Genomic DNA, 288358 nt, shown 5'->3' on the forward strand with positions numbered 1-288358 from the left:
ATCGACTGATTCTTTTTGGTATAATGACTCTGTATACTCCTCCCATCTTCTTTTGATGCTTTCTGCATCGTTTAATATTTTTCCCATAGAATGCTTCACTATTGCAACTCGAGGCTTGAATTTTTTCTTCAGTTCTTTCAGCTTGAGAAATGCCGAGCATGTTCTTACCTTTTGGTTTTCCATCTCCAGCTCTTTGCACATGTCACTGTAATACTTTGTCTTCTCGAGATGCCCTTTGAAATCTTCTGTTCAGCTCTTTTACTTCATCAATTCTTCCTTTAGCTTTAGCTTCTCAATGTTTGAGGGCAAGCTTCAGGGTCTCTTCTGACATTCATCTGGCCTTTTCTTTCTTTCCTGTCTTTTCAATGACCTCTTGCTTTCTTCATGTATGATGTCCTTGATGTCATTCCACAACTTGTCTGGTCTTCGGTCATTAGTGTTCAATGCGTCAAATCTATTCTTGAGATGGCCTCTAAATTCAGGTGGGATATACTCAAGGTCATATTTTGGCTCTTGTGGGCTTGCTCTGATTTTCTTCAGTTTCAGGTTGAACTTGCATAGGAGCGTTAATAGTCTGTTCCACAGTCAGCCCCTGGCCTCGTTCTGACTGAAGATATAGAGCTTTTCCATCGTCTCTTTCCACAGATGTAGTCAATTCAATTTCTGCGAGTTCCATGTGGCGAGGTCCATGTGTATAGTCGCCGTTTATGTTGGTGACAGAAGGTATTTGCAATGAAGAAGTCATTGGTCTTGCAAAATTCTATCATTTGATCTCTGGCATTGTTTCTATCACCAAGGCCATATGTTCCAACTACTGATTCTTCTTCTTTGTTTCCAACTTTCGTATTCCAATTGCCAATAATTATCAATGCACCTTGATTGCATGTTCAATCAATTTCAGACTGCAGGAGCTGATAAAAATCTTCTATTTCTTCATCTTTGGCCCTAGTGGTTGGTGAGTAAATTTGAATAATTGTAGTATTAACTGGTCTTCCTTGTAGGTGTGTGGATATTATCCTATCACTGACAGCATTGTATTTCAGGATAGATCTTGAAACGTCCTTTTTGAAGATGAATGCAACAGCATTCCTCTTCAAGTTGTCATTCCCAGCATAGTAGACTAAATGATTATCTGATTCAAAATGGCCAATACCAGTCCATTTGGTATATATACCACTTGGATAGATATACCCAAAAACCCACTGCCATCAAGTCGATTCTGACTCATAGCGACCCTATTGGACAGAGTAGGACTGCCCCATAGAGTTTCCAAGAAGCACGTGATGGATTCAAACTGCTGACCTCTTGGTTAGCAGCATTAGCACTTAACCACTACACCACCAGGGTTTCCATATATATACATACACACACACACAGAGACAGAGACAGAGAGATATTTATCTCAAAGAAATGGCTCATGTGGTTGTAGAGCCTGGAAATTTCGAAGTCTGTGGGTCAGGTTTCTAACTGGAGGCTTCTGACTCACATAGCTGTAAGGGCTGACAAATCCAAGATTGGCAGGTCAGATAGCAGACCACTGGATCACAGGCTACAGAGGCTGGTGAATCCAAGGTTGACAGGTAAGATGGTAGGCTGTTGGCTCACAGGCTGTAGAGGCTGAAGAATCCCAAGATAAGCAGGCAATACGGCAAGCTGCTGGCTCAAGTCCTAAGAACTATAGATTAGATGATGATGAGTGGCTGCAGGATCCAGAGCAAGGGAGCAAGCTTTGCCAGATTGTCCATGTATATGTTGGATGCAGGCAACACCCCCAAGGAAAATCCCTTTACAGCTGATTGGCTGATCACATCAGATCACATCATGGAGGATGACTACATCATTAAGTAACTACCAAATTACATCATTACATAACTGCCAAACTACGTCATTACATGTCTGCCAAACCATTGAAAATCAGGGCCCACCCGAGTTGACACACAACATTAACCGTCACACTTACCATATAAATATATAAACAAGAAGCCATGCTGATGAATTTAGACTGTAGGCTTGTGGTTTTCGAAACTTTGAAGCATTAGATGATGGTGATGATGATGGAAGATTTGTGCCCTTTCCAAAGAAACACAATCCAATAGAATGCAGAAATTATAGGACAATATCATTAATATCACACACAAGTAAAATTTTGCTGAAGATATTTCAAAAACGGTTGAAGCAGTACATCAGCAGGGAACTTGCAGAAAATCAAGCTAGATTCAGAAAAAGACGTGGAACAAGGGATATCATTGCTGATGTCAGATGGATCTTCGCCGAAAGCAGAGAAAACCAGAGAAGTATTTACCTGTGTTTTATTGAGTATGCAAAGGCATTCAACTGTGTGGACCGTAACAAATTATGGATAACATTGCAAAGAATGGATATTCCAGAACACTTAATTGTGGTATATATACCTGAGGAACCTGTGCTTAGACTGAGGCGGTTGTTACAACAGAACAAGGGGATACTGCATGGTTTAAAATCAGAAAAGGCGTGCATCAGGGATGTGTCCTTTCACCATACTTATTCAATCTGTGTGCTGAGCCAGTAATCTGAGAACCTGCACTATATGAAGAATAAAATGGCATCAGGGTTGGGAGAAGACTAATTAACCACTTGCAATATGCCCATAACATAAGCTTGCTTGCTGAAAACGAAGAGGACTTGAAGCATTTACTGATGAAGATCAAAGACTGTAGCCTTCAGTATGGATTATACCTCAACATAAAGAAAACAAAAACCTTCACAACTGAACCAATAAGCAACATCATGATAAACAGAGAAAACATTGAATTTGTCCAGGATTTCATTTTACTTGGATCCACAATCAATGCACATGGAAGCAGCAGTCAAAAAAACAAATGATATATTGTATCAGGCAAATATGCTACAAAAGACTTCTTTAAAATGTTGAAAAGCAAAGATGTTACTTTGAGGACTTAGGTGCACCTGACCCAAGCTATGAGATTTTCAACTGCCTCATATGCATGTGCAAGCTGGACAATGAATAAGAAAGACTGAAGAAGAATTGGTGACTTTGAATTACAGTGTTGCTGAAAAATATTGAGTATACCATGGACTGCCAGCAGAACAAGTCTGTCTTGAAAGAAGTACAGCCAGAGTGCTCCTTGGAAGCGAGGATGGCTAGACTTCTTATGTACTGAGGACATGTTCTCAGAAGGGACCAGTACCTGGAGAAGGACATCATGCTTGGTAGGTAGAAAATCAAAGAAAAAGGGGAAGACCCTCAATGAGATGAATTGACTCAGTGGCTGCAACATTGGGCTTAAACATAGAAACGAACATAGTTTATAAAGAAAATGTTCTACATTCTACTTTGGTGAGTAGCATCTGGGTCTTAAAAGCTTGTGAGCAGCCATCTAAGATTCTCCACTGGTCTCACCCTGTCGGAAGCAAGGAAGAATGAAGAAAACTAAAGACACAAGGGAAAAATTAGTCCAAAGGACTAATGGACCACTACTACCACAGCCTCCACCAGACTGAATCCAGCGCAACTAGATGATACCCAGCTACCACCACTGACTTCTCGGACAGGGATCACAATAAAGGGTTTTGGACAGAGCTGGATAAAAATGTAGAACAAAATTCAAACTCACAAAAAAGTCCAAACTTACTGGTCTAACAGAGACTGGAGAAACCTAGAGAGTATGGCCCTTGGACACTCTTTTAACTCAGTTCTGAAGTCACTCCTGAGGTTCACCCTTCAGCTAAAGATCAGACAGGCCCATAAAACAAATAATAATACATGTAACTCAACTGTGTATATGAGACTAAGTGTTCACACCAGCCCCGGGTCATGGACGAGAAGGCATGAAGGGACAGGAAAACTGGTAATGGGGAACCCAAAGTCAAGAAAGGGGGAGCGTTGACATGTCGTTGGGTTGGTAACTAATGGCACAAAACGATATGTGTATTAAAGGTTTAATAAGAAACTAATTTGCTGTGTAAACCTTCATCTAAAGCACAATAAAAAAAAAAGAAATGAAAGAAAAAATCGTAGCAATGACTGTGAGTATGGCACAGAACCCAGCAGTATTTTGTTTTGTTGTTCATAGGGTCACTATGAGTCAGAACTGACTGGACAGCACCTAACAACAGCAACAATGATGATGGGGAAGGAGTGTTGGAGTTGGATTATTCAACTGGCAGAATTTTTTTCTTTCCTCAACTTTTTCTCCTACCACTTATTGTACAGCCGGATGCTACACTGTCTAAAACAGTAGTAAACACATGTGGCTATTGAACACTTGAAATGTGGCTAGTAAAGAGCAGAATTACTAATTTTATTTAATTTTCATTACTTTATATTTTAATTTTAATTGACACGTGGCCAGTGGCAGCCATATTGGGCAGAACAAGCCTAGAGAACTTGATGCTAGAAATCTATTTGATTGCTATTTTATTTTCTGTCCTCACCCAAGGGTGACTGACAAGGTAAATGATTACCAGCAGTGGTGGTGGAGGTTTCTGCTGTCAAGAATGAAGCAAACAGTTGCGGGAGGGGACCCACTAGAACTTTTCCAGTCAAACTTACAATGAATATTTCCATCATCGCAGAAAGTTCTTTTGGACAGCACTGCTCTCTAGAGGGTTGCTGAAGGTGTTTAAACATGACACATTTGAACTAACGTGCAAAACGAAATTTGCTGTCTGCTTACTTCCAAAATCAGGAACTGGGAAAGTTCTTGTACTGCACTGGCTGCCTGTCTTAAAATAGACAGAGCAAATGCTACAATGCATGCAGCCTTCATAAAGCTACCTCAGAACATGGCCAAGCCATTATTGCTCCAGACACCATGGAAAGATGAGATCTGGGACATTGGCACTAAGGCTGGTTTTAACTTGGATTCCACTTAAGAACCTTGAAAAACTATCTACAGAATGTACTCTTACATAATGAATAAGCTTCCCCAACTGATAAATGCCAGTTTTCCAGTGGACCATGGAAAAGCATCTATTTTTGGTCACTTCATGGGAGGCCATGCAGCTCTGACTCGTGCTTTGAAGAATCCTGGAAAATGCCGATCTGTGTTAGCATTTGCTCCAGTTTGCAACCAGTTCTCTGTCTTTGGGAGAGGAGAGGCAAAAATCTCTCCATGGATATTTGGGATCATATAAAAATAAGTGAAGGCTTATGATGCTGCTATTGTTATAAATTTTTATTCAGGCTCTGGTTAAGCAAAATCGAGGAGATGATGACCAAATATTTCAGCAAGAAAGCTACTTCAGAAAGACCAGACCTGCTAGCCTGGCAGAGACTGGAGAAACTCTGAGAGTATGGCCCCTGGACACCTCATTAGCTCAGTAATGAAGTCACTCTTGGGGTTCACACTTCAGCCAAAGATTGGACAGGCCCATAAAACAAAACAAGACTAAGGGGGCACACAAGCCCAGGGGCAAGGACTAGGAAGCAGGAGGGAACAAGAAAGCTGGTAATAGGGAACCCAAAGTTAAGAAGGGAGAGTGATGACATGTCATCAGGTTGGTAACCAATGTCATAAAACAATAAGTGTACTAACTGTTCAATGAGAAACTAGTTTGTTCTGTAAACCTTCATCTAAAGTAGAATAAAAATAATAATAATAAAAAAAAGGAAATCTACTTCCCACACACTTTATAACTGCCTGTGCCAGTTTGTTTTTAGATTGCCAAAGGGTTAAGATTATAGTTACTTTTCACTGTCATCTTTATTAATGATCACATCAGACTTCATGCAAAATACCCGAATGCTAGAAATGTCAGATACTAGACACTGTCTTCAGAATTATACAAGTTAGACTAAAGAGAAATGTAGTCACTAGATTTTAGTATTTGGATATTTTTGTGACACTAAAAGGGGTTCCTCTTCTAAATGATTGTATAGGAAGCAAAAAAATAAAAAGTTTGAGTGTATACTTGTGATGTTAGAAGGCTTATCAACCATCAAACATGTTTGAATGGCACCACACATTATTAAAAGACTTTTCTTTAGTCACTTTTTTAAACATGTGGGGAAGACAGGCCTTATTTTATGGATCTCTTTGACACTTTTTATGAGGTTGGAGTAAATCATCCAAGACTTGTCTGAAGATCAAGGTTTGTTGCACGAAGAATGAATTTTCACTGCTATTTTTTTTTATATCAGTGAAGATAAGAAATCACTCTTTTCTGTTTGTTTGTTTACAGTCAATTTAGATTTGAGCCTCCAGTCTTCTTCTTCTTCATCAGGTCAGAAACTTGAAATATAAACTTGACTCCACTCTGTACTGTAAAATTCTTCCCCTCTGTGTCCCTTTCCATTCTAGGCATTTCACAAGGTTATATTGATTTTAGGGTCCCTGGTTCATGAAAGCAGCCCTGGTGGCACAGTGGTTAAGAGCTTGGCTGCTAACCAAAAGTTTGGCAGTTGGAATCCACCAGTCACTCCCTGGAAACCCTGTGAGACAGTTCTACTCCGTCCTATAGAGTCTCCATGAACTGGAATTGACAGTAATGGGTTTGGCTTTTTGGTTTTTTGTTTGTTTTTTGGAGGAGGGGAGTCATGAAAACTGTAACCATGCTAGACTACTAACAAAAAGAGTAGAGATTTGAGTCTACTCAGAGGCACCTCATAAGAAAGGTCTGGAGATCTACTATTGCAAATCAGCCTACATTGACTCTAAATCAGGCCTAAATTGACTCAACAGCAGCTGGTTTACATTGATTTTATTTCATCTATTTTTATTTTATCACCACTTGAAGAAATCCACAAAATTAGTTAGGTGCTTATTAAGGTTTCAAAAATACAGAATTTCAACTATTACTGCTTTAATTATTCTTAAAATATGAAATCAAGTAACAGCTTTTCCAGGTTCTTTCTGTTTAGATTCGGGATGACTTTCAGTGAGACCTGCCATGTGGTCACAGCTGGTGGACTTGGAAGTTTTTATTTCAGCCAGGCCCTGGTTCCCTCACTCAACAAGACTGTGGCCCAGCCAGCTCTGTTCCTCACCAACTCTGGCGCCATGGGCTGGTCCTAGCTCTGCTGACTCTCTCTACTGTGCACAGGGCACCCTGCTTTTTCTGCTGTCTCCTCCAGGGCCTCCCTCCACTCATGCACTGCCAGATGGACCCATGGGTGTCCTTGCCTTTCTCATCTCAGTTCTTGCCCCTGCAGTCTCAAATCAAAAAATCCAAATCCTTTGCAATCGAGTCAATTCCAACTCATAGTGACCCTATAGGGCAGAGTAGAACTGCCCCATAAGGTTTCCAAGGAGTGCCTGGTAGATTTGAACTGCCAAGCTTTTGGTCAGCAGCCATAACTCTTAACCACTGTACTACCCGGGATCCCTCCAGCCTCCAAAACCAAAAACCGAACCCACTGCTGTCAAGTCGATTCCGACTCATAGCGACCCTATAGGACAGAGTAGAACTGCCCCATAGAGTTTCCAAGGAGCGCCCTGGTGAATTTGAACTGTCGACCTCTTGGTTAGGAGCCGTAGCACTTAACCACTACGCCACCGGGGTTTCTGCCTCCAGCCTTAGTCCATATTAGTTCCTCAAAAGGTGTCATCACGTATTTGTTTCATAGGGCTCTGCAACAGAGTACCACAAAGTGGGCGACTTAAAACAATAGAAATTTATTCTCTCACAGTTCTGGAGGCCAGAAGTATGGATCCAGGGTGTCAGTAGAGCCATATTCTCTTCCAAGGCTCTAGGGGAAGATCCTTTTTTGTCTCTTCCAGCTTCTGGTAGCCCCAGGTGTTCCTTGTCTTGGAGCAGCATCACTCCAATCTCTGTTTCTATCTTCACATGGCCATCACCCCCTGTGTGTGTCTCTGTGTCTCTTCTTTATAAGGACACCGCTCAGATGAGATCAGGGCCCCCCCTACACAGATATAACCTCACGTTAACTGACAACATTGTCAAAGACCCTATTTCCAAACAAGGTCACGGTCACAGGCACTGGAGATTGATATCTTTGGGGGAATACAATTGAATAAAAGAAGAATAAAAGAAATCGGTCTTTATTGTAGCCTCAGGCATCCTTCGAGGAGCACGGGTAAGGGCGGGCCTAGGCATCCTTCATCACCACCACCCCGAAGCTCTCATGGTGTAATCAAAAGTGTGCATGTTTCAATGCTTAGGGGACACTGAGCTTTGGTTAAGTGTGATAGAAGAATTCAGGAATTGTTAATAGTGATAGTTGAACAACTTCATGAACATATTTAATGTCACAAGATGGTATACATGAAGATTGTTGAAATGGCAAATATTACCTAAATATTTACCATAATAAAAAAATAAAAATAAAGCAAATGAGACAAAACATAATCAATGTAACCAAATGATAGACCTGAGTACAGGGTATAGTTGGTGTTTCTTGTACAATTCTGGCAACTTGTCTGAATGTTTAACATGATACGAAATGGTCTGAAAAAAGAAAAGTGAGCATGTTGCTTCTCTTTCCCTAATTCAGGAATTTCCCCAGTAATACCAAACTCTCCTGTTGGCAGCTGAGAAAGCCACCGACAGCTGCCGAGTTATTTTCTCCTTCAGTCACAAGATGATCAAGCTAATCTAGGATGGGAAGTGTGGGGGAGAGACAAGAAGACAAATGCTCACCGCTCTGACCAGAATTGGGTAGGGTTGTTCATACATCTTCTTTCATGTGGCTCAGAAGCCTAAATAACTCATGACTCCATCCCTTACATTCAATGAGAAACAACTGGATCATACCAACAAAGCTCTTGAAGTGTTACGAAGAAGGATCCAGTTTAAATCAGCCTTACTGTTATTTTGTGGGATCATTACAAAACACTTAATCCAGATTGCATTGTTTCCAAAAATTGGAAAATTCATAAAACTCAACAGAATGTTATTTGCCGAGTATGGCTTCTGTCCAGGAAAATGATTTGAAGTTAATCCCTTCTGTTATGTTGATGACTGCTGAACTAAAACAGGCAGAGACTTGGAATCTGGAGTCATTCACTGAAAAAAATTTTAGGTGTCCTGGCTAGGAATATACATTACTGGAGAGAAAGCCTTTTTTTTTTTTGTATTTGCACTTGCTGTCTTAGAGATTCCATGAAATTTTAGTTTAACCTCTTCTTTATAGGTATTACCGTATTTTATGCAAATAACGCGCATCTTTTACATTTGTTTGCCAACCATGCTTTCCCCACCCCAGGGTATTTTCCTAAACACTGCTATGCAGTTTTTGTTTTACATTATTTGTAAAAAAAAAAAAAAAAAAAATAGCATAGCTCACTTACAAAAATACCTCTCATGAAAAGGGTTTAGTTGCCAAACAAACATAGAAGGTGCATGTTATTTGTGTAAAAATAATGGCAAACATTTTTTGTTGTTATTTGCAGCCTAGGCACCCTCGACTCATGGCAATCCCACATACAATTGGGAAAAAAATGCTCCCTGGTTCTGTGCCATTCCCACAATAAATTTCAGATTGGGTTCTTGTGATCCATACAGTTTTCACTGGCTAATTTTTGGAAGTAGATTGCCAGGTTTTTCTTTCTAGTCTTAGTCTGGAAGCTCTGCTGAAACCCGCTCAGCATCATAACAACACACAAACCTCCACTGGCCGACAGTTGGGGGTTGCACACAGGTGCCTCGGCCAGGAATCAAACCCAGGGTCTCCTGAATGGAAAGTGAGAATTCTACCACTGAACCCCCAACGCCTGTATTAAACACACTTTGTATTTAATACATGCTAAGCTACAGCTTTTTTAAGCTGCTAAGTGTATAATCCTTAAAGCTATTGCTTAAAATTGTTTTGGACAATGAAAATCTCTTCTAGACAATGTGTATCTTCCAGATTGTTCCCTGACTGAATGTTAAAAATACCACAAATTCAGTTCAATCAATCTTCACTGGTGGCCTCCACGTGCCTGGTGGATGGATATCTTGGCATTTCTGTCACTTAAACAGGGGTTGTTAATTTTGGCTAAATTCTACCTAGACTTCTTGACGCCATTCAGTTTTTCTTTCTTCACCATCCTTAGCTGCCCTGTATTATGGGAACAATATAAGCACTTACATCTGCCATGATTAAAAGGAAGAGGCAAGAGTATTTCACTTAATACACATGATTTTATTTTTAAAGCTGAAATTGAATTCTCTATTTCCGTTACACGTTATGGCTTTCCCTTTACCTTACAACTATAAAATATATCACAAAGAAGAGACAGGAAAAGAAATGAGATAATATATCAATATTAGCATGTTGTCCCAGAATAATGTGATTTTTAAAAAATCTGTTCTCTATTTTCATTTTTAAAGGTGCTATGAGTCGGAATCTTACTAAGAAGCCCTTTGTCTAACATTTGGCCTCAGGCAAAATTCCCCCTCTCAAGCCTTCTTTATACTCAGTTAGGTAGAGTACAAAGGTTAAATATCGCATTAGCGTTTTTCTAAATTCACTCTGGCTTCAAATTGGCCTCCCCCACAAAAAGAAAAAAAAAACCCACTGCCGTCAAGTCAATTCCGACTGACAGCGACCCTATAGGACAGAGTAGAACTGCCCCATAGAGTTTCCAAGGAGCGACTGGTGGATTTGAACTGCCAACCTTTTTGTTAGCAGATGTAGCCCTTAACCACTGTGCCACCAGGGTTTCCCAAATTGGCCTCCAGGTCTCTTAAATTCTCTTGGATAAAGTCTCTCTTACATAGTCTCCAAACTTTTGAATCTGGCTTTTTTCTTCCTAATTCTGTTTTCAGAGCCGTTACCTCATTTCCTCCCAATAATTGGAATTAAGAAAAAGTGTTTCTATTAGTGAAATCATACAATATTTGTGCTTTTGTGACTGACTTGTTTCACACAGCATAATTGGTTTTATTGAATTGTACATGTGAAAAATATAGATTTGGCACATTTCCTGTTATATATATGTTTATGACAGTGAAAAATATGTTTACGTAGTTAAACCTTTTTTGGCAAGCATTCCCTATACTATTTCAGATAAATTTAGTTATTTCTCTGAACCTCTGACTTCAAAAGTGTTTGTTTCATTAAGCAAACAAGTGTAACTGTTTCCTCCTACTCATTGTCATCAAATCAATTTCGACTCAGAGTGACCCTATAGGGCAAAGGAGAACTGCCGCATAGAGTTTTTGAGGCTGTGATCTTTTCTTGTAAAAGCAGACTGCCACATCTTTCTTCTTCGGAGCCTCTGGTGAGCTTCAACTGCCGACCTTTGGGTTAGCAGCCAAGAGCTTAACCACTGCACCACTAAGGCTTCTTAAAATAATAACAGTTTGCTGACCACTTACTGTGTGTCATGCTCCGTCCTTGGCCAGGGCCTCTGTGTATAACTGTGCAGGTATGCCCTACCCGAAGGCATCTGGCTAATGGGTGAATGGAGGCTCTTTGTCAACCTGAGGAAGAAGCGTTGTATGGGCACCAGCAGCCCTTTCCTAAGAACTGTATAGTGATATAAAATAAATTTTAGGTATGTATGGTCCTGCTTTTAGGTGCTTAAATATAGACTTAAAAAACAGAAAGCAGAAAAAAAATGCTAAGAGAATGTTTTCCTATTTTAATGAGTAAGTGTTAAATGTCAAGTGTATTCAAAGAAAGAAGAAATGAATATGGACCGGAGTACTTAGGTAAAGCCCCAGCAAGTCAGTGGAATTTAAAAAGGATCTTTAGGTGTAGCAGCAGTGGTCTTCTCTATTTCTAGTTACATACAATTTTCATGCCGGGGACAATTTTATCCACTGTGATGGTTAATGTTATATATCAATTTGGCTAGGCTACAATTCTCAATAGTTTGGCAGACACTGGACTGGTAGTTCTCCATAATGTAATATAATGCAATCATCCCCATAATGTGATCTGATGTGATCAGCCAATCAGTTGAAAGGGAAGTTTCCTTGAGGGCATGGCCTGCCTGCAGAATATAAATGCATGTTCTTGCAGAGCTTGTTCTCTCTCCACCCTGCACTCTTCTGGTCGCCTGAGCTCTGGTTCCTGGAATGTAAGACTGCAGAAGCCTCTGGCCTGCCACTTGTCCTGCAGATTTTGGATTCTTCAGCCCCTGGAATCCCTTGAGTCAGCAGAGGTCTCCAGCCTTCTGTCTGACCTGTAGATTTGGGGCTTGCCAGTCCCCACTACTGTGTGAGTCATTTAGTTGAAGTGAATCTCTATGTGTGTATACATACATATATATATATCTCACAGATTTTGCTCCTCTGGAAAACCCAGACTAAGGCATCCACAAAGTGAGTTAATAGATGCTTGCACTGTGAATGAGTGGTGTTAGCCAGCCCCCTTCTTCTTCTCAAATGCCTTTGAACCTCACCTAACCCCTACCTCAGTGCCTGAAGTTAGCAAGTCATGCCTGTGAGTTAAGGTATGGCCGTCACAAGATGCCCTTTTAAAAAAAGAACATGTCCCCAAAAGGTTAAACATATCAAACATTATCTGTCTGGGTGGTCCTGATGAGCAAGGCTGTTCACACTTCTATGGAGAACCAAGAGTCCATGCTGGCCTGAGGGCAGTGATGTTCCCTGGTAGGATGCTTACCTTCCATGTGGGAGACCTGGGTTTGATTCCCAGCCAGTGCTCCTCAAGCACAGCCACCTCCCATCTGTGTGTTACTATTAGGCTGAACAGATTTCAGCAGAATTTCCAGGTAGACAGCAGCCTACAACAACAACATGTTCACCTAAGGCTGAGATGTTCGTGTTGTCAAGGGACTAGGAAAGAGAAGGCAGGGAGGAACCACTTGTCTCTGGTTTGTAGTTCTGCAAGTCATTAATATTTCAATTAATTTTTAGACATAGACCACTCTGGAAAATTTAGTAAAAGCTATATTTTTTATGGATCATCTCCTCAGATGAATGCACAAGATCTAAAATATTAATTGTTCACCTTTGCCTTCTATTTACAGTCCATGCACTCTCTTAGACAAAAGGGATTTAAAAAATTAATTCACCCAAAGCAATCAAAGCCTTGCTATTTACTTCTGCAAAAGACGTTTGTATTGCATAGATGGAGTACTATTTAACTCATATAACGTATTAGTCCGTATCTCATGAACTCAAGAGAGTATTACTCAACTACCACTTTCTCTACACAGATGACTCTGACATACTAAACAGTTCTATCACTTTCCTCAGTCAGGCTTATTAATATCTGGAAGCAGAATATCTCAGTTTTATCTCTAGGTTGATTCTTGGTGATGCACCGACATCAATCCCTATCACAACAGACCAGATATCTAGTCTTATCATAACTATTTGTGATATTACCATTTGGTAGTTTTCTATTCATTCTTATTTGTTCCTGGTTATTCCTGTGAAGTATAATGGTGAAGTGCACAAACTCAAACCAGATTGCTGGATTCATATTCCACTACCAATGTTGTTTTGTGATCTTGGGCAAAGGACTAGACCTCTCTGTGTTGGCTTCTTCGTTTATGAAGTAGAGATAAGAACATTACCCACCGCATAAGGTTGGTGGGTTAACACATATAAAATACTTTGAACAGAGCTTGGCCCATAGTAGTGCACACTAGTAGCTATGATGACTACTCTCTGTTTGCCTGGAGTGTTGCATTCTCAGCACCCACAATGTGTGGTACCTAGTGGACCTTCAATGATTTGTAGAATAAATGTTCTTGAATCAACTGCTGGTACAATAACCTGTTGATAACTTTGCACTTGTGACCTATCAAATTAAAATACAAACTCCCATGGTACATTTATAACACATTCTTCAGAACTTTAGACTTCTAAGAAGGCACATTTGTGGAGGCAGATCATCATCAGTCTGTCATCCTGATGGGCCAGTTAAAGCTCCAAATATGAACACTGTGTTTATTAGGCACTTTCTATTTGCCAGACAGGGTAAAGGGGGTTGCTGTAAAGTAGCACAGGGCAATCATCTGGTGGAAATGGTCTCAGCCGCCATGTGAGTTGAACAGGAGTCGTGAAGATTGAAGGCCCTACTTAGCTTAAGACACAACCAGGAATCCACAGGCCCATCCTCTCTCCCTGGCCCAGCAGGAAGGTCTATTTGGATCCATTTGTTGCCAACCAATACACACTTTTAGGGGAAGTTTTCACTGGGCCAGCTCAGAGATGGTTAGCCACGTGTGTCAGAGTGATATGCAGGTTCTTTTGGTACTCAGGGGCACAATCTGAGAGGGGATCATGGAAGTCTAGATCCCACCTGACAATTGAGATAATTACTTCCAGAGATTTATGGACTGAATTCTGAGGTCTGTCAAGATTCTAGCACAATCCTTCATATAAAATAGTTAACTAAAAAGTATATAAAGAATGGCAGTAGAACGAAGATATGCAAGTGCCTTTCCAATGGTGGTTATTTCCTTTTGACATACGTCTACCGTGTTATCAGCTCTTGGATACAGCCCTTGTTTTTGTTAGCTGCTGTTCAGTCAGCACCATCTCATGGTGACCCCATGCACAACAGAACAAAACGTTGCCCAGTCTTATACCATCTTCGTGATTGTTGATATGCTTGAGTCCATGGCTGTGGCTATTATGTCAGTCCATCTCCTTGAGGGCTTCCCTCATTTTCACTGACCCTCTACTTTGTCCAACATGATGTCTGGTTGCAAATGAACTACAATCAAGGGAATGGAATCAATGGAAAGGAAAAGACCCAGGATGCAAGAGTAAGGGCTTAAGGTGGGATAAGACAAGAATAGTGTTAACCTTGGCAAGAAAGGGGACATTGATTCAAATGAAATATAAGGGACAGAGGAGAAGAGAGGAGAAATTTTGAGGTAGAAAGGAGAAAAGTTGAAGGAGTAGAACTGAACATGGCATCAGACTCCTTGTAAACCAGGTAGTGAGATCAACTACTAAGGAAAAAGGCAGGTTGTGTTGGAATATCAAGGAAGATGGAAGAAATTTGGAACAGCCCAGCATCTGTCCTCTTCTTTTCAATTCCACTACCAGTACTTTCTGAACAAATTCTGTAGAAGAAAATTTTATCAGCAAATATGTACTGAATGATTGCTTTGTGTCAGCCCAGGGAAAATAGCCCTGAGCCAAACAGACATGATCCCTGCCTTCTTGTGTTCTAGTTAGAACATGCAGACAATAAATGTTAGATGATACTGAAGGAAGAGATCCAAGCTGCACTAAAGGCACTGGCGAAAAACAAGGCTCCAAATTTGACAAAATACCAGTTGAGATATTTCAACCAATGGATGCAGTGCTGGAAGTGTTCACTTGTCTATGCCAAGAAATTTGGAAGACAGCTACCTGGCCAACCAGCTGGAAGAGATCCATATTTGTACCCATTCTAAAGAAAGGTGATCCAACAGAATGAGGAAATTTTCGAACAATATCATTAACATCACACACAAATAAAATTTTGCTCAAGATCATTTCAAAGCAGTTGCAGCAGGACATCGACAGAGAAGTGCTAGAAATTCAAGCCAGATTCATAAGAGGACATGGAATGAGGGATATCATCACTGATGTCAGATGGATCCTGGCTGAAGCAAAGAATACCAGAAAGATGTTTACCGGTGTTTTATTGATTGTGCAAAGGCATGCAAATGTGTGGATCGTAACAAATTATGAATAACATTGCAAAGAATGAGAATTCCAGAACACTTAATTATGCTCATGAGGAACCTGTACGTAGACCAAGAGGCAGTCGTTTGAACAGAACAAGGGACTACTGTGTGTTTTAAAGTCAGGAAATGTGTGCATCAGGGTTGAATCCTTTCACTATACTTATTCAATCTGTATGCTGAGCAAATAATCCGAGAAGTTGGACTATATGAAGAATGGGGCATCAGGATTGAAGGAAGACTCATTAACAACCCCTGTTATGCAGGTGACACAACCTTGCTTGCTGAAAGTGAAGAGCACTTGAAGCACTTACTGATGAACATCAAAGACTATAGCCCTTCGTAGGGGATTATACCTCAACATAAAGAAAACAAAAACCCTCACAACTGGACCAACGAGCAACATCATGATAAACGGAGGAAAGATTGAAGTTGTCAAGGATTTCATTTTACTTGGATCCACAATCTACACCCATGAAAGCAGCAGTCAAGAAATCAAATGTCACATTGCATTGGGCAAATCTGCTGCAAAAGATCTCTTTAAAGTGCTAAAAGCAAAGGTGTCACTTTAAGGACTAAGGTGCACCTAGCCTAAGCCATAGTTTTTGCAGTTGCCTCATATGCATGTGAAAGCTGGACAATGAGTAAGGAAGACCAAAGAAGAATCGAGTCGATGCCCTTGGTGTTGGTGAAGAATATTGAATATACCATGGACTACAGAAGAATGAACAAATCCATCTTGGAAGAAATACAGCCAGAATGCTTATCAGATGGCGAGACCTCGTCTCACATACTTTGAACATGTTCTCAGGAGGGACCAGTCCCTGGAAAAGGACATCATGCCTGGTAGAGTAAAGGGTCAGTGAAAAAGAGGAAGACTCTCAACAAGGTGGATTGACACAGTGGCTGCAACAATAGTCTCAAGCATAACAATGACTGTGAGGATGGTACAGGACCTGGCAGTGTTTTATTCTGTTGTACATAGGGTCGCTATGAGTCAGAACCAACTTGACAGCACCTAACAACAAAAAATATTAGAGAGTTGTGAGAAAAAGAAAAAAGTTTACTGCATTAGACCCATTGGGAGATATGTCATTATGTAGATGGATGCTATGCTAAGTGGGAGTAGTTAAGGAAGAAGTCAGGTACCAGGTTATGTCTCATTATTTTCCTCTCCAGACTAATTGTTATGGGTTGAATTGTGCCACCCCCAAAAAACAAAACCTGTTGTCGCATCGATTCCAACTCATAGTGACCCTATAGGACAGAGTAGAACTGCCCCGTAGGATTTCCAAGGAGTGGCTGGTGAATATGAACTGCCGACCTTTTGGTTAGCAGCCAAACTCTTAACCATTCAGCCACTAGGGCTTCCACCCAAAAAGATATGTTGAAATTCCAACCACCAGTACTTGTGAACGTAACCTTGTTTGGAAATAGAGTCTCTGAAGATGTTTTCAGTTAACATGAGGTCATACTGGAGTAGGGTGGGTCCTAATCTAATCTGAGTGGAGTCCTTGTAAAAGAGGAGAGCAGACACAGAGACACATGCAGAAGGGAACACCACGCGAAGATGGAGGCAGAGATATTGAAGTTATGTTGCCATAAGGCAAGGATCGCTTGGGGTTTCCAGAAGCTAGAAGAGACAAGAAAGGATCTTCCTCAACAGCCTTTAGAGAGAGAACTTGGATGGCCCTGCTGACACCTTGATTTCCGACTTTTGGCCTCTAGAACTATGAGACAAAAAATTTTGTCATTTTAAGCCTCCTACTCTGTGGTACTTTGTTAGAGCAGGCCTAGGAAGCTAATACATTAGTGAATTATTTTTTAGAGAAATTTCCTGTCTTCTCTTTCCAGGCCTATACAACCAAAATAACATTTTCTATCATGGAGCCCTAGTGGCGTAGTGGTTAAGAGTTCAGCTGTGAACCAAGGGCTCGGCAGGTCGAATTCAACAGCTGTTCCTCAGAAACTCTATGGGGCAGTTCTACTCTGTCCTATAGGGTCGCTATGAGTCAGAATCGACTAGATGGTAACGGGCTTTGTTTTTTTTGTGGTTTATTTTTTTTTTCAAGTCCCTGGGTAGTGCAAATGGCTAATGGGCTTGGCTGCTAATCAAGAGGTTAGTGGTTGAAGTGGATCCAAAGGTTCCTCGGAAGAAAGGCCGGGTGATTTACTTTTGAAAAATCAGCCATTGAATATCCTACGCAGCTCAGTTCTACTCTGACAGGAGTCAGAGTCAACGCAGTAGCAATTGGTATCATGATCCTGTTCAAAAACTGTCAATAGTTCCTGTTATGGATTGAATTGAGTCCCCCCAAAATATGTGATGTAAATCCTAACCCCTACATGTATAAAGAGCCCTGGTGGTGCTGTGGTTAAGAGCTTGGCTGCTAATCGAAAGGTCACTGTTCAAACCCACCAGCTGCTCCTTGGGAGAAAGATGTGACATTCTGCTTCCATAAAGATTCATAGCCTTGAAAACCCTACGGGGCAGTTCTACTCTGTCCTACAGGGTCGCTACAACTCGGAATCAACTCAACAGCAGTGGGTTTGAGTTTTTTTGGATACCTTTAAAGTTTTTTCTATGGGAATAGAGTTTTTCCTTATCATACTAATGAAGCTGTATCAGTGTAGGGTGTGTCTTAAGCGAATCACTTCTGAGATATTAAAAAAAACAGATTAGGCTCAGAAGCAAGCAGGCACAGGTGGGGGAAAATAGATGCCACACCACATGAAGATTGCCAAGGAACTGAGGGACGGAAGCTGAAAAGAGACAAAGACAATCCTCCAGAGCCAAGAGAAAGGGGGCCTTCCCCTACAGCTGGCACCCTGGATTTGGGCTCATAGTCAGTGGCCTCACTGGGTTTGGTGTCACTCAGTGCGGTAACTCATGGTGTCATTCTGCCATGGACCTCCTCCTATACCAGACCATATAAAATCTTTAGCAATGTTTTTTGTACTGTTACTCGTAAATCATAATTACTGTATATCATTCCTTTGTTTCCTTTAATTACTACTTCATTCTCAAAAGAAGTTATTGATATAGGTTCACAAATACTAATTACCATGATACTATAGCTAAAACACCAGAAAATTTGACAAAATCAGTTACTATAAAAACAACAGCAGCAATGAAAACAACAGCTGGTGTTTGTAGTGCGCAGACGAAACCACGTGATTCGAAGCATCATTGTAATTAATGTGAGCTCTGACCCAGGGCATTAGAGGGTTCAGAAAGTAAATTACCATAGAGTTGTAGCCTTGTAGGTATGTAAGCTGGTCTTAAGAAAAATGTTTTTGTTGCTATGACTAACTACAGGGATATTTTTATAAAAAATGATAAATTTCTGCTGAAACATAGCATAAAAATTTTATAGACAGACATTTTGGTGTCACTCCCTCTGACAGTGTCACCTGGTGTGCTCTGCACACCCCTCACCTCCCTCATGACACCAGTACTTCTAGTCTCCTAAACTGTGAGAAAATAAATTTGTTTGTTATAGCCACCCACTTGTGGTATTTCTGTTTCAGCAGCACTAGGAAACTAAGACAGTCCCTTATTTCCTACTACTTAGAGTTTGAACATTTCAGGCTAAGATTGGAGGCCTCCACCCACCGGGACCTACCTACCTTCCGGGAAGTGGTTCCCATAACTCCCGTTCCAGTCTCTCCACCAAAGCTAAGCCCACTGACTGTCCTTCGTACTCGTCCCATGTGTTATTGCCTCTTGCCTTCTGCCCCCAATGCTTCCTTCGTCTTGAGTGTCCTTCCTTCACTGTATACTCATACTGTCTTACTTTGGCTGGAGGGCTCAACTCGGCTTCCACCAGGAACTATTCTCTGATTCGCAGTACTAGAAGCGGCCTCCTTCTTCTGTACATCTACAGAACATTGTTCATCCTTCTCTTAGGACATTTTTCACAGACTTTCTTGCACTGTGGTTATTTTTATATCTCCTCATCTTCCTGCTATATTATAAACCTAGGCGCAGGATCTGTGCCTTATCCGTCTTTATACTCCATTGCAAAATTTATTCAGCTAAAGCAAGTGCTCAATGAATGTTGAAGTGAATGCTGAAAAAGGGCAAATCATATGAGAACGGGTGCTCTGGGGTTTCCTGTGAACCTGCACAAATTGGCTCTCATGGATATATTATTTTCTGCACCCTGGAACATAAATGGTCTAAATACATATATATTTCATCCATTCATCCATCTGTCCATTTTTATTCATTTATTCAATATAAAAGCATTGCATACCAGCCATATGCAAGGTGTGTGCATGATAAGGACAGCTCTGGGGTTTATCAGGATCTGCATTCATTGACCGATGATTATGTCATTTTGTTCCCCTTCTTTTCAGACAAAGGGAAGCAAAGAACCACTTCACATCACCACGTTAGCCAAAAGCAATGTGTCACAGGAATGACCTTCATTTAATTTGTGATTCATGAAGTCTAAGAAGGTTCTTGAGTGGTGCAAATAGTTTGCACTCAAGTACTAACCTAAAGGTTGGCAGTTTGAACCCGCTCAGCAGTGCTGGGGAAGAAAAGCCTAGTGGTCTGCTTCTATAAAAATCAAAGCCAAGAAAACCCTATGGAGCAATTCTGCTCTGTAACACATAGGGTCACCATGAGTCAGAATCGATGGCAACGGGATTCGGTTTTGTTTTGTTTTCTGGGCTCTTTTAATGAGGAGAGCCCTGAGGTGCAAGTTCGATACCTACAGAGTGTATTGGCTTTTAAGGGATTCATCTTCATGTCTGTTTGTTTGGAAATTTTGTGTTAAGAAGATATCAATTATATTTTCCCCTCTTTTCTCTCTTGTCTGCCAATTATTTTCCTGTCATTCATTCAATGAAGGGTTTCAAGTCCACTTTTTGAAGTTGGAAGTACACTTGGATGAAAATTGAAAATCAGTGCTTTCCTCCTAACGGTATTAACGAAAAAGAAAAAAACAAAAAGCCTCCAATTTTGTAATTACAATATATATATGGGAAATGGCCACACATACACATTTTAAAAGGTAGATTGGTTTTGGTTAAGTTTGTTTCAAAATAATCAGGCAGTATTTTATTCTTTTTAAAGTTGTTTATATAAAATAATCAGTTTTTTAATGTTGTACAAAATATGAATGCATTAGTCTTAATGCCCAGCAGCTAAAGTGTTAGATGGCCACCCTTCTCTTCTTTATCCAAATATTGGGGTTAGGGGGCACATAGGCCTGTCTCTTGCTTCCTAAGGACCCATTACCCACTTCTCTGCACGCGCCTTTGGAGACCCAGTCATTCTCTGTCTCCTTTGGCCAAGGAGGGCCAGGAGCCTCCTGGGTCCTTCCAGACTTCTTTGCAATCCAGCCTGATAAAGTGAATTCATTTCTTTCATAGACTGGGCGCTTGGCAGGCTCTCTTTCTCCTTGCCTCTGCCTCCCTTTTTTCTGCCTTCCCCATCTCCCTCTGTTTTCCCTTACAGCCCATCTGCCCCTCCTCTCCTCCATCCGTCTCTCCTCTCTGCTTCCCTTTATTTTCACTCCTACCCCTGTAGCTTTGCTCTCCCTCCTCCCGCTCCCCCTTAGCTTGTCTGTATTTGGAGCTCCCGGAAGCTGCCGGCGACTCTCCCCTGGAGCAGCGTGACTGACACCGACTCCTATTAAGGGGGAGGAGGAGAAGGGCAGGAGAAGGGGGAGGGAACGCGGGAGGAGGGTGCAAGTGGCCTAACACGGATTTTCATTGCCGAGGACAAGACCCCAGGTCACCGCAGCAGGTAATCCGGGAGCTGTCTGTGCCCGGCGAGGGTGGAGATGGCCGAGGGTGCAGGTGCGGGGGGGCATCTCGCGGCTGGTGCTCGGAAGTTGCGCCGAATGGGTGTGGTGGGGAAGGGGCCCCGGACGCGGAGGAGCGCCGGGCATAAAGGCGGCGCGGGGACCGGGGACCTGCGCTGGGGCGCGAGCGCGGTGAGCGGGGGATTCGCGGGGTACGCGGGCCGAGGGCGGCGGCTGCATCTGGGTCAGCTCAGTGACGGCGGTGCACCCTGCCCCCGCCGCCTCTCCGCCGCTCCTGGGGGCCCCAACTGGCTGGAAGGCGGGTGCTGGCGCGGAGGCGGGCTCGGCGCTGGGCCGACTGCCGCGGGCTAGCCAGCGAGCGCTGCCCCGTGCCAGGGGGACCGAACTTTCGGGGTCCTCGCCCGCTCTACTCAGAGCCTCAAGAGGTGGGGGTTGGGTGTCGTTTGGCTGGATCTGACCTTAGCAACCTCGGTCAGAAAGTGCTGGAAAGAAACGGACCCTGCTTGGCTCCTGAGCAGAATCTGACTTGAGGCGATGAGTCACTTTTAAAAAATGAAAAGGCAACTGAGGTACTGAGGGACGGCTCCAAAAAAAAAAAAAAAAACTACTGCATCCTACAGCTGGATCTTAACTGCTTTGGGAAGAGATGGTTAGTGGATGCAGCCGCGTTATCATCACTTTTAAGGCTAATGATCATACGTACAGATGGCCCTTTCTTTATTCTCACCAGCGTGGTGTCCCAGCAAATATGCAGCAAGTTTTGGCGATATTTGAACTGCTCATTCTTTAAAATGAGTAAATATGGATGACTGCATTTAGAATATTCAACAGGGATTAGATACAGCCAGAACAGAGATGAGGGTCTAGCAAAAAGATCAAGAGCCTTTGGGTATTGAGTCATGTGAATGCAAAAACCTGTGGGGCTTATGCATCATAGTTTACCAAAACTGTTCGCAGAGATACTATTTCTTTATTGCTAATATAAATTTATTTTAATTTAAAAAACATTCCATAGAATTCTTCATAAAATATCCAAGCCCAGTTAAAGTAAAATTAAAACAGTAGGGTGATCCTGGGGTAAATTGTTCTTATTGTTAGTAATAGAGTCTAATTAGACTGTAAGCGAATTGAGGGCAAGGATGGGTTTTTTGGTTGTTCCTACAGCACCAAACAGTATATGATTAGTCATAGCATGTAATGAGTAGGCAATACACGTTTGTGAAAATAATTCAATAGCTTGAGTGTAGCTTTGTGAAGATACTGCACATTTGGCAAGAAAAGACTACTTCTCCCTGAATTCCCAAATATAAACATCCTTAATAAAATTAGAATAAAGATGTCATGTGTCAAAGAAGAAAATCTTGTACTCTGATAGGAGAAAGAACAAAGTGTTTTATTGAGGAATAGCAACTCAAGTTGGGCAGCACATAGTGAAAGTGTTCCACTGTTCTGAAAAAGGGCAGAGTTTTTGTACACAGGGTTCAATCTGACCAATACCACAGACATTTAAAAAAAAAAAAAAAAACTTTGTTTATTTGGTTAATCTATTTTCTGACAAACATTTCTTGATAACAGTTTGGGTAAAGCAATTAAGCAATTTCAAGATCATGTTTTTTACATACTTTCTGGAACATTCTTTATACAAATTTTCCCAGAACAACCCCTTCTCCTTCATCCCCTCCTTTGCCCAAGAGGTTCATGTTAACCCTTTATTGAGAGCCTGTTCAGAATGCCTCTATGTTTGAATTTTTGTTAGCATGTTTCCCCCTTTTGATCAAGCTTCCACTAGGGGGCACTGATCACTCACAATTGAGTATCTTTTCTTCTGCAAGGACTTTGCTTTCTCAGAAAGCTTTGGTCAATAAAATTATTTTCTTCACCTTGCTGAGCTAATAGGCCTCATCTTCAGGGTGAGTAGATCCTTCTTTGGGTTATGGCAGCAGGCAAGACCAAATGGGAGGAAAGAACAACAAAAGGTCAACGCAAAACACCCTGGGAAACAAGGTGTGTCCTCTTCATTAGTCTAAATGCTGGTGAGGTTTTTAAGAATAGAACTCAAAGTAAAAGGAAGTACACACATAAAAAAAAAAATATCATGTGGTAAAAAGTAAAATTCGGGTATAGGATCAGTTTTCTTCTAAGGACTCAGCTTCCTTGAAATACATAACTCTTTGCATAGCTAGTGGAGTTTCATTTTGGTTGCAGGTATTCAATAAGCATTTCATACAATATGTGATTAATCCTACAAAGATCAGTAAAGAAAATAAAAGAATTAAGCCAGTTTGTAATATGGAATGCAACCAGGAACCAATACCATTTGGTGACCTACTAAAGATATCTGGAAAAGGAGAGTCAGGCATAGGAGGTATCAAATGCAGCCAAGTAGCTTTTTGAATAATTTTCCTGATGTCTTATTCTGCTTCTCCAGTGGTGGTTATCCAAGCACAACAGGAGGTGTTAGCAATAGCACAGACCCCTCATTGCTGAGCTAGAAGGAAATCAAGAACTATTCTATCATCTAGTACCACCTTAACAAGAGATTCTAAAGATCTTTGTTGAGCAGCCATTCCGTTTCCAAAGTCATCTGCAATCTCTTCCAAATGGGAAATGATTTTATCGTAGAACAAGTCAGTCTTCATTTCACAGTGTGAGTTAGGTTGAATCATGGTACCTGAGATTGAGCTAACAATCCAGGGGGTTGTCATAGCCTAACACATATGAGCTGCTTAAAGATAATGTTGAAATTCATAGTAGCACTGGGGACAGTGCTTTTGATAGATATAGGAAATGCTAATGGATTTGAATTTTCATGCCCAGAAGGCAGTTGGAGATGACATATCCAATATCTACTGATTGGGCTAATGTAAGAAATGCATTCTTTTCCCATGTGGTGGGAGATGCCACTGAAAAGAGAATGATAAAAGCTAAATGGACCTTCATGTTGGATAAAATTACCAAGGAAAAAAACCACAAGCATGAAGCAAAGTTAATATCGTAAGAATAGCTACGATTATAAAGCAAAGTTCACAAAATTCAGCAAGATTCATGGAGTCTTGTTCCATGATCTTGGGATCAGCTGTCTACCTCAGATGTCATCTGCTTTTGTCCACTAGGGTGCTGCAAAGTGATTTTTAGCCCTCCAGGGGGTTGACAAGTCCACAGTAGTGTCAGCCTTCTTTAGTTGTGACAGATAGATCCAAGTTTTAACTTCATGTAATTTGGCAGTACATGGATCAGCAAGGAAAACTAGATGCAGCCCTTTCCGTCAAGGTTCTAGTGAGTCTTTTAATAGATATCTTTTCCAACATACATAGTCTTCTGGGGCAATGTTAGTCAGATTTTGGGATTCTAACTTTTCGTCACCGGAGGCTTCTTTAACCTGTTAAAAAATATTCTTTAGAGTATTGGATTAAAGACCAACAGTATTTTAATAATTCAGGTTGAACAATGTTAGAGTTAGTATAGGCAACATGAGGGAGGGCCACCATGAGGTGAGGGTAACTAGCAGGTAAAAGGAGTCCAGGCATGAGATGTGATGTGGTGGGAGGGGCCAGGAGAATGAGCAGATGTGGGTAATGACGTGGTAGGGGGTCAGGAGAAAGCCCAAGTACAGGGTGTGAGGAGGTGGGAGGGGTTAGAGGAATTTCCAAGTGTGAGTAAAAAGTAGATGGGGAGGGGCATCAGGATGCAGCCTAGGTGTAAGTAATGAGGAGATGGGTGGGAGGGTCTTCCAGTAATTATATGGGTGAAGTTTATGGGATCCAAATGGGGAAGATCTTAAGTTCAAAGGACTAAAAGAAGAACCTTAATCCAGGATAAATTTAGGGCCTCATAAAACTTGGTTAATTGAGTTTTTATTATACCATTAGTCCTTTCCACTAGGTGAGAAGCTTAGGGGTGGTAGAGGCAATGTAATCTCTGAAACATGGGGAAGAGTTGACATATTTCTTGAATGACTTGACCAGTGAAATGGGTCCCTCTGTCACTACAAAGGGGCTGTGGTGGCATAGTGGTTAAGTATTTGGATGCTAACCAAAAGGTAGGCAGTTTGAATCCACCAGCTGCTCCTTGGAAACCCTGTGGGGCAGATCTACTCTGTCCTATAGGGTCGCTGTGAATTGTAATAGACTTGACGGCAAGAGTTTTTTTTCTTTTAATCACTACAAAGAGTCTTTGGTGCTCCCAAGGTAGGGATGATGTTTTCAAGAAGTTTCATAGCCACAGAGTCCACAGTTGCATGGTGGCAGGGTAAAACCTCCACCCAATGTGAAAATCTACAAGTCATCACTCCTGTTGCCTTCGAGTTGATTCCGACCCATAGCGACCCCAAATCATCACTAATATGTATTTATTTCCGTTGGAGGAAAGGAGCAGAATGAAATCCAGCTGCCATTCAAGCATAGGCCCAGAGGGCAAGGGGTATTGTCCAGGTAGGACTTGAAGATGCTTTCAGGGATTGTGGCAAGAGTAAATGAGGCAGTGGGAGGCAACATGTTCAGCAGCTTCAAAAAATTTTTTCCCATCTTCAGTTTGGGGTACTCCTTTTGGTTGGTGAGCTTGTATTTTTAATACAGCAATTTCAGAGGGGAGTAGCAGAGTATCTAAAAGGTCCACCACTAAAGTTTCATTTTTTATGGCAGTTGCAGAAGAAGTTAAAAATCTTTGTTACCGTAACATGTCAAAATCATATACAACCCCAAAACAAGAATCAGTGTAAATATTAATAGACTTTGCTGAAATAAGCTTACAACCTCTAGTAAGGGCAGTTAATTCAGCTCGCTGGGCAGAAGTAGCTTCAGGAAGTTTGACTCTCAAGAACTTTAGTAAAAGTTGTGATGGCATGTCCAGCCTGGTAGTGACAGCCAGCAGAATTTGATTAAGTAGGAACTGTCCACAAACAAAACTAAATCAGGAATAGTTAAAGGGGTCTCTCTTAAATGTTTTTGAGGAGTCAAAAGTTGTTCAGTTGAATTCAGACAGTTATGCATAGGGTAATTATCCTCAGTTTTGGGGAGAAGGATGGCTGGACTTAAACAAGTCACAGAATATAGTCTAACGTTAGATGCAGCCAGAAGGAGAACTTCATAAGAAGTGAACCACCTGGCATAAAGATGTTGAGTCAAAGCAGAATTAAGTGTGGCAGATACAGCCTGGGGCACATAAACATCTAAAAAAAATTCCAGCACTGTATTTACAATGATTTCCACTAATTTGGCTGTAGTAGCTGCAGCCTGTTTTTTAGCTGCAGCCTGGAAACGAGGAGAGTATCCTTTAGCTACAGGGTCAAGCTGCAGGCTGTAATAACTTACAGGTTTTTGATACCCTTCATGTTTCTGGGTCAATGCACCTAAAAAGTTTCCAGATACTTCATATACTAATAAACAAAAAAAATCTAGATGATAGTTTGTAAAATCTACAGCGGGTGTTTCTGTTAAAGCCCCTTTTAATTTATCTATAGCCTCATCCTCTGGTGAAATTTGGAATGAATCTGGCTTAGAGACCTTTAAATATTTATATAAGGGTTTGGCCAACAAAGAAAAACTAGGGATCTAAGTCCTACAATAGCCACAAAGCCCTAAAAGCCCTTGTAGTTGTTTCTTTGTTCTGGGTAGAGAGAGCAAAAATGGCTTCCTTTCATTCAGGGTAGATAGAGGTACCTTCTGCAGAGACTTTGGCCCAAATATTTGACAGAAGGTCAGAACAATTGTATTTTCTCTTTGGAAATTTTTGTCCACCGGCATCCAAATGCCTTAACAAAAGTACATTATTGTCAATTTAAGCCCACTGGGAGGTTGAAAATACTAATAAATCATTGACATATTGTAGCAACTTGGATTTGTACATAAACTGCAAAGGCAGCAAGTCTGCATGGTGAATTTGGTAAAAATAAATGGGCAATTAAGTAAATCCCTGGGGCATTACAGTTCAGGTAAATTGTTTACTTTCCCAGGTGAAAGCAAACAAATATTGGCTTTCAGAATGCACAGGAATACTAAAGAAAAAAAACACTGCAAACATCAACAACTGTAAAATGGGTGACATTTGGAGGAATATTGGAAAGCCGTAAATAAGGGTATGGGGCTACTGGAAATGTAGGAATAACAATGTGGTTAATAGCACATGAATCCTGAACAGACCTCCAGTCCCCTATTGTTTGATTTCTTCACAGGAAGAACAAAGGTATTGCAAGGGCTGGTGCAGGGGACAATCCAGCCTTTAGAAAGGAAATCTTGTATAATGGGAGCTAGCCGCTCCTTTGCTTCTCATTTAAGGAGATACTGAGGAGTCTTTGGCAAGAGTTTAGATGTATTGGAATCTTGATTGGTTTTGCTGTCAAAACTTGGCCCACATCAGTAGATGTGGTGGCCCATAAAGTTTCAGGAGTTAATGAAAGAATATCAGGAGGAAGAGGGCTAGATTGAGTTGAATCATCATTGTGCATGACCAGCAGTTGCAAGCATCAAGCAGTCTCCTCCTTTTGTATCGGTTCTAATTCAAAACCTGTGTCAGTAAATTTTGGGACATCAGTGGTTAAGAGCTCAACTGCTAACCATAAAGTCGGCAGTTCAAATCCACCAGTGGCTCCTTGGAAATCCTATGGGGCAGTTCTACTCTGTCCTGTAGGGTTGCTATGAGTCAGAATCAACTCAATGGCAGTGGGTTTGAGTTTGGGAAAACTTAATAATATTTCCCCCTTTTCAGTAAACTGCAAATGACAGTTCTATTTAAACAAAAGATCTTGGCCCAGCAAATTGACAAGGGTATCAGGACTAAGCAAAAAAATGTATAAGTCTTCACTAGGAATGAGAGATATGGAAATGGGTTGATAATTAGTGTTTGCTCTTGATTGATAACCCCCACTGCCTTAGAGGTTTTTGTACTCCGGGGCAGGGGCTTTTGCAATAAAGTGGGGTTAATAGCAAAAAGGGTGACTCCAGTGTCAATAAAGAATTGTCAAGGTTCTCCATTATTGTTTACAATAGTTTCCCCTTGTGAATTAAATGCCACCATAAGAAAAGTGTCTGTTGTGTCCCTGGAGCCCCTTCATTCCATATCAGGTTGAAGGACATCTTTTTGGGAAGTTTCATTTTGTTTTTTACTTTATAAAATTCATTTTTCCAATGACCAGGTTTCATACAGTAGTGGCAGATGCCAACTTTGGGGCCACTAGAAGATTTGGCATTCTTCTTTTGATTTGGGGACTGTAATGGTTACAACTGGAGGGTTATCAATTTATTAGCTTTTTTGTCCCTTTCAGCCTCAAGAGTCTGAGAAAGTTTATAAGCCAAATTAGTCAATTCCACAAAGGGGGCCATTTTCCATTCCAATCGATGCCTCTTAACCAAGGCTGAGGTTTCAGGTTTTAATCCAGATATGAAAACAGCATTAAAAACTCCAGTTGCATCTGGAGCAGAAAAGATAATACCAGAGTGTTCAGAAAATTTTTGAAGTAGCCTGGTTTGATAATCATAAACATTCTCATCTTTATTCTGTTTACAAGAATGAATTTTTGTCCAATCAATTACTGGGGGGAAGGCCTTAGGAAAAGCCTCAAGTAATCTCTTACTCATTGTTCAAGCATCCTCAAGCAGCTCAGCAGCTGTCTTATCTATATTTAGAGCTAAATTCTTCTGAGGATCTTCCCATTCATCATGTTCTAACCATAGCGAGCTTCTCTAGGCCTAGTTATCATATGGACTAGTTGTAAAATATCTGGGAGCCCAGAGTGGTAAACTTCAATAACAATTTTAAATTCCTCAGCAAATTTTTAAGGGTCTTCATGTAATTTTGAAAAACCCTTCACAATGCTAAGCAATTTTGAGTGAGTCTAGGGGAAAAGGTAACACAGGGAGAGTCCTCAGCATCAGTAAGATGGATCCTAAAGTGCATTTCTGGTAAAAGTTTCTTAGTAGGTTTCTCAGGGTAAAAAGGAAACTCAAAATGTTATCAGAGGAATAGGAGGGTAAGAAGGGGTATAAAGGAGAGACAGGCAGCAAAGGGGCAGATGGAACAGGAGCAGAGTTCTGATATTGCAGCTCCTTATTTTGTTTTGTTAATTTGGAAACAGTATCCTGCAGGAAAGCAATTTTGCTATCTTGAAGTCTTTTGGAGGCCTCTAAATACCAATCAATGTAGGCATCGTATTGAGGTTGTTTAATCCAATTCACTGCACAGAAAAGCTAATATGGATAAATTAAAAGAACTCCAAAGTGGCCACTGATTTTCCAAACTATCTTTAGTGAGGTCATCCCATCCAGGCAAGAATGCACACGTTAAAGGTCCAAAATGTTTGTTCATATAGTAGGCAGAAGTTTTGGAGGAAGGTTCTGATTTGCCCTTTTCTTCTTCTGAAAGATAGTAAAAACTTACTTGCAAGAACAAAAACAAATCCTTCAATGAAACTCAAAGAGCTACAACACAAGGGAGCAGAGCTCGGATTCGAGAGGTTATTTACCTTGAGATGACTCCCAAGAGTCCACAGAGATGGAGAGCCCAAACACCTTGGCTGGTACCTGAACCTGATTCCTCAACACCTCAGGGGTTGTTGGAAGCAATGCATATTTAAAATGCCTTTTCTGACACCAAATACGTCAAAGAAGAACATCTCATAGTCTGATAGGAGTAAAAACAAAGAGTTTTATTGAGGAATAGCAACTCAGCTTGGGCAGCACACAGTTAAACTACAAAGTGCTCTGCTGTTCTGAAAAAGGGCAGAATTTTTACACACAGGCTTCAGCATGACCAATACCACAGATATTTACAAAAAAAAAAAAAAAATTCTTCATTTGATTAATTTATTTTCTGACAAACATTTCTTGATAACAGTTTGGGTAAGTAATTTACGAGAACATTTTCGTTACATGCTTCCTGGAACATTCTTTGTACATATTTTCCCAGAACAGTCACTTCTCCTTCATCCCCTCCCTTGTTTCCCCACGAGTGGCTCATGTTAACCCTTTACTGAAAGCCTGCTCGGAACACCTCTATGCTTGAATTTTTGCTAGCACACGTGTAAATATCTATTAAGGATAAAGAGAAGGAGAAGTTGACTATGAGACATCATCAGGGTGATCTTGGTAAGAAGCAAAGAGGTTTCCACTCTTCATCATAGAAGTTGGAAGCAATTTAAGTTGTTGATATAGTGCAGGAAGTGGCAAACATTCCTGTAAAAGGCCAGATAGTATTTTCGGCTTTGCTGGCCATATGGTCACTTTAGTGACTACTCAACTCTGCCATGGTAGCTTGAAAGTAACCATAGAAAATACCAACGAATGGGTGGTTGGGTTTCACTTTATTTATGGACACTGGAATTTGAATTTCATGTACTTTTTGCCAGTGATGAAATACTATTCTTCTTTTGATTTTTTTTCAACTATTTAAAAATATAAAAACCATTCTCAGTATCAGTGCCTTAGAAAATTAGCACCTACCTTGTTGTAAAGAGGCTCCAGGGAGTGAAAACAGTTAAAGACTCAACTACTAGGTGAAAGGTTGGCGGTTCAAACCCAACCAAAGGCATCTGGGAAAACAGGCTTCTGAAAGGTCACAGCTTTGAAAACTTTTTGAAACAGTTCTACCCTGAAACATATGGGGTCACCATGAGTCAGAATCAACTCAGTGGCAACTAACAACAGTAGCAACCTTATTCTACGGTTTGGAGAGGAACCTTTTGAAAGGATTAATCCAGATTGTCTGGGTGCCTAGGTTATAAAAAAATACCCCTGAGTTAAGTACCCTTAAGAGTGACATTAACTTATTTTGGGCAGTATGGTGTTTTGTTTTGAATATTTTCTAGCAGATTTTTTATGCTTGTTGGTAGGTGCCTTCAAGTCAGCTCTGACTCATAGTGACCCTGTGTACAACAGAATGAAACATTGTCTGGTCCTGCACCTTCCTCGTGATCGTCGTTGTGCCTGAAGCCCATTGTTGCAGCCACTGTGTCAATCTATCTCATTGAGGGTTTTCCTTTTTTCCTGGTCCTCTGCTTTACCAAGCATGATGTCCTTCTCCAGGAACTGATTCCTCCTGATAACATGTCCAAAGTGTGTGAGATGAAGTCTCACCATCCTTGCTTCTAAGGAGCATTCTGGCTGTACTTCTTCTAAGACAGATTTGTTCATTCTTTTGGCAGTCCATGGTATATTCAATATTGTTTGCTAACACCGTAATTCAAAGGCACCAGTTCTTCTTCTGACTTCTTACTCATTGTCCAGCTTTCACATGCATATGAGGCAATTGAAAACACCATGGTCTGAGTCAGGCACAATCAATTATATACTAGTTTATAAGTAAAAAGAATGTGCTAAGTCTGTGTAAATTATAAACACTGTACTGATTTCAAATGAACACCTGTGAACTTGTCATCAGGTTTAGAAACTAGGGTTTAAGGACTAGATTGCTTCCTATACTGTTACATCTTTCTTTATGCTCTCCTCATATGCCATTCCGCGTATTCCTCCCAGTCCTGAATTTTGTGTTAATCATTCACTGATTTTATTGTAAAAGATTTTATGGCATACATATGTATTCCTAAATAACATACTGTTTAGGTTTGCTTGTTTTTTGTTTTTAAAAAGGGTATAGATAATCTTCTCATTTTTAAAAATTCAACATCAGGTTTTTAAGATGCATTCATACTGTTGTATGTAGCTATATATTAATAAAAATATTCTGCAATTTATTCATTGTTATCTATTGCTGACGGCTATTCGGATTGGTTCCTGTGTATTGCTGTTAGAGAGTGCTGTTTGAAGACTTTGTCCCTGTCTATTGATGCATATGTTCAAGAGTTCCTCTAGGTGTGGAATTGCCCAGTCGTGCAGTATGAGTGTTGGTATCATGTATTTTAATAGCCAAAAAAACATAGCTGATTCTCCTTCTTACTTATACATTGATGATATATATCTAGCTGATTCATTCCTCCAAACCAAGATAAAATTACTGGTTGGAGATTCTGATTTCTCACCCTATTTAAATTCTTATTTTAATATGTATTTTCTCATGTCTTAAGAAGTGTGTAAAAACTCTAATCTAAAACTTTACAGCTGAATACTACAGCAGGATCATTTAACCCAACCACTCATGAGCATCTTCATTCCCTCTTACATCGCTTGGGTTTAGAATGGGATGGAGGACAACTTTAACCATTAAGTCAAAGGGACATAACTTTAAGCAGGATGCATAAGTGGTTACTAAACTATACTATAAGGAGCCCCAGAGGTGCCTCAGTTAAGCACTTGGCTGCTAACCAAAAGTTGGCGGTTCAGATCTACCCAGTGGCTCCGTGGGAGAAAGATCTGGAGATCTGCTTCTGTAAAGATTACAGCCTAGACAATCCTATGGGGCAGTTCTACTGCGAGTCAGAGTTGACTCAACAGCACCTAACGACAATGAACTACACTGTAATTTTCCTCTTATTGTACATCCAGTATTTCCAATTGTGATTTAGTTTGGTTATTCTGGACGACAAGCTGATTGGAAATCTAGTGTTATATCCTCAAACAGTTTTTAGATCTACCCTTGGTTCAGGCAGCAAGCTTTGACAGTTCACCCAGGATATTTCTACCTGTAGTTAGAAGGGGCAGAAGCCCCCTAAGGTCAAAACAGGCCATGATAAGGTAACTTGTTTAACAAATTTATATATCTATGACTCGACAGCACTGGGTTTTAGGGTAATTCCATCTTATCTCATTTTATTTTTCTCTTTAGTAGACTCTTTAAGCACTTGACTGCTAATGGAAAGGTTGGCAGTTTGAACACACTAGTTGCTCCACAGGAGAAAGATGTGGCAGTCTGCTTCCATAAAGATTACAGCCTTAGAAACCCTATGAACACTTCTACTCTGTTCTGCAGGGTTGCTATGAGTCAGAATTGATTTGACTGCAGTGGGTTCTCACTTTTATTGAGAAATTATGTAACACAATTATTTCCCTTTCAGTATACAGTCTGATACAAGAAGGAGCATAGGAAGGTGCCTAAAACCAGAAGAACTTTTGACTGTTATGGATGGTGTTTTTATCTGCCCTGTTTAGCGTATTTGACATCTAATAATCCTGGCTTCTCAATAACTACTTAGCCAAATGGAGAGCCAAATGCAGTAATCCCAAATTCAGAAAATTTCACATCTATGTAATGAATGAGGTAACTTTTGAGGTTCCTGTTAGCTCCAGCTTCTCAGAATACAATGTAAAAGTCTGATCTAAAATCTTTCTTGTTTTGATAGGAGGAGGTGTTAAAGAGCAGGAGGGTTCTAGGAGTCTGAAAATAGAAGTGAGGTGGTCTGAATGGCAACATTGAAGAGGAGGATGGTTCTTGGAGAAGATAGATGCTGACAACACCAGAGGCAGGCCTTGTAGTACATAGACAACATTGGTTGTCTTATGTCCATGCTTGTGCAGAGTTGAATGAGACAATAACCTCTGTTACTTTGCATCAATCCACTTGGAAATCCAGTGAAATTCTGCCATCTTATTCCCTCTGTATTCTCCCTATATTGGGTGACTGTTATATGCCCAGCACAGTGAAAATCACTGGAGATGCAAGGATGAATATCGGTGAAGGAAGATGTAATGAAGCTGTTAGATGAATAATAGCCATCACAGGCTAATTTCCAAAATGTAAAGATAATTCATATCCCCACTTCATCATTCTGATACCAGCCACCCACTTGGCACTCTTTCTCTCTCTCTGACCCTAACCAACCATTGTTGGGTCTCCACAAATCAGGACTGTCCTTCCAGTCCCTGTCAAATAGGCAAAACCAGCCAGCCTCTCCGATGGTTCTCAAAGTCCCCAGTAGGTTCAATAGCTCTCTAGAGTAACTCACAAAATTCACGGAAACTATTACCCATACCTACAGTTCCTCATTTATTGTAACCAGAAAGGATGCAAGCATAGAGCTGCATCATTTAAGGTCTGCAAGTGTTCTGGCATGGGGCCGCCATTGTCCCCAGGGACGTGCCACACCCTGTGCAGTGCATAAATGTTCTCACCAATCCAGGAGGCCCCAAAAAGAGCACTCCAAGGTCTCAGGTCCCCTAGTCATTGGAACCTCAGTGAATATGCATGACTTGGGCCTTAATGCATAGTTATGATCCATCTAAGAAATGAATGTGCATGACCGTCTTAGGCCCCCTCCCTTCCTGAAGTTAGTTGCCTGGCAAAGAGCCTGTGAAGCCTCTACTTGCCTGGCTAATATGGGAGACAAAGGCATCTTGATTGCTTAGGCTATGTCCAGAAACCAGAGTCAAAGGACCACACAAACTTCTTGTCCCACAGCTGTGAACATAAAGCCTCAAAGGATCTCAAGTGGTTGTCATCATTGTTTCTCACCTTGTTTGTACTTAATTTTACTCAGAGAAGAATCACTGGGATTCTTAGGAGATAGATTGCTTTACTCCAAGGCGATAAGAAGCAGTCAAATTAAATCACACTAAAACCGTCCAATCAGATTTTTCCAGATCTGGGTAAAACAGGCTTCCAAGTTGTTATTAGCTGCCTTCAAGTCAGCTCCAATTCATGGTGACCCTGTGCGCAACAGAACAAAACATTGCCTGGTCCTGAGTTATTTTCATGATCATCGGCATGCTCGTTTTAAAAGTTTAAATTTTGATTCCTCCTCCATTTCCATTTCCTCTTTGCTTCTTAATACTGTCATGGTACCCTCTGGCTGTCCACTGTTGCTGCCACTGTGTATTTTGAGTGCCTTCCAACCTAGAGGGCTCATCTTCCAGCACTCTATCAGACAATATTCTGTTGTGATCCATAAGGTTTTTATTGATTAATTTTCTGAAGTAGATCACCAGGCCTTTCTTTCTAGTTTTAGTCTGGAACCTCTGATGAAACCTGTCCATCATGAGTGACCCCACTGGTATTTGAAATACCTGTGACATAGCATTCAGAATCATAGCAACATGCAAGTCGCCACAGTAGGACAAAGGACAGATAGGTGGTCGGACTTTCAAGTGATGGATACATATCTCAGACTGATCAGTCTCATATGTTGTTGGGGTGTCCCATTTTATTTAATCTGCTTAGAAGCTTATGTACCGCCCAGAGTGTGTAGGTGAAGGATAAGTGTAATTTAAGGGTGGTCTTTCCATCTAATGAACACAGGCCTGGTACTTTTACGTACCTCTCTCCAATGGGAGGAAGCCCATATATCTGGCCAGGTGAGTTAGTTGATGGAAAAGCCCATCCAGTTGGTTGCTTGGCATTAGGTAGATTAAACTATGACAGGCTTTCTCTTGGCACTCATGGGAGAAGCTATGGCTAGAGATTTTCAGTGGTACAGTGCAGGCCTACCAGTATTTAGGCAGAAAGTTTAAAAGTTTAATTTCTCCCTCATTTCCATTTCTTCTTTGCTTCTTAACACTCTCATGGTACCCTCTGGTTGTTCAAAGTTCAGTTTGTGTACTTTGTGGAAGTTTATGGACAAACTTTCATTGCCTCTTCTCCAGTCCTACTTCAGAATGGCCTCATCCTTCATTAGGATCCACTTCCCTCAATATCTGTTCTGAGGTTATCTAATTAAAGTTCTTCCATAATTCAAAACTTTAAAAAAGAGGTTTGTTGATGCAAATGATTCAAGTGTATAGAATTTGAGGTGGGGCTCATTTTTATGCCTCTCGCTTTAGGTCTTCAAACTGTGCACATTTACCATCTGTAAAAACTTCACAAAGGTATGTGCACACAGTTTGTTGGTTTATTTTTTTAATTTTATTTATTTTGCTGCTTTTTTGAGAATATACACAGCAAAACATACGCCAATTCAGCAGTTTCTACATGTACGATTGAATGGCACTGATTACGTTCTTCTAGTTGTGTAACCATTCTCACTCTCATTTTCTTAAGAAAACTGTCCGGTCAGATTTCTTAAGGGAGTTGTTCCTTTTCCATTAACATAAACTTACTGCCCCCTAAGGTTCCTTAATCTTTCTAGTTGCTATTCTCAATTTGATCCCATATAGACAGTTCTTAAAAAAGCATAATGCTCAAGGCAGACTTTTTTTTTTTTAACCAATTAAGCCAAACTGGTATTAGGTTTTAAGACTTCAGGGGATGTTTTTAGTTTAAGATTTAAAGGTTATCTCAGGGCAGTAGTTTCAGGGGTCCATCCAGCCTCCATGACTTTGGAAAGTCTGGAGTCCAAGAGAATTTGAAATTTTGTTCTACGTTTTCCCTTGTTTGATCAGGATTCTTCTACAGCCTCTTCGATCAAAATGTTCAGTAATGGTAGCCAGGCACCATCCAGTTCTTCCAGTGTCATAGCAAAGGAGGCAGTTGTTTGCGGAGACAGTTAGCAGCACATTCCATTTCTTCCTCCTATTCTTGACTCTCCTTCTTCCTCTGTTGCTCCAGGTGAATAGAGACCAATAGTTGTGTGCACAGGTGTTTTGATAAAATAACTTTCCAAACTGTCATCTTCCATATGTCCTCTTTCCTAAGACTGAGCTTCCTAAGAGCTGGCAGATAATGGAGATGTAGGTTCCCTTTCCCACCTTCTTTCCTATAATTGCCCTCTCTCACTTTATATAAGAAAGGCCTATATCTAGCTCTTCCTGAATCTCACTTAATCCCATTGCCCAAGGATATAAAAATTTCAAGGAGGAGGGAGTGGTGGGGGAGGAGGGTGGGGAAAATAGAGGGAGATTTTAGAATATCAGTGTGAAGGATGAGAAAGTGTATGATTTTAATGCCTGCACAGAGATCCTTTTGCAAATCATGTGTTTTCTAAACCTTTGTTTTTAAAAAAATAAGATAAATCTAATTACATGTAAACTGATGTTAAGAATAAATTTTAAAAGAAAATAAAAACATGACTCTCATACAAATGAAAAATGAACGTGTGCCAGAGATTTGATTTAATTTATTTAAAAATGAGAGGCAGAAAGGTCTATAGTTGGTTTGAAGGAGAATCCAAAAAGTAGACACACATAAGGAATGCTGAAGTGAATTCTCTTAATAGACTCAAATCTGGCTTCTAAAAATAGTGAGAGAAGGAAATAAATGAACTTCCACAGGATAAAATTAATTTCATATGTATGTTGTGGTTGTTAGTTGCTGTCGAGTTGGCTCCCACTCTCTTATGTATAACAGAATGAAATGTTGTCTGTGCCGTCTTCATGATTGTTGGCATGTTTAAGCCCATTGTTGGGCTATTGTGCAGCACCTTCCAACCTTGGGGCGTCATTTTCCAGCACTATATTGAATGGTATTCTGTTGCGATCTATAGGTTTTTACTAGCTAATTTTTAGAAGCAGATCTTCAGGCCTTCCTTCCTGGTCTGTCTTAGTCTGGAAGCTCTGCTGAAACATGTCCACCATGGGTGACCCTGCTGGTATTTGAAATACTGGTGGCATAGCTTCCTGCATCATAACAACACTGAAACCACCACAGTACAACAAACTGACAGATGTATGCTGATTCAGGTTTATAGACAACAATTTTTTGCTTTATTATCAGCTTTCTACAAGTTAATGTCTCTGTTTATTAAGTGGTGAAATAGCCTAGACAATGAATGAGATAACCCAGATACCTCTCAAAAGAGGATGATAGCTCATCACATTTTACTTATTTCATTTTAGGCAAATTGTCCCTGGGTGGTACCAATGTTTAACGCAGCTGGCTGCTAACCAAAAGATTGGAGGTTCAGTTCCACCCAGAGGCACCTTAGAAGAAAGGCCTTGTGATCTACCTCTGAAAAATCAGCTACTGAAAGCCCTGTGGAGCACGGTTCTACTGTGACGCACATGGGGTCATAATGAGTCAGATTCAACTCAACGACAACTGGTTATCTTTGCTTTACTCGTCTGTTTTGTTCTCCCCTTTGGAGGCACTCACTGTAAGGTATTTCGTGTGTATGTGCCTGTATGTGTGTAATAACCAGGCATATACCACTACTTCAATCTGTAAATGTGTGGCTTCCACCAAATTTGTAAAGTTTTTGGCCATTATTTCTTGAAATATGTTATCCACATCGATCTGTTTCTCCTTTCCTGGAAGTCCCACAACAGTAATGTTATCCCTGTTCATTTTTCTTTTTTCCAATCTTTATTCTATTTTTTCATATTGGATAATTTCTATGCCAAGTTCACTGACACTTTCCTCAGTCATCTCCATTCTTCTATGGAACCTATCCAATGAATTTTTTATTTCAGTTGCTCCATTTTTTAGTTCTAAAATTTTCACATTTTTTAGTTTGTATGTCTCTGCTGACAAGTTTTATCTTTCCTTTCATTTCAAGATTTTTTACCTTTATTTCCTGCAGCATAGTTATAATACCCTACCTACCCATTGCCATCAAGTCAGTTCCAACTCATAGCAACCCTCTAGGACAGAGTAGAACTGTCCCATATGGTTTCCAAGGCTGTAAATCTTTGCATAAGCAGACTGATACATCTTTCTTCCACAAAGCAGCTGGTGGATTTGAAACTCCAACCTTTCAGTAAGCATTGAGCACTCAACCACTGCACCACCAGGGTTCCTATATTTATGGTAAGAAAAAAAATGAAACCTGATGCCGTCGAGTCAATTCCAACTCAGAGCAACCCTGTATGACAGAATAGAAATGCCCCATAAGGTTTCCAAGGAGCAGCTGATGGATTTGAACTGCCAACTTTTTGGTTAGCTGTTAAGCTGTTAACCACTATGCCACTAGTGCTCCATAGTTATAATAGCTCATTTAAAATCTTTCTGATAATTCCAACATCTCTGTCATCTCAAGGTTGGCATCCATTGATTGTCTTATCTCTTGAGAATTGGTTACAATTGCCTGGTCCCTTGTATGTCAAGTATTTTTGGATGGAATTATTGACATAATGACTATTATATGTTGTGAGCCCCCACGTGTCTGTCAGTTTGTTGTACTGTGAACTCTTGCATGTTGCTGTCATGCTGGAAGCTTTGCCACCAGTATTCAAATACCAGCAGAGTCACCAATGGCGGACAGGTTTTAGCTGAGCTTCCAGGCTAAGATGGACTAGGAAGAAGAATCCAGCAGTCTACTTCTGAAAACAATTAGCCAGTGAAAACCTTATGAATAGCAGTGGAACATTGTCTGATATAGTGCCAGAAGATGAGCCCCTCAGGTTGGAAGACACTCAAAATATGACTGGGGAAGAGCTGCCTCCTCAAAGTAGAGTTGACCTTAATGAAGTGAATGGAGTCAAGCTTTCAGGATCTTCATTTGCTGATGTGGCACAACTCAAAATAAGAAGAAAAAAGTGCTGCAAATATCCATTGATAATCAGAACATGGAATGTATGAAGCATGAAACTAGAAAAATTGGAAATCTTCTAAAATGAAATGAAATGCATAAACATTGATATCCTAGATATTAGTGAGCTGAAATGGACTGGTATTGGCCATTTTGAATTGGACAATCATACAGTCTCCTATGCCAGGAATGACAACTTAAAGAGGAATGGCATTGCATTCATCGTCAAAAAGAACATTTCAAGAGCTACCCTGAAGTACAACACTGTCAGAGATAGAATAATATCCATACACCTACAAGAAGACCAGTTAATAAAACTATTATTCAAATTTATGAATTAACCACAGAGGCAAAAGATAAAGAAATTGAAGATTTTTACCAACTTCTGCAGTCTGAAATTGATCGAATATGTGATCAGGATGCATTGATAATTACTGGTGACTGGAATGAAAAAGTTGGAAACAAAAAGGATTGGTAGTGGGAAAATATGGCCTTGGTAATAGAAATGATGCCAGAGATCGCATGATAGAATTTTACAAGACCAACAACTTCTTCATTGCAAATACCTTTTTCACCAACATAAATGGCGACTGTACACATGGAAACCCTGGTGGCGGAGTGGTTAAGAGCTATAGCTGCTAACCAAAAGGTCAGCAGTTAGAATCTACCAGGTGCTCCTTGGGAACTCTAAGGGACAGTTCTACTCTGTACTATAGGGTCTCTGTGAGTTGGAATTGACTCGATGGCAACAGGTTTGGTTTTTTTTCTTTGTTTATACACATGGACTTCGCCAAATGGGATACACAGGAATCAAATTGACTACATCTGTGGGAAGAGATGATGGAAAAGCTCAGTATCATCAGTTAGAACAAGGCCAGAGGCCGATTGCAGAACAGACCATCAATTGCTCATATGTAAGTTCAAGCTGAAGCTGAAGAAAATGAAAACAAGCCCACAAGAGCCAAAGTGTGACTTTGAGTATATTCCCACCTGAATTAACAGACCGTTTCAAGAATAGATTTGATGTGTTGAATGCTAATGACCAAAGACCAGTCCAGTTGTGGGATGACATCAAGGACATCATACATGAAGAAAGCAAGACATTATTAAAAAGACAGGAAAGAGTGAAAAGACCAAAATGGATGTCAGAAGAGACTCTGAAACTTGCTCTTGAACTTCGAGTAGCTAAAGCAAATGGAAGAAATGATGAAGTAAAAGAGCCAAATAAAAGATTTCAAAGGGTAGCTCAAGAAGACAAAGTATTATAATGACATGTACAAAGACCTGGAGATGGAAAACCAAAAGGGAAGAACACATTCAGTGTTTCTCAAGCTGAAAGAACTGAAGAAAAAATTCAAGCCTTCAGCTGCAATATTGAAGGAAGCATCAAAAGAAGATTGAAGGAATACTCAGCATCACTATACCAAAAAGAATTGGTTGACCTTCAGCCATTTCACGAGGTAGCATGTGATCAAGAAATGATGGTACTAAAGGAAGAAGCTCAAGCTGCACTGACGGCATTGGCAAAAAACAAGGCTTCAGGAATTGACGGAATACCAAATGAGATGTTTCAACAAATGGATGCAGCAGTGGAAGTGCTCACCATCAATGCTAAGAAATTTGGAAGACAGCTATCTGGCCAACTGACTGGAAGAGATCCATATTTATGCCTATTCCAAAGAAGGGTGATCCAACCAAATGCGGAAATTATCAAACACTACCATCAAGATCACATGCAAGTAAAATTTTGCTGAAGATCATTCAAAAGCGGCTGCAGCAGTATACCAATAGGGAACTGTCAGAAATTCAAGCCAGATTCAGAAGAGGACACGGAACCAGGGATATCATTGCTGATGTCAGATCGATCTTGGCTGAAAGCAGAAAATACCAGAAAGATGTTTGCCTGTGTTTTATTGACTACGAAAAGACATTGGGCTGTGTGTATCATAACAAATTATGGATAACATTGAGAAGAATGGGAATTCCAGAACACCTAACTGTGCTCATGAGGAACCTGTACATAGATCAAGAGACAGTTGTTTGAACAGAACAAGGGGATACTGTGTGGTTTAAAGTGAGGAAAGGTGTACATCAGGGTTGTACCCTTTCATCATACCTATTCGACCTGTATGCTGAACAAATAATCCACGAAGCTGGACTATATGAAGAAGAATGCAGCATCAGGATTGGAGAAAGACTCATTAACAACCTGTGTTATGCAGTTCACACAACCTTGCTTGCTGAAAGTGAAGAGGACTTGAAGCACTTACTGATGAATATCAAAGACTACAGCCTTCAGTATGGATTACACCTCAACATAAAGAAAACAAAAATCCTCACAACTTGACCAATGAGCAACATCATGATTAATGGAGAAAAGATTGAAGTTGTCAAGGATTTCATTTTACTTGGATCCACAATCAACATCCATGGAAACAGCAGTCAAGAAATCAAAAGATGCATTGCATTGGGCAAATCTTTAAAGTATTGAAAAGCAAAGATGTCACCTTGAAGACTGAGGTATGCCTGATCCTAAAAAAAAAAAACAACCAAACCCATTGCTGTCAAGTCAATTGCGACTCATAGCGACCCTAAAGGACAGAGTAGAACTGCCCTGTAGGGTTTCCAAGGAGCACCTGGTGGATTTGAACTACTGGCCTTTTAGTTAGCAGCCATAGATTTTAACTGCTACTCCATCAGGGTTTCCAAAACCAAACCGGTTGCTGTTGAGTTGATTCCTATTCACAGCGACCCTATAGAATGGAGTAGAACTGCCACATAGAGTTTCCAAGGAGCACCTGGTGGATTCGAACTGCTGACCTTTTGGTTAGCAGTTGTAGCACTTAACCACTATGCCACCAGGGTTCACCTGATCCTAGCCATGGTGTTTTCAATTGCCTCATATGCATGCGAAATCTGGGCAATGAGTAAGGAAGACTGAAGAATTGAAGCCTTTGAATTGTCACGTTGGTGAAGAATATTGAATATACCGTGGACTGCCAAAAGAACAAATGAATCTGTCTTGGAAGAAGTACAACCAGAATGCTCTTTGGAAGCAAGGATGGCGAGACTACGTCTCACATACTCCGGACATGTTATCAGGAGGGACCAGTCCCTGGAGAAGGACATCATGCTTGGTAAAGTAGAGGGCCAGCGAAAATGAGGAAGATCTTCAACGAGATGGATTGACACAGTGGCTGCAACGATGGGCTCAAGAATAACAATTGTGAGGATGGTGCAGGACTGGGCAGTGTTTAGTTTTGGTCATAGGGTCACTATGAGTCAGAACCAACTCCACAGCACCTAACAACAACATACATTGTGAGACTCTGGGTCCTTTTGAAAATTCTCAGTAGTGTATTTTTCTAGGCAACCCAGTTAGGTTCAAACCATCCATTTTGTCTTGCATTTTTTAGGTGGTGTTTCCAACACCAATCAGTTTGTTTTTCAAAGCCTTTGTTATTCTGCCTTGGGTCCTGTGCATGTGCTTTTTAGGGCTTAGTCTGGGACTTGAGCAAGTAGTTTATGTAATAGCTCAGTTCTCAAAGTCTGGGGGTCTCTCCTGCACATGCGCAGCTCAGGACTGAGACTGGGACTTGTGTTGGCTCATACAGGATCAGGGGATCCCCTCCTTCAGCAGTCTCCTCTCTGTGGCTTCCCCTAAAATCTCCTGCTCAGAAGAGCTCCTTTCCCTACTCTTCTGGCCAGAAAGATGGGGTATCTCTTAAAATTTTAGCTGCTCATGCTGTTGCATTATCGTTCCCCCAAATTTGGGCCGTACTCAGGGCAAAACAGTGGGGCAAAAGGGAGAGAGAAAAAAATAACAGAGATTCTCCCCATATTCTTTGGACCACAGGGACTCCTTTTTCCCATTCCTCTGACCAGAAAGACTGGGTTTCTCCTGGAGCTAATAGGCTGTGCTGCAGTTCTGCCCTGTAGTTCTGCCCTGCAGTTCTATGGCTGTGGCTACCATTGGGAGTGAAAAAAGAGATTAAAAAAAAAAAACAAAAAAAACCCCAAAACAGTACTTTCTTCAAACTCTTCTACTTGCAGGAACTCCTATTCTTTGTCTTCTGGCCAGAAAGACGGAATTGTCTCAGATTTTTTGCTGCCCACACCCTCTATGTATTACTACCTTTCGGTCAACCCTAGAGAGAAAAAAGGAAGAAAACCCAGAAACTCACACCCAAATGGGTATCTTTTTCAGGTTCTGACTCCTCTCCTGTATTCACCTACTGTTGTTTCCTTTTCAGAGCCAGGCAGTTGCTTTTTGTGTTTTGAACATAGTTTAAAGATAGGTTGTAATGGGCTGACTACTTTACTATCACTGATATTCTTATCGTGCATTCCTTTATTCCCTCTTCATTTCTTTACCACACTCCACTGTTCTTTATACTTTACCCTCTTTCTTTTTTTTCCATTTTCATATGGGCTCCTTTGTCCAAAGTGTGAGCAAGCAGAACCTCTAGTCTTTTAGTGGTTGTTATGGATTGAATTGTGTCCCCGCAAAATGTGTGTTAACTTAGCTAAGTCATGATTTCCAGTCTTGTGTGATTGTCCACCATTTTGTCATCTGATATGAGTTTCCTATGTGTTGTAAATCCTACCACTGTGATGTTAATAAGGCAGGAATAGAAGTAGTTATGTTAATGAGGCAAGACTCAATCTACAAGATTAAATTGTGCCTTGAGTCAATCTCTTTTGAGATGTAAAAGAGAGAAGTGAGCAGAGAGACAGAGGGACCTCATATCACCAAGAAAGTAGAGTCGGGATTGGAGCATGTTTTTTGGACCAGGGTCCTTCCACTGAGATGCTCCTAGACCAGGAGAATATTGATGACAAGACCTTCTCCCAGAGCCGACAAAGAAAGAGAGCCTTCCCCTGGAGCCGGCACCATGAATTCAGACTTATATCCTCCTAAACTGTGAGAGAATAAATTTCTGTTTGTTAAAGCCATCCACTTGTGGTATTTCTTTTCTTTTTTTTTTTTAATTAACTCTTATTAAGCTTCCAGTGAACATTTACAATTCCAATCAGTCTGTCACATGTAAGTTTACATGCATCTTACTCCCATCTCCTACTTGCTCTCCCCCTATTGAGTCAACCCTTTCAGTCTCTCGTTTCGTGACAATTTTGCCGTCTTCCCTCTCTCTCTATCTTCCCATCCCCCCTCCAGTCAAGAGTTGCCAACACACTCTCCAGTGTCCACCTGATTTAATTAGCTCACTCTTCATCAGCATCTCTCTCCCCGCCGCTGCCCAGTCCCTTTCATGTCTGATGAGTTGTCTTCGGGGATGGTTCCTGTCCTGTGCCAACAGAAGGTCTGGGGAGCATTGCTGCCGGGATTCCTCTAGTCGCAGTCAGACCATTAAGTATGGTCTTTTTATGAGAATTTGGGGTCTGTATCCCACTGATCACCTGCTCCCTCAGGAGTTCTCTGTTGTGCTCCCTGACAGGGCAGTCATCGATTGTGGCCGGGCACCAACTAGTTCTTCTGGTCTCAGGATGATGTAGGTCTCTGGTTCATGTGGCCCTTTCTGTCTCTTGGGTTCTTAGTTGTTGTGTGACCTTGGTGTTCTTCATTTTCCTTTGCTCCAGGTGGGTTGAGACCAATTGATGTATCTTAGATGGCCGCTTGTTAGCATTTAGGACCCCAGACGCCACATTTCAAAGTGGGATACAGAATGTTTTCATAATAGAATTGTTTTGCCAATTGACTTAGAAGTCCCCTCAAACCATGTTCCCTAGACCCCAGCCCCTGCTCCGCTGACCTTTGAAGCATTCATTTTATCCCAGAAACCTCTTTGCTTTTATTCCAGACCAATTGGGCTGACCTTCCTTGTATTGAGTGTTGTCTTTCCCTTCACCCAAAGCAGATCTTATCTACTGATTGATCAATAAAAAACCCTCTCCCTCCCTCCCTCCCTCCCCCCTTCGTAACCACAAAAGTATGTGTTCTTCTCAGTTTTTTCTATTTCTCAAGATCTTATAATAGTGGTCTTACACAATATTTGTCCTTTTGCCTCTGACTCATTTCGCTCAGCATAATGCCTTCCAGATTCCTCCATGTTATGAAATGTTTCAGAGATTCGTCACTGTTCTTTACCGATGCGTAGTATTCCATTGTGTGAATATACCACAGTTTATTTATCCATTCATCCGTTGACGGACACCTTGGTTGCTTCCAGCTTTTTGCTATTGTAAACAGAGCTGCAATAAACATGGGTGTGCATATATCTGTTTGGGTGAAGGCTCTTGTATCTCTAAGGTATATTCCCGGGAGTGGGATTTCTGGGTTGTATGGTAGTTCTATTTCTAACTGTTTAAGATAATGCCAGATGGATTTCCAAAGTGGTTGTACCATTTTACATTCCCACCAGCAGTGTATGAGAGTTCCAATCTCTCTGCAGCCTCTCCAACATTTATTATTTTGTGTTTTTTGGATTAATGCCAGTCTAGTTGGTGTGAGATGGAATCTCATCGTAGTTTTAATTTGCATTTCTCTAATGGCTAATGATCAGGAGCATTTTCTCATGTATCTGTTGGCTGCCTGAATATCTTCTTTAGTGAAATGTGTGTTCATATCCTTTGCCCACTTCTTGATTGGGTTGTTTGTCTTTTTGTGGTTGAGTTTTGACAGAATCATATAGATTTTAGAGATCAGGCGCTGGTCTGAGATGTCATAGCTGAATATTCTTTCCCAGTCAGTAGGTGGTCTTTTTACTCTTTTGGTGAAGTCTTTAGATGAGCATAGGTGTTTGATTTTTAGGAGCTCCCAGTTATCTGGTTTCTCTTTGTCATTTTTGGTAATGTTTTGTATTCTGTTTATGCCTTGAATTAGGGCTCCTAACGTTGTCCCTATTTTTTCTTCCATGATCTTTATCGTTTTAGTCTTTATGTTTAGGTCTTTGATCCTCTTGGAGTTAGTTTTTGTGCATGGTGTGAGGTATGGGTCCTGTTTCATTCTTTTGCAAATGGATATCCAGTTATGCCAGCACCATTTGTTAAAAAGACTATCTTTTCTCCAATTAACTGACACTGGGCCTTTGTCAAATATCAGCTGCTCATATGTGGATGGATTTATATCTGGGTTCTCAATTCTGTTCCATTGGTCTATGTGCCTGTTGTTGTACCAGTACCAGGCTGTTTTGACTACTGTAGCTGTATAATAGGTTCTGAAATCAGGTAGAGTGAGGCCTCCCACTTTCTTCTTCTTTTTCAGTAATGCTTTGCTTATCCGGGGGTTCTTTCCCTTCCATATGAAATTGGTGATTTGTTTCTCTATCCCCTTAAAATATGACATTGGGATTTGGATTGGAAGTGCATTATATGTATAGATGGCTTTTGGTAGAATAGACATTTTTACTATGTTGAGTCTTCCTATCCATGAGCAGGGTATGTTTTTCCACTTCAGTATGTCCTTTTGAATTTCTTGTAGTAGAGCTTTGTAGTTTTCTTTGTATAGGTCTTTTACATCCTTGGTAAGATTTATTCCTAAGTATTTTATCTTCTTGGGGGCTACTGTGAATGGTATTGATTTGGTTATTTCCTCTTCGGTGCTCTTTTTGTTGATGTAGAGGAATCCAAGTGATTTTTGTATGTTTATTTTATAACCTGAGACTCTGCCAAACTCTTCTATTAGTTTCAGTAGTTTTCTGGAGGATTCCTTAGGGTTTTCTGTGTATACGATCATGTCATCTGCAAATAGTGATAGCTTTACTTCCTCCTTGCCAATCCAGATACCCTTTATTTCTTTGTCTAGCCTAATTGCCCTGGCTAGGACTTCAAGCACGATGTTGAAGAAGAGCGGTGAGAAAGGGCATCCTTGTCTGGTTCCTGTTCTCAAGGGAAATGCTTTCAGGTTCTCTCCATTTAGAGTGATATTGGCTGTTGGCTTTGCATAGATGCCCTTTATTATGTTGAGGAATTTTCCTTCAATTCCTATTTTGGTAAGAGTTTTTATCATAAATGGGTGTTGAACTTTGTCAAATGCCTTTTCTGCATCTATTGATAAGATCATGTGGTTTTTATCTTTTGTTTTATTTATGTGATGGATTACATTAATGGTTTTTCTGATATTAAACCAGCCTTGCATACCTGGTATAAATCCCACTTGATCAGGGTGAATTATTTTTTTGATGTGTTGTTGGATTCTATTGGCTAGAATTTTGTTGAGGATTTTTGCATCTATGTTCATGAGGGATATAGGTCTATAATTTTCTTTTTTTGTAATGTCTTTACCTGGTTTTGGTATCAGGGAGATGGTGGCTTCATAGAATGAGTTGGGTAGTATTCCGTCTTTTTCTATGCTTTGAAATACTTTCAGTAGTAGTGGTGTTAAGTCTTCTCTGAAGGTTTGGTAGAACTCTGCAGTCAAGCCGTCCGGGCCAGGACTTTTTTTTGTTGGAAGTTTTTTAATTACTGTTTCAATCTCTTTTTTCGTTATGGGTCTATTTAGTTGTTCTACTTCTGAATGTGTTAGTTTAGGTAGGTAGTGTTTTTCCAAGAATTTATCCATTTCTTCTAGGTTTTCAAATTTGTTAGAGTACAATTTTTCGTAGTAGTCTGAAATGATTCTTTTAATTTCATTTGGTTCTGTTGTGATGTGGTCCTTCTCGTTTCTTATTCGGGTTATTTGTTTCCTTTCCTGTTTTTCTTTAGTCAGTCTAGCCAATGGTTTATCAATTTTGTTAATTTTTTCAAAGAATCAGCTTTTGGCTTTGTTAATTCTTTCAATTGTTTTTCTGTTCTCTGATTCATTTAGTTCAGCTCTAATTTTAATTATTTGTTTTCTTCTGGTGGCTGATGGGTTCTTTTGTTGCTCACTTTCTATTTGTTCAAGTTGTCGGGACAGTTCTCTGCTTTTGGCTCTTTCTTCTTTTTGTATGTGTGCATTTATCGATATAAATTGGCCTCTGAGCACTGCTTTTGCTGTGTCCCAGAGGTTTTGATAGGAAGTATTTTCATTCTCGTTGCTTTCTAAGAATTTCCTTATTCCCTCCTTGATGTCTTCTATAACCCAGTCTTTTTTCAGGAGGGTATTGTTCATTTTCCAAGTATTTGATTTCTTTTCCCTAGTTTTTCTGTTATTGATTTCTAGTTTCATTGCCTTGTGGTCTGAGAAGATGCTTTCTAATATTTCGATGTTTGGGACTCTGCACAGATTTGTTTTATGACCTAATATGTGGTCTATTCTAGAGAATGTTCCATGTGCGCTAGAAAAAAAAGTATATTTTGCAGCAGTTGGGTGGAGAGTTCTGTATAAGTCAATGAGGTCAAGTTGGTTGATTGTTGTAAGTAGGTCTTCTGTGTCTCTATTGAGCTTCTTACTGGATGTCCTGTCCTTCTCCGAAAGTGGTGTGTTGAAGTCTCCTACTATAAATGTGGAGGTGTCTATCTCACTTTTCAATTCTGTTAAAATTTGATTTATGTATCTTGCAGCCCTGTCATTGGGTGCATAAATATTTAATATGGTTATGTCTTCCTGATCAATTGTCCCTTTTATCATTATATTGTGTCCTTCTTTATCCTTTGTGGTGGATTTAAGTCTAAAGTCTATTTTGTCAGAAATTAATATTGCTACTCCTCTTCTTTTTTGCTTATTGTTTGCTTGATATATTTTTTTCCATCCTTTGAGTTTTAGTTTGTTTGTGTCTCTAAGTCTAAGGTGTGTCTCTTGTAGGCAGCATATAGATGGATCGTGTTTCTTTATCCAGTCCGTGACTCTCTGTCTCTTTATTGGTGCATTTAGTCCATTTACATTCAGCGTAATTATAGATAAATAAGTTTTTAGTGCTGTCATTTTGATGCCTTTTCATGTGTGTTGTTGGCCATTTCATTTTTCCACATACTTTTTTGTGCTGAGACATTTTTCTTAGTAGATTGTGAGATCCTCATTTTCATAATGTTTAACTTTATGTTAGTTGAGTCGTTACATTTTTCTTGGCTTTTTTCTTGAGTTATGGAGTTGATATTCCTTTTTGTGGTTACCTTATTATTTACCCCTATTTTTCTAAGTAAAAACCTAACTTGTATCGTTCTATATCGCCTTGTATCACTCTCCATCTGGCAGTTCAATGCCTCCTATATTTAGTCCCTCTTTTTGATTATTGTGATCTTTTATCTATTGATTTCCATGATTCCCTGTTATGTGTATTATTTTGTTTATTATTTTTTAGAATTAATCTTAATTTGTTTGTTTTTGTGCTTTCCCTATTTGAGTTGATATTAGGACGTTCTGTTTTGTGACCTTGTATTGTGCTGGTACCTGATATTATTGGTCATCTGACCAAACAATCTCCTTTAGCATTTCTTGTAGCCTTGGTTTGGTTTTTGCAAATTCTCTAAACTTGTGTTTATCTGTAAATATCTTAATTTCGCCTTCATATTTCAGAGAGAGTTTTGCTGGATATATGATCCTTGGTTGGCAGTTTTTCTCCTTCAGTGCTCTGTATACGTCGTCCCATTCCCTTCTTGCCTGCATGGTTTCTGCTGAGTAGTCTGAACTTATTCTTATTGATTCTCCCTTGAAGGAAACCTTTCTTTTCTCCCTGGCTGCTTTTAAAATTTTCTGTTTATCTTTGGTTTTGGCAAGTTTGATGATAATATGTCTTGGTGTTTTTCTTTTTGGATCAATCTTAAATGGGGTTCGATGAGCATCTTGGATAGATATCCTTTCGTCTTTCATGATGTCAGGGAAGTTTTGTGTCAGGAGTTCTTCAACTATTTTCTCTGTGTTTTCTGTCCCCCCTCCCTGTTCTGGGACTCCAATCACTCGCAAGTTATCCTTCTTGATAGAGTCCCACATGATTCTTAGGGTTTCTTCATTTTTTTTTAATTCTTTTATCTGATTTTTTTTCAGCTATGTTGGTGTTGATTCCCTGGTCCTCCAGATGTCCCAGTCTACATTCTAGTTGCTCGAGTCTGCTCCTCTGACTTCCTATTGCATTGTCTAATTCTGTAATTTTATTGTTAATCTTTTGGATTTCTACATGCTGTCTCCCTATGGATTCTTGCAACTTATTAATTTTTCCACTATGTTCTTGAATAATCTTTTTGAGTTCTTCAACAGTTTTATCAGTGTGTTCCTTGGCTTTTTCTGCAGTTAGCCTAATTTCATTTGTGGTGTCTTTAAGCATTGTGTAAATTAGTTTTTTATATTCTGTATCTGATAATTCCAGGATTGTATCTTCATTTGGGAAAGATTTTGATTCTTTTGTTTGGGGGGTTGGAGAAGCTGTCATGGTCTGCTTCTTTATGTGGTTTGATATGGACTGCTGTCTCCTAGTCATCACTGGGAAACTAGTTTTTCCAGAAAATCCGCTGGTACGCTGGCTCCTGGCTCTGAAAACAATCGCTGTCTCCCCGTATTTGTTTGTTCTCCGTCTCTAAATCTGTGTTTGTTGTTCAGAGTTCGTAGATTGTTATATATGTGATCGAGTCACTTGTTTTTCCGAGTCTTTGTTGCAAGAGGGATCCGTGGTAGCGTCCACCTAGTCTGCCATCTTGGCCCCGCCTCCCCACTTGTGGTATTTCTTTTATAGCAGCACTAGGTAAGTAAGACAGTGGTCAACAGCAGAACAGAATTAGAACAGAAGGCTGAAGACACACAAAGAAGCAGAAGGGGGGTTGGAGGAAAGTGCTTGGGCCAGATCAATTACTTTGGCTATTTTAAATCAAATGCTTACCCTGGAACTTGTTGACAATTTCCGTGCACAAAACTGACCTAACAATTAAGAACTACCCCTGAGCGTTTTTCTTTTTCTTTTAAGAGAATTACTGAATATGTTATCCAATTGCATATAAATCCTACAATGAAAGCGAGTATATTTTGAGAGTAGAAGTGATTTTAGCAAACCTTATTATCTTCATCATTCCAGAGAGAATGACATTCTTAACACTGAAATGACAGATTTCACTAAAGAAAAATATTTCTAGTCATGTCGTGAGAAATAGCTGACTACATGAAATTATATCCCCGCTTTCATGCTTTCCGTCAGTAGTGTTTGCATTTTTATTGGTGCTGTGGCATGGTCTTAGAAGTGTGGTGTATGAGATGTTATGGTGATTATGTCTGGGGAATAGAAAATGTGGTAACACGTACAATAATTCATGAATTGAGCACTCACTGGGTGCAAATCACCGTGATGAATGCTGTGGAACATTCAGGGGTAAATTATAATGACACTTATGCATCACTTTATATTTTTACAAAGCTTACCTCATCATCTCCTTTAATATTCCAAAGAATCCTGAGTCAAGTATTGTTATTAGGTGGGAAACAATTGAGAGGATGATGTAGGACCAGGCAACATTTTGTCCTGTTGTACATAGGGTTGCTATGATGGCAACTCAATGGCACCACCACCAGCAACAATGCTTATAACTTCATTCTAGAAGTCTCCTGAGCTTCAGGTCCCTACTTCCAACTGCCAACTGTCATCTAAATATCACTGTAGATACCTCAAACTCAGATCATCAAACACTGAACTCCTCAACTTTATTTACCAGTACTAGTTGCCATTGAGTCAATCCCAATTCATGGCGACCGCATGTGTGTCAGAGTAGAACTGTGCTCCACAGGGTTTTCAGTGGCTGATTTTTCAGAAGTAGATCACCAGGCCTTTCTTCCAAGGTGCCTCTGGATCAACTGGAACCTGTAACCTTTTGGCTAACAGCCAAGCGCATTAACCATTTGTACCACCAGGGACCTCCATTCCCTATTTTCATTTGTATTGGCACAACCCTATTTTGAAGCAAGACATCGGAGTTATCATACTCTTCCTTTTTGTCCAAGCCTCCATCCGTTTAGTTCTTTCTCAAATCTTGCTTAATCCTAACATCTCTCAGATTCTGTTCAATCTACTGTCACCTTCATAGTAAACTCCCAAGTCCCCTCCCAGTTTTACCTACCATCAGATCCTTCCATGGACTCTGGGAACCAGTCATCTTTAAAACTATTCATCAACCCCGTTTCTCATGCTTTCTTAGACAGCTCCTGGCACATAGTGAATGCTCACTAAATATTTTCTGGCTGTTAATGCCTCCATGCCTTTGCACAGTTTAGACATAGGCTCAGAATGCCTTTATTTGCTTCTATTTTTTTGAGTAACACCTTCTCATCCTTTGAGATTTAGTTTAGTACCTAAATAAACTTTCTTAGCCTCCCTACTTGCCAAGGATCAGTTGCGTACCCACCCATCCTCATCCCCCATCCCTGCATGCTCCCACACTATTCCTATGCACCTCTGGTATAGTATTTCTAAGAATGTGGTCTTTGTAGTCTTCAAGTGCTTCTTAAAAATGCAGGTTCCTGGGAACACCAGAACTAATTAATTGGTTTTCCTGAGAGTAGGGCCTAGGAATCTGCATTCAGAAAACCTCCACATCCCCCAGTAATTCTGATGCACAGGATTTTGAGAGCCACTGTTTTATTCTGTCACCTACAACTGCTTCTAGGAGCAAGAGGTATGGCTTGCTTAAGTTTGGTTACCACCTGTACTTTTGTTGGGAGATGAGAGAAGCAAAATTGCTTAACTTTAACTCTTTATCCAGCATATCTTTGTAAAGGGAGCAGTATTTTTTTGCTTGTTTTTAATGCTTTATTGAGGTATAATTTGTATACCATAAAATTCACTCATTTTAAACATACAATTCAATAATTATTTGAATATTTAAAGATTTGTGCAACCACTGCTGCAATCTTATTTTAAACCATTTCCATTACTCCAAATAAAAACTTTGTACCATTCTGCAGTCATTCTCCTTTCCCACCTCCAAGACCTAGGCAACCACTAATCTACTTTTTGTCTCTGTAGATTACCTTTTTCTGGACATTTCATGTAAATGGAATCATGCAGTCTTTGGAAATGGCTTCTTTTATTCAGCATTTTTGTTTTGTTTTGTTTTGTTTTGTTTTACTGTGCTTTAGATGAAAGTTAACAGAGCAAATTAATTTTTCATTAAACAGTTAATACACAAATTGTTTTGTGACATTGGTTGGTAACCCCGTGACGTGTCAACACTCTCCCCTTCTCTACCCTGGGTTCCCTGTTTCCATTCATTCAGTTTTCCTGTCCTTTCCTGCCTTCTCATCTTTAATTTTGGGCTGGTGTGCCCGTTAGCCTCGTATACAGGATCGAACTACGAAGCACATTCTTCACATGTGTTATTGTTGACCGTATAGACCTGTCCCATCTTTGGCTGAAGGGTAAACCTCAGGAGTGACTTCAGTACTGAGTTAAAAGGGTGTCCAGGGGCCATACTCTTGGGGTTTCTCCAGTCTCTGTCAGACCAGCAAGCCTGGTCTTTTTCGTGTGTGTGTACATTTGAGTTTTGTTCTACATTTTATTCCAGTTCTGTCTGGGACCCTCTACTGTGATCCTTGTCAGAGCAGTCGGTGGTGATAACCAGGCACCATCTAGTTGCTCTGGGTTCATTCTGGTGGAGGTTGTGGTCTATTTATCCTTTGGACTAATCTTTCTCTTGTGTCTTTGGTTTTCTTCATTCTCCTTTGCTCTAGCCAGGATGAGACCAGTAGATGTATCTTACAAGGCTGCTCCCAGGCTATTAAGACCCCAGATGCTACTCACCACAGTCAGATGTAGAACATTTTCTTAATAAACTATCTTATGCCAATTGAGCTAGACGTCCCCCAGACCGGGTCCCCAGCCCTCAGCCCAGTAGCTTATTTGTGCATATGTCTACTAGTTTTCATATATGGTGTGAGGTAAGGGTCCTATATCATTTTTTTTACAGATGGACATCCAATTTTGCCAGCACCATTTGTTAAAAAGACTATTTTTCCCCATTTAATGGACTTTGGGCCTTTGTCAAAGATCAGGTGGCCGTAGGTAGATGGATTACTTAGCATTTGCATGTTTCTTAGCATTTGGATGTGTCTATGAAGCTTCTTAGACTTTGCCCTGGTCAAGTTGTGCTGATTTCCCCAGTATTGTGTACTGTCTTACCCTTCACCAAAGTTACCGCTTGTCTATTGTCTGTTCAGTGTTTCTGCCTCCCTACTCTTACCCTCCTTCTTAACCATCAAAGATTGTTTCTTTTTGTTTAAAAACCTTTTAATGAGTATTTATAAACCCTTTTATAATACAATATTTGTCCTTTTGTGATTGACTTATTTCACTCAGCATAATGCCCTCCAGATTCATCCATGTCATGAGATGTTTCACAGATTCATCATTGTTCTTTATTGTTGCATAGTATTATGGGATTCCATTGTGTGTATGTGCCATAGTTTGTTTACCCATTCATCTGTTGATAGGCACTTAGGTTGTTTCCATCATTTTGCTATTGTGAGTAATGCTGCAAGGAATATGGGTGTGCATATGTCTACTTGTGTGACTGCTCTTATGTCTCTAGGATATATTCCTAGGAGCAGGATTGTTGGGTCATATGGTATTTTTATTTCTAGCTTTTAAGGAAGCACCATATCATTTTCCAAAATGCTTGTACCATTTTACATTCCCACCAGCAATGCATAAGAGTTCCAAGCTCCCTGCAGCCTCTCCAACATTTGTTATTTTCTGTTTTTGTAGTTTGTGTCAGTAATATTGGGGTGAGATGGTGTTTCATTGTAGTTTTGATTTGCATTTCTCTAATGGCTAGTGATCTTGAGCATTTCCTCAAGTGTCTGTTAGCCGCCTGAATGTCTTCTTTGGTGAAGTGTCTGTTCTTTTCCTTTGCCCATTTTGTAATTGGATTATTTGTCTTTTTTAGTGTAGAGGTGTTGGATTTTCCTATAGATTTTAGAGCTTAAACCTTTGCCAGATATGTCATAGCCAAAGATTTTTTCCCAGTCCGTAGGTTCTCTTTTTACTCCTTTGGTAAAGTCTTTTGATGAACTCAGTGTTTAATTTTTAGAAGATCCCGTTTATCTGGCTTATCTTTTGATGTTCCTGTGTTGTTAATTGTGGTTTGTATGCTGCCTATGCCGTGTATTAGAGCACCTAGCGTTGACCCTGTTTTTTCTTCCATGATATTTATAGTTTTTGGTTTTATATATTTAGGTCTTTGATCATTTTGAATTAGTTTTTGTGTATGGTGTGAGGTGTGGGTCCTGTTTCATTTTTTTACAGATGGACATCCAGTTTTGCCAGTACCACTTGTTAAAAAGACTGTTGTAATGGTTAAGATTGTGTGTCAACTTGGCTGGGCCATGAGTCTCAGTGTTTATATGTGATCACTCCCATGATGGAATCTGCTGTGAGTAGCCAATCAGTTGAAAGGGAGCTTCCTGGAGGGTGTGGCCTTCATCTGAATGTAAGCAGACATTCTGGCTTTTTTTGAGGCTGCTTCCTGTTCATCTGACCTCTGGTTCTTAGGACTCTGACTTGCCAACCTTAGGTTTGCCAGCCCCTGCAGCTGCATGAATCAAGAGAAACCTCTACCCTGATCCACGGACTTGGGATCAGTACTGAGTTAAAAGGATGTCCAGGGGCCATACTCTCATACTTTGTCCCTTTTTCTTGCCACATAATATTCTACGGTATGGATCTACAACATTTATCCATTTATCATTGTTTCCATTTTCTGGCTATTATGAATAATTCTGCTTTTAACATTTATGTGTAAGTCTTTGTGTAGGTACATTTCTCTTGGGTACATACCTAGCAGTGGACAAATCTATGCTTCACTTTTTAAGAAACTGTCAAAATGTTTTCCAGAATGACTGCACCATTTTGCATTCTCACCAGCAGTGTATGAGATTTCCAGTTTCTCCACTTCCTCACCAACACTTATTGTCTGTTTTTTTATAATAGCCATCCTTTTTCATGTTGTTGTTAGTTGCCATCAAGCCGATTCCAACTCATGGCAACCCCATGTGTTCCAGAGTAGAACTACTCCATAGCAGTTTTTTTGGCTGTAATCTTAACAGCAGATCACCCGAAATTTTCTTCTGTAGTACCACAGAATGGGTTCAAACCATCAACCTTTAGGTGAGCAGTGGAGTGCAAACTGTTTGTGCCACCTAGGGACCTTACAAGTGGTATCTTGTAACTTTTATTTGAAATTCCAAAACCCTGGTGGTGCAGTGGTTAAGTGCTACAGCTGCTAACCAAAGGGTCAGCAGTTCAAATCTGCCAGGCGCTCCTTGGAAACTCCATGGGGCAGTTCTACTGTGTCCTGTAGAGTCGTATGAGTCAGAATGGACTCGACGGCACTGGGTTTGGTTTAGGGACTAATGGTGTTGAGCATCTTTTCATGTGCTTATTGGCCATTTGCATATCTTCTTTAGGTAAATGTCAATTCACATACTTTGCCCATTAAACTGGAGTATTTGTCTTATTATTGAATTATAGGCATTCCTTATATAGTCAGGATAGAAAGGGAACAGTGCATTTAGTTGACAGAGGGACAAAACATCTGTGAAAACCTTGCCCATGCTGTAGTGAACTTGCCAGTGGGGTCTCAATGGCTCTTCTTTTCCCAATGTCAGGATGTGGCTCTTGGGTGACTCCTGGAAGCTACTGGTCCCAGATCTAGAGAAAGGGTCATTTTGACAATGGGGATGATGTAAGCAGCTCTTTGGTATCCGCCTCTTCCATGGCATAAACAAGTGCAGAAGGGCAATGTGAGGAAACGGTAATACAAAGAATATCTCCAACAGCACAGAAGCCTAGAAGGTGTCAGGGTAGGGAGGGGAGCTCCTTTTCAAGGAAGAGCCCTTCCCATACATTTAGCTAAGGCTGTTACCATCTTATGGTAAGGAATGGGATAGTGGTGTGTTCTGGTCCCATTTAGCCTTCCCAGGCTATTGTTTTATGACTGTATTCTCACTCAGCTCCACAACACCAAGCTCAGTACACAAAGCCAGCCTTCGAGATATACTCAGACCTCCCCAGTGGTCTCAGTTCCTCCTAGGGTTTTTTTTTTTTTTTTTTTTTTCCCCTGCTGCAATAGCCCAGTTCCCTGTGCCCTGATGCCTGGGAGGGTAACCTGTTCCTAGCAGCTAAACTACACCACTTTTCAAGGAGATCATGGTGCCTTCAGGACAGCCTGTGTCTCATCCATCTGTGTAGCCCCAGCAGCCAGAATACACTTTAAAAACACATGTATGTAATTTTCTTAAGTTAGTGAATGAAGGATAAGAAATGAATTCATTTATAGGAAATGAGAAAACTGAAACGCAGACACATTAAGTAATCCGCCCAGAGTCACGAGAGTGGTCAGTTAAGGGACTGGATATACATTTAAGGTTCTTTGATCCTGAAAATGCTTTTTTGATTACACCAAGTTATGAAATCTACCTTCTTCAGAGGCTTCCAGTTAGAGGAGAAATTAGAGAAGAGACAGGACTGATGAGAGATGGTTCTGTGGCATGATACCACCAGAGTGGAGAGGACAAGTGGGATGGCAAGGTAATTGGTAGATGTAGATTTGATGGAGATGATAAGAAAGAAATACCTAAGAGAGGGTACCTCTGATTCGTGGGATGCTGGAAGACTCTTAGAGAAGTTGGAAGTTGGAGAATAGTTGAAGTAGTGATGGGAAGGACACATGAAGCAGCGGAAACAGCGGAGCCATAGCTTAGAAGACAGGTGGCCTTGGGTCTGACTGGGGAATGATGAGTCATTCCTGTGATTGGATCTCAGGAGCCTATTGGTTTGTAGTGGGGAGAGCAGATCAAAAGGTCTGTTGGGGTGAGATCGTTTTGAAAGTCAAGGTGAAGACTTTGCTTTTTTTCTCTGTAGTGGGAACTTATTAGAGGCTTCGGCGAAGTATGTTGGCTAACCAGGATCTAAGTAAAACCTGTGAGAGCCGGAGCTCAATGGAATTGCCTTGTTTTCCCGAGTTTCACAAGTTTCCTGCCTATGACAGGGTGCGGTCTTACCACTTTTCTATTGCTGTCTATTAGTGGAAAATATTTGAGTTTTCCTTCTTGGACAGGTCTCTGCCTTACACAAGTTCTGGCTTTCGCAGGTTTTACTGTATGTTTCCTCTAATTTTGTGAAAAATTTAAAGTTTCGTTCTAGTTGTATAACACACTGATTTCTCATATTCTGATTACACCTTCTTCAAAATCTGACTCTTGTAACTTTTTTGTAATAAAAAAGAAAATGGTGGCTTTTGTTTGCTCTTTGGTGAGAAGCTGACTCCAGAAATGCTCTCTAGGAGAGCAAGCAAAAGATACGAAGGTGGGAACATTGCCAAGGTGAATACATGGTTTATGAAACAGCTCTCTGGCTTGACTGAGCAGGGTCTGCTTTCAACCCCCTCCCGCTGTTGCTGGGCAGGTCACCATTGATTTTCTAGTTCTGAGCATTGTGTTTAGCAGATAGTGGGGATAAAGGAATGAGTGGCTGAAACAAACAAATCATTCAATTATCCAGTCAATGAATGAATGAATGGTTTGTTTGCTTGTTCTCTAGACACTATTTCCCCAATTACTACTAGTGAGTCACAAGATTACTATCCTGTGATTGGTAGTTTTCTGGGAAAGGAAAGGAAGTAATTGATATAGTCATGGTAAAGTGAATTTAACAATCTAGGACAATCTTTTCGTAGTTTAACAAATATATTTGAATTGTGGTTCATGTATAGAGAAATTAGTCCTTTGTGATTTGGCTTTATTTTTTGCAGAGAATTCACATATGAGCCAGTTTCCCAGCCTCACCATGAGAAAAAAGTTTTGAAATGTCTTCAATTTCCTGTGAAGCCTATTTCCTACTTAATCTTATGCTCTTAATCTTTTAAATGCCTTGGGTCCGGGTCTCCCTTACAGATTCAGATGAGAAACGCACCAGTTATTTTTGTACGTTTGGCCTTGTGAGGAGAACTTTGAACTAGCATTTGGAAATGTGGAAGACCCAGCTCTTTTCGTTTACATGAAAATGTTACCAAAGTAGCCTTCCCACTTTCTTGTTTTTGAACTTGTTCTGAGAAATAATGAGAGGTGACTTAAAATTCTTTGGACAATGTGGAGCTTTTTAAAATTTGAAATCCTAGAGAAAAAGGAGCCATGGAAGACCCAAAGCTTCACATTAGGGTGAGCAAGTGGGCTCTTTAAAATTATCTTGGGTAGAAGGCCGCTGTGATTTTAAGTAAAAGAAATAATCTAGCATCTTCTTTTACATGGAAATTTCTCCTATGAAAACCTAACTATCAGCCTGATCTAGGAAGAGTGTGCCAGTGAGTGGGCAGGCAAAGGAAAGGCAGTGAGTGGTAGCCGATCAATTAATCAGTCAAAAAATATTTCTAGAATGTACTGTGTACAGGGCACCATGCTGGACTCAGTGGGAGATACAAAGAAGAGTAAGATACAGCCCCAGTTGGTGAAAAGCTTACCACCAGTCTCCGTGGGAGACAAGCATACCTGTGCTAACAGAAAAGTTAGCAAGAGACAGTGTTTTAACTGGGCCGTATGTTTTACAGATAGTGAGTACGTAATATTGGCAAACAGGCTGTTATTCTGCACCTGTCACCATTTACTGTGTGCCATGGGATGTCAGTTTTCAAAGCAGCTATAAAAGCTGCTTTTATAACTAGTTAAAAAACTGAGTTAGGTAAAGCGTTAGAAGATCCTGACTCTGACCCCTCACCTCTGAGCGTAAGATGATTTGGTTGAAGATAATATGAGGGATGATGGAGCATTAACTTCCAAAAGTCATGCTGCAGAGATTGTGCCTCTGTCCTTTGCAGAAAACTATTTAGAAGCCAGGAGTTCTGGTGGCACAGTGGTTAAGAGCTGCTAACAAAAATTTCCGTAGTTCAAATCCACCAGCCGCTCTTGGAAACCCTACGGGGCAGTTCTACTCTGCCCTATAGGGTTGCTATGAGTCGAGATCGACTCAACAGCAATGGATTTATTTAGAAGCAAATGATCAGGGGAAATATGTGATTCCAAAAACTAATTCCATGCTGAAATTTCCATGTTATAGCAGCCATTACACATGAACTTGAGAAGGCCTGGTTTAGAAATGTTCAAGGAATAAGTACACGGACAGAGGAAAATGAAACATTAGGGAAAAAAGCAAAACCAGGATATACCTACCTGAAGTTTTCAGCTGGACGTTTCCATTGTTCAGAACTTCCAGACAATTGCTAACATTTCAGGTACAATAAGACTTGATGCATTGGTTTGTAGGTATACCTATTCCTACTGAGAGCAAAATGAGGTGAGATGTCCTAGTAATAGTAACTAACATGTTTATTGTTGACCATGTGCCAGACTTTATACGCATCACCTCGTTGAACACTGTGGCAACCCTATGTACACACAGTCACTGAAGCAAAGCAGAATTAAGTGCCTTCTGCAGAATCTCCCAGCTAGTGAGTCAGAGTGCAAATTTGAGTCTAATTCCAAAGCCAGGGACTTCTGTACTGCACCTATTAAAGACAGGCAAGACAATGATTGTGAAAACCGAAAAAGCAAACCCGTTGCCATCGAGTCAATTCTGACTCATAGCAACCCGATAAGACAGAGTAGAACTACCCCATAGGATTTCCAAGAAGCAGCTGGTGGATTCAAACACCCCACCTTTTGTTTTGCAGTCGAGCTCTTAACCACTGCATCACCAGGGCTCCATAAAATGTTTGAGAGTGCGTGGAACTCTCATTTTGTAGAACCTGTTAAGAATAGGGTAGAAATGTTGTCTCTCCTAGCTGCTTTAAGCATTGTCACTGTACTGTGGACATAACATTGGACACACAATTGTCATGTTATGAACTAAGTATCTATGCTTTGAGGATGGCTTTATAAGATGACCAGTACGGTCAAAATCTTTTTTGCCTCCTTAGTTATTTTTTAAAATAATTACAGTTACCGTTCCTCCTAGGAAAATATTTTCTTGATTCCAGGAGACCTTATTATTACAGGACAGTAGATGAGAGAATACCAACTGACTATATTCCTACTGAAGTATATGAAGTATCTGTAAATATATGCAACTGGTGTGAGAAAATTTGAATTAAGTATTTAAAATGCTAACTTCTTTATTTGGGGGGGGAAGCCCACTTGGTTTATAAACTCACCCAGAGAAACAATATGTAATGCCCATTTTTCTGTCTTTTCTACACCTTCTGAAAATCATTATAAAGAAAATAGCTCAACAATAAAGCGTGTCATCATGAAATTCAAAACACTGAGGACAGAGAGGAGATTCCAAAAACTTCCTCCACATGGGAAAACACAGGGATATCGGGATTGCTTTGGACATGTCAATAGCAATCTAGGATACAATGAACAGTGCTTTCAATATCCTAAGGAAAAATTTTTTCAGCCAACTACCAAACTACCACTCATGTGTGATGACAAAAATAAAGACATGGTTAGACTTGTAAGATCTCAAAAAACTGATTTGTTATGTACCTTTTTTCAGAAGAAGATGCTCTTACCAATTAAGAAAGTACACCAAGAAAGAAGAAGACATAGAATCCAGGAAACAGGTGACCAACATAAAAGGGAGGGGAGGAAAATCCCTAGAAGGAAGGTGAAAGCAGATCCCAGATTACAGACGGGCAGCAGGCCTGTAGGGCCATCGTGTAGACTGGGCTAATCCTCCAGAAGAGATGCCTCCAAAAAGAAAAAAAATTAATAGAATTCCAGATGTGCTTGAATTTTTTTTTTTTTTTTTTTTTTTGTCCCTATTGAAAGGAGACTTACACACCTGGGGAAGAGTTTGGAGATGAATCATTTAGAAAACTGAGCAGCTGAAAAAATGAGCATATTGGCTCCAGGTTGTGCAAAAAAGTAGAAAATAAGCTTATACCACATGATTTAGCTGCGAGTAGCCATTATTGTGTTAATGCTGAATACTAAAAGAAAAAATTATGATATAACACTACGGGGAGTATGGCGGGATAGGAAATGTGCATGTATGTGGTGGTGGGCATGAAGCGAGAAAAAAAGAAAAAGTAAACTCAGTTTTAGTGGAAGTTCAATGGATAATACCAAAAAATGGAGAAAAATAAGCAAGATCTACAGATGTTGTTGTTGCTAGGTGCCATCCAGTCAGTTTCAACTCTTAGCCACCCTCTACGACAGAACGAAACACAGTCGTTGTTATGCTTGAGCCCATTGTTGCAGCCACTGATCAGTCCATCTCATTGAGGGTCTTCCTCTTTTCTGCTGACCCTCTACTTTACCAAGCATGATGTCCTCCTGCAGGGACTGATCCTGCCTGACAATATGTCCAAAGTATGTAAGACGCAGTCTTGCTATCCTTGCTTCTAAGGAGCATTCTGGTTGTACTTCTTCCAAGACAAGATGTAGAGATATGAGCATGCTCTTTAGAGATAAGGAGCTAATTACCAAACGAAACAGCTAAAATAATTGAAAATGGCTTACAAAGGTAGGCAGGGAGCTGCTGTGTTTTTTTGTAATAAACCTCACATAGCTGTTGACTAAGTTCTGTGCAGGTTTGACTTTGATAAAAAATAAAGATTAAACTTTGAAAAAAGGAAAAAAATTGAATAAGTTAAAAAAATGACAAAGGTGGGTTGTACTTCCCATCATAATGAAACTTGAAAATGAATACTCAAAAATTAATATAAAACAAGGAACTGAGGGTAACCTCAAGCATAGTTTCCTAAAATGGATCATTAAAAAGACAAAGCCATGAGATGCTACGTCCTTCCTTATTTTTCCCTCCACACACCCTTCACACTCTAGTCTAATGCTTGCATGTGTCCTCCATCAGCTGTGGGTCATAGGAGATCTCACCCTAGGGTTAGTGTCTGCTTGAATAAGATGTCTAGAAAACCTGAAGGGCCAAATTTGAGCTGCCTCATCTAACCTAATCTTTGATTCTCTAGCTGTGTATCTGGCTTCTCTTTGCTCTTCATCTGACTCTTAGAATGTCTTAAGTCTAGTCATCTTGTTACATCATTCTACTCTGCTGATTTTCTGATCCAAACTCATCTGTCTGCCCACCTGGCTCTGACTCTTTCCTTACTCTGACCTTGCTGTTACATTTGCTCTAACTACCCTACCGGTACAGGAGCCCTGGTGGCACAGTGGTTAAGCACTCAGCTGCTAACTGAAAGGTTGGTGGTTTGAACCCACCAGCTGCTCCAAGGGAGAAGGATGTGGCAGTCTACTTCCACAAAGATTATAGCCTTGGAGATCCTGTGGAGCAGTTCTACTAAGGCTAATGGGACTGCTTGGGAAAAATTTGGGGAATGTGCAGCTTTGTTCTTTACTCATTCTTGATGCTGGATTAGCAGCTGAGGATACTTGTGGGTAAATGGAGTGTGTGTGTGTGTGTGGTCAGAAGAGGACATGGCCATCTTGGACTCCTTCCTTCTCCATGGGAATGCTGACATGTATATTTTTTATATCCTGGGTATATTCTTTCTTTTATTTGTTTTTCTGTTTCTCTTAGAAACTGTTCTACCATTTTAAACCCAGAGGCACCTTTCCAGCTTTCTTGCATGAACTATATTTTGACCTCTTAAGAAGCCATGGTGAGGCTTCAGTCTCTTTCATGGTGATTTTATATGCAGAGATATTTGAGTCCCTTTTAGACTGCATTCCATACCAGCCTGCCCAGCCTGCAGTTTATGGACTCTCTCCTGTTGTCTTTCAGCATATGGGGCACTATTAGATAGTGCGAGTTTGAGTCTTGTCAGAGAAACTGATTAAGCCACAGTCAGGGGCAACAGTCCTAAGTGTGAAATATAACAGGCCTTCCTGAAACAGCTTATACTGTGATCTGCTGGGGGTGGTTGGTGCTTTTCTGTTGGGATGGGGGTGGGGACTGGGACCTTCTTAAAAAAGCAAACACTTTTTTTTTCCTATCACAGGCTAGGGCTATGGTGGTAACATTTGGCAAGTTGAGTAATGGGGAACATAGATAACTATGAACAGATGGGCAACTATTAAAAGATTTGAGGGGCTTTCATCATGTCTCAAATGGCCTTCATCCACCTACAGGATACCCAGTTCCCTTGCAAGAAGATTATGTAAAGGATTCAATTAAATTTCTTCTTCATTTTTTTCCCCAATTGTGATGAAAGCAAAAGCTCTGAGGTTAAGAGGAAAAGAATAGATGAGAAACTTCTAATTTTGAGTCCTCTTGGGATTAGACTCTGATTTTAGCTGTGCAGAGAACACTGCCCCATATTTTGAAAGAGTTGCTGCCAGCATTTTCAGAGATGACTTTTCAAAATAGAAAGTGAACTCCACCATCCATATCTGATTACCATCTGACATTTGGATGCAGAATTGCAGAGCTATACACATGCTTGATAAGTATAGCCTTGCTTTTAAAAATGCCAGTGGGAACTTGTCATTATATTTAAGCTGAAAACTAATGTAATACAAATTACGAAAGAGGAATGTATTACCTAGTTCCTAGCGGAAATAAAGATATTTACACGTGTTGTAGTTGTTGTTAGCTGATGTGACATCTGTCCCTGACTCATGATGACCCCATGCATGAGAGGATCAGACTATTGTGCTCTGGTGGTTTTTCATTGGCTGATTTCCTGAGGTAGATTGCCAGGCCTTTCTTTTTAGTCCATCTCAGTCTGAAAGCTCTTTTGAAACCTATTCAGCATCATAGCAACACACACGCCTCCACTGAAAGACAGGTGGTGGCTGCACATAAGCTGCACTGGCCAGAAATTGAGCCTGGGTTTCCCTCTTGGAAGGCAAGAATTCCACCACTGAACAACTAACGCCCTTTTTTTTTTTTTAACTTTATTTTTGGTGAACATATACACAGAAAATGTGCTGTAGACATAATGACCTAGACATCTAGATGTCTAGACATAGTTTCCAGACATACTGATCAGTGACACTGGTTATACTCATCACATTGTGTCAACATTTTAATTATCTCTGATTTTAAATCTATCCTTTAAAATAGCTGTTCACCCTTTGGTCATATATATATGTGTGCGTACAGATGCGTGTGTGTGTGTATAAATGCAATACTGAAGGATGACAATCTTTACTCTTTGGGCTAAACTTAGTTTACAGTTGACTTCAGGGGGTATTTTCAATTCAAGATTTGAAGAGCAACACAGGGCCATAGTCCCAGGGCCTCCTCCAGCCCCAATAGGCCCACTAAGTCTGGATTTTTTCAAGAATTTGAAGTTTTATTCCACATTTTCCCCCCTTTTTATCAGGATTCATCTACTGTGTTCCTGATCAGAACATATATTAGTGGTAGCTGGGCACCATCTAGTTCTCCTGGTCCCAAGGTGGAGAAGTTACTGATTCCTGTAGACCTGTAGTCCATGTCTTCTCTGATTCTTGGGCTTCCTCCTTTCTCTTTTGTTTCAGAGGAATAAAGACAAATAGTTGTATCTTAGATGGCTGCACATAAGCTTTTAAGACCCCAGTCACTACTTACCATACTGGGAGATAAATTATAAACTTTAAGAACTATATTATGTCAATTGACTGGATTGTCCCATGAGATCATGACCCTAAGCCCCCAGACCAAGAGAACTAATCCTATCAGGTGATTGGATACGTCTAATTATTATCAGCATCTGTAGCCCCTTTCCTTTTTTATTTTTGTTGTTGTTGTTGCTGCAAAAAACAATGCCCTCTTTATACATCTCAGAGAATACAATTTTACCCATCCTCTGCGACGGCAGTGGGTGTTATGGCTGCGGCAGTGGTGTCTCTGATGTAGAAGCATGCTCTTCTGTTTTTGCTTAGAATGATGCTTAAAAAGTTCCTGAAGGTGAGACGAACTACAGGCACTGGTTAAGGCAAGGCATGTTTTAATCTCTTTGGAACAGCAGATTGATTTTCCCCAAAGCAGTCATACATTGGTATGGTCAGCGTAATGGGTATTTATAAGCCAGGTCTCTGTGAACCCAACCAATGCACTGGGTTCCATTCCTCAGAGATCTCCTTAATGACATACAAACACTAGGGCCAATAATTTCAAGATACTTACCCTGTTTTCAGGAGTCCCTGGGTGGTGTGAATTACTAATGAGCTCATCTGCTAATCAAAATGTTGGTGGTTCATGTCCGTCCACAGACTTCTTGAAAGAAGGGCCTAATGATCTATGTCCAAAAAACCAGCCATTGAAAACCCTGTGGAACACAATTCTATTCTGACACATGTGGGGTAGCCATGAGTTGGAAACAACTTGATGGCAACTAGTTTATCCTGTCCTCACTCAGGGTGTTTTATATGGGTTTGGAATTTAAGTGTAGGTGTTTAAGACGTGTGGAGGGGGGGACCATGGACACCAAACCCCACTTTTTCATACTTGAAACTCAGTTTATCCCAGCCAAGAGCTCTTTGAAGATTCCTGTCTCCAAAACAACTTCATCTCAGACTAACTTTTATCTAAAAATAATTAGCAGAGTTACAAAAGGAAAATTAGCATTTTAACAGTTTAAATTAAAATTCCCACCATTCAAAATAATTGTAAATTAAAATACTTCAGTACAGGAGCACTGAAACAAACTAATAACAGATGGAAAACAATTAACTCTAGAGGAGTCAGAGCAAGACAGTGAAGTGAGTGGATGCTCCCCTTTACTCCCCTAGCAACCAACCCACTGAACAATGAATAAAAACAAACACAGACTGAGATCTCAGAACTCTGGATGGCAGCTCAGGTATTGGAGAGTTGGGGTGAGTCCAGCAGTAGGGGACAGGAGGAGCAAGGACGGCACAGAAGCTGGCAGAACCTACCCACTAACATTGCGTGCACTTGCTCATCACAAGCATTTTGGGATGGGGCTGGGCAACACTCCAAAAAGGGAACATAGAAAGTGAGCTAATCTGAGAGAAGCCATAGCCCAATTTTTTTAAGACAGTGCAGATTGGGTGTGGGAATTTATGGGCTGTGCAATTGGAAGAGGGTGAAGGGAGACCGTGGCACTGTGAAAGAGTGCTGTTGAATCTCACTGAGGCCCAATACCTGCAGTAGGACTGGGAGGAACTGCAAGGGCAGTGCAGAAAGGGGAATACATTAGACAGACAGTGAACAGAGGGAAGTGGCTAGCTCCCTGACCATAGCAGGACACCATGGGAGAACCTGTGAAGGGGTGCTTGTGAGGCAAAGACATAAAGAGCCCACCACCTTCACCTCAGGAAAGTTGAGCCCCACTGCTTACACCAAAGTCTGCAACCAGCTAAACCCTTCCTTCCTGCACATGTGTATTGAATCCCAGAGATCAAGCTTCCAGAACTGAATCAGCACTGAAAAAAAATCTGCGGATAAGAGTGCCCTCTAGTGGTTCTCAGGAGAAAATATCAAGCCTACTGCTGCTGTGTCAATTCTGACTCATAGCAACCCTGTGGGGTGGAGTGGAGCTGTCCTGTGGGGTTCCCAGAGCTGTGAGTCTTTGCGGAGGTAGGCTGCTTGCATCTTTCTCCCATGAAGCAACTGTTGGGTGTGGACCCTAGCCTTTCAGTTGGCAACCAGGTGCTTGGCCACTGTGCCACTAGAGCACCCAATCAGAAACATTTCCTACCAAAACCAGAATACAAAATTTAAAGTAAAAATAAAATAAAATGGCCCACATTCAACCAAAAATAGTAACACACAACAAAATCACCAGAGAAGAAGGACCAACTAAAAGCAAAACATGAAGAAGAGGAGATTTCTCCTATGGAGGCCAGACTAATACAAAGAATTGATGATTTTCAGACTATAGTTCTAAGTATGTTTACAGAAAACAAAAATCACTCAGAAAACAAACTAGCGGCAATTGGGAAACAAATGGAGGAACAAAATGAAAGACTCAACAAGAAAACTGAAAACATCAAATAAAACCATACTGGAACTGAAGAATATAGCAAATGAATTCGAAAAAGCAAGAGGAACACTCAACAATAGGGTCAAACAGGCAGAAGATAGAATAAATGAACTAGAAGACAAAGTAACTGAACTTATCAAGTCTCAAGAGAAACAAGAAAAGAACAAAGGAAAGCAAAAAAAAAAAAAAACCCCAAAAGGAAAAATGGGATTCAATAAAGAAATAGAAGAACAGAATTTTCTAATTGGAATCTCAGCGCACCATGACAGCAATAAAGGCATAGAAATGATTTTCCAAGAGAGAATTTCCCAGATCTGAACAGATATCTAAGCGTGCAAATACAGGAAGATACATGAACCCCAATTAGAAGAGACACAAAAAGATCAACTCTGTGCCATATCCTAATAAAATTCTGGAAAACCAAAGACGAGGAGAGAATTCTGAAAGCAGCGAGAGAAAAAGGCAATATAATATACCAAGGGGGTTTTCATAAGAATCAGTGTGGATTTCTCCCCATAAACTCTAGAGTCCAGAAGACAGTGGAGTGAAATATACTGACCAAAAACAATTACCAACCAAGAATTCTTTACCTGGCAAAGTTTTCATTCAAAAACGAAGGGGAAATCAAGAAATTCCTTAACAAACAGAAGCTCTGGGAATTTGCCACCACCAGACCAGCTCTGCAAGTATTACTCAAGGGAGTACTCCAAATAGAAAGGCAAGACATCAAATAAATACTCATATCTATAAAAAACGAGGGAAAAAAAAAAAAAGAATGAGATCTCCAAAAAATGCAACAACATGGACAATCATAAGGACCAAGTGTATGATATTTTTAGGGAATAAACTCAATAATTAAATTTCACAAATGATAGACCATCAAGTTTGTAAGAATAAACATAAACTAACATCAAATATGGTTGTATATTGATGTTAACGGAGACACACCAATAGGAATGGGGAAGGAAGAGCAATTAGGAGTAGATTTATTATGTTAAGGTTGTATGTTAACTGTTGTTCATAAGTAAAACATTGCTGCAGTTGTAAGTTGTGTAATGTAACATATGTGGAAACCACTAAGAAATCACCAAGAAGAAACATTCAGAAGAAGGAAGATAGCAAAAAGGCTTATTACAAGAAAGCAGCCAAATACAAACAAAAACAGAAAAATCAGAATAAAAAAACAAAGAAGTTTTGAAACATTCAAAAAACAAATAGCAAAATGAGTGAGGTAGACACTTCATTTTCAGTAATAACCTCAAATATAAATGGTCTAAATGCCCCATGTGAAAGGCAGAGAGTGGCAGAATGGATTAAAAAAAAAAAATGCTCCATCCTTTTTCTCTAAGAAACATACCTTAGACATAAGGACACAAACAAACTGAAAATAAAAGGGTGGAGAAAAATATTCCATGCAGCCAGTAAACAAAAAGGAGTGGGGGTGGCCATTCAGATACCAGATAAAATAGACTTCAAATCAAAGCGTATTACAAGAGATGAAGAAGGACATTACATAATAATAAAAGGGTCACTCCAGCAAAAACATGTAACAATTATAAATATATACGCACCTAACAGCAATGCACCAAAATACATGAGACAAATACTGACTAATATGAAAGGAGAGATAGACAACTCCACAATACTAATAGGGGACTTCAACACACCACTTTCAATTAGAGACAGAACATATAAAAAGAAGATAACTAAGGACATTGAGAACTTAAATAAAATCATAATCCAGTTGGACCTAATGGATGTATATAGAAAGTCTACCCAGCATCAGAGCAATACACACCCTTCTCCAGTGCACATGGATTGTTTTCCAGGATAGACCACATGCTAGGACACAAAACAAGTCTCAACAAATTTAAAAAGATTGAAATTACACAAAATGTCTTCTCTGACCATAATGGTATGAAGCTAGAAATCAACAATGGGAAAATAAGGAAAAAATGATAAAAGGAAACTAAATAATACACTACTTTAAAAAAAACTACACTAGGTTTTTTTTTTGGATTGGGTCATAGAGGAAATCAAAAGTGAAATTTAAAAATTCCTGGCATCAAACAAAAATGAAAACACAACATATCAAAACCATTGTGACACAGCAGAAGCAGTGCTCAGAGGGAAATTTATAGAAATAAATACCTACATTTAAAAAAGAAGAAAGATCCAAAATTATTAACTTAAACCAACATCTTGAATAAATAGAAAAGTAAGAGGAAAAGAAGCCAAAAACTACCAGAAAAAAAGGAAATCAAAGAAATAGAAAAACAGTAGAATAAACAAAACCAAAAGTTGGTTCTTTGAAAGGATCAGTAAAATAGACAAACCACTGGCTAGACTGAAAAAAGGCAAAAAAACAAAGAAGGCAAATAACCAAATTAAGAAATGAAATTGCTGACTTTACAGCTGATCCAACAGAGATAAAGAAGATCATAACAGATTACTATGAAAAAATGTACTCCAACAAATTTGAAAACCTAGACAAAATGGACAAATTCCTAGAAACACACTTCCTACTCAAACTAACACAAACAGGGGTAGAAAATTTAAACACATTACAAAAGGAGAGATTGAAGATGTCATCAAAAACTGCTGACAACAAGGAAGAAAGCCCAGGACCAGATGGCTACACTGGAGAATTCTACCAAACGTTCCGAGAAGAGTTGACACCAATCCTACTCAATCTTTTCAAAAACAGAAGAGGAAGGGACACTACCTAACTCTTTCTATGAAGCCAGCATAACCCTGGTACATAAACCAGGCGATTACATTACAAAAAAAGAAAATTACAGGCCAAAGTCCCTTATGAACACAGATGCAAAAAATTTCAAAATATTTTAGCCAACAGGCTTCAGCAACACATCCAAAAACTCATACACTGTAATCTAGTGGGATTCATACTAGGATTACAAGGGTGGTTCAACATTAGAAAATCAATCCATGTAATCCACCACATAAATAAAACAAAGGAAAAGAATCATATGATCATATCAGTTGATGCAGAAAAGGCATTTGATAAAATTCAGCACCCTTTCTTCAGCAAAATAGGAATAGAAGGGAAACTTCTTAACATAATTAAAGACATATATGTAAAACCAATGCCAACATTATACACAGTGGAGAAAAGCTAAGAGCCTTCCTTCCCTTTGACAATGGGAACGAGACAAGGATGCCCATTATCATCACTGTTATTCAACATTTTTTACTGGAAGTCCTAGCCAGAGCAATATGGCAAGAAAGAGAAATAAAAGGTACCCAAATCTGTAACGAAGAAGTAAAACTTTCTCCATTTGCAGATGACATGATCCTATACATACCCATTGCCGTAGAGTTGATTTCAACTGATAGTGACCCTATAGGATTGCTCCATAGGGTTTCCAAGGAGCGCCTGGTGGATTTGAATTGTTGACTTTTTGATTAGCAGCCAAACTTTTAACTTCTATGCCACCAGAGTTTCCAATCCTATGCATAGAAGACCCTAAAGATTCCACAAGAAAACTGCTGGAACTAATAGAAGAATTTAGCAACATTGTAGGGTACAAGAGCAACACACAAAAATCAGTTGGGTTCCTCTACACTAATAAAGACTACCTGGAAAAAGAAATCAAGAAAACAATACCATTTACAGTAGCCTCCAAATCAATAAAATACCTAGGAATTAAACTAACCAGGGACATGAAAGACTTATATAATAAAAATGATAAAACACTACTACAAGAGACTAAAAAGAGACATCCTAAAATAGAAAGACATCCCATACTCACAGATTAAAAGATATAATATGGTGAAAATGTCAGTTCTACCTAAAACAAGCTACAGATACAATGCAATCCTGATGCGACATCCAACAACATTCTTTACTGATTTTGAAAAACTAATAACCAACTTTATATGGAAAGGAAAGAAACCCCTAATAGCCAATGCAATATTGAAGAAAAAGAACAAAGCAGGAGACCTCACACTCCCCAATATTAAAACATACTATACAGCCACTTGTAATCAGAACAGCCTGGTATTGGTACAACGATAGACACATAGACCAGTGGAATAGAATTGTGAACTTAGAATTAAACTCAGCCATCTATGGACAACTGATTTTTGACAAGGAGTCAAAGTCCATTTAGTGGGACAGAAACAGTCTCTTAGTAAATTGTACTGACGAAACTGGATATCCACCTGCAGAAGAATGAAACAGGACCCATACCTCACACCATACAAAAAAACTAACTCAGAATGGATCAAAGACCTAAATGTTAAACTTAAGACCATAAAATTCCTGGAAGAAAACATAGGGAGAAGATTATGGGACCTAATCTTTTGTAAAAATAGGATAACAAACATTACAACAAATGGGAGAATAGAAGAAGACAAAATAGGTAAAAGGGACCTCATAAAAATGAAAAACTTATACTTATCAAAAACCAACTCATTCCCATTGAGTCAATTCAACTCATAGTGACCCTATAGGATGGAGTAGAACTGCCCCATAGAGTTTCCAAGGAGCAGCCGGCAGATTCAAACTGCTGACCTTTGGTTAGCAGCCGAGCTCTTAACCACTGTGTCACTAGGGCTTCCTACTTATCCAAAGACTTTATTAAAAAAGTAAATAGACAACCCACAGACTGGGAAAAAAATCTTTGGAAGCAACTTGTCTGATAAAAGGCTAATTTATAAAATCTGTAGGAAACTCTAACAACTTAACATCAAAAAGGCAAATAACCCAATCACAAAATGGGCAAAGGACATGAACAGAACCTTCACCAAATAGGACATCCAAGCAGCCAACAGACGTAGGAAGAGGTGTTCACTATCATTAGCCATTAGAGAGATGCAAATCAAAACTGCAATGAGATACCATCTTACCTCAGGTAAAATGGCACTGATTAAAAAAAAAAATAGATAACAACAAATGTTGGCGAGGATGTGGAGAAATTGGAACGCTTATTCATTGCTGGTGGGACTGTAAAATGATACAACCGCAATGAAAAACAATATAGTGCTTTCTCAAAAAACTAAAAATAGAACTACCCTATAACCCGGCAATCCCACTCTTAGGTAAAAAAAAAAAAAATACTATAAAATCAAAAACTCACTGCCATTGAGTTAATTTCAACTCATAGCGACCCTATACAACAGAGTAGAACTGCCTCATAGGATCTCCAAGGCTGTAAACCTTTATTGAAGCAGACTACCATATCTTTCTCCCTCAGAGCGGCTAGTGGGTTCAAACCACCAGCCTTTTGGTTAGCAGCCAGCACTTTAACTACTGTGTCACTAGGGCTTCTGTATATACCCTGTTGTTGTTGTTGTTACGTGCCATCAAGTCGGTTGCGACTCATAGCAACCTCATGCACAACAGAAGGAAACACTGCCTGGCACTGCGCCATCCTTAAAACCGTTGTTATGCTTGAGCCCATTGTTGCTGCCACTGTGTCAGTCCACCTCGTTGAGGGTCTTCCTCTTTTCCGCTGACCCTGTACTTTGCCAAGCATGATACCCCTCTCCAGAGACTGATCCCTCCTGACAACATATCCAAAGTATATAAGACGCAGTCTCGCCATCCTTGTTTCTAAGGAGCATTCTGGCTGTACTTCTTCTAAGACAGATTTGTTCCTTCTTCTGGCAGTCCATGGTATATTCGATATTCTTCACCAACATCACAATCCAAAGGCATCAATTCTTCTTTGGTTTTTCTTATTCACTGTCCAGCTTTCACATGCATATGACGTGATTGAAAATACCATGGCATGGGTCAGGCGCACCTTAGTCTTCAAGGTGACATCTTTGCTCTTCAACACTTTAAACAGGTCCTTTACAGCAGATTTACCCAATGCAATACGTCTCTTGATTTCTTGACTGCTGCTTCCATGGGTGTTGATTGTGGATCCAAGTAAAATGAAATCCTTGACAACTTCAGTCTTTTCTCCGTTTATCATGATGTTGCTTATTGGTCCAGTTGTGAGGATTTTTGTTTTCTTTATGTTGAGGTGCAATCCATATTGAAGGCTGTGGTCTTTGATCTTCATTAGTAAGTACTTCAAGTCCTCTTCACTTTCAGCAAGCAAGGTTGTGTCATCTGCATAACGCAGGCCGTTAATGAGTCTCCCTCCAATCCTGATGCCCCGTTCTTCTTCATATAGTCCAGCTTCTTGGATTATTTGCTCAGCATACAGATTGAATAGGTGTGGTGAAAGAATACAACCCTGCCGCACACCTTTCCTGACTTTAAACCAATCAGTATCCCCTTGTCCTGTCTGAACAACTGCCTCTTGATCTATGTAAAGGTTCCTCATGAGCACAGTTAAGTGCTCTGGAATTCCCTTTCTTCTCAATGTTGTCCATAATTTGTTATGATCCACACAGTCGAATGCCTTTGCATAGTCAATAAAACACAGGTAAACATCCTTCTGGTATTCTCTGCTTTCAGCCAGGATCCATCTGACATCAGCAATGATATCCCTGGTTCCACGTCCTCTTCTGAATCCAGCCTGATTTCTGGCATTTCCCTGTCAATATACTGCTGCAGCCGTTTTTGAATGATTTTCAGCAAAATTTTGCTTGCATGTGATATTAATAATATTGTTCTATAATTTCTACATTCGCTTGGATCACCTTTCTTGAGAATAGGCATAAATATGGATTTCTTCCAGTCAGTTGGCCAGGAAGCTGTCTTCCATATTTCTTGGCATAGACGAGTGAGCACCTCCAGCGCTGAATCCATTTGTTGAAACATCTCAATTGATATTCCACCAATTCCTGGAGCCTTGTTTTTGGCCAGTGCCTTCAGAGCAGCTTGGACTTCCTCCTCCAGTACCATCAGTTCCTGATCATATGCTACCTCTTGAAATGGCTGAACATCGACTAATTCTTTTTGGTATAATGATGCTGTGTATTCCTTCCATCTTCTTTTGATGCTTCCTGCGTCATTTAATACTTTCCCCATAGAACCCTTCACTATTGCATCTCAAGGCTTGAATTTTTTCTTCAGTTCTTTCAGCTTGAGAAACACTGAGTGTGTTCTTCCCTTTTGGTTTTCCATTTCCAGCTCTTTGCACATGTCATTATAGTACTTTACTTGGTCTTCTCAAGCTGCCCTTTGAAATCTTCTGTTCAGTTCTTTTACTTCATCAATTCTTCCTTTTTCTTTACCTGCTTGACATTCGAGAGTAAGTTTCAGAGTCTCCTCTGACATCCGTCTTGGTCTTTTCTTTCTTTCCTGTCTTTTCAGTGACCTCTTGCTTTCTTCATGGATGATGTCCCTGATGTCATTCCACAACTCGTCTGGTCTTTGGTCGCTAGTGTTCAATGCATCAAATCTATTCTTGAGATGGTCTGTAAATCCAGATGGGATATATTCAAGGTCATATTTTGGCTCTCGTGGACTTGCTCTGTCAGTTTGTCCTAGTGCGGGGACTTGTGTGTTGCAGTGATGCTGGAAGCTATGCCACCGGTATTCAGATACCGGTTTCAGCTGAGCTTCCAGACTAAGACAGACTAGGAAGAAAGAGCCGGCAGTCTACTTCTGAAAAGTAGTAGCCAGTGAAAACCTTATGAATAGCAGGGGAAAGTTGTATATACCTAGAGACCTAAAAATAATTACAAGAACAGACATATACAGAAGTATGTTTATTGCTGCTTTATTCACAATAGCAAAAAAATGGTTTAACAACCAAAATGTCCATCAGTGGATGAATGGACAAGCAAACTGTGGTACATACATACGATGGAATACTACACAACCATAAAGAACAATGATGAGCCTGCAAAACGTTATAACATGGATGGACCTGGAGGGCATAATGCTAAGTGAAATAAGTCGAGTGTATAAGGACAAATATTGTATGGTCCTTCTTTTATAAGAAGACAAGAATAGATAAATATAGAAAATCAAATGTTCAGTGGCAATTACGAGGGGTGGGGAGGGGAAGGGAAAGTACTCTTTAGACTCTTGTTATTTTTGGTGATGGGAAAAGTGGCACCGAATATGGATGTAGTAAGCAGGGCACAACCAAAGTAAAATGAGTGTTTGAGCACATATGGATGAGTATAGGCAAACTGGTATATAGGTAGGTACAGGTGTGTACATAGGTGAGACCAGATAGAAGTATTATAGGTACATGTAAACACAAGTAAGTGGGTAGAAGCATGTATATTCATTAAAGACTCAAATATGGATACTCCTCAGACATAACCAAACACCTTCCAAGACTGGTTTTCTGGGTTGGACGGCTTAGTACTGCAGTCTCATGGAACAACTCAGTCAAAAGCAAAGATGAGAAAGTAAGGAGGCAGGGAAGCTAGAGTACTGGAAAGGGAACAGACAGGATACAATTAAAGAGAATGTTGCCACATGGTGGTAAATGTAGCTAATGTCACTGAACAATTTTTGTGGAAATGGTTAAATTGCTGTGTAAACTTTCACCAAAAACTCAATTATATATATATATATATATATATACACATATCTACACAGACACACACACACGTAAGAAAACAATTAGCTGTGACCCACTGCCGTCAATTTCGACACATGGAGACCCCGTAGGACAGAGTAGAACTGCCCCATGGGGTTCCAAGGCTGTAAATCTTCATGGAAGCAGACTGCCACATCTTTCTCCTGCAGAGCACCAGGTGGGTTCGAACCGCCGACCTTTTGATTAGCAGCCAAGCGCTTAACCACTGCTCACCAGAGTTCCTCAACTAGCTGTGAGAGATAATTACTTCAGTTTGCCTGCTAAATGATGCACAGTTTCATAAACTTATAGTTGTCCTGAGCTGGGCTGTTTGATTTGATGTAATTGAGTAAAGAAAGACTACCAGTGGGTTTAGTGTTTCCTGGAAAATTGTACTTTAACAGAAAGAATTATTAGAAATAGTAAAAATAAGCTCCCAACATTTAGCAGGATACAAATTGTGAAATATATGTTCAGCAATAATGAAAAAGAAAGAAGAATTGATTCATTCAAATTGTAGTGTAGGCAAGAATATTGAATATAGATAGCATGGACTGCTAGGAGAACGAACAAATCAGTCTTACAAAAAATACAACCCTAATGCTCCTTAGAAGTGAGGATGGTAGGACTTCTCAGCTCACTTACTCTGGACACAGGAAAGACCAATCACTAGAGAATGACATTATGTTTCGTAAAGTAGAGGGTCAGTGAAAACGAGGGAAACCCTCAATGAGATGAATTGATACAATAATGACAACAATGGACTAAAACATACCAACGATCATGAACATGGCACAGGCCTGGGCAACGTTTTGTTTTGTTGTACATAAGGCCACCGTTGGCCAGAGCCGACTGGATGGCAACTAACAACAGCAACAGCATACCTAAGATTGTATCATATAACAAAACCAAACCAAACCCATGCCACTGAGTCGATTCCGACTCAAAGTGATCCTATGGGACGGAGTAGAACTGCCCCATAGGGTTCCAAGGAGCGACTGGTGAATTCAAATTGCCGACCTTTTGGATAGCGGCTGAAACTCTTAACTGCTGCACCACAAGGAAGTATCAAAGTAGACACTTAATAGTGTAAAGAGAATGAAGATTTGCATGTTAGAAATTACCTAACCAGTTGCCCTCGAGTCGCTTCCAACTCATGGTAAGCTCATGTGTGCAGAGTAGAACTGCTCCGTAGGGTTTTCAAGGTTGTAACTTCTCAGAAGCAGGTGGCCAGTCCTTTCTTCTGAGTCACCTCTGGTGAATTTGAACTACCAACCTTTTGGTTTAGTAGTTGATTGCTTAACCGTATGTGCCACCCAAGGACTCCTATATAACATATTAAAAAAAAAAAAAAAACCCATTGCCGTTGAATCAATTCTAACTCACAGTGACCCTATAGACAGAGTAGAACTGCCCCATAGAATTTCCAAGAAGCAGCTGATGGATTCAAACTGCTAATCTTTTGGTTAGCAGCCAGGCTCTTAACCACTGCGCCACCAGGACATGTAAAAATCATTGAATTGAATAGAAAACAAGCTTAATACAGTAAAACCTGTGAAAGCCAGAAACCTGTTTAAGGCAGAAACCTGTGAGAAAATGAAAACTTAAATATTTTCCACTAATAAGTTAAATGGTGTCAGCTTGCTCACCCTTGCTGATGTTCACATGGCCTCCGTTTGTGTTTTTCTAGAATGGCAGAAATGCAAGGACTGATGCAAAGGCTGGAGCATGCAGTCGTCCGGCTGGAGTTGCTGTCTGCAGGGTCACACAGGCCTCCTGGGGACTGCGGGGAAGTGAATGGTGTCAATGGAGGTAGGGCAACAGGGTGTTGTCGTTACTGGTTTCTATGTGGGTCACTTGATTTTGTTCACATCATTCAGCTCTCAAAGTAAGAAATATTTCTGCCTTTCTTTCTTCAACTTTCTTACTCTTTCCTTTACAAGCAAGTATAACATTAACCAGATGCAAAGCAGTTGCTAAAAGAGAGAAAGGAAAAACTACAACCTACAATCCACTAAAATTTCCAATATCTGCGCCATGTGCTAAATGTCATTATTCTTTTATTTTAATGTTTATACTGCTGAGCCACAGTCAAGGGCTAAGTATATTATCTAAGTAATTATCAAAAAGAAATGAATGTTCTCAATTAGAATGTAAATTGGAAAGAGTTACTGTTCTGTGGATTTTAATTTTAAAGAGAACAAGTCATTAAATTTAGGAACTGAGACTTTAAAGGAAGCTAGTCTGATGTGAAGCCAAGTATAACTTTGTTATAACATGGTCACATCACATTGTTTTACCTTCGCCTGTTCCTAACCAAATATGCTTTTACAATTATATAATCAAAAACAAAAAAGTTTACCGCTTTCTTAAAAGGTGTACCATATATGGCAAACTCTCTAAGTTATCTACAGTAATCTTTCCAAATTCTTCTCGTTTTTTTTTTAGGGTTGCAGATTTAGTAAATAAAAATGCAGGACACTCAGTTAAATTTTAATTTCAAATGAATATGTTTTGTATAAGTATGCCCCAAATACTGCATCAGCCATACTACATGGGCATACTTATTATACTAAAAAGTTATCCATTGTTTATCTAAAATTCACATTTAAATGGGTGTGCTGTATTTAATCTGGCAACTCTATTCTTATCACACATGCCATTCCTGCTTATCTGACCCACTTCAAATCCTGTCAGCTTCTTGGGGCTGTAAAAAGCCTTGAAAAAGAAGGGGTTTCAAAAAAAAAAAAAAACTTTTGCCAGGCAAGATCTACATTGATGCTTCTAGAATTTCAGGCTATTTGGAGCTGTGCCTTGTATTGCAACACAGAAATGACCATGTGAGCACAAAGGCACGGGCTGTGTGGTTTTTTTTTTTTTTTTTACTTCCTCCCCGTGAACATAATAAAAATTAAAACGCTCAGAATGAATTGAAAGGGGGTGATATTTAAAGGAAGGCTGCCAGGGGCCTGTAAGTTTTTCCACATTAGCTGAGACACATCAGTGATTTCATTTTAAGCATCTTTTTGTTAACCATACAGCTGGTATATGAGATTCGGTAAACCTTACTCTGAAAAAAATATTTTTATGTCCTTTTCAGTCACTTTGTTTCATTATGCTGTGTGTGTCAGGTGATCATAAGACATTTCTCTAAGATTGCTGATGACAAATGTTAAGATTGGGAAAACACAAAGTTAAAACCCAGCTCCCAGGAGATTCTGTAGTGCTGTTGAATAAAGAAAAACCTCAATAATTGGGACCTCACTTACTCAGAGGTACTAGACTGAACCTTGTATTTCTTTTTAATAAATAATTTTCTAGGAAAATTGATATGCTAAACAAAATTGGAGGGCATATAATTAAATTACTTCAGTGTTTAAACAGATATTTTCTAATATAGCAAGTCATTCCTAATCAGTTTTTAGAGTAAGCTCTTTTAGTGCAACTTAGCCAACAATTTATTGTCCTGCTTGAAATAAAATAGGATAGTTAGTAGGTGGGATGATATTCATCCTTCAAACATTTTAGTAATCTCAAACAACACAGATAGATAGATACATAGATATACAGATAGATACACAGACAGCTGTCATCTAGAAGACTCTGACTCCTAACAACCTTATGTACAATAGAATGAAACATTCCCCAGTCCTGCATCACCCTCACAGCTGCTGGCATGTTTGAGTCTATTGTTGAAGCTATTCTGCAAATCCAATTCTCTAAGAGTTTCTCTTACCGTCACTGGGCACTACTTCACCAAACGTGATGTCCTCCCCTAGAGACTGATCCCTCCTGGTGATATGCTCAAAGCAAGTGAGTCTTAAAATATTCTGTTGTGATCCATACGATTTGCATCAGCTAATTTTTGCAAGTAGATCGCTAAGCCTTTCTTCCAACACTGTCTTAGTCTGAAGCTCCACTGAAACCTGTCCACCATGGGTGACCCTACTGGTATTTGAAATACTGCTGGCATAACTTCCAGCATCATAGAAACATGCAAGCCACCACAGTAGTACAAACTGACAGATGGGTGGTGGCCCAAACAACAGAGCTTCCATTTATTCTTAGTAAATTTTGGTACATTTTCTAAATTCAGTTTTTATCAAATCCTTAAGGACAACCTCTCACTTTAAATATAATCGTGATGATGGCAATGATGTTCTAACTAACATTTAAAATTTTTTTATTTAAAGAAGAAACTTTAAAAAACCCTAAGGAATCCTCCAGACAACTACTGAAACTAATAGAAGAGTTCAGCAGAGTATCGGGATACAAGATAAACATACAAAAATCAGTTGGGTTCCTCTACACCAACAAAAAGAACATCGAAGAGGATATCATCAAATCAATGCCATTTACAGCAGCCCCCAAGAAGATAAAATACTTAGGAATAAATCTTACCAGAAATGTAAAAGACTTAGACAAAGAAAACTACAGTACACTTCTGCAAGAAACCAAAAGAGACTTACGTAAATGGAAAAACATACCTTGCTCATGGATAGGAAGACTTAACATTATAAAAATGTCTGTTCTACCAAAAGCGATCTATAGATTTAATGCAATTCCAATCCAAATCCCAACAACTTTCTTTAATGAGATGGAGAAACAAATCACCAACTTTATATGGAGGGGAAAGAGGCCCCAGATAAATAAGGCATTACTGAAAGAGCAGAACAAAGTGGGAGGCCTTATTTTACCTGATTTTAGAACCTATTATACTGCCACTGCCAACCTCTTGCAGTGGGTTTTTTTTTTTATATATATATATATATATAATGCCACAGTAGTCAAAACAGCCTGGTACTGGTACAACAACAGATACATAGACCAATGGAACAGAATTGAGAATCCAGACATCCATCCATCCACATATGAGCAGTTGATATTTGACAAAGGCCCCAAAACAGCTAAATGGGGGAAAGACAGCCTTTTTAATAAACTGTGCTGGCATAACTGGATATCCATCTGCAAAAAAATGAAACAAGACCCATACCTCACTCCATGCCCAAAAATGAGCTCAAAATGGATCAAAGACCTAAATATAAAATCTAAAACAATAAAGATCATGGAAGAAAAAATAGGGACAATGTTAGGAGCCCTAATACATGGCATGAACAGTATATAAACATTATTAAGAATGCAGAAGAAAAACTGGATAACTGGGAGCTCCTGAAAATCAAACACCTATGCTCATCCAAAGACTTCACCAAAAGAGTAAAAAGACTACCTACAGACTGGGAAAAAGTTTTTAGCTATGACATTTCCGGTCAGCATCTGATCTGTAAAACCTACCTGATACTGTAAAAACTCAACTACAAAAAGACAAATAACCCAATTAAAAAATAGACAAAAGATATGAATAGACACTTCACTAAAGAAGACATTCAGGTAACTAACAGATACATGAGGAAATGTTCGCCATCATTAGCCATTAGAGAAATGCAGATCAAGACTACAATGAAATTTCATTGCACTCCAACAAGGCTGGCATTAATCCAAAAAACACAAAATAATAAATGTTGGAGAGGGTATGGAGAGATTGGAAGACTTATACACTGCTGGTGGGAATGTCAAATGGTACAACCACTTTGGAAATCAATTTGGCGCTTCCTTAAAAAGCTAAGCTAGAAATAGAACTACCATACGATCCAGCAATCCCACTCCTTGGAATATATCCTAGAGAAATAAGAGCCTTTACACGAACAGATATATGCACACCCATGTTTATTGTAGCACTGTTTACAATAGCAAAAAAATGGAAGCAACCAAGGTGCCCATCAACAGATGAATGGATAAATAAATTATGGTATATTCACACAATGGAATACTACACATTGATAAAGAACAGTGAGGAATCTGTGAAACATTTCATAACATGGAGCAACCTGGAAGGCATTATGCCAAGTGAGATTAGTCAGTTGAAAAAGGACAAATATTGTATAAGACCACTATTATAGGAACTTGAGAAATAGTTTAGCCTGAGAAGAAAACATTCTTTTGTGGTTATGAGAGGAGGGAAGGAGGGAGGGTGGGAGAGGGGTATTCACTAATTAGATGGTAGATAAGAACTACTTTAGGTGAAGGGAAAGACAACACACAATACAGGGGAGGTCAGCACAACTGGACTTAACCAAAAGCAAAGAAGTTTCCTGGATAAACTGAATGCTTTGAAGGCCAGCGTAGCAGGGACAGGGGTTTGGGACCATGATTTCAAGGGACATCTAAGTCAATTGGCATAATAAAATCTATTCAGAAAACATTCTGCATCCCACTTTGAAGAGTGGCATCTGGGGTCTTAAACACTAGTAAGCAGCCATCTAAGATGCATCAATTGGCCTCAACCCACCTGGATCAAAGGAGAATGAAGAACACCAAGGACACAAGGTAATTACGAGCCCAAGAGAGAAAGGGTCACATGAACCAGAGACTACATCATCCTGAGACCAGAAGAACTAGATGGTGCCCGGCTATAACCGATGACTGCCCTGATAGGGAACACAACAGAGAACCCCTGAGGGAGCAGGAGAGCAGTGGGATGCAGACCCCAAATTCTCATAAAAAGACCAGACTTAATGGTCTGACTGAAACTAGAAGAACCCCAGTGGTCTTGGCCCCCAGACCTTCTGTTGGCCCAGGACAGGAACCATTCCCGAAGGCAACTCTTCAGACAGGGATTGGACTGGACAATAGGTTGCAGAGGGATGCTGGTGAGGAGTAAGCTTCTTGGATCAGGTGGACACTTGAGACTATGTTGGCATCTCCCGCCTGGAGGGTAGATGAGAGGGTAGAGCGTGTTAGAAGCTGGCGAAATGGACACAGAAAGAGAGAGTGGAAGGAGAGAGCAGGCTGTCTCATTAGGGGGAGAGTAATTGGGAGCGTGTAGCAAGGTGTATATAAGTTTTTATGTGAGAGACTGATTTGATTTGTAAACTTTCACTTAAAGCACAATAAAAATTATAAAAAAAAAAAGAAACTTTTAAAAGGAACATGATCCATTACAAACATATAATCTGCACAGATCAAAGAACTACCCAGTTACGATACTGGTGTTATGATGTGTTTTATGGTGTGTTTTCTTTTTCCCTGGCTATCAGGTAAGTTCAGCTCAACAGTTGAAGAAATATTTTTACATGCCTGCCAAGTGACAAGCACTGTGCTAGGTATGAGGCACTCTCAGATGAGTTATACACAGCTCTAACCCTCAGGAATCTTTTGGTCTCAATGAATTACCATTGAGTGCTGCAAGTGCTTTGATTAAGGAACGTTCAAAGGATGCAGGCTGGGGAGAAAGGCAGGACATTAAAGGCTGCCCAGAGGAGGTGTGAGCAAAGCTGAGTGATGAAAGGAAATTGGAAAGTATTCCTTTTTATCCTTGTACCTTCTGCTATGTAGAGGCCTTCCATAATATCTCTAAAACCTTCTCCTACTTTAAATACTCATCAGAGACCTCTCCCATAGCAACAAATAGATTTATCTGTTTCCAAATACATCCATAAACAATCTTTGGGCTTGTGCCCCTTTTGTGTTCTAGGAGTTGACACATACTATATTTTGAAGTTTAAGGACAACTCAGCTCCAATAGCCTGCTTAGAAGTTATACCATAGGTATCAGCTGCTATCCAGTCGATTCTGACTCATGGCGACCCTATGTGTGTCAGAGTAAAACTGTGCTCCATAGAATTTTCAATGGCTGTGGTCTTTCAGAAGTAGATCTTCAGGCCTCTCTTCTGAGGGGCCTCCAGGTTGATTTGAACCACCAACATTTTAGTTAGTAGCCAAGTGCTTAGCTGTTTGTGCCACCCAGATACAGAGAGCTGTAAATAACTGTTTTCGTCAGTCGCTGGGCCTGTGGAAGTGGGCAAATGAGGAAAAGAGAAAAGGAGGAGAGCTTTACCCTGTAAGTTTTATGAGCATGGATATTTCTGTACAATATGAGGGAGGGAATCCTAGGTTTCGTTTGGATTTTAATAGCCTGTACTGTGGAGTTTCTCAGTATGGTGTTTCTCACTGTTATGGACTTGAAGTCAGTGACTTAGAATTTTTTTTCTGCTAATTAAAATGCAGTGAAAGAAATGCAGAGCAGACAGTCAGTGCACACCAGGTTGGACTATTGCCATTTCAGCTTTACAGTAACTTGCCAGCTCAAAACCCAACATGGGTGAGCTCAGTGGGCATTTTCATACCTACCTTCACCACCTCTTAGCCCCCCAGAAAGTAAAAAAGAAGAAATATGTGTGAAATCGGCTTTATTTTCCTACTTGCCTAGAATTCATTATTACGTTTTAATTGCCCTGGGTAACCTTGATAACTATTTACAAGGTTGTCATAGCACCTGGACAGGTCGGTATACAAGAAAGCATCCCAGCTTTGAATTAATAAGATTCAGTTCCATTTTAGGTCCCTGGGTGACACGAACGGTTTGCACTTGGCTACTGACCTAAAGGTTGGTGGTTTGAATCCCCTTAGTGGTGCTTCAGAAGAAAGGCCTGGCTGTCTGCTTCCACGAAGATTATAGCCAAGAAAACTGGGTGGGACAGTGCCACTGTGTCACGTGGGGTCACCATGACTTGGAATTGACTCAATGCCAAGGAGTTTTTTTTTTTTTTTTTTAAACAGGTTCCATTTTGAATCTACCTCTGACTTGGAATACAGCTTCAGTCAAGCCATTTGCTCTGTTTCCATCTCCATTTCCTTATCTGTGAAATTATGATGGTACCACTGACCTCACTGAGTTTGGGGGGAATTTAAGTGACATAAAAGTATTTAATTAAAGAGGAGGAAAAGTAGGAAAGCAGTGTTTTCTGAAGCCAGAGAGAAGTGTTTAGAAATATATTGATTGAGTAAATGAATAACTTATTGAATAGACGGAGGATGATTTTAATAGTATTAAATGTCCGTATTACTTATGACAAGGCAGTACTCATTTTTCACTGAACTTCCAGGGAATAACAACAGGTTCCTCTTCCAAAGGTGTGACACCCTCTGTAGAGGCCTTCGATAAGCTGATGAACGGTATGGTGGCCGAGTTTCTAAAGAACAGTAGGATCCTCGCTGGCGACGTGGAGACTCACGTGAGTACTTCCTTCTCCTGTTCTCCGTGTAGAGTTTCAAATGATCAGCCCAGCTGCTGCCAACTCTAATGGCGAGATGAGATCTTTCTAAAGTTTTCTAATCTAGCCTGGTGCCAGTTGTCATTGAGTCAATTCAGGCTCATGTGTGTCAGAGTAGAACTGTGCTCCATACGGTTTCCATGGCTGGTTTTGGGGAAGTAGATGCTCCATAGGGTTTCCGTGGCTGGTTTTTGGGAAGTAGATTGCCAGGCCTTTCTTCTGGATGGACTTGAACCTGTAACTTTTCGTTTAGCTGCTGAGCCCCACTCAGGGACTCCCTAGCTAGGTAGGTGGTAACTAAAACATTCATTTATGCATTTGTTCACTTAATCATTCCTGCAACACTTACCAATTGAGCCTGTGCCACGTCCTGTTCTAGAAGTTGAGAATTAATATAGGGATGAACAAGACAGGCCAAGCCCCTGCACTCATGGAACTTTCATTTTAGTCTGGAAAAAAAGACACTACGTATAAATATATAGACTAACTCAGGTAGTATTAAGGACCATAAACAAAAATAAAGCTGGGGAATGATACAGAAACTTCTGGGAGCAGGGATTTGTTGAAGATGTTAGCTGACGTCGAGTCTGCCCTGACTCATGGCAATCCCATGCTCAGTGGAACAATATACCGCCTGGTCCCTGCCATCCCTGTGATCAGACCATTGTGATCCATAGGGTTTTCATGGACTGATTTTCTGAAGCAGATTTCCAGGCTTTTCTTCCTAGTCTTCTTAGTCTGGAAGCTCTGCTGAAACCTGTTCAGCATCATAGCAACACGAAAGCCTCCACTGACAGAGGGGTGGTGAGCGTGTACGAGGTGCATTGGCCGCAAATCCAACCTGGTCTCCCACATGGAAGGCAAGGGTTCTACTACGGAATCACCAGTGCCCCCTATTAGAGAGGTGGAGATAGGGATGGGCTGTCTGTGGAGATGTCAGGTGAGCAGAGATGACTGAGGTGAGGGAATGAGCCAGGCTGTGAGGTGAGGAAGGAAATTCCAGGCAGAGGAAGCTGCAAGGGCAAAGACCCAGAGGAGGGTACCTGGGTGGTATTTCTAGGCAGATTGGGCCAGTTAGATGGTCGGTGAGGGAGAGCGACAGCAAAGGGCCAGATGACATGAGGCCTTCTTGGTCATAATTTGTTCTGAGTGTGAGGCAAAGTCACTGCAGGGCACTGGGCAGAGAATGACAGGTGATTTGATTCATGTTTATAAAAGGTCACTCTGGCTGAGCCGAGTCAGTCACCACTCGCTTCTGCTTTCCACAAAGTGCAACCTGAGGAAAGGCAAGTCATAGAATATGAGAATCACTGGATTAGAAGAGACCTTAAAAATATCTAGGCTGACCTCCCAGTTTTAGACATTCTTTTGTACTTTTTTAAAAAACGTACTTTTTTAACACCATCCCTGAGGCTAGTCACTATTTGCATGCATTAATAAAAATCTAATGTAATAAACAAGCCAATTAAAGTTAAAAAAAAATAAAAGCTATCACAAGGTTCTTCTTTTTCATTGGCCTTTGTTTCTGGCAAGCTACTGAATTCCTAATCTCTCTGCCTGTGGATTTCTCAGCAACAAGACAACCCCACTTTATTATAGGTGCACAGAAAATCTGATTCTAGAGTAAAGTTGCGGTTAGGGGTTAAAAAAAAAAGTAAAAAGGGATTCTCTCTTTACTCCTTCCCAATTAGACGTTGTACGCAACACCCAACACCAGTCCTCCAGGGGATACGGTGACGAAGGCTTCAGGACGGTTATTAAATAGCTGCTTACCATCACATGTGCAACATATCTATTTGCCACTTCTAAGAAAACAAAGATTCTTTTCTTGACTTTCGTTTTTATTAAATATTTCTGGTAACATGCCCATTGTCAAGAGAGGGGAAACGTTAATATTCACAAGTTCCAGAAAAGTCTGTAATAAGACATGTTCACTTCAAGTGTATCCCAGAGCTATGTAATTACTGTACTCTGTTCTTTTCCTCAGTGTTCTTATTTACAAGAAACTTTGTGTGCAGTAAGGTAGTGGCTGAGTTTCTTTTTTTGTGTGTGTGTGTGTGTGCAGTAAGATAGTGGCTGAGTTTCTTATATTGTGGCATGCTAATACCTGAAAGCTAACATATAAAAAGGAATATTATCCCCCAAACACTAAAAGAAATTCTTGAGTGACTGAACGTTAATACAATAATTATTGTATCATTGCTGTTACTGTTAACATTGACGTTATGTTTCTGAGGTACACAGTACATTATAATAATTCTTATTAGTAATTTCTCACAAATTTCTAGAAAGAAGCTCATTCCTAGGGAATAATGAGGCCTTTAAATAAATATATTTAATTTTGAATGTCAAAAAATGTAGGATTTGCATACCAAGTAAGTCACTTCAAATTGCATAGTAAACAGTCCCTTTAAATCCTCTTTCCTCCAAAGTGAATTATAAATAAAGTACAGCTTGATTTATATTAAATTTTTTCTTTACTCCATCCAGCAGCTAAAAACAGCATGACTCAAATGAAGGAATATTGTCAATAATGAATATGTAATGCTTGAAGAAATGTCTGTTTCCCACTGATTCTTTATATATATAAAAAAAAAGATGGCAGGAAGACAGGGAGAGAAGGAAGAGAAAGAAAGAAGAGAATAGAAAACACAGTCATCTGTAAGTTTAGACTGGTTCTTCAGCACAAAGAAAAGTGCAGGCAGCTATGGTCCATCTGCCCATGACATTAACAGTTTGAACAAGAAGTTTATTTTTTTCTCTCTTATAGGACCATGTGTCATTGGCATTAAGCTTGCAGCTGCTGCCTCTCAAATAAGCCAGAAGTGGGGGTTGAGCTTTGTTCCAAGAACACACCTGTTACATAGAGAAAAAAAAACCGCATACCTGATTGTACGGTATGGAAATTCGAGAATGACACAAATGTGCATCATGTTAAATCCCGTCCCTGCACTCAAAAGCCATGTCACCGATACTGATAATGAACAAGGGCAGCCAAGCTGTGATTTAACGTCTGTCTCCATGTGTTGGCTGCTGGTTGGGCTTAATTTACTGAACACTCAATAATCTATTGACGGAACAGACCACAAAAAAGGGGAGCTAATAGCTACAATTAGGAAGCTCTGCTGAACCGAAGAACATAACAGGTTTAGAAAAGATTAGGTCTTGTAAAGCCTTCTTGTATGCAATGTAAACCAAAGGGCTTATTTAAATTACCCTTCAACCCAGGGACATTGGCACAGCTTGTACCCTTTTTAAGAAAGGATCAACAATGCATAATTTTATAATAGATGTTTAGGGTAAATACAGTCCTCAAGGTCAAAGGAAAGGACCCTCTAGGAACTATACCTCCATAATACCAAGCCCTTGGTTAGACACCATTGATCCTTAAAGTGACTAATGTGATTTTTTTTTTTTTTTTAACAAGGTATCTGGTTGTTATTCATGGTATATGGAACTGATCTTGGGTCTATTTCTTAATGATTTGAAAATTATGAAGCAACTGCCAATCAGTTGTTTCCTAACCCAAATCCCTTTTGAAGACAAATAGGAGTTACATTTTAAATGTTTCTGGAATATTTATTTCCTGTCATTGATTAAAATGGGTAAGCAAATCCTTTTATTAATTGTTTAATAAAAATGAGACAACTGCAGTTTGATCAGAAGGGCGATAAAATTTTCAGCTAAGAAGTTGAAACCAGGTAAAGCATGGTATGATTAAACCACACGCTACAAAATGTGATGTCCTTGGATCCCCTGACTTGATAAAGGATGAACATTTTTAGACAATTACTCTAGCCTCACTTTTGATGGGTCATGATCACGATGTTAGATGTTTCTAGTCTTTGTCATTTTACTTAGATCATCTGCGACATGTTTTGTTCGTTTATACCTTGCTGGTTAGGCCATGAGCTCCAAGAGCAGCAAGGGGAGACGTAGCTCTTCCTCTGACTGGCACTAACCAACCAGGTGCCGTCAAGTTGATCCCAACTCATGGCGACCCCATGTATGTCAGAGTAGAGCTGTGCTCCGTAGGATTTTCAGTGGCTGATTTTTTTTCTGAGTCACCTCTGGGTGGACTTGAACCTTCAACCTATTGGTTTGCAGTGCAGGGAATCCCCAACTGGCACCAGCAGTTTGTATTTGGATTTTGGCTCTACTTCCTACTGCCATGACCTTGAACTAGTCCCTTAGCCTTTTCAGTAAGGGGGCTAGGCAACATTTGTAAGGATCTTCCAGCTCTCAAAGTCCGTGCTGAGGTGACTCATCAGTTATCTCAGCATTAAAGCATGAGGGGGCTATTGGGTTTCCAAGAAAAAATTGCAACAGGGTAACATTGTCACCGTTATAAAAAGCATCATGAGCCCCGCCAGGGAAAGCACCTGAACCATCTGAACATGAGAAACAAGTGAAAGGAAGCATGCCAGAAAAATGATATACAGAGCACTAAGGATAAAATGCCATCCTACTTTACAATGGTGTAGAAGGAAACCGGCCCCTTCATGTAAAAAGATCTTTAGGCCTCCAGGAGTCTATACTTCTTCGTTTTATAGGTTGTCACTTCTTCCTTTACCTGGACCTATATCTGGAATAAATAATAAATTTAATTTCTGACATAAATAAGACAAAATGTCTGCATACTTATTTATTTAACTATTGGTAACCGTATCCTTCCTGTGATTTTAGAAACTATTTATAGGTAATTTGTACTCATTAGAAAAGTAACCATTTACATTTTTTTGGTGCTTTATAATCTGGGTCTATGCTGGACCCTTCCCCCTCCCCCCCCCAAAAGATTCAGAAGCACAAGGTTGGGGTTGACTCAACAAACCAGCCCAGTCCACAAAGGTCTACCTCCCTCTCCCCCTCTGCCTTCAACACAAGTTGCTCTTTCCGTTAACTTCTAATTTTTGGAAAATCATTTTAATTCGGACATTTATTTTTATCATAACTAGACCTAGGATACCTTAGCAATCTCAAGGCCAAAGAATTTATATATAGTCTTTCACTTTCTCCAAATGACAGACTTGTATAAAGAATTCAGCCTCTGGGTTTCATACAGGATTTAAATGGGAATCTCCTTTCTTACTGTCTTACTGTCAAGTCAGTTCCAACTCATAGTGACCCTATAGAACAGAGGAACTGCCCCATAGGGTTTCCAAGGAGCAGCTGGTGGATTGGAACTGCTGACCTTTTGGTTAGCAGCCAAACTCTTAACCTCTGCATCACCAGGGCTCCCCACTCTGTAGTTTACTACTTTTTAAGTGTCTTATGCATCCATTCAGTATTTCTTTTTGAAAATATTTGTATTCTTATTTTCCCCCTTGTTACTAAACAGTTAGGTCACTGTATGTATTGCTTTGCACCTGTTCTTTTTACTTAACAGTATATTCTAGAGATCTATCAGTACATAAAGAGCTTCCTTATTCTTTTTTACAGCTTCATGCTATTTCACTCTGTACATATATCATGGTTTATTAAACAGACCACTGTTGCTAGATATTGAGTTGTTTCCAATCTTTTCCTACAGCATATAACCTTGTGTATACATAATTTTTTATGTATACAAATATATCTGAGGATAAAGTTCCCAAAATGAGATTGTTGGGTCAGGGCCCTGGAAGGATACAGATGGAATGCTCAAAACTAGGGAATTTGAGGAGAGTTTACTAAAGAGCTACCACTGTCTGTTAGTTTGTGATACTGTAGTGGCTTGTGTGTTGCTATGATTCTAGAAGCTATGCCAACAGTATTTCAAATACTAGCAGGGTCACTCATGGTGGACAGGCTCCAGAGGAGCTCCCAGCCTGGAGATCTACTTCCAAAAATTAGCCAATGAATATCCTATGGATCACACAGAATATTGCCTGATGTAGTGCTAGAAGATGAGCCCCCTACATTGGAAGGCATTCAAAATGCACGGTGGCCCCAACAGTGAAGGTGGCACAGGACCAAGCAATGTTTTGTTCTGTATGACGTGGTATCACCATGAGTTGGCACCAACTCAATGGCAACGGACAACAACAAATAATAAAGGGGCTATTTACAAAACCATGGGCAGGGTTTATAGAAACAGGAAGTAGTACAGTATCCTGGACTAATAATAGTAGGAACCATTGCTAGCTCAAGGCTAAAAGACACAAGGAGTAGGAGTGGCTCAGAACCCTGAAAGGGTAGCTGTCTAAATTATCTAGTGCTGCTTTAACAGAAATACCATGAGCGAATGGCTTTAACAAACAGAAATCTATTTTCTCACAGTCTAGGAAGCTAGAAGTCTAAATTCAGGGCCCCAGTCCTGGGGAAGGCTTTTTATCTCTGTTGGCTCGGGGGGAAGGTCCTTGTCATCAATCTTCCCCTGGCCTAGGAGCTTCTTAGCACTAGGACCCCGGGTCCAAAGGACATGCTCTGCTCCTGGAGCTTCTTTCTTGGTGGCATGAGGTCCCTCTCTTCTCTGCTAAGTTTTCTCTTTTATATCTCAAAAGAGATTGACTCAAGCTACAACCCAATCCTGTAGATTGAGTCCTGCCGCATTAACATAACTGCCTCTAATCCTGCCTCGTTAACATCATGAGGTTAGGATTTACAACACATAGGATAATTAGATCACAAAATGGACGACAACCACACAATATTAGGAGTCATGGCCTAGCCAAGTTGATACACATTTTAGGGGGACACAATTTGATCCATAACAGTAGCAGCATGAAGAGGGCTGCCTTCAGTAGAGAGACACAACCAACCTGTGGTGGCCAGCAGGGCAAAACCAGGGAAATGAAGACCCCTCTTTACTTCCCACCCATGCTGCAGCCTCCTGCGGAGGTCTTCCTTTATCTGAACCCTATCAGAAGCCAGGAGGCAAGGGAGACTTTGATGCTGATGCAGCCCACATGGGTGCTTCCTGGACCACGGAGCAGGGTGAAGAAGGATAGAGAGTGGATGTAAGCAGCAAACCAGCACCCCGGGTGAAGGGAAAGCATTTGTGCTTCTGAGGTTTATTATAAATTGCCTTCCATAGGGGGTGTACCCGTCTGTATGTTCGTCAGCAATAAAAGTCTATTTCTCCAATATCACCTCAGAGCCACGTCAACCTCTTGGATTTTTGCTGATATGATACATGAGAAATGGTAATTCTGCGTAGTTTTAATTTGTATATATATATATATATTTATAATGAGTGAAGCTGAGCATCTTTTCATATGTTCTTAAACATATGGGGCTCTTACCCATTACCTATTGCCATCGAGTAGATTCCGACTCATAGCTTTTAGGCCACTAATATTTCTTTTTGCTGTGAACCATCTACTCATATCTTTTATCCATAGGCAGGGACAAGGAGGTCGTTGCTTTGTTTATTATCAATTTTTAGAGATCTTTGAACCCACCAGCGGCTCTGTGGAATAAAAGACCTGGCAATCTGCTCCCGTAAAGATTACAGCCTAGAAAATCCTATTGGGCAGTTCTTCTCTGTCATATGAGCTTACTATGAGCCAGAATCGACTCGATGTCACACAACAACAACAACATATATTTAGGAGATTAGCCCTCTGTCTATAATGAGAGGTGCAAATATTTTTTCCATGTTGTCATTTGTTTTTTGACATTTTGTCTTGGTTTCCTAGGGCCGCCGAAACAAAAACGCCACAAACTGGGTGGCTGTATGTTGTTGTTGTTAGGTGCTGTCTAGTTGATTTTTGACTCATAGCAGAGTAGAACTGCCCCATAGGGTTTTCTATTTTTTTTTTTTTTATAATCTTTACGGGAGCAGATAGCCAGGTCTTTTTCCCCTTGGAGCCGCTGGGTGGATTTGAACTGCCAACATTTCATTTTCCAGCCTAGTGCTTATTATTTCACAGTTCTGGAAAAACTGTGAAATACAGTTCCAAATTGGCCATGCTGATTCCTTCCAGGGCCTTTGAGAAAGAATTGTTTCATGCCTCTATCGTAGCTTCTGTGGTTGCCGTCAGTTCTTGTCATTCCTTTGCTGTTTATAGATGGATCTGCCTCCCTGAGTTACATAATGCCTGTCTTCCCCCTGTGCTTGACTCTCCTTTGTGTGTGTGTGTGTGTGTTTTGGATGAAAGTTTACACAGCAAATTAGGTTCCCACTATTTAACAATTTCTACACAATTTGTTCAGTGACTTTGGTTACATTTTTCAGTGTGTCAGCTTTCTCATTATTTCCGTTCTGGCTGGTCTGTTTCCAGTAATCTAGTTTCCCTGCCCTCTTGTCTTCTAGTCTTTGTTTTTGAGTAAATATTGATCGTTTGGTGTCATACAGATGGTTTTTTGAAGAATCACAGCACTCACGGATGATATTTTTTATTTTGTGAGCTAATCTGTTATTTAGCTAAAAGATGATCTCATGGAATAGTTTTGGTTCAAGGTTTAAAGAGTATCTCAGGGCAATAGTCTCGGGGAGTCCTTCGGTCTCAACCAGTCCAGTAAGCCTGGGCTTTTTAAGAATTTGAGTTCTGTTTCGCCTTTTGCTCCTATTCTATCAGGGTCCATCTATTTTGTTTCTGATCAGAATGGTCAGCAGTGATAGCCAGGCACCATCTGGTTCTTTTGGTCTTGGGGTAGATGAGATCGTGATTCAAGTAGACTATTAGTCCTTTGGACTAGTTCAGTCTCTTAAGTATTTGGTTTCCTTCTTTCTCTTTTACTCTGGACAAATAGTTGTATCTTAGATGGCTGCTTACGATAGGTTTTAAGACCCCAGAAACTACTCAACAAACTCGGGTATAGAATGTAATGACTGTCCTTACTACTCAGAAGAGATTAGGACCACCCTACTCCAGTATAACATTGTTAACTGACAACATCTCCAAAGAAAAACCCTTTTTTCCCAAACAAGCTCACATTCATGAGTACAGGTGTTAGGACTTCAACATATCTTTTTGGAGGATGCAATTCAATCCACAGCACATTGCTTATGGGGGAGCTTTTTTTTTTTTGGTCATGTAAGGTTTTTTTACGTAGTAAAGTTTATCATAAATGTATCAATGTTTTTCTTTTATGACTTCTAGATTTTGAGTCCATTTAAAAAGACTTTTTCTCCAGATACTTCTATGGTTTTATTTTTTTTTACATATAAATTTGATCCATATGTCTCCTTCTTTTGGTGTATAAAGTAAGGTATGGATATAAATTTTTTTTTTTTTAGATGACTACCTGGTATTCCCATCACCATTTATTAATCATTCCATTTTCCCTGTTGATTGAAATGCTACCTTTATTGCATGCCAACTACTTGTATGTCTTTGGTCTATTTTTGGACTTTCTATTGATTTCATTATGCTTTCAGTCTATTCTAATACCATCTATTTTAACCCCAGAGAGCCAGTGCCATTGAGTCGATTCCGATTCATAGCGACCCTATAGGGCAAATAATCACAGAAGGATATACCAAAACCCAAACCCTTGCTGTCGAGTCAATTCCCACTCATTCTGACCCTATAGAACAAGGTAGAACTGCCCCAAGTCTGTAATCTTGATGAAAACAAACTGCGACATCTTTCTCCCATGGAGTGGCTGGTGGGTTTGAACTGCCAACCTTTCGGTTAGCAGCCAAGTGCTTAACCACTATGCAACCAGGGGTTCTTACAGAGGATAGAACCAAAAAAACCAAAGCCACTGCCATCGAGTAGATTCTGGTTTGTAGGGACCCTATAGGACAGAGTAGAACTGCCTTATAGGGGTTCCAAGGCTATAAATCTTTACGGAAGCAAACTGCCACATCCTTCTCCTGTGGAGATGGGTTCAAACTGCCTACTTTTTGGTTATCAGCCGAGCACTTTAACCACTGCACCACAAGGCTCCCCTATATATTAAAAAAAAAAAAAAAATCCCATTGCGACCAAGTTGATTCTGACTCATAGCGACTTATAAGGACAGAGTAGAACTGCCCCATAGGGCTTCCAAGGAGCGGCTGGTGGATTTGAACTGACCACCTTTTGGTTAGCAGGCAAACACTTAACCACTGGGTCATAGAGGATGTTTAATATCTTATAGGGTTAATTCCTTTTGCGTTCCTATCTTTCTTTCTATCCAGAGTTTTCTTGGATGTTTTATCAGTTATCTAGCGTTGCCATAACAGAAATACCACAAGTGGATGGCTTTAACAAACAGAAGTTTGTTCTCTCACAGTCCAGTACGCTAGCAGTCCGAACTGATACACATATTTTTGGGGACACAATTCAATCCATGACAGATGTTCTTGCTTGTTTAACTTTTTATGTAAACTATAGAATCAGCTTATCTGATTCTAGGAAAAAAAAAAGCTTTTTTTTAAAATGGAATTATGTTAAATTTATAAATCAGTGTGGAGAACAATTTACATCCGTATGATGCTGAATGTTCTTATTCCAAGGACAAGATATGTCTTTCTGTTGATTCAAGTCTACTAATCCTACATTGTATCCTTCATGAAAATTCCAGTGCTTTTTCAAGTTGTTTTTGCACGATTTTCAAATATTTTAGCACAATTCTTGAGTTTATTTGGGGAGGGGCGGTTTGTTATTGCTAGCAAATGGACCTTTCTGCATATTTTCTAATTGGCTGTTTGTATATGTGAAGATTGTTGATTTCTCTGCGTTAATTGCATGTCTTGCTAGCTTTCTTTAGTTCTTTACTTTGCTTAATATTTCGAATAGCTTTTCAATTGATTATCCAGGGTTTCTAGGTATATAATTATTTGCAAATAATAATTGATTTACCCTTTCTTTCCAATTTTTACACCTTTAATTTATTTTTCTTCTCCGTTACCTCTAAGACAATGCTAAAAAGTGTTGATAATGGCTTATCTTTTAGCAGGAATGCCTGCCCGGTAAGTATGATGCTAGCTGTGGGCTGGAAAAATACGTATGTATTTTAAAAATCCTTTTTAGCATCCAATTTTTAGTGTCTTTTTTTAAACAAGAAGAGTGTTGAATTTTGTCAAGAATTTTTTAAGCATTTGTGGAGAGAATCATGTACCTTTTCTCCTTAGATCTTTTAATAAGGCAAGTTATATTAATACAGTTTTTAATATCGAACCATTCTTATATTTAGGGAGGTTATGTAATTATGTTGAAATGACCACCCTAAACTTTTCCATTTGTCTTCCAAGATGTTTAAGGAATTTCATATCTGGCAAAGGGAAATAGGAAGCTTTCTGAGTCAAAATGGATTGAATCATATAAGAGCTAATTTATTAAAGAAAAATGCAGTCTTTGAAAAATCTTTGTGTATTTTTAAGCTATCTATTTATCTAACTATAGATTATATTTTAAATACTAAATGAGTTTTTAAACACTTTTAAGCTTAAGGCCATTGTATGTATTCAGTGGATTCTTATTTTAGATTCTTTGTCTAAATTTTTTTTTAAATGTTTTTCTACCATACATGCACAATTAAACTATAGCCAACAGATTTCTGACCAAAAAAAGGAACCTTAAAATAGCAATTATGAATTAATTTTTCTGTTATGCACACAACTCACATTATTCTAATCTGAAATTTACAAAGGAAAAAACAGCAGCCCCAAGGCGTCGGAATCGTGATGAGCCCCTTGTCCTTGCACTTCTCTGCAGAGCTCATTGTTGCCTGTACTAACAAATTAAGCAGGAAGAGGAAGAGCCCCCACAATGACATTAGCTTTTACTGGCCTGTTTTAGTAGCAGATTCTTTAGGGGCAATTGAATTCTTTGGTTGAGTAAGTCAGACAAAACTTAATCCTCACTAAACCCATTGCCATTGAGTCAATTCCAAACTCATAGTGACCCCATAGGGCAAAGTCGAACTGCCCTGTAGAGCTTCCAAGGCTGTAATCTTTACGGAAGCAGACTGCCACATCTTTCTCCTGGTGGGTTTGAACCCATGACCTTTCAGTTCGCAGCCAAGCGCTTAACCACTACAGCACCAGGGCTCCTTTAATCCTCACTAGAATTACAGAATCTGAAACCAGTTCCTGTGCTCCATCCATAGAGCTTGTGAGGTAATGAGTGGAATACTGGACGAGGTGAAGACAGCCCAGGTTTTACTTCCGACTCTAATATTAACGTGCTTCGCAGCTGCGTGCAACTTTCTTAATTCTCTGTGTCTTTGAGTCCTTACGTGATGATGTTTGCCACCAGACAACCTCTGGAACACCAGACCTGGTTCTCCCTTCCTGCCTTCATTGGCATAAGCAAAACGGAAGGGCCAGCATACACAGAGAAGCATTCTAAGCACGTCCAGTTTGGTGGGGGGTGGGAGGGAGCTACATCACCTACCGGCTGGCACCTGTTGGCCTGCATCTGGGAAAAATTAGGTTATTGATTCTCACATGGATGCATTACCCTGTGTAAAAGCATAGCAGATGTCTAAGTCCATGTCAGAATACCTACAGGTAACCGGCAACATTTTCTCCTAACATTTTCCTCCTTTCAGGAGGTTGTTTCCCAGATTCAAAATTTAATCGCTACCTAAAAAACCAGTTGATGTCCAGTCAGTTCTGACTCATGGCGGCCCCATGTGTGTCAGAGTAGAATTGTGCTCCATTGGGTTTTCAATGGATGATTTTTCAGAAGTAGGTCACCAAGTCTTTTTTCTGAGGTGCCTCTGGATGTATCCAAACCTCCAACCTTTCAGTTAGCAGTGGAGTGCAGTAACTATTTGCACTACCTAGGGACCCCGAAGACTGCAAAATATTTGTTCCTTTCTTTTCTCCTTGGCTTGACTTTTTTCTTCTTTCTTTCTAAAACTGGGCTAATAAGTGGAACATTTGTTTTTGTTGCTTTTTTTTGTTGTTTTTCTTCAGGATAATTTAATTGTTTGCCTGGAGGCTGCTTCAGGGTCTGAAAATTAATACTTTGTTCAAAAGTAATGACCTTTTAAGTTCTGATTTCATTTAGATTATCTTGTTATTTCTCCCCACATATCTATCGCCACAGAGTATGCATTCGCACACACACACACACAGGTGCACATACACATCTGAAAATAAACCTGTTGCTGTCAAGTCGATTCCGACACATAGTGACCCCATAGAACAGAGTAGAACTGCCCCACAGGGTTTCCAAGGAGTGGCTGGTAAATTTGAACTGCCCACCTTTTGTTAGCAGCCTCGCTCTTGACCACTGCACCACAAGGGCTCTCACATACGCATACCCACGTTCATCTAAGAACTCCTCGTAATACCTCATTAGCTACATATGAGAAAAAACAATCTCCATCAAATATGTGACAGCACTGGCCCAAGAGTCACTCTGATTCTAGGAAACACGTTTGCAGAGTTGCTACTGGGCATGAGGCAAGTACAAAAATATGCTTTCTCACCTTTAGTACGTCTTTTGTCTCTTTCCAGTTGTATTTGTATTGTGGTTTAACACCGTAAGCTTTAAAAATGTGACAGTTGATTCATTTTAAGACTAGTGACAAGCCAACTTTTTAATATAGCAAATACATGATATTTTGATGACGTAAAAGAAAATAAGGTATTCAGTGAGTTAGTGATTTATCACTCATTATGTTTGCAACAGGAAGCCTTTCCCTTTTAGAAAAGACTGTTTTAAAAATAAATATCTTAAATATATTAAGCTACTGCAAATACTGATTCTTGACTTTCAATTGTTTTAGTTAAAACAGATTAATTAATGTACAGTTCAAGTACTGTAATTTATAACGTTGGGCCCATCTTTCAAGTGTTGGGGTCTATTAACAAGGTTCTAGAAGTATGTGTGGCCCCATCAGTATCTACCTCTGTGCCCATAGTCAGTAGTTAATAAATGTTTGCTAAATGAGTAGATAAGAGTCCTGGTGACAAAGTGGTTAAGCGCTTGGCAGCCAACCAAAAGGTCAGCAGTTTGAACCCACCAACTGCTCCACAGGAGAAAGATGTGGCAGTCTGCTTCTGTGGCTGGTGGATTCAAACTGCCAGCCTTTTGGTTAGCAGCTGTAGCTCTTAACCACTATGCCACGGAAACCCTATGGGGCACTTTTACTTTTTTTTTTTATAGGCCTGCTATGAGTAGGAATTGACTCAAGGGCAATGGGTTTTTGTTTTTTTAAATGAGTGGATATATAAATGAATGGATCAAATCATTAATGAATCATTGAATCAATGGATGGGTGAATTTATTATGGCTGACAGTTTGAATACAGCAATAACCTAGACTAACTGTTAAGTTTTTTTTTAGATCATGAAGACCAGGTTTTGAGTCATGAATTAGCAAGTGAAATATGGAGAAACATGGATTATTAGATTACTGTCCTGCTGGCGTAGTGGTTAAGAGCTACAGCTGCTAACCAAAAGGTGGACAGTTCAGATACACCAGGTGCTCCTTGGAAACCCTATGGGGCAGTTCTACCCTGTCCTTTATGGCCGCCATGAGTCAGAATCGACTCGACGGCAACAGGTTTTTTTTTTTTTTTTTTTTTTTTTGGTCTCTCTGTAGAGTTTCTGTTTATCATAAAAAAAATCTTGAGTTTACCATTGCACTGACAGTTTATCTAGTTCCTCCCTCCATCCCGTCATTCTTTTTTTTCGGTTCTATTTTTATTATCTGTTGGTCAAATATACATAGACTAAATGGAAGATAAAGAGAGAAGCTATGTACTAAATCATGGAAAATAGTCTATGTTATAACGTTGTTTTAGTCATCTACTGCTGCTGTAACAGAAATATCACAAACGGCTGACATCAACACAGAGAAATTTATTCTCTCACAGTCTAGTAGGCTAGAAGTCCAAATTCAGGGCGTCAGCTCCAGGGGAAAACTTTCTGTGTTGGCTCTGAAGGAAGGTCCTTCTCCTCAGTCTTCCCTTGGTCTGGGAGCATCTCAGCGTAGGAATCTCAGATGCAAAGGACACGCTCTGCTCCTGACACTGCTTTCTTGGTGGTATGAGGTTCCCAACTCTCTGCTTGCTTCCCTTTCCTTTTTAACTCTTGAGAGAGAAAAGGTGGTGCAGGCCACACCCCAGGGAAACTCCCTTTACATTGGATCAAGGATGTGACCTGGTAAGGGTGTTACAATCCCACCCTAATCCTCTTTAACATCAAATTACAATTCCACTCTAATCCTTCATAACATAAAACTACAATCAAAAGAGAGCACAACGGCACAATATGGGGAACCATGGCCCAGCCAAATTGATACATACATTTTTTGTGGGACATAATTCAGTCCATGACAGCAAATAACATCCCTTCATTCTTATTTCTGTTTTGTAGTTGAAGGAAGTGAGTCATTGAAAGACTAGGGCCCTAGGGACTGGAAAGCAGGAGGGAACAGGAAAGCTGGTAATAGGGAACCCAGGGATGAGAAGGGAGAGTGTTGACATGTCATGGGGTTGTTAACCAATGTTATAGAACAATGTGTTTACTGTTTGATGAGAAACTAGTTTGTTCTGTAAACCTTTATCTAAAGTACAGCAACAAAAAAAGAAAGACTAGGGCCCTAACACAATGTAAGAAAGCAAGATGAGAATTCTTAAGTAACATCAAAATCCATCAATATATTGATTTGTAGTCTGCTCCCAGTAAAAATTCTATGAGCTCTAGCTGAGACAGGATATTTTTTTATGCTCCTTAGTATAAGTATTTTAAGCTGAAGGTCAGAGTTAAAAAAGAAATAGAATTTGGTTTGCTCTGGTCTCCTTGATTGGGTTTTGGCATGTTGTTTCCCCTTGATCATTAACATTCAAAATGGTAGCAATCAGGCAAGAAAGAACTTTGAAGTCAGAAAGGGCAAGTTGGGAAATTAAATTTTTGTCTGAGGTTTCACTTCATATTTCTAATAATCAAATCTTTCTGGTTTCAAGAGTCTTCGGTTGTAGTTATATAATTTCAAATATCTGGATGAAAAGTGAAAAATTCGGTTGTCCCAATATCTTCAAATGCAGCCATTCCCAAACTTTTAAATGAGACACCCCAATTCATTTGTAAATGAGTTGTTAGAAGCTTGGAAGACGTGCTCTCCTAGGCCTAAGGTAAATGATGAATGGTTCCTACGCAAAGATCTGGAAGAGTACTACTCCAAGTGTAGTCAGCCACAAGATAAGTACAGAAAGCACTTTTTACATCAGTCCAACAGAATAATTTTAAGTTTGTTCATTGTTGGTGGAGAATATTGACTGTACTGTTGGCGGCCAAAGAAACAAATCAATCATAGAAGAAATACAACCAGAATGCTCCTTAAAACCGAGGTTGGCAGGACTTGGACTCATTTACTTGGGACACGTCATCAGGCAGGACCAACTCCTAGAAAAGGACACCATGTTTGGTTAAGCAGAGGGTCAGAGAAAATGAGGGAAACCCTCAATGAGATGGATTGACACCATAGCCACAAAAATGTGTTCAAACATACCAATGATGATTAAGATGGTACAGGACCAGGCAATGTTTCATTCTGTTACACATGGGATTGTCAAGAGTTAAGAGTCTACTCTGTGGCAACTAACAATGACAAAATCTAGTGATTTAAAAAATTAGGGCTTGGACTTTGTACGTCTGGTTTTTATAATTTTGCTTTTCTAGTAATGTATTTTTATTTATTTTACAAAAGTATCAGTCTATGACAGATGAGAAAATATTTATCATAGGGTTTTTGAGCAGCATTTTTATAATGCTAGAAAAAAATTCCTTTGTGCTTTAAGTTAAATGAAGCAGGAAAACAATAACATGAAATGAAAAACAGTCACTTACTAAGAATGCTGATACCTGGGGGAATGTGAGTTTAATTACATAAAGAGAAAGAAATAGATGGATTTTTCTGTGCAGATTCTGAGTTCTTCCAGCTGGTGTTGGACTGGATTTATCTCTATTTTTACTATCAAACACAGGATTTCTCTTTTTCTTTATGGGTTTATAGTTATTTCCTTTTATGCTTACTAGCCATTATAAGAGTACCTTTGGAACAAAAAGGCAGAAAAAAAAAAGAGACTTTCTGAGGATAACTGTGCAATGAAAGAGAGAGAGCAAGGAGGTATATGTGTGCTTAAGAAAGATTTGCTTTGTTAAAAATCAAGTCTGAAAGGATAGTCATTGAACTGCTGACAATGGTCATCCCTGGGGGTGGGACTACTGAAGGCATTTATTTCCTAAATGTCTATATCTTTTGAGTTTTTTGCAACAAGCATGGGCTAATGTTATAATCAGAAGAGGGGGAAAGGAATATTTTGGTATTTGGAAGAAAAATAGAATCAAGGTATTGCCTGAAAGGGATTTCAGAGAGTAGCAAAAGACAAAGTGAAGAGAAAATGGGGTCTGTTGTAATAAAGGCCCTTGTATGTAAGGCACTCACTGGCTTAGTCCTTAAGAATGGGATCTGAAGGTTTTCATGCCATCCCTAGGTAGCTCCACTGATGGTGGAGCCTCATAGATAGGGGTCTAAGCTGCCTGACAATACATGGGAAATGGGAGAAACAGTGTTCAGGAAGGACCTTTTATGAGTTGAATGTTCATATTGTGAAGACCTCAATCTAGATGGGTTGATGTTGGATAGACATGGCTGATGAGTGAATAAAATCTGATTCTTGGCTAATTTTTATAATCACTAGAGATCAACTTTATTTCCCGACCTTAGTTTCCTTTTCCTTATTAGTAAGAGAGGTGGTGGTAAAGAAGGAAAAAGAGAACGAGCATCTGTTGAGTGTCTGCTATGTGTCAGGCACTGTGCTAAGCTACTGACAAACATTACTTCCCTTGGTCATTAGGAGAAGCCTTTAAGTTAGGCAGGTGGTGCAAACCGTTTGTACTCGACTGCTAGCCTAAAGGTTGGTGGTTCGAACCCAAGCAACAATAACCTAGGCTTGGCAATCTGTTTTTGTTAAGATTGTAGCCAAGAAACCCTATGGAACAGTTACTATGTAACACATGGGGTCACCGGAGTTGGAATCAATTCATTGGTATTGCGCTTAAGGTGGGTCATATTCCAGATAAGGAAACCAACCCTTGGAAAGGTTGGATAACTTGTTTTTGCCCATGCACCTAGTAGGGGTAAAGTTGGATTCTATCTCAGGCTTGTCTAAAGCTTACAATTTCTCTACTACACCACATTACTTTTCTAATAATTTTCAATCATTCATTATTAAACAATACTTAGTGAACTTCTATTGTAATTTGTTAGTTGCCATCGAGTCATCTCTGATGCACGGCCACCCCAGGTAAAACAGAAGGCAACATTGTTGATCCTACTCTATCTTCATGATCACTGGTGTGCTCAAGTCCATTGATGCTGCCACTGTGTATCTGGAGCGCTTTCCAACCTTGGAGGTTCGTCTTCCAGCACTATACTGGACGGTATGCTGTTGTGATCCACAGAATTTTCATGGGCAAATTTTCAGAAGTAGATCACCAGGCATTTCTTCCTAGTCAATCTTCATCTGGAGGGTCTGCTGAAACCTGTCTACCATGAGTGACCCTGCTAGTGTTTGAAATACCCACGGCATAGCTTCCAGTGTCTCAGCAACATGCAAGCCACCACAGTACAACATACCAGAAGATGGGTGCTGGTCAGTTGGAATAAAGGCCCTTTTACGTAAGGCACTCGCTGGCTTAGTCCTTAAGAATGTGATATGTACTTGGAGACGCAAGGTGTACATACACGCGTGAAAGGACTATGGCTTAAATAATACATAGTGAAAGGGTGATGCTCAGCGTCATTATGTATTGTAGTATAAGGAGGTCCTTGATGTCTCTGGTTTTTCTGAGTGGTCTCTGAGTTGCCCAGTCTCCTTTACTTGTGTAGACCCAGGATTCATCCACCGTAAAGTGGTTGCTGGCTTCCTAAATCAAAGGATTTGGTTTCAACATGCTGATACAGTTCTTTAGATTCCTTAACTGTTAGAAAAAGTTAGACACTTTGGAGAGGGGCCAATCTGCCAAGTATTTTGTAGTTACATAATGATTGAATTTGAAAATGACGTTAATTTAAAAGAACTGTTTTGCTCAGAATACTAACTTGTAACAATCTTCATGCCTGTCAGAAATGCAAACAGATTTAAACAGACGGTGGTGCTTTCTTTTCCTTTTCTTTTGCCTTTGAGAAACACTCCCTGCTTTTAACTCTTTCAACTCTTTGATCTTTTATTATATAAATTGCAATAATCAATTATTTAGTAGAGCTCTGTGCTGGGCTTTTTAAATTACAGTAATTGGTTTTATATTATAGATTTTGCAAAGTTTTCTGCACATGCTATTTATGTAACCTGATTATTTAGCTTAGATGATATATTCAGGGCCTCTTTCCATGTCGGAGTCCCTGGGTGGTGCAAATGGTTAATGTGCCTGGCTGCTAATGGAAAAGCTAGAGGTTCGAATCCACCCAAAGGCACCTCAGAAGAAAGGCCTGGCGATCTGCCTCTGAAAAATCAGCCATTGAAAACCCCGTGGAGCACAGTTCTACCATCACACATATGGGGTCGCCATGAGTCAGAATCAACTTGATGGCAACTGGCTCTTTCCATGTCAGTAAATTGAGATCTACGTTATGATTTTTAATGACTGCATACTATTTCAATGTATAGTTACGCCATAATCGATTTAAACAATCACAATTGTATATATGTGAAATAAGTTTGTACAAGAATGCAGGCTGAGACCAGTGGGCATGCTGAGAGTGAGCTTCTTAAATTCCACATCCCCGCCTCTTTGCTTGCCTCACCCTGGTCCTGACCCTGAAAGGTGCTCATCTAGTGCTGTTTATAATCATAAAAAATTGGTGACATTTGGCCTGTTTTCAGTTTTTTCCCTATTACAAATGAAATTGCAGTGAATATCATTATACGAACTTTAGATTATAAAATTGTCCAATTATTTTCTCAAGGAAAACACCCAGAATTGGAAGTGCTAGGCCAAAGGCAAGCTCTCTCTAATATCTATTGTCAAATCCCCTCCCTCATCTATACTTCCCCCTCGCCCGGCCCCTGCTGTACTGATTCACACTCTCACAGAGTCTGCAAGTCCTTCAGGCTGTTTGCTGATAATCATGAACTAGAAAATAAGAGTTTTAGGAAAACAGTGCATGACTTCAATGCACATTAATATTCATGACATTGTTTAAAAATACTTTGCCCTCTGCTGGAGAAGCACGAAAATAAAAACAAAGCTCTCTTTCCCCCATATAAGTCATGCTTTTTGCAAAAGAAAAATATTTATCAGTTTTACTGCTTGTCTAAGGAGCTCTGGTGGCTCAATGGTTAAGTGTTCGGCTGCTAGTCAAAAGGTCAGTAGTTCAAACCCATCCCACCACTCCATGGGAGAAAGACCTGGCAATCTGCTCCCATAGGAATACAGCCTAGAAAACCCTATGGGGCAGTTTTACTCTGTCTCACGGGGTTGCTATGAGCCAGTACCGAAGACTTACCAAGAAACTTGTTTCTATTGCCTCTTTGGAGTTGGATATGAAATATATTGAATGGGGTTGGTGGGGCGTTGAGGTCACCCTCACTGAGACAAATCAGGCAGCTGAGATATGAAATAGAAGAGTTCAGGCATGGATGTAGAAGGGTCATATTGGAGCTGTTAGTGTCAGAACTGTACCGTGTAGCTGATGCAAATACTTATGTGAGCTGGGGGTTGCCAAGGCAACAGTCCTATTAATGAAAAATTAACCTCATTTATTATCAATGCCTGAATGATTTTTCTTTTTTAATGAAAGGTGCCTGGTAGTCTAACATGATATTTTGAATCTACCTACTCATCTTTCCTTTCCAGTCTGCAAAACTATTTAGCCCTATTCAATCAGCGTACCTCCTTTCTCTGCCAATGGAAGTGGAATCATTAAATGAAAAAAAAAAAAAAGTAAACAGTAAGGGTAGTAAAAATACTAATTTATAACAGTTACCTAATATAAAATTATTGCCCTTTTGATGCATGCTTCGGCTAAGGCAGAGCCTGAAATTAATGGTAGCTGTGTTGGTGTTTGAGCAAGCCAGAGTCTTTAAATTAACTTGTCTTTGTGATTTAATGGAGTATTGCCAACATTTTTTTAAGTAAGTGGGCTGTGACATCTTCCCCTAGTCAGACTGTAAATTTAGGCTCCTGTTTTATTGTGCACACACTGGATACTTCAGAAAGGTAGCCGTGCCTGAATTTATGAAGACGTCCTTGTCTTGAAGAGCCATAGAGCCACGTTAAGGGATACGATGATCAGAAATGACTGAGCACCGGGCAGTGTACTTCCTGGGTTCTGGAGCAAAGGAAAACTATTATTCAGAATGAACACGTTCCCTTTTTCATGATAATGTTTCTTGTGTTTTTTCAAGCTAACCAAATGGGAAATTGTTATGGACTAAATCGTGTTCCCCCAAAATATGTGTTAGAATCCTAACCCCTAAGGTCCCTGGGTGTTGCAAATGGTTTGTGTTCGACTGCTAGCCTAATGGTTGGTGGTTAGAACCCACCCAGTGGCACCGTGGAAGAAAGGCCTGGCGATCTTCTGTAATGATTATAGCCAAGAAAAAATGGTATTGCCATGAGGTCGGGATCGACTCGGATGGCAACAAGTTTGGTATGGTTTGGTTTGGTTCTATACCTGTGGATATAATTCTGTTTGGGCATAAGTTTCTCTTTGTTATGTTAGTGAGGCCATATCAGTGTGGTCTAAACCTAATCACTTCCGAGTTATAAAAAGAGTAGAACACACATGGTGACAAGGAAGCACAAAACGGGGGAAAGTAGATGCCACGTGAAGATCGCCAAGGAACCAAGGAACCAAGGAACCAGGCAAGGAACCAGGCTACAGAAACCGGAAGAGACAGGGATTCTTTCCCTAGAGCCAACAGAGAGAGTCTGCCCCTAGAGCTGGTGCCCTGAATTCAGATTTCCAGCCTCCTGAACTGTGAGAAAATTAATTTCAGTTCTTTAAAGCCACCTGCTGTGCTATTTTGGTTACAGTCCTCCATGGACTACTTACCCATTGCTGTCAAGTCGATTCCGACTCATAGTGACCCTATAGGACAGAGTATAACTGCCCCATAGGGTTTCCAAGGAGTGGCTGGTGGACTCAAACTGCCAAACTTTTGGTTAGCAGCTGAGCTTCTTAACCACTGTGCCACCAGGGCTCCCCCCATGGACTGGTGATATCAATAACCCATTCCTTTCAAGACTGAATGTTTGTTGTCTGTTCCACACAATTGGTTCCTTATCATTTACCACTCACGTTCACTAATGATCATACTAGTTCACGTCTCATTTCCTCTCATTTGTACCTGGGAGCACCTAGGCACATAAGTCGATACTTGGAAAGTATTCTATAACTGTATAATTACTCAGTTATGTCTTTTTAATAAAATTTTTTTCTGATAATAAAATAAAAAATGCTTGATGTGGAAAAGTTTTAAAATAAGTGTATGAAGAAGAGAGTCAAAGCAGCTTTTAGTCCCACTACTCAGAGATAACTACCCTTGGTATCATGGCACAGCTATTTCATAAGGACATTCCGAACCTAAAAACTATACATTGTAAAGTCTTGTTTATAATTAAAACAGTCATCTGTGAGGGTCGTATATAGGGACAAGTGACTGAGTCATCTCTGAGTCACATGACAAGCCTGGCAGGTGCAGGTAGTTGAGTTATTAAGATGGCTGACTGGAATGGTGGGACCAGATGTAGTCCAAGTAAAGTTAGGCCCTTTTCCCCTTTTGGAAACCAAAAGGTCGGCAGTTTGAATCCGCCAGTCGCTCTTTGGAAACCCCATGGGGCAGTTCTACTCTGTCCTATGGGGTCGCTATGAGTGAGAATCGGCTCAAGGGCAACGGGTTTGAGGTTTTGTTTGTTTGTTTTTCACCCCTCTTACTGTGGCAATTACAGATTCAGCTACAAATAGCAGTCAATCTGATTGCTCATTTCTGAAACTTTAACCTTATTACTCCAAAGCAAAGATGAGACAGTGAAGGGGCAGGGAAACTAGAGTACTGAAAATGGTACAACCAGACTGGAATGAATGAGAATGATGACACTTTGTGAAAAATGTAACCAATACTACTGAATAATTTGTGGAGAAATTGTTAAATGGAAGCCTAATTTGCTGTGTAAATTTCTACCTTAAACACAAGAAAATATTAATTAAGAAAAAAAAAAAAAAAAACCTTAACCTTAGACTAAGTTACTGACCAAACAGATGTTGCCCCCAGAGTGGTTTGAGAACAAACAGATGTACAAGTTTCTGTGTTAATGGTCATTCTGGCTTCTTCTTTGTGGCCTTTCCTAATGGCATATTGGGATGAGAGAGAGCTATTCCCCAGACTTATGCAAAACAGACAAAAGTTCATGGGAACTAAAGAAGTCATAGCAGAGAAAAAATTCCTAACTTGTATGTTTTATTCTTGGTAGTGATGGCACAAAGGGACAGTTTGGGGTGTTGCTAGGAGCCCTGGTGGCACACTGGTAAAGCACTGGGCTGCTAACCAAAGGGGAGAAAGATGTGGCATTCTGCTTCCACAAAGATCATAGCCTTGGAAACCCTATGGAGCAGTTCTACTCTGTCCTATAGGGTCGCTATGAGTCAGAATCAATTTGACTGCAGTGGGGTTTTGGGGTGTTGCTTTACCTCTCCATAGTATCTGTAAGATTCTCTAAGTATCCTCATATTATCATATTTATTGATAACAATAATATGCCCAAAGAATAAAATCTTATGTACTGAGGATAAAAGCATTTTTAAAGAACTTTGATATTTTTAGGAAACAGAAACAATCCAAATAAAAACCAAAAACAAAAAATCTAAACATGTTGCCATAGAGTTGATCCCAACTCATAGTGACCCTATAGGCAGAGTAGAACTGCCCCACAGAATTTCCAAGGATTGGCTGGTGGCTTGGAATTGCCAACCTTTTGGTTAGCAGTTGAGCTCTTAACCACTGCACCACCAGGGCTTATTATATAATCTCTTAGTGACCTGCATCTTTGTAGTCCCACCATCCTTTCCAGATAACTGCCCTTATGCCCCTCCTGCATAGGTGTTCATAACATCTCTGGTGCTCATAACACTATCCCCCTCCCACTTTGCCCACAAATCCCCATCTTAGTTTGCTTGGGCTGCCATAACAAACTTCCCAAGTGGGTGGCTTTAAAGAACAGAAGTTTATATTCTGTTCAGGAAGCTAGAAGTCTGAACTCAGGGTGTGGCCCTAAGGAGGCTGTGTTTGTGTTTATTCTGTACTTTTTAAAACACGACTCAGAAGTGATTAGGTTTAGGACCCACCTTATTCCAGTATGACCTCATTAACATAACAAAAGAAACCCCCATTTTCCATACATGGTCATATTGACAAGTACAGAGGTTAGGCCTTCAACATAACTATTTAGAGGGCACAATTCAATCCCTAACATCCCCATACACACAACAAAAGGCAAGTAGTAGAGAGATGCTTCTGTCACCAAGAGGCTGAAGTTGGGGTGAAAGCTCTATAATGTTGCCAAAAATGGAAACTGACCAAATTTTTACTCCTTAAAAAAAAAGTGGAGGGGTGGATAGTTGAACTCACAGCACTGATAGCAGAAGTTGAAAGGATGTTGAGTTATTATAGCTTTTCCATCTACTACTTACAGCCAATATTGTTGGATTTGACATTAAATAATTTACACTCAGTTCAAATCCTGACCATACTTTTCGTTCATTCATTCATCTCGTCAGTAGTTCTTAAGCACCTATTATACGCCAGGCAGTGGGTGAGGTGGGAACAGAGGTTTGAAGAATGAATTAGGAATTGGAAATAAATACTTGGGAGAATGGAAGAGGAAGCAAAGACAAAGCCATGTAGAGTGTGAAACAATATTGAAGACTTCAGAGAACCTCTCAATTCTGGGTCAGACAGTGTAGACTAAGAACGACCTTCCTACCTCACCATTACTGATTCATTGAATGATTGATTTCCTGCAACTGGGCATCAGGGAAGGGACAAGGGCCTGTGGAATCCATTTCCAGTCTTGGCTTTTGCAGATGGTCATCCTCCCAGTCTGTTTTCTGTGTCAGCTCCTGGACTTATTTTTTTTCTAGAATACAACGAGTGGAATCCTCGTCAAACAATAAATAATTATAAGTAATCTACTGTATTCAAAGTCCCACACCAGACTCAGTAGAGGATACAAAAGGGTAGAACAAGATATCCTAACTCTTTAGGGTCTTGGAGTCCCATTGGGAAAAACAATGAAGATACCGTATGTACAAAGTTAACCTGCCAACATCATTAGTATGGAGTTCCTGGATGGTGCAAAAAGTTAACATGCTCAGCTGCTAACAGAAATGTTCGGGATTCAAGTCCACCCAGGGGCACCTCGAAAGAAAGGCCTGGTAATGTACTCCAAAAATCAGCCATTGAAAACCCTGTAGAGCACAGTTCTCCTCTGACACACATGGGGTTGCCATGTTTCAGAATTGACGTCTGGCTGGATAATTAATATGGGATTAGGGTTGGGGCAGTAGACTAAGTGTCAGTAGTTGTGGACTTTAATCTTAAACTTGTCCACTGATATTGGGAAATTCACTAATCTTTCTAGTCTTGGTTTCTGTATCAAAGAGGCAAAAGAGCTGTGTAAGGTAGGTTCTGGGTTTATAAATATATTTCCTATCCCAGGGCTTTTTCTGGAGGAGTCCTGGGTCTCTTGAGGGACCATCCTACTGGATCAGAGGGTGCTTGCAGAGGAGTCGTGGGTATGATGCCAGAAGATGAGGATCCCATTTTGGAGGATTTGAAGACCACGCAAAATTCTGGACTTTATCCAAGCCTCTCACAAGAAATAAGAACCTTTGAAGTCATTATAAGAAAATAAGTATTCAAGCACTCACTTTTGCTCTTGTTTGTTTGAGGCATTCTTTCCTTGGCCTGCAGCATCTACTCCCAAATGGAATTAGCACATTTTTACCCAGGGCTCTCATTTTCTTTTGCATTCCAATTGCCAGTTATTGGTGATTGGAATGCAAAGGTTGGAAACAAAGAAGAAGGACCAGTAGTTGGAAAATATGGCCTTGGTGATAGAAACAATGCTGGAGATCAATGATAGAATTTTGCAAGACCAACGACTTCTTCATTGCAAATACCTTCTTTCACCGACATAAATGGTGACTATACACATGGACCTCGCCAGATGGAACACACAGAAATCAAATTGACTACATCTGTGGAAAGAGACTATGGAAAAGCTCAATATCATCAGTCAGAACAAGGATGGGGTCGACTGTGGAACAGACCATCAATTGCTCATATGCAAGTTCAAGCTGAAACTGAAGAAAATCAGAGCAAGTCCACGAGAGCCAAAATATGACCTTGAGTATATCCCACCTGAATTTAGAGACCATCTGAAGAATAGATTTGATGCATTGAACACTAGTGACCGAACACCAGACGAGTTGTGGAATGACATCAACGACATCATCCATGAAGAAAGCAAGAGGTCACTGAAAAGACAGGAAAGAAAGAAAAGACCAAGATGGATGTCAGAGGAGACTCTGAAACTTGCTCTTGAGCATCAAGCAGCTAAAGCAAAAGGAAGAACTGATGAAGTAAAAGAACTGAACAGAAGATTTCAAAGGACCTCTCGAGAAGACAAAGTAAAGTATTATAATGACATGTGCAAAGAGCTGGAGATGGAAAACCAAAAGGGAAGAACACACTCAGCGTTTCTCAAGCTGAAAGAATTGAAGAAAAAATTCAAGCCTCAAGTTGCAATAGTGAAGGATTCCACAGGGCAAATATTAAACGATGCAGGAAGCATCAAAAGAAGATGGAAGGAATACACAGCGTCATTATACCAAAAAGAATTAGTCGATATTCAACCATTTCAAGAGGTGGCATATGATCAGGAACTCATGGTCCTGAAGGAAGAAGTCCAAGCTGCTCTGAAAAAAAAAAAAAAAAAAGAAGGCACTGGCAAAAAACAAGCCTCCAGGAATTGATGGAATATCAATTGAGATGTTTCAACAAACAGATGCAGCGCTGGAGGTGCTCACTCCTATATGCCAAGAAATATGGAAGACAGCTTCCTGGGCAACTGATTGGAAGAGATCCATATTTATGCCTATTCCCAAGAAAGGTGATCCAACTGAATGTGAAAATTATAGAACAATGTCATTAATATCACGAGCAAGCAAAATCCTGCTGAAGATCATTCAAAAACAGCTGCAGCAGTATATCGACAGGGAACTGCCAGAAATTAAGGCTGGATTCAGAAGAGGACGTGGAACCAGGGATATTATTGCTGATGTCAGATGGGTCCTAGCTGAAAGCAGAGAATACCGGAAGGATGTTTACCTGTGTTTTATTGACTACGCAAAGGCATTTGACTGTGTGGATCATAACAAACAATGGATAACACTGTGAAGAATGGGAATTCCAGAGCACTTAATTGTGCTCATGAGAAACCTTTACATAGATCAAGAGGCAGTTGTTCGGACAGGACAAGGGGATACTGATTGGTTTAAAGTCAGGAACGTGTGCGTCAGGGTTGTATTCTTTCACCATACCTATTTAATCTGTATGCTGAACAAATAATCCAAGACGCTGGACTATATGAAGAAGAACAGGGCATCAGAATTGGAGGAAGACTCATTAACAGCCTGCGTTATGCAGATGACACAACCTTGCTTGCTGAAAGTGAAGAGGACTTGAAGCACTTACTAATGAAGATCAAAGACCACAGCCTTCAGTATGGATTACACCTCAACATAAAGAAAGCAAAAATCCTCACAACTGGACCAATGAGCAACATCATGATAAACGGAGAAAAGATTGAAGCTGTCAAGGATTTCATTTTACTTGGATCCACAATCAACACCCATGGAAGCAGCAGTCAAGAAATCAAAAGATGCATTGCATTGGGTAAATCTGCTGCAAAGGACCTCTTCAAAGTGTAGAAGAGCAAAGATGTCACCCTGAAGACTAAGGTGTGCCTGACCCAAGCCATGGTATTTTCAATCGCATCGTACGCATGTGAAAGCTGGACAGTGAATAAGGAAGACCGAAGAAGAGTTGACGCCTTTGAATTGTGGTGTTGGGGAAGAATATCGAATATACCATGGACTGCCAAAAGAACGAACAAATCTGTCTTGGAAGAAGTGCGGCCAGAATGCTCCTTAGAGGCAAGGATGGCGAGACTGTGTCTTACATACTTTGGACATGTTGTCAGGAGGGATCAGTTCCTGGAGAAGGACATCATGCTTGGCAGAGTACAGGGTCAGTGGAAAAGAGGAAGACCCTCAACAAGGTAGATTGACACAGTGGCTGCAACAATGAGCTCAAGCATAACAACGATTTTAAGGATGGCTCAGGACCAGGCAGTGTTTCGTTCTGTTGTGCATAGGGTAGCTATGAGTCAGAACCGACTTGATGGCACCTAACAACAACAACAACTAGTTTTCTTTCCTCTTTTCTTTCCTAAGAAGTACCTTCCTACCCCGCCATTACTGATTCATTGGATGATTGGTATTTCTTGAAACTGGGAGTCAGGGAGGGACAAGCGCCTTTAAAACCCATTTCCAGCCTTTGCTTTTGCAGATGGTCATCCTCTATCCCTTTTGTAACTTCCCATTACTGCTGCTGCTGCTCTGTGCTCAGACGGAAGCAAAGTGCTCATGGCATGCGTTGTAAGTACTTTCAGGTGGTAATAATCCTCATGACTGGCTTAGCTCATGACCACTTGTCTTCTTCCACTAGGTGAACATTAGTAGCTAAGAAGTCAGTCTTATTAACATTTTTCAAAAAACCCTTGGCCTAACACCATTTTATGCAGCTCTCATAATCTTCTTTGTTCTCACTCCCTTTGGCCAAACTTTTCCCAATTCTATTCTTCTCTGTTCTCTGACAATAAAGGAGTCCTAGGAAAGGAATCCCCCAACTATCTGTCAGTTTGTCATACTGTGGTAGCTTGTGTGATGCAATGATACTGGAAGCTATGCCACCAGTATTTCAAATACCAGCAGGGTTGCCTATGGTGGTTAGGTTTCAGCAGAGCTTCTAGACTAAGACAGACTGGGAAGAAAGGACTGGTGATCTACTTCCAAAAATCAGCCAGTGAACACCTTATTGATTACAACAGAATGTTGCCAACTATAGGAAGATGAGGCTCCTAGGTTGGAAGGCACTCAAAATATGCAGTAGCTGCAGCAATGGACTCAAGCATACCAACAATCGTGAAAATAGTACAGGACCGGGCAATGTTTCGCTCTATTTTACATGGTGTCTCCATGAGTCAGAGCCAACTTAGTGGCAAACTAACAACAACAGAAAAGGAATCAAGAAGTCAGAGATTCTGCTCATGTCTACAAAACTAATTTTGTTTTAAGCAAAATTGTAAAATGGGTGAATTTTGTCTTTGGCATCTGTCTTAGTCATCCAGTGCTGCTATAACAGAAATACCACAAGTGATGGCTTTAACAAACAGAAGTTTATTCTCTCACTGTCTGGTCAGCTAGAAGTTCAAATCAGGGCACCAGCTCCAGGGGAAGGCTTTCTTCTCTGTCAGCTCTGGAGGAAGGTCCTTTTCATCAATCTTCCCTTGGTCTAGGAGCTTCTCCGTGCAGGAATCTGGGTCCAAATGACACGCTTTGCTCCCAGCATTGCTTTCTTGATAATATGAGATCCCCCTGTCTCTCTGCTTGCTTCTCTCTTTTATATCTCAAAAGAGATTAACTCAACGTACAATCTAATCTTGCAGATTGAGTCCTGCTTCATTAACATAACTGACTTTAATCCTGCTTCATTAACATCATAGAGATAGGACTTACAACACATAGGAAAATCATATCAGACAACAAGATGGTGGACTATCACACAATACTGGGAATCATGGCCTAGCCAAGTTGATACACATTTTTGGGGGACACAATTCAATCCATAACAGCATCCTGTTACCTTTTTATTTTTCCCCCAGCTATTTTTCCCATCTTACTTTCATCTGTCAGATCCCTCCTCACCTTTGATTGGATGAAACTCAAAAGAATCCTCCATTCAGATGGAGTAGAGGTCCTGAAAGAATAAGATCTGAAAATACAGTAGCCATAATTATGAAATAGTGGGCATTGATAGACCAGTTGTGGTCTTTGGGGAATAGCATTAGCAGTGACTTCCCCAGGGCTTGTGATATGCACCGAGTAAGCCGATGCCCTCACCACCCATCTGTCAGTTTGTCATGCTGTGGTAGCTTACGTGTTGCTGTGATGTTGGAAGCTATACCACTGGTACTTCAAACACAAGCAGTATCACCCACAGTGAACAGGTTTCAGTAGCGCTTCCAGACTAAGACAGACTAGGAAGACTGTCTACTTGGTGATCTGCTTCTGAAAATTAACCAATGAAAATGTTATGGATCATAGCCAAACATTGTCCAAATCGTTTGCTTTGGACATGGCATCAGAAGGGATCAATCACTAGAGAGGACATCATGTTTGGTGAAGTAGAGGGCCACAAGGGCAAGGGAGACCCTCGGTGAGATGGATTGGAACAGTAGCCACAATAATGGACTCAAACATGCCAGCGATCATGAGGATGACTCAGGACCAGGCATCGTTTCCTTCTGTTGTACATAAGGAGAAGTCAACTCAATGGCAGCTAACCACAAATAACAACAAGCAGACACTCATCCTGCCCCTTTCTAAGACTTGCGGTAGTGAGAGGGAGAAGGGCCCTTTCCCTTTGTATCCAGTTCTCGAAAACGACCTGATATAGTCACAGAAGGATCTGGAAATGCTTTTCTCAACTTTTCCATGTCTTGTCCTTTCCCCCTAGTTGTGCCTTGCTCATTTTGTCATCCACATAGTACTTTGCAGCAGCCTGTGACTTGTCCAGCTAAACAGTGCAAAGCTTTGATGAGCATTCAGAGTTCAATTGGGCTTCTCCAGTGAGTCTGCTCTCTCTCCCAAGGGGATTAGATGGAAATAAGTCATATTTAGCTCATGTCTGCTTGTCCCGAGGCTTGCTTTGAACTGATCATTGGAATTCATAGTCCTATTCTTCACCCTAGGACCACAGAACCACAGGCGTTCCACCATCCTGGCTGTACAAGAGCCCCAGTTGCCTAAGTGACGGTTGATAGAGTTCAAACAGAATGCTAGCCTTGACTTTTAGCAAAACTATTCCATGTTCTCAGCGCATACGTGCTCACAGGCAAATAGGTTCTCATGCACACCCACAAAAGTCATTCCCTCTCTGAGCCCTGCACACTTGTGATGGACAAGCTCAGCAAAACCCCTCAATTATGTGTCGTTACTGAAAAATCCCTACGTTTGGTTTTTCCTTTCACAATGTTTTGAACTGTCTGAGTGAGCTGAATTCTCCCTTTCAAGTTATCGGACTCAGCTGGTTTAGTAACATTGCTCACAAATGGGTTGCTATCTGATGAAGGGACTCTTGGAACTTTCCGGAAGTAAGAAGCAGATGGATCAGAGTATCTGAAAGTTGGAATGAAAGTCCTTTAAAATGTGGACAGAGTTGAGGTTACAAACAAATGTGGCTTAGAGTCTGCAAGGAGTCCCTGGGTAGCACAAACAGCTACCTGCTTGGCTATTAACTGATATGCTTCTCAAAGATCACAGTCATTGAAGACACTGTGGAGTGCAGTTCTACACTGCACACATGGGGTCTCTATGACTCAGAAATGACTCTGTGGCAACAGGTTTGGTTTGGTTTTGGTTGTTTGTTGTTGTCAGTAATCACTGAGTCAGTTCCAACTCATGGCGACCCCAAATATACAAAGTAGAACTGCTTCATAGGGTTTTCAAGGCTGTGATCTTTTGGAAGCAGATCATCAGGCCTTACTTCTAAGGTGCGTCTGGGTGGGTTTGAACCACCAACCTTTCAGTTAGTAAGTAGCCTATCGCACCACCCAGGAACTTGGCTTTGGTTACGGGCTGTTAATTGTGCCCAGCATTCCTCGGAGGTATTAGACGGAGAAGCATACAGTTGAATCCTCAGAAAGGTTCTGTCTACACAAGAAAGTGCAAAGGTGAGTTAAAGACATTATCTAGGTATACAGCTATTCTCCACCCCAACCTCAGTCCCTACTGTTGAGTGAAAGGCTATTTGCATAAAGCAATTAATTAATGAAATGCTAATCGGATCCACCAGAGAATTGCTCTGCTAGCAACAGGCTAAATGTTGGTAGTAGGGAAAGTAGAAAAGGCTAATGATAGTAGTAATCTTTCAATAACTACAAAATATTATTGTACTTCTGAGCCGCAGTTTTAACACCAGAAACCAGGCAACCCCAAATTACTGTTCCCACAGCAACTATAATTCAGTCAATTGGGCAAGGTTTGTAATAGATGAGGAGATGCCCCTATATTACTGTTGCTGGTAGAAGTGCAGTTATTTTGTTTGTATACAGGCATTGGAAAGTTGTATTTCAGTCTTCTCTTTGGAAACGTGGTCATTAGAGACTGACGGAAGTTCTTCTGAACCACTGGAAATATGCATTTTGATACATGGTGTTGGGGCTTGAATGTATTCCCAAATACATGTGGTAAATCCTGGCCCTTATACCTGTGGATATGATCTTGTTAGTTGTGCATGAGGTCATACCAGATTCTTTCTGGATTATAAAAAGACCAGAATAGACCCAGAGACACACACAGGGGAAACACAGCTGCCCAGGAACACTAAAGAATTCCAAGGAACTCCTGGGGCTGCCAACAAAGAAGGACTTCCCCTCAGAACCATGTCCTGAATTCAGACTTCTAGCCTCCTGAAATGAATACATGTCTGGTCTTTAAAGCCACTCACTTGTAGCATTTCTATCACGGCAGCCCTAGGTAGCTAAGACACACGAATAAATGTTCGCACAGCTCAGAGCTGCACATTCTTATGGTCATGATGGCCTCCAGAAGAGTGAAATACGAAAATCCTCTATTCGTTCCTAAGGAATATTCAAAATTTGAGATTTTAAGCCATAGAGACCCAGCAATCAGGCTACCAGGACAGAGAGAAGATGGCATACTACAAAATGGCTTTGTAAAAAATATATGCTCATTTAAACATTCATGAGACATAACCTGTTATGTTGATGATTACTGAATTTGTGATTTTTAATGTCAGTGGCCTACCGAATCTTGGTTTGATTTTAAGCATTTGCTTCTTAAAACCCACCCACTGCTGTAGAGTCAATTCCGACTCATCCTTAGTAAAGAACTAATGAGGAAAGTTAGAAACAAAATGAAGTTGCTTATTTCAGTAAATATTTTGGAAAACTTATCAGATAATGAACAAAGATAATGAAGTAGAATGATGAATGTGTTAAATAAAGATTCATTCCCCAATTAGTTAACACTTTTACCCTTTCAGCCCAGAGAATGGCCTGATATTGACAATGGGATGAAATCAACCCAATCTTGTTATTGATACTCTGGATACGTGTTTTTGAAAACGTATTAAGGTGGTTCTTCTCTATCTATCCAAAGTAAGTCACCTCCAAGATGGCAGAGAGATGGAAACTGCCCCAAACAGATGTGAAGTTAACAAGGAGGAGATTAAGGATGAAATCAGTAAGCTCAAAAGAATATATATGTATGTGAGGAAGCCCTATAAAAGGGGATATAGGGCTTTCTTGTTAAGATGGCAAAATTAAAGTGAATTATAGAATTTTTCCCTCCCCCAAAATGAGTCCAAATAAATAAATAAAATTCAGTAATAGTAACCAAACCAAAAACCCATAACCTAAAACAATACGTCTCATTAACTGATGGCTGGGCAGCTTTTGGTTCCTAACTCTGCCCGTTTCCCCTCCCCCTTGAAGACATACCTTAAAAAAAAAAAAAAAAAACCTTAGAGGAAATGAAATCAGGAGAGGAAAATATAAAAAAGGAAAAGGAGACCATGGAGCTGCCTCCCTCTGTAGATGTAAAGGCTTCAGGATTAGGTTCTGAAGTAGGGAAATGCCCTAAAGTTTGTGGGCACTATCCCATCAGAATGGTGGGTGTCAGAAGCAGGTGGAGTGAATCCTGGGATAGGCTATTTAACAGATTCCCAGAAGAATGAGCAACATTCAGGTACTCAGATAAAGACTGGACACCACCCCAGCTGACCTCTCCCTTTCCCTGTTCCCTATTCCATCAGGCCCCAGAAGAGCTGACAGAACACAAAGCATTTAGCTCTCAAACTGTTGCTTGAAAGGGAAAATTAACTGGTCTCCAATACGGTGGCAAGAGACTCACCCACACTTTATCAGAGCAATTAGAATATTTGCACAGAGCTGCTCGAGCAGGAACAAGATGAAAAAAACCGGCGTGGCAGTTACAAATAGTGTGTATCAGAAGGAACACAGCATGCGAAGAACAGGCATGGGCTCCCTCTCGAAGAAAATGAAACTCAAGGGACAGAAACAGATTCTTCAAAATGGCGTAACAAGAGTATAACTTATATTCTCATAACTTAATAAGGGTATTAACATACCTTTTAAATAGCCTAAAGACAAGGTGATAAAACAATAAGAATGAGATGAAAAGGGAAACTGCATGTCTAACAAAACAAATTAAGGAATAAAACAATATTATTGTGGAAATGAGATATAAATAGAAATGCTAAAATATAAAAGAAACACTTGAAAATTGTTTTCCTAACAATAGATTGGAGCCCTGGTGGCGCAGTGCTTAAGAGCTCAGGCTGCTAACCAAAAGGTGGGCAGTTTGATTCTACCAGCCACTCCTTGAAAACCCTGTGGAGCACTTCTACTCTGTCCTAAAGGGTCACTAGGAGTCAGAATCGACTGGACGGCAATGGGTTTGGTTTGTTTTTTAACAATAGATAACTCATGCAATCACAGTGAAGATAGAAGAAAGAGAAGGAATTTAAAGACAATCCAAGAGAATCTAAAAGATATAAAGACATGAAAATATTATACAATCTGAGGATAATAGTTGGAATCTCTGAGTAGAAAATCTAACAAATTGAACTGAAAAGAAAATTTCCCAGAAATGAAAAAAAAGGACCAAATCTGTTCCAGGAAATATAGAATGTTTAAAACTCAGACATATCTTAGTTAAGCTATCACATCTCAGAGATAAAGAAATAATTCTTCAGATGTCAAGCCAGAAAATGCTTGTCTTCTACAAGGAATGAAAAAAAAAATTGAACTGGCTTCAGTCCTCCCCATTGAAGCATTTAGTGCCATCCTGCCTGGATACAGAGAAAGAAAGTCACCCCAGGATACCATATTCAGTCAAGATATTGTTAAGACAGCAAGAAGACATGCTTAAACTTGGGAGAACTAAAGCAACTATGAGATCGTTTTAAAGAGAATTCTTGATTTTGAGGGTCTCGTCAATAGTAAAGAGGTGGAAATAACTCAGGAGTAACTCAGCCGTGGTAAAATAAACTTTTTTTTGTTTATTTTAAGTGTGGGAACCAATAAACTTGCATTATGTAGAAATGATACTAAACAACAATGGGAACTAATGTTACAGAGACAGTATGAATGCTCTCAATTGGGCAAAATAAAAATAATTATTTAACCAAAGAATATGGAAGATAGAGGGCCAGGGGTGGAAAAAAGTGGGAGACTACATATGTCTTCATCTTTCCCAGCAGGAGTAAATCAATATCATCTAAAATTGTAACATGAAGTTTAAAGTGCAAGCACGTAATTATTCCAACCTCTTAATATTTTATGATCTTTTTTTTTTTTTTACCTTAGAATGATCACTTAGGAAATAGTAACGATTATAGTTTGGAAACTTTTTTCTGAACTTTAACAGTTCTGTTTATTTCGTCTGTACTGTTTAATCACTGTTAAAATGTATACTTTTTATTTTAAGAAATAACAGCTAGGGTATGATCTCATTTTATAAATGTCTCTCGTGTGTATGTCTTAGTAGGTGGCTCTAGTGATACTCATCTAGTGTTTCTAGGTTGTGAGGCACACTTTAATCTTTGTAACTCTGCATTTAAAAAAATCATTTAAAATCCATATGTTTTATTTTATAAAAACAACTGTGATTTAAAAAAACTAGAAAATACTGTCAATCTTTGAATGAAAATATTTGAATAAAGACAAAAATATTGGAAATTATTATGTTGTTCTTGGTACTTTTCTATAATTTTTTAATTTAAAAAATTAAAGAATTAATTAGTTAAGACTTGTAGAAGGTGAGGACCAGGAGTATAACTCCCCTCCTTGAGGGCATTCCCACCTGCACAACTTCTTTTTAGGGGGATGTGTCCCAGTGGGGTCCCTTCTACCAGGGCTACCCAATAGCACTGAAATCTCCTCCAGACCCATCTCAAAGAGCAGTCGTAGAAGCTGCTGGCTGTAGGTGAGCATCTTCACCCGAATGGCTTAAGGGACAATCTTTTTCCCACTCAGAAGGTATAGAGCAGATTTGGGCACACAATGAAAGAGGATAGGAGAGACACTATTTGAAAACAGTTGCACTTTGGGACTTAGACTTTTTTTTAACAGCTTCTCAATTCACACACCACAACATTCACTGTTTTAAAGTGCACAATCCATGGTTGTGCAACCATCCCCACTATCTAATTCCAGAATATTTTCATCTCTCCAGAAAGAAATTTCATACCCATTAGCAATCACTCCTTATTTCCCTCTGCCTCCCTTTACCCCCAATCCCTGGCAACTACTAATCTACTTTCTGTCTCTATGTATTTGCCTACTCTGGACATTTTGTATAAATGGAATCACATAAGATGTAGTCTTTTTTGAGTGGCTTCTTTCACTTAGCATATTTTCAAGGTTCATCCATGCCATAGCGTGTATCAGAACTTCATTTCTCTTTACGATTGAATAATATTCCGTTGGATGAGCATACTAGATTTTGTTTATCCATTCATCCATTGATGGGCATTTAAGTTGTTCCCACCTTTGGCTAGTGTGAGTGAAGCTGCTGTAAATGATCATGTGCAAGTTTTTGCATGAACACATGTTTTCATTCCTGCTGGATATACACCTAGAGTGGAATTGCTGGATCATATGGTAGGTAGCTTTTTGTTTAGGAGCTCAAACATTTAACTGTCCACTTGTTCTTTGTTCCCAGGCAGAAATGGTGCACAGCGCCTTCCAGGCACAGCGGGCTTTCCTTCTGATGGCCTCTCAGTACCAACAACCCCAAGAGGTAAGAAATATACTGTAAGAGGCATCTCCAAAATTGAGACTTATAGTACATGTAGGTCCCATCTCCAGTTCAGATCGTGACATGGAACATTTCTTCTGTCTTCATAATCTTAATAGGTGTTTTAAAAAATACATGCCAATGGAGGGGGGGGAGCAATAATGCCTTCCTCCTACTACTATGTCGTTATGGCCAGATGCATACTGTGGCAGTTGATATCACCAGTTTAAATGGTTCACTTATTCATATCATCTGTATTCTATTCTTTTTATTTGCCTCACAAGCTTTTTATAATCAAGGAAGTGTTTACTACTAGTTTTTAGGTCACATTTTGTGTGACTTTGTTGTCCAAAACTGTTCACTGCTATGATCATCAGAACTTCTCACTATAAATTCTACATACAAATTTCATTCAGCTCCTATTCCAAAAGAAAGATATAGATAGATAGACAGATAGATAGATGATTGATAGATAGGTGGATGACAGATATATAGATAGGTGATAGATAACATATAGGTGATAGATGGCATACAGACAGATAGATAGATTGCTGCCTCTGGTCAACTCTGATGCATGGCAGCCTTATGTACAACAGAATGAAACACTGCCCAATCCTGTGCCCTCCTCACAATCACTGCTGTGTCCAAGTCCATCACTGTGGCTATAATGCCAATCTATGTCACCAAGGGTCTCCCTTGCCCCCACACAAAGGAAAGATTAGTCCAAAGAACTAATGGGCCACAACTACCACAGCCCCCACCAGACTGAGTCACGCACAACTAGATGGTGCCTGGCTCCCACCACTGACTGTTCTGACAGAGATCGGAATAGGGTCCTGGATGGAGCTGGAGAAAAATGTACAACAAAATTCTAACTAACAAAAAAAGACTAGACTTACTGGTCTGACAGAGACCAGAGAAACCCCAAGAGTATGGCCCCAAAACACCCTCTTATCTCAATAGTCACTTCTGAGGTTCACCCTTCAGTCAAAGATTGTTGTTGTTGTTAGGTGCTGTCAAGTCAGTTCCAACACATAGTGACCCTATGTACAACAGAACAGAATACTGCCCAATCCTGTGCCATCCTCGCAATCATTATGCTTGAGCCCATTGTTGCAGCCACTGTGTCAGTCCATTTTGTAGAGGGCCTTCCTCTTTTTCGCTAACCCTCTGCTTTACCAAGCATAATGTTCTTCTCTAGGGACTAGTCCCTCCTGATAACATCAAAATATGTGAGACAAAGTTTCGCCATCCTCACTTCTAATGAGCATTCTGGCTGTACTTTTTCCAAGACAGATTTGTTCGTTCTTCTGTCTGTCCATGGTATATTCAATATTCTTCACGAACACCATAATTGAAAGGTGTCAGTTCTTCAGCCTTCCTAATTCATTGCATGCATGTGAGGTGATTGAAAATACCATGGCTTGGGTCAGGCCCTCCTTAGTTCTTAAACTGACATCTTTGCTTTTTAACACTTTAAAGAGGTCTTTTGCAGCAGATTTGCCCAGTGCGATGCATCATTTGATTACTTCACTGATGCTTTCATGGGCGTTGATTGTGGGTCCAAGTAAAGTGAAATCCTGGACAATTTCAATCTTTTCTCCGTTTATCAGGATGTTGCTTACTGGCCCAGTTGTGAAGATTTTTCTTTTCTTTATGTTGAGGTATAACGCATACTGAAGACTGTGGTCTTTGATCTTTCATCACTAAGTGCTTCAAGTCCTCTTCACTTTCAGCAAGCAAGGTTGTGTCATCTGCATAACGCAAGTTGTTAATGAGTCTTCCTCCAATCCTGATGCCCCATTCTTCTTCATATAGTCCAGCTTCTCAGATTATTTTCTCAGCATACAGATTGAATAAGTACAATGAAAGGATATAACCCTGATGCACACCTTTTCTGCCTCTGAACCATGCAGCATCGCCTTGTTCTGTTCAAACAACTGCCTCTCGGTCTAAGTATAGGTTCGTCATTAGCACAATTAAATGTTCTAAAATTCCCATTCTTTGCAATGTTATCAAAGATTAGACATAAAACAAAAAATAATACACATAGCTCAGCCACGTATATGAGACTAAATGGGCACCCCAGCCCAGGGACAGGGACAAGAAGGCAGGAGGGGACAGGAAAGTTGGACAAATGGAAATGGGGAACCAAGGTCAAGAAGGTGAGAGTGTTGACACATCATGGGGTTGGCAACCAATGTCACAAAACAATATGTGCATTAATTGTTTAATGGGAAACTGATTTGCTCTATAAACCTTCACCTAAAGCACAATTAAAAAAAAAAAAAAAGATTACGGCCTTGGAAACCCTATGGGGCAGTTCTACAGGGTCACTATGAGTCAGAATTGACAGGATGGCAGTGGGTTTGGTTTTTGGCTAGACCACTGCTTCTCAACTTTAATCTTCATTTGAATCACCTGGGGATCTTGTTAAAATGAAAAGTCTGGCTCAGTAGGTCCTCAGTAGGGATGGGACCTGAGATTCTGTAGTTCTCTCAAGCTCCCAGGTGGTGTTGATGTAGCTGATCTGTTGCTACAGTTTAAGCAACAAAACTTCAGGTGTTGCCACCTAAAATCCCCACCAGTGCAACAGGCTTAATAGACAAATATCGAACTCATTCTTTTCCCCGACATTTCTGTATCAGCCAATATAGGGTATGTTATGCTGCAGTGATAAATATCTCCAATATCTTAGTATCTTATAACAAAACAAACAAACAAACAAAAAAACCATTGCCCGTGAGTCAATTCTGACTCATAGCGACCCTATAGAACAGAGTAAAACTGCCCCATAGGGTTTCCAAGGAATGGCTGGCGGATTCGAACTGCTGACCTTTTGGTTAGCAGCCTGAGCTCTTAACCACTGCACAACCAGGGCTCCACAGCTTATAATAACAAAAGTTTATTTCTTATCCACCCCTAACCCATTGCCGTTGAGTCAATTCTAACTCACAGTGATTCCACGTGCTTCAGAGTAAAACTGCACATAGGGTACTCAATGGCTGTATTCTTTTGGAAGTAGATTGCTGGGCCTTGCTTCTGCAGTGCTGCTGGGTGGATTTGAACCTCCAGTTTTTCAGGTAGTAGTCCAGTGCAAACTGGTTGCACCACCAGGAACCTTCTTAATTCTTACTAGATGCCTGTTGCAAGTCCACTTGCTCTCTAGTGGGTGAGTTATTCAATAATTACTCATATAATTACTTACTTAGAGTTGTGATAAGGGCTTTGGGAAACAAGATAGGGAATGAAACTTGAATAGGAGTTTCAGACAGTGGGATGGGAAGATATTTTAGGGCAGGAGGACCTTCCAGATGGTGCTTTTGATCCCTCTAATGCAGGTTACCACTTGTTGTTTTCACTGAGGAATGCAGGTGACTACTTACGCTGCCAAAGCATAAAACCCAAAAGACCCATTGCCATCGAGTTAATTCCAACTCATAGCAACCCTATAGGACAGAGTAGAACTGTCCCCTAGAGTTTCCAAGGAGTGCTTCGTGGATTCAAAATGCCAATGTCTTGGTTACCAGCGGTAGCACTTAACCACTATGCCACCATAAGGCCATGAGGAAGCATAAGAGAGGCCTAAACCAGCATTTGTGGTCAGTTGTGGCCTGAGGGTTGTATAAACTAGATGTTCAAGTTTAAGGGTGAGCATCTTGGCCAGCTACAAGTTAGCAACCTCCTACAACACAAAAGAAGAATACTGATAAGATTTAGGAACCCATGAAACTGCAAGCTCCCAGTTGGTCAGCCAGCAGATATTTATTAAGTGCTTGCTGTGGGCAAGGCACTCTACAAAACTCCTGTGAGATGGGGTAAGGCTTGAGGGCAGGCATACACGGAATATTAGGTGTGGAAAGGAGTCCTTGGGTGGTGCAAACGGTAAAGGTCTCCGCTGGTAACCAAAAGGTTAGCAGCTCAAATCCACCCAGAGGCGCTTTGGAAGAAAGTCCTGGCGATCTGCTTCCCCAAAACCAGCCATTGGAAATGCTATGGAGCACAGTTCTACTCTGACACGCATGGGGTCACTGTGAGTTGGAGGCAACAGCAACTGGAGGTGTGGAAGAGACCTCCAAAATCATCTCTCGCAGCACGCTCAATTTAAGGGTGAGCCAAGAGAGGTTCAGAGAGAGGGTAAGTGGTTTACTCATTGGTCCCACAGCTAGTGAATTGTCCTCCAGGTAACTCTGGTTCCCAGACCTCCCAGCCAACGTCTACCCTCACTGCCTCAGCTGTTTCCAGGGCTCTACGCTGTTGCTTTAAGCCAGAGTGCCAGCTTTCAGAGAGATTATATTTAGCAGGGGGCGACTACATAAAACTAGCAATAGTTTATATTTATCAACGATAAGCAAACTACCAATCAAGTAAGGTAGACCATTAATGCTACAGAAATTCAGGGGCGGTAGGTGGGGCAACAGTTAAGTGCTTGGCTGCTAACTGAAAGGTGGGCAGTTCAAATCCACCCCTTGGCTTAGTGGAAGAAATGTCTGGCGATCTGCTCTGGTAAAGATTAAAGCCTAGAAAACCTTAGGGACAGGCCTACTATGTCACGTGGGTTGCTATGAGTCAAAATCTACTCAACGGCACCTAACAATAACAACAAAACTTGTAGACAAAGGTGATCAGGAAAAGCATCATAAAGGAAGTAAAATGACAATAGAAAAGCAATAATAAAACAACTGCTTTTGATGTAATATTTATATTGTAGTGATATTAATAAAACGATAGACTTATTTAGCACAAAGTGAAAAAAAAACTTTTCTGAGTTAAATGTGTTTGAGAAAAATCCATACTCTATTCAGTAAAGAAACATGTTAAATTTTGTTAAACCCACGTTTTCCTCAACTTATTTAATCATGCTCTGATTTTCTTCAGTTTCAGCTTGAACTTGCATATGAGCAATTGATGGTCTATTCCACAGTCGGCCCCTGGCCTTGTTCTGACTGATGATATTGAGCTTTTCCATCATCTCTTTCCACAGATGTAGTCGATTTGATTCCTCTGTGTTCCATCTGGTGAGGTCCATGTGTAGAGTCACCGTTTATGTTGGTGAAAAAACGTATTTGCAATGAAGAAGTCATCAATCTTGCAAAATTCTATTGTTCGATCTCCGGTGTTATTTCTATCACCAAGGCCATATTTTCCAACTACCGGTCCTTCTTCTTTGTTTCCAACTTTGTCATTCCAGTAATTATCAATGCATCCTGATTACATTTTGATCAATTTCAGACTGCAGGAGCTGATAAAAATCTTCAATTTCTTCATCTTTGGCCTTAGTGGTTGGTGCATAAGTTTGAATAATAGTCGTATTAACTGGTCTTCCTTGTAGGCATTTGGATATTATCCTATCACTGACAGCATTGTGCTTCAGGATGGATCTTGAAATGTTCTTTTTAGAGATGAACACAAAACCATTCCTCTTCAAGCTGTCATTCCTGGAATAGTAGACTATATGATTGTCTGATTCAAAATGGCCAATACCAGTCCATTTCAGTTCACTAATGCCTAGGCTATCAATGTTTATGCATTCCATTTTATTTTTGATGATTTCCAATTTTCCTAGATTCATACTTCATACATTCCAGGTTCCGATTGAGAGCCCAGAATACAACCTTGAGTATATCCCACCTGAATTTAGAGATCATCTCAAGAGTAGATTTCACACGTTGAACACTAATGACTGAAGACCAGACAAGTTGTAGAATGACATTGAGGACATCGTACGTGAAGAAAGCAAGAGGTCATTGAAAAGACAGGAAAGAAAGAAAAGACCAAGATGGATGTCAGAAGAGACTCTGAAACTTGCTGTCGAACATTGAGCAGCTAAAGCAAAAGGAAAAAATAATGAAGTAAAAGAACTGAACAGAAGATTTCAAAGAGCGGCTTGAGAAGACAAAGTATTATAATGACATGTGTTAACAGCTGGAGATAGAAAACCAAAAAGGAAGAACACTCTCAGTGTTTCTCAAGCTGAAAGAACTGAAGAAAAAATTCAAGCCTCGAGTTGCAATAGTGAAGGATTCTATGGGGAAAATACTAAACTATGCAAGAAGTATCAAAAGAAGATGGAAAGAATACAAAGAGTCATTATACCGAAAAGAATTAGCCAACGTTCAACCATTTCAAGAGGTAGCATATGATCAGGAACTGATGGTACTGAAGGAAGAAGTCCAAGCAGCTCTGAAGGCATTGGTGAAAAACAAGGCTCCAGGAACTGACGGAATATCAATTGAGATGTTTCAACAAACGGATGAAGTGTTGGAAGTGCTTACTCATCTATGCCAAGAAATATGGAAGACAGCTTCCTGGCCGACTCATGGAAGAGATCCATATTTATGCCTATTCCCAAGAAAAGTGATCCAACCAAATGCAGAAATCATCGAACAATACCATTTATATCACATGCAAGTAAAATTTTGCTGAAGATCATTGAAAAGCGGCTGTAGCAGTATATCGACAGGGAACTGACAGAAATTAAGGCTGGATTCAGAAGAGGACATGGAACCAGGGATATTATTGCTGATGTCAGAGGGATCCTGGCTGAAAGCAGAGAATACCAGAAGGATGTTTACCTGTGTTTTATTGACTATGCAAAGGCATTCGTCTGTGTGGATCAGAACACAAATTATGGTTAACATTGTGAAGAATGGGGATTCCAGAACACTTAATTGTGCTCATGAGGAACCTTTACAAAGATCAAGAGGTAGTTGTTAGGACAGAACAAGAAGGGGATACTGAGTGGTTTAAAGCCAGGAAAGGTATGCGTCAGAGTTGTATTCTTTCACCATACCTATTCAATCTGTATGCTGAGCAAATAATCCAAGAAGCTGGACTATATGAAGAAGAATGGGGCATCAGGATTAGAGGAAGACTCATTAACAACCTGCGTTATGCAGATGACACAACCTTGCTTGCTGAAAGTGAAGAGGATTTGAAGCATTTACTAATGAAAATCCTTCAGTATGGATTACACTTCAACATAAAGAAAACAAAAATCCTCACAACTGGACCAATGAGCAACGTCATGATAAACGGAGAAAAGACTGAAGTTGTCAAGGATTTCATTTTACTTGGATCCACAATCAACACCCATGGAAGCAGCAGTCAAGAAATCAAATGATGCATTGCATTGGGCAAATCTGCTGCAAAGGACCTCTTTAAAGTGTTGAAGAGCAAAGATGTCACCTTGAAGACTAAAGATGCGCCTCACCCAAGCCATGGTATTTTCAGTCGCCTCACATGCATGTGAAAGCTGGACAATGAATAAGGAAGACTGAAGAAGAATTGACGCCTTTGCATTGTGCTGTTGACGAAGAGTATTGAATATACCATGGACTGCCAAAAGAACAAATCTGCCTTGGAAAGGAGTACAACCAGAATGCTTCTTAGAAGCAAGGATGGTGAGACTGTGTCTTACACACTTTGGACGTGTTGTCAGGAGGGATTAGTCCCTGGAGAAGGACATCGTGCTTGGTAAAGTACAGGGTCAGCAGGAAAGAGGAAGGCCCTCAAAGAGGTGGATTGACACAGTGGCTACAACAATGGGCTCAAGCATAACAACTATTGTGAGGATGGTGCAGGACCAGGCAGTGTTTTGTTCTGTTGTGCATAGGGTCACTATGCGTACGAAGCGACTTGATAGCACCTAACAACAACGGCAACAATATTTAACCATGGAGCCTTTTTGTACAGGGACATCTATTCACGTCCTGTAGAAAGATGGTGCATCAGTGGGGATAATGTTGACTTGGCATGTTTCCTGTAAGTTGTTCTGAATGCTTTATGTTCATTTACTTTAGGTACATTCCAACTATTGGAGGGATTCTGTGGTAGGAGGCATTGTAGGATGGCTCCCAAGAATACCACCTCCTAAAGGGGTTTTGGGGAATGTACTTACCATGTATAATTCTGTCCCTTCAAGTGTGGGTGGGACCTGTGAGTCTGATCGAATAGTCACTGCTTTGATTAGGTTATATGAGTAAGGTGATGGATGGCCCCTCCCGTGATCATGTAATATTAAATAAGACTGAGTCATAGCAGAGAAGAGAGTGTCTCCTGCTGGCCTTGAAGAAGTGAGCTGCCATGTTGTAAGAGGGCCACATAACTAGGCCCCCAGGACAGCTGCTAGAAGCCAAGAGTGACCCTGGCTTACTCAGGGTTCTCTAGAGAAACAGAACCAGTGAAATATATATGTATAAAGAGAGAGAGAGATTTACTTTAAGGAATTGGCTCACACAATTTTGCGGGGCTGGCAAGTCCTTAATCCATAGGTCAGGCAACATGCTGCAGACTCCTGCAGGCTTGTGTCCCAAGATCCGTAGGTCAGGTGACAAGGAGAGTGAAGAATGAGTATGCTCTGGCAAAATGTCTATTTATGGTTTAGAGGTAGAATGTAGCCTTGAAAAACTCCCTTTTTTGCTCTTAACTGGTTGATTGAAGGCCATCCATATTATGGAAGGTAATCTGCTTTATTTGAGTCCAGTAGATTTAATCACATGCAATTTATAACCACAATTAGACTGTGTTTTACCAAACAACTGGGCACTGTAGTATAGCCAAGCTGACAGATAAAACTAACCATGACAGACCTCCTGCAGACAGCCAGCAATAAAACAGGCATCTCCGTCCTATAACCTCAAGGAACTGAGTTCTGCAACAGCTACCTGAGCTTAAAAGAGGACCCCAAGCTCCAAATGAGAACACAGCCAGGCCAACACCTTGATTTCAGCTTCGTGAGGCCCTGAGCAGAGAGCCTAGCTACACCTTGCCCAGACTTCTGACCTACAAAACTTCAGGATAATAAATGGATGTTGTTTTAAACCACTAAATGGTAATTTGTTACACAGCAATAGAAAACTAACACAGGTTCCCTTGATTCTTTCCTCCTTGCCAGACTCTAAAATAATTAACTGGCTTATTTAGTTATTTTTGGCCATGGGCCACAAACTAAAATGTGAAGCTCCTTGCTATTTGCCTTCTCTTCCCTGACCCCACATTGCTCTAACCACCCACCCATCTACTTTAGAAAGAGCAGGATAAGAAGTTCAGCCATGGCCCTGACTGACAATGATGACAGCCAATTTTAAATTTCCTTTCTCGTTTTGGCACTGAGTATCGGGCCTTCCTCTATTCTCGAATATGTTGTTGTTAGCTGCCGTTGAATCAGCTCCGACTCATGGCAACCACATGTGCAACAGAACAAAACACTGCCCAGTCCTGCACCATCCTCATGATTTACTACAGATTGGACTGTTGTGGTCCATAGGGTTTTCATTGGCTGATTTTCAGAAGTAGATTGCCAGGCCTTTCTTCCTAGTCTGTCTTAGTCTAGAAGCTCCGCTGAAATCTGTTCAGCATCACAGCAACACGCAAGATTCCACTGACAGACAGGTGGTAGCTATGCATGAGGTGTGTTGGCTGGAATTGAACCTGAGCCTCTTGCATGGAAGGCAAGAATTCTACCACTGAACCACCGTTACCCTCACATTCTCTAATAGAGGGGTTTTCAGATTTTTCAGATGTGACCCATAGAAAAAAACTAATAACATTTTACTTCACAATCTACTTTCACAAAACAATAGCTCTCCTTTCTGTGTGCAGTGCACTCTGATATTTTTCTTCTACTCCATTCTATTGCTTGGCTCTCTTTTTCTCTTTCTAATGCTGGTTGTGTCCCACTGAAGCAATTTCATGATATACTGTTGGGTCATGCCTTCCACTCAGTGTATGTCTATGATATATTGCAATGCTTATGACACAGAACAAGATACAAAATATTTGCAGAACATCTCATGCTTTTCTTCTCTCCCCTGCTGTCATTTATATCAGTAATCTTTGGGTGAAAGAATAGTCTAGTCCTTACAGTAAGATCCTCTAGGAATTTTAGTGACCATTCATCAAGTCCATCTTTTTCCAGTTGATGGAATGATTTCCTAATGGAATCTGACCAAGAAGACCTCAGTCTATAAGTGCAGAATTTTTCAAGGGACCCTGGCACATTCAACCATTCATTTATATTTACATCAGGTGGGTACAGGGAAAATATGTTGTTTCACATTTACAAACATGAAGAATGAAATGCGATGACACATCATTGACCTGGCCAGGGAATCTAGACCTGGACCCTTTACTCACCATCCAAAGTCCCTTTCACAGACAGTACTCATTACAAAAGGAGCCCTGGTGGCACAATGGCTAAGCACTCGGCTGCTAACCAAAACATCAGTGGTTCAGACCCACCCAGTAGCACCACAGGAGTAAGACTTGGTGATCTGCTCCCATAAAAATTACAGCCAAGAAAACCCTCTGTCACACGTGGGGTTGCTATGAATCAGAATCAACTCGACAGCACCTAACAACAACAACACATACCACAAAAACCACACTGCACAGTCAAAATAAAACTGAAGGAAGTATTTGGTTGAACAGGAGAGGTGATATAATGCCACCCAACAAGCGCTGTTTGGCATTGAGGCATTTCCCATCACCTGGGAGAGAGGTGAAACATGATCTTTAGTGATTGCAACCCTGAGTGACCCCAAAACTCAGGTCTGAGCTGAAAACGCGGCCTCCAGTAGGCCAGTGCCTCTGAGGTCCTGCATTGGCCCCAACCCCAAGGGAGACTATCGCCAGGGGAGTTCCCAGGAGGTCCCCCACCTACCCACCTCGCCTGGCTCTGGCTAATTTGCAGGAGCAGATGGGCAGCACCTGGAGAATGGAGAGCCACAGCTGTTCAGCTCTAAGAAAAGCAGGCTTCCTTCTTCCCTCCCACACACTCTTTCCATATTTTCCCCAGCATTTCTTATGCCGCTAAGACCTGACAATGCAATGGTCTATGTGTGTGTGTCTGAGTGTCTGTAGATTTGCATGAAATTAATGTACATTCCCCGGTACACAGAAAAAAAAAAAATAACTCTGAATTTCCTAACTCCAGGGGAGATGATTTTTGGTTATTGATAGCTCCATGGATTTGATTCTGTGGAAAAGACTAGAAAGCCTGCATATTGTGTTCCGCCGGAAGTGAGAGAGGCAGAGTTGTTTCTAGCCTCCCTGTCCTCTTCTGTCTTGTGTGGGCTTGTACTTTAAAAGGAAATAGTGCCTTCCTGTGCCTAGAGCAAGAATCTAAAACTGATTCTTTTTCCTTTCATTGTTTATACATTCTGAACATTTAGAGTGGGGTGGAGGGTTAGAGCCTCCTCCTGGCCATTCCTCCATAGCTGAGTGAATATGCACGCATGGAACCAGTAATCAGATTTGTTAACAGTGCATCTTAAACTAAGCAAGAAAGCCTAGGGGCAGTAAATTTAGAACTACTGCTAATTATTTAGGTGCACTGATGGATCCAAATTACTAGTGGGCATAAATAGATTTGAGATTTTTATAAAACATTAATTTATGAGGGTAGTCAAGAGAAGAAACCTGGGACTTGGGGAGACCTGGATTTGAATCCCAGATCTTCTATTTATTAACTCTGCTAATCCATATGTAAGAAAAATAAATTCATCTGTGTCTCCTAAATTTGAAAATCATAGGTCTTTTGCTGGGTGGCTACTGGAAAATAGTGGCATCCCTGGGTGGCACAAACAGTTAAGGGCTGGGCTCCTAACTGAAAGGTTGGAGGGTCAAACCCACCCAGAGGTGCCTCGGAAGAAAGGCCTGGCGATCTACTTCTGAAAGGTGATAGCCTTGAAAACCCTGTGAAGTGCGGTTCTACTCTGCAACACATGGGACCGCCATGAATTGGAATTAACCCAGTGGTGATGGTTTGGTTTACAGGAGAATGAAGATTGATGAAGTCCACAATACATTTCCACTGAGCCACTGTAACGAAACCAACTTGTCAAGTTACCCACTTGGGGCAAGGCAGTTGTCTTTAAAATGGAGATAATAGATCCTGCCTCATAAAGTTATTATAAGGATTAAATGAGAAAATTTGTGTATTAGTGAGGGTAGTCCAACTGCTTTAGCAAACAGTCCCCAAATCTCAAAGACTTTCTTGCTCACATAAGGTCTACTTTGAGATTTTTGGTCAATAGCCTTCTACATGGCCGTTCAGGAACCCTGGCTTCTTCTGTCATGTGGCCCCCACTTCCTCTAGGTCCTCAGCTACTGAATTGAAAAAGAGAATGCAGCATCACTCCTGGGAAGGTTTTATGGGACAGGCCTAGAAGTAGTATATGTCACTTCCACCTCCATTCAATCTTACAGCCATTTCTAGCTGCAAGAGAGGCTGGGAAATTTAGTCAATCAAACCCTGGTGGCATAGTGGTTAGGAGCTACATCTGCTAACCAAAAGGTCAGCAGTTGGAATCCACCAGGTACTTCTTGGAAATGGGGCACTTCTGTTCTGACTTATATGGTTGCTATGAGTTGGATTCGACCCTATAGCAATGGTTTTTGTTGTTGTTGTTTAATATGCCTAGAAGAACAAATAAAAAGATTTGGTGAGCATTTATTTAGCCAATCTTCCAGTACGGTAACGTGGTTTGGCTGAAATGAGAGCTATCTTAGTGAAAATATGTTGTCTTTCCAAAAACTCATGTGGATTTTTCTGGATTAATCCCCCAGTATCAGTCCAGAAAAGATAAGAAGGACTTTCAGATCTAACAGCTGAGTTTGTTTTTATTGCAGTTGGATGGATGGATAGAGATAGACAGATAGACATCTCAGTATCTTTTAGTTAAAGCAAGTTCACCCATTTTGCCTATGTAATGTTTTGCCATAACTATAAGGCATCAAGTTATTGGCCAATATCTTAAAGTGCCAAACAAAATAGTCAAGTGACTTTGATTTCAGAGCATGTCTTGGGTAAATTAGTTGGTGTTAGTGGTAGGTCTGGAAATTGTAAAGGAAAAACAAGGGAATGAACAAAGCCAAACTCCAAAGCGTTTCTTAAGTCCATGCCCAGAAAATGTCACAGCATTGCTCAATCAGGATTGCCGAATCTTCTTGAAAGATTTGGCCCTGGTCAGCACTGCTAAATTCTGTTGTCAGGGGGCATATGTCAGATAACATAACACAATAAAGTAATTCTGGCCTTTATGTAAAATGAAATGCCTGCTTTAAAATGTTGCTATGAAGTTGCATTGTTCTTTTTTTTTCTTAAGACCAAAGAAAATATTCTGTTGAGTAACTGCTGATAATTATATGTGCCAAGCAAGGATTTTTCATGAATTTTTAAATATATAATTTCTAAATGCGTCTTGAAATCACCAGAGAAATAAAAAGTAAAAAGTTTCTATCCTTTGTATTTGTACTACTGTGTTTTCATTTCATAGTGGTAATTCCTGTGCTGAGTTGACAAGGCCTCCGGAATAGCACTTTAGGCTCTAACCAGTAGCTCGCGTTATGGCCTCTTCCAAATTAACTCTATATTCTCATTTCGTAAACATGCACGAGTTTCAGCTCTTCCTGATATTGCTAAATGGGTTGATCCTCTTTACTGTTAACTCAGAAGCACCCAAAGGCAATAGATGCTTTTAATTTCTACAGAAGAAGCTCAATGAAAATAGCTACTTGAATACACAGTCTGTGTAGAGCAGGTAAAAACTCATTGCTTGCTGGTAACTACAGGTTTTTGGTTTTTTTTTTTCACCTAGCAGCTTTCTGAACAACAATTTGTGTTGTAGGTGGGGAAATGAGGCGCAAAGAAACTGCTCCTTTTCGTATGAGCTTTTCTATGGCAGGAAAATGACCTCAGTAATTACACCCTGGCTAGCCTGTGAGGACTGTTCTCCATGCTGGTTATAGAGGCTGGTTGAGGCAGAAAAAGCACCAGGGGAGGAAGAGGCAGCAATTTGTGTGATATCATCAGGGTCTGCTTGTGTTGACAGCCTGAAGCTACCCAGTCTGTGCTGAAACCCAACAGGGAAGCTAATCACTCATTTATCAGGATGCCGAGAGGAGGATAACCAGAAAGCAGCGTAATTCTGTCATTCTTCTGCCCAGACTGTTTGCTTTAGCAGTATAAAGCCACGGATGAGCTTGTGAGCTGTGGCTGTGGGGTAGTAGCTTTATAGGTATTTAGAAACCCAAAGGTTATGGAGGCAGAAAGGATTTGTTAAGATCCTGTCCTGTTGGGCTATCACTCATAGTGACTTTTTTTTTTTTTGGCCTAATCTGATAAGGCATGTTAGCTCATCTCTCTGTGTAGGACATGAATTAGATAATGAATGGCTGACAAAAGGAAGTGAGGGGGTTATCACACACAGGGGATTAGCTGAGGGGTAAAAGGTTAGTAAAGAAGCAAAATATCCTGTTTTATCTATCCTCTGTTTTATCTACTTTGTAATACTAAACAAACAACAACAACAACAACAAAACCTGTTGCTGGTGAGTCAATTCTGTCTCATGGTGACCCCATGTGCTTCAGAGTTCCACAGGGTTTTCTTGGCTGTAATCTTACAGAAAGGAGCCGTGGTGGCACATTGGTTAAGTTTGCCCTCTGTTACTAACTGAAAGAAGAAAGACCTGTGCTCTGCTTCCGTAAGATTGTTGTTTTTAGGTGCTGTGGAGTCAATTTGGACTCATAGTGACCCCGTGTGACAGAGCAGAACTGCCCCATAGGGATTTCTAGGTTACGGGAGAAACCCTGGTGGCGTAGTGGTTAAGAGCTACAGCTGCTAACCAAAAGGTTGGCGTTTGAATTCACTAGGTGCTCCCTGGAGCAGTTCTACTCTGTCCTTTAGGGTCGCTATGAGTCGGAATCAACTCGACGGCAATGGGTTTGGGTTTTTGTTGTTGTTTAACCTTTATGGGAAGGAGCCCTGGTGGCTCAGTGGTTAAAGCACTCAGCTGCTAAGCAAAAGGTCAGCAATTCAAATCCACCAGCCACTCTGAGGGACAAAGATGTGGCAGCTTGCTTCTGTAAAGATTACATCCTTGGAAACCCTATGGGGCGGTTCTCCTCTGTCCTACAGGGTGGCTATGAGTTGGAATCGACTTGACGGCAATGGGCTTGGTTTGTTTGTTTGTTTTCTGGTTTAATCTTTACTGGAGCAGATTGCCACGTCTTTCTCCTGTGGTGCCCTGGATGGGTTCGAGTCGCCAACCTTTTGGGTAGTAGCTGAGGGCAAACAGCCTGTGCCATCGAGGGACCTATGTCATACTAAGTTTTCTAAAATGCCGGACTACCTTGACAGCAAATGCTGTATAAAAGACAGAGCCGTGTATTTGACTAGGGAATTCTTCATTCTCCGTTGAGTCACATATTGGGATCGCTTTGTATTTTGCATAAAATAATTATCCACTATTTATCGTTCTTCACTATGAAGCTAAATATTTGCTGTTAGCCGCCATAAATCCAATACTAAAAGTTAGAAGCGTTGCAAGTTTGTCTTTTATGGCCTGAATCAAAAATTTAGAACAGAGGTCATTGAGTCGTTACAACAAATCTTTTTGAAAGCCGAACATATTTTGGCCTTTGATTCAGATTTGCTACTTGGTAATTGTTTCAGCAGCCTTAACTTGAGTCCTCTTGGCGGTACATAGCTTCTATCATCTGTAAAAGCTGAATATGTGAAAATAGCAGGCGGGGAGAAGGTAATTCCAGCTGGCATTCCAGCCCAGATCAGCTGTAATAAATTACTTAGGAGAGGGCATGGGCCGTTCCTTTTTATGGTCATGTTCTATATTTGTATGTGCTGGGGGATGGATCACATGACAAAACCAGCATTTGATATTAGTTTTTATGTGCACCAAGGAGTGATGGCTAGATTTAAGCTTCACTGTGCAGTACTTTTCATTTGTATATTTAGCTCGTAATTGAAAATACAAGCACTTCCCTAAGTACTAAAATCACAAATGATCCACAATAAATTTTATATAATTGTCTTTAGGAGAAGACACGGTGCTCATGTATATCTTAACTAATGGAAATACACTATGCTTTCCAGAGATTTTAAACATAATTTTGAAGATGAACAAGACCACATTTCCAGAAGAGTAAAGACCAAAATGCACCGTTTTACATTTTCTAGCCGGTCTCCTAACTTGAATAAGAGGGATCTTACTAGATGGCAGTTTATTTTAATAGAGATACATTCTCTCCCCATCTGATCAAGAGAGAAAAGAAAACTCTCACACCTATTTTATTTATTTACTTTTTTCCTTTCTGTTTCCCACAGTGCTTCCCCCATTGCACTTTAACATTTACGTTTTTAGTGGCAAACCCACATGGAATGTACTGCTTCTTTGTTGATTATTTCTTTTCATAAACTAAACAGGGAAAAAAATGTTCTTGTCAGGTTTGGGTAGAGTAGCTGCTGTGAGAACGACAGCGTTTCCATTTCTGGAATCGTTTATTTGATGAATCTGCCTGTAAGTCATCGCTTCAGATGTCTGTTAGGCCCTGTTCACCTTACATACTCCAGTCCTCTTTGATTTCCTCAACTCCATGAACTTATTTCTCAGGGCTTTCTTGGCTTTTTTTTTTAACCAAACATTTATCATATGCCTACAACGTAGCAGTTATGGCATTCAGCACTTCTCCCTCTGTCGTTTTATCATTTGGCTGAGAGCATACTTCGGAAAAGTAGGGTCTGGGTGACGTTATTGGCCATGATTTATATTATTGGCCATGATTTATATATTCCTGTGCTTTGCACTAACCTTACACGTTACCATCTCCGTGCCTTAAATCCCACTGACTCCCACCACCACCACAGCCACCACAAACACCATTAGAACTTTCCTCACCACTGTCCCCCATTAAGGAGCTGATTAACTAAACCTTGTGTCTCAGTTATCTAGTGCTGCTATAACAGAAATACCACAAGTGGATGGCTTTAACAAACAGAAGTTTATTCTCTCACAGTCTAGTAGGCTAGAAGTCCAAATTCAGGGTGTCAGCTCCAGGGGAAGACTTTCTCTGTCAGCTTTGGAGGAAGGTCCTTGTCATCAATCTTCCCCTGGCCTAGGAGCTTCTCCACAGAGGAACCCCGGGCCCAAAGGACGCACTCTGCTCCTGGCACTGCTTTCTTGGTAGTACAACGTCCCCCTGTGTCTCTGCTCAAACTTCTCTCTTTTATATCTCAAAAGAGATTGGCTAAAGACACAATCCAGTCTTGCAGATTGAGTCCTGCCTCATTAACATAACTGCCGCTTATCCCACCTTATTAACATCATACCTAAAATAAAACCAAACCTATTGCTGTCAAGTCAATTCCGACTCATAGCGACCCCGTAGGACAGAGTAGAACTGCCCCATAGGGTTTCCAAGAAGCGCCTGGTGGATTTGCCAACCTTTTGCTTAGCAGCCATAGCACTTAACCACTATGCCACCAGGGTTTCCCATTAACATCACAGAGGTAGGATTTACAACACATAGGAAAATTACATCAGATGACAAAATGGTGGACAATCACACAGCACTGGGAATCTTGGCCTAGCCAGATTGATACAGATATTTATGGGGGACACAATTCAATCCATGACACCTTGTGACATCCTTTTATAGCTTTGAACGTCCTCAGCACCCATGTAGCAGTCTCCCCTAAACCACAAGTTACTTGTTTATGTGTTATTTCCACAACATTCCATGGCTTTTTTTTTTTTTTTTTGAACAGATTTTCCATCCCTTCAACAAGGTTCTAAGAGCTTCAGGGATCTTTACAGTTGACGTGTCTTGGCTTTTATGACATGCTTTGGTCTGAACTATATTTTATTTGATGCCAGGTTTGATAAGAAGAGCAAACAGGCTCCCGATCACTTTTGGTTTGTTTGGGGGACTAAAAGCTGGGTTAATGGATTACAATAGTACAAGGAAGGGAACAGAGCAAAGTGACATGAAATGGTTAACGTGCTCAGCTCCTAACCAAAAGGTTGGAGGTTTAGAAGAAAGGCCTGGCAATCTACTTCCGAAAAATCAGCCATTGTGAACCTACGGAGCACAGTTCTACTTTGACACACATGGAGTCACCATGAGTTGGAATTGATTCCACAGCAGCTGTTTTTGTTGTTGTTGTTGTTGTTGTTGTTGTATCTTTTACCAAAGAAGAATTTGATGTTTGGAACTGTATTTGGTACTGACTTAGATATCAATTAAGGATATAACTGGTAAACGGTAAGTCATAGGATCAGCCACACTGTAAAAAAGCATTCCTTATAGGAATTTGGAAAAGGGGAGATAGTGGAAGAACAAGTGACAAGGTGTTAGTAAAGGCATTTCGTTTCGAAGATATTGTTTCTTTTATACACCCTTTTACAAAATGAGTGCCTTCGAGGGCGCCACAGAATGGTTCATTTCTGGATGTGTGGAAGCAATGATGAGAAGTGGAGGCAACCAGATTTGGGGGACAGATGTAGCTCCAGCCTTCTGTGATTATAGAATAGAGGCTCTGGGAAAAGTGCGCTGATGAAATTCACATGGTCTGTGGAAATCCAACTGGCCTGATATTGAAATGCTGCTGGAGAATATTCCCATTAGATGTCTTCTTCCCTGTGCAGTGTTTTCATGTAAATTGTGAAAAATGGTACTTTCTTGAGGCTGTGGAATTGTATCTGATGTCAGTCCTCTGAAGCTGCTAATTACACAGTTAGAATTACAGCAACTGCAGCACCGAAGAACTTCTGGGTTTATCTCGTCTCGGGGCAGATGGATTCTCAACAGAATAACGGCCAGCAAGTCGCAAAAACTGGGTTTAAATGATTCAGACAACAAGAGTTCCATCTTTTTCTTGGGCTGAATATCCTGCACTTGAACATACATGGGGACTTCTCTTGGAAAGTTGTCAATTGGATTATATTTTCCCATAGGAACAAGATTATAATTTGGAACTTCATATTTTACCAACTTGACAGCAAATAAAGAAGACAAACTACACACCATAAAAGCTAAGATACAACTATAAACTCTATAATTATTTAAAGTGGGAAAATGTGGCTCCAAGTTCTGTAAATTTGTTATAAAGATTCCATTCGCGTTGGTTATCAGAGTTCGCAATGAATTCTCACTGCATATACAGCACATAAAAAGTCTGTATCGTAACTGTCTGAAGCTGATGATGGCTATCACAAATGCTCATAGGTAATAATTTGACTTGACTTTTTAGCTCTGAACAGTCTTTTTGCAGAGATGTACTGGGTCATCCATATCTTTAAAATATAACTTGTAGGAAAGTAAGCACTCTTGCCATTTCTTTTCCTCTCACCATAGAATTTACTCTGGCATGGTCAGAGACACCGAAAACCATTCTGCAATTCTATAGTACTGTACTTGAGGTGGAGCCCTGGTGGCACAGTGGCTAAGAGCTACAGCCACTAGCCAAAAGGTCGGCAGTTTGAATCCACCAGCTGCTCCTTGCAAACCCTATGGGGCAACTCCACTCTGTCCTATAGGGTCGCTATGAGTCAGAACCTACTTGATGGCAACAGGTTTGGTTCTTTGGTTTTTTGTACTTGAGGTTGAATTATCCTTTTCAGAAACAGCAACCAAAGAATCATGACATTCAAGGATGAAGAGTCCTTGAGTGGTGCAAACAACGCACATGCCTGTTAACCGAAATATTGGAGATTCCAGTTCACCCAGAGGTGCCTCAGAAGATCTGGCAATTTCCTTCTGAAAAATCAGCCTTTGGAGCATAGCTCTACTCTGACACACATGAGGTCGTCATGAGTTGGAGTCAACTCAATGGTAACTGGTTACCAAGGAGTGCAGTTGAGGAGGGTTCTCTTAGGACTGGTCTCCTCACTCAACTTTTCTTTGTTGTTCCATCTCCCAGTGCTCCAAGGGGGGAGGGAGTAGGAAAAGAACAACAGGAAAAGTTCGAGGAGAGAAGGTAAGGAAGGATATGACTTCCCTGTGATTTATCAATTAGAAGTGAGAGAGGGAGGTACAAGCTAATGATGGGGCCCTGCACCTTGGAACGCTTTAGGACATTACCTCTCCCAACCGCTTTGCCCTTATTTTCTCATCTGAGTCTTTGTCCAACATTTGTAGCCTCTAAGGCAGAGAAAGTAAAGTGTAGGTGTTAATTAGTAAGAAGGCAGTATTGAAAGAGCAGAGCTGTGAAGTACAGGGCTACCTTGCTGTTACAACGTATCATCAGACCACTTTAACTTCCTTTGACTTGTTTTTGTACCTTTATTTTGAGTCAGGTTACCCTAAACTTAGTTGGTTTCCTCTGACTGACTCTTTATGCTCTTGTGTTATCTCTGGCACCAGATTAATTTGACTGTTGACTTAGATAATGAGCAATCACTGAAATTACTGCCCGTAACTACCAGGGAGGAACTAAAAATAATAGGATGTGATTATTTGGTACTTCTGAGCAATGAGTGCCTAGCCCTGTACCCAGGGCTCATAGAAGGTACTCAACAAGTGGTAGAACCATCCAAAACCAATGGAACTCCAGATATTCAGTATGGTTAAGACCTTCTCCTAAGATCATTTATTAAATAGGTGTCTGGGAACCTCCTTTTGTCTGTATTTGTGCAAACTAATAGTACCTAGAAAGTTAATACCAATTTTTTTTTTTTTTTTTTAAGTAAAGGACGATAATCTCAGGGAGTCTGAAAGAGGATCTTCACTCCATACTTCTGGTGTGTATGTTCCCTAGTAAAAAAGGAGATTCACACTCAACAAGACCATCATTAAAGTTCTTAGCATTTGGGGACCATGGCCTTGGGGGACATCTAGCTCAACTGGCATAACATAGTTTATAAAGAAAATGTTCTACATCCTACTTTGGTGAGTAGTGTCTGGGGTCTTAAAAGCTTGTGAGTGGCCATCTAAGATGCTGCACTGGTCCCACCCTGTCTGGAGCAAAGGAGAATGACGAAAACAAAAGACACAAGGAAAAAATTAGTCTAAAGGACTAATGGACCAAAACTACCACAGCCTCCACCAGACTGAGTCCAGCACAGCTAGATGGTGCCCGGCTACCACCACCGACTGCTCTGACAGGGATCATAATAGAGGGTCCTGGACAGAGCTGGAGAAAATGTAGAACAAAATCCTAACTCACAAAAAAGACCAGACTTACTGGTCTGACAGAGACTGGAGAAACCCTGAGTGCACGGTCCCTGGACACCCTTTTTACTTAGTACTGACGTCACTCCTTAGCTTCACCCTTCAGCTAAAGATTAGATAGGCTCATAAAACAAAAGAAGACTAAAGGGGCACATCAGCCCAGGGGCAAGGATAAGAAGGCAGGAGGCAACAGGAAAGCGGGTAATGGGGAACTCAAGGTCGAGAAGGGGAGAGTGTCGACATGTCATGGGGTTGGCAACTAATGTCACAAAACAGTATGTGTATTAATTGTTTAATGAGAAACTAATTTAGCCTATACACTTTCAATTAAAGTACAATAAAAAAAAAGTAGAAAAAAAAACACCTTAGCCAAATTATCACCTGGGTTATGGATTGGTTATGAGAAAATATTATTATTTCCATACAGATAAGGAATAAAGCACAGTAAGATTACTTGTCTGATATCATTCACTAAGAGCAAAAAAATTGAAGACCCAGGTTTTTCAGTTCTGGAACTATTGAGCATGAATCTGTCACTAAATCTCCTTTTGATTTGGCTTTTCTTTTTTTTTTCCTTAAATGCTAATTAAGCAGTAAATAATTAATTCCAATAAAATTAATTTTATATCTTAAAAATGCTAATTAAATTTTGTACTTCCTGCCTGAATATCATGATAACTGGCTTCTACTACCTCCCAAGTGAACATTGCTACAGATTTCACCAATGAATTATTAACAGGCCCCAAATACTTTATGAAGTTTTATTTTTGTTTGATTTATCTTACTGGAACATTTATTGTACTATTATGGAACTCAGAGATAGGTTTTTCTGTCTTATAAAAATAGTGTTTTTGTTGAAGTGTTCTACAACCTTCCCATTTTCTTGACTCTTCAAAGAAAGTTACTATTTTGTCCCTGATTTTTTAATTTTGTTAAAAAAATGAATTTACAGTACACAATACTGAGGAAGCCAACACAACTTGTACAAGACAAGGTCACGTAAGCTCCATAGACACATCCAAACTCCCTGAGGGACCGAATTACTGGGCTGAGGGCTGTGGAGACCATGGTCTCTCGGGGAACATCTAGCTCAATTGGTATAACATAATTTATAAACAAAATGTTCTACATTCTACTTTGGTGAGTAGCATCTGGAGCCTTAAAAGCTTGTGAGCGGCCATCTAAGATACCTTGCTCCATCTGGAGCAAGGGAGAATGAAGAAAACTAAAAACACAAAGGAAAGATTTGTCCAAAGGACTAATGGACCACAGCTACCACAGCCTCCACCAAACTGAGCCCAGTACAACTAGAGGGTGCCCCGCTACCACCACTGACTGCTCTGACAGGAATCACAATAGAGGGTCCTGGACAGACCTGGAGAAAAATGTAGAACAAAATTCTGACTCACACACACCCACACACTCACACAAAAAAGACCAGACTTAATGGTCTGACAGAGACAGGAGAAACCCCAAGAGTATGGCCCCCAGACACCCTTTTAGCTTAGTAATGAGGTCAGTCCTGAGGTTCACCCTTCAGCCAAAGATTAGACAGGTCCATAAAACAAAATGAGACTAAGAGGGCACTCCAGCCCAGGGGCAAGGACCAAAAGGCAGGAGGGAACAGGAAAGCTGGTAATAGGGAACCAAAGTTCAAGAAGGGAGAATGTTGACACGTTGTGGGGTTGGTAACCAACGCCACAAAAAACTATGTGTACTAACTGTTTAATGAGAAGCTAGTTTGTTCTGTAAACCTTCATCTAAAGTATTAAAAAAAAAAAAAAAAGGGTAGAAGCAACCTAAATGTCCCTCGACAGATGAATAGATAAACAAAATGTTATGCATACATACAATGGGATACTATTCAGCCAGTAGGAGGAATGAAGTCTTGATACATGCTACGGTATGGATGGAGCTTGAAGATATTACGCTGAGCAAAATAAGCCAATCACAAAAGGACAATCACAAATACTGTATGACGTAACTTATATAAAAAGACAAGAAAAGGAAAAAAAATGAATTTAAGAAATTCTAAAGGAAATAATGTAGTGATCATTATGCACTTCAGTTCAGTGCCAAAGTACATTTTCTGCTCTTTGCATGTACAATTAAATATGCACATTTTCTCAGAGCAACATAGGCTATATATTTGTCATTGTAATTGACATAAAAAAATAAAAATCAGTTGCCATCAGTCGACTCCGACTCATGGTAACCCCACGTGTGTCAGAGTAGAACTGTACTTCACAGAGTTTTCAACAGCTGGTTTTTCAGAAGTAGATTGCCAGGCCATTCTTCTGAGGTGACTTTGTGGTTGTTGTTGTGTGCCATCCAGTCGATTCTGACTCACAGCGACCCTACAGGACAGAGTAGAACTGCTCCATAGGCTTTCCAAGGAGCAGCTGGTGGATTTTAACTGCTAACTTTTTGGTTAGCAGCCTGAGCTCTTAACCACTTCGCCACTAGAGCTGCTGACTTTGGTTGAGCTCAAAATTCCTGTCTTTTGGACAGGAGCCCTGTGCATTAACCATTTGCACCCCAGGGACTTCTTTAATAGACACATTGTATTCAATTATGTATATAAAATATAATTTGATTAGCTATTCTCCTATCTTTGTTACTTCTCATTGATCATAAAATACGTTTTTATTAACTGTATCTGAATTTTTTATTCTATTCCTGTAATAAATTTTAGCCCATACGTGTATTTGAATTTATATTTGGAAATGAGTAGAGAAGACCATCAAACAAATAAGCCTTTATAAAGGGCAAACACTACTCAACGTCCTCAGCAGAGCTTGGGGAGGAAACTGGAGGAGCTGAAGTGAAATAATGGATTCAAGGAATGAAGTCCTAGAAGAAATTTAAGGGGACAGGGGTTGAGCCGTGATTTGCCTCTTTTATTCTTATTCTTTATAAGAAAAAATTTTAAATTGTTTGAGATTGCTTAAATAGAATTCAATTGATATATGCTTTCTAGGATCATTGTTTTATAGTTTAAGCATACGTCTTTAGTAAGTGTGATTTTGTCTCTCTTTTGTGATAAAATTTTTTGGAAGAGATCTATCTTTCTTGAAAAGAAAATATTTTTGATCTTGTCATTGAGGTTGTTTCGTATACCTGTTAGTTTTTCCTTAATGATTGCAATTTCTGGCTTTGTCTCCATTCTTTGTGTATTAAGAAGGCACGTCCTAAGCAGAGCTCTAAGTTACGTCATTACTAATTGTATTTCTTCTTTGTTAGATTTTACCCACTTTTCTCATGTGTATTTTTTATGTTGCTTAGGACATAAACATTAATATTTTAGGTAGGTGGTATCTATTGCAATTCTCTGGTGACCCCTCATTCTTTTTTATTCAGAGTTCTTTTTTTAATCTGATAATATGATAAAAATAAATTTAAAAAACCCACCAAACCAATTTTATCAAGTTAATTCTGACTCATGGTGACCCCATGTGTACAGAGTAGAACTGTGTTTCATAGGGTTTTCAGGACTGTGACCTTTTGGAAGCAAATCGCCAGGCCTTTCTTCCAAGGTGCTTCTGAATGGATTTGAACTGTCAGGCTTTCAGTTAGTAGAGTGCTTAACTGTTTGTGCCTCCCAGGGACTCCGATGACCATAATAAGAATCCCTATTTGTGTTGTTGATGTGACTTCTTTCAATGTTCTCCAGAACCTTATCTAATCAACCATTCCCTTCTTTCTCTTCTATTTTCAGTTTCTATCTCCCTACTGGCTCCTTCTTGTTTAGTCTACAAACAAATCAGGTTTCTCTAGCTTTAAAAAAAAAAAAAAAAAAAAAAACTTCTTTGATTGCCTTTGCACCTCTCCCTCCCCTTCACTGCTGAACTTCTGTCCTTCCTGACCTCACTTCCCTGTCACTCTTCCATCTCCTGTCATCTGCCTTCCCTCCCCTGTCATCTGCCTTCCCTCCATATCATTTTACCAAAAGAGACTTTCCCAGTGCCCTAGTCTCTTCCTAATTGTCCTCATTCTTTCAAGCTCCTTGAAGAACTGTTACCACCAATCATTACCCTTCTCAAAGGTTTGCCTTTTCTTAAGACTGAAACTCTTTTCCTTCTAAGTTATTTCATTGGGTTTCTTTCTCTGGCTTTTCTTCCTTCCTCTTCACCTTAAATGTACATATTCCCCCAAGATCTCATCCTTTATCATCAGAGAAGGACTTTCTCAAACCCAGTCTCTGCCTGGTGGATTTCATCAATTTCCATGGTGGTGACAACCTCCCATATGCTAATGGTGCGAGTATACATCTCCAGACTCCAGGCTCTCACCACTTAACCTGGATGTCCACAGGAACCTCAAATCCAGTTTGTCTAGAGCCACACGCACACACATCTCAATCATATGCTGTTTTCCCTCTTGGTTCTTTCTCTCAACTGGTGGAAACCCAAACCATCCAGCTGCTTGAACTAGAAATTCCTAAAGTCCTCTTCACTACTCCTCTTTTTCCTCGCTACTCATATCCAGCCAATCTCCAACTCCTGACAATGCCCTGGTCACAAGAACCTGTGGGATCTGAACTACTTCCCCCATCGCCATTGTCCTAACTCTACTAAAGGAAAGAACTATGAGAGGGAGTGATGGAAGTAGGGGGGAGGAAATAAGTAGAAGGAAGGAAGGAAGAGGAGAAAGAAAGGGAAAGGTAAATAAAGAGAGCTTTTTTTTTTTTTTTAATATAAAGATACTATAAGCTTGCTTGGAAACCCTGCTGGCGTAGTGGTTAAGTGCTATGGCTGCTAACCAAAAGGTCTGTAGTTCGAATCCACGAGGCACTCCTTAGAAACTCTACAGGTCAGTTCTGCTCTTCCTTTAGGGTTGCTATGGGTCAAAATCGACTCGACAGCAATGGTTTTATAAGCTTGCTTAAAAAAATAATCAAAGAGGGAAATACAGAAAGGAAATAAGGAAAGAAAAAAAAGATCTTATCACTCATGACAAAAAACTTAACACCTGAACATAAAACAAAAATCCTCATAACTGGACCAATAAACAACATCATGATAAATGGTGAAGAAACTGAAGTTGCCAACGATTTCATTTTACTTGGATCTACCATCATAACCCGTGGATGCAGCAGCCAAGAAATCAAACAACGTACTGCACTGGGCAAATCTGCTGCAAAAGTTCTTTTTGAAAGGTTCAAAAGTAAAGATGTCGCTTTGATGACTAAAGGGTGCCTGATCTACGCCATGGTATTTTCAGTCACCTCATATACATATAAAATCTGGACAATGAATAAAGAAGAACGAAGAAGAATTGATGCTTCCGAATTATGGTGTTGGTGAAAAATATTGAATATGCCATGGACTGCCAGAAGAATGAACAAATCTGTGTCGGAGGAAGTACAGCAAGAATGTTCCTTAGAAGCAATGATGGCGAGACTTTGTCTCACGGACTTTGGACATATTATCAGGAGGGACCAATGACTTGAGAAAGACATCATGCTTGGTTAAGCAGACTGCGAAAAAGAGAGAAGCCCTCAATGAGATGAACTGACATGGTGACTGCAACAATGGGTTGAAACACAGCAAGAATTGTGAGGATGGTGCAGGACCAGGCAACATTTCGGTTTCATTCTGTTATACCCAAAGTCACTATGAGTTGGGGCCGACTCAACAGCACCTAACAACACCATGACAGACACTAAATGTGACCCTTTTACTAGTCTTTCTGCCTCAAACCCTCTTCCCCAGTCAGTTCCCCTTTCTCTCATCATAGGCTCTATTATGAAACTAAGTGAAAAAAAAACAAAATAAAACTAATCTGATGATAGGAGGAGTTGGAGAAGGTGTCGCAGAGGAGGGGCCTCTGGAACCAGGTCTTGTGAGATGAGCAGGATTTGTGCATGTGAAATTGCATCTAACAAATGGAAGAACTTAGAATATCCTCCCTTTTGTAGTCACACAAGAGTAGTAGACCTGTCACAACGACTTGGTGCTGAGTAGATCTATTTAAACAATAGGTTGTTGAATTTTTCTTTTTAATTCCGTCAAGTAATGACTGGATTTTTTTTTTTTTAAATAAACAGATTTTGACTGTTGGCGTTTACTTTTTGTTATGTCATTTGCCCCGAAGCTCAAGTAAATTTATCTTTCTTGTAGTCATGCCTTGAGTTCTCTTTTCATTTCTGTGGCTTCGGTGGTAGGTTTTAAACTCTTTACTTATTTTGAAATAAACCAAAAGATAACCTCAAGTGGTCTGTTTGCTAACATTTTAACATTAATGTATTTTGGAATAAAACACTTTAATTGCTTCTATTTACTTCTACTATTAACTAAGTAAAATTTGATTCCCTTTTAGGAAAGAAAAGGGGTCTTCTGTTCCTCTTCCACAATTTGTTGTAGTTATTATTTGAGATCATTTCAAGATTCTGCTAATACCTGGTAGTTCCAAGAATGTATTTACCAGTTTACCAATCGTTGCCATTCATTTTATTAATTCTTGCTTAATTCCTTAATTAATTCTTGCTCTAATTCATTTCTTTCTCAGAGATGCCTTTAAACCTCTTTCTAGCCTTGTCGCCTACAATGAAGTAATAAGTGTGAGTCTTTGTGGCCCACTGTTTGTATTTTTAATATTGGCCAGTTTTTTTAAGTCCTCTAAGTCTTAAAACATTTTCCTATGTCTTCGAAGAGCAAAATTACCCTGGTCCAGCATTTTCTCTTGGCTTTGTCATAACTTCATCAGCCAGCCATTTTCTCTTCCAAGGTCTAAGAAGTGAAATCTCAATCAATTGTTATCTTCACATCACTAAATACCAACTTCACTTATTTGTGGTAACTTTAAAGCTTTATCTTTATATATTTTTTAAAGGTGATAGATAAGCTAAAGGAGAGAAGTTTGGACATGGGGAAGTCACCCACCCACTGAGGGAATTTTCTCTGGATTCTATGGTATCCAGCCCAAAATTCTCTTTCAATTGAGTAAATTTTCCATTACTTCTATTCCTAATTTTGTGCTCGTCATCACAGTCTTTTCCTCAGGCTATTGGTACTCCTCACAATCGTTGCTATGTTTGAGCCCATTGTTGCAGCCACTGTGTCAGTCCATCTCTTTGAGGGTCTTCTTCTTTTTCAGTGACCCCCTACCTTACCAAGCATGATACCCTTCTCTAGGGACTGTGCCTCCTAATAATATGACCAAAGTACGAGAGACAAAGTCTCGCCATCCTCACTTCCAAGGAGGACCTGGCTGCAATAATAGTTGTTGAGGATGGCACAGGACCGGGCAGTGTTTTGTTCTGTTGTACATAGGGTCACTATGAGTCAGAACCAATCTAACAACAACAAAACAACACATTGCTACTCCTATTCTTCAAAGCTTGAGGTTCCTTATTCTACTTCTTAGGTTTGTAAGGTGCTGTTGCAATGCTAGAATCTGTGTAATATAGCCATGATTTGGGCCAGTTCTAGAATGTCCTGGCAGCACCAACTCTTTGTGCAGCAGCAATTCTCCTCTTTGGGTTTTTATTCCTTTATAATGTTCACAAGTTTCACTGCCCTTTATATCACTACAGATTCCTGTAGCAATGGGTATTTCTTCTACCTCTCTTTGGACGCTGCTCAAGTCGGTGGTCGCAGGTCCCTGGGCTTTGCTTATTCCCTTTCATGTTGCAAAACTTTTTCACAGGACTCAGGCTGTCATTTGGTGGAATTTTATTTGTTCGATTTATCTGTTGTTTATGAAGCTTATCGTATTGTGTGTGTTGTATCTTCTTGTTTCTCTGTTTCAAGTAATTTTATAGGGGAGTGTTATCATCTCCAAAATTCCTCGTCAAGTGTCCAGGGAAGATAGCACCTATCTTGATTATCTAGCGCAGCTATAACAGAAGTACCATAGTGAATGACCTTAACAAACAGAAGTTTATTCTCTCATAGTCTCTAGTAGGCTAGAAGTCCAAATTCAGGCCTCCAGTTCCAGGGAAAGGCTTTCTTCCTCCGTTGGCCCTGAGAGAAGGTCCTTGTCATTAATCTTTCCCAGGATTAGGAACTTCTCAGGTGCAGGGACCCTGGGCCCAAAGGACGCACTCTGCTCCCGGTGCTGCCTTCTTGGTGGTACGAGGTCCCCCTGTATCTCTTCTTGCTTCTCTCTTTTACATCTCAAAAGGGATTGGCTTTAGACAAAATCTAATTTTGTAGATTGAGTCCTGCCTCATTAACATAACTGCCGCTAATCCCGCCTCTTTAACATTGTAGAGGCAGGATTTGCATAGGAAAATCACATCAGATGACAAAATGGAGGATAATCACACACTACTAGGAATCATGGCATAACCAAGTTAACAGAAATTTTCTGGGGATACAATTCAATCCATGACAGAACCCAAATCTTTTTTTTTTAATCCACTCTTTGCTTTCTAATTTTTATGGACAGTTTTATAAAAATCCTTGTTACTTCCTAGGAAGTCATGGACACATGTGGAGCACATATAAATGTGGAGGAAACACTTTGCACTGTGCCTTTGGCTGCACTCCAGGGAGACATAACCAGCAGTAGGCTAGCTCTACAGGGTGCAGCTAAGGTAATAACAAAGGATACAGTTTGACTGGGATTCCTTATTACAGTGGAATAGGGTTTGACAAAAGGATCCCTGGTGGCACAACAGTGAAGCACTCAGTTGCTAACCAAAAGGTTGACAGTTCAAACCCACCCAGCAGCTCTGTGGGAGAAAAGACCTGGCAATCTGCTTCCATAAAGATTACAGCCATGAAACCCCTATGGGGCAGTTCTACTCTGTCACACATGGGATCGCTATGAGTTGGAACCAACTCAACGGCACCCAGTGAGGTTGAGCATATGCCCCTGTATGAATGAACCAAGTACCAGTCCATAAAGGGAAAACATGAAAGGATGGAAATTCCAACCTAAGTGGAGTCCCAGGACACCCTTGATATAGCATTCCTATATATACACCTCCCATCACCGGACGGCAAAGCCCTTTTGAAGTCCAACGTTAATGGCAGTTTAGAGATTTTTCTCCCTGGAGTTGCTGGCAGTATTATTTTCACACCAAGAGCCACCTACTAATCAAAATATGCACCATACTCATGAAATATATACAAGAAAAAAAACAAGTAACCGTCAAGTTGACTGTGACTCCTGGTGGCCCCGTGAGTGTCAGAGCAGAACTGTGCTCCACAGGGTTTTCAATGACTGATTTTTTAGAAATAGATTGCTAGGCCTTTCTTCCCAAGATGCTTCTGGGTGAGTGTGAACCTCCAACCTTTCGGTTAGCAGCCAAGCATGATTACTGTTTGTACCAACCAGGGACTCTGTATGTATGAGGACCCTGAATAAAATCAGGGAACCCAGGTGGAGTTGCCCTAGAAAATAGCCCTGTGGGTTGGCTCCCATGTCTCTCCTACATGTCTTGCTGGGCACACAGAAATCACTGCTATTTGTGGTCATGTAAGTCCAGTGAGGAGTCCCAGAGAGCACAGTGAGAGGAACTGCTGATACATTTCCATGCTTATGTCCTTGGGAATATGTCTAGTCTACTAGTCTGAAATGAGTAACCATTTTGGAAACAAAAATCAGATAACTGACACCATTCATTTTCTGCCCAGAGCTCTTCCCTGACCAGGAGCATATTTGTAAGGAGGGAAAGATAGAAAAGAAGAATTTCCATACCAATTTCAAGTCTGCTTCTGTGTACTTGACACTTGGGCAGGCCCTCTCCCCCATCCCAGGCCAGGCCTTGTAATGAGCTCCTGTGTAAGGAATTGCTGGAAGCCACAGCCGTGCTCAAACGACCACAACGGTGCCTCTTTGTGAGCCCTATGCTGTGCATCTGGCGGCATGGCCGGAGTAATATGATATGGCTCACAGTTTTAATTTTAACAAAAAATACATCTGTTGGGCTCATTTCGGCTGGGAGGATAAATATCATATTTCTTGACCAGTTTGTAAACACCTGACTTATATATCTATCAAATCTGTTTCCCAGGTGCTTTACAAATTGAAAAATCATGTGTGTTGTGTTAAGTCGGTTACATTGGGGGGTAGCATCACTGTGGACCAGGGTCTGGTGACATCAGGCCTTCTGTGGCTCTCCCAAGGAAGCCTGACCGTGGTAGCACAGTAGAACTATCTTGGGTAAGAGCATCCAATAAAGAAAATGGTCTTGAGACCATTCAGCAGCTGCCTGTGGACACGGGGGATTGTTTCTATGACAGGTGAAGGATGAGTTGAGTCACTGTGTTTTAGGACCCACATCCTGTTGCTCTTTTGGCCACAAACGATTCTTACATAACTAAAGATGTTTTGGTTTTGTTTTTTCTACTATCTTTGAAGCTCATTCTTTATTGGCACAATATGAAGATTCTTGTCAATGGATGCAAAATGCAAGATACATTTTGAATTCTGGTGTTCTGTTTCTCTACTCATAATGAGAGGGCTAATATAGAATGGACAATATTTGTTTTGTGAAGTTGAGGCGTTAAGCTGAGAGAGAATTTAAGATCAGCAGGGTGGCAAATAACCAGTTACCATTGATTCAATTCCAGCTCACGGAGACCTCTTGTGTGTCAGAGTAGAAATATGCTCCATAGAGTTTTCATTGGCTGATTTTTCAGAAATAAGTCGCCAGGCCTTTCTTCCAAAATGTTTCTGGGTGGACTCAAATTTCCAACCTTTCAATTAGTAGCTGAGTGTGTTAACCATTTGCACCGCCCAGGGAGCAAATTTGACATAGGTGTAATGGCAAATAGAAATAGTAAAATAAATAGATTTCCAGTTCGGAGGGCCCTTTTTTTCCCAGTCCTGATATAAATGGCAGAAGTACTGATGGCATTTGGTGTGAATATGTACAAGAGACCTTTTAATTCAAAGATCTCGAAATCCTCTTATCACCTGTTAGTTAATTTTCACAATGTCACGCTAGAGTGCATGGGTGGTAATGTTATACTGCATCTACAGATGGAGAGATCAAAGCCCACAGATGTTCAATTTCAAAACTTGCCAGAGACCTGCAGTGATCAGCTGGGCTTTTTCCAGCTCAGTGCGCAAGACTCTGGTTACCAGTGCTACCAATGTTCTCCAGCCAGCTTTGGTAAATGATGGCATCATGGCCTGAGGTAGCAAGTGAGCTGTCCCAAGAACCAGGACTCAGGCTGTGCCTGAACATAGTGGGAATAGTGAATTTGGACTTCACCCTCTCAACACTTGTTAACCCAGTACCATTTGCCATTGAGTTGATTCCAGCTCATGGCAACCCCATGTGTCTCAGAGTAGAAATGTGCTCCATTGGGTTTTCAATGGCTGATTTTTCAGAAGTAGATCACCAGCCCTTTCTTTCAAGGTATCTCTGAATGGACTTGACCCTCCAACCTTTCGGTTAGCAGCCAAGTGTGTTAACCATTTGCACCACCCAGGGACTCCACAGTTTTAAGTAGCAGCCGTCAAACTAGAAGGACAGTGAATAAGGAAGACCGAAGAAGAATTGATGCCTTCGAATTATGGTGTTGGCAAAGAATATTGAATTCCAGAAGAACAAACGCATCTGTCTTGATGGGTTCAAAGCCAAGTGCTTTAACCACTGCACTACCAGGGCTCCTTTCAGATAGTGCACAGGGACTTTGGAAAGTGGCCACTGACCAACCACTACAGAATATTCCAAGGAGCCCTGGTGGTGCAACAGTTAAGTGCTCAGCAGCTAACCTAAATGTTGGATGTTCGAATCCACACAGCAGCACCACCGGAGAAGGACCTGCAATCTGCTGCCATAACGATCGCAGCCTAGAAAATCCACGGGCAGTTCTGCTCTGTCACTTGGGGTCGCTATGAGTCAAAAATCGACTCGACCGCACCTAACAACAACAAAATATTCCAGTATTTTAACAACTGGTATAGTAGGCAAACAATAAATGTTCGTTTTCTTCCTCCACCCTAAACTAATCCTCAGATGATACTCACTCCAAAGGACCCGTGCGTATTTTCCTGGGGGTACTCAGTGTGGTCTGCTGATGAGGACCAAATCCTATTGGTTGCCCAGCTCAACTGTTCTTGGTCCCAGCCTGTCCCCATATGTTTCTTCTGGAAGGAGCATTTAAAGAGCCAAAGAAAGGGAAGGGTTTGACCATATTGGGCTTTCCTTTGCAGAAATTGCATTTTGTACTTGCAGCACCAAAATGTGATACTAGAAAGGTATATCGTAGAAATTCTTTGAAATCATCTAAAGCCAACAACAAGGAAAGGTTATATATTTTACTTCCTCGTTCATTTACAAATATCTTGCGATGTTGGCCAGTGGTAGGGTGTGTGTATTGTATTGTATTTTTGGGTCCACGACAACCAAAAAAAAAAAAAAATCAAGAAACAGTGTATTTAAGAAAGTAATTCTAAGGGCCGGAAGTCGGGAGGGCCCAGAGCTGAGAAAAGGTCCCTGAAAGAGAAAAGCAGGGTTTTCGAGGTGGTCAAGCTGCTACTTGAGATTGCAGCAGGTGGAATTAATTGTGTCTTGTTAACCAGCAGCAAGCACATTACCCTGGACTGCATCCAAGGTCAAGAGTATCTGGAATTGAAAGTGAACTGAATTCAAGTTAGCTAGTTGGGGAAAAAAGCAGCTTTTATCCCCTTCTACTTCCTGTTTTCTCCTTGTTGATGTTCCATATTCCATTCTGGTGTTTGACAGTTTGGCTAGATCAAGCAGAATCAGCCAGGTATTCGGTCAAATGTCTCAGTCATCCAAATAGTCTCACTTAGGCCTTTTTTCGTGAATAAAAACTCCCCAGCATTCCTGATCCCCTTTTTATTCCTCTACTCTTTCTTATCATTTCACAGCATAATATTATTATTACGTTTATTGTTTCTGTTTCCTCACTTGTAGATTCCATAAGAGAAGGTTGCTTTTTTTTTTTTTCCTCTCACCAATATATTCCTAGTACCTAGGATTATGCCTGGCATATAATAGGTGCTCAATAAATATTTTAACAGCTAAAAGGAAGAAGAACACATTATGAGGTCAGGATGAGTGGACACCAGGCAGAAAAAAAGTTATGAAGGAAAATGGAGAAGGATAGAAAAAATATCTGGTAATTCTGTTTACTGATAAATTTTAAAAATACATGTACCAACAAAGGAAAAATCACTGCTATTGTTAGGTAAGTTTTATTTCTGCTACCCAAACCACAATCAACTTCTGAGAAACTATTTTTATCACTTCAACATGAATTTGTTCATTCATTCACCTATTATGTGATAAGCACTGTACTTGGTATAAAAATGCAAGCTAGATCACCAACATACGCTCACATAACATGATTGGATCTAGCCCAGGTCAATCATCTTAAATACCGCAGTTCATTAAGTTGTGGGGGCAGATGAAGCCAAGCCCAAAATGTGATCTCTCCATGGGCCAGCTAGTGTCAGGATATAATGAGTAATTGACCTGAGATACTAACAAGAATAATTTTACCCCCAGCGACAGACTGTACCCATAATCCAGGCTAGCTGTCTCAGACTGTTGCTGCTGGCCAGAGTGGTAGACTCAGCACACTCCATCACAAAGCTTGCTGACCAAAGGCCAAGAGCACCATCCATCCCTGTATGTGAAAAACATTCACACGGGACATTCGTACGTTGTGTTGTACTGAATTGTACTGAACGCAGGAACATAGAGCACATTTATACTTCGCATTGTACTGAACTGGAACTGAGTGGTACTGAAGGCAGGAACATATAGCACATTTATGCTGTGTGTTGTACTGAGTTGGAACGGAACTGTCCTGACCACAGGAACATAGAGCATACTTTGCGTTGTACGAAGTTGGGAACATGAGAAGGCTCTCACCAGCAAAGGCAAGCTGAAGAGTGAAGACCACAGGGGATCAAGTGAGGGAAAAAAAAGCTTTAAGTAAATCAAAAGCTGCGTTGCAGATGATGTTACTCAATTGGGTCCCCTGGGGAAGTCTGATGAAAGGCAGACTAAACAGTGTGTCCAAATCTAAGCTCCTGGTCTTCCTGCTAAAAACTGCTCCTTCTGCGGTTTTCCCCTTCTCAGTCAACGGCAACTCTATCCTTTTAGTTGCTCAGATCAAAAACCAAGGAATTCTTCTTGATGCCTTCTTTGATTGGAGGCATCCAACCCCGAGTCTATTTCTCACCCTCTTTACACTGCTCTCCTTGGTCCCTTTACCTGTATCTCTCATCCCAATTGTTACAGTAGTCTCTAAACTGGTCTTCCTGCTTCTACCTTCGTTGTTGTTGTTGTATGCGATTGAGTCAATTCTGACTCATAGCAGCCCTGTAGGACAGAGTAGAACTTCCCCATAGGGTTTCCTAGGCTATAATCTTTACAGGAACAGGTCTTTCTCCCACAGAGCTGTTTGTGGGTTCGAATCACTGACCTTTCATTTAGTAGCCAGGGCTTAACCATTGCACTACCGGGGTGCCTTCTTCTACTCTTAACCCATTGCCCTCAAGTGGATTTCAACTCAGTGATTCATAGGAAAGTGTAGAACTGCCTTATAGGGTTTCTAAGGCTGTAAATCTTTATGGAAGCTGACTGCCACATCTTTCTCCACGGAGAGGCTCAACCGCCGACCTACAATCTATTCTCAGTACAGCAGCCAGAGTGATGCTTATAAAAGGAAACCCAGATCACGTCGTTCCTTAGCTCAAACTCCACAGGGGGCTAGGGGACCGGAGGAAGGTGAATAGGTGCAGCACAGGGTATTTTTAGGGCAGTGAAACTATTGCCTGGTAGTGTAATGGTGGGCATACGACATTACGCATTTGTCATAACCCATACGGCTGTACAGCAGAAAAGAGTGAACCCTGATGTAAACTGTGGACTTCAGTTAATAATAATATATCCATATGGGTTCACCAATTTACCAAATGTAACACAGGAATGCAAGATGTTATTAATGAAAAAAGCTGTGTTGGGGGGAGGATATATGGGAACTGTCTACTTTCCACACAGGCTTTCTGTAAGTCAAAAACTGCTGTAAAAAAGAAAGTTTCTGTTAAAAAAAAACTCTACAGTGATTTTCCATTTCATTCCAGATAAAAGCCAAAATCGTTCCAGCAACCTTCACGATCTGTGAACTTCCCCCATGCGTGCCATTTCCTCGCCAGCCTCACATCCTGCCACTTCCCCCTTACTCACTCCATTCCGGTGCAGGGGGAGGGCGTGCTGTTCCTTGGACACTGGAGACACATTCTGCCCTGGGCTCCCTTGCACTGGATGTTTCCTCTGCTTGGAAAGCCCTTTCTCCAGAAATCCATGTGGCTAATGCCCACTCCTCCTCCAGGTGGTTATTCAATGCCACCTTTTTAAAGAGACCTACCTTAGCCATCCTATTTTGACTCTACTTCCCTTCCCTGCCCCCCGCCCCATGGCTTTTAACACATCTGACATGCTATGTGGAGTCCCTGGGTGGTGCAGGTGGTTGAGCAGTTGGCTACTAACCAAAAGGTTGGTGGTTCAAATCTACCCAGAAAGTACCTCAGAAGAAAGGCGTGGTGATCTCTTTCTGAAAAGTCACAGCCATTGAAAATCCTATGGAGCAGTTCTACTCTGAAACACCTAGGGTCACCGTGGCAACTGGTTTGGTTTTGGTTTGGTAATATACTATATGAATTATTTATTGTACTTATTGGTCTGTGTTTATCTCCCTCATTCTCACTTGAATGGGAGAGGGCAGGGACATAAAGAGTGTCATCTGTATTGTCTATTGCTATACTCCAGCACCTCAAACAACCCTGGCACCTAATTGGCACTCAGCATGTATTTGTTAAAGAAATGAAGGAACACAGGAACAAACAGGTAGCAAGATGACTGTCTTTAATAGAGATGTAGTATATGTAATTGTCTTAGTCATCTAGTGCTGCTGTAACAAGCAGATGGCTTTAACAAAGAAAATTTTATTTTCTCACAGTATAGCAGGTTACAAGTCCAAATTCAGGGCTTGGGCTCCAGGGGAAGGCTTCTCTCTCTGTTGGATCTGGAGGAAGGTCCTTGTCCTCAAACTTCCTGTGGTCAAGGAGCTTCTCAGGCACAGGGACCCCAGGTCCAAAGGACATGCTCTGCTCTCAGCACTGCTTTCTTGGTGGTATGAGGTCCCCCGTCTCTATGCTCACTTCTTTCTTTTATATCTCAAGAGATTGCCTCAAGACACAGTCCAGTCTTGTAGACTGAGTCCTGCCTCACTAACACAACTGCCAGCCACCCTCCCTCATTAACATCATAGAGGCAGGATTTACAACACAGACAAAAATCACACAATACCAGGAATCATGGCCCAGCCCAACAGATACACACATTTTTGGGGAGACATAATTCAATCTATGACAGTAATTTTCTCCACCTGAGTTATTCTCAACAATTTCTCAACCCTGGAGACAAACTCCATTTGACTATATAATTATAGTTAAGAGCTATAGGCCTTACATCTGATAACTGAGCCAAAGATCCAAGAATGATTTTTATGCATGTGCCTCATAGAAAGTATGTGTGGATGTACATCACATTATGCCAGCTTCACACATAGTCTTAGCCACGCATTCTTTTTGGGGTTAATGTCAAAAACAAGGCACGCAACTCTACAAGAACTGGTAAGACTTTGGGGCCACGTGATCTATGGCATAGGAGAGGCTTTAATCAGGAGGTGGCTTGGAAATAGTCAAAAATCCCTCTTGATTAACGAAAAAGCAGCCTGTAGCCAAGCAGCAAGCAGAGACAGAAGATAGCCCAAGACACAAGATAAAAGACAAATGTGATTGGACATCAGTTTAATTTGCAAAGGGAAAAGGATACCATGATTCAGTGATATTGTTTCAAAATTATCTGCTTTTTCACACACAAGGTATGTTATGGATCGAATTGTGGCCCCCCCAAAAGAAATGTGTTAGGAAGTCCTAACCCCTGTACCTACTAATATGACCATGTCTGGAAATAGGGGTTTCCTTTGTCATGTTAGTGACGGCATACAGTGAGTCCTAAACCTAATTAATCACTTCTGAGAGGTATCTAAAAAGTTGAATTGGCAAATGTTGTGTGATATGTACTTTTAAAACCAAACAAACCTACAAAAAGAGTAACAACTGAGGCTGCTTATGTACAACCAAACACTTCATGGGATTTGGTTTCTAGGTTTGGAGAATTAGGGTTATGGTTTCCTGGAACATCCCAGCTAATAGGCCTAATGTCATGTTTAGTGCTTCTGTTCTACCTCTACAGTGCCTGGGGTCTTAAAAGCTTACAAGCAGCCATTCAAGGTACAAGAATTGGTCTCTATTCACCTGGAGCAAGAGAAGAAGAAGGGGAGTTAGGAATAGGAGGAAGAAATGGAATGCAGGGCTAATTACCTCCATGAACAGTTGCCTCCTTTGCCATGAGACCAGAAGAACTGGATGGTGCCAAGCTATCATTACTGAACATTTGATCAAAGATTCTGTAGGAGAATCTTGGTCAAAAGGGGAGAAGGTACAAAACAGAATTTTAAATACTCATGGAATCCAGGCTTTCTATAGCCATGGAAGCTGGATGACACCCTGAAACTAGTGTCCTGAGATAATCCTTAAACCAAAAATATCCCCTGAAGTTTTTTTTTAAACCAAACATGCTTAGCTTTATTAATTAGTAAAGAATGTCTGTCTTAAGCCTTGTGCTCTTTTAAAGAACTATATGGGATCAAATTGACAACAGCAACTCACAAGGTTAGATAGGTAGCTTCGGGGGTAGGGAGCTTATATCAGTGGGAAAGGATTACCAGCAGCCACCAGGAACTAGGAGAGAGGCCCCCAGAAGAAATCGACATGGCCTAGACCCTGATTTGGACTTTCAGCCTCCAGAACTGTGAGAAAATACATTTCTGTTCTTTAAAGCCCAGCTACTGTGGTATTTTGGTTATGGCAGCACTAGGTAATGAAGGTAATGTGTGAGAGAAGAAGCTAAAGAAAACCAAGAAAATAAAGCGAAAGGACAGGAAAGAGGCTCTAACTACCAACGGTGGAGTAATTAGAAGTGAGGGCAGGGCTGGCCAACAGTGACAAAAGAGGAAGCAACAGAAGACAGAATCACAGTGCCAACAGCCCTCACATAGATTATAATAGCTCTTGAAAATATCTGAGCTGTGTGTGTGAGAGAGAGTGTGCGTGTTTGTGAGAGAGACAGTGTGTGTATGTGTTGGAGGTGAGAGAGAAGAGACTTCCTTTCCTCCATTAAATGCCCTTGCAAGCATCTCCATGGTAATGAGCTGGAATAACTGCAGAGGAACAGGACTGCTGAATGAATACCCAGTGAATCCCGAAAGCCACCCCCACAGACTGCATTACAAGCTTCCTCTTGCATCCTTTCTCAGGGTCTGCAGTACAGAACGCCAGTTCCCTGGAAAACCGTAGGGGAAAACGTAATGTTCCATGGGCAAAAAAGCTTGAGGTTAAACAAGGGTAAATAGGTTTCTTTACTACCTCTTGTAGTACTCTGAGGTAAATTATATGCAGAATTCCCCCAGGTGTCTCTGACCAGGAAGCAGTATTTGTGTAGCTCCTCACAGAGCTGGGACCCCTGCCCTGTTGGACGAGCTGTGAGAAGCACTGCTCTGGAGAAAAACAAACAGTGGAAGCTTAAAAGACTGTATTAACCTTAAAAGAGAAAAACAGCCTTCTGATAATATATGGATGGTTAGAGAAAAGTAGGAGTCCCTGGGTGGCGCAAATGGTTAAGTGCTGAAAGTTGAAGGTTCAAACCCACAGACAGGCACCTCAGAAAACAGTCCTAGTGATCTGCTTCTGGAAGGTCACAGCCTTGAAAATCCTATGGCGCACGGTTCTCCTCTGTACACGTGGGATCACCGTAAGTCTGAATCGACTCACCAGCAACTAGCAACAACAGAGCAAAGTACCTGTAGGTCCGTTCATTCATGGTTAATGGTTCATCTACGCTGTGGAACGCCTTAAGACTCCCAGGGGAATTGTTGAAGTTTTTGTTTGTTTGTTTGTTTTTTACATCTACTGAGTCTGAAACTATAGATTTACATTGTCTCAGCCACGTTCTGTGCAAATGAATACCAGAGAACAGATCTGGTCACTAAACACTCTAACACTGTCCACTTATCCAGGGGAAAGACAAAGACTGAGTAGATGCAGTTGACTGGGCTGGGATCCTTCAAATGTCTCCTTGATACTTGAAGCTGAGCTGTGTCGTTAGAAAGTAGACACAACTGGTGAGAACCAATCAGCATGGCGTTTGGCATACAGCTGATGCTCAACAAATGTTGGTAGGAAAAAATGAATGGCACTTCAGGGGAATTTATGTGTTTGCTATTTCAAAGGGCAAATTTCTCATCATAGTATATCGTCTTAGATTTTATGAAGTTGATGAATTTGAGTGATTTTTGGCAGTTTTCTCCAATTTGTAGCCCCAGAGATTGCTAGTCAGCAAGATCCCTGAATAAAATACAGTGAGATCTACTGCTCTTCAGCCTTAATGTGCAGAATCCCACAAACTTGCCGGTGTTGTTGCTGTTGCTGTTATTGTTGTTAGTTGCTGTCAAGTTGATTCCAACTCTTGGCAACCACATGTGTTACAGAGTAGAACTGCTCCATAGGATTTTCTTGGCTGTGATCTTAACAGAAGCAGATTGCCATGACTTTTCTTTCGAGGTACCACTGGGTGGGTTCAAACCATCACCCTTTAGGGTAGTACCCATTGCCGTTGAGTCAAACTCATAGTGACCCTATAGGACAGAGTAGAACTGCCCCATCGGGTTTCTAGGGAACAGCTGGTGGATTTGAACTGCCGACCTTTTGGCTAGCAGCTAAGCTCTTAACCATTGTGCCATCGGGGCTCCTTTAGGGTAGTAGTCGATTGCAAACCATTTGCACCACCTAGGGCCCTTTAAGGAAACCCTGGTGGAGTAGTCGTTAAGAGCTCTGGCTGTTAACCAAAAGGTCGGCAGTTTGAATTCACCAGGTGCTCCTTGGAAACCTTATGGGGGAGTACTACTCTGTTCTATAGGGTCGCTATGAGTCGGAATCAACTCAAGGACAAGGTGTTTGGTTTCAGCTTTAGGGGCTTTTACAGTAAAATTGCAGGTGATTATAAAAATCACTGTGGAATGTTATGGTTTGAATTGTCGCCCCCCAAAATCTGCATTGTAAATCCTAATATCTGTGCCTGTGGTCACCGTGGGGCCCTGGTGGTGCAGTGGTTAAGCATTTGGCTGCTAACCAAAAGGCTGGCAGTTCAAATCCACCAGCTGCTCCTTGGAAACCCTATGGGGCAGTTCTATTCTGTTCTGTAGGATTGCTGTGAATCAGAATCAGCTCAATGGCAAGGGGTTTGGTTTTTTGGGTTTTGGTCACTGTGAATTGGAATCTACTAGACAGCAATGGGTTTGTGCCTGTGGTTATAATCCCACTTGGGAGTGGAATGTCGTTGTTATGTTAATAGATAGGATTAGTGTAGGGTGTTTCCAGCAGCTTCTTTCAAAATATGAAAGGAAGAGTTTAAGGAAGCAGAGATTCAGGATATGAAATATTTCAAGGTACCAATCTGTGTGGGTCACCCTGTAAACATTCAGATTTCCATTGAACTTGACTTTTTGTATCACCTACCTGCTCTTCTGAGAAGTGTCAAACATTGAGAGCTTAGAGAAAAGTATGACCCACCCAGGTCAACAGAACTGTGGCCTTGTTATGATGAATAAATTGTAGGGTTTAGACTGGGCACCCCCCCCCAGCCCCAATCTAAAAACGATGAGAGATAGGACTCACACCTGTGAACAGAGGCAAAGACAAAGGCTAGTAAGTGGGAACGGACTAAGAAATATCTGTTCCTTGTGTGTCAATGGTCTTAAAAATCTAAGGCTTTGAATGAGTCAGACAAATTAAAATATATTGATAACAACAGCCCAGATCATCATCTGAAAAGTGGGAAAATGACTCAGAGAAGGCTCTTTCACCTACAATCTGCTGAATATTTTTCCAGAGAAGACTTTACATTAAAAATGCCCAAGGGAGAAGCAGCTGTGATGTATGACCTGCCCTTGGAGAGGCCATGTAACAAAGACCTGAGGAAGGGTTCTGATCAACAGACGGAGAGGAAGTGAGGCCCCCCTCCCCACCCCAGTCCAACAGCTCACAGATTCCTGCTCATAACACAGGAGTCAGCAGAGAGCAGATGCCCCCCAGTCAGGACTCAGTTGAGACCACAGCCACAGGCTCTTGAGAGCTTGGGACAGTCACCAGACTGTGAGCTCCTGGGGGCAGGGACCACGTGGGTCATTTTCAGCACCAGCTCCCAGACCACCTGCTGATGTTGATCCGGCTCCTGCCCAACACCGAAGCTCCGTAGAGCACCATGTCCTCCATCTCCAGCTCTGCCTCGGGCACCAGAGGCTGAGCCAGTTGCCGCACCTCCTCCACAAGCACTCCTCATTCACAGCCAGGAACCATCAGCTCCAGAACCAGACCCTTTCTTCTCCTTACCTGAGTGGGGATTTTTTGGGGCTTTGTTGTAGTATTTTTGCAGGTCACTTTATACTTTATACTCTTTTAACTGGTAGATTTCTTATAAAATGAAGCCTGTTTTAATAGTTTAAAAAAGAAAATGCCCAAGGGATACAGGAAAACTGGATGAATGGACACAGAGAACCTATGGTGGAAAGAGAAAGGCGGAGAGTGCTGACACATTGCGAGGATTGCAAACAATGTCACAAAACAATTTGTATATGAATTTTTGAAGGAGAGGCTGATTTGCACTGTAAACTTTCACCTAAAACACAATAAAAAAATTTTTTTAAAAAATGCCCAAGGAATAAAGTTAACAGTTACACAAACAAGATGAACACAATTACTGTCAGTAAATTATACACCTGAAAAATGTTGAAATGGGAAATGTTTTGCTACATACATACTTACCAGAATAAAAAAAAAAAGAGCCTAAGGGATTATACAACTACAGGTGTACTGTTTTTCATTTATGAGAAAAATAGAACACTGACCTTCGGAGTCACCCCTGAGGTCTGGTCCAAATCGTTCTATGTCCCAGCCTCTATATCTTTGAATTTCCAGCTCGTCCTCAGTAAGTATCTGTAAAAGACATCATAGTGATGGTCTTGGGCCCCTGATGCAAACAAAACCAGTTGTGTGTCAGAGAAGAACTGCTTCACAGGGTTTTCAATGGCTGACTTTCCAGAAATAAGTTACCATGACTTTCTTCCAAGGTACCTCTGGGTGAACTCAAACTTCCAACCTTTTGGTTAGCAGCAGAGTGCGTTAACCATTTACACCACCCAGGGACCCCCATATATATGAGAGCCTGTCATTATTATTTTTCTCTGCTTTTCTGTATGTCTGAAATAGCTTGGTTTTAAAAAAAACAAAAATTATTACTGAAATAAAGAGTGTGCTGATGAGTATTATGGGTTGTTGAAATATTTGCATTTAAAAATATAGATTGGCGTTTATGCATTATGCACGTTAAGCACTGTCTTAGGTATCAGGATAATGCAACTATTCAAAGCAATTCATTCCCTAAGGAGACTGAGTCAGCAGGTTTTACCCTTTAAGAAATGATTTTTAAGGATTTTATAAGCAAAAGCTTTGGGAATTCTTGATTGTATTTTTAAGCAAGTTTCCACAAAAAAACAAACCTGTTGCCATTGAGTCAACTCTGACTTATAGAGACCCTATAGGACAAAGCAGAAATGCCCCATAGGCTGATGGATTCAAACTGCCGACCTTTTGGTTAGCAAACTCTTAACCACTGTATCACCAGGGGGTCTATCAACCCTAAAATAAGGTATATATGTTGAAACTTAAAGCCTTATGAATATATAAAAATACTTTTCCAGGAATTTGTCATGATACAATATAATGGCAACTACCATGGTGCCATATATATTTGTGGTGCTCAATAGGTTTCATTTATTTAGATTGACTTCTGTGACAGCTTTGCAAACATTTTTTAGATTTTCCAGTTGCCTTAAATGTACAAGTGTTTTTTAAAGTATTTCTATGAAGTATATTCTGAAATCTCCAAAATGTACCTGAACAGTGGAAAATTTTTAGAGAACAGGAATGTGAAGGGGAACTACCTAGGGAAATATTTACAATACACCAAAGCAGAAGTTAAATTAACATTTCTGATAAAAAATATTTGTTCTGGCTTAAAATGGTTACAATAATTGCTTCAATTACTAGAATATGCCTAAATAATACAATTCTAGAAGCAAGTATTGTCCCTGATTTGGATAACCTTTGCCTGAGAAAATTTTAACTCTTCTTAATCATCCAAATAATTTATCCTGGCCATTTGTGAATATATTTTCCTGAAGCTAATTACCTGATGGGAAGAAGGATGCTTTCATATTTTTTGGTATATGCAAATTTAATAGCACCTAAGAGAAGTTCTTTCTACTGTTGAAGGTACAACATTGGATAATATTTTTTGTTTTAAAACTTTTGTCCTTAATTACAAAAGAAATGTATATATATATTAGAAAATTAGAATATATAGATAAGCCAAAAAAATTAAATAAAAAATTCTATGCTCTATGCTAACATTTTGATGTATGTCTTTTATGGTTTTTGCACTACACAATACACTTATATATATGTACACACATGCACGTGGATGGAATCAACTGATAACACTTTGCACAAAAACACGTAAGCCAAAGTAATAATGATTGATATTTGGAAGTATGGTGTCTTGGTTATCTAGTGCTGCTATAATGGTAATACCACAAGTGGATGGCTTTAACAAAGAGAAATTTATTCTCTCACAGTCTAGTAGGTTACAAGTCCAAATTGAGGGCGTCAGCTCCAGGGGAAGGCTTTCTCTCTCTGTCGGCTCTGGAGCAAGGTCCCTGTCCTCAATCTTCCCTGGTCGAGTTGCTTCTCAGGCACAGGGATCCCAGGTCCAAAGGACGAGCTCTGCTCCTGGCACTGCCTTCTTGGTGGTATAAGATCCCCTACTCTCTGCTTGCTTCCCTTTCCTTTTATCTCTTGAGAGATAAAAGGTGGTGCAGGCCACACCCCAGGGAAACTCCCTTTACACTGGATCAGGGATGTGACCTGGGAAAGGGCTGATGTTACAATCGCACCCTAATCCTCTTTAACATAAAATTACAATCACAAAATGGAAGACAAACACAGAATACTAGGAATCATGGCCTAACCAAGTTAATACACACATTTTGGGGGGGACATAATTCAATCCATGACGTATGGTTTGTTAAGAAGTACTGCTCCATATGAGCTTTCTTAGAATTTTTAACGTAGGTAGGATCTGAACATTAAAAAGTCCAGTGATTACTGCCATTAAATTTACCTGCCTTGTAATAGTAGTGCATTTGTAGTTTCACCTTTAAAACATTCTTTCTAAATGATAGCTTTCTCACAGTATTTCCCAGAATATATTAATGGAATTTTATTTGTTCATGTTCTTTTTTGTTTTAATTGAACTTCTTTGAATTCAACTCTTAGAACCATTCTTTATGGTTTTAATAACCATTATTTACAAAGTGATTATCGCTACTTCTGAAGATATCTCCAATAATTATATCTATAGAAAAAAACCCAATATTCAGCAGTACTTCTCACCGTGTGGTGGAATTAAGGATGGTTTTTGTTTGCTCCTCTGTATTTCCCAGTGTTTCAGAGCATATCTTAATTTTATAATCAGAAAAGGAGAGTATTTAAAATGAAGTACAATAAATTGATCTACTTTCTACCTGCTGTAAAAACACATGAGAACCTTGGATTCCAGGAATTAGCAGGCCTATTTGGTTTTACACAATGACAATACATCTTTGAGGTCAAACTCCCAGAGATTGTTCCATCCGTTACAAAACAGCATGCATGAGGATTCAGTTTTCCTTTTTTGGGCAAAGTTTCTACAAGGCTTGCTGATAAAGCTCTCTAACTTTATTTCCTACAAAACAATGACTTCTGGAGCAAAACTGAGATGAAGCCGATAATGGTCTCGATTCTTCAACTTGAAAGCAGACACTGGGGTCATAAAGACATGGAGTCCTGAAATACTCTGCACAGGACCGCCCAGTCGAGCTAAGACAGCCTTGGAAACATTTGCTGGAACCCGCACTCCGACCATGTATCTCCTCTAGTTTGGGCGTTTTCATCTTCCGTAAAAGTCACAGAAACCTGGGGAGGACAGAGAAGATCTTCATCTCATCCTCACATGAAGCTTGAAAAATGCCTTTCTTTCAGAAAAGTGTCTCTCAGACTTATAAAAACCTAAATGAAAAGGTGGAGCCCTGGTGGCACAGTGGTTAAGAGCTACGACTGCCAACCAAAAGTTCAGTTCAAATCCACCGACCGCTCCTTGGAAACCCTGTGGGACAGTTCTATTCTGTCCGGTAGGGTCACTATGAATTGAAGTCAGCTCAACCCAGTTCTTGTTTTTTTTAATGAAAAGATAAAAGGAATATTTAAGTAGGAGCTATGTAAAACCAGGTGATTTAAAGTCATTCCAAAGCACACTAGCTGCTAGGTATGTCTAAGGAACAAGCAATGCAGTCCACTGAAAAAAATCAGGATGCCTCTTAAATGATCTCCTTCCATCAGTGGAAAGCACTTTTATCGATTCAGTTGGCTTCAGTGCGATCAACCTGTATTTACTGATATGCCTAATACAGGCTTACCACCCCCCACCTGTCAGTTTGTCCTACTGTGCTGGCTCGCATGTTGCTATGATGCTGGAAGCTATGCCACTGGTATTTCAAACACCAGCAGGGTCACCCACAGGTTTCAGTGGAAATTCTATACTAAGACAAGCTAGGAAGAAGGGCCTGGCAACCTACTTCTGAGAACCAGTCAGCAAAAACCTTATGGATCACAACAGAATAGTGTCCAATATAGTGCTGGAAGATGAGTGTCCTAGGTTGGAAGGCACTCAAAATACACCATGTCTGCAACAATGGACTTGAGCATACCAACAATTGTAAAGATGGAACAGGACCAGGCAACACTTTGTTCAGTTGTACATGGGGTCACCATGAGTAGGAGCCCACTCAATGGCAACTAACAACGACAACAACATATGCTTAATACAGAAACAGGTGGCAGTTCCTCTAACTAATATCCTCCCCCATTAGCTTTTTGCCTGACATACCACACACTAAGCCTTCACGGAAATAACACCATAACTCGAATGTTTTTTTCTCTATTTTTGATTCCAGCTGTGAAAGTTCAGGATGAGCTGGAAAATGCGAGTCTACTTTAAAGTGCAGGAGAAACCTACTGGCACAGAATAAAAGCCGCACTGTTTATTAGAATTGTGCAAGTAGCTGTTATACTTTGTTCTCTTAGCATTGCCTTTTTTTTTTTTTTTAATGAAGACAATTCTTCCTGCAATTGCCAAACTAAGGCAAAAGGAAACTTTCTCAATCTTTATGATGCTTTCATCAGATAACCAATATAAAATATCTTCCAGAAGACTCTGTCTCCTTGGACTTTAGAGTTTGTTCTTGAGAAGCTGAAGATAAACAAAGATGGCCTTCGTAAATCCATCTAACGTTGTAAATACACAGTTTCTGGTTCTTTCTCCCCTTGGGGTGATAGGTCATGTATCGCCAACAATTCAGGTATTCTGGCCTTTCTCAAAAATGTCGCTGGATCAGGAATAGTATGGCTTAGCAAATGCTTGGAGAAAATAAGTATGCTTTTTAGTAGTTCTGCCATAATTAAAAATCAGGTGCCTTCTGGGGAAACCTGTGACAAACCTTTGATCATGTGCTGAGTTGGGATTTAAAAGAATCCCTTGAAGAGGGAAGTGTTTGCTTTCCAAAGAGTGAGATTCCAGGGAGAGTATTTAAACCTGATTTTGGGGGAATGAGGGGTGTTTGGTTTTCCTGTATTGCTTTAGACCCTAATTCGGGGGTCTTCGTGTCAAATCTCTAAGATGCTTACTTTGTAACAGCCAGGAGGAAAGGAGAGAGACGGGAAGGTATTCATGGATTTTCCACAAGAACTGTCTAGCTCCCGCAGCAACCCCTTTTTGTTTTCCCTCCCTTTTAAGATGGAAGGATTAAAAAGTCCACTGAGGAACCTGAAGAACAATTTGCTTTCTTTCCTCCCAAACAAAAGCGTGCCTCTCTATCTGCAGATCTCAATTAGGAAATTTCTCTTTTTGTGTTGTTTTGTATGGTAGGAAAGAGCTGGTCAGTGAATTTGGTTAATCAGGGACTTTTTAAATGAAAGATACCATGGAGATCACCTAAAAGCCAATCATACCAAAAAAAAAACACAACAAACCAGTTGCCTTTGAGTTGATTCCGACTCATGATGACCCCATGTGTGTCAGAATAGAACTGTGCTCCATAGGGTTTTCATGGCTGTGACCTTTCAGAAGCAGATTGCAAATGGTTAATGCACTCGGCTGCTAACTGGAAGGGTGGAGGTTCAAGTCCACCCAATAGTGCCTCAGAAGAAAGGCTTGGTGACCTACTTCTGGAAAATCAGCCAATGAAAACCTTATGGAGCACAGTTGTACTCTGACACACATGGGGTCGCTGTGACTTGGAATCTACTCAACGGCATCTGGTTTGGTAATTTTGCCAGCCTACGCGGATGTTGATTTGAAGCTTCTCTTACCTTGAATATCCCATCATTTATTTGAAGCAAGTGAATCTTACATATTACAGGGAACATCCTTTTTACCTCTAGTGTGAGCAACTTGCATAATAACAATTAATTCCATTTATTGTGAACATGCCCTGTGCCAAGGGTTTAAAATATAGTATCTCCTCTAGCCTATGAGGAGCCCTGGTGGTACGGTGGTTAAAGCACTCGGCTGCTAACCAAAAGTTTTGTGGTTCGAACTTTGAACCCACCAGCTGCTCTGCAGGAGAAAGATGTGGCAGTCTGCTTCAGTAAAGATTTACAGCCTTGGAAACCCTATGGGGCAGTCCTACTCTGTCCTATAGGATCAGTATGAGTTGGAATCGATGGCAGCAAGTTTGCTTTGGTTTTTGTTTCTAGCCTATACATTGTAGGTATTATTATCTCCAATTGACAAATGGTGGACCAAGGTTTAGGTTAAGTAATTTGCTCAAGGCCTCATAGGTAGAAAGTGGCAGAGCTCAAGTTTGAGCCAAGGTCATTCTAATTCCAAAGCACTTACTTTTCTCATCTGACATTCCTTTTTTTAATTTTTTTTATTTTGTTGTTGAGAATATACACAGCAAAACACACACCAATTCAACCGTTTCTACATGTACAGTTAGTTCAGTGACATTGATTACATTCTTTGGGTTGCGCAGCTATTCTCACAATCCAATAACTGTATTCTCACTGGCAGTTGCGTCCTAGATGGCCACTCGCAAGCTTTTAAGACCCCAGACGCTACTTTCCTAACTGGGATGTAGAACATAAACTTTATAGGAAATATTGTGCCAAATGACCAGGGTGTCTTATGAGACTATGGTCCTAAGGTTTCAGACCCTGTCATCTAGTCCTTTGAGGCATCTGGTTATGTCTGGGAGGTGGCCATCTGTGTTCCCTATGTGCTTTATTATATGTATGAGTATGTGTGCAACACTCACAAAGATGTATATAGATATACCTGCAGATACACCTATGTATAGACACACGTACTTTCCTTTACATGTATATGCATACATAGCTATCTATGTAACCACTCATGTACTTTTTGGTTGTTACTGCTGTTGTTGCCAAATGTATACTATAGCATTACCAATAATGTCCCTGATTCTTGTGTATTTCTTGGTGTCATTCTTTGCCTTGGTTAAGTTGTGCTCACTTCACTGACGTTCGGTGTTGCCTTTCCCATCACCAAAACTAACGAGTGTCTGCTGTCTAGAGAGTGATTCCCCTTCCCTCTCCCTCCCATCCCTGTTAACCACCAAAGAACATTGACTTCTATTTGTATACCTATTTTTATCTTTTTATAAAAGTGGTCTCATGCAGTATTTGTCCTTTTGTCTTGACTTATTTCATTCAGCTAAACGTCCTCCAGAGTCATCCATGTTGTAAGGTGTCTCATGGACTCAGCATTATTCTTTATAGCTGTGTGGTATTCCACTGTATGTGTATACCACATTGTGTTCATTCGTCTGTTGATGGACACTTAGGTTGTTTCCGTCTTTTTGCTATTGTGAATAATGCCGCAGTGAACATGGATGTGCATGTCTATTTGTGTCACTGCTTTTATATCTCTAGGGGAGATATATCTCCTAGGAGTAGGACTGCTGGATCTTAAGGTATTTCTATTTCTAGCTTTTTAAGGAAGCACTGTACTATTTCAGTAGTGGTTGTACCATTTTACAATCCTACCAACAGTGGATAAGGGTTCTAATCTTGCCACATCCTTGCCAGCATTTGTTGTTTTCTTTTTTTTTTTTGATCAGTGCCATTTTTCCAGGGGTGAGATGGTGTCTCATTGTAGTTTTGAACTGCATCTCTGTAATGGCTTATGATCGCAGGCAGCTTTTCATGTGTTTGTTGGTCACTTGAATGTCCTCTTTGGTGAAGGTTCTGTTCATGTCCTTTGCCTATTTTTTAATCGAATTGTTTGTTTTTTTGTTGTTGAGTTGTTGAAGTTTTCTATATATTTTAGAGATCAGACCCTTATAATATAGATCATTCCTAAAGATTTTTTCCCAATCCATAGGTTTTGTTTCTGCTCTTTTAATAAACTTTTTGATGAGCATAAGTATTTAATTTTTCATAGGTCCCAGTTCTCTAATTTGTCTTCTGTTGCCCATGCGTTTGTAGTTGTGTTTGGTAATCTATAACTGAAAATAACTAGGTCCCATAGTTTTATGTAGATAGTTCTTAAAGGAGCTTAAATGTCCAAGACAGACAATTTTTATTAGTTAAGCTAAACTATTGTTTGGTTTTCAGAAGACTTCAGGGGATATTTTTGGTTTAAGGCTTAAAGGTGCTCTCAGAGCAACTGTTTCAGGAGTTCATCTGACGTTTCTTTTAAATCAAAAAAACAGACCCATTGCCATTGAGTCTAGTCAATTCCAACTCACAGCGACTCCATGCGTTACAGAGTAGAGCTGCTCCATATGGTTTTGCTAGCTGTAATAATCACAGAAGCAGGCAAGATGCCTCTGAGTGGGTTTGAACCACCAATCGTTCAGTTAGTAGCCGAGCACTTAGCTATTTGTGCCTCTCAGTGGCTCCTGACATTTCTTTGAGGGGAGGGTATACAAAGAGGTTGAGAAGGAAGGGCAAAGTCTGGTAATTATTGCAGCTGAACATAATTTCTTCCCTAACGGTCTGCTATACCTGGCAGAAAGCACTGAGCTATGGGGTGTGAAGTCACCACCCACCAAAACAGCGATTAAAAATCATCTGGGGAGCTTGTCATATTTCCCCTAGGGTACCCCCTCAGACTAGTTAAATTGGAATCTCTACTGGTGACACCAAGCATCAGGGTTTTTTAAACACCCCCCAAGGTGATTCCAGTGAGCAGTCAAGGTTGGGAACCATTGCTCTAAAGTCTTGGTTAAAAAAATTAAAGAGCTTTCAGGAGCTTTTCCATTTCACTCCCTGCAAGTAAGATTTAGTAAAATGCTGCCAAAACCTCCTCAGCTGCTTTCACAAAGCTGCGGGAAGGACTGTTGCTGTTTCTTTGGGACACATAAGAAAATTTCAGATAAACAACTCTGTGTTTGCTCTTCAAAACCTAAAGAAAGCAGAGAATGCAAAAGGGGGTAGGTCAGGGCATTTTATAAGTATATTTTTATAAGTACCTATCTCAGAACCTAGCCCTTGTAATTTTGAAAGTTGTTTCTAATATGACTAAAGGAGTTAGTTGTTGAGACATGGCTGGCTCAGTGGTGGAATTCTTGCTTTCCGTGCAGGAGTCCTGGCTTCGACTCCCAGCCAATGTATCTCATGTGCAGCCACCACCCATCCATCAGTGGAGGCTTGCATGTTGCTTTGTTCCTGAACAGGTTTCAGCAGAACTTCCAGACTAAGACAGACTAGGAATAAAGGCCTGGTGATCTATTTCTGAAAAATCAGCCAATGAAAACCTTATGGATCACAACAGTCCGATTTGAAATTGATGATGGGGAAGCCACAGGCTCGGGCAGCATTTCATTCCATTGTGTATAGGGTCGCCAAGAGTCCGGTTTGTCAGTTGTTGAATGAATCAAAAGTGACAGTGATCAAGAGTCAGGTCAAGTTGACTGGAGATGATGTAGAGAAAGACAAACCACACCGAAAAGAAAAAAAAAAACATTGCCATTGAGTCGATTCTGACTCATGGCGAGCCCATGTGTTACAGAGACTATGCTCCGTAGGGTTTTCTTGCCTGTAATCTTCATGAGAGCAGGTGGACAGGGCTTTCTTCTGTGACGCCTCCAGGTGGGTTAGAACCACGAACCTTTCAGTTAGTCGTCAAGGACAAACAGTTTGCACCACCCTGGGACCTAACCAGACTGAAGTCACTATAAATATTGCAAGCTATCAAATATCCCTAAAAAAGAGCCTCGGTGAAATAATTCCACTTTTTCATACGGATCATGGTAACTATGGTAAAAGCCAAGACCCACTCCCACCACACACACACACACACGCACGCACGCACACACGCACGCACGCACACACACCATTTTCCACAGGAATAAAACCCAAACCAAACCCATTGCCTTCAAGTCAATTCCAACTCATAGTGACCCTATAGGACAGAGTAGAACTGCCCCATAGGGTTTCCAAGAGGTGGCTGGTAGATTCTAACTGCCGACCTTTTTGTTTAGCAGCCAAGCTCTTAACCATTGTGCCACCAGACTTCTGCACAGGAATAGGAAGACATTATTGTACGAACCTCTCAACCACTCCCATTTGACACCCGTCTTGTTCCAGTGTGTGATTGATGCATTACATTTGAAAATAAAATTGATAAACACTCAGTTTTACTGTGTTCCATGCAAGATTCTCCATAATAGAGGCTGTGGAGTCCCTGGGTGGCAGAAACAGTTAAACACTCGACTATTAGCCAAAAGGTTGGTAGTTTCAACCCACCCAGAGGCTCCTCGGAAGACAGGCCTAGAGACATACTTCTGAAAGATCACAGTCTTGAAAACCCTATGGAGCACAGTTCTATTCTGATACATATGGGGTCACCAAGAGTCAGAATCAACTTGATGGCAACTAATAATAACAACAAAGATGCTTCTGGGTTTTTCCGTGTCCCAGGAGACACTGCTAATAATGTTAAAAATATGTGAACTATAAAAGTCTGCAGGGAATGAAAATACAGTATTACCATAATAAACAACACATACATTCTATTCTAAAAGATCATCGTATGTTTCTCTTAGGCCACTGGACAAATAGAAAGTCCTGAGTATATGCCAGCTTAGTCCAGTGTAGAGAGAGGCGCACGTTTCTCTGTTCTGCCCTTAGTAACAGCCCTCATGTTTTTGTGCTTACAGCATGACGTGGCTGACTTGCTGAAACCGATATCGGAGAAGATTCAGGAAATCCAAACCTTCAGAGAGCGAAACCGGGGGAGTAGCATGTTTAATCACCTCTCAGCTGTCAGCGAAAGCATCCCTGCCCTGGGGTGGATAGCTGTGGTGAGTCCAGGCATAATGTCGCCTGCACCTGGTCACATTTTTGCAGTGTTTAGGAAAACTCCTAGCTATGGTTTCTCAATTCACCTCTACACTCCTCTTCCTCAGTCTGATGCACTGAGGAAGACTCGTTTCAGGCGGAATGCATCAGCTCCTTCTCACCCTGTGTAGTTAAATGCTTTATGTTCTGTGGTGTGGAAAGTGTTTCACCAGCCTTCGCAGATCAAAATGCGCCTCCAACTTTCAACTCAGCATCTCCATTGCTTTTCTTCTTTCTTGAGGCATTTTCTTTCTTATCCTGTTTTTTTTTTTCCCCCCTTTGCTTCTATGTTTGGGTGATGGTGCTCTTCTCCCAGTCCCCCAAACCTGGTCCTTATGTCAAGGAGATGAACGATGCAGCCACCTTTTACACCAACAGGGTCCTAAAGGACTACAAACACAGGTATGTACCTTCTTTTACTGACCCCATTTTCAGGTGATCACTTGTTTCACCTCTGTCCCTAAAACTTGGCAAAGTTAATTAGTAATCCCTTTCCAAGGCTCTTAACTAGAATACTATAAACTTGCAGGAGTTCTGGGGTGGTGGAAAAAGTTAATGTGCTCACCTGCTAACTGAAAGGTTGGAGGTTCAGGTCCACCCAGAGGTGCTTTGGATGAAAGGCCTGGTGATCTACTTCTGAAAAAAAAATCAGCCGCTGAAAATACTATGGAGCTCAGTTCTACCCTGACACACGTGAGATCACCATGAGTCAGAGTTGACTTGATGGCAACTGGCACTGGTTATAAGCTTTAAAGAAAAACTCATCTTTGCAGATAAAGCAAAGTGGGAAGTGGAATCGATTATCTAGGTCATGTATGTGTTTAAGAAAGCCTATCTCAAAGTTCTTGTAATGAATAACTCTCCCCTCTTGAATGTATGTCACTATCGTATGTATTCCCACCTTAGTGAGACGGCTTTATAAGCATCAGTTTGTGATGGAACAGCACTATGTGGTCCCAAAACTTTTCCATTGATCAAAGAGCAGGCTTTACCCAGGAGTGTATGGAGAGTTGGTGGGTGAACGGATAGACGAGAGGAAGAATCAGGAAATGAAGTGCAAATAAAGAACAGAAATGAGATGAGGATATAAATCAGGCCAATGAGAGAAAAGACAGAGATTGCACTAAGATGAAATACAGTTGGGGTGGAGAGAGAGACTTCCATTAGAGTAGCAGCCATTCAGATGGCTGTGGGAAGCAGATCAGTGTGACTCAAGGGGCTGTGGCTGGAAACCAGCTTGAAAGGACCCTGCATTCTAAAGCATAAATAATAGATCCACCACCCATCTGTTAGTTTATCGTACTGTGGTGGCTGACATGTTGCTACAATGTTGGAAACTATGCCACTGGTATTTCCAGGACCAGCAGGGTCACCCATGGTAGACAGGTTTCAGCAGAGCTTCCAGACTCAGACTAGAAAGACCTGTCAATCTACTTCTGAAATTAGCCAGTGAATACCCTATGGATCGCAACAGAAGATTGTCTTATATAGTGCTGGGAAGATGAGCCCTCTAGGTTGGAAGGCACAGGAAATACACAGTAACTTCAACGATAGACTCAAGTGTGCCAGTGATTGTGAAGACCAGGCAGTGTTTCATATTGTTGTCCGTGGGGTCACCATGAGTCAGAGCCAACTTGACAGCAACTAACAACAATCATATTAAGCTGAATTTGAGGGCCTAAATCGTCTGGATTCTTGCCTCAGTTCACCTCTTTATTTTACTAACATAGACTTGAAAAGCCAAGAAATCAAAAGATGCATTGCATTGGGCAAATCTGCTGGAAAGGACCTCTTTAAAGTCTTGAAAAGCAAAGATGTCACCTTGAGGACTAAGGTGCACCTGACCCAAGCCATGGTGGGTATTCGCATATGTGTGCGAATACTGGACAATGAATAAGGAAGACTGAAGAAGAAATGACACCTTTGAGTTGTGGTGTTGGTGAAGAATATTGAATATACCATGGCCTGCCAAAAGAACAAACAAATTTGTCTTGAAAGAAGTACAACCAGAATGCTCCTTAGAAGCAAGGATGGCAAGACTCTGTCTTACATACTTTGGACATGTTGGCAGGAGGGATTAGTCCCTGGAGAAGGACATCATGCTTGGTAAAGTACAGGGTCAGCAGAAAAGAAGAAGACCCTCAACAAGATGGATTGACACCGTGGCTGCAACAATAGGCTCAAGCATAACAACGATTGTGAGCATGGCACAGGATCAGGCAGTGTTTAGTTCTGTGGTACATAGGATCACTATGAGTTGGAACCAACTCAACGGCACCTAACAACAACACAACAAACTTGACCAAGAACCGCTGTAAAAAGGAATCTTCAACATTATCCAAACAAAAAATGTGTATGAACTATAGAAAAATTGCATGGAATGTATGAATAAATAGCTACTCTAGTTCTAGGTCATTGATCAATATTATGTATTTAAAATTTGCATCACTATTTCTTTTTTAGGTTATTTTTCGCTTTAGTAAATGTCAAGTAGATACAAGAGAATATTTACAAAATATATGGAAGGTATAAAGAATTACAATACAAAAAATACCTGTCCTTCCACTGTTCGGTTTAAGAAATATGTACCAACATTTCTTTACTTAAAAAGCAGCCATGGGCACAGCTACGGAAACTTCTTAGACATATCTGAACACCTTGTGGAGCTGAGTTACTGAGCTTGAAGGATAAGAACCACAGTCTCTGGGGACATCTAGGTCATTTGGCAGGGATGGACCCAATAAGCAAGACATGCACAGGCTTATTTGTGCTTACTTATTAATCTACAAAAAAAAAAAAAAAAATTTTTTTTTTTATTAATCTACAGTACACAATTTCACCTGTTTTTCACCACATCGAAACCCATGTGAAACTGTGCACTACAAATTAGTAAGTAAACACAGTTAAGCTTGTGTGTAGCTTGTTTACCATAAGCCGGTGGGTACTTTGCTTACTGGTTCATCTCTCCCAATCAATTGGCATAAATTGTTCATAAAAATAATGTTCTACATCCTAGTGGGGTGAGTAGTATTTGGGGTCTTTTTTTTTTTTTTTCCTCCAGAGCGTTAAGGCTTTTATTAGCTGATCACCCCTAGTGTGGTCCCTCTATTCCCCAAGGTGGAATGTGGGGTGGGGGTACTGTTTACAGTAGGAGGGAGGGATAGAGGTCTGCACAAGAGTATTGGGTCAACCACTTTCCTCAAGGGCTCTGAGAATTTTGTGCTTTTTTCTTACTTGATACTGAGCTACCTGGAATAGGTTTTGTGGTTTATCTTCTTTAGGAAAAAGATGTATAAACCAAACAGCAATCCAGCTCAATTTCCAGGCAGGAGATTTCATGATATCAATAGAAACATCACACTATCTACTCCCCTAATAATGTCCAGGGTCTTAAAAGCTTGTGAGTGATCATCTAAGATACAACTATTGGTCTCTTCCCTTCTGAAGAGAGTAAAGTGAAGGAAACCAAAGACTTAAGCAATTAGTCCAAAAGACTAATGGCCCACGTGAACACAGCCTCCTCTAACTAGAACTAGAGGATAACTGGCTACCACTACCGACCACTCTGACCAGGGATACTATAGAAGGTACTGGTTAGACTGGGAGAAAAATAAGCAACACTTACAACTGGCTTGACTAGTTGTTTGATCTTTTTCAGTAAATGAATAGAGTAGGTTGATTATTTTGGCCTCTCTGAGTCATAATTATTGAAATCCACATTCCTCTACCATAGCTTCTTCCAGAAGCTTCCAGTAAATGAAAACCAAGGATAGGTTTGCAACTCCCAATATGTAGTCAGCTCCAGGTCAGTTTTTTTTCCGTTAGAGACTGATGTCAGGTAAAACAGCATCATACTGTTATTCCTTACTACAAGGACTTTATTCAGGTCAAAATAATACTGCAGTGGGTTAAAAGAAATATGAACTTGCCTGCACAGGTTTGCATTTCATCAGTCGTTAAACTTTGTAATAGAAAGTATATTGACTTCAAACCTTCATCTAAAGTACAATAAAAAAAAAAAAGAAAGTATATTGAATGTGCCATATGCTCTTTCTATAATGTCTACAGACTAGATGATGCCTAGTGTGTACACACTGTATGTACATACACTAGTATACATATAACCAAAACCCATTGCCATCGAGTCAATTCTGACTCATAGTGACCCTGTGGGACAAAGTAGAACTGCCCCATAGGGCTTCCAAGGCTGTAAATCCTTACAGAAGCAGACTGCCACATCCTTCTGCTGAGCAGCTGGTGTGTTCTGCACATTTCATGTAAATGGAGGCTGCTAACCCTGACCTTCTGGTTAGCAGCCTCCATTTACATGAAATGTGCAGAATAAGCAAATCCATAGAGACAGAAAGTAGCTTAGTGGTTGCCTACAGCCAAGAAGGTTTGGGGGAAATGGAGAGTGACTGCCCATGGATATGGAATTTCTTTTGGGGATGATGAAAATATTCTAAAATTGATTGTATTAATGATTGTACAACGCTGTTGAACTAAACTATGGGATTGTACAATTTAAATGGGTGAATTGTATGGTGTGTGAATTATAACTCAATAAAGCTGTTATATTAAAAACAAACAAAAATAAAAAATAGCCACAATGCTGTCCTTATAGAGTTTAGATTCTATGTTAGCAAAACAGGTCTTACAGCTCTTAGGAAGAGCAGTTTTATTATGGAGAAACACTGACTAATTCCCATATCTTCAGCATGCCTCTTTCCCGCCTATGGTTCCTGTTCATCCCGAGGGATCTTTAGTTAAAGCATTATGCTCAGTGACAGTCTTCCTGCACTCACAGAAGTGTGGTTGAACTTGTTGGGCCCAATGACATGACTCCAAATGTTGTCATGTTGTGTCCCAAGTTGACTGCAACTCATGATGATCCCATGTGTGTCTGAGTAGACCTGTGCTCCATAGGTTTTTCAGTGGTTAATTTTTCTAACGTAGATCGCTAGGCCTTTCTTCCAGGTGCCTTGGGTTGCATTCAAACCTCCAACCTTTTGGTTAATAGACAAGTGATTAACCATTTGTGCCACGTACAGACTCCACTAGAGACTATAGAACTGTGCAATATGAATGAGAAAAGGCACCAAGGAAGACACCCTGCTCTTATCAACTAAAAGTAACAGCTCAGGAATGAACAAGTTTAAGTTCCAAAACCTGGGTGTAAAAATATATCAGTATGAACATACACCCATAATCATATCCACTTCAGAAAAGACCCTCTGCACTTAGTCTTTTTTCCAGGATGTGCAGACAGAGCTATACAGGCCTGTTCAGGACAGCTTAGGTTTTACCTAAGCCTCTGCCCTTTTTTGCGTATCACATTCAGAGGCCACTTTTATTTTTATCTCTATTTCTGCTCATCAACTCCTGTCCTCCTCCCATCGCTACTTGACTGTATGTCAGGGTCTTGCGTGTTGGTGGTTGTCCCAAGTAATAGCATAGCCAAGAGTGTTGGGTTTTCCACTTTTCTGTACACATACAGAGAATCCAGCGTTTGCCCCACAGGGTCAGTTATTAAGTACAAAATGTACTTCTGGCAGCATCAAGGACAACTCAAGTCCAGTGGACCACCTGGAGACTGTGCAACAAGCCAGAGGGGCAAATTCATTCACCTACCTCCTAGGAGTAGTCAAACCAGCCCCAAGTCACTCTTGAGCTTCTAGGGGCGGTAATTGGACAAATGCAGACTACTCCACACCCGCCCACTGTTTATGGGTGGACCCCAGCCTGCTGTGCCTTCGCTGTGTGTGGGCTCAGTGAGGGCTGTAGGATGTTGTCTTAGTTACCTAATCCTGTGATTACACAGATACCGCAAGTGGGTGGCTTTCAAGAATGGAAATTTATTTTCTCACAGTTCCAGAGGCGTTGGGGCCATGTCAGTTTCTTCCTTGTCAGTAGCCCTAGGTGTTCCTTGGTATTGTTTGGTTTGTAGATGATCCTCACATGATGTCTGCCTTTCCCCATGTGCACCTCTGAGTCTATTCTCTTCTTTTTATAAAACCAAAACCAAACCAAACCCGTGGCCATCGAGTCAATTCCAACTCATAGCGACCCTATAGGACAGAGTAGAACTGCCCCATAATGATTTCCAAGGGATGCCTGGTGGATTTGAACTGCCAGACTTCCTGGTTAGCAACTGTAGCTCTTAACCACTACACCACCAGGGTTTCCTTTTCATAAGTCAGAGTTATTACTTTCAAGACCAACCCTACGCTGGTACGATGTCATTAACATAACAAAAGAAGAATGCTATTTCCAAACAGGATCGCATCCACAGGTACAAGGGCCAGGAATTCAACACACATCTTGGGGGGATGCGGTTCAATCCATAGTAGATATTGTAATCATTTCCAACTCGCTTCCAGCTTTCCTGACAGATAGGCCAGTGGATAAAGGAGTTGAAAGGTAGGCTTCCTTGTGGTTTTAAACTAAACGGCTGTTAGAAGTGGATGCTTCACATCTGTGCAACGCTTTCCATTGGCTCAACTGGTTGTTTGGCTCTTTTTTAATAACTGAACAGAGTAAGTTGATTATTTTGGCCTCTCTGAGTCATAATTATTGAAATCCACATTCCTCTACCGTAACTTCTTCCAGAAGCTTCCAGTAAATGAAAACTGAGGGTGGGTTTGCAACTCCCAATATATAGTTGGGTCCAGCTCAGTTTGTTATGCATTAGAGACTGATGTTAGATAAAAAGGCTGTTATTCCTTATTACAAGTTTTGCTAGGACTTTCCTCAGGTCAAAATGATATTACAGTGGGTTAAAAGAAAAGTGAATTTGCCTGCACAGGTTTGCACTTCATCAGATGGTAAGCTTTATAATGGAAAGCATATTGAATGTGCAGTATGGTTTTTTTTATAAAGTCTACAGACTTGTGTGTGTATCATACATACATACACAAATATACGTATAACCAAAACCCACTGTATTCAAGTCGATTCTGACTCGTAGAGACCCTATAGGACAGAGTAGAACTGCCTCATAGAGTTTCCAAGGAGCGCCTAGTAGATTTGAATTGCCGACCTTTTGGTTAGCAGCCAAACTCTTAACCGCTATGCCACCAGGGTTTCCAAGCATTGTACTAAGAACCTCAAAAACCCTGTAGGATCCACCAGTTGCCGTCCAGTCAGTTCCAACTCTTGGCGACCTCATGTGTGTCAGAGTAGAACTATGCTCCATAGAGTTTTCAATGGCTGATTTTTGGGGGAGTAGATCGCTGAGCCTTTCTTCCAAAGCACCTCTGGGTGGACTTGAACCTCCAAACTCTTGGTTAGCATGTTAACCATCTGTACCACCCAGGAACTTCCCTTATAGCATAGGTACTGTTATTACCCCTTCCTGTAAGAAAACAGACATAAAGTTCTCTGGAGTTCCACTTAGCCTTTTGGGTTGTGACTGTAAAAGTGAGAGAAAGTGACAATGAGATTTTCTCATAGGTTTGATTAATATAATCAGTAAATCAAAAAATATAGAGCAAAAGCCACACTCACATTTTTCCTCTTTGGGGGATAGATAGTTAGGACTCCACTGCTTCATTTCATTTTTCCTAAATGGCAGGACTTAAGAATACAATGGTATGTATTCTAAGCATGTTGGTAGTACAAAATATGTTCAGAAACAAGTTATTATCAACAAGAGATTTAACAAGAGGGATTTCCGTAAATGATTAGCTTCAGATTAATCGCCCAGTTTCTGTTAACTGGAATTTCCTCATTGTCTCATTACCACTATTTGATTCAAAGCAGAGGGGGAAAAAAAGGCTGTGGTTGGACATTATCAAAAGGAAATACAACTCTTTTCATCTGTAAGTTTAATATTTCTAATGGTTCTTTTAGTCCTGTATGTTAACTCTGTTATGAAAGGTAAGCCTTTTATTACTTCTTTGTTCAATAAAGTCAGGCTAGAAATACTTGTCATGCTCTGCTTAGCTTGAATTGTCATTATGAGTAATAAATGAAGATAATTTAAATGTCCTTTTAGAAGTACGGCATGTTACTCATTTGTAAGAAATGGGTATCATTTTTCTTATGAGACCAGCTTTCTCTTACCAGTCAGAAATGTCTAAAATTGTCCAATTAGGTTATACTTCCAACTGACTTAATAAATTAGAAAACAAGCCCAGCAATTTTTTATAAGTCCTTTCTCATTGCTGACAGTATATTGTTTTTCGTTTTGCATCAGAAGCAGTATAGAAAGAGATGGTCTCCCCTCCATGTTCACCACCTCCTTATACGTGAATGAATTTGATGACACCGGAACACGCTGCCCCAGGCTGCCCACTTTAGTCGTGTCCCCTTCCCTGTAGTCCAACTTGCTCCACAGATGGAGCACGGGGTCCTAGGCCATCCACTCGCCTCATCCCAGAAGAGTGCTGGACCTTCTTCCCCCCCGTGGTTTCTTCTGAATCAGGTCACAGATCCCGGGCTAGGAGGGCAATTTTTCCAGGGCCATCTGGAGCCTTACTTACTGGATAGCCATGTTCCCTTAATTTTTTTTTTTTTTTAATTTATTTTAGATCCTAACTCGGCTCTCTCCCATTTTCCTTTATAACAAAGTGATCTGCGCCATGTGGATTGGGTGAAGTCATATTTGAACATTTGGAACGAGCTCCAAGCATACATCAAGGAACACCACACCACAGGCCTCACTTGGAGCAAAACAGTAAGTACCAGGTCCACTTCCACCTGGGTAGCAAATGGCCAAGAAAATATTCAGGAAGATTGTCATATCCGTCGGCCTAGTAACCTCATACTTCAGAATTTACCTCAAGGAAAGCATAAGATAAACTATGCATGTTGAAAACTGTTTATGAAAATATTATTTATAATAGGGAAATTTCTTCCTACATGACATACAGAAAGACATACAGGCATACAGAAAGAAGATGGTGAAGTTGTCTATGGTAAGAATGCAATGAAATACTCTAAACAACAACAAAAAAAAACAAACCCATTGTCGTCAATTCAATTCAGCTTCATAGTGACCCTATAAGACAGAGTAGAACGGCCCTATTCGGTTTCCAGGGAAGGGCTGATAGATTTGAACTGTCAACCTTTAGGTTAGCAGCCGAGCTCTTAACCACTGTGCCACCAGAGCTCCATGAAACACTCTATAGCCATTAAAAACACCACATGTGATGATTATATGTACAACTATTTACCAATTCATGTGAAGTGATAAAGTTGAGCTCAAAAGTTTATGAATAATAAGATGGCATATGTGTTAAGAAACTTGGTAAAGAATGAAGAGGACAGAAAGATTTGAGAATAGCTGTAATTTTTAAGGAGGTGTAATCAACAGTAAAACATCTTATAAATTTTTCTTAATTTCTCCTTTGGTATTTTAAAATTTATTGAATTTTTTTTTTTTTTTTTTTTAAATACCTAGGCAATTCTAGTACTTTAAGTAGTATCCTAGTTCTTGGATAAAATCCCGGCCTATGTCTGTTCCCACTTTAATTCCCAGGAGAAAGGTTGATGTGGCCTTCTTCAGCTTGGTATCTCCTCTCTTCCTATGCCTCATCGAGTGTGCCAGCAATACCAAACCCCTTGTGGTACCCTCAATATACTTCATGTTATAAATAGGTTGAACTAAATGAAATTGTTTTCTCAAATTTGGCGATTCAATATTGTTTAACATTTATTGCATGGGGGCAGTGATAGTTCAACGGTAGAATTCTCACCTTCCACGTAGGAAACCCAGATCAATTCCCAGCCGATGTATCTCATGCGCAGCCACCACCCATCTGTCAGTGGAGGCTTGTATGTTGCTATGATGCTGAACAGATTTCAGCAAATCTTCCAGACTAAGATAGACTAGAAGAAAGACCTGGTGGTTTGCTTCTCAAAATCAGCCAGTGAAAACCCTGTGGAGCACAATGGTCTGATTCACAATCAATCATAGGGATGGTGCAGGACTGAGAAGCATTTTGTTCGGTTGTGCATGGTGTCACCATGAGTCAGGGGCTGATGTGATGGCAGCTAACAACAACCTTTATTGCAACATCCTGAACACATATCATGCTGTATCACCAGAGAGCCCTGGGCAAAACACCCCTACCTCTTCTTAAACTGGCTTACTGATAATTTATCCTCCAAGACTCTGCTCAAACATCACCTCTTTGAGGAGCTTCCGCTAATCTCCCTTGGATCTCCTTCTGGGTTGGACAGCTCTCCTCTCTGCCTCCTCTGTATCTTGAAAACCAAACCAAACCCACTACCATCGAGTCAATTCCAACTCATAGTGACCCTATAAGGCAGAGTAGAACTGCCCCATAGAGTTTCCAAGGCTGTAAATTTTTACTGAAACAGACTGCCACATCTTTCTCCCTTGGAGTGGCTAGTGGGTTTGAACTACCAACCTTTCAGTTAGCAGCCAAGCTCTTTAACCACTGTGCCATCGGGGCTCTTCTCTGTATCTTGAATAGACCTCATTGTAGCACTTAGCATATGGAATTGTAATTTTCTGCGTAACACTGAAATGCTCCCCATTTGATTGGAAACTCTTCTCTCTGACCAGTCCCTGGCTGGGTTGCTGCTCTAAGTAGGTACTCAATAAATGGTTTGAACTAAATTGTGAATTCAGGGACTCCTAGACTCTCCTTTGCCCTTTTTAGTCTCTGTTCTTGTTATAGAAAGGCTTGCCATGAAAGTTCCTTCAGTTAAAAATGAAACGTTACTCTTAAGTGGTCGCAGTGGATGGTCTAACACTACAGTGGATGGTAGTAAATGTTGAGAAAATTAAGTGGCACGTTTGTGAATTCCACTCAAAGAGCAAACACTCACTCTTCTGATAGCTTTACTCCAACATCTAACTCTTCGGTTCTGAATGTTGATGTCAGTGTACTCGTTGCCACAGAGTCAATTCTGACTCATAGCGCTCCTACAGGACAGAGTAGAACTGCCCCATAGGAGTTCCAAGGAGCAGTTGGTGGATTCAAACTGCTGACCTTTTGGTTAGCAGCCTAGCTCTTAACCACTGTGCCTCCAGGGCTCCTATTACAGCAGAGTTTGTGATTTTTCAAGGGATTGTGGGACTTCTATATTGTTCTTCAACACTGACCCCTAAAGACTGACTTTTTTTTTTCTACTTTGCCTATTTTCTTTATGGCACTGAAATGCACAGTGAAAAATATAACTAAGTTGGTTGATTTTGGTTTTCTGTCTACTGCATTATGATTTTTGAGAAAAAGTTCGTAAGCATTTGGAGGGTTTTAGTAAGGAAGGCGATGTGTGGATGTGGATGGGTTTTTATGTAGACTAAATGGAATTATTTTTCATCCAGTTCCCATATGATGCTGTTTTGTTGTAGCTTAACTTGTCCTAAATTGCATATCTTTGCCATGGAGATAGGTCATTATTAGAAAATTTTTAAAAACCAAACCTGTTGCCATCGAGTTGATAGAAACCATATAGAATAGAGTAGAACTGCCCCATAGGGTTTCCGAGGAACAGCTGGTAGATTCCAACTGCTGACATTTGGTTAGCAGCCAAACGCTTAACCACTGTGCTACCAGAGAATAAAAAACCAAAAAACCAAACCCAGTGCCATCAAGTCGATTCCAACTCATAGCAACCGTATAGGACAGAGTAGAACTGCCCCATAGAGTTTCCAAGGAGCACCTGGCAGATTTTGAACTGCCGACCCTTTGGTTAGCAGCCATAGCACTTAACCACTGTGCCACCAGGGTTTCCCACCAGAGAATAGTAAAACTAAAAATCAAGAGTCCTTGGATCTATTATTATTTCATGGCAGACAGACACAAGAGTCCCTTGGTGGTGTAAATTGTTAACATGCTCAGCTGCTAACCTAAAGGTTAGAGATTCAACTCAGGAGAAACACGTGGTGACCTACTTCCAAAAAATCAGATATTGAAAACCCTATGGAGCACAGCTAAGTTACCAGGAACTGAAGTCAACTCAACAGCAACTGTTGTTGTTGTTGTTGTTTTTCTTCTTTTTTTTAATGTAAGAAGAATGAGAATCCAGTTGTGGAAAATAATAATCTCAACAAATACTAGCCTGTTGATTCTCTAATGAGGCCCAAGGAAAATGAATAGAAAAATTATTTTTAAATGGTTTGAATATCTTGAACGCAATGTACAAAGCCAAGTAGTTATGTTTATGATTATGAAAGAGGATTATTAATTGTAGAAAAAATAAGTGTATGTGTTTTCCTTTGTTCTACAGTGAATACTTATCTTTTAATTATGCTCATTAGAAATATATGCTTTGTGACAGTGATTTTCAAGCTTCCTAAACAATCCGCAGTAAGGAATACTTTTTACATACACACACACACACCACTCATATTGCTGAAATATATTTCATGAAACAGTATTTTCTCTTACCGTGTACAATGCATTCTTTCTTTTTTAAGATGTTTTCTTTTTTTAAGTAATTTTTATAAAATTCTGACTGAGTGAGATCCACTAAATTGATTTCTTGACCTGCTAAGGGTTTACATCCCACATTTTAAAAAACATGTTATAAAACATAAATGTTATTTTATATAATACGTAAATGATCCATGGTCACCCATTGGGCATCATAGATTGCTGTCTTAGTCACCTAGTGCTACTGTAACAGAAATACCACAAGTGGATGGCTTTAACAAAGAGAAATTTACTCTCTCCCAATCTAGGAGGCTAGAAGTCCAAATTCAGAATGCCAGTTCCAAGGGAAGGCTTTTCTCACTGTCAGCTGTGGGGGAAGATTCTTGTTATCAATCTTCCTCCGGTCTAGGAGCTTCTCGGCGCGAGGACCCCCAGTCCAAAAGACGTGCTATTCTCCTGGCTCTTGTGGAATGAGGTTCTCGCGTCTCTCTGCTTGCTTCTCTTTTGTGTCTCAAAAGAGATTGGCTTAAGACACAACCTAATCTTGTAGATCGAGTCCTGCCTTATGAACATAACTGCCTCTAATCCTGCTCATTAACATCATTTACAACACATAGGAAAATCATATCAGATGACAAAATGGTGGACAGTCACACAATACTGAGAATTATGGCCTAGCCAAGTTGACACACATTCTGGGGGGACACAATTCAATTCATAACAATTGCCATAATAATAATAACAGCTATTATTTATTGGTCCTGGTGGCACAGTGGTTAAGAGCTCAGCTGCTAACCAAAAGGTCAGCAGTTCCAATCTACCAGGCACTCTTTGGAAACCCTATGGGACAGTTCTACTCTGTCTTATAGGGTCACTATGAGTTGAAATTGACTTGACAACAATGAGTTTGGTTTTTATTATTTACTGAACACATATTGTGCCATGGGAAAATTCTTTTCAAAATGCCAGTCATTATAAAGCAGAGCATCTACTTCAGATCTCTGAAGGAAAAGTGACACGATAAAGTTTTAGTTAGATATTAAAAATGAGGAATGTTTATGGTAAGAAAATATGGGTTCAGAAACATCATATTACAAAATCTTTTGACAAGTTTTAAGTCATATGCACAGAAACATACTTTCTTGATATTTTTATCTTCTTTTAGGTTTGAGGCAGACAGGAACCTATTAAAAATATATTATAAAAATCATCATTTTAATTTTAAAATTAAATTTCTATTTGAAATTATAAAACACCTATTCAAAAGATTCTGAAGCTTGAAATACCATAAATCAAAATAATTTCTCCTCACTGACTGTGGTCTGTTGGCGTACCAGCAAGATGAACGATAAACAATCACAGCCTCGTTGCCAAGAAGGAAAGGGCTTTTAGAATTGCCTGATGTTATAGCCTTGGGGAAGAAAAAAAAATGGGAAAAATCATTTCTTTTATTGGCCCACTGCAAAAACTGTATGTTTATAAAATGATAAGGATCGGGAGAGAATGTAGACATATTTGGTATGGCTGTTCACTAATACCACAACATTTAGAGGGTTTAAAAAAATCATTCCTTCTTAATAGATTCGATAAGTTATAGTGCCCTTACACGTACCACAAAAAGCTATGGCTACTTAACATCACAAGTACTTTGAGTAATTGTTGTTTCTTCTATTTTGAAATTGGATTTTGAGATTTGTACTTTGTGGGGTTTTTAGTAACTGACCCCATGCTGTTGGAGACTTTGAGTTTCCAGGGGTGTGCATCCCTCTAAGAATACTTCCTCCCCCTGAGCTAACAGTTGGAGCTGAATTTGCCTGGTCCCACCCCTTGACCTTCCATTCAGACAGCAGCTGTGCCAGGCAACTGTTGCTCCACTCAGTTGTCACAGCAATATGTAAAACTTTGAGGGGAGCGATTTCTCTGGACAGGGATTGGAGCAAAAGTGTGTGTGTATGTGTGTGAGAGAGAGAGTGTGTGCATGTGACCACACAAGTGTGCCGGGGTGGGGGTTGTGTTCAGGAGAAGCAGCAGCTGTAGGGTAATCTGTCTGGAATTTCTCATAGCTTATTTTTTTTTTTTTATGCTTACCATGGTGAATGGAATCTTCTAATTTCTGCAAGCTTTTTTTTTTTTCCAACATGAAAGCAACTTAGAATAAAAGAACTCTACCATTTTTATTTAGTTTGGTCTTTGGGGCCTTTTTTTCATATTAATGTACATGGCTTCCTCAGCACTAGGTTTCAAATACACTTTGTTGAAGCATTTTATTGAAGTGATCTCTTGGCACGAACCCAGTAGAGACACTTTTACTTACCATCCCATGCAGTTGGCCGGATTTGTAATATTCTTTGGCAATTCCTTCCAACCAAAGTTCCAAAGCTGAGAAACTAAGACCTAATCCTTACACATATAATTACAAAATAATTGATTTTTTTTTTCTGTGAACGGTCCAGATCCTCATTCAAAACTATGATTCCATTCTGTACGGATGTGGCCAGAGAAAGGCCATGAAAAGAATTCCGTGAATAGAATAAAATGTGATTATTTTCTTAACTTTCTGGTGTTAAATTTGTTGGCATATTCTGTCTTTTCATGCATCTTTCTGAATTACTTTAGTTTTGCTAACAGCTGGGGTATAATTCTAGAGTAGAATAAAACTACTCGTAGATAAATGTGTGTAACATTTGCGTAACGGCAATGTACTCCTTAATGCTGATCACTGGAATTTTAAAAATCTGTTTTATTCACCGACTTATCAATCCTGCCCTCTCCTGAACCCTCGCTAAAATACAGATAGTTGGGTTTAGTTAAAATGATAGACAAAGTGGGCTTTTATTTTCCCTGAAGCAAGACACTTTATGATCACTCTTTTCCTCCAGGTAGATATTTCTTTTCAGCCCATTTTGCAATGTAAAGGCCAAATGTCCATTAACAAAGTGAAAGTTTAACTGCTTGCTTCTGATCAAATTAAAACTCAGCCAGAGGGTATCCTAACTTATTATAAATAATGTAGACCCTGTAGCAGGTCATTAAAATATGTATGTCTTAAGTTTTAACTCTTCTGGTCTCATGATGATATTTCTAAGAGAAAACTCTTCTCAACCTTTTCTATCTAAAGAGTTCCTTTAGGACTTGGACCAAGCCCATGCTTTAAATTTTTGTTTTGTTTTGTTTTAAATACTTTTATTGTGTTTCAGGTGAAAGTTTACAGGTACAAATTAGTTTCTCACTCAAAAATATATACACAAATTGTTCTGTGACATCGGTTACAATCCCCTCAATGTGTCAGCACTTTCTCTCTTTCCCTGTACCCATTCGTCCAGTTTTCCTGTCCCTTCCTGCCTTCTAATCTTTGCTTCTGGGCAGATGTTGCCCATTAGGTCTGCTATACTTGATTGAACTAAGAAGCACTTTCCTCACTTGTGGTATTGTTTGTTTTATAAAAACCTGTTGCTGTCAACTCAATTCCGACTCATAGCAATGCTATTGGACAGAGTGGAACTGCCCCATAGGGTTTCCAAGCAACGGGTGGTAGATTCGAACTGCCAACCTTTTGGTTATCACCTGAGTTCTTAACCACTGTGCCACCAGGGTTCTGAAATTTGTATTATACACTTGTCTAATCTTTGGCTGAAAGGTGGGCTTCGGGAGTGGCTTCACTTCTGAATTAGTAGGGTGTCCTGTGGCCATAGTCTCGGGAGTTCCTCCAATCTCTGTCAGAGCAGTAAGTCTGGTAGTCTTTTGTAAATTTGAATTTTGTTCTACATTTTCTCCTGCTCTGCCCAGAACCCTCTATTGTGATCCCTGTGATAGTGGCCTATGCTGAAGCTGGGCACCATCCAGTTATCACAGGCCCAGACTGGTGGAGGCTGTAGTTCATGTGGTCCATTAGTCCTTTGAACCGATATTTTCAATATGTCTTTGGTTTTCTTCATTCTCCTTTGCTCTGAATGTGACGGGAGCAAAAAGATATATTTTAGATAGCCACTGGCAAGCTTTTAAGACTTCAAATGCTACTCACTAAAGTAGGATGTAGAACATTTTCTTTATGAACTATGTTATGCCAGTTGACCTAAATGTCCCCCAAGACAATGGTCCCCAGCCCTCAGCCCCAGCAACTCAGTCCCTCAAGGTGTTTGGTTGTATCTAGGAAGCTTCTATGGCTTTGACTTGGTCAAGTTGTGCTGACTTACCCTATATTGTGTGTTGCCTTTCTTTTCACCAAAGTTAACACTTGTCTAGTATCCTCTTTCCACCCCTCCCCTCCCTCGTAACCATCAAAGATTGTTTTTTTCTGTGTGTAAACATTTTCTTGAGCTTTTATAATAGTGGTCTCATACAATATTTTTCCTTTTGTGATTGACTTAATTCACTCAGCATAATGCCCTCCAATTTTATCCATGTTGTGAGATGTTTCGAGGATTCATCATTGTTCTTTATTGTTGCATAGTATTCCATTGTGTATATGTACCATAATTTGTTTACCCATTCATCTGTTGATAGGCACTTAGGTTATTTCCATTTTTTTGATATTATGAATAATGCTGCAAGGAACATGGGTGTGCATATGTCTATACGTGTGATGGCTCTTATTTCTCTAGAATGTATTCCTAGGAGTGGGATTGCTGGATCATATGGTATTTCTATTTATAGCTTTTTAAGGATGCAGCATATGATTTTCATAGCGGACATACCATTTTACATTCCCACCAGCAGTGTGTAAGAGTTCCAAGCCCCCTGCAACCTCTTCAACATTTGTTATTTTCTGTTTTTTTAATAAGTGCCAGTAATGTCAAGGTGAGATGGTATCCAATTGTAGTTTTGACCCTGGTGGTGTAGTGGTAGAGCTACAGCTGCTAACCAAAAGGTCAGCAGTTCAGATCCACCAGGCATTCCTTGGAAATTCTATGGGGCAGTTCTACTCTGTCCTATAGGGTCACTATGAGTTGGAATCCACTTGATGGCAACGGGTTTGGTTTGGTTTTGGTTTAATGGATTGCAAGCATTTCCTCATTTATTTATTAGCTGCCTGAATATCTTCTTTGGTCTATTCATATCCTTTGCACATTTTTTTTTCTTTTCTACTCTTTTTTTTTTTAATTGTGCTTTAAGTGAAAGTTTGCAAACCAAGTCAGTCTGTCATGCAAAAACTTATATACACCTTGCTATATACTCCTAGTTGCCCTCCCTCTAACGAGACAGCACACTCCTTCCCTCTACACTCTGTTTTCGTGTCTATTCGGCCAGCTTCTGACTCCCTCTGCCCTCTCATCTCTTCTCCAGACAGGAGCTGCCCACATAGTCTCATGTGTCTACTTCATCCAAGAAGCTCACTCTTCACCAGTATCATTTTCTATCCCATAGTCCAGTCCAGTCCCTGTCTTTTTGCTCTAGCAAGGACTTCCAGCACAATGTTAAATAGGAATGATGATAAACAAGTCCCCTGTCTTGTTCCTCTTCTCAAGGGGACTGTTTTCTGCCTCTCTGTGTTGAGAATGATGTTGGCTGTTGGTTTTGTACAGATGTCCTTTATTATGTTGAGGAATTTACCTTCTATTCCTGTTTATTCAGAGTTTTTATCAGGAATGGGCGTTGGACTTTATCAGATGCCTTTTTGTGCATTGATTGAGGTGATCACATGATTCTTTTCTTTTGTTCTATTTATGTGGTGGATTACATTGTTTAATTTTCTAGTGTTGAACCATCCTTGCATACCTGGTATGAATCCCACTTGGTCATGGTGTATTATTTTTTTTTATATGATGCTGAATTCTATTGGCTAGAAATTTGTTGAGAATTTTTGCATCTGTATTCATGAGAGATACTGGTCTGTAATTTTCTTTTTTTGTGGTGCTTTGTCTGTCTTTGTATTAGGATCAAGCTGGCTTCATAGATTGAATTCAGGAGTATTCTTTCCTTTTCTATGCTGTGATATAGTTTGAGTAGTACTGGTATGAGATCTTCTCTGAATGTTTGGTAGAATTTTCCAGTGAAGCTGTCTGGGCGAGGGCTTTTGTTGTTCTGGAGAGTTTTTTTTTTTTTATCACCTCTTCAATTTCTTCTCTTGTTATGGGTCTGTTCAGATTTTCTGTCTCAGTTTGTGTTCGTTTAGGTTGGTATTGTGTTTCCAGAAATTTGTCCATTTCCTCCAGGTTCTCAAATTGGTTGGAATACAATTTTTCATAGTATTCTGTTATGCCCCTTTTCATTTCAGTTGGGTCTGTTGTAATGTCCCCCATCTCATTTCTTCCATGCCTTAGGTTTTTAATCAAAATGAGTGGGTAAAGTTTCAGAGGGAGCATTGGTGGTTCAATGGTAGAATTCCCACCTTCCATGCGGGAGATCCTGGTTTGATTCCTGGCCAGTGTGTCTCTTGTGCACACACTACTTGTCTGTCTGTGAAGGTTTGTATGTTGCTATGATGCTGAACAGGTTTCAGCAGAACTTCCAGACTAAGACAGATAAGGAAGAAAGGCCTGGTGATCTACTTCCAAAAATCAGCCAAGGAAAACCCTATGAATCATAACAATTCAATCCACAACCCATCATGGGGGTGACACTGGACTAGACAGCATTTTATCTTGTGAGCATAAGATCACCACAAGTTAGAGCTAGCTTGATGGCAGATAACAGCAACAGATTATTAAGCAGAATGTTTCACGCTGTAAGTAATGATTTAGGAAATGTGCAAGATAGGTGGAAAAAAGAAGAGATTAGAAGCCCTGATACGTGTTAGGAGACTTCAGTGATTACCTAGCTGTGAGGCACTGAGGATGTAACCTAGAGCATGACAGTGGCAACGCAAAGAAAGGGACGGAGGGGCAATGAGTCTGGAGAACAAAGGAGAGAGAGAAAATGGTTGAATCAAAATACAAAGTTTCCTATCTGGAAGCCTGGGAGAATCATGGTAACATCAGTAAAAATAGAGAAATCAAGAGGAAGAACTAGGATAGGAGGAGGAAAAACATTTGCCTGGTGGTTTGCCATGTTGTGTTTGGGGTACAGGTGAGAGGTTCATCCAGATGGAGAGGTATAGCAGGGAGATGGAAACACAGGCCCAAAACCCAGTAAAGGAGTAGACTTCAATACACATGAGGAGTCATCTGCCTAGAGATGACAGGTAGATAGAGGAAAAGGCAGGAAAATGAGAATAAGATTAAGGATAAAACCTTGGGGACACCCTTATTTAAAAAATGGGCTAATTCAGTCAAGGAGACTTAGTTAGTTACCCAGTTCTGCCATAACAGAAACACCACGAATGGGTGACTTTAAAGGATAAAAACTTATTTTCTCACAGTTCTGGAGGCTAAAAGTCCAAGTTAGGGTCTTAGCCATGTCAATTCCTTCTGTGGGCCTCTCTCCTAATTTCTGATGTCTGCTGGCAATCCTTGGTGTTCCTTTGCATGTAGACAGGTTCTCACATGGCATCTGTCTTCCTCTTGTGTCTATTCTGCCTTCTTGGAAGACACCACTCAGAAGTGATTAGGTTTAGGACCCACCCTACTGTGGTATGGCCTCACAAACATAACAAAAGAAAAACTATTTCCAAACATAATTATAGCTCTAGGGGTTAAGACTTCCATGTTTCTTTTTGAGAGACACAATTCAATCCATAACAAGGATAAAAGAGACATAGAGAGGAGGTGAACTAGAAGAACTGACATCTCAAAAGCTATCAGAAAGATTCCAATGCCAGTTGCCACAGGGTCAGCTCCAACTCATGGTAACCTTGTATGTTTCAGAGTACAACTGTGCTCCTTCAGGATTTATGTGGCTGATTTTTCAGAAGGAAATCACCAGACTTTTCTTCCGAGGCATCTCTGAGTGGACTCAAACCTCCAACCTTTTGGTTAGCAGTCAACTGTGTTAACCATTTGCACCACCCAGGGACTCCATCAGAAAGATAGACTGGCGATATTAACTGTGGCAATCTAGGGAAAACAAGGAGCAGAAATAAAGCTGCTATCATCAATGATGACCACATTATTGGGCACTTCTAGAGAGCATTTTTTGGAAGATAGGAGGTAGATGTAGCTTTTCGGTGTGTGTGTGCGTCTGGTGAAAGTTTACACAGCAAATCATGTTCTCATTTAACAATTTTGTTCAGTGACAAGGGTTACATTTTCCACGTTGTGTCCACATTCTCATTATTTCTTTTCTAGTTGTTCTGTTTCCATTAATCTAGTTCCCCTGCCCTCCACCCCACCATCTCATCTTTGCTTTAGGGTAAGTGTTGACCCTTTGGACTCATATAGATGATTGTTCTTTTTTAAAAGGAGTACTCATGGATGATATTGTTTATTCTATAAGCCGATCTGTTATTTAGCTGAAAGGTAACCTCCAGGAGGAGTTTCAGTTCAAAGTTTAACGGGTATCTCAGGGCCGTAGTCTTGGAGATTCCTCTAGTCTTTACTGGTCCAGTAAGTCTGACCTTTTTTTAAGAACTTGAGTTTTGTTCTACAATTAGTTTTACATGATTAAGGAGTAAGAAGTTTTCATGTAATCATCTCTTGATTATTTATGGAGTAGTTACTTAATTTGAAGAATGATTGCTTATAGCAGCAATTTCTACATTTTGAAGTTTTGGGATTCTTTGTGGATTTTCTTTTAATCTGGGCTACATTTTCAGTAGAATAAATGTAGATCAAAAACAGTCAAATATCTGTAATTTCATACACACTAGTATTGAGTTAGCTGTGCTATGTCCTGGAAACCCTGGTGGTGGTCATTGTTAAGTGCTATGGCTGCTGACCAAAAGGTCAGTAGTTCAGATCCGCCAGGCGCTCCTTGGAAACTCTATGGGACAGTTCTGCTCTGCCCTGTAGGGTCACTATGAGTCAGAATCTACTTGATGGCAATGGGTTTATTTTATTTTTGTTACTACAGCATGAAGCTCTAAGTAAACATTTTATAATTAGAGTGGTTTCCATTATCTTTGAGTTTTAGTGTTAGTTGATGAGGATGTACAAATGTTTTTAGAGAATTAAGTCTTTACTTTTTCTACCTAAATCAAGACAGAAGTAGTTTTAAAACTACCTACTTTAATGGTCAAGATTATTTTATTTACTAGAATTTTTTATAGCCAAGAACTCAAACTCTAAATCAGAGGGCCAGCAAGTTAATATGCAGCCATAATGTATTTAAACCATTACCCTGGGGACATTTTAATTAAGATAGGTTAATTTAAAATTCTTTAATTTGTAAACTTGAAAGCCGAGGTGTAGCAGAGGAGGTCCTATTGCTACTCCCTCTTCCAGCCCCTTTGAGGAAAGTCAGGACATTGTGGTTTGAGGGTGCCAGCAGAGGTCTACCTAGGGCAAAGCTGGGGTGCCTGGTTTGGAGGAGACAGCAGTTGGACTTGCCTGTCATCCAGCCACAGCACAGAACTGCACCAGGCACCCTAGGTTCTCATTCACACTGAGGTGCCACCTCTGAGTCCGTCCTTTTAGCCTTCACTCTCCAGAGACTCCCCTACTCCTGAAGACCCAGTAATCATTGCCAGGGCTGAGTGACTTTCCACATCTCCTCCCCTCCCCACCCTCGGAGTGAGAAAGGGCAGTGGCAGATAAAGCCTTTCTAGGATTCTAAAAGCAAAACCAAAACCAAACCCATAGCCCTTGAGTTGATTCAGAGTGGCAAATCTTCCTCCTTTAAAAGTGAACTTTATTTTTTCAAATGACCAAAAGCCACTGAGAACCCCTTTGAAGAGGGATCAACTCAGGTAGTACCCTCTTCAGTCTTAAAGAGCAGAGATAAAGGAATGAGCGATTATTTGGCATGTAGATTTTTTGTAAGGAGTCCCAGGGTGGTGAAAACGATTAGACCAAATCATTTGCTACCTCTATTGTTGAGTTTGAACAATCTTAAGGTTTAAAATGTGAAGGCTGAAATTTTCCAAACAATTTAATTATCTGGGAGAGAATCACAGGAAATCTTAGATGAAAAATTCCTCTTTGTGGCTGATTTTTATTTTTTTAACTTAAGCTGATACATTTCACTTTTTCCTTAAATTTGCTGTGAAAATATAAAACCTCTGTCTAAAAGTACCTTATCAGCCCAACTTTCTACAAACTCAATAAAATGGATAATTGAAGTTATTTTTATAGATTATTTAGATCCAAAGTTAGACTTTACTTGAATCAACCAGATAAGTAATACAAAAATGTTTGTGTGCGCAGAGCGGGAGGGGGAGAGGGAGAGAAGTAAGTTCATTGTGGGTGTTATCTCTACCAGCACAGCAACCTGGAGATTTCATTTAAGAGTGGGAAGTAATCTCCCTTTCAGAATAAGATCTAAATTCTAAAGTAATAAGATGATTAGTAATTATTTCAAGAAGTAACATTTAGTGAAAATAAACATCTATACTTTGGTATACAACTATATGAAAACCAAACCAAACTCGTTGCTGTCAAGATGATTCTGACTCATAGTGACCCTATAGGACAGGGTTGAACTGCCCCCATAGAGTTTCCAACGAGTGCCTGATGGATTCGAACTGCTGACCTTTTGGTTAGCAGCCGTAGCTCTTAACCACTACATCACCAGGGTTACAACTATGTGAGGTGTAACTAAAACATATAAACATTCCACATGCCGCATGCAATGGCTTCAGTATTTTATCGTTACAGTTCATATATTTAAAGACACAGGAGGCAGCTGTTCCCAGGACAGTTGAAATTAACTTGGAGAAAGAGATTTGCAATACAGTTAACTGTTTAAACAGCCCTTTGTGCCAAAGGAAATACTATATATGTGTATAATCAAATATCTGCTCTCGAAATTAATCTTAATAGACCTTTCAAAAGCATCCGTTTTAGGTTTTGTGTTGTGTTCTTGCAACACAAGTGAACTTTTGTACCCTGAATATGACCCCTTAAGGTCATAAATGAGCTGTTTTTCCTTTTTTTAAGTTGTAAGCCATTGTTTCCATTCCACTGCTGTTGAGTCAATTCTGACTCATAGCAACCCTATAGGACTGAGTAGAACTGCCCCATAGAGTTTCAAAGGAGCGCCTGGCGGATTTGAACTCCTGCCCTCTCGGTTAGCAGCCGTAGCACTTAACCACTACACCACCAGGATTTCCAAGCCATTGTTACAATGACTAATAAAATGTACTTTCCCATCGTTCCCAGTTTTTGTCTCTAGGATATTTAAAAGACTCATTTCATTAACATAGCAAATCTGATTTCCTAAAGAGCAGTTGTGTGTGGGGTGGGAGAGGGTGGTCATTTCTGCCCAACTAATGTTGAGTCTTTCCCTCCTTGGGCTCCCACAGCTGGCTGCCTGTGTTTCAATCCTCAAGTTCCCCTTTCCAGTCTGTGTGAGCTTGTGCAAGTCACATGACATCACAGCATGGTTCTTCTTTATTTTTTTAATAGACTTTTTTTTTTTGGAGCAGTTTTAAGTTTACAGAAAAATTGTGCAAAAAGTACAGAGAGTTCTATTACTTCACCCCAGACGTACACCCACACGTTTGTGTGGAACAGTTGTTAAAATTGATGAACAAATATTAACCCATTATTATTAATGAATAATAATGTATTATCAGGAGGGAGCGGTCCCTAGAGAAGGACATCATGCTTGGTAAAGTAGAGGGTCAAAGAAAAAGAGGCAGCCATTCAATGAGATGAATTGACACAGTGACTGCAACAATGGGCTCAAGCAGAACAATGGTTGTGAGGATGGCACAGGACAGGCAGTGCTTCATTCTGTTGTGCATACGGTCGCTATGAGTCAGACGGAACAACTCAACAGGACCTAACAACAACTAAAGCCAATAGTTTACGTTATAGTTCACTCTGTGTTGTACAGTACTATGAGCTTTGACAAATGTGTAATGTCCTGTATCCACCAGTACGTATCATAGAGAAAAGATTCACTGCCTTAAAAGTGCCCTGGGCTCCAGTGTTGACATCACACAGGATGTAGCTTTTTCAGGCTGTCTTTTTTCACTTAGCAATACGCATTTGAGGTTCCTCCAGGTCTTTTCGAGGCTTGATAGCTCATTTCTTTTTACTACGGAATAGTATTCCATTGTATGGATGTACCACGGCGTGTTTATCCATTCACCTAAAGAAGGACTTCTTGGTTGCTTCCAACTTTTGGCAGTTATGAATGAAGCTGCTAGACGCATTCATGTGCAGGTTTTTATGTGGACATACGTTTTTGACTCACTTGGGTAAACACCTAAGAGCATGATTGCAGGATTGGATGGTAAGACTATGTTTAGCTTTGTAAGAAACTGCCAGATTATCTTCCAAAGTGGTTGTACCATTATGCAATCACACCATGAGTGACTGAGTCTTCCTGTTGCTCCACATCCTCACCAGCATTTGGTGTTGCCAGTATGTTTTGAAATTCAGCCTTTGTAGTAGGTGTGTAGCAGTCCCTTGGTGAGGCAAATGGTTATTGTGCTCAGCTGCTAATCAAAAGTCAGGAGGTTTGAGTCCACCCAGAAGTGCCTTGGAAGAAAGGCCTGGTGATCTACTTCTGAAAAATCAGCCATTGAAAACCCTATGAAACACAGTTCTACTCTGACACACATGGGGTTGCCATGAGTCAGAGTCAGCTCCACAACGACTGTTTAATAGGTATGTCAGGTATTTCATTGTTGTTTTAATTTGCAATTCCCTAATGATATATAACACTGAACATTTTTTCATATGCTTATTTGCCACCTGTGTATCATCTTTGGTAAGAGTCTCTTAATTTTTTAAATGAGACTAAACCACACATAATCTTATAGGTCTGAGATTATGATTCTACAGTGTAGAAGTAAAATGAAAGTAACTGTTAAGGTAAAACACACTGTAAAAGAATTTGAAATTAAGAGCTCTTTTAGAAGGACCAGAAATAGATAATTTGCAAGTAAGCAGCATCTTTTATTACGTATCTTTGTTTTCTTCTGCATGTGTAAATCTGACCACATAGCCTCTGTTCAGAGAAATGAATACAGTCTGCGGCTAATGTTGCAATTTCTCAAGATTTCCTTGGTAAATAAGTAGGGAAGAGAGCCCTGTTAACATGTTACCCCTGGTGACTCTCCTAGATTGCTCTCAGGTTCCCTGGACAGGCACCATTACTTTAGAAGCTTTTCCCAGTCCTCATTCTCGGCACCTCCCAGGCGAGGTTGCCCATCTGGGAGATGTCCTTCTATATCTTAGAAAAAAACAGTTGCCACCAGGTCGATTCTGACTCATGGCAACCTCATGTGTGTCAGAGTAGAACTGTGCTTCGTAGGGTTTCCAATAGCTGAATTTCGGGAAGTCAGTCACCAGGGCTTTCTTCCAAGGTGCCCCTGGATGGACTAGAACTGCCAGCGTTTTGGTTAGCAATCAAATGCAGTAACCATTTGCACCAGCCAGGGTCTGACTCCTCTATATCCAGAGTGCCCTGATTCAAACCGTAAAGGATGCAAAATCTGCCCTCTTTCGGTGCCCCTTTCTCCTCTTAGCTCCTGCTCTCCCATGGGGAATACAGCTTCAGTGACCTGTGGAGGAAAGTGATCTGATCCATTACTTCTCATCAGTCTAAACAACCTGGTGATTTCCCTTTGCCACGAGCCCTTATCTTTTTAAAATGAAGGGCAACGCCCTTAAATCTTTAGTTCCCATTCCAGAACAATTTGAGCAATAAACAGAGAACCAAGGTGTAGGTACAAGTACCCCATTAGTGAAACCAGTGGGTACTCAGAAAAAAATGAATAAGACAAGAGGCTAGTTTCTAGAACCAGGGCATAGACCACAACAAAACCAGTGTTAAGGGCTATTCATGCTAAGGTGGCAGTACCAAGGCCCAAGACTTGGGATCAAGACTGGTTCCAGAGTAAGGGGTAGGAACTCGGTCAGCTGCTACTGCAATAGAGGGCTGGAGTGAGGGGTAAAGGAGATAATAACTGAGGCAGGTTGTTACATCACCTCCCAAAACTTCAGTCATATGTGTTCAGGTCAGAGGCCCATATGTGTCAAGGCAGCCCACACCTTTAGTTATTTGATTGTCATTGTTGTTAGTCGCCATCATGTCAGCTCTGACTCATGGCGACCCCATGTACAACAGAACAAACTGTTGCCCAGTCCTGTGCCATCTTCATGATCATTGGTATGCTTGAGTCCTTTGTTGCAGCCACTGTGTATTTCGAGTGCCCTCCAACCTAGGGGGCTCATCTTCCAGCACTATGCCAGACAATATCCTGTTGTGATCCATAGGGTTTTCATTGGCTGGTTTTCAGAAGTAGGTCATCAGCTCTTTCCTCCTCATCTGTCTCAGTCTGGAAGCTCCACTGAAACCTGTCCACCATGAGTGGCCCTGCTGGTGTATGAAATACAGGTGATACAACATCCAGCATCATGGCAACACACAAGCCACCACAATACGGCAAACTGACGGACGGGTTGTAGTTAATTTAACTAGTGGCTATTTTAAAAAAAAAAAAAGGCCACTGACTACAGCATAAAGGATTTCCCTAAAGAAAGTTTTAGAATCAAGCAGGTACATGCTTGAATTATTTACGCACCTGCTATTTACTAGTAGTTTAATATTGGACCAGCCTTTCTGATTTTCCATTTCCTGTTCTCTAAAAGAGGAATTTCAATACAGCCTGAGTAATATCGTTACGATAATTAAGATTAATCTCAACCCCTAGCACAGAATGGTGGTTCCCAAACTTGTCTGCTCTTTGGAATCACCCAGGAAGCTTCAAAAAATCTGAATGTGGTCTGAGCTTTGAGATTTTTAACAGATCCCCAGAAGATACTGCTCTTCCGTCATGTTTGGGAACCCCTGGCATAGAGTCTGCTGTGTATCGAACATTAAATATCTGTGAAATGTACCATATGACCCAGCAATTCCACTCCTAGGAATAGACCCAAAAGAACTGAAAGCAGGGACACAAACAGATACATGTACACCAGTGTTCATTGCAGCATTATTCACAATAGCCAAAAGGTGGAAACAACCCAAGAGTCAATCTGTTGATCAATGAATAAACAAAACGTGGTCTGTCCATACAATGGAGTATTATTCAGCCATAAGGAGAAATGAAGTTCTGATACATGCTACAGTGTGGATGAACTTGAAAACATAATTCTGAGTGAGCTAAGGTCGACACAAAAGGACAAATAGTGTATGATCCCACTTACATGAAATATCTAGAACAGGCAAATATATAGGGACAAAAGTTTATCAGAAGTTACCAGTAGTGAGTGGAAGGGGGAAATGGTGGGGTATTTCTTAAGGGGCGCTGAGTTTCTGTGTGGGGTGATGACAAAATCTGGAAATAGATCGTGGTAATGGTTGCACAACATGGTGAACGTAATTAATGTCACTGATTGTACATGTAAAAATGGCTGAAACAGTAAATGTTTTGTTATATATATTTCACCACAAAAAAAAATTTTTTTTAATTTAAAAAATATACACTTGTGAAATAGGTGAGAAAAAGCAGTGCCTGGCACTCCCTGGACTAGCCACACTTTTTGATTCCCTTTCCTTCCCCTCTGTTTTCTGCGGGGACAGGCTGAGATTCCAGTAGCGTGACTATCCCTCGTGGCCAGGCAGGTAGGATTATGCAGAAAGCTTTGGTCTCCTGTGATGGAATAATCTACAGAAAGAGAAGAGGATAAAGAGGCGAAGATCAGGCATGCTGCAAGGGGCAGCCCACGGAGACTCAGTTCAGACAATGTCTGACCAGTTTGATTTCGAGCTTGCTGTACAGTAAAGCCCCTGAATGCTAACTGCAGTGTAACCTTGGAAACTAGAGTGTGGTATTGTGCTCCCTCCAGGGCTGATACAAGAGTGAGCCAGGTCGTACAAAGGATAAGTCCGAAGCAGGGTTTCAACAAGTCCTGAGTGCTCTTATTTTTTGGTTTTTATTTTCAACATTTGCTGCAGTAAACCCTTTGTTTGGTGTTCCTGGATCAGCCATCTGACTGTATCAGAGTTCCAAAAAGTTGAATACATGGTTTATTGATTTCACTGTTCATTTTGGAAAGAGGCTCTGAATTCTGAGAGTGAGGGAACCGCTAAGATTTAGAAGCAGTGTGGACTCCCTTTTCCACAAGACTATAAAGTTGCAGTGTTTCAGATTTGGGCGGGGAGGAGGTGTCCTTCACTTAACTGCTATGAGTTATTACGTGCTTACGAGTGAAAGTAATACTGCGTAGCTCTCAACATCTGAAGCCGAGGACTAGAATATGGTTTGATGTGTAGAGGTTATATTATATCCTCTTTATGATTCAAAGAAAATTCTCCAATTTCACCCCAGTAATATTTTTTTTTTTTTTTAATATGATAGAAGGAAACCCTGGTGGTGTAGTGGTTAAGTGCTACGGCTGCTAACCAAAAGGTCAGCAGTTCGAATCCACCAGGCGCTCCTTGGAAACTCTATGGGGCAGTTCTACTCTGGCCTATAGGGTCGCTATGAGTCGGAATCAACTCGACAGCAGTGGGTTTTTTTAATATAATAGAAGGAAACCCTGGTGGCGTAGTGGTTAAGAGCTATGGCTGCTAACCAAAGGGTTGGCAGTTTGAATCTGCCAGGCACTCCTTGGAAACTCTATGGGGCAGCTCTACTCTGTCCTATAGGGTCGCTATGAGTTGGAAATGACTCGACTGCACTGGGTTTGGTTTGGTTTTTAATATGATAGAAAACATTTAGAATACTGAAAAAATATGTTGGTCGGTCTCAAGAACTGTACTATCATTTTCTACTTTACCCAAGAATCCTAATGGAGTCCAGCCAATTCTTCTTAGAAACAAACAAACAAAAAATTGCAAATTTTGTCTTCAGGAGACGAGACCTCCAGCTTGCTGAGTTTTTCAGACAACCGTCTTAGTTATCTGGTGCTGTTATATCAGAAATACCACAAGCGGATGGCTTTAACAAACAGAAATTTATTTTCTCACAATTTAGGAGGCCAGAAGTCCGAATTCAGGGTGCTGGCTCTAGGGGAAGGATCTCTCTCTCTGTCAGCTCTGGAGGAAGTTCCTTGTCTCTTCAGCCTCTGCCTCCTGGTTCCTTGGAGATCTTCATGCGTCTTGGCATCTATCTTACCTCATCTCTCTCTCTGCTCCCTTGTAGAACTGCCCCATAGAGTTTCCAAGGAGCACCTGGCAGATTTGAACTGCTGACCCTTTGGTTAGCAGCCCTTAGCACTTAGCCACTATGCCACCAGGGTTTCCAGCCACAGGCATAGAGGTTAGGATTTACAACACATATTTTGGGGGGACTTAATCCATAACATTCCACCCGTTAGCCCCCAAACTTTCACATCTTTCCCACACGCAAAACACATTCATGCTCTCACATCCTCCCAAAAGTCTTAAATCAACACCAAGTCCAAAATCTCACCTTCTGAATCATTTAAATCAAATATTTGGGTGTATTCCATCCTGGGGCAAAATTCCTCTTTATCTGTGGACCTGTGTGTGATGGTTCAGGTTGTGTGTCAACTTGGCTGGGCCATGATTCTCATTGGTTTGGCAGTAATGATGTAGTTTGGCAGCTATGTAATGATTTAATCACTTCCATAATGAGAACTGATATAATCACCTCCATGATGAGATCTGCTATGAGTAGCCAATCAGTTGAAAGGGAGATTCTTTGGGGGAGTGTCCTGCATCCAATATATGTGAACTTTCTGGCAAAGCTGGTTGGCTTTTGCTCTCTCTGGATCCTGCAACTGGCCCCTCATCCGACCTCTGGTTCTTGGGACTTCAGCTAGCAACTTATCTGCTGGTCTTGGGATTTGTCAGCCTCTGCAACCTGTGAGCCGGTAGCCTGGAATCTTACCTGCCAACCTTCAGTTCACCGGTCCCTACAGCTATGTGAGTCAGGAGAAGCCTCCAGCCTGACCCATGGACTTGGAATTTTCTAGACCCTACAACTGCATGAGTCATTTCCTTGATATAAATCTCTCTCTCTCTACCTATCTATACGTGTAGATATGTACATATCTATACATATATATATGCTTCACTGATTTTGCTTCTCTAGAGAGCCCAGCCTAAAACACTGTGAAATCTAGAATATAAGTTATATGTTTCCAAAATTCAATGGCGGAACAGGCAGAAGGTAGACATTTCCATTACAAATGGGAGAAATTGGAGGGAAAGTAGGACTAACAGGCACCAAGCAAGTCTAAAACTCAGCAGAACAAATTACATTAGCTGTCAAGGCTCGAAAATAATCCTCTGTTCTCTGAGACCATCTGGACAATGGCTCCGCCTCTGAGACTCTGGGTGTTGGCCTCTGGATCCTGGGTGGAGGCCCCTTGGCCCCTCAACCCTGGACTTCAGTTTCACCTTCCAGGCCCCCTGGCATGACATCTCTGCTCACTTGGCTTTGGGCAGCCCCATTCTACTAGTCCATGTGAGTGGAGACCCCATCCCCTGGGCCTCGGCTGCCCATTCAGCATGGCAGCCCTGCCCCCTCAGCTTTGGGTGGTGGTCCTATCCCCCTGGCACACCTTAATAGCAGCCCCACATTCTGGAACCGAGCTGGCAAAGATCCGACTCTGAAACCAAGAAGACCTTGCTTCCCATGCTCCTTCCAAGAGTTCTGCTGATCACTGAGCTGTTCCAGGGATGGTCCTTTTCTTTTCTTGGAGAACAATGGATGCAGCTCTTTTGGCCTGTTTCTTGCCTATAGAATTCCAAGAAAACAGAATTTTTTTCTTTCATTCTCTGCCCCCATCAGTCTAACCTAATGGGTTTTCTGCTGTGGTAGTAGGTTTGATCCATCAGTCACAGGCTTAATCTCTTTAACAAAAGATTTTGTAGCCATGTCCTTGGTGAAAATTCTAGGACACATGTCCTTAGTTTGTACAACAGAATTTTCCACATCTTTAAGCTTTGTTTTTATTTTTCACAGTTTATTTTTAAGTCTATCTCTTTCCTCTAGAATTTTACTGTAAGCTGCAAGGAAAAACCACATGGTCCCTTTAAGAGTTTGCTTAGAAATCTCGTTAGCCAGGCTTCCAGGTTTATCACTTACAAGTTCTACCTTCCACCAAACATTTGTACAAGTTCTTTGCTGCTGCATAAAACACATTGTCCTTCCTACATTTTCTAATCACATGTTTATCATTTTCTTTTAAAGCCTCAGTAGAAGCACATTTAATGTCCACATTTCTAGCAATGTTTGTTTTCATTTTTGGCACCATAAGTATTCTTTAAGACATTACTTTCTCTGTAGCTTTCCTTACTTCCTTCTGAGCCCCCACCATAATTGCCTTTGATGTCCACAGTTCTGCCACAGCCTCTTCAAGGCAATCTAGGCTTGTACTATTAGGCACCTTGAAACTCTTCCAGCCTGTACCCACTATCTAATTCCAAAACCACTTCCACATTTTAGGTAACTAAAAAAATTTAAAAAAAAATTTTTTTTTTATTAGAGCAGCACCCCACTCTTGGTACCAAATTCTGTCTTATCTAGTGTTGTTATAACAGAAATACCACAAGTGGTGGCTTTAACAAACAGAAATTTATTTCCTTACAGTTTAGGAGGCTAGAAGTCCAAATTCCAGGTGCTGGCTCTAGGGGAAGGATTTCTGTCTCTGTTGGCTCTGGAGGAAGTTCCTTGTCTCTTTAGCTTCTGCTTCCTGGTTCCTTGGAAATCTCCATGTGTTTTAGCATCTATCTTACCCCATCTTTCCTCTGATAGCTTGTTTAATTCTTTTTATATCTCAAGAGAGACTGACTCCAGATACACTCTACGCTAATCCTGCCTATTAACTTAACAGAGACAATCCATTCCCAAATGGGATTATAACCACAGGCGTAGGTTAGGATTTATAATGCATATTTTGGGGGGACATAATTCAACCCATAACGACATGCATTCTGAATAAAAGAAGAATCTTTTCTTTTCAGCGAAATTCTACACTTGATAGGAATTACATAAATTCTTCGAAAATAGCATGGCTTTTTTTCAGCAGAAAACTACTACAGAGAGAAACACCCTGGTTTTGATATTCTGTAATACTGAATTGTTGGTGAAAATAAAGATATGCTTATTCATTAATATTTAGCACTAGATAATGTGGTTTTCCCCCAATAACCAAATGTTTTGTATTTGGTATTGAAAATGTGTGAGCCTGAGCCACAATTCCATCATTCCCAATTTTTTTTTTAATTTTTATTGTGCTTTAAGTGAAAGTTTACCAATCAAATCAGTCTCTCACACAAAAACCCATATACACCTTCCTACATGCTCCCAATTGCTCTCCCCCAATGAGACAGCCTACTCCCTCCCTCCACTCTCTCTTTTCGTGTCCATTTCACCAGTTTTTAACCCCCTCTACCCTCCCATCTCCCCTCCAGGCAGGAGATGCCAACATAGTCTCAAGTGTCCACCTGATCCAAGAAGCTCACTCCTCACCAGGATCCCTCTCCAACCCATTGTCCGGTCCAATCCCTGTCTGAAGAGTTGGCTTTGGAAATGATTCCTGTCCTGAGCCAACAGAAGGTCTGGGGGCCATGACCACCAGGGTACTTCTAGTCTCAGTCAGACCATTAAGTCTGGTCTTTTTATGAGAATTTGGGGTCTGCATCCCATTGCTCTCCTGCACCCTCAGGTGTCCTCTTTTGTGGTCCCTGTCAGGGCAGTCATCAGTTGTACCTGGGCACCACCTAGCTCATTCCCAATTTTTAAGCTCCCTGGTTTTTCTTTTATTTTTATTGAATTAGCTTGTAATTCCTTACCATAGCTATACATTTTTACTTCTGAGTTTAAAAATAGAATGGTATTTATCCCAAGTCTATTGTATATGTGTGTTTTTGTCCTACTGGTTTTAAGTTCTGAAAGAACAGTCATCTGTAAGGTCCTTTTAAAACATTTAAAATGAATTTCTTTTTTACTGTACTTTTCTATATTTTTGAAATACTTCACAAGGATAAAAAAATTTTTTAAATACAGGCAGAAAATTAAAAAAAAAAAATCCTTCCCTTTGCTTTCACCTTTTACTACCACTTGAATTTATTAGAACTTAATATTGAAAACAAGGGTTGCCTTTTGCATAACAGAGAAAACAAGGATAAGCATAGATCTTGCTCAGGGAAGATTGGATTCAGGTTGCTCCACTAACAGTCAGCATTGGATGAACCATCAGATGGGTTTTGGACCCTGGACACCTCCAAGTCTGACAAGCATCCAGGTCACAGGCAGTCCTTGTTTGGGGGTCCATTTGAGACATGCATATTTGAAAATTGAGTTCCAGAGGAAGGATTTCACGATCTCTTTCATTAGCTGCTTGAAAAAGGTTCAAAAACATCTAATAACCATTGCATATTTTAACTTCTTTCCCTCTCATTGGTGGTGGCAATTCCCAGTGTCCAAAAAAAGCGAATCCTCTTATCAAGGCCAAGGACCAGTGTCATTCAGATCCTGGACATACAAAGCCCACATACAGGGCTGCACAGCTCCGTTCTTGTCCAAGTTCCCATGACAGATCCCCCTTTCAGGCCTGGGTCCTCTCAGTCAGTGAGTCTTGAGCCCACTCCCTCATTGTCAGCAGGTTGTAAGTGACACTGGTGAAGTCCCAACTGTCAGCAAGGGCATCCATCTCAATGCAAACTGTGTTTTCCATTTTCTCTTTCCCACAGGGTCCAGTAGCATCAACTGCATCAGTATTGTCTGCCTTCTCCCCTGGGCCTGGCCTTCCTCCACCCCCTCCTCCTCCTCCTCCTCCAGGACCACCTCCACTTTTCGATAATGAAGGCAGAAAAGAAGAGTCCTCTCCTTCACGCTCAGCTTTATTTGCTCAGCTTAACCAGGGAGAAGCAATTACAAAAGGTGAGAAAACAGGACGTTGAGGCTGTATCCCTTTCCAGGCACCCGGATCCTCCAGAGCCCATGCTGACTCATTCCATCCCTCTCTCTAACACAAAGAGAACTGCTGTTGGGAAGGTAGCCTGGCTCAGTGGACTGCTGAGTGGAACAGAAAAAGAACTCAAAGACTCTGGGTTCTCAGTCTCCCCCTATGTTGCATCACCACCTCAGCCCCATCTTCTACAATTAAGGCATCAAGATTAAGTGAAACAAAAATTACAAACAATTAACACTCCTCTCCTTAGGCAGTGTCCAGGCTTGTCAAAGAATTGTGTCATTGAACTACCTTTGTCCTCATGAGGACTGGTTAATTTATAAATAAATAGATAATGGTATATGTTTTTACATATAAATAAATAAATTGGCAATACACTACTATATATAAATATATTCAGAGATATATAGAATGGTAATATATCATTACTTATTGATTTATTTTTAAATTAACCATTCCTCATGAGGACAAAGGTAGTTCAATTATATGTGTCTGCATACCAAACCTGTTGCTGTCGAGTCGATTCTGACTCATAGCTACCCTATAAGACAGAGTAGAACTGCCTCATAGGGTTTCCAAGGCTATAATCTTTACAAAGCAGATTGCCACATCTTTCTCTGGCAGAGCGACTGGTAGGTTTGAACTGCCAACCTTTCAGTTAGCAACCAAGCGCTTAACCACTGTACCACCAGGGCTCCCTGTGTGTGTGTCTCTCTCTGTGTGTGTGCATGTGTGTGTGTATGTATAGAATCCAACCAGAGGTGCCTTGAAAGAAAGGCCTGATGATCTACTTCCATTGAAAACCCTATGGAGCATATTTCTACTCTGACACATATGGGTCACCATGAGTCAGAGTCGTCTCGATGACAACTACTTATATATATATATAAATAAAATATATAACAATAACTATATATATATATATAGTTATTGTTATATGCCCTCAAGTCGGTTCTATGTCATTATAGAACATTTAAGGATCCCTGGTAGCACAATGGTTAAATGCTTGGCTGCTAACCAAAGGGTTGATACTTTGAACCCACCAAGCTGCTGGGCGATCTGCTTCCATAAAGATTACAACCACCAAAATCATATTGGGCAATTCTACTCTGCCACGTGGGGTCACTTTGAGTCAAAATCAACTCGATGGCACACAACAGCATCAACAGAACATTTCAGATATATCAGCATCAGAAGCACATGCATTCTACAAATAAAGTCATGTGGCCAAAGAGTATATGAAAATATATTTTTGCTTTGGACAGGTAATAGGAATTATGATGTAAGTGTCCCTGTGCTCTGGGCTGGGAGCTAAGAGCCCCAAATTCTAAAATTGTCTTTGGCTCCAACTGTGTGTACTATCCCCTCTGAGCATCATCTGCAAAGTTAAGACTGGACTCGTAGCCCTAAAGTCAATTTCATTCTCAGGTATATACTCACTGGGATGCTCTGATTTTTTATGCTATGTCTGGGGAATGATTGGAAATCCTGGTAGCATAGTAGTCAAGAGCTACATCTGCTAACGGAAAGGTCGGCAGTTCAAATCCACCAGGTATTCCTTGGAAACTATGGGGCAGTTCTACTCTGTCCTATAGGGTCGCTGTGAGTTGGAATCTACTTGACAGCAACGGGTTTTGGGTTTGGGAGGAATAATTTATTCATGAGATAAGAAGTAAACTATGGGATCTTTTTGATGAGGTGATTTGTGTTTTGCAGAATTTTTTATCTATCATCTTTAGTTTCTTAAAGAAAAAGTTCCCAAAATAAAAAATTACCTCCACAGCTTCTATCAATTCTACATTTATACAGGTCCCAGACTCTGGATGTTAACCCTGAAGAAGAAGTAGATTCTTATGAAAAGAGCATTACCAAAAATTCTTGTGCTGTTTAAATCATGTCGATCTAGGAAGCTAAGGACATCTCCCTCTGCATAACATATAAAGAAATTTGTCTATGTGTTACCCTTCTAGGGCTCCGGCATGTCACAGATGACCAGATGACACACAAAAATCCCAGCCTACGGGCTCAAGGAGGACAAACTCGATCTCCAACCAAAAGCCTTACTCCAAGTCCCACTTCTCCCAAATCTCATCCTCCTCAGAAACATGTTCCTGTGTTTGAGTTGGAGGGAAAGAAATGGAGAGTGGTGAGTAATGCCTTTTAATCTTTATCCCTGACACAATCTGACAAAAGGACGGGCAGCTAAGCCACTTACCAAGATCTTAAGGATTTCAAAGTGAAATGACAGAGGCAGAAGGCTACCAGCTAGACTAGAAACCAGGACATTTCTGAATGCTTCCACAAGCTGTTCCCCAGGCAGCAAGAGAACCCATTAACATGTGGGACTGTGCCCCATTCTGATCACTATTGGATGTTTCATTGTATCCCACTGATGGAGACACATAACTGCACCCTACTGCTGCCACCCACCAATTTCAGGGTAAATCGTGTGAACCGGACAAAGACGCTTTGAATGTAGATGAAAGGTGGTGCCCCCTGCCCATCCAGGGGCTTCCCTAAAGATTGAAGACCAAAGTCGAGTTGCCATCGAGCTGATTCTAACTCACAGAGACCCCATGCATGTCAGAGTAGAACTGCGCCCTGTAAGTTTTTCAGTGGCTGATTTTTCACCCAGAGTTGCCTCTGGGTGGCATTAAACTGCTAGCCTTTCAGTCAGCAGCTGAGTGTATTAACTGTTTGCACCACCCAGGGACTCCAGGTACCTGGAAGTGGCCTGAAAACACATGGTGCTTAGACCCCTGTGTGATCCTTCACCAGCCTATTTGCCCAACTCCTACTAGACAGAGCAGATTGTACTGCTGCATCATTAACTCCAGACTCAGCCTGGGTGCCTCAGCCAAAAGCTCTCATACCCCCACCCACCCCCACCCATTAGCCAGGGCTCCTGACACCTGTCTAATTGAAAATTGACACTGACCTCCTACCAGTGATTTTATTTGTTTCAATTGTTGCAATGACAAGGTAAGACCTATGGTTTAGTCTGTAAGAAAATTGTTCTGCAAGAAAGGAAACACTGAAAGGCTGTAGGTGATGCTGAGCTCCAAAATACACAGTAATTTCAGTCTGCAGTGGATTCAGGCTATCTATATATTCTCATACTTGGCATATGCTTCAATTTTAGGAATACCAAGAGGACAGGAATGACCTTATGGTTGCAGACACTCAACTGAAACAAGTGGCTTACATTTTCAAATGCAACAAGTCTACTCTGCAGATGAAAGGAAAAATAAATTCCATTACGATTGGTAGGGCAGAACCATGGCCCTGTCCTTACTGTAAGATACTTTGTATAAACATGCTGCAGTGTATTTAATGGTTTTTTGGGTTTTTTTTTTTTTTTTTCTTTTTCCTAGACAACTGTAAGAAGTTCGGCCTTGTGTTTGACAATGTGGTGGGTATAGTGGAAGTGATCAATTCCAAGGACATTCAAATTCAGGTAGGCAGCCCTTACAATGATGCTCTGCTCCTTCCATCTACTCTGCCTGCAAGGGGAGCCCTGGCTCCCCGTGTCTACCTAGAAAATTATTCCCTTTCCTTCAAGATACTGCTGTGTCATCCTCTGCTCTGTGAACCCCTGTCTTACATTTTAGTGTTTCCAGTGGCTGTTGAGTCGACTCCGATGCATGGAGAGCCCATGTGTGTTGGAGTAGAATTGTGCTCCACAGGGTTGTCAGTGGCTGATTTTCTGGATGTAGATTGCCAGGCCTTTCTTCTGAGGCACCCCTGGGTGTACTCAAACCTGCAACCTTTCAGTTAGCAGCTGAGGGTGTTAACAATTTGCACCACCCAGGGACTCCTCTTCATGTTAGCTCCTCCTTTGCAATTTCTTAAAACACATCCCATTTTGCATTGCACTTACTTTTGCATTGCTATTTCAAGACTAGAAATAGTGTCTAGTTAATGTTTATAGCCTCAGAACCTTGCACATAGTAGGTGTCCAATAAATGCTTGATGAATGAATGATTGGAATTAATTAATTAAAATACAAAGAGGTTCTCCTAGTATAACAATACCCTCCTGCAGAGATTGTTTTTTCCAAGAGAAAATGGTTCTGGATAAGGAGGAAGAAAAGGTTTTCTAAAGAGTCAGTGAGATAATCAGAAATACAAACCAAAATATAAGAGTGCTATTGAATTTAGCCAAATAGGATTTTACAATACGCTAAAAACTAAAGGACTTCTTAGCATCAGCCAAGTATAATGTCTATCTCTGACTATAGTCTTTTCATATTGTTAATTACTCTTTGCTCTCTGATGCCTCCTAAAAATGTTTGTTAAAATTGATTTTCTAGCTCTTTGAGTTTTGTTTTACCAGGCTTTTCACCACTGCCAATTTTCATTAGAGTACATTCAACTGTACATTTTCCATCTCACTAACTGTCACTTAGGTTTGGTTTCACATGTGTCCACTTAATGGGAATAGCCTTGAACTGAGCATCTTGAGACCTGCGCACTCAACTAACTGTCATCAGCTGTGTGCACTTGGGTAATTCACTTTATATCTGACCCTGACTTCCCTGTCCTGATACATGAGAAGGCTGGCTGGGGGTTTGAGGTCCTCCCTGCCTACATTGAGAAACCCTGGTGGAATAGTGGTTAAGTGCTATGGCTGCTAACCAAAAGGTCAGCAGTTCGAATCCACCAGGCGCTCCTTGGAAACTCTAAGGGGTGGTTCTACTTTGTCCTATAGGGTCGCTATGAGTTGGAATCAACTCAACGCAATGGGTTTTGAGTACATTCTTAGCATTCTTGCAACATAGTCTCTATAGATACATTTGTTTCTTTCACATAAGTATTCAATTCCAGTTCCATGAGTTCTCTGTCTTTATGACTCTGTATAGTATCCCTGTCCCCTTTCCCATTCTTTTTTCACTTGTTCATAAAGTCCATTCCTTGGTGGAAGACTTTAAAACAAAGCAACTAAATAATTTCCCATGGACACATGCTATATTGTTGCCTTCACTTTGTAAACAGGGAAACTTGACCAACCTCGGGTTATACTTTAGATCCTGAAATGTGAGTTATTTGCCCAAGACCACTTAACATTCAACATTCATTCATTCATTCACCAAGTATTTATCGAACATGCCTGATAGACCATCCGCCGTTCTTAACACTAAGGAAAGCAGTGCGCAAACCAGACAAAAATCCCTTCCCTCATAAAGCTTAGATTCTGGCAGCACTATCTCTCAGTCTAATATTTCTGACAACTGCATTTATCCATTTATCGACACATCTTCTTTCAAAGTATTATGCGTGAAAATTTGAAGGAAATAAGTCATCATAAGAAAAAGTTCATTTCCTCAAAGACAAATATGTTCATAGGAATCTAATAATGAGTCCATAATTCTCTCAAGTACTGTTTTGGGTGTTGGAAGTTCCTATGTCAACAGCCAGGCTTTCTTCCACTTCACAATATTTTTTTGTTTGTTTAAAAGAAAACAAAACAAAAACTATAAATAGCAACCAAACCCCCCCCCCAAAAAAAAAACCAAACCCATTGCCATCGAGTTGATTCTGACTCATAGCAACCATATGGGACAGAGTAGAACTGCCTCATAAGGTTTCCAAGGAATACCTGATGGAATCAAACTGCCGACCTTTTGGTTAGTAGCCGTAGCACTTAACCACTACACCACCAGGGTTTCCATAAATAGCAACAGGGAACTAATATTCTATGGCAGAGATGAGAGTACATAGTTAGCTGTAATTGTGTAATCATAGTATGTTACAATTGAAAAGTATCTTGGAAATAATTTAACCTAACCCTTCCCCCTTCATTTTTGAGAGTTTATTTCAAGTTCCCTTTATTGTTACAGAACTGGATTGAGTGGCATTGATGAAACAATATACAAAGTTAGTATCATTTTAATGTAAATACATCACATGCAAAAATTAAAAAAAGATGAATTAAATATAAGACATAAAACCATTAAAAAACTAGAAGAAAATAGTTCTAAATATTCACCAAATTTCTGGAGGGGAAAAAAATTCTAAATTCAGAAATAATAGAGGAAATCATTTTAAATGTCAGAATTATGTAGGATGGGATACTATGTAAGCATTAAGAAGAATAACGTAGAGAGATACTCATGATATCTTGTTAAGAAGAAAGAACAGGTTTTGTACCATTATGTAGAATATGACTTTATTTTTCTAAATATACACATATATGAACATAGATATATACACAGATATAGCTATACCTGATAATCCTGGAAAAAAGTCAGGAAAGACATACTACATTCTGTAACCAGATTAAGGTTATCTATCAATTTCCCATAGCAATATTCATACCTTATTATGAAACATTAGAAGAATTCCCAGTAAAATTGGGAACAAGGCACAGATTTCCTCTGTCACTGCTTCTGTTCAATAATGCATTAGAGGTTATAACTTATACAATAAGACATGGAAAAAAATTGGAAAGGGAAGAAAAAAAACCTCCTTATTTGCCAACAAAACAATTGCCTATATAAAAAACCCTGGAGATTCAACAGACAAACAACTGAAGAAAGATTCAACCAGGTGCTTGGATAAATTATCAACATACAAAAATCGATAACATCTTTATACCACCAATAAATATGGCAAAATGTCATCAAAATAAGATTTAAAAACTATAAAGTATCAAGGAAAAAACTAAAAGATATATATTTAAAAAAAAAACAGATGTAAACAAATGGACAGGAAGACATCAATATCAGTTGTTGCCATGTATTTAATTGGTAAATTTAATAAAATTTGGCTCAAAATCTCAACAGGTTTTTCATGAAAATAGTCCTAAAATTCATTTGGAAGGCAAATGGACAAAAATAGATACAAAAATAGACTAAAGAGCCAGAATCAAAAGCCCTGATATATCAAATAAATTTTATGACAATTGATTATCCAAGTGGGAAAAAATATTGAATCCCTATCTCACACCATACATAAAAGTAAACCCCTGAGTGTGAAAAGAAATACTTTACAACTTTGACGAGAAAATATAGAAGAGTATCTTTATGATTTTGGATAGGGAAGAAATTAATAAGGCTTAAAAAGCACAAACTACAAAAAAAGAACTGGTGAATCTGACCCCTTTTAAAATCAAAATTATATATTCAACAAAAGACATCAGATACAAATCCAAAGACAAGCCATGGATTTAAGAAATTATTGCAATGCAAATAATCAAAATGGATTAGTGTCCAGAATGTATAAAGATCTTATACTTAGATCAATATAAAAAAGACTAACGAAGCAACCAAGGTGTCCATCAATGGATGAATGGGTAAATAAATTGTGGTATATTCACACAATGGAATACTACGCATCGATAAAGAACAGTGATGAATTTGCGAAACATTTCATAACATGGAGGAACCTGGAAGGCATTATGCTGAGCGAAATTAGTCAGAGGCAAAAGGACAAATATTGTATAAGACCACTATTATAAGATCTTGAGAAATAGTATAAACGGAGAAGAACACATACTTTTGTGGTTACGAGGGGGGGAGGCAGGGAGGGAGGGAGAGGGTTTTTTACTGATTAATTAGTGGATAAGAACTGCTTTAGGTGAAGGGAAGGACAACACTCAGTACATGGAAGGTCAGCTCAATTGGACTGGACCAAAAGCAAAGAAGTTTCCGGGATAAAATGAATGCTTCAAAGGTCAGCGGAGCAAGGGCGGGGGTTTGGGGACCATGGTTTAAGGGGACTTCTAAGTCAATTGGCAAAATAATTCTATTATGAAAACATTCTGCATCCCACTTTGAAATGTGGCATCTGGGGTCTTAAATGCTAACAAGCGGCCATCTAAGATGCATCAATTGGTCTCAGCCCACCTGGAGCAAAGGAGAATGAAGAACACCAAGGTCACATGACAACTAAGAGCCCAAGAGACAGAAGGGGCCACATGAACCAGAGACCTACATCATCCTGAGACCAGAAAAATTAGTTGGTGCCCGGCCACAATCGATGACTGCCCTGACAGGGAGCACAACAGAGAACCCCTGAGGGAGCAGAACAGTGGGATGCAGACCCCAAATTCTTATAAAAAGACCATACTTAATGGTCTGACTGAGACTAGAGGAATCCCGGCGGTCATGGTCCCCAAACCTTCTGTTGGCATAGGACAGGAACCATCCCCGAAGACAACTCATCAGACATGAAAGGGACTAGACAGTGGGTAGGAGAGAGATGCTGATGAAGAGTGAGCTAATTATATCAGGTGGACACTTGAGACTGTGTTGGCATTCCCTGTCTGGAGGGGGGATGGGAGGATAGAGAGAGTTGGAAGCTGGCAAAATTGTCACGAAAGGAGAGACTGGAAGGGCTGACTCATTAGGGGGAGAGCAAGTGGGAGTACGGAGTAAGATGTATATAAACTTATATGTGACAGTGTGACTTGATTTGTAAACGTTCACTTGAAGCTCAATAAAAGTTAATAAAAAAAAAAAGAATAATGGATTTTAACACACATAAGGCTGAATTTTTAACCACAGAGGCCACAGTATAAAGTGCTGTTAAATTTGTTTCTCAGCAGTATTTGTATGCTGTAACTGTTTTTCAAACCTAAATAAACTTGGTCGTGGTTATCAAAAAAAAAAAAAAAAAAAGACTAACAACTCAAGTGGAAAATGGGCAAAAAATAGTAAGGCAAGTCACAGAAACTGAACTGGCTAATGAATATATGGAAATCTGCATAGCCTACCAATAGTGAAGTGGAAATTAATACCATAATTAGCTATAATTTTTCACATTCCTTAATTTTGCATACAAGCTGTCCTCACATTGCAAGGAACCATGTTTTCTGAAACTCATGCATATCGGAACTGTGCTCTTTAAAAGAGCCTGGACACAGCAAGAGACAGAAAGCAGATTAGTAGTTGCCTGGGGGTGAGAATGGTTAAGTCCCATGGCTGCTAACCAAAGGGTCTGCAGTTCAAATCCACCAAGCACTCCTTGGGAACTCTATGGGGCAGTTCTACTTTGTCCTATAGGGTCCCTATGAGTTGGAATCGACTTGACAGTGACAAATTTGGTTTGGTTTTGGTTTTAGGGGTGAGTACAGGGATTGACTGTAAATGGACATTAGGGATATTTGCGGGATGTTGGAAGTGTTCTAAAACTGAATTATAGATGAGGTTGCACAACTCCACATTACTAAATATCATTGAATTGTACACCGAAAATGGATAAATTTTTTCATTTAAAAAATTTCAGTTAATGCTGTTAAAGCAAAAAGATTGAAGGTTTGAAAAAAAGGCATGGGCAAAGAGTTCATATGATTTGACCCAGTAATTCTATTCCTGGAAAACTATCCTAAGAAAATAGCACAACTTATGAGAGAGAATATTTTATGAGAGAGAAAAATGGCTAAGATATTCAAAAGATTTTTTTTTTTACTTTTTTATGGAAAAAATAAATCCACAAAAAACAAAATTCATACAGAAACATTTTAAAATGCTAGCACATTCACCGGGAGCCCTGTTGGTACAGTGGTTAAGAGCTCAGGCTGCTAACCAAAAGGTTGGCAGTTCAAATCCACCAGCTGCTCCTTGGAAACCCTATGGGGCAGTTCCCTCTGTCCGATAGAGTCACTATGAGTTGGAATTGACTCGACAGCAACAGACTTTTTTTTTTAGAGCATTGACCTGGACAAGGCCACTTATCACCGATCACTCATCAGTTCTCCTGATAAGAAACATTCTCTGTTCTCAAAGTGTTCGCGGACTATTGCCTGCTGTCGAGTCAGTTCCAACTCATACAACCCTATATGAACTGCCCCATAGGGTTTCCCAGGTAGTAATCTTTACGGGAGCAGATCACCAGGTCTCTTCATTCTGCAGAGCCACTGGTGAGTCCAAACCACTGACCTATTGGTTAGCAGCTAAGCACTTAACCATTGCGCCACCAGGGCCCCTTGTCACAGACTACCAGAGAAGTAAGACATATATAATCTACTCTAATGTAGTATCCGGGTTCGATTCCCGGCCAGTGCACCTCATGTACAGCCACCACCTGTCAGTGGAAGCTTGCGTGTTGCTATGATGCTGAACAGGTTTCAGTGGAGCTTCCAGACTAAGACAGACTAGGACGAAAGGCCTGGTGATCTACTTTCAGAAAACCAATGAAAACCCAGTCAATCACATCAGATTTGCAACGGGTCATGGTGATGACACAGGACCAGGCAGCATTTCATTCCGTTGTTTTTGGGGTCACCATGAGCCGGGGGCCGGCCAGACAGCAGTGAATAACAGCAAAGTGCTATTGACCAAAATGCTGTGGAAATTACATCTTAAAATACCAGGGCTATTTTTTAAATACTGCTATTGCCTTGTCAAGTACATAGGGTATTTCAGTATGTTTTTTACATAATATAACAACATATACACAAAAATAAAATGCGTTGGTGCAGTGCGTTTGCCTCGTTATCCCCACTCTGTCTTATAAATGAATCAGCTAAGACTCACTGACAGCTTACCCCTTTCTCTTTACTGGCCTGGGTATTATAAACACAGTTCTGGCCAGTATGCCAGTGCTCTTCATCATTATAAAATAAGCAAATCCAGAAGTTACCAAAACATGACTGATGACACATTCTCGATACATTGTTATTATTATTTCATCTATGGCAGAGCCCTGCCACTTACTTGGCCTTAAACAACCTCTGCCTTTTTGTGCACTGGGTCTCAACTCCAACGCAGCGTCCAGTTTCTAAGGAGAGAGGAGGAAACCTGTGGCAACCTGGCTAGACTCCCCCCAAGGAATGCTTACATCACCTGCACCATCAGCAGGACTTGTTCCTTTGGTTTGCAATCCAGTCTTTTCTTCGAGGGGAAAGAGGAGCTGTCTTTATCACTTCAATTACCATTATAAGAAGGCAAATTATAGAGCTGTAATATGGTCCTTGGGGAAACAGTCTGCCCCTGTGGAGATCTGGAGGGACATCTATCTGAAAACCATTGTTGGAAGAGAAATTTAAAACCGATCAGAATTTTTATAGCACTTAGATATTTGTAAACAATACAGAGAAAGGATCTCCTCCTGTTGTGTATGGTCCTGTTTACCTATACAATGAGTGACCTGAGCCAAGTCCACAGCATTGGCTCCTGAAATTAATACCTTTCAAAATACCTAGACGCATTATCTCATTTAAGCCTCACATTCAACCAGTGAGATTTTTATCCAGCAGAGGACTTACGTGAAAAGAATTATACTGTTTCTTACTCTTTTTATATTCAGGAAAAAAATCTACTCAATTACAGAATAATTTATTTACTCTTAAGTGACAAGATTTAGTGCCTGTTTTAAGCCAATTTGCGTAGAGACTGATCCAAACTAAAATTTTAAGCAAATAAAAGCAAATGTGACTTGTTTCTTTTATCATGAAATCAAATATATGTTTGAAATCCACTAACAGGGTTGTGAGGCTTTTTCTGAACATTTAGCTGCTGTTTTCAAATCAATCCCTTTATTTTGTTTCATGAAAGAAACTGTGAGATTTGAAAATTCCCTTGTGTGGTCCCTTCATTCTGTCCCCAGTTGACTCCTGCCCAATTTACCCTCCAGAAGTTGCCATTAACCAGCCTCCTCAGCCCTGACCCAACTATTCCTAATGCTCGGTTAAGCCCAGGCTAAAGCCCAAGTTAAAGGAATCAATGGATTGTACTTCTTTTGGGGTGTTATGATTTTTGTTAAAAACCAGTTGCCCTCCAGTTGATTCCAACTCGTGGCAACCCCATGTGTGTCAGAGTAGAACTGTGCTCCATAGGGTTTTCAGTGGCTGATCATTAGATGATGACCACAATGAACTCAAATACACCAATGATCATGAAGATGACGCAGAATCGGGCAACGTTCCGTTCTGTTGTACATAAGGTCGCCATGAGTCGGAGCCAACTCGACAGCAACTAACAAACACAAACGATTTCTATTGCTTCGCTTTGCTTCGTGCTCAGATTTTTTTTTCCTCTTTTTCCTTCCTGACATCAGGTAATGGGGAGAGTGCCAACAATTTCCATTAATAAGACAGAAGGTTGCCACATATACCTCAGCGAAGATGCACTAGATTGTGAGATTGTGAGTGCCAAGTCATCAGAAATGAACATACTTATCCCTCAGGATGGTGACTATGTGAGTATATTTGAAAAGACTCTGAAGAATTGTTCCCAAGCTTTCATTATTAACATCCTCAGAGATTGATCAACCAACTACCAAGCTATGAGCTTTATTGATAGAACAGTTCACAGGCCGGGCAGGAATTTAGAGAATTGCCCTTCGCACCCTTCTCCCCTGTTAGTTGTTTGATTGATTTCCCCTCACTCCAGGATCTATGAGTTGCAAGGCAGTTTACTAATAATTACCTTAATGGGCTAGCTTTTATCGAGAAGTACCCCATGCATCTGAGTTCCCATTATTTAGGACTCAATATTTTCCTTCAGTATTTTGCTTGCAGCAGAGGCAGGATCCCTGGCGGTACAGTGGTTAAGCACTTCGCTGTCAACCGAAAGATTAGCAGTTCAGTCCTACCAACTGCTCCTCAGGAGAAAGACCTGGTGATGAGCTCCTGTAAAAGATTACAGCCTTGGAAACCCTATGGGGCAGTTTTACTCTCTCCTGTAGGGTTGTTATGAGTCAGAATAGACTCAGTGGCAATGGGTTGGTTTTTAGTTTTTCTGCTGCTTGTGGTGTAGGCAGACAGTGGAGGGGGGTAATAATAGACTAATTTGTGTAGGAACACTTAAGTCAGAGGTTCTCAGCCATGGCATAAGAAGCTTGATAAAAAGGCCACCTCCCAACCCAGTACCTAGAGGTTGGATTCAGGAGGTTTGGAGTGGGGCCCGGGAATATGTATTTTTAGTAGGCATCCCCGATGATTCTAGTGCCAGCAATCCACCAATGGCCCTTCTGAGAAACACCAGCCTAGCCTAAGTGACTTTGCCACCATCGGTTTTTTTTGCCTCCTCTCCTAAACAAAGTAACTTCTAAAAGCAGCTTGCAGATATTCTTGCAAATGAAAAAGGAAGTATAAATAACACTTTGTTGACCATGCAGTGTGGTAAAACTGTAGAATTTACTGTTGTTGCTTCTTGGAAGTAGGTAAATAAATACAGAGATAATTCACTCTGATTCTAACTGTGCAGGAGTCCGGTGAACACGAGAAGATAGGAGAAAACCAAACTATCAGGCACGCCTTTGGGAGGGGCCCCACATCGGCCTGCAGGTCCATCGCCAGCCCTCTATACAGCTGTCAACATGCAGGTTGATTTTCTTGGGCAGACAGATTTTTCTTGGGCGACTGCTGACCTGTTCTCTCCCCTCCCCACCTGTCAGAAAGGTCTTCAGCTCTACAGAGCCATTTGCCACATATTGCATCCTTGAAGTCATCATTTTAGTTTAAAAAACAGAACTCTGCTAACATTGAACCATGCTTCACTACTAGGCATGTGGTTAGTCCGACCCTGAGCTAGAAAAGAGCCCCCTCTTAGGAGCTCTACCTAAAAGACTACTGAAGACCTAGCAATTCCACTCCTAGGTATATAACCAAAAGACTTGAAAGCAGGGGCTCAAACAGATACTTGCACACCAGTGTTCATTACAGCATTACTCACAATAGCCAAAAGGTGGAAACAACCCAACTGACTACCAACAGGTGAATGGATAAACAAAATGTGGTATATCCATACAGTGGAATATTACTCAGCCATGAAGAGAAATGAATTTCTAATACATGCTACAGCACAGATGAACTTTGAAACATTATGCTGAGTAAGATAAGTCACTCACAAAAGGACAAAAACTGCATGACCCCACTTATATAAAATACTTAGAATTGGCAAATGCATAGAGACAAAAGTTTATTAGTAGTTACCAGGGGGCAATGAGGGGAATTGGGCATTATTACTTAACGGATACTGAGTTTCTGCGAAAGAGGGTGACAGACATTTAGAAATGGATAGTAGTGATGGTTGCACAACATGGTGAATGTCACTAACGCCACTGAATTGTACTCCTAAAAATAGTTAAAATGGTAAATGTTTTGTTATATATATATATATATTTACTGCAATAAAACTTTTTTAAAAGAAACAAAACAAAACAAACAAAAACCCTACTGAAGAACTAAACCCAGTACAGGAGAACAGCTTCAGAGTAGGAGAGCCAAAAATGAGAATGCTTTCTGGTCTTGGCAGCTGTTTAAGCAGAGGGCTCGGCTGCATGGAAGTTGGATTTGCTAAGAAAGGCGATGGGGTTTGGATGAACATCCAGACCAATTAAGCTAGAATCCCTGGGGGTGGGGCCCAGGATGTGTATTTTTTAAAGCTTCCCAGGCGATTCTACTATACAGCCAAGATTGAGATCCACTGGCTTAAAGCGTGAGTCTAGGTCAAAACCTGAGCTTTTATGCTGAAAAAGTAAAGTTTTACCTATAGACCGTTACCTTGGGTCCTCAGTCTATGGCCCTCTTCCTGCATTTTCCAGTTGAGGCGGTAGGGAGCAATACACAGGAGGTCCTGCCACAGGGACTGTAATCTGGAAATGGATGGTGTCATGGATTGAATTATGTCCCCCAAAAAATATGTGTATCAATTTGGCTGGGCCATGATTTCCAGTATTGTGTGGTTGTCCTCCATTTTCTGATTGTAATTTTATGTTAAAGAGGATTAGGGTGGAATTGTAACACCATTACCTAGGTCATATCCCTGATCCTATGTAACGGGAGTTTCCCTGGGGCGTGGCCTGCAACACCTTTTATCTTACAAGAGATGAAAGGAAAGGGAAGCAAGCAGAGACAGGGGGACCTCAAACCACCAAGAAAGCAGTGCTGGGAGTAGAGAGCACCCTTTGGTCCCAGGGTCCCTGCTCAGAGAAGCTCCTAGTCTGGGGGAAGATTGATGAAAAGGCCAACAGAGGGAGAAAGCCTTCTCCTGGATCTGATGCCTTGAATTTGGACTTTCAGCCTACTTTACTGTAAAGAAATAAATTTCTCTTTGTTAAAGCCATCTATTTGTGGTATTTCTGTTATAGCAGCACTCGATAACTAAGACAGATGGCAAGGATGATTCATCCATAAAAAAATCAGTCTCTCAGATCTGTCATCATACTTCTATGATTTCCAAAAACGATTTGAAATGGCTGTAATGCACTTACTGTCAAAGAGAGCTTCACTCCAGAGCATTCTCCACTTGGCCTGATGCTTAAGAACCAAAACCAAGCCCCCATTTACTCTCAGTAACAGTCCCAGAAGGTATGCTGGCTACCCACCTCCTCAACACACACACACACACACACATGCAGTAGGTTATTAAGACTCTGGCTTCTTTGCTTAGTCTTAAGATTTTCCATTGCAGATTTCACTCAAGGAGAATTCATTACTCACTATAACAAGGGCCTTCTCTTCAAAATAATAATAATAATAATAATAATTTGCTTCTTCCAAAAGATGTGATTGAGTTCTACATCTAGGAAGAGGTGTGCTCATGGGCGTATTCCACTGAAACATCACATCTCATCAGTGGAGGAGAACAGGCAGCAGTTTACCAGATGCATCGGCTTTCAACCAACACTGTGTACAATAAATCCAGCGAGGCCACAGAAGTCAGGGCCATGGGGGCTGCTCCTGGCCCTCCTTTTACATCCCCTCCTGAAATGACTAGAGAACCACTCTCTGGGGAAAGGGGAGAGTCCAAACTATTTTTATTTTGGCTATTCTTTACCTTTGTGTATGTGTGCGTGCCCAATGGGAAGAGTAGGGTGGCCATGTGAAGGGTAAACAATGTATATGCAACTCTAAGCACATTTTTGTACTTAGTCAGGTACCCAGGTGCTGTCGAGTCTATTCTGACTCGTGACAAGCCCACGTGTGTCAGAGTAGAACTGTGCTCCATAGGGTTTTCAATGGCTGATTTTTCAGAACTAGATCACCAGGGCTTTCTTCCAAGGTGCCTCTGTGTGAACTCAAGTCACTTACTTTTCAGTTAGCAGCCGAGTGTAGTGTGTTAACTGTTTGCACCACCCAGGGTCTCCAGAATAGCCAGGGAACACTGGGATAAAGCCTTGCTCCTCAAAATGTGAGTAGGGCTTCTGCCTCCCTTGGTGCTGCTTCTGTGCTCATTCAGTGCAGACCTGGTACCTCTTTTGTGAAGCAGCAGCTGAGGAGACTCCGGTGCTCACCATGGCTGACGAAAAACCCAAGGAAGGAGTCAAGACTGGGAACAACAATCATATTAACTTGAAGATGGCGGGGGAGGATGGTTCTGTGGTGCAGTTTAGGATTAACAGCCATACTCCACTTAGTAAACTAATGAAAGCCTATTATAAACGACAGGGTTTGTCAATGAGGCAGATCAGATTCCAATTTGATGGGCAGCAAATCAATGAGACAGACACACCTGGACAGTTGGAAATGGAGGCTGAAGATACAATTGATGTGTTCCAGCAGCAGGCAGGTGCCTCCTAAAAAGGGAGCCTGCTACTTACTCCAGAACTCTGTTCCTACAGACCGAGAATATACTCTCAATTAGAAAATCACAATTTGGCTCCACCATATCCTGGCTATGACAGTAGAGTTTTCTGTTTTTTCGTTTTCCCCTACCCCGTTCTTTTGTTGTACATAAAGTAACTAGTGTATGTGCCGAAGCATGTTGCATTTTTTTTTAACTAAATGGCCAATGGTATGTTTTGATCGACATCAAGTGTAGGCGGGATGGCGGAAAACACCCCCTTAGTGAAAATACCCCCTTTCTCCATTAGCAGCATGCTCATTCAGCTCTCATCTTTATATTCCAGTAAGTTATTTTGCTCTCACTGTTTAACAAAAAATGACATAAAAAATCCTTGCATACCTTGTTAAATTGGAGAATTTTAATGGTTTTCATTTATCACTGTAAAGCCAAAGGATGATTTTACAACATTTTTTGTACATAGTTGTTACATGTAGGGCAATCTGTTTTCCTAACCAGTCGACCCACTGCAGTCGAGTTAATTCCAACTCATAGCAACCCTATCAGACAGAGTAGAACTGCCCCAGAGGGTTTCCAAGGAGCAGCTGGTGGATTCAAACTGCCAACCTTTTTGTTAGCAGCCCAGTTCTTAACCTCTGCACCAGTGCTCCAATCTGTGTTTAAAAAATCAGTTAATACGTATTGCCACCAAGTCGATTCTGACTCATAGCAACCCTATACGTGCTGCCCCATAGGGTTTCCAAAGAGTGGCTGGTGAATTCAAACTGCTGATCTTGTGGTTAGCAGCCATAGCTGTTAACCACTATGCCACCAGGGCTCAGACCCATTACCGTCCAGTCCATTCCGACTCATAGCTGTCCTATGGGACAGAGTAGAACTTCCCCATAGGGTTTCCAAGGAGCAGCTGGTGGATTTGAACTGCCAACGTTTTGGTTAGTAGCCTGAGCTCTTAACCACTGTACCACCAGGGTTCCCCTCTAAGTAGGGATAAATTACTCTAAAAGAAATGAACACTAGTTTCCCCCTTCAAGTCATCCATCTTGTCATTTAAATGAATTTCTTGTTTAAAAAAAAAAAAATTAATTAGGGACCAACAGCCTCAGCACCACCTGGGAGCTTTTTGGACATGCAGACCTACTGGATCAGAATCTGCACTTTATCGAGATGCCCAGCTGATTCACGTGTGTGTTGGAGTTTGGTAGAGAGTAATGGGTAAGAGAGGCTGCCTAGTTTTAGATCCTGGCTCTTCTGCTGGTTAGTGATATCATCTTGGGCCAGTTGCTTAACTTCACCAGACCTGTTTCTTGTAGATGGGATCTCTATAAAGCCTAGGTCATAGGATGATTGCAGAGTTAACTGAGTTCATATATGCCTGGTGCTTAAAAAAATGCCTGGTTCTGAATAAGTGCAGCACAGAGCTGCAGACCTGATAGTACATACTTTTGCAAAACAAGAGTTAACTATGATATTCGCTTGTGCCTTTCCATTCCATAGTGCTAAAAACTCTGCACCTGCAGACCCAGTGCAAGCATAGATGTGGAATACACCATTTCCATTTTTTAAATATCTTCTGTTTTCATATAGAAGCCCTGGTGGCACAGTGGCGCCCTGGTGGTGCAGTGGTTAAGAGCTTTTACTGCTAACCAAAAGGTTAGCAGTTGGAGTTCACCAGCTGCTCCTTGGAAACCCTATGGGGCAGTTCTACTCTGTCCATTAGGGTTGCTATGAGTCGGGATCGACTTGACAGCAGCAGGTTTGGTTTTTGTTGAGTTTATATCCATATAGTATTCAAATTACTAATACTCACACACCAGGGTTTTGCTATAAAACTTTTGTCCCGTGCCAGTCTCCCACTGGGACTGACATGACTTCTGCAGGGAAGTAGAGAGGCCTCTGCACAATCCAGGTTTGGGTTCAATAAGATTTTCTTGCCCGTCGTTTGGCACCATTCATATACCCACCTGTTTTCCAAAGGAAGCCTCAGTTGTTGAAATGGCTTTGTTCTTCTTCCAGAGAGAATTTCCGGTTCCTGAACAGTTCAAGACAATATGGGATGGATCCAAGTTGGTCACTGAACCTGCAGAAATTATGGCCTAACCTCCAGAGAGACCGAATCCCCTGATTTCCTGACCCTCCCATATCCAAAAAAAAAAAAAAAAGCAGAATTGAAGACCTAGAAGTTCCAGTAGTACCTGCTGCTTTGGATTGGGCCTCCAGTAATTCTGTGCTATGGAAACAGCGCTGTTTTGGGCACACTGTAGTGGGCATTTTGAAGTATTTAATGTTTCTTCATGATTCGCCTTCATGTGTGATTTTAGTTCCACATGACTGTGAGCATTACGTATTTAAAGGTTAAAAAAAAAAAAAGAAAAGGAAGTCTGTTCCCCTCATGTCATGAACACGGTAACCAATAGGTAAAAATACTGCATGGTTCACTTTTATGCTTATGTTTAATTAATTGCTAGCCAAAAAATAAAATCTTTGAGAGACTAAGATGTACGTTTTTACTTTTTAGATAATTTCGATATGATCTAGTAATAGTGCACCCTGAAAACTGTACAATTTTTTTCTTATTTTTGACCACACGTCCACCTTTATCAGCATGAACACATTGTCAATGTGAATACATATTTCAGCCCATATTTAAAAAAAAAAAAAGTTAGAGGTCCATATTAAGGGTCAAATTTACTTTCTTGATCCTCGGAAGACTATATTCTTTATAGTTACTTAAAACCAAAAATAAATTCCGGTTAGCCATCTTAATTTTTTTTTCTGCCATGTCACGTGAAAAACTGTATTGCATCAAGATTTTTATGCCAAAAAGTTGATAGGAGGAAACCATTTTCCTTGACATATATATAAGACCTCACAGTTTTGCTCTAAAGATCAAGCTCAGTTTTCGTTTTCCAATTTTGAACCTGTAAATGATGTCTGTAGTGTTCCACTTACTAGCCAGTCTCAAAAAGAAACATGAAAAAGCCATAGATGTACTACTTCTTCTAAAACCGAAGCAATTATTTGTTGGTTTGGCTTGCCATTCCTATTTTATAGTCTTGATAGTACGTGCTTTTTTAACACAAGACTAACTCTGATATTCGTTTGTGTCTTTTTCAGTCCATAGTGTTAAAAAACCTGCAACTTCTTGGATCACTTGTAATGAATCATAGTATAATGCTTGCAGACCCAATACAAGCCTATATATTGTGCCTATTACAGCCTTTGAAATACACCATTTCCGTTTTTTAAATATCTTCTATATCTGTATAGTATTCAAATTACTAATGCTCATGTACCAGGGTTTTGCTATAAAAGTTTTGTCCATATGAATAATGTTGTGGCTTTAGTAAATAGCATTTTTCGACTGTGAACTTATTCTGAAATAAAGTAAAATTCTAGTTGTTTAAATACCATGATTAATTCTGGGTGTTAAAATTATTCCCTTCCCTTCCTTTATGACTTGCTCTTTGCTCAGGTCAGATTTAAGGAAAACAGCTGAGTCCTTCTGGTCAAATCAGAGAATTTACCCAGCCTGCCATCAGCTTCCAGGTGTCTTTGGGACAGAGATCAGATAAAGAGATTTGCAATTGGAATGAATGTCAGAAGATTCTAGAATCCAGTTTTCTAATCATCCTGATAGAACTTTATTAATTTGAAAATCCCAGCAAACAAATGTATTATTACTGATACTGAGAAAAATTTTCCAAAGAACAAAAAATTTGAAGTAGAAATAAAAGACAATAAAAAAGGACATACTGCATACCCATTGGAAACCCTGGTGGCATAGTGGTTAAGTGCTACGGCTGCTGACCAAAGGGTCGGCAGTTCGAATCTGCCAGGCACTCCTTGGAAACTCTATGGGGCAGTTCTACTCTGTCCTATAGGATCATTATGAGTTGGAATCAACTCGACGGCACTGGGTTTGGTTTTTTTGGTTTTTGCATACCCATTATATAGCAATAATTTTGTATTGAGAAGTACTTATTCAAAATTCTTAGTATCTGTCACTGGCCTTGAATTTGGCATCAACCTTTCGAAACACTTCACCACAGATATTGAAAATCTGTACTTGAGATTTGAATGCTTATTTTACCAGCCCTTACCGCACTTCTACACAAATAACATACACTTTCTACATTTGTTTGCCAGCCCTGCCCACCCACCTCAAGGTATTTTTGTAAGTGCCACTGCGATAGCAGTGCTTACAAAAATACCTCACAGGGGGAGGGCACAGAGCCCTGTGGTACCACGGTTAAGAGCTTGGCTGCTGACCAAAAAGGTCACAAGTTCAAATCCACCGGCCACTCCTTGAAAACCCTATGGGGCAGTTCTCCTCTGTCCTATAGCATCGCTGTGAGTTGGAACCAACTCGACAGCAGCAGGTTTTAGTAAGCCATCTACCGGCTTTTGAGTAGGCTGAATTTGTGGAGGAGGGGTGGACCTTGGCAATGTATAAGGAAATAAGACAATTATCAAAAATACTGCATTTGAAAATAAAAGGAGGTGGAGCCAAGATGGTGGACTATACAGATGCTTTCAGCAAGCCCTCTTTACAACAAAGACCTGAAAAAAACAAGTAAAATGAGTATATTTATGACAAGCTAGGACCCCTGAGCATCAAAGGCAAGCTTAGAAAGCAAACTGAGGGGTAGGGGGAGGAAGATACGGTTCAGAAGCGGAGAGGAGTTACCTGAATCACATGGAGCCCTCAGGCACCATTCCCGGGAGTGGCTGCGGCGGGCTGGTACTAGCATTCGGCTGCAGTTTCCTCAGGGAGAAGCAGCCAGACACACAGCCTACTCACACCAGCAGAGCCAGAGAAGAATGGCTTGTACTTGCATACACTTTACGCACCACCCTCCCCCACCCTCATCCCTGCTTCCAAGTGGCTGACTTTCCTGGGCCTGAGATAGGCCCTGTTGAGTGCCTAGAGCCATCCTCCCTGCCTTGGAGAAGGAATAAATTTGCCAGTGGGGGAAAAGATAATTTGCCAGCTCCACTAACCAGGGGAGCTCAGGACAGAAGTGGCTCCTGTCCAGGCATAAATGGTCTGTGGACTTTGAGTACATTTCCTGTGTGGGCCTATTTCAGGAGAATAGGCCCTTGTTGACAGACTCCAACCATTTCAGCTGTGCAGTGGAGAGGTGGGTGTTTGATGTTTGACAATGCTTTGCCTATTAAACAAGGTCCTCATCTACCCACATCAGGGGCATAAGGACTGGTAACTCCACTCAGGTCACCCAGCCACCTGTGACAGGGGTCCAAGGATAACTGGTACCTCCCAGTCCTTACAACCAAAAACATTGGGTGCCCATGGTCTGTCTGCAGAACCCACCCACCTGTACACTCTAGGGAACAGGGACACGCTTTCTTCAGAGACAGATGGGGGATAATTCTCAGCCCCCTGCCTTGTTCAGAGTGTGACCCCCTGCTGCAACCAGATGCCAGTAACTACACCAATCACACCTGCTCCTCTAAGACTGGAGGACAGACCCTGTACAACTCACTTGATGATCAGCTACCTGGACACCTGAGCTGAACTCATACAAGAAAAGTGAATGCACTCCTAGACTGATATACCAGATAACAGCTCTAGCCATCTGGGGACAGGATGTCAGAGCTCGAAAGGCGAAAATAATCAAGTTAGCTTACTCAAGCAACCCATTTGGGCATATCAAAACAAAACAAAGCAAGAAGCTATGACACAGTATGCAAACATACAATGAACTAATACAATAACTTATAGATGGCTCGGAGACAACAGTCAATATCAAGTCACATAAAGAAACAGACCATGGTTGCCTCAACAAGCTCTCAAAACAAAGAATCAAGGGATCATCTAGATGAAAGTGCCTTCCTGGAATTACCAGAGGCAGAATACAAAAGATTAATATACAGAACCCTTCAAGACATCAAGAAGGAAATGAGGCAATATGCACAACAAGCCAAGGAACACACAGATAAAGCAACTGAAGAAATTAAAAATATTATCCAGGAACGTAATGAAAAATTTAATAAGCTGGAAAAATCCATAGACAGACAGCAATCAGAAATTCAGAAGATTAACAATAAAATTACAGAAGTAGACAACTCAGTAGAAAGTCAGAGGAGCAGAATTGAGCAAGTGGAAGGCAGACTTTCTGAACTTGAAGATAAAGCACTTGGCACTAATATATGTGAAGGAAAATCAGATAAAAGAATTTTCAAAAATGAAGAAACCTTAAGAGTCATGTGGGACTCTACCAAGAGAAATAACCAGCGAGTGATTGGAGTACCAGAACAGGGAAGTATAACAGAAAATACAGAGAGAATTGTTGAAGATTTTGTTGCAGGAAACTTCCCTGATATCAGGAAAGATGAGAAGATATCTATCCAAGATGCTCATCAAACTCCACAAAAGGTAGATCTTAAAAGAAAGTCACCAAGGAATACTATAACCAAACTTGCCAAAACCAAGATAAAGAGAGAATTTTAAGAGCAGCTAGGGATAAACGAAAAGTCACCTACAAAGGAGAGTCAATAAGAATAAGCATGGACTACTCAGCAGACCATGCAGGCAAGAAGGCAATGGGACGACATATTTAAGAAACTGAAGGAAAAAAATTACCAGCCAAGAATCATATATCCTACAAAATTGTCTCTCACACATGAAGGTGAAATTAGGGCATTTCCAGACAAAGAGATTTAGGGAATTCATAAAAACCAAACCAAAACTACAAGAAATACTAAAGGGAGTTCTTTGGTTAGAAAATCAATAACATCAGGTACCAACCCAAGACTAGAACACTGGGCAGAGCAATCAGAAGTCAACCCAGACAAGGAAATCAAAAGAGATGAATCAAGATTAAAAAAAGAAAAACACTCAAAACAGGGTAAGGGCAATGTTATTATCTAAAAGAAGACAACTTTCAAACAATAAAGAGGGACTAAGAAGTGTAGTCATAGATCTTCCATATGGAGAGGAAGATAAGGCAATACAAAGAAATAAAAGTTAGGTTTAAATTTAGAAAAATAGGGGTAAATAATAAGGTAACCACAAAGGAGACAAACTATCTTACACATCAAAACAAAATACAAGAAAAAAATAGAGACTCAGCAGAAACAAAATCAACAACAATGAATATGACGAAAGGGCAATATGTAAAGATAATCTACTCAGCACATAAAATTAAGTGGGAAAAAGAAACTGTCAACAACACACAAAAAAAGACATCAAAATAGTATCACTAAAGTCATACATATCCATAATTACACTGACTGTAAATGGACTAAATGCACCAATAAAGACAGAGAGTAGCAGAATGGATTTAAAAATATGATCCATCTATATGCTGCCTATAAGAGACACACCTTAGACAGAGACACAAACAAACTAAAACTCAAAGGATGGAAAAAAATATATCGAGCAAACAACAATCAAAAAAGAGCAAGAGTGGCAATATTAATTTCTGACAAAATAGACTTTAAAGTTAAATCCATCAGAAAGGATAAGGGACGACACTATGTAATGATTAAAGTGACAACGTACCAAGAAGACATAACCATATTAAATACCTACACATCCAATGACAGGGCTGCAAGATACGTGAAACAAACTCTACCAGCATTGAAAAGTGAGATAGACAGCTCCACAATAATAGTAGGAGACTTCAACACACGATTTTCAGTAAAGGACAGGACATCCAGAAAGAAGCTCAATAAAGACACAGAAGATCTAAATGCCACAATCAACCAACTTGACCTCATAGATATACACAGCACACTCCACCTAACACCAATCAAGTATACTTTCTTTTCTAGTGCACATGGAACATTCTCAAGAATAGACCACATATTAGGGCATAAAGCAAGCCTTAGCAGAATCCAAAACACTGAAATATTACAAAGCATCTTCTCTGACCATAAGGCCATAAAAGTGGAAATCAATAACAGGAAAAGCAGGGAAAAGAAATCAAACACTTGGAAACTGAACAATGCCCTGCTCAAAAAAGTCTGGATTGTAGAAGACATTAAGGATAGAATAAAGAAATTCATACACTCCAATGAGAATGAAAACACTTCCTATCAGAACCTCTGGGACACAGCAAAAGCAGTGCTCAGAGGTCAATTTATATCAATAAATGCACACATCCAAAAAGAAGAAACTGCCAAAATCAAAGAATTATCCCTACGACTTGAACAAATAGAAAGAGACCAACAAAAGAAACCCTCAGGCACCAGAAGAAAACAAATAATAAAAATTAGAGCAGAACTAAAGGAAATAGGAAACAGAAAAACAATTGAAAGAATTAATAAGACCAAAAGCTTGTTCTCTGAAAAACTCAATGAAATTGATAAACCATTGGCCAAACTGACAAAAGAAAAACAGGAGAGGAAGCAAATAACATGAATAAGAAATGAGATAGGCGATATTGCAACAGACCCAACTGAAATTAAAAGAATCATATCACATTACTATGAAAAATTGTACTCTGACAAATTTGAAAACCTAGAAGAAAAGGATGAATTCCTAGAAACGCACTACCTAACTAAACTAACACAAACAGAGTTAGAACAACTAAATAGACCCATAACAAAAGAAGAGATTGAAAAGGTAATCAAAAAACTCCCAACAAAAAAAAAGCCCTGGCCCGGACGGCTTAAGTGCAGAGTTCTACCAAACTTTCAGAGAAGAGGTAACACCACTACTACTAAAGGTATTTCAGAGACATAGAAGAGGATGGAATACTCCCAAACTCATTCTATGAAGCCACCATATCCCTGATACCAAAACCAAGTAAAGACACCACAAAAAAAGAAAATTACAGGCCTATATCCCTCATGAACTTAGATGCAAAAATCCTCAACAAAATTCTAGCCAACAGAATTCAACAACATATCAAAAAAATAATTCACATGACCAAGTGAGATTCATACCAGGTATGCAAGGATAGTTCAACATTAGAGAAACAAGTAATGTAATCCATCATATAAATAAAACAAAAGATAAGAATCACTTGATTTTATCAATTGATGCAGAAAAAGCATTTGAGAAGTTCAACACCCATTTGTGATAAAAACTCTCAGCAAAATAGGAATAGAAGGAAAATTCCTCAGCGTAATAAAGGGCATTTATACAAAGCCAATAGCCAACATCATCCTAAATGGAGAGAGCATGAAAGTACTCCCACTGAGATCAGGAACCAGACAAGGATGCCCTTTATCACCACTCTTATTCAACATTGTGCTGGAGGTCCTAGCCAGAGCAATTAGGCTAGATAAAGAAATAAACAGCATCCAGATTGGCAAGGAAGAAGTAAAATTATCTCTATTTGCAGATGACATGATCTTATACACAGAAAACCCTAAGGAATCCTCCAGAAAACTACTGAACCTAATAAATAGTTCAGCAGAGTATCGGGATACAAGATAAACATACAAAAATCTGTTGGATTCCTCTACACCAACAAAAAGAACATCAGAGACGGAATCACCAAATCAATACCATTTACAGTAGCCCCCAAGAAGATAAAATACTTAGGAATACATCTTACCAGAGATGTAAAAGAAAACCACAAAACACTTCTGCAAGAAACTAAAAGAGACCTACGTAAGTGGAAAAACATACCCTGCTCATGGATAAGAAGACTTAACGTTATAAAAATGTCTATTCTACCAAAAGCGATCTATAGATTTAATGCAATTCCGATACAAATTCCAACGACATTCTTTAATGAGATGGAGAAACAAATCAACAACTTCATATAGAAGGGAAAGAGGCCCCGGATGAGTAAAGCATTACTGAAAAAGAAGAACAAAGCGGGAGGCCTTACTCTACCTGATTTTAGAAACTATTATACCGCCACAGTAGTCAAAACAGCCTGGAACTGGTACAACAACAGATACATAGACCAATGAAACAGAATTGAGAATCCAGACATAAATCCATCCACATATGAGCAGTTGATATTTGACAAAGGCCCCAAAACAGTTAAATGGGGAAAAGATAGTCTTTTTAACAAATGGTGCTTGCATAAACTGGATATCCATCTGCAAAAAAATGAAACAAGACCCATACCTCACTCCATGCACAAAGACTAACTGAAAATGAATCAAAGACCTAAATATAAAATTTAAAACGATAAAGATCATGGAATAAAAAATAGGGACAACATTAGGAGCCCTAATACATGGCATAAACAATATACAAAACATTACTAACAGTACAGAAGAAAAACTAGATAACTGGAAGCTCCTAAAAATCAAACACCTGTGCTCATCCAAAGACTTCACCAAAAGAGTAAAAAGATTACCTACAGACTGGAAATAAGTTTTTAGCCATGATATTTCTGATCAGCGCCTGATCGCTAAAATCTACATGATACTGCAAAAACTCAACTACAAAAAGACAAATAACCCAATTAAAAAATAGGCAAAAGATATGAAGAGACACTTCACTAAAGAAGACATTCAGGTAGCTAACAGATACATGAGGAAATGCTCACAATCATTAGCCATTAGAGAAATGCAGATCAAAACTACAATGAGATTTCATCTCATTCCAACGAGGCTGGCATTAATCCAAAAAACACGAAACAGTAAACGTTGGAGAGGCTGTGGAGAGATTGGAACACTTATACACTGCTGATGGGAATGTAAAATGGTACAACCACTTTGGAAATCCATTTGGCACTTCCTTAAAAAGCTAGAAATAGAACTACCATATGATCCAGCAATCCCACTCCTTGGAATATATCCTAGAGAAATAAGAGCCTTTACATGAACAGATACATGCACACCCATGTTTACTGCAGCACTGTTTACAATACCAAAAAGATGGAAGCAACCAAGGTGCCCATCAATGGAAGAATGGATAAATAAATTATGGTATACTCACACGATGGAATAGTACACATCGATAAAGAACAGTGATGAATCTGTGAAACATTTCATAACATGGAGGAACCTGGAAGGCATTATGCTGAGTGAAATTAGTCCGTTAGAAAAGGACAAATATTGTATAAGACCACTATTATAAGAACTCGAGAAACAGTTTAAACAGGGAAGAAACTATTCTTTGATGGTTACGAGCAGGGGAGGGAGGGGAGGTGGGAGAGGGGTATTCACTAATTAGATAGTAGATAAGAACTATTTTAGGTGATGGGAAAGACAACACACAATACAGGAGAGGTCAGCACAACTAGACTAAACCAAAAGCAAAGCAGTTTCCTAAATAAACTGAATGCTTCGAAGGCCAGCATAGCAGGGGTGGAGGTTTGGGGACCATGGTTTCAGGAGACATCTAAGTCAATGGGCATAATAAAATCTATTAAGAAAACATTCTGCATCCCACTCTGTAGAGCAGCGTCAGGGGTCTTAAACACTAGCAAGCAGCCATCTACGATGCATCAATTGGTCTCAACCTACCCAGAACAAAGGAGAATGAAGAACACCAAGGATACAACGTAATTATGAGCCCAAGGGACAGAAAGGACCACATACACCAGAGACTACATCAGCCTGGGACCAGAAGAACTAGATGGCACCTGGCTACAACCGATGACTGCCCTGACAGGGAACATAACAGAGAATCCCTGAGGGAGCAGGAGAGCAGTGGGATGCAGACCCCAAATTCTCATTAAAAAAACCAGACTTAATCGTCTGACTGAGACTAGAAAGACCACGGTGGTCATGGCCCCCAGGCCTTCTGTTGGCCCAGGACAGCAACCATTCCCAAAGCCAACTCTTCAGATAGGGATTGGATTGGACAACGGGTTGGAGAGGGATGCTGGTGAGGAATGAGCCTCTTGGATCAGGTGGACACTTGAGACTATGTCGGCACCTCCTGCCTGGAGAGTAGATGAGAGGGTAGAGGGGGTTAGAAGCTGGCAAAATGGACACGAAAAGAGAGAGTGGAGGGAGGGAGCGGGCTGTCTCATTAGGGGGAGAGCAATTGGGAGAATGTAGCAAGGTGTATATACGTTTTTGTGTGAGAGGCTGACTTGATTTGTGAACTTTCAATTAAAGCACAATTAAAATTTTTTTTAAAAATACTGCATTTACCACATTCTTCTTTCCTGCACATTGCTGTATCCCAGTGTTACCAATGCTATGACCTAGTGAATGTCATCGAAGGACTAAGAAATCCACACTCAGGAGAACTGCATGTCATGTGCAGTCACAAAAAGTCAAAACCAGAATTCTTACATCCGTAAGTGCCAAAGATCTCCTACATCACTTTACTGTAGTATTCCAGGTTAAAAATAATCCAAAAGAGATAGTTTTTATCGTCATTAAAATATTTTCCTTGACATTGTTGTTAGTTGCCAACTCATGGTGACCCATGTGTGCAGGGTAGAACTGCTCCATAGGGTTTTCCAGGCTGTGACCTTTTGGAAGCGGACCGCCAAGCCAGTCTTCTGAGGTGCCTCTTGGTGGGTTTGAACTGCCAACCTTGCAGTTTGTAGAGCACTTAATCATTTGTGCCACCCAAGGGCTCCTTCCTTGACATTACTGTCCCTATTAGATAATCTATTAGTGACAGTCTTCCTTTCACAGCAAAACATCTCACAGTGAGTAGTCAATACTAACCACTTCTTACCTACTGAAACTCTTTCTAGAACTGGCAGGAAATACATACAGTTTTATTCATTTACTCTTTCATTCATTGAAAATATCTACCTAAATTTCTTAGAATCTAGAAGGATTTATCTAGGGAACCCGTCAATTTAAAGACAAAAAAGCAAAGATCCAGTGATGTTAGCAACTTGCCTAAGGACGGGCAGCAGGTTAGAGGCAGAACACACACACCCTTTTTAAAACTAATGCAGTTTGGCTTCTAGTCTTACCACATTTCTGAAACTCTCAAAGGTCACCAAATCCAATGGCTTTAGCTCATCCCTCATCCAAGATTCTTGACACTGCCCTTTTCCTATTAGACTCCCATTGATTTTGTGATGTTGTATGCTGTCAAGTCAATTCCAACTCATAGCCACCCTCTAATGACAGAGTAGAACTGCCCCATAGGGTTTCCTAGGCTGTAATCTTTATGGAAGATCACTAGGTCTTTCTCCCGTGGAGTGGATGGTGGGTGCAAACCGCTGACCTTTCAGTTCTCAGCCAAGCGCTTAGCTATTGCACCACCAGAGTTCCTTTGATCTTGCGACACACAGTACAATTTTCCAGCCCCTCTCCAATCAACCTTTTTATTCCCTTTCGGTGCTTATTTCTTTCCCTAACTTTCATTTATCAGGTCGATGAAGATGATTCCCAAATCCATTCGCACAACCCAAATCCATCTCCCCAAATTCGTAACTCCAAGTGTCCACGGAATATTCCATCTGCTGTCCCAACGTCACTCAACATGGCTAAAATTAGTGCACATCTCCCACAGAGCCATATTTTCTTTATCTGCCTTTCCTGTTCCTGTCAATGACCTAGTACCAGTTGCTGTCAAGCCGATTCCAACTCATAGTGACCCTACGTGTATCAGAGTAGAGCTGTGCTCCTTAGGCTTTTCAGCGTCTGATTTTTTTGGAAGTAGATCGCCGAGCCTTTCTCTGAGGTACCTCTGGGTGGATTAAAACCTCCAACCTTTCGATTAGCAGTCAAGTGCATTAACATTTTATACCACCGAGGGACTCTATCTATCAATGACCCCATCACACTTTTTATCATAAGCTTCAAACCAACCATTTCCTGTGATAGGAAACACTGAAAAAGAACCAGATCTGGGGGGGAAAGCCATGATTCAGTCTTTAACATGTTTAATTCAGGGTACCTTTGTGACCTATAACTGGGAATGGAGAGCAAGTAGTTGGATATAGGAACTGGAGCCCTTTCCTGTCTCCCATACCAGATCCTTAGGAATCATTTCCAAAGTTTAGTATTTCAAAAATGACTTTCATTAAACATGTTCATTTCAAAAGAATTATTTTAAACCATTGGCACTTTCTGCACCACTTCAGACACAAATGCAATTTTAAGGACTTTAATTGCTTCAACTAAGACAAGCTGATTTTGTAATCTTCCACAGATTTCTTTTGCAAGTTTAACCATTTCATTGTTTCTGTGCATGATGAAGCTTATATCTATGCTATGTGTACAAAGTAACCCAGCTCAAATTGTTGTTGTTGTTGTTAGGTGCTGTCGAGTTGGTTCTGACTCATAGCGACCCTATGCACAACAGAACGAAACACCACCCGGTCCTGTGCCATCCTTACAATCATTGTTATGCTTGAGCTCATTGTTGCAGCCACTGTGTCAATCCACCTCATTGAGGGTCTTCCTCTTTTCCGCTGACCCTGTACTTTGCCAAGCATGATGTCCTTCTCCAGGGACTGATCCCTCCTGATAACATGTCCAAAGTATGTAAGATGTAGTCTCACCCTCCTTGCTTCTAAGGAACATTCTGGTTGTACTTCTTCCAAGATAGATTTGTTCATACTGTTGGCAGTCTATGGTACATTCGATATTCTTCACCAATGCCACAATTCAAAGGCTTCGATTCTTCTTCAGTCTTCCTTATTCATTGTCCAGCTTTCACATGCATATGATGCGATTGAAAATACCATGGCTTGGGTCAGGCACACCTTAGTCTTCAGGGTGACATCTTTGCTCTTCAACACTTTGAAGAGGTCCTTTGCAGCAGATTTACCCAACACAATGCGTCTTTTGATTTCTTGACTGCTGCTTCCATGGGTGTTGATTGTGGATCCAAGTAAAACGAAATCCTTGACAACTTCAGTCTTTTCTCCATTTATCATGATGTTGCTCATTGGTCCAGTTGTGAGGATTTTTGTTTTCTTTATGCTGCAGTGCAGTCTATACTGAAGGCTGTGGTCTTTGATCTTCATTAGTAAGTGCTTCAAGTCCTCTTCACTTTCAGCAAGCAAGATTGTGTCATCTGCATAATGCAGGTTGTTAATGAGTCTTCCTCCAATCCTGATGCCCCATTCTTCTTCATATAGTCCAGCTTCTGGGATTATTTGTTCAGCATACAGATTGAATAGGTATGGTGAAAGAATACAACCCTGACACACACTTCTCCTGACTTTAAAACACTCAGTATCCCCTTGTTCTGTCTGAACAACTGCCTCTTGATCTATGTAAAGGTTCCTCATGAGCACAATTAAGTGTTCTGGAATTCCCATTCTTTGCAATGTTATCCATAATTTATTATGATCCACACAGTTGAATACCTTTGCATAGTCATTAAAACACAGGTAAACATCCTTCTGGTATTCTCTGCTTTCAGCCAGGATCCACCTGACATCAGCAGTGATATCCCTGGTTCCACGTCCTCTTCTGAATACTGCCTGAATTTTGGGCATTTCCCTGTTGATATACTGCTGCAGCTGCTTTTGAATGATCTTCAGCAAAATTTTGCTTGCGTGTGATATTAATGATATTGTTCTATAATTTCCACATTCGGTTGGATCACCTTTCTTGAGAATAGGCATAAATATGGATCTCTTCCAGTCAGTTGGCCAGGAAGCCGTCTTCCATATTTCTTGGCATAGACGAGTGAGCACCTCCAGCATTGCATCTCTTTCTTGAAACATCTCAATTGATATTCTATCAATTTCTGGAGCCTTGTTTTTTGCCAGTGCCTTCAGAGCAGCTTGGACTTTTTCCTTCTGTACCATCGGTTCCTGATCATATGCCACCTCTTGAAATGGTTGAATATCAACTAATTCTTTTTGGTATAATGACTCTGTGAATTCCTTCCATCTTCTTTTGATGCCTCCTGCATCGTTTAATATTTTCCCCATGGAATCCTTCACTATTGCAACTCGAGGCTTGAATTTTTCTTCAGTTCTTTCAGCTTGAGAAATGCCTAGCATGTTCTTTCCTTTTGGTTTTCCGTCTCCAGCTCTTTGCACATGTCATTATAACACTTGACTTTCTCTTCTTGAGAGGCCCTTTGAAATCTTCTGTTCAGTTCCTTTACTTCATCAATTCTTCCTTTGGTTTTAGGTGCTCAACCCTCAAGAGCAAGTTTCAAAGTCTCCTCTGACATCCATCTTGGTCTTTTCTTTCTTTCCTGCCTTTTCAGTGACCTCTTGCTTTCTTCATGGATGATGTCCTTGATGTCATTCCACAACTCATCTGGTCTTTGGTTGCTAGTGTTCCATGCGTCAAATCTATTCTTGAGATGGTCTCTAAATTCAGGTGGGATATACCCAAGATCATATTTTGGCTCTTGTGGACTTTCTCCGATTTTCTTCAGTTCCAGGTTGAACTTGCATATGAGCAGTTGATGGTCTGTTCCACAGTCGGCCCCTGGCCTTGTTCTGACTGATGATACTGAGCTTTTCCATCGTCTCTTTCCCCAGATGTAGTCAATTTGATTTCTGTGTGTTTCATCTGGTGAGGTCCATGTGTATAGTCGCTGTTTATGTTGGTGAAAGAAAGTATTTGCAATGAAGAAGTCACTGGTGTTGCAAAATTCTTTCATTCGATCTCCAGCATTGTTTCTATCACCAAGACCATATTTTCCAACTACAGATCCTTCTTCTTTGTTTCCAACTTTTGCATTCCAATCTCCAGTAATTATCAATGCATCTTGATTGCATGTTCGATCAATTTCAGACTGCAGCAGCTGATAAAAATCTTCTATTTCTTCATCTTTGGCCCTAGTGGTTGGTGCATAAATTTGAATAATAATCATATTAACAGGTCTTCCTTGCAGCCATTTATCCTATCACTGACAGCGTTGTACCTCAGGATAGATCTTGAAACGTTCTTTTTGACCATGAATGCAACACCATTCCTCTTCGAGTTATCATTCCCAGCATAGTAGACTATATGATTGTCCAATTCAAAATGGCCAATACCAGTCCATTTCAGCTCACTAATGCCTAGGATAACGATATTTATGCATTCCATTTCGTTTTTGACAATGTCCAATTTTCCCAGACTCATACTTTATACATTCCAGGTTCTGATTATTAATGGATGTTTGCAGCTGTTTCTTCTCACTTTGAGTTGTGCCATGTCAGCAAATGAAAGTCCTGAAAGCTTTACTCCATCCACATCATTAAGGTCTACTCTACTTTGAGGAGGCAACTCTTTCCCAGTCATCTTTTGAGTGCCTTCCAACCTGGGGGACTCATCTTCCAGCATTGTATCAGACAATGTTCTGCTGCTATGCATAAGATTTTCACTGGCTAATGCTTTTCAGAAGCAGACTGCTGGGTCCGTCTTCCTTGTCTGTCTTAGTCTGGAAGCTCTGCTGAAACCTGTCCTCCATGGGTGACCCTGCTGGTATCTGAATACTGGTGGCATAACTTCCAGCATCACAGCAACACTCAAGCCCCCACAGTACGACAACCTGACAGACACGTGGGGGCAGCTCAAATTAGCCAGTAATAATTCAGCCAGATGTCCTCTATTGATTTTTGTTCCTCTACTGTTCGCTTAGTAACTTGGCACAGAATATGCAACCAGCAAAGGGTGCCCTTTGCCTACGAGAAGAGAATTTTTGCCAGGTTTAGCACCACCAGTAAAATATATCATTTAATCTTTAAGGATAAATTTTACCTAAAACCACAACTTAGAATATGTCCACTTTATTACAATACTTTGCTTTTTAGGACTATCATAGCCAAAAATGATACTTTACAATTATATGGAGCCAGATGAAAGAAATACATCATTGACCACACTTACTAAACCATAATATCCATTTTTACATCCCATTCAAAATTTCTTTGCTGAATTTCAGCTAGTAATGCCCCATAGTATCAATCATTTATTCTGTCAAATTAATGAGATGTTGTGCACATTTAAAATGGTTTTGGTATTTTTTTTTTTTTTTACTGTGCTGTAAATGAAAGTTTACAGTTCAAGTTAGTTTCTTATATAAAAATTTATACACACATTGTTATGTGGCCCTAGCTGCTCTCCCTATAAAGTGACAGCACACTCCTCCTTTCCACCCCAGATTTCTCATGTCCATTCAACCAGTTCCTGTCCCTTTCTGCCTTATCTCACCTCCAGACAGGAGCTACCCATTTCATGTCATGTATCTTCTTAAGCTAAGAATCATGCTCTTCACAAGTATTGTTTTATGTCTGAGTCCAGTCTAATCTTTGTCTGAAGAGTTTGCTTTGGGAATTGTTTTAGTTTTAGGCTGAGAGCCTGAAGACCATGTCTTCTGGAGTCCCTTCAGTCTTAGACCATTAAGTCTGTTTGTTTTTTTTTTTACTAGAATTTGAGTTCTGCACCCCACTTTTCTCCTGCACCATCAGGAACTCCCTGTTCCCTGTTGTCTTGTTATTCTTAACAACAACTCTATGACCTCATTTCTTGGATTCAAAGGTCAATAAACCTATCATAGGAAGGCATCCCATGAACATAAAAGCTCTGTAGATTTATTTATGAAGCATGAGAAAAGTTCCTGCTCTTTCTTACATGCTGTCCCTGGGTATAATCATGCCCTCACATAATGAATAGTACACATCCCCTTGCGGGGGGGTGGGGAGAGAAGGAGTGCCAATGACACATATTCCCCAGCAGCCTGCAGTTCATGCAGCTGCTGTTTGGTTACACCCTGTTTCAGACAATGCTCTTCAGTTTAAAAGCTGTAGAGACATCAGAGTAAGAAGGATGCAGACTGTCAGCTCTAGGGAAGTGACTGCTTCCTGCAAAGAAGCATGAAAAAAATCTACAAACCTTTATGAATATTTGAAAACATTGCCCAGAAGCCTTATTAAAATATGTGTAGGGACCCAGAACGTCCTGAAGGCTGAGTAGCTAAAGCAAAAAGAAGCTAAAACATCAAGTAGCTAAAGAGAAAGGAAGAAATGATGTCGTCAAAGAGCTGAACAAAAGATTTCGAAGGGCAGCTCGAGAAGACAAAGTAAAGTATTATAATGACATGTGCAAAGATCTGGAGTTAGAAAACCAAAAGGGAAGAACACACTCAGCCTTTCTCCCACTGAAAGAGCTGAAGAAAAAATTCAAGCCTCAAGTTGCCACAGTGAAGGATTCCACAGGGGAAATATTAAACTACACAGGAAGCATCAAAAGAAGATGGAAGGAATACAGAGAGTCACTTTACCAAAAAGACTTGGCCAATGTTCAACCATTTCAGGACGTAGCATATGATCAGCATCCAATGGTACTGAGGGAAGAGGTCCAAGCTGCATTGAAGGCACTGGTGAAAAACAAGGCTTCATGAATTGACTGAATACCAGTTGAGTTGTTTCAACAAATGGATACAGTGCTGGAAGTGCTCACTCGTCTATGCCAAGAAATTTTGAAGACATCTACCTAGCCAATGTAGTGGAAGAGATCCATATTTATGTCCATTCCAAAGGAAGGTGATCGAACTGAATGCAGAAAATATAAAATGATATCACTAATGCCAAATCCAAGTAAAATTTTGTTGAAGATCATTCAAAAGTGGCTGCCAGAAATCCAGCTGGGCTCAGAAGAAGACATGGAATGAGGAATGTCATTGCTGATGTCAGGCGAATCCTGTCTGAAGACAGATAGTACCAGAAAGATGTTTACCTCTATTTTATTGATTATGCAGACATTTGACTGTGTGGGTCATAACAAATTATGGATAACATTACGAAGAGTGGGAGTTCCAGAAAACTTAATTGTGCTTGTGAGGAAACTGTACATAGATCAAGAGGCTGTCATTCAAACAGAATAAAAGGGTACTGCGTGGTTTTAAAGTCAGGAAAGGGGTGCGTCAGGGTTGTATCCTTTCACCGTACTTATTCAATCTGTATGCTTGAGCAAATAACCTGAGAAGCTGGACCATATAAAGATTTAAGTAAGACTCATTAACAACCTGTGTTATACAGATGATACAACCTTGCTTGCTGAAAGTGAAGAGGACTTGAAGCATTTACTGATAAAGATAAAAAACCACAGCCTTCAGTGTGGATTTCTCCTCAACATAAAGAAAACGAAAATCCTCACAACTGGACCAGTAAGCAATACCATGACAAACAAAGAAAAGACTGAAGTTGTCAAGGACTTCATTTTACTTGGATCCACAATCAACACTCAAGTAAGCCGCAGTCAAGATATCAAATGACACGCTGCATTGGACAAATCTGCTGCAAAAGACCTCTTTAACGTATTAAAAATCAAAGATGTCACCTTGTTGTTTTTGATTGCCTCATATGCATGCTAAAGCTGGACGATGAATAAGAAAGACTGAAGAAAAATTGACACTTTTGAATTGGGTGTTAGCAAAGAATATTGAATATACCATGGACTGTCAAAAGAATGAACAAATCTGTCTTGGAAGTACAACCAGAATACTCCTCAGAAGCAAGGATGGCTAGACTACATCTCACATACTTTGGAAATGTTATCAGGAAGGATCTGTCCCTGGAAAAGGACATTATACTTGATAAAGTAGAGAGTCAGCAAAAAAGAGGAAGACCCTCAAGCAACAATGAGCTCAAGCTTAACAATGGCTGTGAGGACGGCACAGGACCAGGCAGTGTTTCCTTCTATTGTACATAGGGTGGCTATGAGTCAGAGCTGACTGAATGATACTTAACATCAACAACAGGGACTCAGAAAGATTCCCTGGGTGGTGCAAATGGTTAACACATTCAGCTGCTAGCCAAAAGTTTGGAAATTTGAGTCCACCCAGAGGCATCTCAGGAGAAAGCCCTCATGATCTACTTCCAAAAAATCGGCCAATGAAAACCCTATGTAGCACAGTTCTACTCTGAAACACGTGGGGTTGCTGTGACTCAGAATCAAAGCAATGGCAACTGGTTATTTAGGGACCCAAAGAAGTATTTTACAAAAGCCATGTATGACATTTATTTTCCGAATAAGGACACAAATATATATTAATGTGGTTTTTAAAGGAGCTGTAAGCTATATGTATGTTCTGGGATAGATAGAAGAGTTAAAAGAAATAACCAGGAGTTTCCTCCACCATTATGAATCTCATTTCTTGAACTCCAACTACAATGACAAATCTAAACAGTGATATCTATATTTACCTTCAAAACATGAGCAAAAAGAAATTAATTGCATATGCCTATAAGAAAAAGAAATATTTGAAAACCTAAGTTATCCAAATTACCTGTCCAAATTCACCAAATAAATGATCAACACTTTCCTATATACTCAGTCACAACTGATATGTGAGTATTTGGAGAATAAGAAGAAATATTTTAATGAAAGCCCAATCAGGGGTTGTGGAATTCGGGAGTAATGTTTCATCTTAACAGCTAAAAACTGGTTCATGAGAGTTACCAAAATGTTCTCTCATTTGTTAGCATCTAAAATAATCACACCCACAATATGGTCTACATTCAGCAGGCTGCTTCTACCAACTGGCTAGAGAGCCATTTTGTCAAATTAAATTAATCCATACTCTGTATTTTACTGAAATAAGTCTTTCTCAAAAAGCCTTGAACATCTTACTAGAGATATTTCTAGTAGCCCTTATCATCTTTAGGTGAAAAAGGGCTCGTATGTCACTAAAGCCCTTTGGAGTAGGTCTTGCATTAATTAGAAAGAGCTTAGCCATGAGAGTCAGAAGATCTGATTTCCCTTCTGGATCTGACACCAACCACAGGTATGTCTATTTGACCAATGTCTATGACATCTTTAAAGACATGGGATTTTTTAAAAATGAGATCAATATGTTTAAAACCACTGGCAAATATGAAATTAAGCAAATACAGAACAAAACTGCCTGAGGCAGAACCTCTAGCTTGTTCACCAAAACCTATTCTCTCCTGGTCCCAAGCTACCAGGAGCAAAGGAGAATGAAGAACACCTAAGACATAAGGAAAATATGAGCCCAAGAGAAGAAAGGGCCACATAAACCAGAGACTTCATCAGCCTGAGACCAGAAGAGCTAGATGGTGCCTGGCTACCACCAATTTCTACCCTGAAGGGGAATACAACAGAGAGTCCCAGATGGAGCAGGAGAAAAGTGGGATACAGAGCTCAAATTCTAGTAAAAAGACCAGACTTAATGATCTGACTGAGACTGTAGGGACCCCAGAGGACATGGCCTCTGGGCTTTCTGTTACCCCAGAACTGAAACTATTCCCAGAGCCAACTCTTCAGACAAAGATTAGACTGGACTGTAAGACATTTTGTTATAAGACATAAAATGATACTCATGAAGAGAGTGCTTCTTAGCTCAAGTAGATACATGAGACTAATGAGCAGCTCCCGTCCAGAGGCAAGATGAGAAGGCAGGAAAGGACAGGAGCTGGTTGAATGGACATGAGAAATCTGGGGTGGAAAGGAAAAGTGTGCTGTCACATTATAGGGAGAACAGCTAGGGTCACATAACAATGTGTGTATAAATTTTTGTATGAGAAACTAACTTGAACTGTAAACTTTCAATTAAAGCACAATTTAAAAAGAATGGAGGGAAGTGAGACTCAGAAGCAGTGCTAAGCAAAGTTACATTGGAGCTTGAAGCAAAAGGAACAATCACTAAAACTGATGCTGTCTTCATTTAAAAATTTGATATCTTGTTCATTAAAGAATTTGTGCATTACATTTGATTTTTTAAATGTTTAAAAAAATCCTATTCTTTCCTTCTTAGTAGACTACATTTCCCAGCCTCTCTCAAAGTTGAATGGCCACATGACTAAATTCTCCTCGAAGGAATGTGAGTGTTAACAAATACGGTAAATGCTACTGCAGGACTCAGTCTTTTAACACAGCATGTTTTGTCTATGTTCCCTTTTTCTTCCACCAACCAAACCCTGGACGTGGCAACCAGCCTCAATCATATAGATGATGGTATGCCCTGGTTATACCAGAACCACTAGTTAGAAAAAGACTGGGTCCTTGAATCACCATGTAGAGAAGAACCACCCACTGCCCTGAACCTGCCTTAAGTGGTCACATGAGAAATAAACTTCTATTTCGCTTAACTTATTACATATCTGTATGTATTAATCAGATAGGTTTGGCCTACCAAAATTAACATGCCACCTAAAGAACCCTCTGATTTACTGATTTAAGGTATCAATTTAAACCAATTTGTAATAAAAGTAAGACGTTAAATGTAATCTTGATGGCAATCTAAAAGAAAATAAGTAAAAAAATACACACAAAATGAAAGGAGAAGGGAATCAAAATGATTCACTACAAAAAAATCAACAAAACATAAATGCTGGCAGTATTCGGGGAAATAGGGGAAAAAAAGATAAAATATATGCAAAAAAACAACAAAATGGCAGAAGTAAGTCTTTCCTTATTGGCAGTTACTATGAATATAATTGTATCAAATGCTCCAATCAAAAAATAGAGAATGGAAGAATGAATTAAAACAGAAAGGAATAAATAAAAAAAAAAAAAAACATGATCCAGCTACATGCTATCTACAAGGAACATATCCACACATCTTAGGCCAAAAGACACAAATAGGTTGAAAGTGAAAGCATAGAAAAAATACTCCATGCAAATAGTGGTCAAAAGAAAGTTGGGGTGGTGGTTTTTACATTAGACAAAATAGATTTTAAGTCAAAATCTCTTGTAAGAGACAAAGAAGGACATTATAGAATGGTAAATGGATCAACTCATCATGAAGACATAAGCAGCTAACATCATCCAAAACCCATTGCTGTTGAGTCAATTCTGACTCAAAGCGACCCTATAGGACAAAGTAGAGCTACCCTATAGGGTTTTCAAGGAGCAGCTGGTGGATTCAAACTGCAGCCGAGCCCACCAGAGCTCCTCACTTAACATCAGAACCCCAAAATACATAAAATAAACACAGACTGACTTGAAGGGAGAAATAGACAGCTGTACAATGACAGCTGAGGGCTTCAACACACCACTTTTGATAATGGATAGAACATCTAGAAAGAAGATCAGTAAAGAAATAGAGGATTCAAACTCTATAAACCAACTAGACCTAATAGATATATATCACTCCACCCAACAACAGCACACTACACATTCCTCTCCAGTGCACATGGATCATTCTCCAGGATAGGCCGGCCATTCGTTAAGTCACAAAGCAAGTTTCAGTAAATTTAAAATGATTGAAATCATATAAAGTATGTTCTCCAACCACAATGGAATGATGGTAGAAATAAATAATAGAATGAAAAATGGAAAAGAAAAAATACATGGAAATGAAAAAACACAGTATTAAACAGCCAGGGGTTCAAGGCTGAAATCAAGAGAGAAATCAGAAAATACTTAGAGATGAATGAAAATGAAAGCACAGCATACCAAAATTTATGGGATGCTGCAAAAGCAGTGCTCAGAGGGAGATGTATAGCAGTTAACATCTACATTAATAATGAAGAAAAATCTCAAGTCAATAACCTAACTTTACAATGTGAAGAACTTGAAAAAGAAGAGCAAATCAAACCCAAAGCTACCAGAAGAAAGGAAATAACAAAGATCAGAATGGAGAAAAATGAAACTGAGAATAGAAAAACAAGAGAGAGAATGAATGAAGCCAGAAGTTGGGTTACTGAAAAGATCAATAAAATTGACAAACCTTCAGCGAGACTGACAAAGAAAAAGAGAGAGAAGATGCAAATACCTAAAATCAAAAATTGAAGTGGGGACATTACAACTGACCCTACAGAAATAAAGAGAATCTTAAGAGAATACTATGAACAACTGTATGCCAACAAATTAGATAACTTAGAGGAAATGGACAAAATCCTAGAAGCACAGAAACTTCCTACATTGACTTAAGAAGAAATGGAAGATCTCAACAGACCCATAACAAGTGAAGAGATTGAATCAGTAATCAAATCCCCTCCACCAAAAAAAAAAAAGCCCTGGACAAGATAGCTTCACTAGGTGTCTTACTTGAGTTCTCTAGAGGAGTAAAATCAGTGAGACGTGCATATGTATATAAATATCTAGAGAGAGATTTACTTCAAGGAAATGGTTCATGCAATTGTGGGGGGCTGGAAAGTCCCAAATCCATAGACTGGAGTACTCTGATGACTTATAGGATTGCGGGGGCTGGCAGATCCAAAATCTGCAGGTCAGGTGGCAGACCAGAGACTTCTGCAGACTTACATCCCAAGATCCAGAGTTCAGAAGATAAGAAGAGTGCATTGTCACGAGAGAGAGAGAGAGTAAACTCTGCCAGAATATCCATTTATATTCTGGAGGCAGACCACACCCCCAAGGAAACTCCCCTTTCAACTGGCCGGTTGATTACATCAGATCATGTCATGGAAAGTGATTACACGGCATTGCATTGCATTATAGAAGGGCAACCAGTCCAGTATCTGCTCAAACCACCGAGAATCATAGCCTAGCCAAGTTGACACATAAAATTAACCATCACAGTGGACAATTCTACCAAACACTTATAGAAGTGACTCCGATCCTTCCTAAACTTTTCCAGAAAAGAAGAGGGAACATTTTCTGACTCTTTGAGACCAGCATTACCCTGATTCCAAAACCACACAAAGATAACCACAAGAAAAAAAAAAAAAAAACTACAGACCAGTATCACTTATGAATATAGATGCAAAGACTTTCAACAAAATACTAGCAAACCAAATCCAAAAGTATATTAAAAGGATTATACACTATGATCAAATGGGATTTATTCCAGGAATGCAAGGGTGATTCAACATATAAAAAAATCAATCAATGTGATATACCACATTAACAGAACAAAGCAAAAGAACCGCGTGATCATCTCAATGCAGAAAAGGCATTTGACAAAATCCAACACTTTTTCATGATAAAAATGTTCAACAAGCTAGAAATAGAAGGGAAATTCCTCACTATGAATAAAGGCATTTATGAAAATGCCACAGCTAACACTGTATTCGTTAGAGAAAGACTGAGAACTTTCCCCTTAAGATCAAGAATATTACATGGATGACTTCTCACCACTGTTATTCAATACAGTACTGGAATTAATTGCCAGAGCAATTAAGCAAGAAAAAGAAGTAAACGTTATCCAAACTGGGAAGAAAGACGTAAAACTATTCCTTTTTATGGGATTCTATATCTAGAAAACCTCAAAGAATCCACAGGCTCTAGTAGCTCATAAGTGAATTCAACAAAGCTGCAGCGTACAAGATCAACACACAAAATCAGTTGGGTTTCTATACATAAGAAATAAGCATCCTGGAAAAGGAAATTAAGGAAGCAATTCCATTTGCAATAGTATATAAAAGAATAGAATAAATTTAACTTGTACATTGAAAACTAAAAAACATAACTGAAAGAAACTGAAGAAGACCTAAATAAATAGAAGGACATGCCATGTTCATCAATAAAAAGCCTTAATATTGTTAAAATATTAATACTACCCAAACAATCCATAGATTCAACACAATCCCTATCATAATTCCAGTAGCCTTATTTGCAGAAATGGAGAAGCCAATCCTCAAATTTATATGGAGTTGCAAGGGGCCACGAATATTGAAAGTAAGCTTGAAAAAGAACAAAATAGAAAGATTCACGCTTCTCAATTTCAAAACGTATTATAAAGCTACAGTAGCCAAAACAGTCTGGTTCTGGTATAATGATAGATATACATACCAATGGAGTAGAATTGAGAGTCCAGAAATAAATCCTTCATCTACAGTCAATTGATGTTCAACAAGGATGCTTGCCATTCAGTGAGGAAAGCAGAGTCTCTTCAATAAAAGGTGCTGGGACAAACTGGATTTCCAGATTCAAAAAAACGGAAGTTGGACCCCCGTATAAAAATTAACTCAAGATGGATCAAAGATATAAATGTGAGAACTAAAGTCATAAAATTCTTAGAAGAAAACATAGGGGTCATGCTTTGGGATCTAGTTCGTAACAATGAATTCTTAGATACGACAACAAAAGCGTGAGAACAAAAGACAAAACAGATAAATTGGACTTTATCAAAATTAAAAACTTCTGCACACAGAGGACTTTGTCAGAAAGGGAAGAAAAAACCAGAAGGCTGGGAGGAAATTTTGGGGAACCACGTTGCTGTAAAAAAAATCAGCATAGCATGCCTATGAAAATACCTCTCAGGTGGAGAGTGCAGTTAGCAAACATAGAAGGCATGCATTATTTGGGTAGAAATACGGTATGAAGTAATGGTTACATAACCAGGATATATAAAGAACTCATATAATTTAGCAACAAAAAGACAAACAACCCAATAAAAAATGGGCAAAGGACTCGAATAGACTTTCACCAAAGATGTAAAAATGGCCAACAAGCAAATTAAAAGATGGTCAACCTTCTAAGTCAAATGGCAAAATAATTCTATTATGAAATCATTCTGCATCCCACTTTGAAATGTCTTAAATGCTAACAAGCAGCCATCTAAGATGCATCAATTGGTCTCAACCCACCTGGAGCAAAGGAAAATGAAGAACACCAAGGTCACACGACAACTAAGAGCCCAAGAGACAGAAAGGGCCACATGAACCAGAGACCTACATCATCCTGAGACCAGAAGAACTAGTTGGTGCCCGGCCACAATCGATGACTGCCCTGACAGGGAGCACAGCAGAGGACCCCTGAGGGAGCAGGAGATCAGTGGGATACAGACCCCAAATTCTCATAAAAAGACCATACTTAATGGTCTGACTGAGGCTAGAGGAATCCCAGCGGCCATGCTTCCCAGACCTTCTGTTGGCACAGGACAGGAACCATCCCCGAAGACAACTCATCAGACATGAAAGGGACTGGTCAGCGGGTGGGAGAGTGACGCTGATGAAGAGTGAGCTAATTATATCAAGTGGACACTTGAGATTGTGTTGGCAACTCTTGTCTGGAGAGGGGATGGGAGGATAGAGAGAGAGGGAAGCCGGCAAAATTGTCAAGAAAGGAGAGACTGAAAGGGCTGACTCAAGAGGGGGAGAGCAAGTGGGAGTAGGGAGTGAGATGTATGTAAACTTATATGTGACAGACTGATTGGATTTGTAAACGTTCACTTGAAGCTTAATAAAAGTTATTAAAAAAAAAAGAAAAGATGGTCAACATCTGTAGTCATTACGAAAATTCAAATCAAAACCACAATTAGATGCCATTTTACCCCATTAGGATGGCTATGATCAGTAAAACAGAAAACAACAAGTGACGGAAAGGATGTAGAGAAACTGGAACCCTTATCCATTGCTGGTGGAATGGTAAATGGTGCAGCTGCTGTGGAAAACAGTTTGGCAGCGCCTCAGGAATTAAACATGGAATTATATGACTCAGCAATTCTGCTTTTAGGTATATACCCAAAAGAATTAAAAGCAAGAATTCAAACAGATACTTGCACACCAATATTCAGTGCAGCACTATTCACAATAGCCAAAAGGTGGAACCAATCTAAACGTCCATCGACAGGTAAATGGATAAACAAAACAAGGTATAGTACAAGCATATAATGAAACATTACTCAACCATAAAGAAAATTGAAGTACTGATACATGCTACAATGTGGATGAATCTTGAAAACATTATGGTAAGTGAAATAAGTCATTCACAAAAAGGCAAATATTGTATGATCCCATTTATATGAAATGTCTTTAATTTGGCACATGTATAGCTTTGCTGGTAACCAAAAGGTCAGCAGTTTGAATCCATCAGCTACTCCTTGGAAACCCTATGGTGCAGTTCTACTCTTTCCTATAGGGTCGCTATGAGTTGAAATTGACTCAACGGCAACAGGTTTGGTTTGCTTTGGTTGTTTTTATAAGACAAAGTTTATTAATGGTTACCAGAGGCAGAAGGGAGGGTAGAAGGGAAATCATTGCTTGGGGGGCAATGAGTTTCTGTTAAGGGTGATGGAAAATTTGGAAACAGATAGTGGTGATGTCTGCACAACATGATGAATGTAATTAGTGTCATTGAATTGTATGTGTAAAAAATGTTGAAACAGCATATATATAGATATCTTAAACACAATTTAAAAAAAGATGTTTTACACTCAGGTTTTAAAAATCAATCACACCAATACCCAAACTCCCTGAGGGACCAAATTGCTAGGCTGAGGGCTGTGGGAAACATCTAGCCGAACTGGCATAACACAGTTTATAAAGAAAATGTTCTATACTCTACTTTGGTGAGAAGCATCTGGGGTTTTAAAAGTCTGTGAGCAGCCATCTAAGATACTCTACTGGTCTTACCCTTTCAGGAGTGTGATGATTATGATTGTGTGTCAACTTGGCTGGGCCATGATCCTCAATGTTTTGGCAATTGTATAATGTATAATGTTGTGATCATTTTCCTGTTGAAATTTGATATGTGATCACCCACATGATGGAATCTGCTGAGTGGTATCAGCCTTCATCTCTCCGCCTTCCACTGCCTACTTCCTTCCTGCTCACCTTGCTAAGGTTGTTGGCTTGTTCTGGATCTAGCAGCTGTCTCTTGTCTGACCTCTGATTCTTGGGATTAAGCCAGCAGCTTACGTGTCCCTCTTGGGATCTGCCGATCTGCACGGCCAGCGAGCAAGAGTCCTGCTCCCTGACCTGCTTATCTTAGGTTCACCAGCCCCTACAGCTAAGTGAGGAGGAGAAACCTGCAGTCTTGTCTGCTGACCTTGGGGATTCACCAGCTTCTGTGGCTCCATTAATTGGGAAATGACTCTATCCTGATCCAAGGACTTGGGATGTTCCAACCCCTACAATCATATGAGTTGTTTCCTTAATATAAATCTCTGTATATATATTTATACACATTACTGGTTTTGCTTTTCTAGAGAACTCAGCCTAAGACAATTGGTACTGAGAGTTGTTTTAGAGAAACAAAATTGTAAGGATGAATATTCCAAATTGGTTCTCAAGTCTGGGTAGTCTTAAAGATATTGATGACTCTGCTTCCAACAGTAAAGAGGGAACTGCTAATCCATGGGCTGAGGTGGCAAAACAAATAAGCAAAATACCACCACCAGTAGATGGGGCATTGGTGAAAGGTGAGGCTCTGGGTGAACACATGTGTGATTTCTTTCTAGAGCTTTGTCAGAAAGAGAAGTATAAGGAAGCTGGTTGGTGAGTCCTACTTTCACTAGACAAAGTGGTGAAAGAAATAGATGTGCTCAAGGCTTCAGAGTCAAAGCCAAGTGCCACATAAATGACCTCAAAGCTTCCACTTGTGCTTTGAAGGAAAGCCTTATTCCTTGTAGTAACAGAGCTGATCCTGCCGAAAGCCAAACCCAGGCTCTTATTGTAAGAGTAGCTGAATTACAACGCCAGCTCAATTGCCAACCTAGAGAGGCATCTGAAGTTAAAGTGAGGGCATTGATTGGAAAGAAATGGGATCCTGAAACTTGGAATGAGGACATATGGGCAGATAATCAGGAAGCTGGAGACACCAGGCCCCTAAATTCCATTGAAGTTAAATCACTCCTGCCAACAGAACCACGCCCATCTGAAGAGATTACTTCATGTTTGTCTGCTACACCACCCTGCCCAGAAAAATCATTAACCTCTCCACTCCCATCTCAGGAGATTAGCAGTAGCCCAGCTGCCTCTAAAGAGCCCTTGCTGGAGTCACTGCCTGCGGCATCTCCTGAGGTAAATGCTTTACAAGAGAATGCTGAATGTTCTCAAAACAATTCACACTACCAATTCTGGCTTCTAGACCTATAACTAGACTTAAGTCCCAGCAAGCCCCAAAAGGCGACATACAAAGTGTGGCCTGGGAGGAGGTATGCTACACCCCAAAAGAACTACTTGACTTTTGGAATGTATACAAACAGAAACCTGAGGAATATGTGCGGGAATGGCTATTAAAGGTGTGGGATAATTGTGCAAGGAACATAAAAACGGATCAGTCTGAGTTTATTGGTATGGGTCCAATAAGTACAGAGCTTCCATTCAATGTTTCAGCTCGAGAAGTTAGGAAAGGATCTAATAGTTTGGCTGGGTTGCTGAAGCATGGATTTCGTGGTGGCCTACACTAAACCAAGTTGAAGTACCAGACCTGCCTTGGTGTACTGTAGGAGAAGGTATCCAAAGGCTTAGGGAATTTGGCATGCCAGAGTGAATTTATCAGGTTAGACCCACAGACCCATACATGGAATGCCCAGAGGACACACCTTTTACCATAACTGAGGAACAAATTTGTGAAGGGAGTTCCAGCATACATGAAGACTGCTGTGATTGCTATTTTATGTAAATCAGATTTGACAGTGGGAAGTGCCCTAACTGAATTAAGACACCTAGCTACAATGGGGCTGATTGGACCCTGTAGTAGTAGGGGCCAAGTGGCTGCACTCCATCAACAAAGACGAGGTGGGCATGGTCACAGTAATGGACAGCAGAGTCAAAGCAGTAATCAGAATAGTCTGACTCGTATGGACTTATGGCTTTGGCTACTTAGTCATGGTGTCCCTAGGAGTGAAATAGATGGGAAACCTACTAAATATTTACTTGATCTGTACAAACGGATGAATTCTAGGTCAGGTGAATAGTGACCTAACTCGAATCACCAGAATAGAGAGTCATAGTCTTTCAGTCAATTCCCAGACTCGAGCAAGTTTAAAGACCCACAACCCCTTGAATGAACGTGAGGCTGGGTCCCCTAGAGGAAGGACTCCAATACACTGCCAAAAATTTATAGTGTTAATCTCTCTCCCACACTTCCCCAAAGGGATCTATGGCCATTTACAAGAGTGACTGTTCATTGGAGAAAAGGAAATAATCAGACTATTTGGGGATTACTAGATACTGGCTCTGAGCTGGAATTAATTCCAAGGGACCCAAAATGCCACTGTGGCCCACCAGTCAGAGTGGGGATGTATGAAAGTCAAGTTATTAATGGAGTCTTGGCTCATGTCCATCTCACAGTAGGTCCAGTGTGTCCCCAAACCCAACCCATAGTGATTTCCCCAGTTCCGGAACGCATAATTGGAATAGATATATTCAGCAACTGGCAGAACCCCCATATTGGATCCCTGACAAATGGAGTAAGGGCTATTATGGTAGGAAAAGCCAAGTGGAAGCCATTAGAACTGCCCCTACCTAGGAAAATAGTAAACCAAAAGCAATACCACATTCCTGGAGGGATTGCAGAGATTACTGCCACCGTCAAAGGACTTGAAGGATGCAGAGCTGGTGATTCCCACCACATCCTCATTCACCTCTCTTATTTGGCCTGTGCAAAAAACAGATCGATCTTGGAGAATGAGAGTAGATTATCAAAAACTTAAGCAGGTGGTGACTCCGATTGCAGCTGTTGTTCCAGATGTAGTTTCATTGCTTGAGCAAATTAATACATCTCCTGGTACCTGGCATGCAGCTATTGACCTGGCAAATGCCTTTTTCTCCATACCTATTTCAAAGGACTACCAGAAGCAATACAACCTCACTTACCTGCCTCAGAGCTATATCAGTTCTCCAGCCCTATGTCATAATTTAATCTGCAGGGACCTTGATTGCCTTTCCCTTCCACAAGATGTCACACTGGTCCATTACATTGATGACATTATGCTGATTGGACTTTGTAAGGAAGAAGTGTGAATGACTCTGGACTTATTGGTAAAACATTTGCATTCTAGAGGGTGGGAAATTAATCCCACAAAAATTCAGGCGCCTTCCACCTCAGTGAAATTTCTAGGGGTCCAGTGGTGTGGGATGTGTCGAGATATTCCTTCTAAAGTGAAGAATAAGTTATTGCATCTGGCCACTCCCACAACTAAAAAGGAGGCACTGTGCCTAGTGGGCCTCTTTGGATTTTGGAGGCAACATACTTCTCATTTGGGTGTGCTTCTCTGACCTATTTACCAAGTGACTCGAAAAGCTGCTAGTTTTGGGTGGGGCCCAGAACAAGAGAAGGCTCTACAAAAGGTTCAGGCTGCTGTGCAAGCCTCTCTGCCACTTGGGCCATATGATCCAGCTGATCAATAGTGTTTGCAGTGTCCACGGCAGATAGAGATGCATGGCCCCTATTGGTGAATCACAGTGTAGGCCCTTAGGATTTTGGAGCAAAGCCCTCCCATCCTCTGCAGATAACTGTTCTCCTTTTGAGAAACAGCTTTTAGCTTGTTATTGGGCCTTAGTAGAGACTGAATGCTTAATCATGGGCCACCAAGTCACCATGCGGCCCAACCTACCCATCATGAACTGGGTGTTGTCTGACCCACATAGTCATAAATTTGGACATGCACAGCAGCACTCCATCATTAAATGGAAGTGGTATATATGAGATTGGGCCTAAGCAGGACCTAAATGCACAAGTAATTTGCATGAAGAAGTGGCCCAAATGCCCATGGTCTCTAATCCTGTTGCATTACCTTCCATCGCCCAGTCTGCACCTATGGCCTCATGGGGAGTTCCTTATGACCAGTTGACTGAAGAACAGAAAACTCTTGCCTGGTTTACAGATGGTTCTGCTTGATATGTGGGCATCACTCAAAATTGGACAGCAGCAGCACTACCGTCCCTTTCTGGGATCTCCCTGAAGGACAGTGGTAAAGGGAAATCCACCCAATGGGCAGAACTTCGACCAGTGCACCTGGTTGTTCATTTGACTTGGAAGGAGAAATGGCCAGATGTTTGACTGTATACTGATTCATGGGCTGTGGCCAATGATTTGGCTGGGTGGTCAGGGACTTGGAAGGAACATGGTTGGAAAATTAGAAACAAGATTTTCTGGGGAAGGGGTATGTGAATAGACCTCTCTGAATCGGCCCAAGAAGTGAAGATATTTGTGTCTCATGTGAATGCTCACCAAAAGGTGACATCAGCAGAGGATGATTTTAACAATCAAGTGGATAGGATGATGTGTTCTGTGGAAACCCCTAATCCTCTTTCCCCAGCTACTCCCATCATTGCCCAATGGCTCATGACCAAAGTGGCCATGGTGGCAGGGTTGGAGGTTATGCAAGGGCCCAGCAATGTGGACTTCCACTCACCAAGGCTGACCTGGCTACAGCCACTGCTGAGTGCCCAATCTGCCAGCAGCAGAGACCAACACTGAGTCCTCGATACAGCACCATCCCTCAAGGTGACCAGCCAGCAACTTGGCGGCAAGTTGATTACATTGGATCATTTCCATCATAGAAAGGGCAGTGTTTTGTCCTTACTGGAATAGACACTCTGGATATGGATTTCCCTTCCCTGCACACCATACTTCTGCCAAAACTACCATTTGTGGACTTACAGAATGCCTTATCCACCATCATGGTATCCCACACAGCATTGCCTCTGATCAAGGGACTCACTTCACAGCAAACGAAGTGCAGCAGTGGGCCCATGCTCATGGAATTCACTGGTCTTACCACGTTTCCCATCATCCTGAAGCAGCTGGCTTGATAGAACGATGGAATGGTCTCCTAAAGACACAATTATGGCACCAGCTAGGTTGGGGCAGTGTCCTCCAGGAGGTTGTATATGCTCTAAACCAGCATCCAATATATGGTGCTGTTTCTCCCATAGCAAGCACTCATGGGTCCAGGAATCAAGGGGTGGAAATGGGAGTGGTACCACTCACTATTACCCCTAGTGACCCACTTGTGAGATTTTTGCTTCCTGTCCCCACAACCTTATGCTCTGCAGGCCTAGAGGTCTTAGTTCCAAAGGAAGGAATGCTCCCACCTGGAGACACATCACTGATCCCGTTGAACCGGAAGCTAAGGATGCCACCTGGCCATTTTGGGCTCCTTATGCCTCTGGAACAACAGGCAAAGAAGGGAGTTACAATACTGGCTGGTGTGATTGATCAGACTACCAAGAGGAAATCAGACTGATATTACATAATGGAAGTAAAGAAGAGTATGTCTGGAATGCAGGAGATCCTTTAGGGTATCTCTTAGTACTACCCTGTCCTGTGATTAAAGTCAATGGAACTACACCAACCCAATTCCGACATGACTACTAATGGCCCAGACCCTGCAGGAATGAAGGTTTGGGTTACCCCACCAGGCAAAGAACCACAACCATCTGAGGTGCTTGCTGAGGGCAAAGGGAATACAGACTGGGTGGTGGAAGAAGGTAGTTCTAAATACCAGTTACAGTCAAGTGACCAGTTGCAGAAATGAGGACTGTAATTGTTATGAGTATTTCTGCTTTGTATGTGTGCATCAGATATTTTTGTTCTCTTCACTTATAAAATATAAGATGTAAATGGGGCTAGTGCATTTTTGGTTTATGTGTGTTAGTTGTATCATGTTAGGGCAAGTACAACTTTGTAATTGTGCTTGTTCAGAGATTACGTATGGTTTGGGGAGATGTACAGATGCCAAGGTGGACAAAGGGTGGACTGTGAAGGTTAAGATTGTGTTGTCAACTTGGCTGGGCCATGATTCTCAGTGTTTTGGCAGTTGTGTAATGTTATGATCACTTTCCTGTTGAAATTTGATATGTGATCACCCCCATGATGGAATCTGCTGAGTGGTACCAGCAGGGGTGGGGCCTGTGGCAGCTCACCGCCCCCTCATCCTCTATCTCTCCACCTTTTGCCACATACTTCCTTCCTGCTCACCTTGCTAAGGTTGTTGGCTTGTTCTGGATCCAGGAGCTGTCTCTTGTCTGACTTCTGATTCTTGGGATTGAGCTAGCAGCTTACCTGTCCATCTTGGGATCTGCGAATCTTCATGGCCTGTGAGCAAGAGACTTGCCCCCTAACCTATCTATCTTGGGTTCACTAGCCCCTACAGCTAAGTGACTCAGAAGGAAGCTAGTGGTCTTGCCTGCCGACCTTGGGGATTCCTCGACCATCACAACGTGTAAGGAGGATCCCTGCTCTCCAACCTGCTCATCTTGGATTTACCAGCTTCTGTGCCTCTGTGAATTGGGAAAGACTCTATCCTGATCCAAGGACTTGGGATTTTCCAACCCCTACAATAGCGGGAGCTGTTTCCTTAATATAAATCTATATATATTTATATGCATTACTCGTTTTGCTTCAGAGAACCCAGCCTAAGACAGAGAGCAAGGAAAAATGAAGAAAACTAAAGATACGAGGGAAAGATTAGTCCAAAGGACTAATGGACCACATCTACCACAGTCTCCACCAGACTGAGCCCAGTACAACTAGATGGTGCCCGGCTACCACCACCAACTGCTGATGGGGATCACAACAGAGGGTCCCAGACAGAGCTGGAGAAAAATGTAGAACAAAATTCTAACTCAAAAAGAAAGGCCAGATTTGCTGGCCTGACAGAGTCTAGAGAAACCCTGAGAGTGTGGCCTCTGGGCACCCTTTCAACTCAGTGGTGAGGTCACTTCTGAGGTTCACCCTTCAGCCAAGGAGTGGACAGGCCCATAAAACAGAATGAGACTAAAGGGGCACACCAGTCCTGGGGTGGGGACTAGAAGGCAGGAGGGGACAGAAGGGCTAGTGATAGGGAACCCAAGGTTGAGAACGGAGAGTGTTAACATGTCGTGGGGCTGTCAACTGATGTCATGAAACAATATGCATACTAACTGTTTAATGAGAAACTATTTTGTTCTATAAACCTTCATCTAAAGTACAATTTTAAAAAATCAGTCATACTGGTAAAAGGCAAAGAAGAATAAATTCACAGGAATCAATGTTAGAAAAAAATACCTGGAACTTGAACCTGATGAAAATCTCAGTAAAACTCAAAAACGGGATGCAGTTACTAAAGAGCCACTTCTGCTTCAGACTACATTCACCAAAGAATAGTATCCAGATTACGGGAGGTAGTGCGCATACTATACAATACACTTTAAAAATCACATTGGAGGATCACATTTAGTCCTGGAAGAAGGCATTGTTAATATCTATCATTTCTACTGAAGGACATGTTAAGAGAAGCACTACTAAGTCATTGCATGTTCTCAGAAGCATGACAGATGTTGAAAATCTCAAGTGAATTGAAGCAATTGGATAAGGTCAACCTAAATAATAAAACACAAAGAAAGGCATGATAGCTATTCACAAAATTTAGGTGTAGTCTAGCAGTGAATAAGGGAGTCCTGGTTGCACAGTAGTTAAGCACTCAGCTGCTAACTGAAAGGTCAGCTGTTAGAATCCACCAGCTACTCCATGGAAAAAAGATGTAGTACTCTGCTTCCAAAAAGATTTGCAGCCTTGGGCTTAGGAAGCCAACATGGTGCTATAGACAGAAGCACCATGCCATCCCTCTGCAGCAAAGACCCAAAAAACTAAGTAAAACAGATACAAACATCAATCCTGGAACCCTAAGTACCAAAAGAAGGAATTAAAGACTTTGATCAAGCACCAAATGGAATAAGAAACTGACAGAGAACAGAAGATGAGGAGAGCTATGGAGTGGAAGTCCCATACCGGCTAACGCGGCTGAATTCACCATCTTGGGCTACAGCCCGTTGGCAAGTAGTGGAGGCCTTGTAGAGATAAGAAGGATGGGGGTTGGGAAAGCGTGCATCCCTGGTTACTGGGTGATCTGTCTCCTGCCGGGAGTTCCATGAATTTGCCTTCCCATATCCCTGTCTGAGTTCTTTGGTGGCTGGACTGACATTAGCTCACTGCCACCTGGGTCAGCTCTGCCCCACCAGCCAGCCCCTCTAGCCTAATGTTTTTGTTTGCTTGCTTGTTTTTTGTTTGTTTGCATTTGAGGGGGGCACTTTTTTTTTTTGTTTCTTCTCTGGCCCTGTGTGCCATCCCCTCTCCTTCTTGACAGGCTGTGATTTTTTGGTTTGGTTGCTTTTTTCTTTCTTTTTTTTTTTTTGGTTTGGTTTGTTCTCTTAGATTTTTGGGGGGGGAGGGCTTTTTTTTGTTGCTTTTCTCTCTCTTTCTTCCTACTCTTTCTCCTGCCCAGCTAAACCCCTGTGCCATCCCCTCCTGTCTAAGACTGGGTCCTCTAGAGAAGCAAAACCAGTAAAACATATAAATATATATTTATAGAGAGATTTATATCAAGGAAATGGCTCATGTGGTTTTAAAGAGGCTATAACGTCTCAAGTACATGGGTCAGGATAGAGGCTTCTCCTGATTCATGTAGCCGCAGGGGTTAGTGAACCCAAGATTGGCAGGTCAGAGAGAAAGGCTCTTGCTCACAGGCTGTGAAGATCGATGAATTCCAAGATCAGCTGGCAAGACAGCAGGTAAGCTGCTAGCCTAAGTCCCAAAAACTGGAGGTCAGAAGAACAGGAGCCAGCTGCAGGATCCAGAATGAGCAAAAGCCCCGAAGCCCTGCCGGAATGTCTGTCTACAGTTGATGCTGGCCACACTCCCAAGGAAACTCCCCTTCAATCAATTGGCTCCTCACAGCAGATCCAATCATGGAGGTGATCACATATCAAATCTCAACAGGGAAGTGACCACGACATCACATGACTGCCAAAACACTGAGAATCATGACCCAGCCAAGCTGACACACAATCTTAACCATCTCACCTCTCCTTCTTGACAGACCGTGCCTGTATGGTATGTTTGCTTTGTTCCTTTTGTTTGTTTGTTTTGTTCATTGGGTTTTTGTTTTTGTTTTTTTTTTGCTTTTTTGTTTCTTTTCTCTCTTTCCCTTCCTTCGTTTTCTTTCTTCCACCCAGCTAGGCTTGTAGGCTATCCCCTCCCCTTCTTGATGGATTGTGATTTTTTGGTTTGTTTGCTTTGGTCTTTTTTTTTTTTTTAATGTTTTGGCCTTTTGTGTTGCTTCCCTCTCTTTCACTTCTTTCCTTTCTCCCACCCAGCTAGCCCCATGTGCCATCCCCTCCCCTTTCTTGATAGGCTGTGATTTTTTTTTTTTTTGGTTTATTTTCTTTGTTCTTTTTTCTTTCTTTTTTTTTCTGTTTCTTCTCTCCCTCTCCTTACCTCTCTTTCCTTTCTCCTGCCTGCCAAACTTGTGCATCATTACCACCCCTTCTAGAGGGAATGCACTGTACAGTTCAGTTGGAGAGTCACTCCGAGAGGCCTCCCTGGATCTGTGCTGCTGTCACCAACCAGCTCCCTCAATGCCATTTTATTTACTGTTTGTCTTTGGTCTTTTTTTTCTGTTTTGTTGTTGTTGTTGTTATTGTTCTCCTCTCTCTCTCCCTTCCTTTTCTCTCTCCCACCCACCCAGCCCCATGCACCACCCCCAACTTCTTGGTGGGTTGCACTGTACCACTCAGCTGGAGACCCACTGGCACACGGCCTCTCTGGGTCAGAGGTGCCCCCACAGGCCAGCTCCCTCAGCACCATACTTTATGCTTTTATCTTTCTCCCTCTCCTTTTCTTTCTCCCTCCCACCTAGGCCCTTCACTGCCTCCACCCCTTCCTGACGGGCCATACCATGCCACCAGTGGAGAGACATCAGCTCACCACCACCCCAATTCTGTGCCTCCCCTAACAGACAGTGCACGCAGCACCATATTTTTTTGTTGTGGTGGTTGTTTTTGTTTTTTTATTTATATGTTTGATTGTTAGTTTCTCTCTCTATTTCTTCTCTTTTCTTTCCCCTGCCCACCTAGCCCTATGTACCATCCACACTGCTTCTCAGCAGACCAACCCACACCACTTGGCTAGAGAGGCACCAGCACATGACCTCACTCAGTGTGCCCCACCCTGACCCACCAAATCCTACTGTACCACTATTTTATTTATTTTTATTACTTTTTACTTCATTTTTTGCCTTTTTTTCTTTTTCACCTTTATCCCTCTCTTCTTTCCCTTCTTTCACCCACCCACATAGCTGTGCTCATCACATCCTCTCATTTCCCTCCTGCTTCTCTGCACCATGCACCAAGTGCCACACCCCTGAGTGGTACTGGCACAGTCCCCTAGACCCTACCTTGCACTGCCTCCCAGCCCTGCTCATTGCCCCCAGTTCCCACCACAAATTACCTGTCCCTACCTCTACACCCCCACTGGACCTGCCTTGCTGCACCATAGCTGAGTGGCTTGCCCTACCCACTTCAACAAGGTGATGAGAAGAATTGTGCCCACAGGTGAGCAAGCAACAACACACACCAAGCCCAACTGCCCAGACATAAGCAAAAAAAAAAAAAAAAAAAGGCAGGAAAAAAACAACCAAATCTAAAATCAATAAATGAAGAAAGTAATTCCTGAATGTCCCAGAAACAGCAGAAAATATCAAAACATATTTAAAAAAGAGAGGGAGAGGATAGATCCAGAAAGCTACCAAAATAAACACCAGATGGCCTTCTTCTAGAGGAAAAGGCACTGGAACTACCTCATAGGGAATTCAGAGCTCTAATATTCAGGATTCTCCAACAGATGAAGGAAAATGCAGACATAGATAAGGAAAAAATAGACAAAATCATGGAAAAGACAGACAAAACAATGGAATAAATCAGGAAAATAATACAGGAACAAAATGTCAAAATAAAGAACTATAAATCATACAAAAACAGTAATTAGAAATCCAAAAGATAAATAACAAGATTTCAGAAATAGACAGTACAATATAAGATTTTAGGAGCAAACTTAAAATAATGGAAAACTGGATAACCGAAATTAAAGACAAATCCTTGGATACCACTTTGGGGAAAAAAACGAAGAAAAATGAAGAAACCCTGAGAATTATGTGGGATACAATCAAAAGCAAAAATTTGCATGTGATTGGAATTCCAGAACGGGTAGAAAATCATTGAAGATTTGCTGACAGAAAGCTTCCCTAGTATCATGAGAGATGAAAAGCTGATTATCCAAGAAGCTCAGCGAACCCCATATAGGATAGACCCCAAAAGAAAGACACCAAGACACATCATAATCACACTCACTAAAACCAAAGACAAAGAAAGAATCTTGAGAGCAGCTCAAGAAAAATGAAAAGTCACATACAGAGGGGAAGCAATAGGATTAAACTGATTACTCGGCAGAAACCAAGCAGGCAAGAAGGCAATGGGATGACATATATAAAACCTTAAAAGAAAAAAACTGCCAACCAAGAATAATATACACTGCAAAACTCTCACTCAAGTATGATGGTGAATTAGGATATTTCCAGATAACAGAATTAAGGAAATATAAAAAAAAAAAAAAAAAAACCAAACTTATGAAAATTATTAAAGGGAGACCTTCAGTAAGAGAAGAAGCAACATCAGACAACAACCTGAATTTAGGACATAAGACAGCATCAGCCAGATACCAAACTAGACAATAAATTCTCAAGGATAAAACAAAACCAAAAAATTTACAACAGGGAACCAGAGACATCAATCTGTAAATGAAAACAATGTCAAAACAATAAAAGAGGGAATAAATGGTGTAGGTATAGAACCTTCAAATGGAAAGAAAGTCAAGGCACTCTCAAGTAATAAAAGACTGGTTTAAACTTAGGAAGATGGGGTAAATTTCAAGGTAAACACAAAGAAAGTTAGCTAACCTACTCATCAGAATAAAAAAGAAAAACAAAACCTCAGTAAATAAAATCTACAAAAATGAAAGAAATGAAAAAAAATACACAAACAAAAAGAATTCAGCACAGAAGAGTAAGAGGAACAAAGAAAACATTAGCACCACAAAAAAACACTACAAAATGACAGCAATAAACTCACACTTATCAATAATCGCACTGAATGCAAATGCCTTAAATGCATCCATAAAGAAACAGACAGTGACAGAATGTATTTTAAAAAATAGGACCCATCAATATGCTATCTGCAAGAGACACACCTTAGAAACAAAGATATAAATTTATTAAAAATAAAAGAATGGAAAAAATATCAAGCAAACAGCTACCAAAACAAAAAGAAGTGGCAATGCTAATCTCAGACAAAATAGACTTTAAAACAAAATCCACCATAAAAGACAAAGAAGGGCATTATATAATGATTAAAGGGACAATCCACCATGAAGACATAACCATAATAAATATCTATGCACCCAGTGACAGGGCTTCAAAATACATAAAACAAACTCTAGCAGCACTGAAAAGAGAAATTGATAATTTCACAATAATAGTAGGAGACTTCAACACACCATTCTCGGTAAAGGACAAAACATACAGAAAGAAATTCAACAAAGATACAGAAGATCTAAAGGCCACATCAACCAACTTCACCTGATAGACATATATAGAACACTCCACCCAACAACAGCAAAGTACAAACTCTTATCCAACACACATGGAACATTCTCCAAAATAGACCACAAAGCAACCCTCAACAAAATCCAAAACAGTGAGATAATACAAAGTATCTTCTCTGATCACAATGCCATCAAAGTAGAAATTAACAGCAAGAAGACCAACGGCAAAAAAATTAAATACATGGAAACCACATAACACCCTGCTTAAAAACAACTGGGTAATAGGTGAAATCAAAAATATTCCTAGAATCAAATGAGAATGAAAACACATCATACCAAAACCTTTGGGGCACAGCAAAGGCAGTGCTTAGAGGTCAATTTATAGCAATAGATGCACACATGAAAAAAGAAGAAAGGGGCAAAATCAAAACATTACCTACACAACTCGAACAAATAGAAAAAGAACAGCAAAAGAAGCCCACAGCCACCAGAAGAAAAAAAAAAAAAAAGGAAAGGAAGTAATAAAATCAGAGCAGAAATAAAAGAAATAGATAATAGAAAAAGAATAGAAAGAATCAACAAGACCAAAAGTTGGTTCTTTGAAAGTATCAACAAAATTGACAAAGCACTGGCCAAATACACACACACACACACACAAAAAAAAAAAAAAAACCAGAAGAGGACACAAATAACCCAAATAAGAAATGAAATGGGGGACATTACAAAAGATCCAACTGATATAAAAAGGATCATAGCAGGTTTTTTTGTGGAACAGAGTACTATGAAAAACTATACTCCAACAAATTTGAAAACCTAGAGGAAATGGATGAATTTCTAGAAACACACAACTAACACAAAATGATGCTGAAAATATGAACATGCCCATAACAAGAGAAGACATTGAAAGGTAATTAAAAAAACAAAAACTCCTGACCAAAAAAAGCCCTGGTGCAGGTGGCTTCACTGGAGAATTCTACCAAAAATTCAGAGAAGAGTTTACACCAGTACTGCTTAAAATATTTCAGAACACAGAAAAGGAAGGGATACTTTTGAATTCATTATATGAAGCCAGCATAACCCTGATACCAAAACGAGGCAAAGACACCACAAAAAAAAAGAAAACTATAGAACAATATGGCTCATGAATATAGATGCAAAAATTCTCAACAAAATTCTAGCCAATAGAATTTAGCATCATATCAAAAAAATAATATGCCGTGAGTAAGTAGGATTCATACCAAGTATGCAAAGATGGTTCAACATTAGAAAATCAATCAACGTAATCCACCGTATAAATAATATAAAAGAATCACATGATCATCTCAATCGACGCGGAAAAGGCATTTGAAAAAGTCCAACATCCATTCCTGATAAAAACTCTCAATAAAATAGGTACAGAAGTGAAATTCCTCAACATAATAAGGGGCATCTACACAAAACCAACAGCCAACATCATTTGTAATGGAGAGAGGCTGAAATCATTCCCCTTGAGAACAGGAACAAGACAAAAATGACCTTTATCACCACTCCTATTTAACATTGTGCTGGACGTCCTAGCTACAGTACTAAGGCAACAAAAAGAAATGAAGGGCATTGAAATTGGTAAGAAGAAGTAAAACTGTCCCTATTTGTGGAAGATATGATACTATACATAGAAAGTCCAAAAGACTCCACGAGAAAACTACTGGAACTAATAGAAAGATTCAGAAGAGTAACAGGATACAAGATAAACATACAAAAATCAGTTGGATTCCTATGCACCAATAAAGAGACCGCCACGTGTCTGTCAATTTGTCGTACTGTGGGGGCTTGTGTGTTGCTGTGATGCTGGAAGCTATGCCACCGCTATTCAAACACCAGCAGGGTCACCCATGGCAGACAGGTTTCAGCTGAGTTTCCAGACTAAGACAGACTAGGAAGAAGGACCAGGCAGTCTACTTGTGAAAAGAATTAGCCAGTGACAACATTATGAATAACAGTGCTGGAAGATGAGCCCCTCAAGTCGGAAGGCACTCAAAATACGACTGGGAAATAGCTGCCTCCTCAAAGTAGAGTCAACCTTAATGATGTGGATGGAGTCAAGCTTTCGGGACCTTCATTTGCTAATGTGGCAGGACTCAAAATGAGAAGAAACAGCTGCCAACATAATGTATGAAGTATGACTCTAGGAAAATTGGAAATCTTCAAAAATGAAATGGAACACATAAGATCAATATCCTAGCCATTAGTGAGCTGAAATGGACTGGTATTGTACATTTTGAATCAGACAATCACATGGTCTACTACGCCAGGAATGACGACAACTTGAAGAGAAATGGCATTGCCTTTATCATCAAAAAGAACATTTCAAGATTTATCCTGAAGTACAAGGCTGTCAGTGATAGAATAATATCCATATTCCTACATGGAAGGCCAGTTAATAACAACTATTATTCAAATTTACTCACCAACCACTAAGAACAAAAATGAAGAAATTGAAGATTTTTACCAACTTCTGCAGTCTGAAATTGATTGAACTTGCAGTCAGGATGCACTGGTAATTACTGTAACGTGAAAGCTGGAAACAAAGAAGAAGGATCAGTAGTTGGAAAATATGGCCTCGGTGACAGAAACAATGCTGGAGGTCGCATGATTTTGCAAGACCAACGACTTCTTCATTGCAAATAACATTTTCACCAGCATAAATGGCAACTATACACATGGACCTTGCCAGATGGAATACACAGGAATCAAATCGACTACATCTGTGGAAAGAGACAATGGAAAAGCTCAATATCATCAATCGGAACAAGGCCAGGGGCCAACCATGGAACAGACCATCAGTTACTCATATTCAAGCTGAAACTGAAGAAAATTAGGACAAATCCACAAGAGCCAAAGTATGGCCTTGATTATATCCCACCTGAATTTAGAGACCATCTCAAGAATAGATTGGACGTGTTGAACACTTATGACTGAAGACCAGATGAGTTGTGGAAGGACATCATACATGAAGAAAGCAAGAGGTCATTAAAAAGACAAGAAAGAAAGAAAAGAACTAAATGGATGTCAGAAGAGACTCTGAAACTTGCTCTTGAATGTCAAGTAGCTAAAGCAAAAGGATCGATGAAGTAAAAGAGCTGAACAGAAGATTCCAAAGGGCAGCCCAAGAAGACAAAGTAAAGTATCATGAAGACATGTTCAAAGACCTGGAGATAGAAAACCAAAAGGGAAGAACGTACTCAGCGTTTCTCAAGCTGGAAGAACTGAAGAAAAAATACAAGCCTTGAGTTGCAATACTGAAGGATTCTACGGGGGAAATGCTAAACAACACAGAAAGCATCAGAAGAAGATGGAAGGAATACAGAGTTGCTGAACCAAAAAGAATTTGTCGACATCCAATGATTTCGGGAGGTAGCATATGATCAGGAAACCATGGTACTGAAGGAAGAAGTTCAAGCTGCACTGAAGGCATTGGCAAAAGAGAACTGCCAGAACGCCAACTGAGATGTTTCAACAAACGGATGCAGCGCTGGAAGTCTTCACTTGTCTATGCCAAGAAATTTGGAAGACAGCTACCTGGCCAACAGACTGGAAGAGATCCATATTTATGCCTATTCCCAAGAAAGGTGATCCAACCAAATGCAGAAATTATCGAACAATATCATTAATATCACAGGCAAGCAAAATTTTGCTGAAGATGATTAAAAAGCAGCTGCAGCAGTATATTGACAGAAAACAGACAGAAATTCAAGCAGAATTTAGAAGAGGGTATAGAACCATTGCTGATGTCACATGGATCCTGGCTGAAAGCAGAAAATACCAGAAAGATGTTTACCTGTGTATTATTGACTATGCTCAGGCATTCAGCTGTGTGGATCATAACAAATTATGGATAAGGTTGGGGAGAATGGGGATTCCGGAACACTTAATTGTGCTCATGAGGAACCTGTACATAGATCAAGAGGCAGTAGTTTGAACAGAACAAGGGGATACTACATGATTCAAAGTCAGGAAAGGTGTGTGTCAGGGTTGTATTCTTTCACCATACTTATTCAACCTGTATGCTGAACAAATAATCCAAGAAGGTGGACTGTATGAAAAAGAACGGTTCATTGGGATTGGAGCAAGACTTATTAAAAACCTGCACTAGGCAGATGACACAATCTTGCTTACTGAAAGTGAAGAGGACTTGAAGCACTTACTGATGAAGATCAAAGACCACAGCCTTCAGTATGGATTGTACCTTAACATAAAGAAAACAAAAATCTTCACAATAGGACAGATAAGCGACTTCGTGATAAATGAGAGAAGATTGAGGCTGTCAATGATTTCATTTTACTTGGATCCATAATCAACACCGTGGAAGCAGCAGTCAAGAAATCAAAAGACACATTGCATTGGGCAAATCTGCTGCGAAAGACCTCTTTAAAGTGTTGAATAGCAAAGATGTCACTTTGAGGACTAAGGTGTGCCTGACCCAAGCCATGGTGTTTTCAATTGCCATACGTGCATGCAAAAGGTGGACAGTGAATAAGGAAGACAGAAGAATTGACACCTTTGAATTGTGGTGTTGGTGAAAAATATTGAATATACCACGCACTGGCAAAAGAATGAACAAATCTGCTTTGGAAGAAGTACAACCAGAATGCTCCTTAGAAGCAAGGATGGCAAGATCACGTCTCACATACTTTGGACATGTTCTCAGAAGGGATCGGTTCCTGGAGAAGGACACCAAGCTTGGTGGAGGGTCAGCAAAAAAGAGGAAGATCCTCAACGAAATGGATTGACACAGTTCCTGCAACAATGGGTTCATTGTGAGGATGGCTCAGGACCAGGCAGTATTTTTTTCTGTTGTGCATAGCATTGCTATGAATCGGAACTGAATCGACAGCACCTAACAACAACAACAATAAAAAGGACTATGAAAAGAAAATCAGGAAAATAGTACCATTTATAATAGCTCCTAAAAAAATAAAATACTTAGGAATAAACCTACCTAGGGATGTAAAAGCCCTATACAACCAAAACTACAAATGCTACTGCAAGAAACGAAAAGACATCTACATAAATGGAAAAACATACCATGTTCATGTGCAGGTAGATTCAGCCGTGTGAAAGTGTCAATTCTATCCAAAGCAATCTACAAACGCAATCCAATCCTGATCCAAATAGCAACAGCATTCTTTAAAGAGATGGAAAAACAAATCATTAATTTTATATGGAAAAGAAAGAAGTACCAGATAAGTAAAGTACTATTGAAGAAGAAGAATAAAATAGGAGGACTAGCACTACCTGACCTCAGAACCTCCCATACAGCTACAGTGGTCAAAACAGCCTGGTACCGCTACAACGACAGATACATTGACCAATGGAATAAGATTGAGAACCCAGATGTAAATCCATCCACCTATGGTCACCTGATCTTCAACAAATGCCCAAGGTCCATCAAGTGGGGAAAAGACAGTCTTTTTAATAAATGGTGCTGGCAAAACTGAATGTCCATCTGCAAAAAAATGAAACAGGACCTGTAACTCATACCATACACAAAAACTAATTCACAATGGACCAAAGACCCAAATTTAAAACCAAAACCATGAAGGTCATGGAAGAGAAAATAGGATCGATGTTGGAGGCCCTAAAACACGGCATTAATCTTCTAAAAATTAAACGCTGACATTCATCAAAAGACTTCACCAAAAGAGTAAGAAGAGAACCTACAGGCTGGGACAAATTTTTTGCCTATGACAAATCCGACAAAGGCCTCATCTCTAATATCTACAAGAAAACCCAACACCTCTACAACAAGAAGACAAATAATCTAATTAAAAAATGGGCAAAGGAACAGATACTTCACCAAAGAAGACATTCAAATGACTAACAGATACATGAGGAAATGCTCACGATCACTAGGCACTAGAGAAATGCAAATCAAAACCACAATGACATACCATCTCACCCTGATATTACTGGCACAAATCAACAAAACAGAAAATAAATGTTGAAGAGGCTGCTGGAAAATTGGCTCTCTTATGCATTGCTGGTGGGAATGCAAAATGGTACAATCATTTTGGAAAACAATATGGCACTTTCTTAAAAAGCTAGAAATAGAAATACCATGTCATCCAGCAATCTTATTCCTAGTATATATATCCTAGAGAAATAAGAGCCATCACACGAAAAGACATATGCACACTCATGTTCACGGCAGCATTGTTCACAGATGAATGGATAAACAAACTATGGTACATACATGCAATGGAATATTACACAATGATGAAGAACAATGATGAATCTGTGACACATCTCACAACATGGATAAACACGGAAGGCATTATGCTGAGTGAAATAAATGAAAAGGACAAATATTTATGAGACCACTATTATAAAAACTCATGAAAAGATTTACACACAAAAAGAAACAATCTTTGATGGTTATGAGGGAGGGGAGGAGTGGGGATGGACAAACACTAAATAGACAATAGGTAAGTGGTACCTTTGGTGAAGGGTAAGACAGTACACAATACTGAGGAAGCCAGCACAACTTGTCCAAGGCTATGAAATCATTGGAGCTCCATAGACACATCCAAACTCCCCAATGGAAGAAATTACTTGGTTGAGGGCTGTGAGGACCATGGTCTCTGGGAACATCTAGCTCAATTAGCATAACACATTCTACTTTGGTGAGTAGCGTCTAGGGTCTTAAAACTTGTGAGCGGCCATCTAAGATACTCCACTGGTCTCACCCATCTGGAGCAAGGGAGAAAGAAGAAAACGAAAGGCAAAGGGAAAGATTAGTCCAATGGACTAATGGAACACAACTACCACAGCCACCACCCGAGTGAGTCCAGCACAACTAGTTGGTGCTCAGCTACCACCACTGACTGCTCCGACAGGGATCACAACAGAGGGTCCCGGACAGAGCTGGAGAAAAATGTAGAACAAAATTCTAACTTACCAAAAAAAAAAAAAAGAAGACAAGACTTACTGATCTGACAGAAACTGGAGAGACCCTGATGGTATGGCCCCTGGACACACTTATAGATCAGTAATGAAGTCACTCCTGAGGTTTACCCTTCAGCCAAAAATTAGACAGTCCCATAAAACAAAATGAGACTAAACGGGCACACCAGCCCAGGGGCAAGGATGAGAAGGCAGGTGGAGACAGGAAAGCTGGTAATGGGGAACTGAAGTCCAGAATGGGTAAGTATTGACTTGTCATGGGGTTGGCAATCCATGTCACAAAAAAATGTGTACTAATTGTTTAATGAGAAATTTGTTTGCTCTGTAAACCTTCATCTAAAGTACAAGTAAAAACAAACAAACAAAAAAGATTTACAGACTTGCAAACTCTATGAGCAGTTCTGCTCCAACCTAGAGTGTAGCTATGAGTTGGAGTCAACTCAACAGCAATGGGTTTAGCGGTGAACAATCTGAAAATGAAATTAAGAAAATAATTCCATTAACAATATCATCACAAAAAGAATAAAATATTTAGGAACAAATGTAACGAAAGAAGTATAAGAACTTGTACACTGAAAACTACAAAACATTGTTGGAAGAAATTAAACAAGACCTTAATAACTGAAAAGACATTGCATGTTGATGAATCAGAAGACAATATTGTTAAGATGGCAATGTTCCCTCCAAATGAATCTACAGATTCAATGAAATCGTTATCAAAATATAGTTGCCTTTCTTGCAGAAAATGGCAAGCTGACCCTAAAATTTATATGGATATGGAAGGGTCAAGGAATAATCAAAACAATATTTCAAAAATAACAAAATTGCATGATTCACATTTCCCAATTTTAAAACTTACTGCAAAGCTAATCAAGACAGTGTAATACTGGCATAAGGATAGACATATAATCCAGTGGAATAGAACTGAGTCCACAAATAAACCCTTATACTTACGATTAATTAATTTTTTGGCAAAAATGCCAAGAAAATTCAATGGGAAAAGAATAGTCTTTTCAACAAGTGTTGCTGAGATAACTAGATAGCCATGTATGTACAGAAGAATTACATTTTATCCCTACCTCACACAATTCACAAAACCCGACTCAAAATGGACCATAATCTTAAAGAGCTAAAATTATAAAACTCTTAGAAAAAAACATATGAGTAAGTCTTGAGTTAGGCAATGGTTTCTTAGATGTTATACAAAAAGCACAGAAAAAAAAATAGCTAAATCAGGCTCTGTGAAAATTAAAAATTGGAAGCTTCAAAGGACAACTTCAAGACAGTGAAAAGACAACCCACAAAATGGGAGAAAACAATCACAAATCATTTACCTGATAAGCGTTTTGTATCTAGAATGTACAAAGGGCTCTTGTAACTAAAAAAATAAAAAGACAAATAATGCAATTTAAAAATGGGCAAAGGAGCTGAATAGACATTTCTCCAAAAAAGATACACAAATGGCCAATAACCACATGAAAAGATTCTCAGCATCATTAAAACCAAACCAGTAGCCATCAAATCAATTCTGACTCCTGGTGATCCCATGTGTTTCAGAGTAGAACTTCACTCCACAGGGTTTTCGACGCTGTGACCTACTGAAAGGAGATGGCCAGGCCTTTCTTCTAAGATACCTCTGGGCGGATTCAAATAGCCAACCTTTGGGTTAGTAGCTGAGCACTTAATTGTTCTCCTCATCCAGGGACTCTTTCAATGACATTAGCCATCGAGGAAATGCAAATCAAAACCACAACAAGATACTACTTCACACTCACAAGAATAGCTATAATCAAAAAGGCAGACAATACCAAGTGCTGGTGAGGGAGTGGAGAAATTAGAATCCTCACACACTGCTGGTAGGAATGTAACATGGTACAGTCACTTTGGAAAACATTTTGGTAGTTTCTCAAAATGCTGAGCGTAGTTACAATGTGACCGAACAATTTCACTCCTAGGTATATACCCAAGAGAAAATGAAAATACATTTCCACACAAAAGCCAGTAAACAAATACTTATTGCAGACTTGTCTATAATAACCAAAAAGGAAAACAACCAAATGTCCATTAACTGAAAATGGATAAACAAAATGTGATACATCTATACAATGGAATGTTGTTTGGCAATAAAAAGTAATGGAGTACTGATACATGCTACAGCATGGTAAGTCTTAAAAACATTATGCTAAGGGAAAGAAGCCGATCACGGAGGGCCACATATTGTGAGATGCCGTTTGTATGTAATGTCCAGAATAGACAAATTCACAGAGACAGAGGGTAAACTGGTGGCTGCCAGGGGACGGAGGAAAAGAGTAATGGAGAGTGACTGCTAATAGCTACAGAGTTTCTCTTCGGAGTGATAATATTGTTCAAAAATTGGATAGTGAGGACGGTTGCACAACGTTGTGAATGCGCTAAAAAAAAAATTGAATTATCCTCTTTAAAGGGGTGAATTTTATGGTGTTTAAGTTGGTAGCATAGCAGTGAAGAGCTCGGCTGCTAACCAAAAGGTCAGCAGTTCGAATCCACTAATCTCTCCAAGGAAACCCTATGGGACAGCTCTACTCTGTCCTATAGGGTTGCTATGACTTGGAATTGACTGCAATGGGTTTTTTGGTTTGAGTTCTATCTCAGTAAAGCTATTAGTTAAAAAGCAACGACAAATTTAAATGCTGTCATGTGGAGGAAGATGAGGATTAGATCTCTATGGTTTAAAAGGTAGAACTAGTTACGTGGTAGGAGACAGATTTAGCTCCATACAAAGAATTACTGATAAATAACTAGATGTCCAATGATGGAACAGGCTGTCTGAAAGAATAGTAAGCTTTCTGTAACTGCATTCCAAAATGCGCTCTTCAAGTCCTGTGGGGTAGGGGACTACGTAACAAGTACTCTATAATTTCATGTTTCATATCAACTATTAATGAATAAATTCAATAAAAGCATATTCTAGGCCATCCAATTTCAATGCCCAAGATTACATTTGTGTTTATGATTATGTTGCAGTAAGCCATATTCCTCTAATTGTCGCTGGCTAATGTTTTTTTTTTTTAATGAAAAGGAGCCCGGGTGGTGCAGCAGTTAAGCACTCAGCTGCTAACCACAAGATTAGCAGTTCTAACCCACCAGCCAACCCACAGGAGAAAGATGTGGCAGTCTGCTTCTGGGAAGATTACAGCCTTGGAAACCCTATGGGGCAACTCTACTCTGCACTGTAGGGTGGCTATGAGTCAGAATCCACTCAAAAGCAACAGGTTTTTAATGAAAAAATAAAATAAACAGACTAAGAAATCAAGCCAAGTGAGGCCAAATGAAGGCTACGTAGTAGATTTAAATAGGAAAAAAGGTCACTCTCTGTAGCAGTCCGTACCACATTCATGTTGCTTTCAACAATTTAGTTTCAGCAAAATAACATCACCTGTCAAGTTAGGCTCAGGACACAATTTAATGCCTTGTATTTCGTGTGAATTTGAACATAATTGATAAATCCGGGTTTTCGAGTTCTATAAAGAGTTTACACCTAGATTAATGTTTGTTCTGTTTACCATTTCAATAAAAATTAATTTAATTCAATACTGGGGAGTCCACGAGAATTTTTTTTTTCCTCTAAAATTCCACTTTGATAAACACTGCTGGTACACATGGGTGTTTGAGAACAGATCACTGCATTAGAAGAAAGCAGATCTGAGTATTGAAAAAAGAAAAAGAAAAATAGCTGTTAAACCTGAGGTCCGGATTCTAATAACAACCACTCCCTCCAGAAGCGCTATCATTTATATAGCGCTTTGGCGCTCACAACGCTTGTTTACAAAAGAGACTGGATTTCATCTGTTAAACAATTCTGGGAGGTAGGCAGATAGTATAATTATCCCGTTTGCAGATGAGGAAATTGAGAGGTGCTGAGGTAGTTGGTCCGTTGCCACACTGCTCCTTAAGTGCCAAGCGGGAACTAAAATCCAGTTCTGACGGAAAATTGTACATTTTTATTTCCACCACACCATGCTGCTCAGTTCATAGTTCTTAGTTTCTGTTAGTATAAAACAAGACTGGCTTGATTATCTCTAAGGGCCTCGGGTTCTGAAGTCTGATGGTTTCCTTTAGATAGTGATCGAGTTCTTAGCTTTGGAGATTCCGCCACCTACTGGCTATCTCAAGTCTTGTCAGTTTACATTATGTAACGAGGTTGGCTGTTATTTCATGAGTTCTGCCCAGCTTTTTTTTTTTTTGGTGGTGGCCCAGCTATTAAGTGCCTCTTAAAAAGTGACTTTTGTGAAATACGCTACATTTATAGGTCACTTTAAATTCTTAAAATAAAAAAATTCAGTTATAAAGAAAATAATTCTTTTTTTAAATAATTTATTTTTTTGTTGTTGGTAATGTACCCAGGGAAAACGTACACCAGTCCAATTTTTGCACGTACAATTCAGTAACATTGATAATATCCTTCAAATTGTGTGACCATTCTCACCCTCGTTTTCCAAGTTGTTCCTCCCCCATTAACATAAACTCACTGACCCCTAAGGTTCCTAGCTAATCTTTCAATTTGCTCTTGTCAATTTGACCCCATGTAGATCTTAAAAGAGCGTAATGCTCGAGGCAGACATTTGTTTTTTTTTTCTTTTATTAAAATGTTCTATGATTGTATCAGTAGTAGTCACTGTTTTTGTACCAGAAGATAAAACTCAAAATAGCACATTTGCATCTCTGCCAAAGAATTTTTAGTCACTGAGAAAAATATAAGACTTGTCTTAAAACCAATTACTTTCTGATGTATTTTCTTAAACTAAAATGTGTTAACATTAGGCTGAAATGCATATCATAACTGTAAGTCATTTTCTTCAACAATTCACACATAGCCAAGGTTTGTATCAAACAAAGCAAGTAAATAAAGCCCCTTCTTATCCTTCTGGAAGCTCAGCCTTAACAGTAAGCTTATTATTAAAAAAAAAAAAAAAATTTTTTAATTTTCTTGTGCTTTAGGTGCAAGTTTACAGAGCAAGTTAGTTTCACTTTCAAAAATTTATACACAAATTGTTTCGTGATATTGGCTATAATCCCCGCAATGTGTCAGCACTCCCCCTTTCCATCCTGGGTTTCCTGTTTCCATGCGTCCAGTTTTTTTGTCCCTTCCTACCTTTTCATCACTGTTTTTGGGCAGATGTTACCCATTTGGCCTGATATACTTGACTGAGATAAGAAGCATGTTCCTTATGTGTATTACTGTTTGTTTGATAGGCCTGTCTAATCTTTGGCTGAAAGGAGGCCCTTGGGAGTGGCTTTGGTTCTGAGTTAGCAGGGTGGCCAGGGCCATAGTCTCAGGGTTCCTCCAGTCTCTGTCAGACCAGTAAGTCTAGTCTTTTTTGTGAATCTGAATTTTGTTCTACATTTTTCTTCAAGGCAGACGTTCTTTATCAGTTAAGCTAAACTAGTATTTGGTTTTAAGATAACTTCAGGGGATACTTTTGGTTTAAGGTTTAAAGATTATCTTAGGGTGATAGTTTTGGGGGTTCATCCAGCCACCATGGCTCCAGAAAATTTGGATTCCATAAGAATTTGAAATTCTGTTCTGCATTTCCCCCTTTTAATCAGAATTCTTCTATAGAATATTTGATCCAAATGAAGAAAATAATTCTCATAAAACATTTTAAACCAAATGATAAATTTCTTAACATTTTCTAACAACCACTGGAGGGCAGAAAAACATTATACAGTAGTTTGCTCCAAGTTTGACTAGAGAAAGAAAAGAGCCTTTATTTCATATGTATTTCTAAAATCTTGTACCGGGGTCATATTATTTTTAAATTAAGTTATAAAAATAAGGTGCAGAATAACATATCTACTGTGTTATCATCAGTGTAGAATACGAAAGGAACAAAATTATATCTATAAATGCATTGACTTTATGTGTGTTAACAAAACCTCTGAAAGGATAAATATGAAATAATAACATGGTTATCTACTAAGGGAATGGAGACTGGGTTATTAAGGAAAAGGGTGGGAGGGTCTTTAAACTACGAGACTTTATTACCAGATCAAAAGATTATGTATTTTTAAGTTCTGCAATTAATTCATCTCTTTCTCTATTACCCTAAAGCAGGCTGTCATTTGTCCCGTAGACCACTACAAGGCCACCTAAAGTACTACTGGTCTCCCAGCCTCCAGGCTTCTGCAATCTGGAGAATGTACTTATTCTACTCCTACACTGTTATAGACAGGTTTTCTCAAAATCCAAATAATCTAGAGAAAGATGGAGCCCTTTATCCCTTTCCCAAGTCCTGCAAACCCTCCTCTTCCCCAGGTGATTGATGCTGGAAAAGACCACCCCCTTCCAAGGTGATCATGTCTTCCTGCAGAGGCAAGAATCCAGAAGTCTCAGTAATATAGCTGCCTTAGAAGGCAGCACAGAGTTACACACATAAAGTATCAAAGTGGTTGTTTTATTTCTTCTTCTTTAACTTTTATTAAAGATTTTGAATTTCAGACCCAAACTAGAAAATTTGCTTTAAACGCATTTGACATTTTTAGTTAAAACAAGTGGCAAGAGCGTAGAAAGTTAGCTTGCTCTTCATCTAACCCTTGCTTACTTTGGCCGCTGACAGAAGGACAGCTAGTATTGGGGTGTGTAGTGAACAGCTTTGGTTTTTTTACTGCCCAGCATCCTTACCCCTTCCAGTAATAAAAATAGCATTCTGCTTATTCTTTAGGAAAACGCCCCTCCTCCCCTCTTTTGGGTCTTGCATGTGTGGGACCATCAAACACAAACATGGTTCCACCAACCTGTCCCCTCCTGCTCGCATTGGAGCCATTCTCATTCTTGTCTCTATAGAATTTGAATCTTGAGTGGTGACTGAAAGTGTTTGGAGATCCATCAGTCGAAAAGGCTGCCTGTGAGTTTCCATTACCATATCCTAAGACTGTTCCTGGCTCCTGATCAATTCTCCAACTTTCCCTTTGATTCTGTGAGTTATCCATTATTCTTATAAGTTTTTTTTTTTTTTTAAGCCAGACTCTGTGGATTGTAACCAAAGAATAATAACTATAGCAGGATAATAATCACAATACTCTGTACCAGTTGTGCCACAACAAGTAGACTTATTTTTTGCTATTCAGCATCTCTTTGGAGGACTATGCCTCCCCCATTCTTAATCCATGTGGGTCAGATGAGACTGATTCTACTTTCTGTCCCTAAAAGTAGGTGTATGAGAGTATTTTATCCCCCTAGCTACAGGTTCAAGGAGCCTAGACGGTGCAATTGGCTATTATCCTAAAGGTTGGCAGTTTGAACCACCCAGAGGCTCCACGAAGAAAAGGCCCTAGTGAACTGCTTCTATAAAGATCACAGCCAAGTGAACCCTATGAAGCAGTTCTACTCTGTAATACAAGGGGTTGCCATGAGTCAGGGGCCAACTCAACAGCAGCTAACAACAACAGCTACAGGTTCAGGGATAGGAAAGTGCTCTGAGCTGGGCCACAGAGTCATCTCTGGTATTTTGTACCATCTGAAAAGAGATACTCTCTGGTCACTGGACTGCTAGCTACGTGTGAGGATTTTGTGAGTGTGTAGCTGCTGGCGGCCATTTTTGCTGCTACATGAATTGAACTTTCCTGAGAATGAAACCAACACAGAGAAAAGCAGAACCGAGAAACAGAGAAAGTACACTTATAACGTGATTCTACCCTGGACCCGGTTATGCCTGAACCATCCCCTTGAATTTTAGAGTTGCTCAAACTGATAAATTTCTTTTTCTTTTGTTTTTGTTATTCACAAGCAAAAGAACCCTAATACAGAATGGGATTGCAGAGTTCGCATTCCTTCCCTTTGCTTGGCAGTGAACTAAATGACTCACTAGTTCTCTCCTGCAGCATTTTTCATGAGCTGAAGAAAGGTTTACATCAGGATTTACAGCTTTTTATAAGTACTCTTAACAAACTTCCTTGGAGTTGGGATATAAAATATTTAAGTGGCACCATCCAATATTGCTCTGGAAAGCAGTTTTCCTCATTGATTAGAAACCAGTGTCTAGGTCCAAGCCCAGTGATGTCAACACTCTTCCCTTGGGGCTGAGATATTTGCTACCAGGGAATTCTGCTCAGGGCCCCCTCGGGAATCTAATCTCATGGTATGGCTGCAGTCGTCTCAGGAGTACTGTGTACAGGTGGTTCTCAACTTAGCTGCACACTGGGGATCTCTGGGGAATCTTTAAAAAAAAAAAAAAAGATGGCTGTGTCTGGGCCCTACGCCTAGGGATTCTGATTTAACTGTTCTTGGTTGGGGCCTAGCCATCCATATTTTCTAAAAACTCCCCAGACAATTCTACTGTGCAGTCAGAATCAATTGCTACAGACATACAGTGTGTCTCCAGATAGTCTAGCTGGTTCTAATCAAAAAAAAGTTTGCTGACTCTATTCTCCCTAAGTTCCTCAAGTGAGCGTGTACCCTCTGTAGTCACAAATTCATTTCTGTATCTATTGACTGAGCATTTTAAGTTCTGGACATTTTGCCAGGTACTGGAAATACAAAGGTGAATGAAACTAGGCCTTTTCAGCTGAGAGGCTCAGAGAATAGATGGGAGAAGTTGGAAGGTAAATAAGTACAAGGAAAAGTGTGAACTCAAAGGAGGGAGCGTGGTCAGTTCTACCTGTGAGGAGAAGCAGAAGAGACGGAAGTGAGAATCAGGAAGATGACTTTCGAGTTGAGTCTTAAAAGTGTTTATTACATGGACAGGGCAAGGAAGGTTATTCTGAGGAGAAGGTGCAACACGAGCAAAGTTTGTGGAGATAGCCAAGCTGATACTTATGGTTTGATGCGGAATTAAGTAGAGATATAGGGAGGGGTCAGATTATGAAGGGCTTTTGTTCCATAGAAGGGTTTGGACTTCATCCTATAGACAACAGAAGCTATGAAAGAGCTTCAATCAAAGAGGTAAACATGGTCATAACTGATTTTGTTTGTTTGTTTTTTGTTTTTAGAACATCATTCTGGTACCAGTGTGGAAGGTGAGTTGGAGAGGTATGAAATTGGAAACATGGATTCCAGTTCGGAGACTATAGTCTGGATAAGATGAAGGGAACCGGAACCAAGGCAAGAGCATAGGAATATAAAGGAGAAGAGCATTTTCATGAGATTAACCAGTTTCTGTATGTGTCAGAGTATAACCGTGTCCCACAGGGTTTTCAATGGCTGATTTTTTGGAAGTAGATCACCAGGCCTTTCTTCTAAGGCACCTCTAAAAAAACCCAGTGCCGTCCAGTCAATTCCAACTCATAGCGACCCTATAAGACAGAGTAGAACTGCCTCATAGAGTTTTCAGGGAGTGCCTGGTGGATTCGAACTGCTGACCCTTTGGTTAGCAGCTGTAGCACTTAACCACTATGCCACCAGGGTTTCCAAGGCACCTCTACGTGGACTCAAATCTCTAAACTTTGGGTTAGCAGCCAAGTGTGTTAACCATTAGCACCACTCAGGGACTCCTGAGCGAAAATAGGAGGCCCAATCTGAAGAATTTGGTGACTGCATGGATTTGGGGAGAGAGAGACTCTTCACAGAAGACTCTGTCTTAGATGGTTAGGTGAGTGGACTAAGATACCTTTTTAGAAAATGTAAAATACAGAAGGAAGAAGAAGTGGGAGATGGGAGGGACAGGGAGCAATGAGATGTCTGTGCGATATCCAAGGAATACTTGTTGTGAATATGTGGTATCTGTGAAGATACAGATTGAGGAATCATAAGCATGTAGGTGGTACTTGAAGTGATAAGTCAATGGAAAACGCTGGAATAAAAAGAGAAGAAAGACAAAGACAAAGGCCTAGGGAACACTGAAGAAAAATTGAAAAGAAACGGTTAGTGAAGTAGAAGTGAAAGTAAGATTGAGTAGAATCAAAGAAGCCAAGGGAAGACAGGCTTTCTGTAAGAAGGGAGCTGTACCTGGTGTCAAAACCATATATCAAGGAGGATGAAACTGGTGAGTGTTTTCTTTATTGACCACCCAGCAATTCCTCCTCTCTTTTTTGATAATAGCATCCCACTTTTCCCTTTGCTCCCGGTATGTGCACCTCTGGTAGGACTGTCAAAGCACCCTGCACCGCCACACCAAGCCACAGGGTGGGCATGTTACCCAAGCTCAGGCCAGTTGGACTTGAAAATTCACCTGAGACTTGGAAGCTTGAGCAAAGCGATCCAAGGTTGAAACACGCTTAATGCTAGCAGAGGTGCCTGATAAGACAGCTGATTACCTCTTGCTAACAGCCCTTGCTTTAATCTCAGGGTCTGTGATATCCTTCCAATAAATTCCTTTTAAGCTTGTTCGCAAGGGCTGGTTTATGATCCTTTCAACTAAAAGAGGTCACCGATGGCTTTGTTTGAGTAGTTTCAGGGGAGAGGTAAAGTAAGGGGTGAAAGGCTGATCAAAGAAGAAATGGAAGGCGAGGAAGTAGAGATGATTGCGTTCTCATCTTCCAGGAGCTTGTTCTGGAAAAGAACATATTAGAGAAGTAGCTAATTATTTTTTTAACCATTTTTTTGAATCCATGTTTTGATAGGGCAACTGAAAAGTCAGTTCCTGAAATTTAAGACTCCCAAATTTTGGGGCCATCATTAGTCTGTTCTTTGATAATCGATTTTCCTAATTTTTTTGGTTTATCAACATATTTCAATAATTCTGCCTAGTAATCTATGGAAAACCTGCCCCGTGATGTCAAATTTATCTTAAAAGTGCAATGTCACTATATTCACAAGTTCTTGGTGGAAGGACCATTTGGAGCAGAGCACAGACCTGACACTTCTAAGGGTGTGATCAACAGGTGTCTGTTACTTACAGAATGAACAGGACAGGGATGAGTAGAACACCACACATGATCACCAGCTTAGGTTCCCCGAAGTCAGGCTCCTGTCCACAGGGTGAAATCACATCGAAGCACCCCCTAGTTCACGTCTTGGAAGGAGAACGCTTAAATTTCTCCCTCCTGGTGTTAAATTCTAATAGGACAGCCAGGTCTATGTGTGAAATAGCATCTACAGAGAGGAGGTAGGGGAAGGGGTAATGAAAAGGGTCAATAAAAGGTAAAAAGGAGTGATAAATTGGAAGGCCCCTGGTAGGCAACGGACATCATTTATTGCCCCGGTTCAGGCTAGTCTAGATTTACTGGCACCAGAGAATATCCCTTCCTCCTTTGCCCCACTAATACAGAGTTCTGGGTTTCTTCAGAGGACAGTCATCTCCCCCGAAGCACATACTTTATGTCCATTAGTAGCTGGGGAGATGGTGAGGGGGCAACTATCATACAGCACACCTGTGCATCCAGCAAAAAGTGTCTTCTTCAGAATAAAGGTTTGCCTCATTTGATAAATTGATATTTAGGAATTTGAGAAGAAAAAAAAGTCAACCACCTAAGGCTTCTTTCAAAAATAAGACATCTAATGAACCAAATAAAGTATCTAATGTATCTTGGAAACCTTTCCATATGAATGCATAATGAATATTCTCATTTTGATTGTAGTTACATAGCATTTTATGGTATGGATGCACTCTAACGGTTTTTACCAGCCCTCTATTGATGGCCATTTAGTTTCCAACCAAATAATGCTACATCCTTTTACATGAGTCATTTTGGCTATGTACAAATACCTGTAGGACAGGTTCCTAAAAATTAAAAAGCTGTGTCAGAGGGTATAATGCATTTCTAGTTATGACTGATACTATCAAATTTCCCTACACAGGAAGTGTACAAACCTATACAGCCAACAAAGCAAGCCTAGGCCAGTGGTTCTCAACTTTAGTGCATATCAGAGTCACCTGAAGGTCTTGTTAAAACACAGATTGGTGGGCCCAGGTGATGCAGCTGTTGCTGGTCCAGGGACCACACTTTGAAAAGCAGTGCAAGATACGACTTCTGTTCCCACCACTTCATGGAGCTGTTTCTCTCAAAGTTAGCAATGTCCTGCTCAATTCTGTGCTCTTTCCTCCATCTCCATTTTCCTTGACTTTTCTGCTATGTTTTAAATTTTCTCATTTTTGAATCTTCTGCTCCTATTCGGTTCTGTTAAGTGTTCCTTCCTGCTTGTGATGGTTATGTGTCAAGTTGGCTGGGCCATGATTCTCAGTGATTTGGCAGATATTATGCAATCATTCTCCATTTTGTGATCTGATGTGAGCAGCCAATCAGTTGAAAGGGGAGTTTCCTTGGGCGTGTGGCCTGCATCCAATATATATAGATGTTCTGGCAAAGCTCACTGTCTCTGGATCCTGCATACAACTTGTCCTCCTCTGACCTCCAGTTCTTGGGACATCAGCCAGTAGCATGACATCCAATCTGCAGTTTTGGGATTCACCATCTCTTGCAGCCCCATAAGCCAGCATCGAATTTGAGTTTGTCAACCCCTGCAACCACGTGAGTCAGGAGAAGCCTCCGGCCTGATGTCCGACCCATGGATTTGGGACTTGCCAGCCTCCACAATCGCATGAGCCATTTCCTTAAAAAAAAAAAATATATATATATATATACACACACATACACTGGAAACCCTGGTGTCGTAGTGGTTAAGTGCTATGGCTGTTACCAAAGGGTAGGCAGTTCAAATCCACCAGGTGCTCCTTGGCAGCTCTATGGGGCAGTTC

At 40.4% G+C, this 288358-nt stretch overlaps 2 protein-coding genes and 1 pseudogene across 5 annotated transcripts; all 3 read left to right on the plus strand.

Moving 5' to 3' along the window:
• Nucleotides 1–3888: 3888 nt before the first annotated feature.
• Nucleotides 3889–5136, plus strand: LOC126060047 (S-formylglutathione hydrolase-like; annotated as a pseudogene).
• Nucleotides 5137–21078: 15942 nt separating this feature from the next.
• CAP2 (cyclase associated actin cytoskeleton regulatory protein 2) lies at nt 21079–230323 on the plus strand. Of its 4 annotated transcripts, XM_049884544.1 has the most exons (13): nt 37892–38179; nt 78399–78520; nt 85679–85779; nt 122754–122831; nt 176208–176351; nt 176705–176790; nt 184960–185065; nt 210339–210528; nt 212530–212705; nt 213702–213825; nt 213934–214016; nt 222559–222699; nt 229044–230323. In XM_049884544.1, exons 1-13 carry the CDS (start codon nt 38094–38096, stop codon nt 229125–229127), a joined length of 1521 nt encoding a protein of 506 aa, XP_049740501.1. In that variant the 5' UTR covers nt 37892–38093; the 3' UTR covers nt 229128–230323. The 4 variants fall into 4 exon arrangements, with proteins under 4 accessions (XP_049740485.1, XP_049740495.1, XP_049740475.1 ...); XM_049884528.1 differs by lacking the exons at nt 37892–38179; nt 222559–222699; nt 229044–230323 and adding an exon at nt 21079–21312 and having other exon boundaries at nt 213934–214751; XM_049884538.1 differs by lacking the exons at nt 37892–38179; nt 222559–222699; nt 229044–230323 and adding an exon at nt 21363–21502 and having other exon boundaries at nt 213934–214752.
• LOC126076108 (small ubiquitin-related modifier 2-like) lies at nt 225982–227371 on the plus strand. The gene has a single exon (XM_049884555.1). The coding sequence runs from the start codon at nt 226742–226744 to the stop codon at nt 227024–227026; it is 285 nt and encodes a 94-aa protein (XP_049740512.1). The 5' UTR covers nt 225982–226741; the 3' UTR covers nt 227027–227371.
• Nucleotides 230324–288358: the final 58035 nt, after the last annotated feature.

Source organism: Elephas maximus, chromosome 1 (genome assembly GCF_024166365.1).
Source record: "Elephas maximus indicus isolate mEleMax1 chromosome 1, mEleMax1 primary haplotype, whole genome shotgun sequence".
Classification (NCBI taxonomy): domain Eukaryota; kingdom Metazoa; phylum Chordata; class Mammalia; order Proboscidea; family Elephantidae; genus Elephas; species Elephas maximus.

Coding starts and splice junctions, on each gene's coding strand:
- LOC126076108 (XM_049884555.1), top strand. CDS start 226,742: ATGGCTGACGAAAAACCCAAGGAAGGAGTCAAGACTGGGAACAACAAT.
- CAP2 (XM_049884518.1), top strand. CDS start 38,094: ATGAGTCAGATTCAACTCAACGACAACTGGTTATCTTTGCTTTACTCG. Junction 122,832..176,207: donor AGTACCAACAACCCCAAGAG/GTAAGAAATATA, acceptor TTGTGCTTACAG/CATGACGTGGCTGACTTGCT. Junction 210,529..212,529: donor GGGAGAAGCAATTACAAAAG/GTGAGAAAACAG, acceptor TTACCCTTCTAG/GGCTCCGGCATGTCACAGAT.